A 288358-nucleotide genomic window follows, 5' to 3' on the forward strand; every position below is an offset into this window, starting at 1 on the left:
ACAACCGAACGTGAAAGGAAAAGTGATAAATGAAGGCAATTAGTCACTGTCATGTCAGCCGATACTTTTTTGTACATCACAAGCCAACCTGTCAAAATCACTAATCGGTAAACCACAGCTTTCTCAATCTTTGAATTATTACACTATAATGGTGGGGATGGGTTGTATGTCTCAATAAGCATTGTGAAATTACCACCACAGTTAAAGATTTTTAGCACTCATTTTCTGGGCAGGGATTACTGTTTCTTTATTTTGAGCCAGCTTACAGCACTAATTTTACCAAACTCTCCAGGTCCACCTCTTGTCTCTCGCTGTGCCAGCTCCCTTCCCTCTCTAACCCTCATCATCCACTATAGTCATATAAAGTCCCCCTGTAGCAGGATAGACCCAGAGACCGTAAAGCTGCAATTTAAGCGCTAGAGTGCACATTAATTAATGAAACAGAACAAAAAACAAACAAACAGGGCACAAGGGTCAAAATAAAGAAACAAACAAAGAAACAAAAAAAAACACAACAAGGAATATATACAATATAAACACTTTCTAATGCCAGGATGACCAACGCCATCACTGGATTCTCCCCTTCAAACACCAGCAAACAAAGTTTTTTTTTTTTTCTCCCTTTTTATACATGTGGCCATTCCCCAATTAGCACTCAATTATCATGATTGTCGTCAGGGATGGATTTAGCCCCATCCCTGCCAAACTTACATTCACACATAATATCATTTACACCGGCAGGGCTTCCCCTCTGCCACACCCACCACTGACTAAACTCTGTGATGGACGTTATCTCAAACCAATCACATCCACCACCTTGATAACCACTGCCATGCTTAGCCTAAAGTAACAGTAAACAACCCAATAACTAAACACAAACATTTAGCAGGGGAACCCTCCCGATTATTAATGTGACAGTGCGCACCCAGGCGGATTGAGGTACTGTATCCCTACACCAAGTGAGTCTGAAAAACTAGTCTCCTGTTTAGAACTAGCTTCAGCCATGCTGCCCATATGCAGAACTGGAAACACTATAGGGAGCATCCCATCTGACCCGTTACAATACACTACTGTACTATATTTTGTCTTGGAGACATTTCAGAGCTGTATCGGACAAGCATTGTTTCCTCTGGAGTCTGACATAATTCACAGAATTTCCTTTCTTCACTTCCTGGGATTTAAAATGTCTGCCTCAAAACCTCAAAAGGTGTAAATGCAATTAAATTAACAGAGACATTTACTTTACCTCAGATATGTGTGAATTTTGAACGCTCACAGCTGTGGCCTGAACTCCACCTGTTCCTCAACCACAGCCAGCAGACATCAGTGTAATCAAATGTGTGCCCTGCTTTGTATTTGTGAATCATTTGGTTAAACATTACACTTTGGCAAAAATCAGCAGATCAAAATGACATCCAGATTTCAAATTATTTTCATACTTTAGGAGGAAGAAAAAAGGCATTCAAATTTAAGAAAATGCAGCAACAAATGTAATACAAATATGAGAAACTAGAGAAATGAATTGCTATCAGTAACTAAATAAATTACAAACTACTACAAGGCTGTAATTGTCAGACATTGCGATTTTCTTTATGTTATAGACTTTTCTATGTAATTAATACATCTGCGCCCCTTCGTGTACATTTTAAATAGGGAATGTTGGTTGTATTGTGCCTTGATATGAGTATGATAAATGTGTCTATCCTCTAAAAAAGGAGAACACAAAGCTCATGTCCAATCTTGACTATGGAATGTAGTAGTAAAGTTTATGCAATCTTTTTTTTCAGTCAATCAAATGTATCCCATTTCTTAATTTCCGGATTTGGCTCAAACTGAGAAAAAACACAGCAAAAGCTTCAGGCATTTCTTCAACATGACTCTCATTTTTTATTTTAGGATACCATTGTGACAGGCTCAGTCTATTTGGATATAGAAAGATTGAAATACTGTTGCCAATTTCTATATCCTTCGGAAAAAAAGTGCAACATGTTAAAACTGGGCCCGGTGCTTATCCCACTCCTCTAGAGAGAGATACACCTCAACCAAAATTGCTAGAAGAGCTACAGGCTGCCTCTTACCATATCATTTCCAGCTGCCTAGTGTGGTGCATCCTGAGGAAGGCCTAGTTATTTACTTCCTGATACTGCTGCCTAATGGAAACTCACTTGTCAAGCTGTCATGTTGGAGGACAGCGTTACCTGGGGCTGCTGGGCCCACTTCTTGTCTTGGAGCCAGTGAGAGCAGTTCGTTCACACAGCCCTGTCAGCTTCAAGTCGGGGCATGTATTCAGTACCCTGACACAGCCCACCTTTCATTTCTCTGAGAAGCGCTCAGGGGCAGTGCAACGTGAAAAAAAGCCTTTCTGTTGTCTATGGATTTTTTTTTTGTCAACCAGCCAACATTTAAGTGTTCATAGCTCATGTCAACCTGTAACACTTTTACATTTGTTTCCCAGGCTTCAAAAGAAGACACAAACAAAGGACTTGTGACTTCAGGGTGTACATAGGTAGCCAAGAGTCTATTAGCTAGCTCATATTTATGTTGCTGGCACTAGTTTAAATTTTTTACTGGGTGGAGGTGGATGTTTAGGAAGGAAACAGACTTGTTAGTGGTTTCTCAGACTGCATGTTTGACGCCCGGGGATATTTTCTGGTTTTCTCAGGTTAGGCGCTACCTGTACAGGTAAAACAGAGGGCAGCTCCTCATTAAAGTATTTCAGGAGTGTGGTTTAAAAGAGGCTCTGTGACTGTGTGTAATTAAAGAAGAGCCCTTTTTAAAAAGATTCTTTTGATTTCCTTTTAATAGCACTAACAGTAGAAAAATGAAAAGTAAGACCGTCCTTTTGTTGTGTTTTTAATACGAGGGTTTTGATCATCTTTAATCTTTGATTAAAGTTTAATTTTGTGTAAATGTAATTCCTGGAGACATTTCATTATCATTTACTGTTCAGAGAAAAACATTTATTCACTAAAAGAAACATTACAAATTATTTGATTTTTAAAAATTAAAATTTGATTAATTGTATTCTATACAGTGGTGAATTTAAATACTACTACTCTTTAACTCTGTGATAATCCAGCTGGGGTACTAAGTACAGTAAAGCTATGCTGAAAGTCTGCTATACTGAAGTCAGGTTTTTAGTGCGACGGTATTGAGATCTGGCACTATTCATTAATTCATTAAATTAATTATTCATAAAAATAAGATAATATGTTGCAAAGGGTTAACACAAATTACTCCTACCCCTTTCACACTATGCAGGATTGTGACCCGGGTAGCCAGAGCCCGGGTAGGCAGCAACCCACCTTCAGATGTGGGTCGACATGCTTTGACCCGGGTCAAGGGAGACAAAATGCATGATGGTTGTTCATAAGCGGACGAAGTAAAAAGCCTTAAAAAGCGTAAAGGTTTCACTTCCGCAAGGAACATTTCTGTTTATTCTGTTTAGCCATATTTCTACTGATTGAGACACACCATGAGCCTGCAGCAGGGCTGAAGAAACATTTTCTCCAATCAACATTTCAGCCGATGATTCATCTTGAAAGCCTGAACAGATAAAAGGGTGGCCATGTGGACTTTGCGGCTTCCAGGGCATTGCATATGCACATTGTGTACTTCCCAGGTCGACTCTGCTTCTTCAAAAAGTGTGAAATTGCATAGCCGACCCAGGTAGGGAGGATGTCTGTGTGAAAGGGGCTTTAGTTTTGTGGCCAAAACTGTAATGACTTTTTTTTTTTTTTTTACTGCTAGTCAGCACATATCATTTTGTATCTGATTTTGTATCATTTTTTGTGTGAATGCAAGATTAAAAATTTTTTCTAATTCTTAGAAATGTAGTATTTTGTCAGGTGCTGATAAAATATGATGCTTCTCTTCCCCAATCAGTTACTTCTGACATAAACTCTATACCCAGCGCAAAACATGAGAAGACATGATTGTACTGTTGCGGATTGCTCTGTGCAATCCTGCCTCTCTGCTTTATACAGTAACTCATACCTTCCATGGAACATCGAAGAATTGCATACACCACATTACTTGTTGCATTTCAACATCTTCAGCTTCTTAATTCAATAGTTAAACAAGCTTTAAACACTCCGTCATGAAGTAAGATATTCATAGGACTGGAGCCTTAGCTAAATTCCTCCAACTCAGTCTGCCCAAAACTTCCACCTCTCGCTAGACTTAACGTGATGTTACTTAAAGTGACAGTGCTCTATTTCTACTAACTGAAATTATACAGAAAGTAAATAATTAGGGTAGAAATAGTAAGTACATTTCTCTACTCCACAGTACATATGTTCTGATTTCCATTACACGAGAGTAAATGTTAAAACTTCATGCTGATTTGAACTCGGCTCTCGCCAAGATAAGCACCAACTAAGACGTAGCTTTACTGTAAACTAATGTGATCCATCTGCATCTCCATCCATGTGCGTTTCTTTTCATCTGATGATGTAGATATCCTTCTGCCTGGTGTTGATGGCTGAAGTGTAATGCTGGCTCCAGGGATCAGCTTATTTTGCCTCCCCAGCGCATCAGCACACACAACGGCTGTGATGCTGGTTCTGGGGATCACAGTGCGTTCTCCCCAGCGCATCAGCATGACAACCATCTGGATTCAGCTAAGTAGGGTACATCTCTGGGGTCTTCAAGTGGGTACCTTCTAATTACAGTAGGCATCAGCACAAGGATGAAGCTTGAATCCTAAGTATTCTGACAGAACAGCAAATATCAGATTTTTTAAAATTTATTTCAAATGTTAATATTTAAAGATTCAATTGCTGTTGTTTACGAATGTTAATAATTATCTTATACATGTGTCATTCATGTTATTTGGTTTCCATTTATATCTTGCTTCTATTAAAAACCATTACAAAGACCACAACAATCACAGAGCAAAAATAAGTAAAACTAAACTCATCACAGCCGTGATAAGTCAGTAGTCCAAAACGAGGACAACAAAACACTATAAAAGTTTTCTTAGGTGATTGTGGATTTGCTTTTAACACCTGTGTCTTATCCACACAAGAACAAAGAACAGGCGTCAAGGACACAGCGATGCACTGGGAATGTGATCGAGATCATTGACATGGATTTTGCCTAGACGTATTTGTAATGTTGTCAGACTCTCCACACACTTCATGTACAATGTGCACTTTCACCTTCACACGTTTGTATGCATATAAAATGTTCTTATAATACTAATCATGTTGAGCTTATTTATCGAGGAGGCCAAAGAGTACCAGAGAAAATGCATGATTAGAGGAATTCACCAAACAATTAATTATAAACAAATTGTGCATTGGGTAGGGAGTTCTATCATAATTTTAAAAGCTTAATACATATATAATGAAGTATGTGTTACATACATAGTATACATGTACTGTATAATAACTAACAACTACAAATGCCAATGGCACAGAAACGTATGTATTTATATATAGCCTACAACCGTACATGCTAAAATACATACAAAAGTAGATGTCATCATAAGAAAATAAATTCCAACCAATGTACATAGATGGCTTACAGTATTTTTTTTCTTTTTAACCAAAAAAAAAGATGCACATTAAAAGAGTTGTATATAGTAAGCTGTGGTAAAATATCCCCCCGTATGAGTGTAAATGACTAATGGGGTTTAATTTATTTATTTTTTTTATTATTTTTTCCATCTGATTTTTAACCACATGTCATATAATCGTAAATCAGCATTTTATATGTTTTATATGTGAAATGTTCTAAATAAAATGCACAATTTTAAATGAAGTTTAGAAATTATATACAAAATAGACATTCCCATTATTTTTTATTTCCATTTGGCTGGTGCGAGAGCCATCTCCCTGTGGCAGTGTGTGTGGCATATCCACTTCCCCTAATGTTGCCCTGCATGCAGCTCCCCATCCCCCACCCAACAAACTGGCAGCTCACAGGTGCAGTGTGTTGTTGGTGCTACCCCTACCATTATACTAGACCTATCTAAGCAGTGCCCAGATATACACACAGTGCATGTATGCATACAAAAAGAACAACAAGTTTTCTTCCAGGACAACCTTGTACTTGGCTTGATTCATGCCAAAGCTGCCCGATTCCAGCCTTGCTGAAGCACCCCCAGCTCATCACCGATCCTCCACCACATTTCACAGTGGGTGCGAGACACTGTGGCTTGTAGGCCTCTCCAGGTCTCCATCTAACCATTAGACGACCAGGTGTTGGGTAAAGCTGAAAATTTGACTCATCTGGGGGTGCTTCAGCAAGGCTGGAATCGGGCAGATTTGTCTTTGTGAAGTACGCATTAATCAAGCCAAGTACAAGGTTGTCCTGGAAGAAAACTTGCTTCCTTCTGCTCTGACAATGTTCCCCAACTCTGAGGATTGGTTTTTCCAGCAGGACAATGCTCCATGCCACATAGCCAGGTCAATCAAGGTGTGGATGGAGGACCACCAGATCAAGACCCTGTCATGGCCAGCCCAATCTCCAGACCTGAACCCCATTGAAAACCTCTGGAATGTGATCATGAGGAAGATGTATAATCTTGTCAGTAGTTTATAGAATAAAACAAAAATGTTCATTTTACCCAAACACATACCTATAAATAGTAAAACCAGAGAAACTGATAATTTTGCAGTGGTCTCTTAATTTTTTCCAGAGCTGTATATATATATATATATATATATATATATATATATATATATATATATATATATATATATATATATATATAGCTGTCATATTCTGATACATATTGTGATCTGGATGGTCAAGCAGTATGAGTAGAGCGTTAAAGTCTTCATCGTTCACAAGCCCAAATGCATGCCAGTGCTTCTCGTTCCCCTACTGAATATTTTTGCTCAGTAAGTGACAGTGCTCTGGAGGCAAACGGTATAGGCAGTTCATGCCCTCCTTGTATTTGAGACAATACAGCCCCTAATTTTGCAGCAGATGCATCACAAGTGACAATTATAGTGGCTTCCAGAAAAAAAGTGTGCCAAAGTAGGAGTAGAAGTAATTTTCATTTTCAGTCTGTCGATGGCCTCCTGGCAGGCTAGTGTCCAATCCCATGGAGCATCTTTCTTAAGCAGAACTCACAATGGAGCAGTAATGTCAGCATATGCTGGTACGAAACAAAGATAATAATTTGTCATTCCCAGAAATGAAGACAACTGTGATGTATTTTCGGGATCCGGGAATTGCACGATGGCTTCAACGTCTTTCCTCTGCGAGAGGGATCTGTAGGTAACCGTGCTTGAGGTCAAGCTTGCTGAAAACCACAGACCCATGGAACTCTGCTGCCAATTCCTCATTTGTGGGTAGAGGGTAATGGTCAGGAATGATGGCCTTATTCACTGCTCTAAGATCCACACACAGCCTAATGCCCCCTGACTTCTTGGATGCAATGACTAGGTTGGAGATCCACGGAGAAGAATCAATCAGTTCGATTATATCTTCCTTTAACAAACAGTCCAGTTTGTCAGCAACTGTATCTTTTACTGCCAGTGGAAGTAGGCACAGAGGTTGCATCACAGCTCGCATCGAGTGATCCACCGTTGGTGCATGGGCAAATGGTGTAACATTGTTGAGTTCCAAAGCACTGGCATTGCAAACTCTGAATTGGAATGCTTGGAATAAATCTAAACCCAGTAAATTTGAACCATGCTTTGCAACAAAGAATGTTGGTAACTTATGGTCTGTGTATGGGGCAGAAAGGGTGTCTGGGCCTTTAATTTAAATTGTAGAAGAATATAACCTGTCAGAGAAGTCAGGGCATGGTGGGCAAAGTGAGAGCAGTAAGTGATAAAATTTAGCAATGAGACTTTAGCTCTTGTATCCACAATAAAGGGAACCACAATATTGTCCAGCAAACACAAACCTTGAAGTTGTTCCCCTTGTCATTAATTGTGTTTATGAACGTTGTAGTACTGCTGCCCGAATTGTAGAAAAAGAACCAAGGATAACTGCCAAAGAGATACAAGCTGAACTCCCAGGTGAAGGTACGTCAGTTTCTGATCGCACCGTCCGTCGCTTTTTGAGCGAAAGTGGGCTCCATGGAAGAAGACCCAGGAGGACTCCACTTTTGACAGAAAAACATAAAAAAGCCAGACTGGAATTTGCTAAAATGCATATTGACAAGCCACAATCCTCCTGGGAGAATGTCCTTTGGATAGATGAGTCAAAACTGGAGCTTTTTGGCAAGTCACATCAGCTCTATGTACACAGACAAATGAAGCTTTCAAAGAAAAGAACACCATACCTACAGTGAAACATGGAGGAGGCTCGGTTATGTTTTGGGGCTGCTTTGCTGCGCCTGGCACAGGGGGCCTTGAATCTGTGCAGGGCACAATGAAATCTCAAGACTATCAAGGCATTCTGGAGCGAAACGTACTGCCCAGTGTCAGAAAGGTCTGTCTCAGTCACAGGTCATGGGTCCTCCAACAGGATAATGACCCAAAACACACAGCTAAAAGCACCCAAGAATGGATAAGAACAAAACATTGGACTATTCTGAAGTGGCCTTCTATGAGTCCTGATCTGAATCCTATCGAACATCTATGGAAAGAGCTGAAACTTGCAGTCTGGAGAAGGCACCCATCAAACTTGAGACAGCTGGAGCAGTTTGCTCAGGAAGAGTGGGCCAAACTACCTGTTAACAGGTGCAGAAGTCTCATTGAGAGCTACAGAAAACGTTTGATTGCAGTGATTGCCTCTAAAGGTTGTGCAACAAAATATTAGGTTAGCGGTCCTATCATTTTTGTCCATGCCATTTTCATTTGTTTTCTTATTTACAATATTATGTTGAATAAAAAATCAAAAGCAAAGTCTGATTTCTATTAAATATGGAATAAACAATGGTGGATGCCAATTATTTTTGTCAGTTTCAAGTTATTTCAGAGAAAATTGTGCATTCTTCCTTTTTTGTGGAGGGGTACCAACAAATTTGAGCACGTCTGTACGTCTTCCAGTCCGGCAGCCAGAAGGTACATGGAGAATGAATCCAGCCATCTAGTCCAGGGAACCAGGGGGTCGCCAGGTAGAGCAATAAACATAGGTGGAGGTGATAACATAAATTCCGCCATCCTCGTCGCTAGTGTTAGGTTTATGCTGTACACCTTGTTTAACAAAAGGTTTCTTTATTATTTATTCTTAACATTCACAATACAACAAACACGCTGTCTCGTTTCACACATCTGACTTCCTCAAGCACACTACCTGACGTTCCACCACACTGTCGTAAAAGTAACGTAAAACAATTAAATACGGAACATCTATAAGGCATTAGTACTATTTTTAGTAGTGATTGCAAAAATAATAATAATAGGCCTAATCTACCTGCTTGACTGCTCATGAATATGCATGATAGTGGCAATTTCTGACAGCACTTTGGCAATAAAGAGCTCTTGTCAGGCCAGGTGAAAACATCGATTGTAGAAATAATAACATGTATGTGTTAAGGAGGGGTGTCTCTAAATAAATCTAGGTGAATCGTGTTTAAAAAGGCAATCGTTTTGAAAAGAGAAGGCTTGGAATAGGAAATGAGGTAGATTTTACATTATACAGATAGGGGATAAGTCACTACCGGAACTCTTTGGATTCCCATGATGCACCGGTTAGACAGGGACAGAAGAAAAGGCAGAGTTGACTATCTTGTGTATATAGAAGATCTTTGGTAGCTTATTGTGATGGTGGAGGTGGCTTACATTGACCGAAAATTAGCGATCAACAGACACAGCAGCACTCAGCAGGGGACAGGCAGAGGCAACGTAAAGTGAACCTGCATTGCTTACCTTTGAATTTTAACATGTATTACTTGTCTGATGTAAAAAAATTAAAAAGCCATTTTCATTTCTCCTTTAATGCATATACGGCCTGCCCATTAGTTTCTAAAATGTTTAAAAACTAAACTAAAATGTTTGTTGTGTTACAACCTGAAATCTTGATGCATTTAAATGTGATTTTTTTCTTCTTTTGATTTACACAACCTACTCAACACTTTCAATGTGTGAAAAAATGGGGGGGGGGGGGGGGGGGGGTGAAAAAACAAACCAATTAAAAATAAAAACCTGAAAAGTCTTCATTAGATAAGTATTCACCCCCTTTGCTACGACACTCCTAAATAACTCTGGGATAAAGTTGTGGAAAGGCACAGATCAGGGGAGGGGTATAAAAAGATTTCAAAGGCATTGAATATCCCTTGGAGCACAGTCAAGTCGATCATTAAGAAGTGGAAGGTATACGGCAACACCCACAATCTGCTTAGAGCAGGCCGTCCTCCCAAACTGAGCAGCCGGGTAAGAAGGGCATTGGTAAGAGAAGCCAGCAAGAGGCCAATGACAACTCTGAAAGACCTACGCCGTTCCATGGCTGAGATGGAAGAAACTGTCTATGTGTCAACAATAGCTCAGGTACTCCACAAATCTGGCCTGTATGGAAGAGTGGCAAAAAGGAAGCCATTTCTGAAAAAGCCCATGTAAAATCCTGCTTGGAATTTGTAAAAAGGCATGTGGGAAAAGATTCTGTGGTCCGATGAAACAAATTGAACTATTTGGCCTAAATGCAAAGCTTTATATCTGGTGCAAACCGAACACAGCACATCACCCAGGTAACACCATCCCTACTGTGAAGCATGGTGGTGGCAGCATCATGCTTTTCATCGGCAGGGACTGGGAAGCTTGTCAGGGTAGAGGGCAAAATGGATGGAGCTAAATACAGGCAAATCCTTGAGGAAAACCTGCTTCAGTCTGCAAAAGACCTAAGACTGGGACGGAGATTCACCTTTCAGCAGGACAATGACCCCAAGCACACAGCCAAAGCGACACTGGAGTGCCTTAAAAACAAGAAAGTGAATGTCCTAGAGTGTCCCAGTCCAAGCCCGGACTTGAATCCGATTGAGAATCTGTGGCAAGATTTGAAGATTGCTGTCCACCAACGATCCCCATCCAACTTGACAGAGCTTGAACAATTTTGCCAAGAAGAATGGGCGAATATTGCACAATCCAGATGTGCAAACCTGGTAGAGACTTACCCCAAAAGACTCACAGCTGTAATTGCTGCCAAAGGTGGTTCTACCAAGTATTGACTCGGGGGGTGAACACTTATCTAAACAAGACATTTCAGTTTTTTTATTTTTCATTAACTGTTGTTTCACAATAAAAATTCTCTTGCCTCTTCAAAGTGTTGAGTAGGTTGTGTAAATCAAAGGAAAAAAATCCCATGTAAATGCATCAAGATTTCAGGTTGTAACACAACAAACTGTGAAAACGTCCAAGGGGGATGAATACTGTATATGTGTGTATATATATACAAGATTCTTCCACAAAAGCCTGTCTGCTGCATCCCTCATCCACATTGCTCTGGCGTGTTTCCTAATTTCATCTTGCCATCTTCCTGGAGGTCTTCTTCTTGGTCGCTTTATTATTATTATTAATATTATTATTATTATTATTTATTTCTTAGCAGACGCCCTTATCCAGGGTGACTTACAATCGAAAGCAAATATATTTCAAGTATCACAGTACAAGTAATAATACAATTAAGAGAAAGATAAATACAATGACTTTGGTTCAAGCAAGTACAAGTGTGACAAAATACAATTCAATTATACAGCAGATAAGTGTCAGTGACAGTTACATCAGGATATGATTAAATACAAAATACTACAGATATCTCTTGGGATCCAGTCTAGTATATCCTTGGTCCAGCGATGGTCTGTTCTTCTTTTTTTTTTTATTTAGTACTCACCAATTAGTTTTTTTGTTGTTTTCTCCCCAATATAGTAGTGTCCAATTATTTTGTTTAGCTCAGCTCACCGCTACCACCCCTGCACTGACTCAGGAGGGGCAAAGACGCACACACTCTGTCCTCTGAAGCGTGTGCCATTAGCCCCCCGCTTTTTCACACTGCAGACTCACCATGCAGCCACCCAGAGCTACAGCATCAGGGGACAACGCAGCCCTGGGCAGCTTACAGGCAAGCCCACAGCCAGACCACAGGGGTCGCTGGTGCACGGTGAGCCCAGGACACCCTGGCCGACCTAACCCTGCCTCCCCCGGGCGGCGCTCGGCCAATTGTGCGCCGCCCCCCTGGGAGTTCCCATCCTCGGTCAGCAAAAGAATAGCCTGGATTTGAACCGGCGACATCCAGACTATAGGGCGCATCCTGCACTCTGCGCGAGTTTAATTTTTTTCGCTCTTATAATAACATTGCATACTTTTGTTTGTACTCCTATCCATTCCTTCTTTTCCCTGTCGCTTTTTGTTATTCCCAGCATGTATCTTTCCATACTCCATTGAGTAGTTTGTAATTTTTGATTCATTTTTGCATTGAGGGTCCAGGTTTTGCATCCATAAGTTAGCACTGACAGCACGCATTGGTCGAAGACTTTCCTCTTGAGGCATAGGGGTAGTTTCCCTTTTAGAACCATGCTTAATCTTCTAAGGCACTCCAGCCCATTTATGCACTTCTGTTGATTTTGTACATTTGCTGAAAAAATGGAAAACAAGAAGGCTGCCTCACGAAAAGATTGAACCCTCACAATAGTTAAATTAGTAAAAAGATCTGATTATTTGATAAAAGAGTGCTAACCAAGTTCTTTTGAATTACAACCTATTAGGTTTTAGAACCATCACTTGCTGGGAAACTGGTATATTCCATAGAGTCGTGTAATAAGTGGCAATTTTAGCTAACTTCAAAGATTATCAATCATTTTTTATTTTATATAGCGCCTTTCATAGTGGACCACCATCACAAAGCGCTTTACAAGATGCAAGAACAACAATACTTTAAATACAAATAAAATATTTGTTGTAGGGTTTTGTGTAGTCATGGTCGTGGGTGACAAACCGGACCAGCCATATGGTGTCATTACTCAAACCTACACAATTGACATTGAGTACATTTATTATATTTTGGCATGCCATTGGTGCCTAAAAGGCTTTGCAATTGTATTTTCTTAGGGCTTGTCACAGAGGCTGATATATTTTCCTCCTCCGTAGCCAGGTTTTATGATGGAAAACGATACAACTTCATGATAGAATTTCTGGATAAATTATTCACGCTTTGAATGCTTTCTGCACACAGAGCCTTGGAAAGAATCCATCCCATTTAAAAAATGTTTGTTTCCCTTGTACTTGTGCTTTCTTTTAAAATGTTGCTGAATTTTCTTGTTATAAAATTGCTAAACTAAATTTACATAGAAGCCGTGTTACATTTTTCCCACCATATTATATCCAAATACGCAATTAAATTGCTTAGACATAGTGATGAAACTGATCCTTCCAAGAGACGACATACCATCTGGGCCAGATTCTCATCAAGTAAGCTCTTCCTTGTGTCTTACAGTTTGAAATACTGCAGACCATTACACGCACAATGATTTATCATCTAATTCCTGAAATTTCTCAATATTTGTTGTTATAGACATAGACCCCTTTCTAATGCCAATACCATCTGTAAGGATAGGTTCTTAATTGAAAAGAATTTCAGAGCTGATGTGAGCGAGTCAGACAAATTCATCACCGTCCCCAGGAGAAACGATTAATGTGAAGAAAACAGCTTTTTCTCCCTTTTACTACCTGTAGAAGCAATAAAAGATCAAGACACAGTGATATTGTAGTCTGTGCCATATTGTGTGGGTGAATAACTTTAGCATTACATAGTACATCTGCTAAGAAGTTTACAGTACAAAGCAGCCAATTAGTTTATATGTTATTGCCATTTTGCTTTCAATGTCTTTTGCAACACTGCACTTCACATAACATTTTTGTCTGATGTAGTTAAAGGCAACAGTTATCTATTTTTTATTTAATCTACCACCCACTCTATAAATCCCTCCTCTTAGAATGGGATCTAAGCATTCTTCTTTCAGAAAAAGAGGCACCAGTGTACAGGACGACTTACTGGAAACCACAAAAATGCGACCCAGGATAATTGATGATTCCAACAGTGTAGCTTATGGTTATGCCAACAAGACACAAAAGGCTTGTTCCAAGAGATCAGCTTGCTCTGACCAAACAAAAAGAGAAACACAAGATTATTGTAAATGGGACCTTTCTTAATGAGTGCAGGGAGCCAGTCCTGGAAACTTTAAGCTTTGGGCAGGTGGACTCTCTCTAGCATGTACAGTAGGGTTTACAATTAGAAGCCTTTCAGGTTTGTCTGCAGATGTAAGCAATTAATTTAATTCGGATCATGGACCTGGAGTTGGCTCCCCATTTTTACTGTCTAACTGCGCATGCCTTAGCTGCATTATACATAGGCACTTAGAATTACTGTTTTATTTCGTACTGCACACCACAAACAAAAATATACAAAACAATTAAAAACAAAGCATTAATATCGTACTGTTATCATATACACACGCATTGCACAATAACACAAAGCAAATTAAATATATACTTGCTGAAGCGGTTTTTATTTTAGCCAGCAAGGTGTTCACTTGTGGCAGCAGCAATGCACTAGCAAAAGTCACAAGGTAGTGACGTCAGCTCCCTAGCAACAAGCCTGTTGGGTGTGGATTCTTTCAATGCAGCTGGTTTGGGCATTTGAGAAAGGAGAGGAAGACTCATAAAATTAATTGGAGACTGAAGTTGATGAGAAGCAATTACCCTCTGCTGTACGAATTAAAACGGTGTGCTGCTTTTTATACGAAAAATGAGAAAAAGCGTGTTGCATAGAGGACTTATATTGGACTCTGACGCCCCCAATAAAATGAGGGCATGGTTGTACAGTATTTGTTATTAGCCTATTTGTTTTTCTATGGGTCGCTATATCGCGGCCCTCGATTATATAGTGGATTTGTATTGGACCCCGACACCCGCGATATATCGAGTGGGTGCTGTATATGTGTATAAGGTATCTAAAATGTGGTCCTACTTGGGAATGTTTGTTATAATAGTAGAACATTGTTCTTATACAAAAACTAGTAGTTGCACCAAAAATTTAAAAAAATAAAAACCAAACCAAAAACTTCCTTTTAAAATATACGGAGATCACTACAGTCTAAATGGAGGCATCTACTTTCCATTGCATATAAATATCATGTTTGTCTCGTCGAAGTCAGTGTCTTGGTTGAGGAAGAAGTCGTGGCTGGCGGTCATGCACAGAATTACTCAACAGAGCAGAAACCTTATTTTGTCAAGCAATGCCAACAGCAATTGAACGGAGCGTCTGGATATCTTTTGCCCCATGATATACAGCCTAATTACATTGTTTCTGCCCAATTTGCTTGCCTCAATAGAAGGAGCTATTGATAGCGATAGCATTTGAGTTGATATACAAGAATCTGTCCCAGGAACACCAGGCAAGATTCACTGCAGTTCCGTCAACATATTGGCTATTAAATGCAAATAGTAGTGTTACGTAAACGGGCCAGTCTTCACAGGTGCAGAGAGCCACGCGGTGTGAAGAGGAAATACCCTGTGACAATTCCAATGTAATCATTCCAAATATTTTTCAGAATCATCTCATATCTACATTTATTATAATTGTAAATTTATTCTATAAAAACAGTGGAAGATTAGTGGAAGATTGAGCATGCTGGCAAAATAATAATTAAGAGCACAACCCAAATATTATACAAATGACCTTGCAGTACTATTTACTGATGCTTAGTGCACCCTTTAAACAGATAGAAATAACATATGATGGTCATTTCAAAACTATTTATTAGGTGCACTAAACAGTAAATAATACATATTGGCATATTTTTTGTAAAATATTTGGGTTGAGATTTTTCTACACTTTACTGTAGGCGATTTGGGAGCAGGGAAGAGGCGAGGCTGTGGAGTGCAATTCCCTCGTGTCCCTTCTCCCTGGTGGAAACCTTCCCTCTGTTTGCCGCTTATCCACTGAGACAGTATTATCATCGGTACCAGAAGGGAAATGGGCTCACACATCTTCAGAACCAAGAACTATACTTTTTAGAAAGAAATTTTGCAGGTGTAATACCAATGAAGCCTTTATTGAAAATCAAAAGATTATACAGGTCCATAATACACAAAACAGTGCAGTACAATCACAATCAAACAGTGACCAGATTATAAATGTATCACATGTTGATAGTGACACTTCTCTTGAGCAGGCAATGCCAATTTTCAGATTCAGAAGAGGGACCATTAGGCTTGGGAGCTGAGGAGGACAGGGTAGACGAGGTGGGTGGGTGGGTGGGGGGGGGGGGGGCGGAGAGGGAGAGGAGTAGGGCAGATGTAGTCCAGAGGCGAGGTGTGGTGGTGGATGATCCAAACATATATATTTACCAGATGTGTATACATCCCAAATAGAAAGGCATCTATTTTGGACTTATTTGAATTGACTGCATTGTTATTTTATGCCAGTTGTTTATTTTTATTAATTGATTTTTTAAAGTGATAATTTTGTACTGTGTTTGTTTGGCACTAGATTGCATTAGGTGTAGTCAACTAGTTAGTTTTAGACATTATAAAATAATGGTACCAATTCTATAGGTGACCTAGAAACCGTAGGCATTGACGATGTCTTTGGATACTGCAAGACTAGGGGTACCTTGTATGCCTTTTACAATTCTGAAATGAGTTTGGAAGGACGATGTAATAAAAAAGACATTGAGAATATACAGTAATACAACACACATTACAAACTCACGCAGTAAACAGTACATTACCAGTAGTCATTTTATTGTTACATCAGTCCCTAAATTAAAAGCGGGTTGGCAGGTATTCTTGACTTTTAGGGATTCTGAAATAGATAAAGCTTGCTAGATTCAGCCCAATTCAACCATATAAGGAGGTGTTTCAGTCTTTAAAATCTGACCCGAAATGTACCTCATACCTCAGACATTTACAGGCTTTCTCTACCAAAATGACTCAAAATCCTGCTAAATGTCCTTATTTCTGATTAATTAAAGTTAGCATAATTAATTCCAGTTTACTTATTTTGATTTCAACAGGAATGGGACTAAAGGACAAACTACTTGTACATGTAATGTCAATGGCAATGCTGTTGTCCAAGCACACTCACAAACCACATATGTTATTACAGCACAATTGCATAATGTGTTTACTGAACTTATAAAAACTTAATTCCTTATGAAATGAAATGAAATAGTAATAGCTGAAAGTGATAACGCTTCCACAACCACATGCTTATGTAATTACAATGTAATAATGTAGTGCATTTTGAGTGGTCTATGTCCAGCAGTGAGGAGTAGTGGTTAGGGATCTGGACTCTTGACTGGAGGGTCGTGGGTTCAATCCCAGATGGGGGACACTGCTGCTGTACCCTTGAGCAGGGTACTTTACCTAAATTGCTCCAGTAAAAACTCAACTGTATAAATGGGTAATTGTATGTAAAAAATAATGTGATATCTTGTAAGTCGCCCTGGATAAGGGCGTCTGCTAAGAAATAAATAATAATAATAATAATAATACTTTTGCTCATGAACCTGTTGGGAGTTTTGCCTCATGCGACATTTGTGACCCCCTACTTAAAAGATTTGTTCCTGGTAAACTGACCAGTAAAGCTTAAAATATACACATGGGTTTACCAGCCATGTTATGGAACATCAGTCAAAAATGGTCCATTCTTTACATTTTTGTAAAGAATGGTTAGGAAGGATGTTGGTTAGGGAACAACAGTGAAAGGAAAGGGACTGTTTTGACTGCTGCACCCTGACACTACAGGCAGGAAAGCTCAAGTGTACACTATTAAATCAGTTAATTCAAATTTTCAAATATGACGAAACAAAAATAAATATACAGTCAATTCTCATCAAAACAATCTTGGATTAGATGAATTTCCTGATAGTACAAATTTTGTACAAATGTCCTACTTGTGCAAATTATTTTGGAGCCCTCCCCCCAAGGAAGAAAAATGTGAATAAAATGATTTGCCCTATTTCAAACAGCTAAGTGTAAAGGATATTAGGAAATGTATTCACTTGCATCCAGATTAGCGCCTCTGTTCTGTATTTTAGTGCTGTTTGGGGACTACAGATCCTATGATGCATTTCAAGTTGCCACACAAAAAGTGCACTATCCTTGCAGATGAAAGTGGAGGTGTTGAAAGCGGTGGATAATTGTGGCAAAGTGGTTAGTAGTGCGCAGGTGATGCAGTGCAGGAAATGATGTGACCACACAAAGTTCCAAGGATAAAGGATATTTTTTATTTTACTTTAGTAATCCTTCTCAAAAATAATAGGTGGCTGGTGATACACAAGTATGTGTAACACGCAGCCTAAAAAAAGGATTTCAATCCCAAAATAATAGTGTATCAAAACAGAGTTGCAAACAGTACAACACAATACAAACACAGTCCAAGCTCAGAGGGTGAAAACGCTGTTCGCAACGGGGTTGTTTTACTGCAGTGATTTCCGGGTTGGGGCTGGCCTCTTAGCTACAGCTTCCGGGGTGTAAGTTTAGCAGTCTAACAATTACAAAACAAAACGTTATCACTCAACACTGACAACACATTTTACGTCCATTCGCTGGTATATATATATACACTGTACTTATATACTTTTAAACCATTTAAATAGGTCACTCAGCTATTGAATTATTTCCATAAGTCCCTCACATAGCCACATGCATACACTATTTACATTTGTACTTAAAATACCTTTTGAAAATAGATCTTTAAACCTAATAAAAATGGTTACGTTCTGGGAAACAGTCTATAATGGTGTAAGCTTTTAAATTGGTTGAGACTGGCTGCCTGTCTCAAAAGACGGTATGGTAATGGATTTCAGCTGAAGTAATAAGAGTTTTTTTTAAAAAAACATTTAGTATTTAAGAAGGATATGAAAACTGTGTGGTCCACAGCTAACAGCCAATTACATTTCTCTGATCAGAAACCCGCTCACTGCCTGACAATCAGCTACAGTTTCCAGTTCACGTCACACACTCACACTCCCAGGGCCCTTCATTTTAATCCATGGCATTTTATTTATCTTTTTCTTTGATGTCACAGCTTTAAAAAAGTAGTATCTCTTGCTAGTGTAAATGCCTTGTCTCTGGACAAATGATCAGTGTCACCATATTTTAGAAATCATTGCATGTAGCTCATTATAAGTCTATTCTTTGTTTATTGAAAATATGATCTATGCACCGTATAACAAGCGTTATTACTGTATACAAAATGCATTCTTATATTATGCCCTCTGCTATGTTATTTGCATTGATACTAGTAAATCTACACAGATGGAACTGATTTGTCTCTCTCTACTGAGGAATACAGTGATTCCTTAAATACATATAATCAAAAGTTAAAAAGGTACACAGTTCATATTATAAAAAAATAACAAAGGCCAGTACTGCTTCTAACTCAAGGAATGGATGAAGATTAAGATAATTGTTTTATTACTCCATAAGATCCCCAAGATGGAATATAAATGAGGCTGACCGAAAATATACTTTTGAGTATATTACACTCTCAGAGCTTGTCTGCCATAGTTAGATGTGAGACAATCGCAGACAAAAATATTGGCACGTATGCTTAATATTAAGATAATTCAAGAAAACATGTTAAATACAAGCATTTAGTGAACATCAGCCACTAATTAATATGACAAAGACCAAAATACACAATTGTTGGCAGTTTAACAAACCATCTTTATAAAAAAAAACAAAAGCACTTTCAAACATTTGTGTTGAAAGTATTGGTACCTCTACTTTAGTATTTCGTGTGTCCTCCTTTTGCTTTTCTTAGGGCTTTCAGACGTTGATGATAATTCTTAACCAGTATGTTACTTCTTGTTGGTGAAATCAGGGCTCATTTTGTATCATGGGTAAGGCCCTGTGAAAATCTCGGAAATTTTCTTTAAAATTCACGGCAGTGTCACGAGTAAAGTATCGTATTTCACGGAATGTGCACGGAACTATTTTATAAAGTATGTGTACAGATTATTATTATTTTTTTAAAATATCAAATATAGAGAGAAATGCACTGACATCAAAATCAATGTAAAAGTTATTCAAGCACTTTACAATAGCTTGTGAAACGGTGTTGTAATTAACAGTCTGTAGGTAAAGTGTATCTGCAAGGACAGCTTTCAGTTCTAGTACGTCAGGTGCATGTTCACCATTTAGGTATTGTAAAACAAATACAATGTGTAACCCATACTGATCTTCGGCATCAGTCGACTCGTCAGTGACCACTGACAAGCAACCAAACTGTTTTACCAATTCCATAATATCCTGTTTGTGATGCTCGGCAACTTTAGGTAAGTATTCATGTCTCAGCTGGGCTGATGAAGGAATCACTCCACCATTTGCTACACTCAGTCTGAAGAATTTACGTAACTTTTGGTTGTCCAAATTTTCAAGAGGGATATTTGTGCAAACAAACGACTCTGTCAGGTCAAAATTTAATGTGTTTCATGCTTCACAGTTTTCAGTGGACTTTTGGAACATGGAAGTCACTGTTTTTTGTTTTTTTGCAAGTAAAGCAGTCGCAGTACTGCTCTGGATTTCTGTCTTTCTCTTTTCGGTGAATACTTGAATTTACAGTAATGTTACAGGATGTACAGAAGAGCTTACCTCCATCGCTGTATAGTGCATGCAGGCACACAGCAGAGCTGTACAGTTTCATTAATGTGATTTTTTTTTGTATGAAATACAAATAATAATTATGATTTTTTTTTTAAATGATTTCTTAAGAATATTGTAAAAATCGCTGTATTGAGCTAATTTCATGACTTCTGCACAGCCTGTGAAATTGCGATTTACATGGGGCCTTAATCATGGGTCATTGTCGTGTTGGAAGATAAACTGTCTGCCAATCAGCCTATGTACAATGTTTTAATACATGCCTACATTCCTTTAATCTTCAATCACATCAATGTCTCCAGTCCCTGAGCTGCTAAAACACCCCATATCATGATCAAACCACCATGTTTAACTGTAGGTACAAGGTTTTCTTCATTGAAGGCATTCTTCTTTTTTCTTCAAACAGTCTCTGGTCCATTTTTAGGGGGAAAGTTCTATTTTAGACTTATCGAACCAGAGAATGTAGCTGAAAAATGTGTCTGATTCCTGTTCATATTTTTTGGCTTGTTTAAGACGGTGTGTTTTATGAATAAGACGGGTTGTTTGCAAGGTCTACGTGTATACAACTCTTCTGTGTTCTGTGTCCTTCATACAGTTCTTTCATGCACTATTATGCCCGGTGCTTCTAAATCTTTAAGTCCTTGGCTTTTAATCTTGGTTTTTTTTTAGCTGCTGGGATGATTCTTCGATTTCCACTTCGTTCAAGCATTTCAGTTGAATTCTGTGGTAAGTTGTTCTGTGGTACGTCTTTGATTATTGCTCTGATTTGTGGATTTTGGTATTCATATTACTTTGATACTGTTCTGTAGGCATTTCCTTTGTTGTCGTTTGCTACAAGTGCTTTTCTCAGATGTGAATTCAACTATTTTGTCTTGACCATCGTCTCCTGTGTTGCCAAAATGTTTTTCTTCAACAAATGATGGAAATAGTGACCACTTCTCTGGCTATTGACTTTAATGCAGCTTAGTTACTGTGTAATGTTTTTAAATCAATTTATATTGGACCCTTTACATTAAAAGTCTGTAAAAATGTAATAAAACTAACTATATATATATATATATATATATATATATATATATATATATATATATATATATATATATATAGTTAGTTCTATTACATTTTTACAGACTTTTAATGTAAAGGGTCCAATATATTTGTTAATTTGTATTTTCGAAACAGTTGTAGTTGTTGTCATTGTTAAAATATTAAACTTTATAAACTTTAAGTTAAACTGTAGTGCTATTCTCCTTTTAATGTTTTTGAACAGCTACTTCTCTAACAAATGAAAACAAACCAAACCCACAATACAGTAGTGTGGCTGTCAGTTAAATATACAGCTGAAGAGACTTGGGGACCCAGACCAAATAAACTTCCAGTTTCTTAAGCAAACATTCCCAGTGAACAGTCCAGTTGGTAGGCTTAATTACATTTTTTCCCCACCAGTGTAATCAGTTTTGCTTTTTTTTTTGTACATGATTGTAGGTTCTGAAAACCGACTGAAAAAAATCCTCTACCTCCTTGTAATTTTTGAAATTTGGGTTTTTTATTTGTTTACAAGTAAAGCAGTATTGTATAAATCCCATGTATGGTTTTGACTTTAGACAAAATTTGACAGCAAGGCTTCATATTCTTTACTAGAATCAGTGTGAAGAAGTGTGTCGTCCAAGAGATCTTCTTCTCCTTATGTCATCCCATCAACATCTGCTGTAAAAATATTTCGGGTTGGTAAGCATTATTGGTTATGTAGAGAAATCTTGTATGCTGTCCAGTAATTTGTGAGCTTTGAAGCCATGGTATAAGGTATTTCTAATGGCTTGGAGCTTTAGTGAAATGTGTTTTGAGCGTTTTGACGTTAAGTAAATTAAGTAAAAAAAAAACTAATAAATCGAGAATAGTCTTTGGTGTGTCAGTGGCGATACAGTAACCACAACAGCATTAGTAACTTTATTACAGCACATCATAACAACACAGGCACTGTGCTCCCTTCTCTAACACATTTGTATTTAAATACTGAATCTTACACAAATACACGAACTTGAACTCCAATCCTAAATAAAAAATAAAACATGTACTCTTGCTCTTTTACATGTTAAGAGGCAGATAAAACCAAACAGACCACAAACCATGTTTGCCTTTGTGTATGAGGTGGCTGAAATGAAGAAAAGCTGCATATAAGTGAATTTTTTTAGTATTAAGTTATTATTACTATATAGTTATGGCCACAAGTTTTGCATCACCCTATAGAATTAACTCATTTTGCTTCAAGAGGTCAAATGAAACCTACTGAATAATGTTAAGTTAGCATATTGAAATTACCACTTTGTAGTTTTCCATATACTTAACAAAAAACTGACAAAAATTTAAAATTGTACTATTAGTGTGGTTTCCAGTAGACTTTGATGTTAAATAAAATATCTAAATTATGTTCTACAGTTTTTTTTTGTTTTTTTTTAATTATTTAAAATTAACTAAAATTCTAGGTGATGCAAAACTTTTGGCCATAGCTGTATACCCATGACACAACATCGTCTACTGCTAAAGCTACAGCACATGACCCCGTCTTGGAAAAATATAGAATACAGAGAAACTCAATTTTAATATTGTAAAGGCTTCCAAATTAAACATTTCTAACTGGGATATTGATGCCAGAAGGCTACCAGACCACACATGGAATTCTGAGCAAACTGCATTACTCCTGGAATATTGAGAAAACATGTTTGTATTCATTAGCAACTAAAACTAGGGCTGCATAAAATTTAAAAAAATCAAACAGAAAAACTTTAAATGTTTATTTTTTTTTTACTCAGCCATTTTCTAATAGCAATAGAACCCTCATAAGAGGCCTTTACCATCTGGTAAGGCTCTTATAGCTATGTTAAATGCCCTCACCTTTGGGTCCAATTGTTTATATTTATATTATGTTTATAAATATAAATAGAGATAACTGGTAAGATGCCTAGCCAAGTTAAATGACATAACACAGACTATGGTTCTGAAAGATGCCCAAAATGAGGGCTGATAAAAGCAATATTGTAAAGTGTTGCCATTTTTCTTTTCTTTTTTTTTTAATTCATTCAATCATAATACATAGTCATAGAAGGGCAGTGCAAGAGCTTTACTGAACTTTGCAGCAAACTCCTAATCTCTAGTCAGGTAGCTCTAAAGCTCCATTGCACCTTGGTTTAGATGATCAACAATTCCACTAGATATTTATTTCAATCCTGAGCCCCAATCAGCCCTTTACAAACTTTTCTTAACTTATTTTTTAACACACTTAGACTATAATGCATTACAAGCTAATTTAAATACATAAATCCCATACATGCCAACAGTCCCTATATGGTCGGGATTTCCTAGCAAATGCCCCACGTCCCGATGCATAGGAAGAAAGTCCCGATATTTACACATAGAAAAAATGTATTTATTCTGTTAGTGAAAACCACACGCTGTGCGCTTCGTGCGGCTGACACATCTGCTGATCACTAACTTACCGGTATACAAAGGTAAGAACGCTTCATTGTGTCTATGTTTATTGTCATGCTGGTCATGTGGTGAATTGAGGTGATACGTCTATTATTAGAGTGTTTTTTGCATATGACCCCTGCCATGTGTATGATGCGTTAACCAGCCCCCCCCCCCCCCCCACCTTCACAGAGGATAGTTTCCCATACTCTCAGAAAACTGAAATGAGGAATCTGGGTGTCATTTTTGACCCTGACCTCTCCTTTGAGCCACATGTTCAGAATATAATTAAAGTATCTTTCTCTCGCCTTAGAAATATTGCCAAGGTGAGGCGCTTCCTTTCACAGCACGATGCTGAGAGACTGATGCATGCCTTCATATCTTCTAGGATTGATCACTGCAATGACCTGCTCTCTGGAATTCCAAACTGTGTTCTGTCACGATTCCAGCTTGTGCAAAATGCTGCAGCCAGGGTGCTAACCAAAACAAAAAAAAAAGTGAGCACATTACCCCAGTGTTAGCGCCCTCCACTGGCTCCCGGTGCTGTCCAGGATTGACTTTAAGGTCCTTCTTATCGCCTATAAAGCCCTAAACGGTTTGGCTCCGGCCTATTTGAAGGATCTTTCAGTCTCGTATGCTTTACTGTTATTATACAAGCTGAATAATTCCACCATACTTTTTCTATTCATAGCTAATCTTTTTTTTCATTAAAAAGAGGGACAGGTTGAAGAAAATAATAATGTTAAGTAGCTATAATGTCCTTGTTTTGAATTAACTTTGCAGTTAAAAGGAAATTCCGAATTCTCTTTATTTTTTAAGCAAGTGACATCAACCTTACCAATATGGAGAATATAGCACAGTAGAAACACAGTTTAGCATGGTTGATGTCATGGATGGGGAACTAACGTTCTGACTGGCTGAAAGATCCTGAGAAGTCTATCACTTTCTCTTCTGTTTCTTTATAATGATTTTTTTTAAAGCTGCATAAAAACCTCTTTGATGTGCATTAATGCCAAAATGATTAATAATCAATGATTATTGGTTTACTAAACTTTTTGTTTCTAATAGTTAGAAAAACTCCTTAAGTTTCAGAACTAAAAATACATGCAGGGACCAAACCTGTCTGAAATAAGAGGGATAAGTAAAACAAAATATAAATAAAGAATAAATAACAACTTGCTCTATTACAACTGAACTAAAACTCCCATCAGAGCAATCGACCTTGTTCAAGAAAAATGCAGTGATGTAACAGCAACAACATAAAAAGAAACCCAAGCAGGATGAAAGGCCGGCGATGGTCCCATAAGAAGAAGCCTCAGACTAGGCAGGCTTAGGTTTCCTTCTCCCGGAAGTGAACTTTCTTCCCCGGTGAAAAGCCTTTCCTAAAAAATAAATAAAGCATTTGAAAAGATGACAGGTATTTAAATGCATTAAAACACTTATGGGGACAAGGGATGGAAGTGGTATTTTACTGTTAGTTGTTAGAAGTCAAGTCATAAATTCATAAATTCCCACTTAACAATGAATGAATGACTAAATACAAAGTAATGGTAGGGGAAGAAGGGAAGTATCTCATTAACCACAAATATTATTATATTAAAATCCCATTGGCATCAAATTGATTATTTTCTTAATAACTGAAAATAACCTATGAATAGCAAAAAAAAAAGCTTTATTCAAGTTTTATATCTGATACCATTTCAGCTTTTTATTGTAGCAATTTAGGTTAAGCTCCTTGATCAGTGTTGAGCTAACAAATCCACAATCAAGTCTGTCGCACCAATGAGCTTGAGATGACATCTACTGATCTCCAGTTCTCCTGGTGGGATGCTGCTGCGAGCAGAGAATGTAATTCAGCATGTCACCAAAGGAAAAAAAAAAGGGTAATCTTGCCAATAATTGTCCTCCTTTTTGTAAGTAGTACGTAAACATGCATAATGATCTGTCAGGATGTGATGTGGTAGGTGAAAAAAATGCTGACCCCTTTGGGTGAGACAAGTTAATGAGCTCTTAACTAACCATGCAAAAGACTCTGGCACTTCTGTCCATTGCTTAAGACATGAGGCAGCCCAGCCTCTACCAGTTACACGAGCAAACACTCACAATAGAATAATGTTGCCAGATATATCTTACATTGTTGAATTTCTCTGGACATTGTTACTTTTACACAATGGGGTGGCTTGGTCTCTCTTCCTAAAAGGGCTTTCAATGATTATGACTGTCTGAAAGTGAACCCTTCTGGGTATTTGGAGCCTCTGATTTTCAAAACAAGTAATTACTCACTGACATCAGAATATCACAGCGACTTCATGACTCCATAAATTAGATCAAATAATGGGCGAAAGGTCTTCGCGTTTTAAGTCACAAGCAATCAGACTCACTTGCTTTTCTTCAGCTCTGATGTCAAGAAACTAATTTTAAGAGCTGACATTCTCAAAGAGGTTAAACGTACAGTGATTATGTAATTATGATACATGGGATCTGTCGGGCTTGAGTTTAACATCACATAAGACATTTTTTTGTACACATTTTTACCTCATAATGGTTTTCTACAATATGGTTAGAGGTTAGAGTACAGTGAAGTACTAGTATGTACTGTGTATTTCAGCTTAGAATAAATCTAAACAATGTATTTTTTAGCTTTTCAATATATCTTGTAATGGACTGTTTAAACTTAGGGGTGTACTAACACTTTGCATGTTTAAGCATGTTAAAGAGATGGTAAATAGGTCATTTTAAAAAAATCTGTTTTTACCTATGCGTTGATTCAGCTCTTTATTTTCAGTTTCTGTAATTTCAAGTTTTCATCTTTATATCCAGAGGATATTTTAGACTTCAAGGTTAAAATGCTGCGCTTCAAGGGTCTTGTCTCAAAGTACAACTTTGGTAAAGGGGTGTGGCTTTCTGGCTACCAACATCTCACCCTCCCCTCTCCCCCTTCACTTCAACACATCAGCGTTGTTGTTTTTTTAGTTGTTTTTACAATTTGTCAGCAAAAATATAGCCTATGTTTATATAAAACTTAATCCTGGGTTGGATGCTTCAAAACAGTAGACGGATGGTACTTTGCTGGGCATATCGATATGGGGCTTCTGAATAGACAGGTTTCAGGTTATAGAAAAGTGGATGTATGTATTCAATTTTATTTTTGTTCCCAGCAACACAAAAATATAATGACCGCATATTCTGTACAACCCTGTAAAAAAAAAAAAAAAAAAAAAAAAAAAAAAAGTTTTTCAGAAACCAAGCAAACCTAGTAATTGTTTAGGTTCTATTACCCTTTTAATATTTTTGCATTTCTGTAACAGTATGTATCTTATACTTAGGATATGATACTGTAAACTAATATCCCAGTATGTAAATGATCATATTTTCTTTTTTATTACCACTGTGTGCTACAGAGCCATCTGAAATAAACTGCCTTATTCATACTGTATGCCTCCATTAGTGTATAAACAAACCAGTTTTAGAATGCAATAATTGCTATCCACCAAAACAAAGTAGGCTACTGTACCAAGCTTGCTCAATGCCACTCCCGCCCCCCCCCCCCCCCAGTACACCTGCAAATGACTACCTGTGCACTCATGGAATATGTCTGCATTTACAGAGGGGAACTGTTGTATTTAAAAGTCAGAGACAAAAAATAATAATTTAATTCTAACCGTAGGGTAAATGGTGATCAACTTTCATCCAGGGGGTTTAATACATATGTTTTGTAGTCCTTGTAGATCTTGTGCGATTCTCCCAGGAGACCGATTGTTTCACACTCCTGAGTCAAGCCTTTGTTTGAGCTCCATTTGATTTTTCGTGGACGTGGATGACAGCGAGGAGACGCAGATGTTTTGTCGCAGCCCAGATGCTGATCATTGGAAATGTGCCGCCCCTGTAGATGATCCCATGAGGAGATTTGTGCCGAAGTACAGTAATAATCCATTCAGAATGGAGCCCCCTTTCTTTCCTTGCAAAAGGTGCAGTGATGAAAGATCTCTCTCTCTCTCTCTCTCTCTCTCTCTCTCTCTCTCTCTCTCTCTCTCTCTCTCTCTCTCTCTCTATATATATATATATATATATATATATATATATATATATCTTGGACACTTGTGATCTCAAGCCATGAAATGTACAGTATTTGTCATGTACTTCTGAGATACATATGAGCCACTGCATACATATATTGTTTATTGAGATGTTCAATAGTTGCATTTAAAAAGTAATGTAATATTGAAAAAAATAATTTTGATAAGTTGTTTTTATTTTTACCTTTCGATATACAAAGTACGAATTTCAAGGGACCAGCAATTCAGTCATTCTTATTATCAGGAGTCAAACTCAAATGCATACTGTCACTTTTCATTGAAGTACTAGTAACACTGAAATCTAATTTGAATTAGAGAACAATGAAAAGTATTATAAATGTATAAGCACTGTGCATTTGATCGGAAATACGGTTGTAAGTGAACCTTTAAAAAGTATACATTGTAAAGGCTCCAAAATAATTTGCACAAACAGGAAATTTGTATTCAGTGAATTCGTGCTATTATAAGAAGTCATTTACAATTAAAAAACGGATAAATCTTTCCAGGACCATGCAGAACATTCATAGTATCAGGAAACGTGTGTAATCTGAGTTTGTTTTATTGATAATTGATTGTATATGTAGTCTTGTTCGGAACCAAAAAATGTTTTTCTTTATTAAACATAGAAGATTATTTTCAAATAATTGCAATCATGTGGTTTCTAATACTGTATGCATTCCATTCTATTTCTATGCACTTTATGCAGTTATGAAATGTTTGTATAGGTAAGCCAAAGGCCCAAATCATCAATGTTAGAAACGGGTATGAGCAAGAAGCAATGTAGGTGATGGAAATAGATTCAAATAGTAAATTAAAAGTCTCAAAATACTGGCATGTTCCAATTGAAGTACTTAAATATTTAGCATATTGGCAACTGATTTTGTATTATCCTAGTTCCAGGGGGATCATAACCAAGGGGTACCAGGAATGCAAAATCTCGAACATTGTATGAACCCTCTAAAAATTGGGCAAAATTACCCTCTGGTTACATATCCTCTTGGTCCTGAACGTACATAGCTGTGCCTAAGTGCCCTCACTTTACGAATGGAAAAAGTGTTATGCACATTGAACCAAGAATTCCACAGGGGATGAAAAGAAGTCAAAATGTGGAGACCATTATTAGACCTCTTACAAAAAAGTATGTTTGATTAATATGTGCCATAAACTAGTAGATTATTTTCTTCAGGTACTGTAATAGTTATTGTATGTGTGATTTATGGACTGTTTTATTTTGTACTGTATATGTGCTATGTTATGGAAATACGTTTAAACCTTTTATATAAGTGGTATCTTTTTCACCATATTTCAAGACTGGAATACTATTTTCCAAGCGTAAGGATGCCAGCGATATCATAGTTCTGCCTCACCAAGCACAAATGTTTCTAATTATTACACCAAAGGTTCTTTAACATGTATTTTTAGGTAGTGACTGTAAAATCCATTGGGGCACTAAGCCAATAATGAGCATGAATTTTTAAGTAAAACAGGTAAGCTGACAATCACTAAACCAATTGCTTTTTAGAGGGATTTAACTTTATCGGACAAAACCGCTCATCTGTAGCAAATCATCCACATGTTGTTAATTATCAGGCTATTAGCCACAGGGATATTCTGAGTTTCAAAAGACATGTTCCCTTTCTGTCTGTGTGTGCGTGTGCATAGGAGTGTCTAGCAGTGTATACGTGTTGAGAGGTTGGACAGAATATAAAAATATTGGATTTATTTTAGGATTTAATTAATTTGTCAAAGTGATGTCAAAGAGTTTCTGATATAAGAAGAAGAATGATTACCAATGCTGTATTACCTTTACTAACAGCATCACATTGTGATGAAAGTCTTTGTCAACTGATTAATTTTTTAATGAAATGCAGCATCCTTGTACCTGAGCAGGAATAACATTGTATGTGAAATGACTGCATATGCCAAATTAAAGTATGAAAAACAACCAAATAACCAATATATTTTCAACACAAGAAAAAGGAGAGTGGGTAATGGGGACAGTGCTAATAGGAGGTAAAAAAATGGATTTTAAGACTTTGGTTAGCGAGTTGAGAGAAAAGCAAAGTCCAAGTAAACTTCACCACCCAGAGTTTACCAAAGTTATGTTTACATTATACTATCAATAGGAAGACGTACTTAGCAATTTCTGGTTCCAATTATAAGTTTTCGCTATGCACACTTTAAGTACCATTTTAATAACATTGTAATTTCATATGAACAAAGACATGATTTCCTACTAAACTGTTTAATTCATATGGAGTTCTGTTGATGTAAAATATTACTGGTACATTAGATTCCTATTAGCAACATTGTGTTTGTTCATGAGGAATTCACATTTGCAGTGTATTTCAAACAGCCCAATGAGGAATGATTAACTGGGTCCAAGACAAGCAAACAATAAGGGATTTGGGTACACAAACAGAGTTCAGAAGCAGTGCCCCAGTTACTAAGAACCCAGCACATGTAAACTATGAAAATGTTTAAAAAACAGTACAGCAGTAAGCAGGCCACCGAGCACAGACACAGTAATAAAGTACAAATGACAATGTGTGCTAAAACAAATTAAATAATAAGCTCTTGTGTTCATGTTAATGTTTTATAGGTCGGTTGGTTTCATTGATGTTGTTATTATAGGCTGTAAATGTTTTTCTCAACATGTGCAGAGAGTTATCAAAACTTATACAAATACATTTGAATCTCTCTGTATTTAATCACTACATTTTGCTTTGCTTACTATATGATTTACTATAATCCAGACCTCTGAATCAAAACTAAGGCTGGATTTGCAAAACATGCCTTTTACTTTTCCATTGTTTACTTAAATTGCCTTCATATAATTTGCATGCTAGCTAAATTATTGTATAAATACAGTCTGCACAGGACATCTGTTGGTGACTGTTTAGCGCTATGCCTCTCAAAACGGAATATGAAAATGTTTGTTTTATTAACACTGTCAGGTTGGACAAATGTGCACTGTCCTTTCACTCAGATTTTAAATACTGAAAATGATTATTGTGTAAATCCTACATGTGGCTGTCCATTGTTATTAGCTTAATGTTTACTCTGTGATTTAGAAAGGTCAGTGTGGATCAGTTTACATTCAGTTGCAAGTTACTGCATGTCTTTTTCCAGGGAACAAACTGGAACTGCAAAACAAATCTTTTTTTTTTTTTTTTTTTAAACTAGAGATATGTGGATTTTTATAAAATTGAAGTTAAAATCTGTAATATGAATCTTACTTCAAGCACGTATTCAAAGTAAAAGTAATTAAAGACTTAGCAGAGTTACATACAATTACATAGCACTGATAAGTAACCCCTTTAAAAAATTGTAAAATTGTATAGTTGTTACTTTGAGTGATAACTATTTTAGGAAAAACACTAGAAAAACATTTTACTTTATAGTTTAACCATCTGCAGTAACACTAGAAACAAATTGTGATTTGGCAGTAGGTCTGTAGATATCTTACGCTACAATGTTAAGGTATTATGAACAGCAGGTTTATTACATTTGTCTTTTGTGCAACTGCGACCTAAATGACACCTTTTACCATTATAAAGGAAATTATGAATGTTGACACTTTTTTTTTTAATTTTACAACCATACAAACGTGTGAAATACTCTGAATGTTTGTACAATGTTATTAAAGATCCAGTATCATAGTTCAACCTTGCATTCTATATGCATTCTTTTTCAATGAGCCAGGCAGTTCAGGTTCTTTTCCTGGTTGTGCCAAGTTGCTGACCTTGATTTATTGTTCATATTTATTCCCTTTAAACGTTGTTGTAATTACATTTCAAATGGTATCAATGCGTAGCAGAATGCCACCAGGTGGAAAAAAAGCATTTAATGTCTGTAAGTAATTAAAGGGAATGAAAAAGTGTGTGTTTATTTACTTAAGAGGCCCAGTCGTCAGTGTGTTAAATTCGAAGGATCTTTTTCATTACTTTAGGCCCTTGGTGTCCTTGTGCCAATACCCAAGTACAGTATGTGTCCTCTCAGTGACTTTCTAATCTATTTATATCTAAATCAGCACCAGCTTCCAGAGGGTAGGCCTACCCCTGACCCCAATTAAAAGGCAAACATAAAAATAGCAGATTGGAGACTAGCAGAGTAGTATGTAAGATTTTATGAAAAGATAGGCTAAAATGGAAAGTCTCAATTAAGTTGTATTTTTTTCCAGGCTTTCAAAATCTTTTAAATATGTGAAAGTCCATTTCCAGATGCTTCCAGATAAAACATCTGCCAACAATAGCGGCTCAGAAGTCTAAATATGCTGATAACCAGCAAAATTCAATTTGTCATGTCATGATTGCGTGGGTACAGTATCAGAAAGATAAAATTATATGCTTGTAATTAATTTTAATATGGATGTTATAATTCTGGATCACATGCATGTGTTATGGATTCTGGTCTTTAGAAAAAAAAACCTGTTCTCCTTTATATAAATACTGGTTTAATGTAAACAAATTGCATGTACCAGATAATGGAAGTAGAGGTGTAGAGGTGCAGATGTGAAGCTGTAGAGTGACTAGGCCATTGCTATCACTCACCAGGTCAATTTCGAAAAAAGGCTATGAGTCACTGTTATCAGGACAGCGTCACTGGCCAGGCTACGACCAGGAAGAGACTCAGACACAGAAGCTGCAGGTTAGGCGCTGGTGTGCACTTTTAATAATAAATTATAAAACAATAAACAAAACACTGAAACAAAACAAACAGGCACGGTGGCCAAAATAAACAGTTAAACAGAAACCATGCAAACACTTTTAATTACACGTGTTTTCAGGCCAAGCTGCTGCTTCCACTGAAACACGGCACTGTAAACTCCCCTACACCAACAATACACCAATACAGCAATACACAGCACACCAACACGTACCTTCACCTTCACTAGCACTAACATTGACACCCGTGATCACCCTTTCTATACACCTGTGACTGGGACCTAATTATCATCCTTTATTCAATGTACGAATTTAACCCCCTCCCTGCCAACCCAATATTCCCCATACCCATACATCGGCATGGTTTTCACCATGCCACAGTCTCTTATGTTTCAATATGTTAATTTATCTGATACATACATCTTAAGGGTCCTGAAATTTGAGCTGGTTTAATTTGAGCAATCAAATATCAGCCTTAAATATTTGAGAATCATGGATGCAGAATTTACTTATTTATTATGTGAACTTTGAGGCCCACAACAAAGATAGGACCTTACACTTCAATATGGATTTTTGTGTTTTTACAAACAAACAATGTCACTTGAAGATGTCCCGTCCATGTACTGATCAGGCATAACTCTGCTTTGCCTCTGATACACAAGTTCTAGCCATCAACCTCTGAAGAAGTTCATCACAATAAATAATGACATCCACCACACAATAAACTCACTTTAATAAAACGTATGCTGTTCATATTGAAGCATATAGATTCCTGTTCCCCTGCAAATGTACCATGTTTGTTTTCTTTACAGGTGAGCAATATGCTAATCAAGCTAGTCAAATGAAGTGTTCTGCTTATTGATCTAATACAGGCAGCTTATATTTTCATACAAGAGTTTTGAAATTTGTTTATCCAAAAGTCTGTTCCTGCAGTTTTGTTACTAACAAAATTTTACTTGGTGTGTAATTAGGGCAATTTTCAAACCACCTCAGCCAAGAAACCAATCTTTGTTTTTCCTTCAACACAACCTCATGTTTCACTCCTATGCTGACAACACCCAGCTCTACATAAAACCCAACCCTGGAAGCCCCTCTGCCATGGTCCGGCTCTCAGCTTGCATTCAAGGCATCGAGGCCTGGATGTCTGCCAATTCTCTTCAGCTGAACACTAGCAAATCTAAACTCCTTCTAGTAGGATCTAAAACTCAACTTAAGAATCTAAATATAACTGCCCTGAACCTCGGAAACTGTCTGCTGCTTCCTTCCTCCACTGTATGAAACCTTGGTGTACTTCTTGAAAGCAACCTCTCCTTTGATGCCGACATCTCCTCCATGGTCAAATCTTCCTTCTACCATCTTCGAAACATCTCCAAAGTCTGTCCCTACATTTCCCTTCTTTGTCATGCATTTGTCTCCTCTCGACTCGACTACTGCAACTCTCTGTATGGTGGTCTCCTGGCACACACCATAAACCGGCTACAGCTAGTTCAGAATGTCGCTGCCAGGAGCCTTACCAGATGTAAAAAAAAAAAAAAACCGTCTTGCCCAGCTGCACTGGCTACCTGTAAAGTTCAGAATTATTTTCAAAACTCTCCTGCTCACCTACAATGCCCTTCATCACACAGGTCCCGAGTACCTCCTCAACCTGCTGACCCGCTATGTCCCTGCCTGCAAGCTGAGGCCCTCCAACTCTGGCCAGCTTGTTATCCCCAAGCAAAAGTGCACCACACTTGGAGAACGGTCATTTAGCTTCATGGCTCTGACTCTTTGGACCTCTCTCCCAGCTTTGGTGTGTGATGCTGCCACCGTCGCGCACTTTAAATCACCTCTCAAGACTCTCTTGCTTTCCATGCTCTTTAAGCCTGATCTCTGCTATTAGCTGCTGTGCTGCTGCTACTATTTCATGTATTATGCACGTTCCACTGTAATTAATATACTATTTCATGTTTTATGCTACTATCATGTATTATGCACTTTCCACTGTATTTAATGTATTATGCTTTTTTTTTTTTTTTTTTTTTACTGTATATCATGTATTTTGCATTTCTCTGTATCTAAAGTATTATGGATTTTCTTGTTACTGCATCTTGTAAAGCGCTTTGTATGGTGGTCCACTATGAAAGGCGGTATATAAAATAAAGTTTGATTGATTGATTCAACTATTGTATGATGTTTGCTATCTTTCTAAATGGTTCTAGATCCGATTGCTTTAAATCTGTTTTTACCTGCTGGAACTGAACAGACTTCCTCCATTGAAACCATGTGATCTTTCCACACTAGTGCCCGTTATCTTTCTATCTATATAAACATAGAGTAGGTGGAGCTGGCAGAGTTGAAAAGTTATACCGTCACATTTAAATGGAATTGAGTGTTATATTTCAGGTGGGGAGTTATCTCTGCCTGAGCCAGCAAAAGTTCTAATTCCCGATATGTGGATAAAGGAAATTCAAGTTCTGCTTCATACATGGGTATTTGCGCAAATATTTAGAGGTCAAATACTTCATATTACCTGTCTACTGAGCCACCAAGTCCCAACTTTATCTTAATTTCTAAATTAAGAGGGGAGGAGAGATCAGAAACATCTGTTTGCCCACCAGAGTTAAACCTTGTTGTATTCAGATTTGAATTGAAAATATATTCAAATATGTGTATCTCAATATGAATTTGTTTAAAATGTTAATAAATTGCATTCAAATATGTGAAATACATTTGTCAGTACTGCAGAGTAGAACGGGGGTGAATTGGAGCAAATATTTCAAAGTGCACACAAAATAAGTGGGATCCAAATCGAGTATCTTCTTGCTTAATCCTATGTTCTGATCTCTGGACCACACCTCCCATTAAAAGCTGAATAATTAAGCAGGTTTTCTGGGTCCCATCCCTCATTGCCAATGCCATATTAAACAATTTTGGGGCTCTGTGCACTACCGTAACAGGGGGTGGGTTGTAGCTAACTCCAGTCCTTCACGTTGCATTGGCTCCTACATTTTACTCAAAATCATACACATCAAATCAAATTGAAGCAACAGGAAGAAAACAATATGCTTATCCAATTTGACTGGATATGACATACAGTGCCTTGCGAAAGTATTCGGCCCCCTTGAACTTTGCGACCTTTTGCCACATTTCAGGCTTCAAACATAAAGATATGAAACTGTAATTTTTTGTGAAGAATCAACAACAAGTGGGACACAATCATGAAGTGGAACGAAATTTATTGGATATTTCAAACTTTTTTAACAAATAAAAAACTGAAAAATTGGGCATGCAAAATTATTCAGCCCCCTTAAGTTAATACTTTGTGGCGCCACCTTTTGCTGCGATTACAGCTGTAAGTCGCTTGGGGTATGTCTCTATCAGTTTTGCACATCGAGAGACTGAAATTTTTGCCCATTCCTCCTTGCAAAACAGCTCGAGCTCAGTGAGGTTGGATGGAGAGCATTTGTGAACAGCAGTTTTCAGTTCTTTCCACAGATTCTCGATTGGATTCAGGTCTGGACTTTGACTTGGCCATTCTAACACCTGGATATGTTTATTTGTGAACCATTCCATTGTAGATTTTGCTTTATGTTTTGGATCATTGTCTTGTTGGAAGACAAATCTCCGTCCCAGTCTCAGGTCTTTTGCAGACTCCATCAGGTTTTCTTCCAGAATGGTCCTGTATTTGGCTCCATCCATCTTCCCATCAATTTTAACCATCTTCCCTGTCCCTGCTGAAGAAAAGCAGGCCCAAACCATGATGCTGCCACCACCATGTTTGACAGTGGGGATGGTGTGTTCAGGGTGATGAGCTGTGTTGCTTTTACGCCAAACATAACGTTTTGCATTGTTGCCAAAAAGTTCGATTTTGGTTTCATCTGACCAGAGCACCTTCTTCCACATGTTTGGTGTGTCTCCCAGGTGGCTTGTGGCAAACTGTAAACGACACTTTTTATGGATATCTTTAAGAAATGGCTTTCTTCTTGCCACTCTTCCATAAAGGCCAGATTTGTGCAGTATACGACTGATTGTTGTCCTATGGACAGAGTCTCCCACCTCAGTTGTAGATCTCTGCAGTTCATCCAGAGTGATCATGGGCCTCTTGGCTGCATCTCTGATCAGTCTTCTCCTTGTATGAGCTGAAAGTTTAGAGGGACGGCCAGGTCTTGGTAGATTTGCAGTGGTCTGATACTCCTTCCATTTCAATATTATCGCTTGCACAGTGCTCCTTGGGATGTTTAAAGCTTGGGAAATCTTTTTGTATCCAAATCCGGCTTTAAACTTCTCCACAACAGTATCTCGGACCTGCCTAGTGTGTTCCTTGTTCTTCATGATGCTCTCTGCGCTTTAAACGGACCTCTGAGACTATCACAGTGCAGGTGCATTTATACGGAGACTTGATTACACACAGGTGGATTCTATTTATCATCATTAGTCATTTAGGTCAACATTGGATCATTCAGAGATCCTCACTGAACTTCTGGAGAGAGTTTGCTGCACTGAAAGTAAAGGGGCTGAATAATTTTGCACGCCCAATTTTTCAGTTTTTTATTTGTTAAAAAAGTTTGAAATATCCAATAAATTTCGTTCCACTTCATGATTGTGTCCCACTTGTTGTTGATTCTTCACAAAAAATTACAGTTTCATATCTTTATGTTTGAAGCCTGAAATGTGGCAAAAGGTCGCAAAGTTCAAGGGGGGCGAATACTTTCACAAGGCACTGTATGTCAATAAACTGAGATCTAGTCATGTGAACACACTCCCTGCCAGGCATTGCAGTGCATGAGGATCAGCAGCCGCTAAAGAGATAAAAAAAAGGAAACAAAACAGTACCAACACGAGAGCAAAAGCACTAGAGCTGTGAAAAATTTCCAAGGATAAATATCGGGACTTTCTTCCAATGCATCGGGACGCGGGACATTTGCTAAAACATCGGGACTGTCCCGACCATATAGGGCCTGTTGGCATGTATGCTCATTGCAATCCCTTATGATCTTTTTAAAAGTCTCTAAACTGACTGAAGATCATTCAGGCACTTTTAATCATAGTAAATGGTATAAAACCATAATTACAGTCTCTGATTTGCCACTCCTTTTGCCATTACATTGGCAAGACATACTGAACTAGATATAATTTCTTACAATTATTTGTTGTGTAGGATTATTATTATAAGAAGAAGAATTATAAAGACGTAATCATGTTTCCCTTGGCTGGATTGCTTGTGGGCTAAATATGAATGATATTATGACCTAATAAATTATTATTATTTATTATTTGTTTATTTAGCAGACGCCTTTATCCAAGGCGACTTACAGAGACTAGGGTGTGTGAACTATGCATCAGCTGCAGAGTCACTTACAAGTGCGTCTCACCCGAAAGACGGAGCACAAGGCACATGACTTGCTCAGGGTCACACAATGAGTCAGTGGCTGAGGTGGGATTTGAACCGGGGACCTTCTGGTTACAAGCCCCTTTTCTTTAACCACTGGACCACACAGCCTCCTATAATCACAGTGTAAATTTGGTGAAATATTTTGAAAGCCCTCCTTTTGTCCCCACCTCCAATACCTTTTTTTTCCTGTAATTAACCAACCAGCTGCTTCCTCTGTTGATTGACATGTTTTGCTGCCAGTCCTTTAACCCTGAAGACAATGATGTGGTGAAATGGCCTAGAAAGTCACTTCCTGAAATGTTAGATGAGGCAGACATCTGCAATTAGCAGTGATTGAAACTGACAGGATTTGTGGGGGGCAGGGGGTGGATGTTCAGGAAAAGAATTAGGAACCCATTACAGAGCTGATGATTCTAACAGTTGTGTTTCTATTCATGGAATGGTGGCTATTTTATGCATTTTACTCTGGAAGCCCTAATACACATGAACTAACTGTGGTAAAATACTGTAAATCCAGAAATATCTGCCAGCCTTTTATCATGCGATTTTAGCTTATAAAAAAATCACAAATATTTTTGGCGCATATATAAATGCTTCCAATAGATAAATGCTTCCAATGGTTGACTCATACGGAATTCATCCGTCCACTAGAGAGCATAAGTAGCTGACATTACTGATATTGATGTGGACCTGAAAACATCCACAATAAAGCCAAAGCTTGCAAACTGACTTATGTTCTGTTTTAGAGTTAATATTGCACTAGGAGGCCTATACCCGGCATACAGCACTTTAAATGTCTCTGAAGTTGTTTGTGTAGTTCTTGCTAAAAACAGTTTTGGTTGATTGATTTTCATATTAATTTTCCTGTCAGTAAATTATATTTTGTATTCAGTATTGTGTGTCTTCTTCTTTCTTTCAAACCCTGTGATAACCTATCGTGTTACATTAGCCAATGTGTAAATACACTAAAAATGTTTTATTTTATTTAGTTTTATTTTTTGAAGGCACATACAGTGATATTAACCATCATCAGGTTTTCATGTTGTACATACAGTATTATGAAGTAGTATACAACTTTCAGGGAAACAGGTCGCCAACATTTCTGGAGCGAAATTGTTCTTCTGGGTGTGATTCGCCAAATACTTTGGCCACAAACATTTCTGGATTTACAGTATCTTAAAGCTGTTTTTCTCTAATGGTGTAAAGAACAGTAAAACCTGAGTGAAAGCTTGGTAAAGCCGGGCTGATTTAATTAAAGCAGTGTAAAATAAAAAACAAACGTGGCTATCTGTGGAAAAAAACATGGAAAACTGCAAAATAATGTGTATTATTGCAAACTTTTATAAGGGTATGGGCTCCACATTTACCAGTTTATTTATGATCCTTGCCCAATAGGGCAGCCCTTTGATTACTGGATTACCGCTAATGCAAAAACTCTGAATGGTTTGAAGCTTGCACAGTGCATAATAAAGCTTTATAGCACCAGGCCTGAAACATTATAAAGATGCTATTGACCTCAAGGTTAACTTATGTCAGGTAAGCCTCAGAGATAATAGACAAAGAGCATTTGTTTTACAGGAAGAATGACAAAGCATATCCTTGCAGTTCAGCATCCCATGCAATGACGGATTCTCTAATTCACTGCAGATTCTCATAAAACTGGGTGGCCAGAGCTCAGGGGATCCAACAGAGAGTCCATTGATACTGGGTGGGAAAGAAGTAAATCCAAACTAACCTGGATTAATTTAAAGTAGTAAAGAGTCTTTACATCAGAATAAAATGAAGATCAATAAATTAAATGTTAGGGCAAGATGTCAAGTCACTGTGATGAAAAGCCAACATTTGTGTGTTAGAATTTGTAGGAGAAAAGGATTACTTTCACAAATCGAATCCTTATAATATGTTAGAGTATGTTTCTTTTTTACATAAATGTTTACATTACATAAACATGTATATTTCATTTTCTGATTTACTTATACATTTTTGAACATGTAGTTTTTAACACAGCAGGAATACAGTATATAATATGTATTTATTGTGATATATTTCTTCATATTTTTATAAAGTTTTTTAATTAACCAAATAAACCAGTGAGGGTTAAATGTAATAATGTAATTTATTGTATATTTAAAATCTAATTAAAGCCAAATATGTAATATATTTGTTTAAGGAAATGTATATATGAACTTATTATACTATAGGTTATGGTCATTTGTTTCCAGCCTGCTTCAATCCATGGGAAATCAAAAATGAGTTGATGCATACCTAACAAAGCTTAAAAAATGAATAAACAGTTAGCCTGCAGAAGCACAAACACAACTGTGAAGAACAGTGGTCCAAAAGTGACATGCATTCACAAAAACTAAAATCAAGTATTAATATGATCTTTGAAAATGGTTCATATGAGCGGTCTATAAAACTATTATTTTATTTAGATTTAGATTAGTTCATTATGGATACTCATACATAAAATATTATTCATATAAATGCCAAGTTTAAATATATATATATATATATATATATATATATATATATATATATTGTAAGACAGCAGGGAAGGGGGTTAAAATCCTCCCTGCGTAGGATATGTGCGCAGGCACCTTTTTGTTAGTTTCTTTTATTGTTTGATTGTTTTGTTTTATTGTTTAATTTTAATTTTAATTTGCTAATTGTTTTATTAGAGTGGTGAGTGAATTGCGCTGTTGCACCGTTTTATTATAAATAATTTAAATACAAAACAAAACACAGAACAAACAAAAACGGCATGTTGGCCAAATAATAATAAATTAAATAGACAGAGAAAACAGTGGATAAACCTCAAAATAAGTATCGTACTGAACTGTTTCAGCATGAGTAACAATTGTTATTATTCTTTCTCCTCCTCTCTCCCGTTCTCCACTCAGAACACACAACCCTGAGTGAGTGATCCCTGTGCCTAAATACAAATATTTATGTATCACTTGTGCTACATATCCCACATTATATCCCATGCACCCATATTTATACACCAACAATAACACACTACATACAACATCCATTATCATTAACTGCTTACTCCTTTACAGGGTCCTGGTGAGCCGGAGCCTAAGCCGGCATACACAGGGTGCAAGGCGAGACTACACCCTGGACGGGACACCAGTCCATCGCAGGGCACCACACACACACACACACACACACACACACACACAGAGAGGGCAATTTAGAACGACCAATCAACCTGGACAGCATGTCTTTGGACTGTGGGAGGAAACTGGAGTACCCGGAGAAAACCCACACGAACACGGGGAGAACATGCAAACTCCACACAGACAGTACCCTAGGCCGGATTCGAACCTAGGATTTGAAACGCTGTGAGGCAGCAGCGCTAACCACTACTCCACCGTGCCGCCCTGCTATATACAACATATAAACACAAAATTACGCAATGGGGCAGGGCACCCTGCCACAGGTATGTTATGCTGTTCGGTGTTTTTCATCTTTTTTTAATTGAATTTATCATATTTTTCCACCATTAAGAAAATAGTATGCAAATATTTATCATATGCATTGGGTCATTTTCTTTACTTATGCAGCTTTGCGGTGGACTTCATATTTTGTCTTGTTGTTGTTTTTAGGAAAATTGAGTGCCTGTTTCCAGTTTAGGTTTGCAAAAAAAAAAAAGTATAATTAATGGTAAATGTACCTCTGTTGGACGATAGGAAAACACATCACATCGCATCGTATTGTAGCAGAATGTAAAATTCCCCATTAACGACCCAATAGCAAAATGAAATCAAAATGTTACCCATGCACAGAACTGCATACAACGTAAAAGGTAATGCAATTTAGTAAAAGATTACAAAAAAAACAGCACAGTTTCCAGAATTAAAACAGTATCAAAAGTCAGTATTCAAAATTGCAGAATATAGTGCTCAATAAGGCCCCAATGTTACAGTTCACTTGCAAATGAAAATGCACAAAAACAACTAAAGATCACAGAGAACTCCGAGACGCTCCGTTTTATATATATATATATATATATATATATAAATAGCAGTAATATTATGTAATATATATTATGGTAATATCAGTGCTTCAAATAAAAGTGAAACAAAGTTTATTTGCAATACATCAAATAATACTGTTTCTTAATTTTACAAAAATATGTATAAAGCTATATACACAAGCCTTGACGGGGGAAACCAACACATGTAGAAAAGTGTATATGTAAACAGCCTCGGTGTTTGATTTCAGCACGAAGTATCCCTGCAGCAGCGGAGGTATTTCTCTTTGTCTTCTGAAGCATTTGTTACCTTGATACTCTGCAGGAGATAAAACAGGAGTTTTTTATCATGGCACGGCAAACATGTGTTGGTGTCGCTTTGCCAATCCCAGGAACACTGTCCTGAGTGGTGGAGAGGCTGCCCCTTTTGTACACCTTGGCTCCGCCCTGTACCCGATTACCTGAGCTGGAAACCAGGTGTACCTTGTTCCCCTCCACCAGCCTCCTAGCAGGCCAACTACAGAACGTTAACCCTGTACTTGCCAGAGCCCGCTGGATGGACAGGTTCCTCCTGTTCCACCTGCTGGTGGATGGTGAACTTTTCAGTGCAGGGATTTCATCTACCCAGTCAATCTATTTTTCAGGGTTCTAAATGGAATGTTTGTGTTATAATATATTGCAATATACTGTAAGTAAATATATTGTGATATGTTGCACTAAAATATACCAATTACTGACGTTAAGATATAAATATATTTGCAAAATAAACCCTAAACATATATTGGAACTACATTATAATATAGTGAAAGTTTTTGTACGTGAAATGTTTTTGTCAGATAAATCTGTAGTATAAATATGAAATAAATAATCACAGCCACATGTTTGATTATATACAGCTATTTTTACAAAACTGAAAATGTATCAAATATATATTCAGTAAAAATGTCATTGATTATATATTTAATGTAACTGAGGAAAACATATTTTGGACCGTACATATTGTTCCAATATATTTCATTTTCATAAGGCATTCCTAAAAATACTGTACATGTTGGTCAAAAATGCAGATGATAAATAAAATAAATAAATACAATTTACACTGCCAGAATGATTGTTAGTGCCACTATACATTGCTGATAACATTACATTTATCCATACATAGATTTAATTCAAACTTAAACTGCAGACTTGGCAAACTATAGAACTGCTAGTTGGTGCCTTAACTCAGTTCCTTGTTTGGTAGGAGAAAAAGCAGAGACTTTGAGCACAAACTCATTTTCCATTCTGTATCAAGTTTGCTGGCCTCGTGCACCTATATGCTGTGCATAATCTATTAGGCTGCAAGCCTCATTTTAGTAATAAAAAAGAAAAAAAAAATACTTGGATTGAATAGCTTTGAAATCATATTTGTTAATAAATAGTTCCCTTTTGCTTTATGCGTCGTGTACAGTATATCCCTCCTGAGCTCATCGGAAAGTAACAAAATAAAATAACAGATTGCTTTGGAGACTAATTTTACAAATACGCAAACAAAATACTTCCACAGATTACCGTTGTTTATATAGGGCACTCTTAATCTGAGCCACAAGGGAAATACCTGTACAGTGTCAAAGTCGTATATTGTATTACATACTCAACATCGCTACTAGGTACAGAATAAAATATGATCTACTGGTTCCAGAGAGAGGCTTGCTTTGCTCCAGATGGGCTGGCATTGGAACAGATTAGCTTGTTCCCTGCCAGCAGAAAAGCCTGGCAAATGCACATTAACATCCTTCCTTCTTTTTGGACATACTTGTGTAATTGCTTGTCTTCAGGTACAAGGTGCTCACAGGAAGTCATCAATCTTTCATGAAACTGGTCTACCATTTCTTAATTCAGGCCAATAAAAGCTCAGAGAGGCATGCATACTCCTGCATTGTATGCTTCTAGAGATGGGATGTTTTAATGGAGGATACTTTTGATGAAATGATAGCTGGAGATAATAAAGCAGGGAGGGGGGCACCATTATTATTATTTCTTTTCCACACACATGGCAAACCCAGATGACATCCTAGTCAATTATTAAATGTTACAGCTACTGGAGATGGGACTGCTCCAGAACGTATGTGCACTGTCTAGGACCCTGCGTGCAGGTGCAGTCCTGAACAGGTTTTTGGTCCATCTGGACAGTCTCGTCAGACAGATGCCCCATACAAAAAGCTTAAGTACACACCGTCTGCCTTCAGGAAATAAAAACAATAAGGAATACCTTCTGCATTATGTTTAAGTTTCTATATTAAAAGATTGACAGTGGAAATCGAGTCGCAAGAATTAACTGTTATAGCATAGTTATTTGGTACTTTTTAAAATGAGAATAGGGGCCCACTAATTTAAATGTATTCCAAGAGTAAGACTGTATATCCTACACTGCGCACACATTACTTTTTTTTTTTTTTTAAATGGCTTAAAAATTGGTTTGCTTCAGCAACCACACTACCTCCACTGAAAGCTGGTAGCTGATATTCACAAAGGGGCCTTTCATTTTCTGGGTCGTGCTTGAAGCTTCAGCTTTCACTGTATTATCTAGGTATTCTGCAAGTGTATTCATGCTGAAAATTCAAACAGAACTGGAGAAAAGCCCTTCAAAGTTTAGCTATGCTTTCAACATTCCTCTTTGTTTCTTTCGCTTTCTTTTGCGTCTTGTATTATTTGTTAGAAACTATGACTCTGGCTATAATAAATGGTTGTTATTGTGCAAGGTGGTGTATGCTTTCTTTTCTAAAAGAAAAATAATGTGTGTTTTAATTTAAGATTACCTACCAAGCAGTAAGTAGTGCAGGTGAATCAAATAGTGTTTAATTTCTACTTTTACAACATTTACAACATTGTAAGTATTTTTCAAAAAGCAATACCACAAACTGCATGCTGCATACCACCTAATGTAATCCATTCCAGACATATGCGCAACACTAGAAAAATAGGTGCAAGCAATTGAGCCAGCTGTCAGTAAGATGCAGTGATCTCTTTTGATATCTTAATTGTTAGTCAATCCAAGTGCAACTTTGGTAACATCAATGTCAGAGCAAACTGTTCCCCACGCACCTGTGACTTATTTTTCTTTCATAGAAGGCTGATAAGTGTGAGAGTCCACAAAATGTTGGCAACTTAAAGGAGTAAATTAGGCATGATTGCTGCAGTTTTCGGTTCCCCACAGCCCAGTCAGATAGTTGACAAATGTTCAGAATTGCCACAGTTTTACTACCGTTTGTCATCTGTCACACCAGCTGAGCCTTTGTGCTTCTTTAAAAAAAAAAAAAAAAAGTGTTTATGAATATTAAGGTTATTCAGAGTCACTGTTAACGCACTTTTACAACACATTGAGCAGCAGGCTTTTTATGTATTAATTATTCTTAATAAAAATATGTATGTACTATATAAAAAAAAATCACCCCTTCCCCGGCCCCCGCAATATTATTATTATTTTTATTATTTGTTTATTTAGCAGACGCCTTTATCCAAGGCGACTTACAGAGACTAGGGTGTGTGAACTATGCATCAGCTGCAGAGTCACTTACAATTACATCTCACCCGAAAGACGGAGCACAAGGAGGTTAAGTGACTTGCTCAGGGTCACACAATGAGTCAGTGGCTGAGGTGGGATTTAAACCGGGGACCTTGTGGTTACAAGCCCCTTTTCTTTAACCACTGGACCACACAGCCTCAGTAAGGTACAGTAGGCCTACACCGACGGTTGTTATCTACTTCATACTGTTGTTTAATAGCTTGGCTGTAAAAATCAAGGTTACTTTCTTCATAAATTATAAAAGGAATCACAGGCCCATTTCAAAGCTTTTTGCTGCAGTGTAACAAACTGTTAATGTTATAAAATGTTACAGCCCTCAAGATTGTTTATGCATAATAAAAGGCCACAAGTTTGACAACTATGTAGGTAACTGACGGGGTATCCCCCATCCCTGGGTTGGGATTTTAAGGAGGGAGCTGGCCTTTTAAGCCACGTGTGCTGTGCACAAGGGGGGAGATGTGTGATGGGGTACCCCCCGCCCCTGGGTTGGGATTTTAAGGAGGGAGCTGGCCTTTTAGGCCACGTGTGCTGTGCACAAGGGGGGAGATTTGGGTTATGTAGCACAGGTGAGTTAAAGAAATTAGTTTCAGTAATTCAGTACCGGCCATTAAAAGGGGCATGATTTTCATAAAAGCTGTATTGAAGAACAACTCCCTGTAACAGTAAAATCTAAAATAGACAAGCCAGCAGATACGAAATAGGAAACAACTCGAGTAATATAATTTAAGGAAGCTTTATTGTCTCTGTGCCCCTGTGGCAGGGGAGAACACAGCCCTGCACACGAATTTGGGGGCGGGGCAAAGCCCTGCTGTAAAATGTATTGTTTATGTTTCTTTATCATGGGTGAAATGTATGAGTGGATTATTATTTAAAAGAAATGTATTTTGTGTTTATTTTACAAAGTGTTTGTGTGTATTGTTTGGCAGCGTGGATGGGGAAGCCCCATCTCACAAAACCCAGTGTAGAAGGTGACCATCTCCTGAGTTAATTAATTAATTGATTAATTTGTTGCTAATCGAGAGATGGTCACCACCCTAGTTTTCCCTGTTTCAGTGTGGGTGTTCGTAGGAGGTATGTGTGTAATGTCTGGTGCCTGTTTTGTATTCATTGTCCTGTTAATTTGAACCAATTAAGTAAATTACCTGCTCGTTAGGAGGGGAAATAAAAGCAAGGGGAAAATGGGAGCGAGAAGGTGGTGTAGCAGGAACGAGAGCGCTGTGTTTAGCGCAACGTTAGAAGCAGAGAAACGGAAACTGTGCGCTCCATGTTATAGGGCACGGCATATAGTATTGCACTATGATTTCTATTATGCTTTGAATTGGTTTAAAAAACATTACTTGTTCATTGAATTCCTGTCTGTGACTGATATTGATTATATCAGTCTTGAGTATACTGACAGACAGTATGGTGAATGTTGCAGAACACAATAGGAAATGGAGGAGAATCTGTCATGGCTTCAACAGGAAGCAATTGAGAGGATGAATTGGCCAGCAAGATCTGATCTGATCTGAACCTTACTGAGCATGCTTGGGACATGCTGAAGAGAGCGATAGCAGCCCAGTGCAACCAAAGCACTCTGCAGGAGCTCCAGAACACCCTTATCCAAGAATAGGCCCAGCACCAACAACGTGTACAGTATCTGATTAGTGGAATGTACAGGCGTTGTTAAAGTTATATTGTCTCGTGACAGACATACCGGGTGATGATCCTGTTCAAAAACACAGGCAGTGACTCTTTATTAGCTTTCTTTTTATTATGCATAATTTTTCACTGTATATTAACACAATCAGCCATTCAATAATGGCACAGTATGAAACTCCTTTTTGTTGAAAATCCTTATCCCTAGCAAAAGTTCAGTAGTACCGGTATATCATATTTTTTATGCTGACATAACTGGTTTACACAATGTAAGTTACTAACCTTCAAAAATAACCCTATCTGGGTCTAAAACTTTTCCCTCCACGTGCAACTCAAACACTGTTTAAATCTAAGACGCAATGTGTTGTTGGGCCTTTATTATTTTGTATTGTACTGGTTAGCAGTATTGTAAAATAGTGCAGAAGTACTAAATTTAAAAGAACAGGTCTATATAGATTTCAGTGTGTTAGCAAACATAATTTTGTAATGTCCTGCTTTGCCAAGCACGCTGTCCCATTATAACTGAATCACCAGGTAATGTGGGCAGGGGATCTTCATGCAACACATTGCAGATGGTTACTTTTAAACAGTGAACTGTCTTTTAGTTCTTCACAAACAAAATAGAACATTTGAATTAAATAAAATTGAATGTTTTTCTGTAAAGGTTTGGCTTTACTATGGCAAAACGCTAGCAAATTAAGTCAAGCAGACAAATATTTTGGTAGGTCTTTATCAATGTTTTTATTTAGATTAACTTGATTAGGGGTACTATATATGAAATATTTGTCTGCTTGACCTTTTTTCTTATACTTCTATTTCTGATTTACTGTTTAAAGTTATGGATAAACGGTTTATAGTAAATGTCCCAGTTTAGCTGAGTTTACTCTATTCATGTACCAGTGTTGTATCATCTTCTAATGCTCAATGACATCTGGGTGAATTTTAAATATTTTATTCAGGAAACAGTGTTAAAAATGTCTCATGAATATAAGTACACAAGTACCAGGATGTGTCATGGAATTCTTCACTTTAATTGTGTATTGGCCTTTTAAAGAAAGCTGCAGTTTACAAGTAAAAGGATGAGTGTTGACAAATGGTTTTATAACCATTTTATATACAGTTACCAGTATTAAATTACAATTCTGTTACCTGCTGTTGTAAAAGATGAGTTGCAGTTTATGTTGTAGGTACATATAGTCTTAAATTGTTTAATTGAAAGAGCATTATTGCTGCACAAATTTCTGATAGTTTATTTTGATGTGAGAGTACTAGACAACCTGCTTTCAGTGTTGTGTAGTTTTAGAACTCCAAACAACATATCTAAACATATGGCTGGGTTGTTTCTTGCTAACTTGGTTACATTAACAGTTTTTTTTTCCTTTAGAAAACACAATGGTGGGGGTCCCCAAATAGCTCACCTGGTAAAAGCAATACCGCGTGGCGTGCAGAGAGAGTCATACAACCAGAGATCGCAAGTCCAAATCCTGGTTGTGCGAGGCAGCCAGTCTTCGCTGAGAACTCCGTGTGGGGGGGGGGGGGGTCGCATTGGCTCTGGCGCTCCCGGGGTAGGGGAGGAGCGATCCGGCTTAGACTGTTTCTCCTCACCGCTCTGCGGCGACCCCTACAGGCCAGACGCTGAGATTTACTCGTCTGGTTTTTGTCCTCCAGACGCCGGTAGCCTGCAGACCCTCGAGTTCCTGGGTGTAAAAAGACACCAATTGGCTCGTAGGACTGGAGGACGTCCACTGAGCCTCGGGTCCCTGAGCTGTGTAGGGAATCGCCATTGTGAAAGAGAAAAATCATAATAATTGGGCATTCCAAATTGGGAGAAAATCAGGGGTAAAAATAACTGGAGATTCTATATTAAAAAAAGAAATTACATTGGCTCACACTTTGCAAAACAAGTAAATCAGTGCAAAAAATGCACTTATTATCAAAATAATGTATTACATTAAGGACAACAAAGTTTGTTATAAACTCACCTATTGTGATGTGTTTTTTTTATTATTTGCATTTATTTTTTATTTGTAGTAGACTGAGCAAACTTATAATTCCATACTGGAGCACTTTAGTTATTAAAGCATCCCATATTATAGTTATACTCAATACCAATGAAATTTAAGCTTGCACTACTCTGTACTTATGAGCAAAACAAACAAACAAAATATCACCTTGATTTTCACCTGCTTGAATAAGGCAGGATAACAAGGAGTTTTAGTTGAAACTACTAGTGCTATATTAATCAAATCTAGACGGCAAAGTTTCCTCTGGAATGCAATTTTATACATCAGGAAAAGTCTTAATGTAAGGAACAGAGTGGATTTCATTAAATATACTGTTCACATGTTTAAATGCATTTCAAATACCTTTTTCACATGAGGTTGTGGCATTACTTGAGAGTGATGTATTTTTATCATATTTTTAAGTTTGTATTTCAAATGCATGCTGAAGAAAAACGCATTAAAACACATTACATCATATTAAAATAACATTTGTTGGATTTAAATTGCAATTAAAACAGGTACATTTCCAGTAGAGCTGATTTACAAAAATCATTACTGGGGAGTTAGTTCCAGACCCTCACAATTCTCTGTATAAAAAAGTGCCTCCTATTTTCTGTTCTGAATGCCCCTTTATCTAATCTCCATTTGTGACCCCTGGTCCTTGTTTCTTTTTTCAGGTCAAAAAAGTCCCCTGGGTCGACATTGTCTATACCTTTTAGGATTTTGAATGCTTGAATCAGGTCCCCACGTAGTCTTCTTTGTTCAAGACTGAATAGATTAAATTATTTTAGCCTGTCTGCATACGACATGCCTTTTAAACCTGGGATAATTCTGGTTGCTCTTCTTTGCACTCTTTCTAGAGCAGCAATATTCTTGGCCTTTGTAACTTCCTTTTTGACTTGTGTTTGCAGTTGCAAGTACTCTTTCTGTGTACTTTGTTTTTGGTCCTTTATAAACAAAAAAAAAAGTGCCTTTATTCGCTGAATATTTTTTTAAATTACTCTATTAAACCATTTTGGCCATTTTGTTTTAGATTTAGATTTGTCTACTTTTGGGATGTAATTGTTTTGCGCCTCTAGTACTACATTTTTGAAAAACAGCCATCCCTTTTCTGTGGATGTTTTCTCTATTTTACTCCAATCTACTTCTGTTAGTCCCTGTTTCATACCTTCATAGTTTGCTTTTCTAAAATTGTAAACCTTAGCTTTAGTCATTACTTTTGGGGTTTTAAAAAATACTTCAAATGAGACCATGTTGTGGTCTGAGTTTGCCAATGGCTCTCTGACCTCTGTTTTAGTTATTCTGTCTTCATTATTCGAAAAGACTAAATCAAGGCATGCCTCCCCTCTAGTCGGTGCCTTGACAAATTGCGTTAGGAAGCAGTCATTTGTCATTTCCACCATTTCAATTTGGTCTGTCGTGCTCCCCACCGGGTTTTCCCATTTTATATGGGGGAAGTTGAAATCCCCCATTAGTATGGCTTCTCCATTGCTGCACGCATTTCTAATGTCATTGTATAACAGATTATTTTGCTCAGCGTCTGAATTTGGCGGTCTATAGCATGCTCCTATTATTATGCCTTTTGAATTTTTGTCCATTATTCTGACCCATATTGATTCGACGTTGTTTTCTTTGTCCAGATTTAACACCTGGGCTTCAAGACTATTTCTTATGTATAGCGCTACCCCTCCGCCTCTTCTGTCCTGCCTGTCTTTCCTATACAGTGTGTACTCACTTATATTGTATTCGTCTCCATCACTCTCGGACAACCAAGTTTCTGTAACACCTATCACGTCGTAGTTACTTGTTAGTGCAGTAGCTTCAAGTTCTAACATTTTGTTTCTGAGACTTTTAGCATTAAGATAAATACATTTAATGGCTGTCTTACCTGAGTTGTTGCCTTTGTTTTGATGTGGTCTCCCTTCTGTTTTTTTGTTTTCTCCCTCCCCCCCCCTTCCTGTTGATGTATCTGGCATGCCCATAATCTATGTAATCCGATCTCAAGCAACCGAGACATAACTAATTAATTTCTCACACCTATTTTGCATTTTATACAATTAACTAAAAGCATATTTTATTTATTTATGAACCAAACAAAATAGCAATAAACTATGGGATACTATTTCTTGACAACCACAATTATCACCTTCTCCTCCAAGCATTGGGAGTACAGCAGACAACCACGCTTTACTCTGGTTAAAAGTTATTTCCTATGACAGGTAAAGAAATTAAATTGATGGAATCTGGTCAAGACAGATAGTCTCCAGCCATAGATGGTTTTTAACATATGTTTTACTGGTACCAAAGGAAAATGATACAGGTGTTGGGAAAGTAAGAGCATCATACTATATCATGAATTCCTACTGTTTGCTGTGGCAGACATCATGCTTTTCTCTACACATCCTATATAGTGAATGGAAGATCACAACAGGGGGGTGCATGGAATTATTTTGTTTGCTGTAACCAGTGTCGGGGAAGTTACTTTTAAAAAGTAATCTGTTACCGTTACAAGTCTCTTGAACAAAAATGTAACTAGCTACAGTTACTAATAGTTACTTCTCAGGCACAGTTTACATTTTAGAGTTGTTTTTTTGTTTGTTTGTTTTTTTTGGTCAGGCTGCTATCCAGCTGTCAACCCACTCTTTCCTTCCTCTGACACAATGTTTTAGCAAGGTGATATAAAAAGGGTGGGCATGTGCCAATAATTTAGATTATCGGTTAGATACCTCTCCGTGCAGAAGTAAATTAAAAGACAACACCACAACCACGCATTACTTAAAAACAAAAGTTAGATCTTTAAAAAAAGGCTCAGATTCAGCAGATGGTTTAATATTTTACTGTTAGGCTGAGCTCTAAGCTAGTTGTGGAATACCATAACATTTCAAGATCGCAGAGATCCCTTCATCAGGTAGGCAAATATGCAACTGATCTTTAATGACCTTCTTAGGAAATCATTTTTAAAATGTAATAATAACTTATCTGGTAGTAATTATTATTATTATTATTATTATTATTATTATTATTATTATTATTATTTCCATTCCTCATTCAACTATTTCCGTAATTACTAAAACACAAAAATGACAGTGAAGATCTGAGGAATGTTTATTTTGGAATTTTGGTTTATTTGAACCTATTTTTTAATTACGCTAGTCTATCATCAACACTGAAAAATATTAGACAGCATGTGGATTACAATGTAAAATTACACGATAACAGCGTTTAATGTTTTCTTGTTGTTGCTGTTTTTAATATGTTATGCCGCTGTTATGATAACCCAGAACAACTGTGAAGTTCCTGTGTGGCATACAATCAATTAAAAAAAGAATGCAAGCATCCCTTTTGTAAGATGCAGTGGTGGAGTGTTGCTGTTGTACAGATTATTACTCATAATAATAGCTCATAGTAACATCTATACACTTTTATATAACTTAAAAGTCACAGAGATCATTATTTAGTATATTGAAACAATGTGAAGTGGATTACAGTGCTTAAAATTCAAACTTGTTTTTCTACTGCATCCCCACCTTGTGAGTCAGCAGACAGACTGCAGGTCTAAAAGCTGCTGGTTACCTGCACACATCTGATATTGCTGAAGCCCAGTGGAGCAGATGGCTATCACTTTTCATTTGTGAAAATGTAGCTTAAACAAACATAGCCTAAGTGAGGGTGCCTTTTATAACGTTTTATATGTTGACAGTGGTGAAACTGAAAGAAGCAAATTAGGTTAATCCCTTTGACAGTTGGCCCAGTAGGCCTGTAAAAATTACAAAACTGCAATATCAAGCTGGCACAGTATGGTGCAGTAGGTGAGTTTATGTCTGAATTAATTTCATACATGTTTTTTTTTGTTGTTGTTGTTGTTGATTTTGTTTTTTATTTAACATGGAAACAGATAAAGTGTGATGGCACAGCATGTGTCCAGTGAAGTTTTCTTTTACTGAAGTCTCTCAGTGGCCAGACCAACATGGAGGAGAGGGCTAGCCAGACCAACATGGAGGAGAGGGCTAGCGTTATACAGTACCTTCAGAGACTTTTAAAGAGCAAAGAGAATGTATCCAAAATGTAAACTTCACAATGATGATAATAGCCCAACTTTGATAATATCAGGTACCAAGGTGTTAGGTAAAGCTCTGCAGACATTGTCATCTGCTTTTATTGTGTTCTTGGAATGCATATATGGTTTTAGACTAGTATTATGAATAGGTTAGTTAAAATGTAAAAAGACTCCCCACCACCACAGTGCTGATTTAGGAAGAGCATCAGGGAATGTGCAGCAACATCAATATAAAATGGGCTTGCTGTTATAACTGTAGTTACCATTTCTGGATATTTATTTGTATACAGGTTTTAAAGTTATCAACTGATAAATTCATGCATTATGTGTTACAGGATGAGTCAATTCTTCCGAGCCACTGCAACAGAGTTTAGCAATGAATCAGTGAAGATGAAGGAAGTGATTCATTTAACAAATTATAATAATAATAATAATAATAATGTATGGTAGAAAAAAGTCAAAGCACTCACACATCTAGAAAAGTCAGCTTCAACCTCAGCCATGTGAGGCAAAATTAAAAAATGGAGTGAGTAATTCCAAAAACTGTAATAGTGGTTAAGACAAAACCAAATTCTATAGCTTGGGGACATGCAGAGTATATAAAACGTGCTATATGTGTCGTATAAAGTAGATGACATAACCAGGGAGTACTTGACAGAATAGGAGCCACATTAAAAAAAGTGAAATCTAAGAGAAATACTGTATTTCCAAAGGGACAATGGAACTAAATTAAGAGTAGAGAGAGTGTTGGTACACACAGATTGGCTTTGAGAGCTACAGGGAAACATAGAGATTTTTTTCAAGAATTCTAAATCTACAACTGTAAATTAACCACCCACACAATTTTTCCACTAATAATATATTAATACACTTACTTATTGTGACGTCAATCAGATATTAAGTTCTTCTGGGAAATTGGTTTAAATGGAATTGAAGTCAAGACCCTGTATGCTAATTAAAGCAACACTGAGTAATTTATGAGATATAATCAGAATTAATTATTTTTAGTCATGTCATCTGATCACATATCTCGTATTATAGTAGTGTTTTGGCACACAATATTATATTATTATTAGTATTTTATAATTGTTAGATTTACCAATAAAAATAAAACTGATAGAAAAAGAGTTTTACATGGCAAACATCCAACACAGAACTATTTCACACCAAATGAAAAAAAAACATTGCTTTCGTCAAGGGGAAGAAAAAAACAAAACAAAAAACCAGATGACCAGTGAAATTTGTAAGATTTAGTTGATCTATTTTAACATTTCTGTTGGCATGCAATACATTTATAGACATAAGCTCAAGTAGGCTTAAACTCATCCCTGCCAACTACCAAATAAAAAACATAATTTGAAACCATCCAGCAATATACTCCTCATGTAGGGAGATAATATCCATAATATACCTGAAGCTGGAATTGAATGCCTCTGTATATGTACCAACATTCCTACCTCATATTGAGCTCCCACATGGAGTAGGTATTTACTGTAGCTCAAATAAAAAGAAAATAACACAATTTATATATGTGGCTTATATTAGTAATGTGAACTTACACCTGGAAGTTTGACACCCTTTCACCTTTCTGTAGTTAGTCTATATTACTGGTAAAGCTTGTTAATTCAAAGGTTATCCAAGTCCAAAATTAGTTTAGGACTAGAATTGTCTTGCTAGTTATAATAGATATACCAGAATCAACTTCATAATCCCAGTTCTAACTTACATCTAACCTTAACAGTAATATATACACATGATAAACAGACACATACGAAGAGCTAGACAAGAATGCATTTACCTGACACACTTCATGTGAAAATGTGTGTGAAAAACAAAAACAACAACCAAAAAAAACAATCTATGCTAGTTCCTGCTGTGGTTAGATTTTAAAAAAAAGGGGAGGGGGGGGGGGGTAGTTAACAGAAAGAAACGTACAGGAATTGCAGTTAGCAAAGACTGCCTAATGCTGCAGTGAAGAGTGCAGTTTTCATGTCGATCACACGTTCCATGCAGGTGTAGTGCCATCTTCTGGCAAAGCTGAGTAACACAAGTGTTTCACACAGTTGCAGTTTATTCATGAAACTACTGTAAGCAGTTTCAGAAACTATAGGCAGGGCAACATTGGCTATGTTCACAACAACTTTTGGCACCCAGAGTGAATCATTCTTCTTCTAGACAGTTGATATTATGATACAGTATTTTTTTTTTAGATATTAGAGATGTGTGTTCTAAATGTGAAACGATTTGAGGGAACAGACCAGTGCAAGTCAGGTTCTGGTTCCATGGGTCAAAATGCATCAAATGATCGTGTTAGGAAATGCTTATCGCACAACAAAACTGAAGGTTCATAAAACATGTAGTAAAAAAAAAATGCCCATGATTGTCAAAAGTACATACACAGGCATTTCACAACAGCCTTATCTGAGTAATCTCATAACATTTAAATGTTTGCATACATTTATTTAAAAATAAAAATTACAAATACGTTATAAAAAAAAAGCAAGGATGAAAAATAGAACACTCGAGTTACATCTGTTGTAAACCAAGATGGCCACAGATAGGTACGTAATGTTTGGCACCCATAATTAAACGTTCTTTTTCTAGAATTTTGATGTCATCATATGGTCACCGTACTTTTTCTAGATTTTGGAAGTGTGCACTCCAAGTGTGGAACTCCTGGAGGGGGTAGGCCTGTGCCAGTTTGGTACGATTAAAATCATCCCATGGGTAAAAATGGGCCAAATTCAAGGGCCAAATTGAAGAATCATCTTACTGAGACCGAAATACACTTCCTTATCTCCTGTAATCCCGTTGACAAGGGCCAATGAAACTCGATATTAAAAAAAAAAAAAAAAAAATGCCAACCAGCAAAAACATCATTGCTTCCCCACGATTGTCAGATGAACATTGTTAGGAACTGCACAGACTTCTCTGAATAATCTCAAAACAGGTTAATCTGTTTATTCTGTACATAAAAATGAAATACATATTTTGGTGGGTGGAATAAGAACCAGTAATACAACCTTAAGCATGAACTCTACATGATAATCAACACAACAGCATTAAGACGGACAGCAGGTTTCACTGCCTAGGTATAAAGTCTTCTGTTTGACAATGTTTATGCACATTTTGAGTACAAACATAAATATTCAAAGGGTTCTAACTGGACGGGGGTCTGTAAAGCAGATGTTGTGATTATATGGGGCTTGTCGTGCATATTCATAAACCTGTTCTCTGAACCTGTGCCACAGCGGGCAGTTAGGACAGATAAACCAAATAAAATGCAGAGCTTTGGGAGAGGAATTGGGAACCAATGAAATGTTTCTGATTGAACAGGCTGGATTCCAGCAGCCCATGTTATGAATTCAGAAGACATTTTGACAGGAAGACACGATGCATAACCGATGTCAAATGAAAATAACTGGTCAAAACTGATTTATAACCAGGGATATGTCAACAAAAATATCAAAACAATTGTGATTATGTTGAAAAAGATATTGCAGGAATGCGTACAACAAAGCAGAAAGCTAGGGAAAACAATGCATTGTGTGTTAACCTCTACAGCCTGATCAGTTACACACTTTAAGATCATAGCATTGAACCCTTCTATTGAAAACTATTTTAATACAAAATAATTCTCTAACAGTAATTATTGTAGTTATAGCCTTTCTTTGAGAATTAATTGATTGAAGTTAAGAACAGTACATTTTTCACCAGACACATTGTTTTATGAAGTTCATATTACTGTGTAGCTATTCTGATGGTCACAATGCTGAGAAAAAAATAACAAAAAACAAAACAAAGCACATAGTAACTTACAAAATTTCAAAAAAAAAACTTAAGTTGAATTAGTAGTAACGTTAGCTTGTTGACACAACTTTAGCACAGCACATTAAGAAATCTCTTACAGTATGTGCTGTGAGGGAATCTTAATGGAACCACGTAACAAATAATTTAATTTAACAATCGTTGGAGATTCAAAGAAAAAAAACAGTGATGATCAGTAGAACACTCCAGTGACATCTGCTGTAAACCCGGAAAACTGGAACCTTTCTGTTATATCATTCTAAAATCTTCCAAAAGAAAAACACCCATTTTAATAAACTGCGTGTTTAATTAATGATATGTTCTTATGATACATGACATCTGAACTATTAGCATAGCCCTCCCTTGAGTACCATAAAATGACACCCACTGCCATGGCACTTGGAAGTTTGTTTTAAACCCATGTCAAAATAAAAAAGGACAGGGTCAAGGGATTTTTTTCCTGGAATAATAGCGATACAACCATTGCATGCAATTTACAGTCAATTTTAAACACAGTTTTTAATGTGGGTTTGATTAATCATACAGTTCTTATGATGTGTGACATCTGAAATATTAGCAAAGCCATAAAATGACACCCACCTGTGTGGGACTTAGATGTTTGTTGCAACCCCATGTCACAATGGAAAAGGACAGGGTTTTCAGGAATAATAACGCTGCTATCATAGCGTGCTACTTCTATTTTTGTTGTAAACATAGCCATTCTCCAAAGTGTTCATAGCTCGTTTCTTAGTAATAAAAACAAACTAAAAAAAAAAAAAACAAGTTCTGACTCAAAAAATCCACAGATGCCTGGAGTAATGGAAAATAAAAGGTCACAATCTGGCAGCTCTTACAAAGCTGATCAAATAAAATGTACTTTCCTCCTTGTGTGGTGGAAGGTAAAGTATGTCAGCAAAGAGCATCATATTTTCTACATGGGAAACTATATTATCCAGTCTCCAGTTTGCTTTGACAGAGAAGGGTAACAGAATTGTGAACTACAGTATACTGTATAAGGGCATGAATGGTTTGAGAACATTTCTCAAACTGTTCATGGATATTTGTGAAAATGCATTTTATGTACTTATTCCTCTGATGGGTTAAATATGACATCAAAGGGGCTTTAATGTTTCACAGAAGTACTTCTCAGATTTCTTCCTGGTATCAGGTTCAAAACTACTGCACGGTCCATTTTTAACAGTAGATTTAATGGATAACAGTTCATAATCCGATTAGCACTGGCTTAATGTATAACAAATTTCAGAAGACCAGCACCAAAGTCTAGGTTATATTGTAATTGTGCTTAGCATCTTTTTCATAATTTAATATTTTACTGGTATCGAGGAAGAGTCTCCAACAAAAGTACTATATATTTTTTGTGTGGGAGTTCTGTCAAAAACAGGAAAGTACTGGGAGTGTAGATTTGAGATTAATTCAGTTTACTAACTGTATAAGATTTCTGGAAAAAAAAAAGATTCAGTAAGATATTGAAGTAACATGACAGGTTTGGTCCTAATCTGCTTTTTCTTTCTTTTTTTTAATTTGGAATCGCTAATTATTTTTTCTCCCCAATTATTTTTTTATTTCAACCCGGCTTCTTTTCACAGCTTCTTTTCACACGCCATGCAGCCACCTCAGAGCTACAGCTTCGGAGGACCATGCAGCTCTGGGCAATTTACAGGCAGGCCCGCAGGCACCCGGCCATTCTACAGGGGTCGCTGGTGCGCGGTGAGCCGAGGACGCCCTGGCCGAGTGGATGGGGAGGGCCTAGGTCGGCCAGGGCATCCTCGGCTCACCGCGCACCAGCGACCCCTGTAGAATGGCCGGGTGCCTCCCCCCTGGAACTCCCTTCCACGGTCGACAGTGGAATAGCCTGGACTCGAACCATCCTGCACTCCACGCCGAGTGCCTTTACCGGATGTGCCACTCAGGAGCCCCCTAATCTGCTTTTTAAACGGTGGTGTGGCATAGATCCGTGACTGTTTAGATCACTCTAATAGACTTCCAGATAACTAAAAAATGAAACAGGATTAGACAACATTACACCTGCCACAGGACTGTGATGGTTGTAGGGCCCATCATGAGCAGGATAATTATAATTGGACTTGACTAGTCTGCAAACTGCATATTTATTTATTTTTGATTCTCCCTAATTACCATTATCTACTATTGTTATAGTGTTATACGTACGTGAATGTGTTTTGAAAATACAAAATCAGGATTTTTTTTTCTGCAGAAGACATCACCATCTCTGGGATAAGTCAGTGCTATGGAACAAATGCTGTTTGGAAGCATTCGTAACATGAGTTTATCTTCAGACTAGAAACTTTGGAACCTCTTGGAATGAACATTCTATTCTGACATAATCATGACATCATCCACAGAACTCTTGAAAAATAAGAAGTCTACTGCGCTGTTTACTTTTCCATAATTCCATAATTCCATAATTTCCATTTCCATTCTACAGTTAGCAAGGTAGCAAATAAAATAGCTTAATTATTCTAGCAAATAAAATAATAATGCTTTATTACAAGAACACTTGCTAAGAGGTCCAAGAATCTTTAGTTAATTCATTTGAAATGTGTAGTCTCAAAGCAAAAGCACTGCCATATTGCCCCTACCAGCTTGCACAAGTTACTTTTGGACAAGGCAGCTGCATTTAATACTGAAGAAGGTGCAATACAATGAACAGGCAGAGACTGGGGTGCAAACTTAGTAACAAACTTGGTAGCTTGCACTTGTCAGCCCAGTGTCTTTTAGGGCAACTTGGTGCAAGTAAGACATATCACAGGTATTTAAATTAATGTATTCTTGTTGTTTAGAATCCCTTTTCATATATTTTTTCTGTTTCTCTTATTACACTGTGTCGACTTTTTAAAACGCAGAAGTTTAAAGCACCCCTGTAGTCTCAAAGGGGCTCTCAGACAGGTCTTCTCTCCAAATACTGCTGGTGCCAGAGTGTAACCATTAACCTGTCCCTCTGCAACCGTACACAAGATCCAGAACCACCTTAATCTCCTGTACATCACAGGGGTCAGTCTTGCATCCACTCTCGCTGCACCTCATACCCTGCATGTATAACGGGCTGTGTTGTGTAGTGCACTGCCAGTATGAGTTCTGTTTCCTGCCAGTTATATCAGATGAGGTTCGAAGCTCTGTAACCATGAATGCAAACGAGCCTGGCTCGTTTGCATGGTGGTTAAGATGCTTGCCTGCTGTGAGACAGGTCTCTGGTTTGCACCCTGCCTCCATCCTGCTACAAGTGTCATTTACAGATTAGCAAAAACTGAAGTTCCCATATATAAAAATATGTATGTAGATTTGAATGAACTTTTTTTTTTTTTACAGAGAGAATTGTGAGGGTCTGGAACCAACTCCCCAGTAATGTTGTTGAAGCCGACACCCTGGGATCCTTCAAGAAGCTGCTTGATGAGATTCTGGGATCAATAAGCTACTAACAACCAAACGAGCAAGATGGGCCGAATGGCCTCCTCTCGTTTGTAAACTTTCTTATGTTCTTAATAACTTTAACAGATAAATACATCATTTTAAAAAACAGTGCATTAAATTATTTTTTTTAGTTTTGAGGCAGCTTTATTATATACTTATTATATGCCACTATACTTCTTTATTTTAGACATATTAGAAAACAAGAAGAATATAAGATTGTTCCAGCTGGCTATATTGGTAGCTGGCAACCAGTAAATATCAAATCAGCAAGCAAGCAGTCCTCTTAATCAAGCTGGGGTTCTATGACTGCCGGGCAGGATGTGTTGATTTTGCCATTGCTGATTTCATGATGTATATTCCTCTATTGTAGCTGATTGCTGCGTGGGACAGATGTATGCTGGAGGTTTTGCCCAATCCTTCAAACTGGCCTAAGATAAATAAACAAAGGCAAACTACAATCCATCATGCTCTGTGTTGCAAAAACATAACCAAGGAATATGGAGCTTCTGTTTTCTGTCTTTACAAATGGAACGGGTAAGACATCCTTGAAACAGTAAAATGTGTCACAATCACTCAGGCCCTTTGTGGAGATTGTGGTGAAACACAAAACCTCTTTGCAGTACTCTGATTATAGCAGTAAGGTTTTTTATTTCACAGAGTTCTTTTTTGTTTTTATACATGTGCTGTTTTGAATCTTTCAGCCTTAGCTAACATGTTATAATTCTTTCCATGTATACAGAAACCTTTGGCCTGCAGAGTAAACAAAGCCTCAGACTACTCTACCAGCAATGTGCATGACAGTTTGGGGGAGCTTTTTTAAATTGTTCAGTATGACTCTCAAACCCAGAAATACTGATGGATACATGGCCTATTCTACATGTTATTTGTACATGTTATGTTTTCCAAAGTGAAAACAGAAATGCTGAACTGAGGTCAATTGAACCCCTTCCCCCTCTATCACCATGTTTTCTGATAAGTGACTTGCTTCTGTCCTGGCCGCAGAAGCAATTTTCAGCCTAGTGGATAGAGCAGGGCTTCCCAAACCTGGACCTCGGGACCCCAATGTCTTCTGGTTTGCATTCTAACTAAGCTTGCAATTACTCAACCAAACTATTAATTAAACAATGATTTGCTTAATTTTACCTTTAACATTTTTCTCAGGTCCCAAAAAGTTGCATAAAAACAAACTACAAATGTTGGTTATAGTTAACTTGAAATCTTCAACTTTTTAAGAGCTGAGAACAATTAAAAAGGTGAAATTAAGCAAATTATTAGTTCAATTAAGGATTAAGTTAAGTAATTGTGAAGTCCTGGTATAGAGCAAGTAATCTTTAGTTTACTGGCCCCTCCTCTAGTCTACCTATAGAAGAACTCAGTGAGCCAATGAGAAGCCATCAAGTCTATCCTGACTGCAACAGAGCAATAAAGATCCAGAATGTTCTGATAGGTAGAATAGCCAATGCCACAATTCCATCTACCACAGAGACTGACTTGAAACCAATTTCAAATCAGTCCTGTTCGTTTCCATCAGCAGCTGACCAAGATCAAAACCATTTAAATTGGGACTGATGGAGGATGAAGTTGTCTGTTTTGTATCCAAGACAGGTTTCAAATCTTGATCTGCAGAAAAAAAGGAAAAAAAAAACATGTAGGCAGAATGGAGGGCTGTGAATTAATTATATTATTGGGGAAGGTAGGTGAATTAATTTAATTTATAAATAGCAATTATACAACAATGTGATACATACAGGCGATCTTTGACCTTTGCGTAATCCAACTCAGGTTTGTCTAACGTTCCATCTGAAATTTGGGTGTTTTATTTTAATTGTATTTATAATATAAAATTGATATTTATTTTACAATGTGGTTAAAGAATATGGTTAAAAGATGTAAAGTTTACAGTGATGCTGTGGGGGCAATACTTAAAATTACAGCATTAGACATTTCACTTGGTAGTTTTATAATAAAATCTTAAAAAATCCAATAGTAGGGGCAATCCTTTAACAATTTACAATTTCTCATCAAAAGGACCACATCCCAATGCTTGAAACAAAATCCCTACATTTGTGCTTGGATTTCATCACAATTTCTGACTCGTATACACTGATGTTTCTCCTTCAATCCTCTGCTGAGAACAGGAAAGCACGTCTCAGATTTCTGTACACTGATGGTATTGATCAGTCCTTATATTAGTGACAAATATCCATCAGATCCAGTCACATTGGAGACGTGCATTGCACCTCAGCTGGTTTAAAATGATTTGATGTGTAGAATGTCATTAAATGTGAGTGAGCCAATAAGAAGTGAAGGACTGCAATAGATCCTGTAGTATTGGTCTTCACAGGCACAGTGCTGTGTATGTGCAAGAAGCAAGTTGAGGTCACTGGAGACAAAGCCATTTGAGCCTGACTGTAAAGGAACTGTTTTGGCAATAAAGTCAGGAAGGTGAGAAAAAATGTACTATAGTTATTTAATGTGAGTTGTGGAAAAAATACTCCTCTGTTCTTTACATTAGCGTTATTAAAAAAATAACAAAAAGTACAACGTACAGGTGGCATGTTCAGTCTGTGTGATAGCTGATTAGTAATAGATTATAAAAGTCACATCGAAGATAGATTATAAAAGTCACATCGAATAGCTTGGCATCTGCTATTGCATGTCTACTGTTTTATTTATTTAGAAAGTTGTTTTAGTATAGTAATTAAAGACTGCAAAAGCAAATCAGTAGGTATTGAGCGAAGTTCTGCTGTACAGCTCAGAGCAATTGAAAGGTGAAATCAGATGATACGTTGGAAATGTTGGCAAGTATGAAAGGTAAACCTGCCAAAATGTATCTCAAAAACAGGAATGTGAATTGTATTATAGTAAGTAGATCTACTTGCTTATACACCAAGACAACTACGAGCTGAAATATTGTGGGTACTTGTCGGACAGGAACTTGTGTGTTATTGCTCATCATCTCAAACACTCCAATGAATGAATTGAACTGAAGTTTAACTGGTCTCGATTTTGATTTATTACAGAGGTTGCAGGAATAGTTGTGGACATTCTAAATACTGTATTACCAAGGACACCAGTGGCAATATAGACTCTTGTTAGTACAGTATGTGTCATAGGGGAAACAACCAGGGAATACAAATTGATCGGTAGACACAAGACATCATTACCAACCTTCCCTGAAAATGTACTGTAATCTGCGATATTTGTTATGTGTATGTGAGACAACAAAGTACATTTACATCAACAATTAAAGGACACAAAAACTAAAACCTGAACTGTTAATGTTCTTTGGGCAGGCGAATTACATCAAAATTTGATTAATACACAATAATTTTCATGTATCTTTACAATCACCTGAACTAGGCAGTCATCTGCTCTTTTGTGAGGAGAGCGGTTTAGTACAGAAGATCATTGGTGGTTGGGCCATGAAGTTAATTATCAAGGGGGTGGAGAGTTAAATAGCTTAGCGAGAGGTAGGCAGAACTGAATGGAGCAGGTCATGAAGAGGCTGTATGGGTGCGGCATAAAGACTTCTATCTTTTTATTTTTAGAATTTTATAATTGGAAAGATACAAGCAGCCTACCCAGACCATATCATGTAGGTGATTAGCTAAAGAGGTGCTGCTTCAGTGAGAGAGAAAGAGAAAAGGAGAAACAGTATGTACAGTTTAACTAATCACACCAAAACCAACGCAATAGCTTTTAGGATTACACACTCACAAGGGAGTACCGCTACCTCCTCCTCAAATCATAAATCCTGAAAGAAATTGAAAACATAATTTTGGAGTCAGGTGAATGAAAACCATGTGTGCAATCTGTCTGTCTGTCTGTCTACTTGCCATTACCTTCCTCTCTTTCTACATATATACATATCTGTCTGTATATGTATGTTACTCTGCCTTTCTGTGGGTCTTCGGTCTTGTCTAGTTATGCCCATTAGTCATATCAGTTGGCAACCATGTTTAGTGTGTTATCTTTGCTGTACTGCAAGTACCTATGTTTCTGCCAGGCGCTTCTTAAAAAACTAAAGATATGTGTGCAAACAGAAACCATTAACAGTGATTGATGGGTCCCTTATATTGTTTCTGTGCGGAGTCCCTTCTGTTCATTAAAATGATTTAAAAACATATTCGCCATGCCACATTATACAAAACACCCCAACCATGTCAGTGAGCATGCCAAAATGGGCTGCTTTTTCTCCTCTTCATATTTTTTAAAAGGTAAGTCCCCCGGTGTTGCATACTGTCTTTATTTACTGAAGAACACTGTGCCATTCTATAATCAGCAACAAATGGATTGCATTTAACTTACCTTTTTCATTGACCAATCTGTCATTGACAGGGCTAATTTGTGATTATCAAGGACCAGAACGTCACTGCTCTGTATGCCACGAAATCTGCAAAACCTCAGATTTAGGCAAACCCCCATCAGTAAGATCCCTACAAGACATTTACAAATTGCACATACTGCAAATGCATCTCTGCTTGTACTGGTGGACTCTAGCCATAACAATTAAAGACATGGTTTATAACAGTAATGAAAAACAGCCATTGAAAGTTGACTTTCAAGTTTACCATGTCTGTACAAATTGTGGTGAGGCTATTTTAGTGAAACTAAATATAATAATGTAATAAAAACCTGGTATGGTTATGTTTAATGTACTTGTAACAGTCTGTGCTGGCTATCTGATGCATGCATGAACCTGTAGGGGGAGGTCGGGAGCCCCCATAAGATCTGCCTGTCGATCTTGGCAGTGACGCAAAGAGGTTGGGTGAGGGTGTGTTGTCTCTCCTTCTCTCTGAGTGGTCGGGAGGCGGGCCTTGGAGGGTCGCTCAACCTATAAAAGTAACGCTTTGCTGTTGCCTCAGCCCTGCCCATCTAGGAAGAACGACAGCGGGACTGTTCAAAAACTGGATTACAAACCGTAATAGCCTGCCAGTGTCTACTGCAGGAAAAAGGAGCAAGCTGCAAGCATGGCTGAAGAAGTTTTATCAATTTTTACGTACCCGAGTGGGATGTTTAGAATTAGTTGGGGAAGTCTGGGCAACCCTAACAGTTATAGCGAGGGAATAGCAACGCACAAATAAGACCGGAGCTGCATTGAATAGTGGCGGCTGCGGAACGCTGCCAGGAGCAGCATCTTTTGTTTGTAGGTTTACTACTGTGTTTTATTTTCTCTTTTGCTTTCGCCTTTTGTTATTGAATAGTATTTTCAGCACTTGCATGTGCACTTGAACAGTTTACCTGTGCTGGTAACCCTGTGGTCCTGATTACCGTTGTCGGTATTCAGGCCACAGACAAGAGTGTCCTCTGCAGGCAAAAATAAATCAGTGCACCCCAGTGGTGTTTTAAAAGAAACTTCTGTCTCCTGTGTCAGTGAATTCCCTACACCTTTTTCACAGTACCATAATAAGGATTCCTGTTAAATACATTTGTAGTTTTTTTTTTAAACAACAATGGTAATGAGAATACAAACTGCTCAGGCCCTTATCTCTTTAAAACCTTTCAGTACAAAGACTGTTAATTCAAACATGTGTCAGATTAATTAGCAGATAGTCAAACAAACATTTTCTTTAGGTGATATAATTAAGTATATTTGCAAGCAAAGGTGATTGAAATTTTCCTGGCTCGGGTTTTAAGCTATAGAACTTGATAAAATTGCCATGAATCAGGATACTACGTGAGCAGTCACCCACCCTTAAAATGTGTTCTAGATGACTCAGTTTTTTCCTGATCCACCCATGTTTCCATTTCCCACTGGGACTGACTTGAAAGCGATTTGGCAGAACATGGGTACTGTGAATATACAGTATTATAGTTCCAGCAGTGACATCTTAAGGCATGGGTAAACTGGGCACATGCCCAGGGCCCCCAGTTGAAAAGGGGGCCCCAGCAGTGATGTGTAAAAACATCATCCAATCTTTGAAGTCATATATACAAGACCTGAGACTGCTTCAATAAATATGAATGCAAGATAAAGGCAAAAGCTCCAGAGGCGGATCACAGTGACAGCAGTAGAAACAACTAAGCCATCGCCTAACTCGCTTTAAAGGAGCTGCTAGTGACACTGTTCTTCAAGGAAGCCAACAGTTAGAAGTCGAAACATACTTACCAATCATCAGCTCATTTATTGATGGTTTAGCAAGATATCAATGGTCGATTTGGTTTCTTTATGAAACTGAGACATATGAATACCGAGGAGCCCACAGAGCAGTGTGAGAAGCTTGCCTCTCTTTACTACAATGACCTGGACAAAGCAGACCTAATTTCTGAATGTCAACATTTCAAACAGTACGTCTCAGCAGAAGCAAAAAAATCAATATCCATGTCCAGTCTTTATTCGAAGATAAAGACTGACAAGCTGGATTCCACATTCCCTGACACTGAAATTGCTTCAGGTCTATGATGGTAACAAACGCAGTGGTGAACGGTCAATTGGCTTTTTAAACACTCAATGCAGAAGTGAATTGCCATTGATTGGTACTCAATTGTAAAGGCGAGGGAAGGACAGCTTTTCTTGTTTCGAAATCAACATGTTAATGAATGGATTTATTGAATACCTGCCAATAAATACTTCTTTAAAGCCATTTCCGAGTATGAGTATCAGCACACCCCTAAAGATTTGATTTCTATACATGTTGTTTTTTCGTAAGCAAAGAAAAACTTGTTTTGGGAAGTATAAATCAGCGGTTCTCAAACGTTTTGGGCCGCAACCCCCTTCCTCTTGTCTGTGGTACTTGTTTCTGGACTTTGCGATACCTGCACGATGCCTGCATTAATAGTCGTATCTACAACGTATCGACAATCAACTATTTTGTTACAGACTTTCAACAAGTCTGACACAAACAATTTTGGCTGTTACTTAATTAAACCCTTCTAAAAAAGAACACAGAAATGCTTAATATAAAAAAGAAGAGTCCCAGTAGCAGTTTGTTACAGAATGTTTAAAAATAATTCCATTGGGATACTGTTATAATACCAGTGTATTACTCACAAGAACCCCTGTGACCACGGCATTACATGTATAGGCAACATATAATGTGATATTTTAGTACTTTATTGTGCATTACTGTGTATTTGGTTCATACCATCGCCATTCAATATGAAAATGTTACCACTTTGGTACCATTCTATCACTGGCTTATACCATTGCAGTTTCCCTTGTCATTACTCCTCATTGCAGAACAATTGCATTGTAATGAAGATCATTTGCTAAAGAAATGACTCACCACTGTTTGCATTATTACATTAAAGATTGTTTTGTGTGGTAAAACAATTTGTTTCTGTTATGCAAATTAATTGTGTAAGGTTTTAAAAGCAGTGAATACAATTTTAGAGAAAGTCACTTAAAATAATCACCAGGGTGTTCTGTTTGTTTCTTTTTGTTGTTTTTTACTGCCTCCTTAGCTGTTTATGATGTCAACAATCATCAACAATCATGCTGAGTGTTTTTTGTTGCAATTTACCCAAGTATTGTGTAATGTTTATACTTCTTTTGGGTGTGTTGGGGTGCTTTTAAAACTGGAGTGATTGTTTTGGATTTAAGTAATATCTAAAGAAAAGAGTATACAGCAATATATATATATATATATATATATATATATATATATATATATATATATATATATATATACACATTGCATATTACTGTTTGCAGGTCCAGTCTCAGATACATATTAAGTACATGGGCTCTTGTCAAGTTACAATTAGCTTATGTGCCAATGGAATCTTCTCCAGTCAGAATTGAATAACGCTGGATCAGTATTAAACCCACAACCTTTCCCTCCATAGACTACGCTACCTTTGAAGACATTTAATTGCTAGCTGGAAAATTGCTTCCTCCATTGTGACATATCCTTGGAAACAGTTTTCCATATTAACAGGCAGTGGAAAATTTAAAAAATAAATTATTTTAGAGAAATATGTGTATTGAAAGAAATGTGAGTTGGTCGTAGAGTTATTCCAAAAAACTGAAACCCAACACTTGATTGTAACAATCTTCCAGTGCTTTACCGCTGCACAATTTCTTCATTAAACCTTGCAGCTTTATAGGGTGCTCTTGACAACAGACAATCGTCTGATGAAAGCTAAGTGCGTTTTTAAATAAACAAATAAAGAAGAATTGGATTCAAACTGAAAGAGTCTGTGTTTATTTGAAAACTAACTACTGTTTCAGGAATCTGCGGTTCATCAGCATGTTTTGCAGGTGAGCTCACCAGCACCACAGATGTCAGCCCATATATAAATATCCTAAAGGAAACACTGTGCGTGGATTTCTTTTTTTGGCTTCCACAATATTTTCACGGTAGTCAAAACAAAATGAAATTCGTTTATTATCTTAAAACTAATTCACTAATACACATTCTAAGCATTTTTAAGTGGTATGTCATTTTTAATTTTTTTTTTTTTTATCTTTTTACATCATTTTTTTTTCTGAAAGCAAAAGAAAAAAAATGTTTCCAACCCTATGCTATGCATAAACTGATTTGCTGAGATATGACCATATTATCCCTGTCCTTCGTGTGTTTTTATCACTTTTGAATTTAAATTGGAAATCTGAAATGCTATAATTTTCTTCTCACCTGGGCCTGGTTTTTCAAAATTTAGGAAATCAGATTTGTGTTTTATCAGGATTATATATTGAAATTGAGTTTTTCAAAATGTGATCTGGAAAATGTTGAAAAGGATTTCAGTTATGTAATCCAAATCCAATTTGAATCTTTTAACCTTGAGGCTATTAGGCAAAATTTCTGTAACTAAATAGTTTAGTCTCAGTTGTGGCCATTCATAACAACATTGAACCATCAACAACAGAAAAATATTTTCTTTCTCTTTTAGGTATTAAGCATAAAAATGCTTGAATGTTGTGGTTTATAAGAATAATTGAAGCTTACTGTACATTCCCATACAACTAGAATTATCTTCCAGGGTGTGCAATGTATTTTACACCTTAGCTTTTTTTAACTCTAGTTTAATGTATGCTGAAGTGAATATATATATGTGGGCTACCAAAGCATGCCTTATTCTGTTTGCAACTTGTTCAAAATGCAGCTGCCAAGGTGCTAAGTAGAACAATGAAAAGAGAGCACAGTATTGGTTGCACTTCACTGGCTTCCAGTACATTTTAGAATTTATTTTAAAGTCTTGCTGTTGACTTACAAGGCGCTCCATGGTCTGACTCCTGACTATCTAAAAGAGCTCCTGTGCCCATATGCACCTATCTGTGCTCTAAGGTCAGCCGACTCTGGCCTTTTGCTTGTTCCAAAGATTAAGACCAAGAGAAAGGGTTAAAGAGCTTTTTGCTATAACACACCAAGATTGTGGAATAGATTGCCATCCGACATCAGAGAAGCAGAGTCACTTAATGTTTTTAAGTCGTTTTTAAAAACTCTTTTTTTAAAATTAGCCTTTGAATCCTGATTTGATGTATCAATCTATTATTATTTTAAACTTTTTCGCTGTATTTCTGTTTTTAAACCGAGTTGTTGCTTACTTTTTATTAATATTAACAATTTTGCTGTAAAAATTGTGTTATTCTGTATTTTTTTATTTTTTTTTATTGTATTGTAAAACACTTTGAGACACTTTGTGTGAAAGGTGCTATATAAATAAAAAAACTTTAAACTTTAACTTTTTAAAACTTTCAACTACTGTTCTGGGTGCACTTTAATGATCCGAAATAACAATAAACAAAAACATACCTTCACGTTTCACAATCCATGTCTGAAGCCTGTTTATTCTGCCACTTCATATACAGTAAAGCCAGAGCCATGACTCTATTTTCTAATAGAAAACCTAATCAAAGCACCTTTACATTTTAATAGGAAAGACCCAGCCCAAATTTCTACACTATCTTTGGAGGAGAGCACTGCAAACTTAAAAATACCATAAACAAAATAAAAAAATCTCAACCTGGGTGCAGCAAATCAAAGCAGCCCCAAAAGATAACCGAGCCTCCTCCATGTTTCACTGTAGGTATGGTGTTCTTTTCTTTGAAAGCTTCATTTTTTCGTCTGTGAACATAGAGCTGATGTGACTTGCCAAAAAGCTCCAGTTTTGACTCATCTGTCCAAAGGACATTCTCCCAGGAGGATTGTGGCTTGTCAATATGCATTTTAGCAAATTCCAGTCTGGCTTTTTTATGTTTTTCTGTCAAAAGTGGAGTCCTCCTGGGTCTTCTTCCATGGAGCCCACTTTCGCTCAAAAAGCGACGGATGGTGCGATCAGAAACTGACGTAGCTTCACCTTGGAGTTCAGCTTGTATCTCTTTGGCAGTTATCCTTGGTTCTTTTTCTACCATTCGCACTATCCTTCTGTTCACTCTGGGGTCGATTTTCCTCTTGCGGCCACGCCCAGGGAGGTTGGTTACAGTTCCATGGACCTTAAACTTCTTAATAATATTTGCAACTGTTGTCACAGGAACATCAAGCTGCTTGGGGATGGTCTTGTAGCCTTTACCTTTACCATGCTTGTCTATTATTTTCTTTCTGATCTCCTCAGACAACTCTCTCCTTTGCTTTCTCTGGTCCATGTTCAGTGTGGTGCACACAATGATACCAAACAGCACAGTGACTACTTTTCTCCATTTAAATAGGCTGAATGACTGATTACAAGATTGGAGACATGTGTGATACTAATTAAAGAAACTAATTAGTTTGAGATATCACTATAATCCAATTATTTATTATCTTTTCTAAGGGGTACCAACAAATGTGTCCAGGCCATTTTAGAATATCTTTGTAGAATAAACAATAATTCATCTCTTTTCGCAGCTTCTTTGCTTTATTCTATGACATACCAAAGGCATGCAAGTATACATGATAAAATAGCATTTAATTTCATCACTTTTCAGGAGGAATGAAGCATTATTTCAATGAGCTGTAAGGGTACCAAGAAATTTGAGCACGTCTGTATATATACATACATACAGTACTGTGCAAAAGTTTTAGGCAGGTGTGAAAAAATGCTGTAAAGTAAGAATGCTTTCAAAAATAGATATGTTAATAGATTATATTTATCAATTAACTAAATGCAAAGTGAGTGAACAGAAGAAAAATCTAAATCAAATCCATATTTGGTGTGACCACCCTTTGCCTTCAAAACAGCATCAATTCTTCTAGGTACACTTGCACAAAGTCAGGGATTTTGTTGGCATATAGTCAGGTGTATGATTAAACAGTTATACCAAACAGGTGCTAATGATCATCAATTCAATATGTAGGTTGAAACACAATCATTAACTGAAACAGAAACAGCTGTGTAGGAGGAATAAAACTGGGTGAGGAACAGCCAAACTCAGCTAACAAGGTGAGGTTGCTGAAGACAGTTTACTGTCAAAAGTCATACACCATGGCAAGACTGAGCACAGCAACAAGACACAAGGTATTTATACTGCATCAGCAAGGTCTCTCCCAGGCAGAAATTTCAAGGCAGACAGGGGTTTCCAGATGTGCTGTCCAAGCTCTTTTGAAGAAGCACAAAGAAACGGGCAACGTTGAGGACCGTAGACGCAGTGGTCGGCCAAGGAAACTTACTGCAGCAGATGAAAGACACATCATGCTTACTTCTCTTCGCAATCGGAAGATGTCCAGCAGTGCCATCAGCTCAGAATTGGCAGAAAACAGTGGGACCCTGGTACACCCATCTACTGTCTGGAGAAGTCTGGTCAGAAGTGGCCTTCATGGAAGACTTGTGGCCAAAAAGCCATACCTCCGACGTGGAAACAAGGCCAAGCGACTCAACTATGCACGAAAACACAGGAACTGGGGTGCAGAAAAATGGCAGCAGGTGCTCTGGACTGATGAGTCAAAATGTGAAATATTTGGCTGTAGCAGAAGGCAGTTTGTTCGCCGAAGGGCTGGAGAGCGGTACACGAATGAGTGTCTGCAGGCAACAGTGAAGCATGGTGGAAGTTCCTTGCAAGTTTGGGGCTGCATTTCTGCAAATGGAGTTGGGGATTTGGTCAGAATTAATGGTCTCCTCAATGCTGAGAAGTACAGGCAGATACTTATCCATCATGCAATACCATCAGGGAGGCATCTGATTGGCCCCAAATTTATTCTGCAGCATGACAACGACCCCAAACATACAGCGAAAGTCATTGAGAACTATCTTCAGCGTAAAGAAGAACAAGGAGTCCTGGAAGTGATGGTATGGCCCCCACAGAGCCCTGATCTCAACATCATCGAGTCTGTCTGGGATTACATGAAGAGAGAGAAGCAACTGAGGCTGCCTAAATCCACAGAAGAACTGTGGTTAGTTCTCCAAGATGTTTGGGCCAACCTACCTGCTGAGTTCCTTCAAAAACTGTGTGCAAGTGTACCTAGAAGAATTGATGCTGTTTTGAAGGCAAAGGGTGGTCACACCAAATATTGATTTGATGTAGATTTTTCTTCTGTTCACTCACTTTGCATTTTGTTAATTGATAAATATAAACTATTAACATGTCTATTTTTGAAAGCATTCTTACTTTACAGCATTTTTTCACACCTGCCTAAAACTTTTGCACAGTACTGTATATATAAACAAAATAATATTATATATGTTTGGTAATTAACAGGTATTGTTTTATGATTGATTTATTTATTTGTGTTATTTCCAACAGGAATAGAAAGTAGGTTTTAGTTTAGTCTAGAATCACACTACCAGATTATTGTATAACATTGGTGCCACCTAGCGAGCACTCTTTGTAATTGCACATTTCGTACAATACTTACAAACAATTGTTTGGAAAGCACTGTACTTGATACCTTCCATCAGTATCTTTACATGCAAGACATATTGAGAATACTTCACGGCATGTGCAGTAATAGAATTACAAGAGTTTTTTTTTTGTTTTTTTTTACAAAGCAAGACCAATGTAACAGGAGTTCTTTGATATTATGTACAATACTACTTATAAAAAGTAAACACTACACAGACCATCTCAGCATGGATGCAACTTTAACTTTATTCCTTCCACAAACTGGCAACTTTTCTTCATGACTACCTACTGCTGAACAATGTATGTAGTAGATCAAAATACAAAGCAAAGGGAGCAGTATGATTACAGTGTTTCTTTGTATGAGTGTTGTACTGCTGCATCGACCTTTCACCTCCGCTAACACAGGCAGTTCATTTGTAAATAACAAACAACATTTAATCCCAATATAAATATTGCTTTTAAACCATCAGGTACAAATTAACAGACAACAAACAATAATTTCAGTTATTAACTATACCTTGGTGAATTTCAGCTGTATAAAATGAGTACCAAGTAGATGTAAAAAAAGGTTTTCCATGTGGGTTCAGTTTGCAGATCTGGTTTGTGGGAGATAGCAAAGTCCAAAACAAGTCTTATTACTGTAAGAAACGACTCATTCGAGAAGATTGTTCCCTGGTTGGTCCAACTTTTAATCCATCTATTTCATCAGCTCCATTTGGAACATGGTTTTTGGGGTGTAAATAAAGATAATATAGAAAAAGACAGATCAGTCCCAGTATAATTGTAACAGCTATGGTATGGTGACAGCCAACAAGACAGGTTCTATAAATGAGGGCTTCAGACACCAGAACAAAATAAGTATACCTGCTGTCTGCAAGACATACAGTGCATAATACACTGTCATTGGAACTTGTGTATGTTGGCCTTTTATATTGAAAAAGGTCAAAACTAGTAGAAATCCAACCACAGCCCTATAAAACACTTCCAAATATTTTGACTTACAGAAGTCTGTTTGTTGTTTGAAGGCCCAAATTGTACCAAACAGCCACACTACAGCAACCAATGCTAAAGTGAAGTAGACATTTACAATGGTCAGGAGGACTATGCTTAGTACCAGGGAGGTTATTGTGAAGAAGAGCTTGTAGAGCAGGTATACAATGGTGAGTAACCCCAAAACATTCATTTTCAAGGATCTTCGCAAACACTGCTGGTAGCCAACAATTGCCCAGGCTACAACCACGAATGATGTTAGGATGGTGACATCTGAAAAATAATGTACAAAAAAGAGAAATACAGTAAGACTCCTAATGTAGCAGTTTTGTATTTTTCAAACTTTATCAATCAAAACAGACGTTTGTAATATGAGCTTCTGGAAAACTTGAATTCCAGGATGTACCAGGCTTCATTGATGGATTACCCACATTGGGACTGATTTACTAAACTTTTTTTTTTTTTTTTTCTCGTATGAGCTTAACATGCAGAAGTTACATAGTTATATTGTCACAGTCAGGTGCCTTAGCCAGTCGCGGCTGGCATCATCCAAATCAGTGAAGTTGCCAGGGCACCTGAAGCGAGGGCAGGAGTATAAAATGTGGTCAGCTGTCTGCTCCTTGCAGTCGCCGCATTCGCAAATTGGGTCATCAGTGAGACCCCACTTGTGTAGGGTGGCCCGGAAACGGCCATGTCCAGTTCTTAGTCGGTTCAGCTTGACCCAGGCTTGTCTGGGTAGGTCATTTCCAGCAGGTTTGTTAGATACTTTGTCGATAAACTGTTTCAGTCTGTGGTTGTTATTATTCCACACGTCTTACCACTTTTTGTTAGCCCAATTGGTGCCATTGTCGTTATTTGCTTCTTTCATAAGGCGCCTCATTGTGTTAGAAGGTGGGTGCCGGTTTTCTAGGCGGAGGATCGTGATGTTCCGATTGCAGATGGCATCGTGCAGCAGGTGGTTGGGGTCATCCAAGGCTTTCAGTGCAAGGTTGATGCAACTTGCTTCTCTGCAAAGATTTGGTGGAGAGATGCCGCTGAGAATCGGTAGCAGCTCAGTGGGCGTAGATCTAATGCACCCGGTGATAATGCGCATGCTGTTGTTCAGGGCTGTGTCTACCTTCTTCGTGTGGCTGCTGTTGTGCCAGGCAGGAGAGCAGTACTCAGCTACCGAGAAGGCTAGAGAAAGCACAGAGGTGCGTAATACGGTGAAATTTACTAAACTTACGTAAATTACGTAATACTAAACTTTTGATCCAATGCAAAATTTTGCTCCATTGTTTTCCAAGTGATACATTCACAAAGCTTTAACTCATGACTTGTTTAAAGCACGTTTTTATTAATAAAATAAAGTTTGATATTTATGAAACTGCAGCTTCCAGGGTATCGGGATTGATGGTTTCATTAAAAACAATAATAAATTGTTTCAGGAATATGAAACTTTATGTTATTCATAAAAACATTCCTTAAATAACCAAAGTCTTTGAACATTAACATTAACAAATGGTGCAAAGGCCCATTGTCTCACTGTAAATTTATTTAAGATTATGTGAGAAAGTTAGGTGCATATAGCACCAGACCGATACTTACTAATTACTCTGTGATTAGTAAGCATATAAGGAGCTGAGGCTTTCCATATGGTTTTGCTTTAAAGTTAAACAGCACCCTCTATGCCGAATTAAGCAGTATAGTACAGTATTTCTAAACTGATTGCATCTCTTGATACATTACATGCCACGTTGCATAGAATAGTGTGCATGTAATGAATCTGTGCATTTGTGTTTCCCGCCCTGTATCCCACTGATTCTACTGCAATTCCCGCCTGTACTACCCGCTGTAATTGTGTCCCCCCCAGCTCTGTATTTTCCGCCTCAGCTTTGTTTACCTCTGTCTGTGTGAGTCAGTCTGCTTGTGCTTATGTTTGTGATTGGTCCTGTCTGTGTGTGTTCCCATTGTTCCGAAGTGTGCGGCCAAAGACCAATACAATGTGTGTGTCGCTCTGCTCCTGATCTACATAAGGGGGCTGAGCTAAGGGTATAAGAAGGGGCTGGGCCCGGCATTATGTTGTCTTATTTGCCGTGGTTGTAAATGTCCTGTATCCTGAGTTACCGTTCAGAGCTGTGGACTGGTGGGTGCTAAGAGAGGATTGGAACAAGGAATAAGCATCTCTCTGTTTCCTGCCTCCTGTGAAACACTGCAATATGTACTTCAGTACTGCGTGTGAAAATACAAGTCAAGTTTAAAATACATGCAAAAGTAAAATATAAAATACCTAACCTTTTAATGTACTTTTTTTATTGAAACTAAACTGTATATGATGGTTTTCATTTCAGTATAGTACCAATGATTTTAGCTCTTCAGATAAGTTTTTTCTATCCAAGGTGAAAGTTTCTACATATGATTTGTTAGTACTGTTGACCAAAAACAAGGCCTTGATATGAACCCTTCCTTTTCCTCTCCTGCAGCTAGTACAACTTACATTGAATGGAAAGCCTTTCTTTGTGCTCCAGGATGATGCAGATCTACAATATGAGCTTAGGGGTACTCTCCAGGAAGGTCTCGAACAGTCTTAACATACTCAAGTCAGCTACTATGTTGAATACATCACTGTGGATATCTTGGCGGACCGATTAATTGCCTTGAATCCCTTACTAAGAACGTCCTTGTACCTTGTAAGGGAAAGAAAACAGCAAATGCAAATTAGAATGAGCTATGGCTCTCAACTGCAGTTTAAATATTAAATCAAGCAGCTTTAAAGTAAGCCCCTTATATTATTCTGAAAAGTGTGATAACCTCTGCCTTGGATTAGCTGCTTAGCAACTGTTACCTCAGCTCAACTGTTTTTCAAGTAACTGATAACTAGGCTTGCTACTATTCGATTTTTATTTTTTGGCCAAATCGACGATTAATACCAATGTTTATTTTTGAAAAAAATTACAGTTTTTTTTTATTTTATTTTTCAATTCAAGCAGAGCATGGGTGAAATCGACCTTTATGCTTAAAAAAAACCAGACTTTTTATAACATTGAGAAACGTCTCATTTAGAGAAACCCCTTTATCATATATTCGACATGCAACAAAACCATGGTTACCAACATTGTAATTGAAATACTGTTTGGTCACAGCAAAGCTATACCTTGTATAGATATAGATCCTACACAAATAAAAAAAAAAATGTCTCAAATAAACCGTATAAAACACAGCATATAAAGTGTATTACACAGACTTTTATAACATAAATTTATAAGTAAAAACAATATGCACAGAACAAAACATTGTTTTTCTCATGCACCCCATTTTCAAGTGTGTGTGTGTGTGTGTGCGTGTGTGTGTGTGTGTGTGTGTGTGTGTGTATGGTGTGTATGGTGTGTATGGTGTGGTCGAGTGGTTAAAGTCCAGGGCTTGTAACCAGAAGGTTACTGGTTCAAATCCCACCCCTGCCACTGACTGACTCACTGTATGACCCTGAGCACTTAACCTCCTTGTGTTCCATCCTGCGGATGAGATGTTAAATCAATGTCCTATTGTAAGTGACTCTGCATATAATGCACAGTTCAGCCTACCTCTGTAAAGCGCTTTGTGATGGTGGTCCACTATGAAAGGCAAAGGTGAAGTCGGCCATCTAGAAAGGGGGGCGGTGCCACGGCACACCAAGTCATCACCCTAGAAGGGAAGCGATGTGGCAGGATTGGAGGAGAAACGGTTGCACTCGCTAACCAAGGGGGCATGAATAAGCGATCTGTTCCTTGTTTATGGTTGAGACGAACCTAAAAGGACCGAGTTAAAGTAGGTGTTCAGTGTTTGTTTGTTTGTCGGATTCTAATTATACTTGTTTGTTATTATTAGACGGCTAACACGAACCGGGAGCTGTCGCTTGTAAGGCCAGCACCCACCCGGACAACACTTCACCATTGTACACCAATAAATTGTATTTCACCACTTGCATGTAAACCACTCACTCTGGACTTGTGATCGTGTGTGTCTTTGTGTGTGTTAATACCTGTATTATTATTTCAGGACTGCAATCCGTTGTTTAGAAACAGTGCAATACACATTGCTGTGTATTGCCTGGGATTATTCTTTGTGGTCGCCAGACCAGGATTATAAAAATAAAACCTGTTTGGATTGTGAACTTTGTTGTCTGTCTTCTGTTTCATAATCACATCACCTCTACACCTGCACACTGCAAGCCACTTTGCCACACTTGCATAAAGAAGGAAAAACATTGAATGAAATAGCTCGCATCACTTGATTTTCAAGGTGTGGTATCCGAAGCATAATCAACAAGTACAGAGAAACATCATCTGTAATTGATAAATCCAGGACTGGAAGACCCAAAAAGCTGTCTAACAAGGATGAGCAATACTTGAAGATAATATCCTTAAGGTATAGAAAGAAGATACGTATTGAAATTGACAACAGAAGGCACAGGTGTTTGATCATTGTTCCATAGTCCAATTTCTGTGTTCTTATGCATATTTTAGCCTTTTAGTTTTGTTCCCCTTTCTTAACAGAGGTATTCTTACTGCAACACATCCTTTAAGTCCTGATTTCAAGAGTGACCTTCGTACTGTTGATTTGATGGACAACGACACCTGTGCTTTCTGCCAGTTCTGTTGTCAATTCTTCTTTCTATTCCTATCTTTCGCAAGGAGGTAAGATATGAGTTAGACTATAGATGCAAACACAGCTGTAGTACTTACAAAGTTAAATCACAAAGAAGACAGATTCCTACAGTAACTTTAGTAATACTCCTCTAGGAAGTGAATGGTTTAAGAAAAAATTTTCTTACCTTAAATAAACACCTGCTGGTCTTATTTGTACTGTATATACATATGAGTAAATAAAACTGAACAACGTAACTTGGTTTCTTCCTTTCATTTTCACACACTGAAAGTGTCCAACTATCTGTGGATATATATCATTACAATACCACACCCCCCCCTGATTGGAGACTTGTGTTGCACCAATGAGATATTAGTTCCTGTTCAATGAAGTTCTCTATTGAAAATTGTAACAGAACGTATTGCATTATTCTAAAAGTATTCTATACTACATATAGGGGTAAATACAATGTTTCAAATGTGTTATTATTATGGTAAGTTATTGTTAGTTGTGCCTGAACTAGCGATATCAAAATAGTGTGAAATTACTGCAAATAGCAAATGACAAATGAATCTACATTCAGATGAGAGAATTCATTGTTTGAGGATGTCCATGCTGAAATAGAATTACCTTTTTTTATCATATATCATTTATCATATAATCATAGGCCTTTTGGTTACTGTACACTGAACTCACGCATTCAAAAATAGAAAATTCTGCCAAATTTTTGCTCGTTATGCTTTAATAGGTAATTTTAAGACAAATAAAGTGAGGAAAATACAGAAATTATGGATTCAGTCTAGGGCTGTGAGCGTCAGGTGTAGCAGCCACTAGAGGCCACTAGAGGGTGCAAAAGAAACAGTTGAAATAATAGTAACAGAATTAGTGTTGAAATAATAGTAACAGAGTTAGTTTGATAGTGACAATAAGGTTAGATGTAGGGTTAGGTTTAGGGGTAGTTAGGTTTAGGGTTAGGTGTAGGTTTAGGGTTAGGTGTAGGGTTAGGGGTAGAGGTTAGGTTTAGGGTTAGATGTAGGGGTAGAGGTTAGGTTTAGGGGTAGAGGTTAGGTTTAGGGTTAGATGTAGGGGTAGAGGTTAGGTTTAGGGTTAGGTGTAGGGGTAGAGTTAGGTTTAGGGTTAGGTGTAGGGGTAGAGGTTAGGTTTAGGGTTAGGTGTAGGTTTAAGGTTAAGTTTAGGGGTAGAGGTTAGGTTTAGGGTTAGATGTAGGGGTAGAGGTTAGGTTTAGGGGTAGAGGTTAGGTTTAGGGTTAGATGTAGGGGTAGAGGTTAGGTTTAGGGGTAGAGTTAGGTTTAGGGTTAGGTGTAGAGGTAGAGGTTAGGTGTAGGGTTAGGGGTAGAGGTTAGATTTAGGGTTAGGTGTAGGTTTAGGGTTAGGTGTAGAGGTAGGGGTAGAGGTTAGGTGTAGGGTTGGGGTAGAGGTTAGGTTTAGGGTTAGGTGTAGGGGTAGAGGTTAGGTTTAGGGTTAGGTGTAGGGGTAGTGTTAGGTTTAGTGTTAGGTGTAGGGGTAGAGGTTAGGTTTAGGGTTAGGTGTAGGTTTAGGGTTAGGTGTAGAGGTAGGGGTAGAGGTTAGGTGTAGGGTTAGGGGTAGAGGTTAGGTTTAGGGTTAGGTGTAGGTTTAGGGTTAGGTGTAGAGGTAGGGGTAGAGGTTAGGTGTAGGGTTAGAGGTAGAGGTTAGGTTTAGGGTTAGGTGTAGGTTTAGGGTTAGGTGTAGAGGTAGGGGTAGAGGTTAGGTTTAGGGTCAGGTGTAGGGGTAGAGGTTAGTTTTAGGGTTAGGTGTAGGGGTAGAGTTAGGTGTAGGGGTTAGGTGTAAGTCGGATATGATGTGGCATGGACTGAAGTTGCAGCTGTATTTTGTTTTACCCTTTTTTTGTAAATAACTTTAGATTTATTTTTTTTCCACATTTTTTTTCTTTAAATTAATATAGACAACGTAACTTCCACTCTTAAATAGTGAACACACACTCATGCACATACTTTTTAAAGCAAGTCAAATAAATCAATGTACTGTACATTGTTCCCAAGCCTTGTGTCACTTGGGGTGTAGTTAAATCAGCATATTAATGAACATCTTGTCATTCCTTATCACTTAAGGAAACCACATTTGCACAAAAGGATAATGGTAAAATATGTACTTGCCAAGTATGTTTTGTTTGGGAGCACTCTTCATATGTAATCAATGAGGATAATGCCTGAGTACAGTTATTTTTAGATTACACACAATAGGAAGTTGATATGGGTGTATATTTAAAATATTCATTTGACTTACCTTACTTTTGTTTTATGTTTCATAATCCTAGTGATTTTGCAATGCATATTTCTGAGTTTTACTCTTTAAGCTTTTATTCTGAATTGCAGGCATATCCTATATATCCATAGTGTAGTATGTTAAAGGTGTACAGTGTTAATGTCAAATACGATTTAAACTGTATTTTTTACATATTTAACAAGACCTTTTTATCCATGTATATCCCTTGCTGCATGGTTATTAAAAGTGTGGGGAACATTCCATACACAAATGACGTGCGGCTGCTTCAAAGTGGTAATGACACCATCATTTTTAGGAGCTAGGGTAGTTCCTCACAACCTATCAATTTATGTAATTTTCACTGCAGGTCTGTTCTATTTTATTTTTTTTTGTTGCTATTCTCTACGGTGGTGCATATTTGAATAATCAAATTCAACAAATATTACATCATTAATGAAATATTCAGATACTTTTAAAATTGGAGCAAGTTTAATTGATATAACAATAAAAAAATTAAAAAAGGCCAGTTATGGTACATTTAACTCACACACTCAAGAATAGAAAATTCTGCCAATTTTTTGTCGTCAAGCTTTAATAGGTAATTTTAAGAAAAATAAAGTGAGGAAAATACAGAAATTATGAATTTATTTATGAAATATAGGTCAAAATATTATTGCATAATTACCTTTCCGTTCAGGGCAGTGAGCGTCGGATGTAATAGCCACTAGAGGTCGCTAGAGGGTGCAAAACAAACGGTGCAGAAATAATTGTGTGGCGAACCTCGGTTCCCGCAGGCTGGGGCTTCTCACAGGCGGAGGTCGGACACGAATCCGAGACCTCCCGCTCTGAAGCATAGCGCCGATACTGCTGTGCAAAATAGCCGGCTCCCTTGCAGGAGCAGATATCAGGCTTATGTCTTCAATTTTAGACACCTACCAGCCCTGACCCCTACCCCCGTGCATGCTACACTCCCCTCTGCCAGCCCTCAGACTTGTTTGAATTGATTTGAATACCTACTTTTGCTTTTTTTCACTACTTGAATTAAGCCCCTTTCACACTGGCACTCTTACCCGGATTCAGATTTACCCGGGTCACAGTGACCCACCTCAGGATGTGGGTAAACACGTTTTTTTTTTCAAAATCCTAGTGGTGTATGGATATATACCAGTGATTTGACCTTTTTTGATAACAAGTACTGACCCATGGTGATATGCTGTAATATCAACACCCCACTGTGACCTTTTTTGACCTATCAGGATAGAGTATTTAAAAAGACACATTTTAAAAGTGCATTAGCAAACTTCCTCATTATCCTCATGTTGAAGAAGTAATAGGAGAAGGAGAGCAGCAATATACTTACCTGAAAGATGGTGATGTGGTACAAATTGAATGAGCTACCCTCAGGTGAGTCTATAATAAAAGGCAATGTGTGACCCCACCATTAGTGAGATTAAATGAGATTAAGACTGATGCAAAGGCTGCCCTTCATATCAGTGATATCATGGGGCAAGTACAGCATGGAAGAGGAGGCGTTGGTCTCAGTTCAGCTTCTCCTACATGGCACAAAGCAGCCCCAGCTGAACGGAGGAAGCTTATAGTCAATGAGGTGCAAAAGCAGGAGGAGAGGATGAGGTGCGTAAAGGCAGTTTCCCATTCCAAGCAGGGAGAATGGACGAGATGGGAGTGTGGAACAATGCAAGATCGGCTGGCGAGATCTATGGACAATGGAAAAGAGCAGGATCAGTTTCCTCATCAGGGCAACATATGATGTTCTCCCATCACCACAGAACCTTAATCTATGGGTAGGAGAGGATTCGTGGTGCCCTTTGTGTTCATCGCCAGCTACATTAAGACACATTTTGACAGGATGTAAGGTGGGTCTTAGCCAAGGATGTTTACTTGGCGTCATGACCAGGTGCTGCGATGTTTGGCCTTAGCATTGGAAGACAAGCACAGTATGACCAACAGGTTGCCACCAATGCCATCAATATATGACACACAAAGAACAACATTCCTCCGTCCAGGGGAGCAACCTCCAAGAAAAGGTATTAAAACCAAAACTCGCCTAGGACAACTAGAAGCTGCTGGAGACTGGAAAATGCTGGCAGATGTTGAGATTGCCACCACTAACCTTTGACCAGATATTGTCTTGTGGTCTGGATCAGCACGCCTTCACCTGGTAGAGTTAACAGTGCCATGGGAGGATGCTGTGGATGAGGCGTATGAAAGGAAGAAACTTCAGTACGCTCAACTACCTGCTGAAGCAGAACAGCGAGGATGGAGAGTCCAGATTTACCCAGTGGAGGTGGGTTGTCGAGGATTTGTGGCACACTCCACAACCCAGTTTCTCAGAAACATCGGATTCAGTGGTCAAGAGTTGCAACACATAGTGTACTTATCTGAAGCAGCAGAGAGGAGCAGCAACTGGCTCTGTTTGAGACAAAAAGAAGGGAGGATATGTGTGTTTTTATTTTTCCAGAAGATGATAGTATAACTGTTGGGATTCCAGTAGAACTATGACCCCATCAGCATGGGCTTCGTAGTGGACAATAAACCCTAAGCAGATTTGGTCATTTTTCTACTTGAGATCCAACTATAAATATTACATTGTATTTATTTTAATAAAGGAATAGCACATAAGTGAAGATGAGTGAAACCATAGAATTGTGTTTTGTACAGGCCTTCGCTCTTATCAAGAAAGCTCTTTAATTTTTTTTTTAATATATCTAGATATGGGTGAAATATGGCTGTTTATTTTGGCAACTGAATATGTCTTGCTTGTCCTTAAAGTAACAACCTCTGCATTGTATTAGTATTAAGTAACAAATACAGTGAAAGTTGTGTCTTGCGTGTTGTTTAACAGTATAGTTGTGTTATCCAAGGTGTAAACAGACCACCTGGAGTTTGAATCCATGGGGCCATTTCTTAAATACATTTTTATTGTTTTACAGCAAGCATCACCTCAAGTAAAATGGAAAAGCAATATATAGTTCTTCTAATGGGCTCTTAGGTTCGTGTTTTTTAATCTTTACAATGTGCCTTATAATGTGAAGTGAGCATTTATGCATTGGTTTCGTTTGTATGTTATCTTTTTGATACAATCATGTATAAATTCTGTTATATGAACAAATACAGACATGGTCATTTTTGCCATACATTTCAATACAGACATTCAAGCAGTGTTTGTTTGAATACTCAGATATTTGTCCCAGCATTCGTTCAAACGAAGCACTAATTGGAAAACCATCCTAATCGCAACATTGCAAAGGACATTAACTTTGCACTTTGTTTTTTTTGTTGTTGTTTTTTATAATGCAGATTTAAAATGTTTGTTATTTTTTTGGAATACAATATCTTATTTACTAATTTATGTAAATAAAACATGATGATCTTATAATAGAAATGTTTTTAGGTGCATGTTAAAATCAGTTTGATTAGTGAACCATTCTTTTACAGCATGCAGATTTGTTTGGAGTGTGGTGTGTAGGCAATGGATAATTCGGACATTTGTCACATTCAAAAACATTTACATCAAAGCATTTGTTAGTACTAAAAGAAATGCATTTAAATGTAATCCTATTGAAATGTATATTCTTGAGATAAGGATTTGTTTTCCTTAAATTCAAGTTTGCTACTTAATATCAAAGCAGGAATCCAAAAAAACAATTGAGTATGTTGAGTCCTTAAATTAAACTTTAAAAGTTGTATGCAACTTGTCTTGTAAGATTAATAGTTTTAGTTTACATAAACAAAAATTGAGTAAATAGCCTTTTAGTAAAGACCTTAATAAATATGTCCCAAATTGTCTACTAGAAACAAATATAATTAACATGCTGTAATTGAAGATTGTGTAAAGGATTGTCCACCTCACATGTTAAACTACTATATCTAAAATATATTTTCCCAAAGCTGCTACACATACTCAGTTAAAAAGAGAACCTGGGATGTTTTATGTACTTTAGATGGGTTGTTAAATTACAAATAATGTATGCACAGTTTTTCAAACAAACATTTTTTATTCAAAGCTGTAGTGGTTAAACTGAACACTGTTATATGAGGAGGAGGTTAAATGTCAGCAAAACTTGCAAAGAAAATGTACAAATGAAATTTACTGGTTGCATAAGTATTCAGCCCCTAGCTTTGTACAGTAGGATGGTGAAATTTTTGCCCATTCTTCACAGGAAAATTGCTCCAGTTCTGATAAGTTTGTTGGGGATCGTCGATGTACTGCAATCTTCAAGTCTCGCCATATATTTTCGATTGGATTCAAGTCAGGACTTTGACTGGCGTCTCAAGAACATTAATTCTCTTTTTGTTCAACCACTCCAGTGTGGCTTTGGCTTTATGCTTCGGGTCATTGTCCTGCTGAAATGTCAATTTTCTTCCCAGTTTCAGAGTCTATATATATATATAGTACTTGAAGTAATTGAAATCTCTCTCTGAAATCTAAATAAGACCTCTTTAGTACAAACAATATCAAAATACAAAAAAAATATACATTGTTACTGCATTATATATATTTTTAAACGGCGCAATTTAGTTAGAAATGATGCGATAATGACAATTTCTATTACACCAGTTTCATATATTCATTTTACAGTGCTATTACATTACATGTATTTCCATATCACATGTCCCTTAAACTGGGATAAATAACTCAAATGAAGGTACATTTGCAACACAGCGTAGCACACATGGCCTAAAAAGGCCACCTCCCCCCTTAAAGTTCCAGAAGTCCAGCTCAAAGTCCTGGGCCAAGAACAGAGGCTTTAAGGGGCCCATGGCCGGCAATCCTGTCCTCCTAGCGAGCAGGCCTCAACAGGCGTCGGCGAGCAGGCATCCCCAGGCGGTGTGGGACAGGCAGCCCCAGGCGGTGCGGTACAGGCAACCCCAGGCGATGGAGGTGGGAGCTGCAGGTAGTCCTCCTGTGGCGGTGGAGGCGGCAGGTAGTCCTCCTGTGGCGGTGGAGGTGGGAGCGGCAGGCAGTCTCCATCTAGCGGTGGAGGCGAGATCAGCAGTAGTCTCTATCACTGGGGACTGATGCAGCTCTCCCTCGGTCGTGGGGGGGGACTGGTGCGGCTCTCCTTGGCTCGTGGGGGGCTGGTGCGGCTCTTCTTCACTCGCTGGGGTTGGCGTGGCTCCTCCCTTTTGCGTTGGAGACAGCAGGGTTTCTCCCTCGCGTGCTGGAGACGTTGGGGCTTCTCCCTCTCGTGCTGGAGACACTAGTACTTGGGCTGCTGTTCTCTTCATGTCTGCATCTAGGTAGCAGAGGACCAACTCCACAACCTCCTCCAGTGACCTTGGGCTGTGTCCTCACTGCCAGGACCTCCATCCCTCTGCCACATGGCATTAATTATCATAGGCATGGACTGGTCCTCTCCTTAAAACAGTCCCATAGTTGGCCTGACTTTAGCTCCCTTTCCATTTTTTTTTTTTTTTTTATCTTCTTGACAAAAAAAAGAAAAATAAACTGCACCCGCAGTATCCCTGGTCTGACACATAGAGGCGCTGTTATCCCACTTCTTGACACCAAGTGTGACAAAATGGCTCACATGGTGACGTCACATCAGGAATTGAATGGACACAGTCTGTTTAGTGAATGTGAATGAATGCGCTGATGTGCCGGTTCATTGTAAAACAAAACAGAAACACATATCAAACAAAACGGCGTGGTGGCCAAAACAAACAAACGGTGGACGAACCCAAACAAACAAGTATCATGCTGAGCTATGTCAGCACGAGTAGCAATTGCTAGTTTTTAGTTTACTATCTTGCTCTTTCCCGTTCTCCACTCACCCAACACCCAACCCAGAGTGAGTGATCCTTGCATCTGTATATACAGCTGTGCTGGGATTCAACTGCTTGAATCCCAGTACGGCACTCCCCGTGTTCACATCCTAATACACACTTTATCTGCATGTGAAGTGATTGTGCAATCCCCGTGCCTAAATTAACTATACAATTTAAATCACTCGTGCTACATAGCCCAATTTATACCCTCTGCACCAACATATACACACCAACAATAACACACCACATACAACATAAAGCACAAAATACGCACAGGGGCAGGGCACCCCACCACACAGCTGGATTGTGCCGGGTATCCCCCACATTGTCACTCAGACCTCAATACTTTGCTGGGCCAGTTTCAGTTTTTTGTCAGTATGGTCTTTTAAGGGTTAAAGGACAGTGAAATAAGTTAATATGGGCCCTTAAGATGGTCAGACTGATTAATGATAGTGCCTGATCCTTCCGGAATGTATTGAGGACACGACCTTGAGGAATACTTGAATTCCTGAGTTAGTAAATAGGATCAGCAGTGCTTGGCCTATTTGGAGAGGCCTGGATCGGCAACGAAATGCTATGTTAATTTATGCAATTGGCTCTTCTTTGTGAAAAAATCTTATTTGTTATGGTTCAGGGGGCCCCTTAACAAAGCCCCCCAGAGAAATTAGTGTTAAATAAGCATTCATTAATGTACCTGCCTTACCTTACTTGATCATTGTTTTAAAATTTACAAGGGTGATTTATGAGTTGCTAAATCTGAAGAGAAACTAGGGCAAAATACTTTTTCATTGCATCTGTGTCCAGTTTTGTTCAACCTTTCTTGAAGACAGCATAAAACTGACATTGTTTTTATACATTTTCCTTTCATTTTTATAATAAATAAATATAGTGCTCATGGATAACAGTGGTTCTTTTCTTTTATACTGACCTTTAAGAATGAGAACACATGGAACATTATGTTGACCAAATGCAAATAGCCATGGAAATGAAGTGTATATAGTTGTCATATTCTGTCGGAATTGTCAGTTGATCTAATAGAAAGTCTGTACTTTCGTATGCAAATATTGGAAATTCTCAGTTTTGAACACTGATATGTTTTATCATGGCAGTGCCTTCAAAATTTTACAACTGTCAGTGTAATTGTTCACCCTGTATTAGCAGTGACAATAATTTGATTAGCTATACAACAAAAATCAATAAATCAATTTAACACAGTTCCTTTCTTTGATGTACTAAAGATTAATTTAGTATATCCGTGTATGATTTGAGGAGTTCATTTCTTTCTTTTACATCCTCTAGAGCTGACTTCTGCATCATCATTAACTCCTTCATTTGTCTGGACTGCTCCTCAGAATAATCTTGAACCAGCGAGGGGACTCACTCTCTCCGCCTCTCTTCCTTATTTTGCTTCTTGCAGTTATGGTTGGAGTCAGAGCAGCACTCCCACTCTCCTCACTTGGCTCTGATGTGCTTGGTGTAGATGTCATAGTGGGAGTGGAGCTTCTGATTGGTCTAAACACACCTTCCATTAATGTGTTCTTGTCACCATCTGGGAAAAAACATTCAAGCTGTGATTCAATAAACAGAAGCCAGATATTTTAGTATGCATACATTAGTAGTTATTTGTAAAGTATAAGAGAAAAATATTCACTTTGTATTGATTTGTATTTATGTATTTTCAAATGTACATGGGATGTATATGTCTTCCAATTAGTTTCTTCTTTGTCCTGCAGGTCATTCACAACTTCAGCAAGAAGTGGATCTTGGATTCACTGGTTCTGGACCCAAGTCTGCCTGCCAGCCCACACAAAGCCGGCCTGCATGCATTCAAGGGGTGACACTGAATCACATGGTAAGTGTGATTGCAAGGTGTACCTGTCCTGGGCTGAGTTTACCCTGTAAACATATATGTTCTATATGTAATCAATGATTACTTACATTTAATTTCTTTCAAATCATTGTAATTGTCTCTTTTCAGGACCACAAAGCCAGGCTAGTGGAAGTAACTCCTGGTCTCATGCGGCAATCCTCCTCCTCATTAACACATATCAGGACCATGCAGAGGATTTCAAATCTTTCTTGATTAAGAAGAATGAGGTGTGGAAGAGGACAGCTAATGAATTGGCTTCCATGGGCTACACATACACACCAGATGCATGTGACAAGAGAATAAGGGCTTTGAAGTACAGGTATAGATTCACCCTGTGCTAGTTAAGATAAATTGTATTACAAGTACATCAGTATTGTACTCATTATTCACGTGTTCTATTTATTGACTAATACATTTTATAATTTCCTTGACCCCTTCATATATTTGACATACATTTCTATAACATGTATATACTGTAAGTGTAAACACCTTTGTAAAGCCCTGTAAATGTAACCTCTAAATACTGCATATAATTAATTACTGCTTAACGTACACTTTCCTTCAGGTACAGGGCCATCTGCGGCAATAACCAGAAGATGGGCAGAGGTCACTCCACCTGGGAGTATTTTGAGCCAATGCAGACTCTTCTGACTAGTGACCCAGCAGTCGCACCACTAAGGACAGTGGCATCATTGACTGCAGGTAATTGTTAACCATCTCTCATGCTGCTAAAGAGTCTCATGGTGCCATTAAACAACTGAAAGCCTGTAGAAATCATGATGTTGTAACTACAATAATAATAATAATAATAATAATAATAATAATAATAATAATAATAATAATAATAATAATAATGTATCTATCCAGGAATCTAAACAATATTTTCTCTTATACTTACAAATAACTACTAATGTATGCATACAAAAATATCTGGCTTCTGTTTATTGAATCACAGCTTGAATGTTTTTTCCCAGATGGTGACAAGAACACATTAATGGAAGGTGTGTTTAGACCAATCAGAAGCTCCACTCCCACTATGACATCTACACCAAGCACATCAGAGCCAAGTGAGGAGAGTGGGAGTGCTGCTCTGACTCCAACTATAACTGCAAGAAGCAAAATAAGGAAGAGAGGCAGAGAGAGTGAGTCCCCTCGCTGGTTCAAGATTATTCTGAGGAGCAATCCAGACAAATGAAGGAGTTAATGATGATGCAGAAGTCAGCTCTAGAGGATGCAAAAAAAAGAAATGAACTCCTCAAATCATTCACGGATGTACTAAAATAATCTTTAGTACATCAAAGAAAGGAATTGTGTTAAATTGATTTATTGATTTTTGTTGTATAAGGTGAAATGGCAATTATTATGAAGTGGATGGACACCTCTGCCTATCTTTTAGTTATTTAATTGTACACACACATTGCCTTGCACACGCATACATAATGCAATGCATAATGCAAATGGCATGTCTTAGTTTAAAATCTCAATGTGACGGTTGATTTATATATGATTTATATACTGTTAACCTGTCACGATCATCAATAATAGTACAATATCCTGTGCCAATCCAAGGATTCATCTCAGATACTGCTGCATTAACAAATCAAAAACGAATCCATCACAGATCAGACGATTAATTGATCAATAGAAAATATCATGATCAAAACCCTTATATAGTAATTAAACCATGTACTGTATGCATGTGGGTAGATATACTCTGTTTGAAATATGTATGCATAGCTCAGATATTATTTGTAATATTGTACTGAAAAAAACAACCTCGAATACATTTTGATGAAATGTATCTATTTTTACACACACCCGATAGAGTTATTGTATTAATAATGTATATATATATATATATATATATATATATATATATATATATATATATATATATATATACTGTTATTATACCCCAGCGCTTTGAGGCTTCAAGATCTTTGTAGTCGGTGGCCACAGGCCCCTGCGCTCCATAGCCTCGGTGCCTCAGTGCTTCGACAGTCTCAGCACCTCGAAGACTGTACGCTTCGACGCTTTGAGATCTTTGTAGTCTTGCGCCCCAGTACCCTCGAGACCATCAGGCCCCTGGTGCTCCATAGCTTCGGTACCTCGGTGCCTTGAGGACTTGCCACCTTGGTGCTTCGATGCCTTCGCGGCATTTCACCAGCACACTCAGTCCCCTGGAGTTTTTTTCTGTGCCTCGGTGTTATACAGCCTCGACGCCTCTGTGCTTCGGCTCCGTCGATGTTCCAGAGCCACACACCTCGACTGAAATGTTTAATTTCCACCCGTGCGCATCCTGCAGGCGGAAATTGCCTCCACAGGATAAACACGCCCCGTGTGCGAGGTGCCTGGGCATTGAGGATGCCTCTGCTGCCTTGGCAGACATGTCGTTCTGCTCCTTTTGCGCCGGATACAAAGAGAACACCCTACAAAAAAGACTGGCACTTTTTTCGGACGACAACCCTGCAGCCAGCCTAGGAGAGCCGTCGTCGATCTCAGGATCCCAGGCCTCCCCTACCTACCCTCCAAGCCCTGCGCAAAGTATTCCTTCTGCACAGGCTCCACAGAGCCACTGCAATCGCTCTAGATCTCCCTTGAGGGGCAGAAAGAGAGCTAGAAACGCGGACCAGGCGAGGGATATTGCCGAGTTAAAGGGCCAAATGGCCCAGATACTCGAGCACTTAAGCAGGCAGCAGGTCCCCCCTGCGCCTGCCCCAGCTCCACTAGTGCCTGCCCCAGAGCATACCCCGGCTTCGCCAGTGGTTGCTACACAGGTTGAGCAACAGGACGTGGTGATGAGCGAGGAGGGAAAGGATGTGCTCTCCCTAGCGGCTTCCTGGGATGAGGAGTCCTTCTTGCGGACAGAGACTCAGGACCCAGACCTGACTCAGGTAATGACCCCCAACTCCGAGCTCGTCTCTGAGCCTGAGATTCCAGCGCCCTCGAACTCGGTTCGGGCACTGATGGAAAGGACCGCCAACTTCCTTCAGGTACCCTGGAAGGAAAGTTCCGAGCAGCGCAGGTCTGTTTTCAGACCAGCGCAGACTTTGACCCTCCCAGCCCTTTCCGGTGTTCCCGGACTTCCTGGAGGAGGTCAAATCCTCTTGGAAACACCCAACCTCAGCGACCAGGGTGTCCAAGAGCGCAGCAGAGGCGGTAGGGTTCACCCAGTTCCCCTCAGTGGACTCCATTGGCCATAGTGGCATTTTATTTTGTCCACTTGCATTCTCTGATTCTTGCTCCCCGTATTTTTTTTTTACCTAACAGCCAATGCAGGATCACAGAAGCCCACCTGAAAAAGGCTTACACGGCCAAAGCGCAGGTGACACACCTTGCAAACACAGGAGGCCTCTTGATGGCCTACCTGGACGGCATGCTGCGCTCTGTTACCCTTCCCGAGCCGCTAGCTTCAGAGCTACGCGCAGTCTCGGGCATATTGCAAATATCGGGGTTCCAAGGGCAAGCCTTGGGCAGAAGCCAGGCAGGCTTAGTGGTAGCGCACAGACAGCTGTGGCTGTCTCAGTCGAGGGTCCTGTATGCGGACAAGTCCACCTTATTGGACGTGCTTATCTCCCCTGGCCATACTTTCGGGCCAGCGGTAGAGGAGATCCTGCAACGCTCTCACAGACAGCGAGAGGCGTCCCGACAGGTTGCAGCGATGCTCCCCTCCCATGCCTCGGCACGGGGAAGGGGGAGGCGATGGCATCCGGCAATTACTATGGTAACCCGGACTATCCCGATCCCTACGGCACCACAGGGTGACCATAGATACCATAGAGCTGAAATATCTCTCTATGAAGACAGCCTTTCTGTTAGCTACACCTCCACTAAACGGGTCAGTGAGCTACAGGCACTGTCCGTGCACAGTTCCCGTATGTGTGTTTGGGACGATGGGAACAGGGTATCGTTGTGCACGAACCCTCCTTCCTCCCCAAGGTGATTACAGCTTTTCACTTGAATCAGTCAGTGGATCTAGAGGCTTTCCATCCCCCTCCCTTTGTGGAGGAGTCAGATAGGATATTAAATTCCCTCTGCTCGATTCGGGCATTGAGATGCTATGTGAATAGAACGAGAGCGCTGCGTCAGTCAGACCAGCTCTTCGTTTATCATGGCGAACGGACCTGAGGTCAAGCCCTCTCTAAGCAGCAACTGTCCCATTGGATTGTGGACATGGTTTTGACTGCGTATACCAATGTCGGCCTACCCCCACCTGGGAGGGTGGCCGTGCACTCAACCAGAGGTGTGGCTACATCATGGGCCCTCTTCAGAGGTGCCTCGTTGACTGATATATGTACTGTGGCTAGCTGGACTACCCCGCGCACATTTACCAGGTTCTACTGACTTAATGTCGTAGATCCCTCTATGCCTTTAATAGGCACCAGGGTCCTTGAAGTTGCACGCTCACACCACCAACACTGGAGGTAGCGAGATGTCCCTCAGATGCTGTCCGCTCATTCTCCCTCATGACGGCTCTGGTATACTTTCCCAAAAGTGTTCAATTTGGCGGTCATCTTTGAATTGAAAGGGAACAATAGGTTATGGATGTAACCCCGGTTCCCTGAAAGAGAAGATGACCGCCAACCTTGAGAGGTTGCATCACTCGCATTCGCGGGTTCAATGCAAAAGAGGCTGAGATCTTCATGCAGTGACTATTTATTACCTCGGTGAGGCGGGACCGAGGACATCACTCCGCAAAAGGGCCTATCGGCAGCTTTGATATAAAATGCTCAGCGAATACCTGCCAAGCAGGTATATCCCAAAAATATTCATTTTGGCGGTCATCTCCTCTTTCAGGGAACCGGGGTTACATCCGTAACCTATCGTTCAGTAACTGCTAACATATGTTCCGGGGCGCCATGAGAGAGAGCTCTGCCTATTAAACGCACTCTTGATTTGGCGAAACCGTTCCATCTTCCTGCCATGGAACATGTTGTTCGGTCGAATAACCCAGTTTGCACATGGTGGAACATAACAGCTGTGGCCAAAAGTTTTGCATCGCCTACATTTTCTTTTTGTTGGATTGAGACAATTAAAAATAAATACATAGATTAACATCATTTAGATGTTTTATTTAACATGTAATCAAAGAAACTACAGAACGATAGCACAAAAGTATACCGGAAAGGCAGCATAACAGTACAGTATTTCATGTTGGATTTCGAAATGTCACGTTTTTTAAGTATGGAAAACTACAAATTTCTAGGTAAATTACACAACTGTACATGCAATACTGGCAAATACATAGCCTCAATCTGTACTGTCTGTGTAGCGAGTTTCAAATCAATTTGTAGTAGTTAGAGGAGTTTTAACAGAGAGAAGTGTTTTTGTGAGAGTAAAAAAAAAAAGTTTACTAAAAAATGGAATTCGGAAAGCGAAAGCGCAGAATTGATCCCCCGACTGCCTTGGAGTTAATTTTGGAGGATGAGGGAGACTTTGATTACTCCAGTGGTTGTGAGGATCTTGATTTGGAGGATGAAGAGGTTGATCCATCTTTCATTGTCGATACTGTGGGGGATTCAAGCGACACTGAAGGTAAGACGATTCATGATTTTTTTAAAATGTTCTTTTATTTATGTACTTCTCCCTTATGCCATCATTAATATATTTTGAAACAATTTATTTATGCAAGTTTCTTATTCACTGTTTCTTATTAAGACTTTGATCTGCTCCAAACTGAATGATTGGCTTTGAATTTAAGTGGTTAAATCACATTGGGCTGCTAATTTCTCTATTTATAGAGGGGCAGCTCCTAAACAATATTCATTTCTTTTTTGTTCAGCCCAACACTGATTTCAGGGTCAAAACAGCTGGCACACATCCCAATGTATTATATAATTGAATAAGTAACAGTGTATTTACAGGGTTAAAATCGACCCACAGGAACGTCTAATTTTTCTTTTGCTCGTGTCTGAGGTAAAATATGAGTGATGTGCATGCGCAGCAGTTGTCGGCTGCATTTTGCAATCATTTGGTATTGACAGTGAGAAACACAGGGGATACCAAATAATAATATGGCTGTATTATTTGTTATCCCCTGTGTTTCTCACTGTAAATAAACCCAATATCAATCAAACCCTTTGTGTCTGATAATGGGGTGCAGGTAGGCACTGGAGCCCCACTGCCTGAAATGCACAGGGGATACCAAATAATACAGCCATAGACTAAGATATTGTCAACTTTCTAATTTGATATCCCCTGTGTTTCTCACTGTCAATACCAATCTTGTGTGCATACTGTATATAAAAGAAATATATAAACAAATACGGAATCTGTAAACAATAACATTATGTGTAATACATTATGCATTTTAATGTCATTTTACACGACTCGTGCTAATTCCAGACAGAACAGCACAAGCCACAGAGTAAAAACATTCGTGAAAACTTTAGTGATCATTTACTTTCAACTTTCAAGTTTTGAAATCCAAAAAATATATTAAAAATAGGCACGTCGCATAGTTAATACCTTAAGCATTAATTATTTAAAGATTGTTTTAGATACGCGTGTGAAAGACATTTTTAATGAAAACAAACTATAACTGCTTATACACATCACAAATAAATCATGCCGTCCTGTCGAAAAAGTTAGTAAATGTTTGCAAAATGCAGCCGACAACTGCTGCGCGTGCACATCACTAGTATTTTACCTCAGACACCAGCAAAAGAAAAATTCGACGTGCCTGTGCGACAATCTCATTTTACTCTTGCGTATGCGCCAGGGGATACAGGTTTCTGAGGGGGTACTGAAAACTCTCGACTTCAGATAAAACTCTCGACTTCAGATAAAACTTCCACCAACGGGCCATTCGCATAAATTCCGCTTGCTTCTGAATTAATCAAAATACTATGAAGCCACTCAAATGTACAAAACGGTATCATCACTGTTATTAGTTTCTAGCATATTTCTTGCTAGAATATTTTTTGTCGAGCGTAGTTCTGTAGCTGGGTCGCTATGTCGGGCATAGCAGCTTCAGCCATGTGAATCTAAAAAATAAAATAACAACCGTTGTAAAAAAAAAAAAAAACCCCGCAAGTCTTAATAACGTCATTTAATATACAACTTTTTACATACAAAACAGGTAAAACAACAAGGCCATTTTTAAAGTCGACAGATTCCACAAGACGGCTACCGTATTTCAGTTTGAAAATCAAAGCCTCTCATTGGTTGAACTGGTTAACAGGTAAGAAGGAGGAACACCGATCTCCCCGATGTGGAAGGGGTGGGACTGGGCGGGGCGGATTGGATTGATTGACAGTTTGCGTCAAATGGATAAAAAGCACATTGAAAGTCAAAGTGCACACCAAATGGATTAAAGGCACATTGAATGGATAAAAGCCACATTGAATGGATAAAGCTCATATTTAATGTTTGATGCTAGTTTTTAGTATGATAGTATTTAACATTCAATACTTGCATTTAATATTCAATGTTGAATTTATTATTTGATGTTAAAATGCAATATTCGATACTTGCTTACATTTAACATTTAATGAATTGTCATTATTTAATTTGTTACTTTCACCTCCCATATATTTGTGTTTGAGTCCTATCTGTTTTAACAGTGAAAGTGATAACCCTCCATTTAAATTCAGAAATTCACACATGCGCAGTGTAGTCAATATCTACTTATTTTACGGTCTACCAATTTCCAGTGACACCAGTCAGAAAACCAGCACTTCAAAAAACATCTTTCATTTCCAAAAGAAAGTTACATATGCAGAGACCTTTACATGTTGTCTACTACAGATTTGCTGAAGTAGTCACATGTTCCCAGACTCACAAATGGCAAAGTATTATGCAGGAAAGTCGAAAAGACACAAATAAAGGAAAAAAGCAGTTTTTCTGTTTAATTTTTTTTTAAGCAATTAGAAGGAGCACCGTATCACAGTCTATCATTCTACTAAGTAATAAAGGGGAATAGTTGTATGCCTTTGTCTTATGTAGGCATTCACTTCAATTCAGGTCACTAAGATTTCAGTTTACAAAAGCGCCCTTATTTTGAAAACTCAGTCTTGACAGGTATGCTACTTACTGAAGCAGTTTTTTTTATTTTAGCCAACCAGTTGTTCAGTTGTAGTAGCAAAAATGTAACAAAAGGCACGGGACAGTGACATCACTCCCTAGCAACAAGCCTCCTATGTTGGGAACAAGGATAATATTTATTGTCCTTGGTTGTGAATGGGTTCTTTCAATGCAGCGGGTTTGTGCATTTGAGAAAGGAGAAGAAGACTCATGACATTAGTTGATACTTAAATTGAGAGACGCAATTACCTTACACAGTATACAAATTAAAACGGTGTGCTGCTTTTTAATGTGAAAGCAAGTCAACAAAGTTTAAAAAAATATATTTACGATATATTAATACATTGGGCTGCAGTCAGACGATAAATGGGTTGCGTGTCTCTGTTGCAGTTCTCCCATCTAATCACATAGGTTTTCCTATGAAATGCAAAGGTTACAAACAAAACTTGATCAGTAAAAGTATGTTGACAACAAAGCCAACGAAATCGAAAGGTACATTTCAACAAACAAGGCTTGTAGAATTTTAGAACATCCATCAGTAAATGTAATGAGATCTAATGCTGGCAAAATATTTAAATAATTTTGTATCTAATAAAAACAAATGTATTTTGTGTGACATGTATTTTACAAAAAGTTTAAGTAAATAATACATAGAATAAAAAAGGTGGTATGTGATATAGCGACTTGCACAAATTATGGGAAAAAGACAATGATGGAGAAGAAGCCACAAAGAAGTCATATCTCAGATTACAGGAGCCAGTTGTGCTATTTTATTCAGGAAGAAAGAAACAAACTTTACAGTGGGCTTCTGGCCCTATAAAGAAAGCAACAACAAAAACCCTCTTGGAGAAATAAACTAGACTTTTATATTTTCCTCTTGTTGACCCTGTTCTACTTACTGTACAAACGTTTCCCGCAATTTGTCAAGGCCAGGCACAGGCGATTGGCAGAGCTAACAATTATACCTGAATCATACCTGTGATTAGAGCTGCCAAACTTTCCACCTGCCCTTAACCAAGATGGCCCTGAAGCCAGAATTTCTACAGTGCCTTCATATACCCCAGGGTCCTAAAGCCCTTATTTTACTGCATGGCCAGTAAGCTCCCATCACAGGGTATAAATCGCATTTTCTGCGAGTGCAAAAGCAACTCAGTTGTTCAGATATTTGCTACGATAGCACACTGTGGTAAAGTGGTGAGTGAATACAGGTGCGTGCAGTGCAGAGTGGATACAAAACAGACAATGATTTCCAGGTGCAAGGGTGTTTATTGATTTAATTAACAATGTCCAGAGCCTTATGGCAAACACCTGTAAATAATAATGATAGAGTGATACAGCGGTATTTGTAAATCCCCGGGTTTGACCCGCAACCAAAAAGTCCAGTTTTACACACCAACACTAAACACAAAACACAAACACAGTTCTCAGTGATAGTGAATAAGTGCAAGTGGTGTAATACAGTTCTCCATGAAATGCAGGGGTGAAAGTGATGTCTGGGTTTATGCTGGCTTCTGCTACAGGTCCGGATCGTGCAACTGGTAGTCTATTTAAAAACATTCAACAGTTAACAGACACTAATAAACACAAGACAAAACTCACGGTTCATGATACTGCAACACAGACTCCTTGTAGGTTTGAAACATTAACCATTTACCAAGGAACAGATCACTATGACCCCTATTTATACCCTCGCTCATGACCCCTAGGTTAACGAGCGCATCCGCTCCTCCAATCCTCAGATGCCACGCCGTTTCCCGTCCGAGTCATTGAGTTTGGATACCGTAGCTCCGCCCCCTTCCTAAATGACCGACTTCCACCTACCCTAAGGAATAAATTGTCATGCCATTTAGTTAAGGGTACTCTGTTCCTTTTATACAATGCCCTCACAGGTCGGGAGGGAGATTTAACACCAAGAATCATTCGATCTCTGTCACACACACACACATAGCAAGATGTAGGCACAGTTTTCTCGGAGGAATGAAACTCCACCACAATGACCTTCAAATGAGCTGTCGTGGGAGTTGCTGTGATGAAGAAATACCAAGAAAGATATGAATGCTGCACAAACTCTGCCAGACATGTAGCATGTGGAAAACGGGTTTCTTAAATAGCTAAAGACACATTTAATTTAATTTTTTTTTTTTTAAACTTACACTTTTTATCAATACAGAATAATGTCAGAACATTTTGTTAAAAAAGTCGGAGATACAGAAACTGTCTTCAGATAAAATCCAAGGTAGATTTAAGGATTTATACTTGCACGGGAGACTGCTGTCACCAGTTACGTAGAACTGTGCATTAATTAGAAAACTGGATTCGTCAGTCACCGAATCCACAGTAGTGAATGGTTTGTTCTCTCTAATCATTGTTTATCCTTTGCAGGACACCCTAATGCTCACAATTCTTATAGTCTGAAATAACTCAGCATAAAGAGTAGCGTAAAATGTTAATAGTCATCCTGTATGTTGTATTTGACATTTTAATGTTTATCTTAAAGAGGATAATCCTGAACATATAAAACATCCATATATTTTCATAAACACTGTCAATTGTTTCAATACAGTAAGATCTTGTGTAAATGTCATTTTAAAAGTAGAGATGTGTTCTTATCTTTAAGCTTGTCGTAAAAGGAAAGTGTTCCATAACTGCTGATAATGGCTATTATTTACCTTTATATATGGGCATGTTTTTTTTTCATTCAAATACAAGATGACCTTGGGAAAGTCACCAGCAGGAAATATAGAAATGAGCTGCTTCTTTAACTCACCTGCTAGACCTAGTTTTAGGGCCAGACGGTCGGCACCAGAGACCCCCTATCCAGGGTTGCAGTGGATGCACTACATATGGAGGCAGGGTGGGTGTATCTATGTTCCGGAAAGTTTTCCCTCTTAAGTAAAAAGAAGTAATGCCTATTTGAAAGGTACTTCACACTGTCTAGTATTTCTGGTTCCATTATCTGCCCTCTCTCATTTCCATTGTGTAAATATATTAAACAAGGACAGGTAGTAGATTTAAAACAGGTTGGTAAAAATCTTCTTCCCACCTGATTTAACTTAAAAGATTTGTTTTCTTGACAAATATATAATAACAGAGTTACCGGTAACTTTTTAAATAACTCTTGGTCTTCCCAAAGGGAAACTTACATTGAACAATAAATACTGCATATTTACAGTCTTTTTTTTTTTCAAAAAAAAAAAAGACTGTCCTCCGAAGCGTGTGCCATCAGCCGACCGTTTTTTTTTCACACTGCAGACTCATCGTGCAGACACCTCAGAGCTACAGCTTCGGAGGACAATGTAGCTCTCGGCAGCTTACAGGCAAGCCCGCAGGCGCCCGGCCAGACTGCAGGAGTCGCTCCCCCCCCCCGGCTAATTGTGTGCAGCCCCCTGGGAGCTCCCGTCCACAGTCGGCAGTGGAATAGCCTGGACTCGATCCGGCAAGATATACAGCCCTACGTAGGAGATATAAAGTCCTAAGTAGCAGATATAAAGCCAGAAACAGGCCCCTCTGCCTCCCACGCCACCTAGAATGGCGGACTACACACCCTGCTCGCAGGCCTGGGGGACCAAGGTTGGTGCCTTGCCTGTGGAGAGTTCGGGCACCCGATGGAGTGCTGCCCTCTTCAGGGTGAAGAGGAGTTGAGACCAGCCTGAAAAATAGGAGGAGTGGTGGCCATTCCTGGAGGCGAGCAGAGGGAGAAGCCCCACTCTCTAGTGCCATAGAGAGAAGCTCTGCTGTCTCCAGTGCCGGAGGGAGAAGCCCTAGTGTGTCCAATGCCGGAGGGAGAAGCCCTGGTGTGTCCAGTGCCGGAGGGAGAAGCCCTGGTGTGTCCAGTGCCGGAGGGAGAAGCCCTGGTGTGTCCAGTGCCGGAGGGAGAAGCCCTGGTGTGTCCAGTGCCGGAGGGAGAAGCCCTGGTGTGTCCAGTGCCGGAGGGAGAAGCCCTGGTGTGTCCAGTGCCGGAGGGAGAAGCCCTGGTGTGTCCAGTGCCGGAGGGAGAAGCCCTGGTGTCTCCAGTGCCGGAGGGAGAAGCCTTGGTGTGTCCATTGCCGGAGGGAGAAGCTGCGCTGTTTCCAGTATCAGAAGGGCAACTGCCAGGCCAACCTCAGGCCACCTCCTGCTGGGGAGCATGGCGAAAGCAAGCCGCACTTCCGGAGGGTCCAGCATCGGTCCTGCCGGAGTGCCCTGCGCCATGGCTAGTGCTGCCCCTGCCAGAATTCCTCCTGCAGAGGCTGCCTCCACCCCCGCTGGAGGGCCCAGCGCTGCCGCCACCGCCTGCTTCTTTGTTCTTCTGTTATTTGTTTTTGTTCTGTTTGTAAATAAACTTGCGCAATAGTGCTTTCATTGCTTATTCCTGACTGAGTCTCCTTTCTGATGCTGTCCTGCTACATTCTGGTAGTTTAACAAACAGTCTATATTTGTTCATGACAAAAGTATTGGCACCTTTAAATTAAAAAGTCTATAAAATGTAATAGAACTAATTTAATAATATATTCATTGATTGAAACCTATTACACATTAATTAAGCTGCTTTATAAAGTCAGTAGCCAGAAAAAGAGGTACTTATTTCCAAAATCTGTTGACCGTTTTGGCAACACAGCAGATGAGATGGTCAAGACAAAGACAGTTGGATTCATGTTTGAGAAAAGCACTCTAAGCAAACTGCAACAAAGGAAAGGGCTACAGAACAGTATCAAAGAAATATGGAATACCAAAATCCAGAATCAGAGCAATAATCAAGAAGTAACACAGAACAAATTCAACTGAAATGCTTGAAAGAAGCGGACATTCAAAAAAAAAGAATGGGTACAGTGGGTAGGAGAATCGTCCGAGTAACAACAACAAAAAAAAAAATCTAAGATTACTGGCAAGGACTTAATAGTGCACGAAAGAACTTTACAAAGGCACCTGAACACAAAGAGTTGTATGCACGTAGACCTTGCTGCAAACCACTTTTAAAGAAAATGCATAAAACAAACCATCTACAATTTGCCAAGAAATATGAACAGGAATCTGGAGCTTTCTTAAACATAATTCAGGGTCTGGAGACATTCATGTGATTGAATATTGAGTGAATGCAGCCATGTGTCAAAACATTCTACAAAGAACAATGATACCATCTACTTGTAGGCTGATTGGCAGACAACACGACAACAACCCAAAGCACATGGCTACCTTAACTCTGGAATTCCTAAAAAAATAAAATAAGAAATGCTTTGGACTGATCTGAAACAAGCTGTAGTACTGTGTATCCATTGTAAACTGACGGAAATATGCAAGGCTAAACAAGCCCAGATTTCACCAACAAGATGTAACATACTCGTTAGGAATTATCGTAAGCATCTGAAAGCTGTAATAAAAGCAAAAGAGGGCACCCAAAATACTATAGCATGGGTGCCAACCCTTTTGCCAGGAATGAATACTTTAAATTAAATGAGTTTGTTTGTTTGTTTGTTTGTGGTAAAGGTTATTTGTTAAATTGCTAGATATTGTGTATTTAGCTTTTTGTTTTATTAAAAAGTGGTTACATTGCACTAAATAATTGCCTAAGCTGTTACCTTGAATTGTGGTATAATAAAAGTAGGGTTCCAATACTACCACCAAAATGTATTAAAATGCACTGGCATAGCTATACAATTCCATGTCCCAAAACCACACAGAAAAACAAAAATGCAGTATGTGGCAGTGTAAATAGGAGTGTAGTTTTTATCCCTTAGTGATAAAAACAAAAACAAAAAACAAACAAACAAAACAAAAAACAATTAGCAAACGAGAACGATTTCAGGAGGAAAACATCTTAATTGTTAGTTTGCCTTTGAGAAATGAGTTATGTTTTTGTAGTATTCAGATACTTCACATGTATTTTATACGTGTTTTATTTCAGTGTTGCCCAATGATTCCAAATGGACTCATGTATCAATTTTGAAAGAAAATATGCAGTTGCAACTTATTATTATTATTATTTTTAATTTGCAATGTTTATTATATTGATTACATGTCATTTTGTGAATTACTTACTTTTCTGAGATTTAGAAATAAATGTGGGCATTGATTAGTGGTATACACTATATAACGCCACGCCGACAGGTGGCGCCGCTTTGTTGAAAGGCTAAAGAATGTTGCGTGGCTTTATAAAAGGGCCCTCTTTGAACGCAGCTTTCCTTCCTAAGCTTGTCGTTGTAGGAGGGAGTTGCTGCAGAGTAATTTCCCGGACTGGTAGAGCACGGCAGTAGTGCAGACGTGTTCTTCTGAATGCAGTCGTAGGTTTTCCAGTAACGCACGTAGAAAGACCTGTCTTTGTAGTCAACATCTGTGAACATGGGAATCCGCAAGAAAACTAACAAAAGTCCTCCGGTCTTTAGCCACGAGTTTATCATCCAGAACCATGCAGATATTGTTTCCTGTGTTGCTATGGTGTTTCTTCTTGGGCTGATGTTTGAGGTATGGCAATTAATTTGATTTAATTCAGTGTTGCATAGTTTCATTTTCGTCCTCCGTGGTAAATCGAAAGCGAGCATTAAAGGACTGTAGTTACGTATACACAATAGGAACCGGGCAGGATGCCTACTTCATTTTTTTTGCAAATTAAACAAACCCAGTAACGAACTAAAAACAAAACAAAAAAGTTTTAAATATACATAATTATTCTTGTTTTGCTTTACAACTATTACCTTTCTGTAACTTTGAAACCGTTTGAAATAATTGAGAACGTTTTTAGTTAGGTTTTATTATTGTAAATGTAACGCACAACGAAAATAGTACTGCTGTACTACAACTACTAGCATATCTGCTAGGCGAGATCCCCAGTAAACTACAAATCTCCGTGCATAGCGTAATACAATTGAATATAAAGTAGCCATATGGAATTTTGTAACTACTGCACTGCTGGTAAAATACATATCAATGGAGATTTTGAAAGTGTTAATGTTTGAAAGATGTTCATGTATTGCGCTGTAAGCTAGATACCTTCATTTTCACTGAGTGATACGTGGCATTCACTCGGTGGGAGGTTGTCACCCAGTCTGTTTAATAAAGTATAATTGAAGGAAGCTTGCTGTAAACTCTTCTAACTAGTATCTGCAGAGTTAAAAAAAATATTGCGTCTGCAAGGCATACAAGCTATCGGGATATAGCGTCAAAGATTAAGTCATTCTACTGTGGTTAATGGTGCATGTTGGGAGTTGCAGTCATCCTCTAAAGTTTTCTTCGCCGAGGTTAACGTTTGTACTACAGCTCCCAGAGCACCACTACCTTTCATAGCAATCGAGCAAATGGAGCGAGTACATATTGGGTGAGTTAAGTGAACCGCTCAGAGCAGCACAGTTAAAGAACCAATTTAACAGCATGCTTAGTTCCGCTCCCCCTAAACAGCTCAAACTGAGCGCTGCAGAGCAGTGATCAGCGAGCGGAAAAATGATCGCTCACTGTCACAGCCGCTCAGTTACTTAACGCACCCACTGTATTCACTTCTATTTCGATACAGATTTAGGTGACGTGTACTGTTTGGTTTTAATGTGGCATGTTAAAGAATTAGTCTTATTAATTGTGTTTTTTGTGTATTTGATGGGAAAACGCGGTATCTGGAATAATCTATTTAGATTACACATAGGAGGGAGGGGAGATGAATATCCAAGTTGTACCGTTCACAAATATGGATAATCTGACACGGCAAACTTTTAATAAATATGGAGTTGTAACTTGATTTTAATAACGTACAAGATTAGGTCGCAACATGTGGAGCCTGTGTTTGTATAACTGTCCAATAGTCGTTGCACAGCAATGTCATTTTCTTAATGTACTGAATTGAAGATTCTCTTTTCAGGTTACAGCGAAGGTTGCTGTGTTTTTCGTCACTGTCCAGTATAATGTCACCATCACAACCAACGGTAAGTTTTGATTTTATTCTGAAATGCTTTACTTTCCATTTGAGCAATATTTACTTTGACTTGTCCAAATATACAGTATCAAACGGTTCTTCCTGTGAAGAGTAATAAAATGCCTTCCTGAACTACAATTGTGATTTGATATTGGTTCACTTTGCCCAAGCGAGCTGTGAATCGCTACAAGCTGTTAAACAACTTATGTTTGATATGCAGTATGACAGGAATCAAAATTACTTCACTCAGATTGACTACTTGGATCAAGCCATATCCATTCTGCAATAGTGAGTTTAGTGAAAAATCTGTACACTTAATCAAATACAGATCTACATTTTGTACTAAACACTTATTGATATGAAAGGAATATGCACATTGCCATAAATTCAGTATGTTTATGCATAGATTGCACACCTTACACCAAGTATACAGCTGGCATGGAAATGGAATAATCTAATTTTATTTTTTTATAGAGGGACCAGATGAAACATCCATCAATTTTTTCCGTCATGGGTTGAAAGACTTGGCCACGGTTTTCTTTTACATGCTTGTAGCAATTATCATGCATGCCATCATCCAGGAATATGTGCTAGATGTAAGTATAGAAAATTCTGCAGTTTTGACATTCAGTATTGATTAAATGTGACCATATGCTGTAGCTACTTAACCACATGAAACTGAAGGTTATGTAAATTTCATAGCCACCACTGTGGGTGTACTGTTTGGATGTCCAGGGAATGCTCTGTCCACTTTAATAGTTTCATGATAGTAACATTGGCTGTAAAGAATATTTAGTTAACTATTTCTTGTGTTTTTGATAGAAAATTAACAGGCGGATGCATTTTTCCAAAACTAAACACAGCAAGTTTAATGAGTCTGGACAACTCAGTGCCTTCTACTTGTGTTCTTGTGTCTGGGGAACAAGCATACTTGTCCAAGTAAGTACTTTTATTTATTTTATTCATTACCAGTGATTAAAAAATAGATGCCTAGGGAGCTGTAGCCCAGCTGCAACACTTACTAAAATGACAAACCAACCAATGTTTTAGGGATGTTTTATTTTGAAATGTATTCAAGTTTTAATTATAAAACTGGTCACAGTAGTTAGTATATTGTGTTGCTAATGAATTTGTAAAGTTCGGTCAGTCTTGCTTGCAAGGGGGATTTCATTCATAATGTAAGTAGTCACTAGCAGCATACTATACATTATGGCCCAGACTACTACAGGTATCATTGCATATAAACTCAGTCTTTTCATTTAAAGTAGGAGGCTTGTAATCCTAGCAGAGGGGTATGGGGGTCCTCCCCCAGCACGGACGCAGGTGGAAGCGCCCCCCCATCGAAAATGAATTTCCGGGTTTTGCAGGGGTCTAAAACTGCATGTGCCTTAATAGGGACCCAAAATTCAAAAAGTGTAACTTTGTTAATTTTTTGTTTTTATTTTGGGTGTTGAGATTTAAAGAGCAAGCAAGTTACTTGTATGTTACTTGTATGTGTATGAAATGTAATTACAAAATTGATATTAGAATTAAAACCACAAACTTGTCTCGGCACACGTAAATTTCAAAGTAAAGTCCACATTTGAGCGAGCTCCGTTTTTGGTTTTGCAGTAATTTATTATACACAGAAAAAAGTGATGAAAGAAAGGCCGAACCAGACACCAATGAAACAGAAATTATATTTGATGCACAAAAAACAATGTCGCATTATATTGATGGGGGAAGAAACATGGAAACTACTTCAAATGGAAAAGAGTAATGTTGAAATGGAAAATCACTTGATATTTCTTCATTTTATTAATACATAGCACAAACCGACATACCACTTTAGCTTCCCTTTTTGGCTGGTGGTTGCAGTCTGCCACAAAACACTGCAATACACAGACTACCAGCTTTAATTTGTATTAAAGTACAACTACTTACTGTAGAAATCACATTGATGTTTATGTAGTGTCCTGGACAAGGGTAAAAGCTATTAACGTAGATTGTATATTTAAGACTTTCAAGACTTTCAATGTAATACTGTTGTAGCTCAATTTTGCCAGAACGTGTTGCCACGAGAGGCACTCAGATTGATTAACCAACTATACAGCTGTTGAGTGCGTAGGAGTAAAGTTTCAAACTGAAAGCAAACGCTGAGTTAACCCATTCATTTAATGCCCAAATTTTTATACTGTGTATCTGTTTGCACCATGCCTTTTAGCACCATGCCTTTTAGCACCCTAAAGGTCTGGACACCAGCGCTTCACTTTGCTTTTTTATTATTTATTTTTTATTTTTATTTGATGCACAGCAAGTGCCACACCAGCGTGTCTTTACTCAAGCATCAATTCCCTTTCCCGGGTAAAAAAAAAAAAAAGTACTTTATAGCATTACATTTAGCGCGAATGTACCCTCCCCCGACTGTTGCTCTTGCCTAATATACAAAGAAAATATGGCTGTTTTGGGAACACATGGAAAGTGTGACAACAGAAGAGGAGGTTCGAGGTAGAAGATTCTTACTGTACATGAGTTTGAACATACATTTCCATTAGACTTGAACTTTTTAAAGGGAATTTAGATAGTCTTCTAAAAATAACTAACTTGTCTTTCGTCATCTTAAGTACTGTACCTGGTTAAACAGATCGATAATGACTATGTGTATGCAAATTTGTACATGCGTGTTTTGTGTGGGTGTACTTTTTTATCTGCATTTTGATTGTAAACAGTCAATATTACTTGACCACAGTTTTACGGCAACTGATTATGCAGCAAAAGATCTGACTGGTACATCTTGTAGCTCATATATAAGCGACATATAAAACAAAGCAAAAATAAAATGTATTTCAATAATTGTTCAATGTGAATATAGTTTCCTGAATTGTATGTGCTAGTGTTCAGATCGATCTAAGTCAATGCGTGACGTTTAACAATGCTATAACATACTCTCTGTATTTTGTACACTTTAAATAAAAAAAGAATTTCTTGGATAGAAAACGTAGGTTTTAAAAGTTATAAAATTTCATAACTGCTGTACAGTTACTTACAGGTACAGTGATTGTACAGTTCAGCTTTCATCACCAACATCGTTTGTAAGCTCGAAACTGATTGGTCCATTCACGGTGTCCATAGAAATATAACCCTGGAAACGAAATGCCCTCAGAAGGAATGTTTTATTATAGCAATAATAAGAATTTTGGAAATTGCAAAAAAAACAGGCTAAAAATAAAATTCAGCAGAAGAGTAAGGGGACCCATGACGTTGTGAATGTGATCAAGAGCAATGAGAATTGATTTTTAAAGCCTTGGTTGGCACTTCTTTCAGAAGACAAACATATGTTCCTGGTATCAATATAAAGTAGTGTTTGTTTATACTGTTTTGTTTTTAAGCTCAAGAATTACTTGGTATATTCCAAGTACTTCATATATAGTTCTTGTATTTGTAGTAATGGTATTCCCTTTATCTACAGGAACATTTTCTGTCAAATCCTGCAAGTTTATGGGAAGGCTATCCTCATACCTTGATGTTGTAAGTCAGTTATTCATAACATTTGTATTGCAGTAATAAACAGGTAACAAATACTGAACATTGATTCACAAACCTGGAATAAAAACTGAATTGCTCCCTTGCCCCCAGAGTGCCCCCCCCCCCCCCCCAAATGTGGGCTTAAAGCATGCTCTGGGTTTAATGCAAGGGAAGTTTTACATTGCCACTGCTAGGGCTATCCCTTCCATGTGGATAAAGTGGTCTCCAACGCAACCAATACTGCATCTTTTCAGGAGAAGTTTTATAATAAAGCTAACTTTCTTTTGTTAATTTTAAATTGTTATATAAATTGAACCTCTGAACTCCTTGCAACAAGTATGTCAGTAACATGCCCCCTGCTACAGCTGTAAATTCAGAATTCAAGCTAGAAGTATAACTCGTTTAATTGAAACAGACCAACTAGTTGGACAATAAGCGGCTCTGCCAATAGCACTTTATTACTGCACTGTTTATATAAACCTTCCTTTTTCTTCAGATTCCAGATGAAGTTTTTCTATATCTGTCAGATGGGATATTGGTTACATGCTTTACCAGAGCTCTATTTCCAGAAAACCAAAAAAGTGAGTATACATAATTTTCTAACCATACACTGGCCAAGGTATTCACTAACTGGCACGCATACCCAAGCTGTTAACCCAGCTCAACAGGCACTGTCACTTAAACAGTTTACAGTTGTGGTTTAAGAGAATGTTATTCTGAGATGTTTAGCCTATACTGTGCTTTATATTGAAGTACTGTATTGTAAACAAACTTCTTAATATAGGGCTTAATATAATTTGTTCACTGAAGCTACACACCCACATTACATTAGACTTGTGGTGATGCAATATTACTTAAGACTGAGAAGCTTCTGTACTTGGCATTTAAACTGTGCTCGCACAGTTCTGTAGAGTTTGATTACACACCGTATGGTTTAGTGTTGGAGTGCAGTGTGAACAATAAAGTTCACTTTGGCAAAAAAACGAATTGAGTCCACCTGAAGATGTGGTCTCGGTTAGTTTGGCTATTTGTATTCTAGCTGCCATTAGCATTTCTTCTGTGACATCTTAACTTTACCTACCTATCTTTACCAGGAAGATATTCTACGGCAGCTTGTTTACATTAGCCTCTACCTTGTCCAGATTGGAGGAGCTTATCTTTTAAAGTAAGTATACCAAACAGGGGGGGGGGCATTATACTTTCCAGAGGGGAATTGCAGCTTTATATTTGAGAGGGGAATTGCAGCATGCCATGTATGTAACTTATGTATGTAACTTGACTTTGTTTTACAGCCTGACCCGCCTGGGATTGGTCTTATTGGTGCTACATTACTTTGTAGAGCTTGTTTTCCATGTTTCTCGTCTCATCTACTTCAGCAATGAGAACAATCAGGCAGGGTAAGTTTTATGTTCATTTGATACAATATTGGTTTAAAAATAATACATGAATTGCAAGGGGTTGAGTGCCATACCCCCCCCCCCTGCCCTGCAGACTGTCCAGCTATTGCATGTGTTGCTTACTGCAAAATAAAAAGGCTTCTGATACTTTTGTTACACATCACTTGCAATGTTGGGCTCTTTTCTGATTCTTAAAAATCACGGCGGTACAGTGCTTAATACTAATGACTCAAGGCTACAAAAGGGCAAACCTGTTTTCACAAACAAATAGCTACTTGTTTATACAGTACAGAATGTAGAGTAGAAACTGCTCTGGAATATTAGAATTTTGTAATGGTGCTACCCTGTTATAATGTGACCTGTTAGTGTGGAAATCGGTTATAACATGGTAAGGTCATGGCTCCCATTTCCCCCATAATGAAATTTCACTCGCAAACGTTGGTCGAACATTCCATATATACAGTAAGAAGCAAAAAACAAAAAATGAATCTTTCCCTGTTAAACTCGATGCAGTGGATAGAGTAAGAAAAGGTGAAACTGAAGCAGCAGTTTCAAAAGATATAAATGTTGCAGAATCTACATTTCGTGGATGGCTAAAAAGAAAAACAAAGATTTTCTTGGTAAGATTGACTCCAAAGAGGGCTGTGAAACACAAAAAGCAGTCTAATTCTGGACCCCGAACTGCATTATAACTGGGTATATGCAATCACATTTTGGACCAGTATAGTTAAATCTTTTACTTGCATTTTTTTAAATGTTTTAAACTCTCCAGACAAATTTATCTAGAAGACTGTAAATGAAAACACAAAGGAAAACAGTCTGTTCTGATCAGGTTCTAGGTTAAGAGCTTGCATTACATATTTGCAGTATAATCTAATGGTGGAGACTCACTTTATGCAGTGTCGTTTCACTATTCCTGTACTACTGACCCTGCTGATGCTGTATTTCATAAGTGTAACATGAAAAGGTAGTGTGCACATTAAAGTTTTCTTTTTTTTTTTTTCCTCTCCCAAGTACAGGTTGTGCCTTGTGGTGTTAAATGTGTTCTGCCATTCCTGTAACCATTTTATCTCTGTTCTTGCAGTTTCACTGTTTGGGCAATCCTGTTTGTCCTTGGCCGGCTGCTCACACTGTCTCTGTCTGTCCTTACTGTTGGTTTTGGCCTTGCTGGATCTGAACAGGGCCTGGATCTCGCTTCTGGAAATTTCAGCGTGCTGATTGTGAGGTATGTTTTCTTAGCATTGTAGAATTCCTACTCTTCTGAGGCATTGCACCTAAACTCCCTTTTGCTCAGTAGCTGTTGTGACGAATACTGAGACTAGTTGCTTTCCACATGTCCCATTTCTGTATGCTTATATTTTAAATAACTACCCTTGCATCCATTTGCTGTTTCCTGGATACTGGTTGTCATATGTTGAATGCAGCTGGTCCAGTTGTATTACACTTGTATCTAATGAAAGGTGGAAGTGCTGCATATGACACCAATAGTTCCTTGTGTGAGATTGATTTATTTTTTCTTTTAAATAAAGGATTACTGTGCTGGCGGTTATCTGTGTCACACAGGCCTTCATGATGTGGAAATTCATCAACTTCCAGTTGCGAAGGTGGAGAGAGCATGCTCAGGCACAGTCCATGAAAAAGAAACCGGTCCCAACAAAAAGCAAGTCGTCCAAAAAAGAAAATAAAGGTTGGTCATAAAGCAAACATCAGAATCTGTTTACTAATGGGATGACAAGTGTAGGCAAAGAAGGGCTATGTTAAAACAAATGAAAACAATCATTATATAAATTGTGGTTAACCATGGAAAGTGATGCTCTGCTTTATTGCAGTCCTTATTTTGGAGGTTTCAAAGTGCTGCTGTGTGTGTAAAAAAAAATTAAAAATGAATGTTCACCAAGAAAAAATTAAATGGCAGTGTATCCATTCCATGCTCCCTCCTGCAAGAGCTCTGATTTTTTTAAATGGGTGATGCATTTTGGAAACAGAAAATCTGCATTGTTGCAGGAGGGAGTGTGATCTGGATATACCATGATCCTTAGGGGTGAGTGGGTGTTTTTTATATTTTATTGAGAACTAGTAATGTTGCAAAATGTATTTTGGTTAATTTTCAACCTCATGAGGTGTGATTTCAGAAGTCAGCAGTATGTTTACAAATTAACCCTTTGCAGTCCATTTATTAAGTGCACATCAGGTCTAATTAATTTTCACACGTGCAGTTAATTTTAGACGCGCTGTTTAAAAGTATTTTTTTCCACAGTCAAACGGGTTTAAATGGCCCTGCATATCAACAAAGCACTCACTAGGCATCTCCAGCCCCGCCCCACCCTTTCGTTTGCTATCGCTTTCACCTATGTAAGAAATAAATAATAATAAAAATAAGTCGTACATACCTATCAATCATCTCCGGATCACTCGTTTTATCACCAAACTCCTCAATAATGCGATCAAAGTCATTATTTTATTACTATAACATCTGAAAAAAGCTCTGCAAATGTCTGTGATAGTCTCTGTGCGCTCACGCTCTCAGCCAGCTTGTTTACTATGCCGCCCCGTTATCTGATACCAGGGCCATATGTGTGACTATTCATGATACGCCTTTTTTTTTTTTTTCGACTTGTCTCTGCTCCTGTCGCTCCCACTCGGCAATTGAATGGTTTTTTTCAGCTTTTCCGGAGAAAAAACGACTAGAAACCCGTTTTTTGCTTTGCTATGTCGGACCCAGTCCGACAAAGGACCCGAGAGGAATAATTGCAATGTCGGACCCAGTCCGACAATGGACCGCAAAGGGTTAATGCTGTGATACGTGCAGCGCTAGTTTTTTGTAAACTCTGTTTTTTTGGGAAAAAAGTACCACCAGCTTTAAATCTAGTACAATTTATTTTGCATAGCACTTTTAGTAGTACCCTAATGGGAGCTTGGGGTTGTGACCACCTCCTTCGCGCTGGCCTCAAAGGCAGTTGTCTGCAGCAAAAATTATCCCATAGTTCTATTACAATAAAGCCTGAAGCAGAACCTTGAGAATAAAACTTGACTGTCTTGGGTTCCCCCCCTTTTTTACTCTCTCCTCCCCCCCCCCCCCCCTACCCCCCCTTCACCTGCTGTGGTTTTTATTTTGTTCAATCACAACAATGTTGTGCACAAGGTCTTTAGTGCACCCATAGAATCCAAATGTGTTTTACATATGAATAAAGACTCTTGAATAATGTATGCAGCACCCCCCTGAACTCTGGGGAATGGCATGTGTGGCCATTGGAGTGGGAAAGAAAGTCTTCTTAAACTGAGGGGATTGAGTCACAGCAGGAACTAGAATGTGAAATCTGGTGCACACCCCCATCAGTTTATACTTGTGTGTGCTCATGCTCTCTTGCTCTCTGTGTGGGCTTAATTGGTAAAAAACTAAATATGCATTTAACGTTACAGCAAATGGTGTGAATGGAGCAGTGACTTCCAATGCAGCAGACTCCCCACGAGCAAGAAAAGAGAAATCATCGTAACTTGCTGGCAACATATTCTTTCCCTACTATTTTCCATTCCAATTGTATCCATTCTATAGAGGAAAAACGAAGTCGAAACTTTGGACAACCTGTTCTGAATTTTACAATCCTTAACTCCATATTAAACTGAAAGCAGAGAACAAAAGTTAGGTTTGAAACTGATGTTCATATGTGCTGTATGAAAGTCCTGACTCGTCAAAAGAAAATGCTTAACATCAAAGCTTTTGTGCCATGCAAAAGCTGTTATTTGGATATTTAAAATTTCGTATGTGCCAAATCCATAAGTGGTTGCTGGGGAACATAGGTGTTAGTTATGTAGAAATTCTAGACCAAACCTATTCTGTCTTTAAAAAAAAAAAAAAAAAAAAAAAAGTTTATCAATGTATTCATAAGTATGAAAAATAACCTGTTTTTTCTGCAGCTAGAATGTGTTTTTTGGCCTTTTACTAAACATTTTCCCTGGGGAGGTTCATTAATTAATTTAACATCTAATGCTTCACCTCGTATTCATTGTATCATGAAGACCTTGATAAAGACTACTTGTTAAAGATCTTGCTGGGGACTAGCAAATTAACAATGTTCTGTTACTTCACTAGTAGTCAATGACAGTTGGGTATACTTTCTTAGGAAATCAACATACATGTTGGACTTAATGTTTATCGGTGTACTGTAACTGCAAAAACAGGTTATATACTTCTGTAAAATGTTGAGGAAGGGGTAAAAAGTCAGGTATCCAAAATCCTTGAAATCATTGTGTTATTAAAATGCCCAGTAATTCTTGTCTTTCTTTTAAGAGGGGGGGGGGAGAAACAATGCATCTTTCACAATTTTTTTTTCAATGATCAATCCTGCAACATATGATTTATCCTTGCTTTAACATTATTGTATCAAACTATTGCTTTAACAAGATATATTTTTGAATAAAAGATATTTTTATATTTATACAATTTTTGGAGACCACTATCTTTTTAAAGCTATATGCTTAATGGTGTTGGGGAAAGTTAATCTAAACCGTTAAATGTTAATCATGAGGGTTTTGCCATGTTTCATTAAGTTTTCTGTTGCCAAATTCTCATTACGCTTGTTGAACTGCAGTGCATTGGCCTAATTAACATATTGTAAAACCTGTAACCTTAACTTTCCAAGTTGTTTTGTATCCTGTTCTGTATGTCTTGTCTTTTTTTAAAGATGTTAAGGAAGAGCTTCAGTAATGGTATTCTGCCTGCGAGTGCATTGGTGATTGTGAGGAAAAACCATGAGCAACAGAACTATCTGGATATAGTTGTATTCTGTTCTGAAATGGGTGGCGTGGAAGGAGAATGCAATACATGTTAAAAATATAGATAAAAGGAAACTAAAGAATCAAACTCTTCAATGAGCTGTTCATTAAACTCCACGTGTGCACATACCTTTTGTTTTTATGCTTTTAGTTTGTGCCTCGTGTGTTATAATGTTCGAACATCTATCTGTGTAAGACGCAATAAAATAAAATTTAAAAAAGGACCATGTTTAAAAGCTGGATTTTTTTTTTGTTGATAACTCCTCTTGCAAAGCTTCAATTTCCATATCTAGAGAAAGTTGTGCAATTGAGATTAAACTTGCTGAAGGCAGTTTTCGCACAAGCTATGGAATGCATCATCAATCTGGAAAGAGAATCTCGGTCTGACTGTCGAGGTGTTACTCTTTTCTTGGATCCACATGCTTTTCCAATTGTTATAAAACTTGCAAACTACATTCATTATTAGCAAAGCTCATTCATAGTAGAATATGGGGGTAAACAGAGGCTGTGTGTTACATTAACATTTCTACATAAATCAAGAAAAACACTTACCCGGTTCTGAAAGTTGCTATGGACCGTCTTTAGCACAAGTTATGGAGTGTATTTAAATCTGTCTTAACTTGTTTTCTTTTCATTGTATATAACTGGTTAGCACTAAACCTGATTCTACAAGTCCCATTATTAAATGGTAAGTTGAATTCCCAGCTGAGGTTTGCAGAAGTACGGTCAAACATAAAACTAGAAAAGTAAGAAAGTAAATGTAACCAAGCACAATTTTGTTTTTGCTTTAAAAATTGCTCTCTGGATATCCTTGTTTTTCCTCCCAGTAACTAGATTTGTCATTATTAATAATGTGTTTATTAATCCCTTTCAAACAATGACTAAGTTAATTGAATCCTCTGTTTGCATATGTGGGAGATACAAAACATCCCACTCTTTTAAATTGGAAATGAATAGCTTTCCCTGACTTGATAGGACATTTGTTTACATAGGTGATCTGCCATTCCATTTGTATTTGATGGTGGTGGTGGGGTCAATTCTTTTGTGTAGTGCAAGCCCCTAGACCACTGAACAGGCCTTTTCTGTAAACCCACAAGACAAGTTGTAATCCAGAGAAAGAAAGACCAGTGACAAACAAGGAGGAAGAAATAAGCAACATGTAAACAAAACTACAGATTGTTGTAAGGATGTTATAGGAAAAAACCCAATTAATCTTTCAACATAAAAACCAAGGAGGGGGACTTCAGGGAAGGTAAAAAAAAGAAAAAAAGGGCCTTGTTCTGAGTATATCAAGCAAAGATAAGGGTAAGAATAATGGAGGAGGCACATGGAAGAACCTACTACAACTAGCAGCAATATTGTGTATAACTAAAAACTGCAAAAAGCTCCAGTGTAACGAAAGGTATATGTGTTGTGTGTGTTGTTACCTAACATGTTGGGGCATCCATGCAGGTACTAGTGAACTGTTCAGGAATATGGGCCATTTTATTAAGGATTTTATGTTAAATTGTAATAGGGGGAATACATTGGGAAGGGTCTGATATAATTATGATACAATTCACATTCATTCCACGAATTTCAAATAGTATATGGACAAAAGTGAATTACATATATGCAGCAGCAGTTTTTTTTTAGTCAGTACACTCCCAAGTCAAATCAGTGTCAAAACATACTTTATATATATATATTCTTCCAACAAAATAAAATGCATGATTTTAAAAATGTTCATGAATAGCATATATATATTTCTTAGCAGACACCCTTATCCAGGGCGACTTACAATTGTTACAAGATATCATTATTTTTACATACGATTATCCATTTATACAGTGGGTTTTTACTAGAGCAATCTAGGTAAAGTACCTTGCTCAAGGGTATAACAGCAGTGTTCCCCACCTGGGATTGAACCCACGACCCTCCGGTCAAGAGTCCAGAGACTTAACCACTACTCCACACTGCTGCCACAAACTTTCTACACTATAACAACAAGGCTATGGATGTCCAAGGTACTTAAAATACTCTACGCTATAATTTGTTGATGTCATATGCAGTTTACACTTACCTGCTGGTATCAACGCCGTAATGCTATCAAAATATTACAGACCCTCATAATTATAAATATATGTTAGTACTATTACATGTTTGGCACCAGAATTCTGTAATAAAATAGCTTTTCCATGTTGAACATAGTTGTGAAATACTTGTTTTACCCATTTGGTGGTGCTGTAGTGTAAATTAACTTTTCTGTTACGCTTTTAATAGACTCTCAAACTAATCTGGAAATTTATTTCTGTTGTAATTATTTCTGGTATTTTTAATGGAAAAAAATAAGTGTTAGCAATTATGCTGAAGATATAGTGCACTTTTTAATGGCCTAGCCATCAACCGATGGACATAACTGTTCGACGTGTGTTTACATACATAAGAACTCTTGTGGTCGTTTTGAATCGTAGTAATTTATGTAAATTATTACATTTAAATAAATGGAACCCCTGTTTGATATGCGACATCCGATATGTAGTGTACATTTAAAAATCAGATTGTTAACTATGTAAAATCATCAGTCTACACCAGACTAGGGATTTATATCTGCACATACGGGAAACCAAACACGTGTAACTTGTGTGAGATATTTCGTATTCATAAGGACCGCCAATGCTTCATATGATTGTACAATTCCGGTGGAAGCAATTGTTGTGACCCAGCCTGAAACATGAAGGTACAGTACAAACTCGGAGTTGCGAACCCCTTGGGAATGGAGGTTGTTCATAAGTCTGAAATGTGTGTAACTGAAAACTAGTTTTCAATGGTTTTAATAAATGTGTACACCTGCTCTACACCATCAATCTGAAGAACAATATAAGGATACAGTACAGTAATACAATACTCAAGTCTTTTAAAAAAGTACTATAAACTCAAAAAGTCTAAATTAAAGTTACCATTGAAATAACTGTAGCAAAAACACAGATTTAAACGTCCATGTTTAACGTTGTGCTTGTCTTTTAAACAAAATGCATTCGTGCAGCTTGCGCAGTCATCCTTTGGCTTGAAAAGAAACAACAACAAAAAACAGTGCATCGTTTAAAACTAAAATGTGCCCAGTAAAATTAACCATACTTGCTTAGAAATCTGCCTCACCTTTCTGAGTACATTTGTTGGTACACTAATTTTGCCTTCTCCATTACCAACACGCCGCTTATGTAAGCGCGCCTATCTGGTTGCATTGCACACGATTGAGTGATTGCATACTTCCTGTTGAAAGTGGGGGTTCGGTAGACGGGTCAGCTCGTCCCTCTGTACTGTATGTCCTGTAGCGTTTCTTATTACACCACTGCCTAACCTGTAACCATGTGGCAGCAGTGTGGAGTAGTGGTTAGGGCTCTGGGCTCTTGACCGCAGGGTCGTGGGTTCAATCCCAGGTGGGGATTAAGCAAGGTACTTTACCTAGATTGCTCCAGTAAAAACCCAACTGTATAAATGGGTAATTGTATGTAAAAATAATGTGATATCTTGTAACAATTGTAAGTTGCCCTGGATAAGGGTGTCTGCTAAGAAATAAATAATAATTTGGTTGTGTATTATTATTAATGTATTAATTAATTATACAATAAAGCATTTCAACAAGGGCAGCAATCAATAATTACAGCAGATAAAGCTTTGCAATTAATTTTTCAATTTTTCATATATATATATATATACACACACACACACACACACACACACACACACACACACACACATATATATATATATATATATATATATATATATATATATATATATATATATATATATATATATATATATATATATATATAATCTCAATAAAATAAATACCAATTTACTAACACTATTACTTGTGAAAACCCTCAATGGAAAATTCTTAATGTTTACCAGTCTGATTTATAAAAAGTGAAAAAAAGTAAATATAGTATACATTTAACAGTAAATTCATGTTATCCAGACACGTAATTCAGTTGGCTGCTCAATGTACTGCAGGTTAAAAGTGAACAAATTTAACTACTATTACAACCCTAACAGCAATGACATACGCTTATGGAATCTGTAAGCGTATTCTTTCAGTTTTCCTTTTCATCTTTGAGGTATTAGTCAATATATCATCACATGCAACACATAATTAAGGTGACTATCCTTATAATACCATAGTCCATAGTCATTGCCACTGCCCTTAATACCATAGTCAAGGGCGAAAGGAGTGTCTGATAATGAAGAGGAAGAACTGCACTGTCTTGAGCTAAAAGGTATGTATCCCACTGAGTGAGCCATAATGCAAACCATTACTTATTTACTATTTTTTTTTTTTGTCCAAATGGTAACACCCATCTAGGTGAAAACAAATGTTGATGTCTGGGCTATGCAGTAGTGACGTTAAGAACTATGTTTGTTGAATTGCTACACTCACAGTGCTGTTTTTCTGCTTTTGAAATTAACAGTTTAGTGTCCTTGCCACTCATTATGTTTCAAATTTACTTTGTGTTGCTATTTGAGTTTCCCCTTTCCTGTCTGCTATTTCTGTACAGTACTTTGCCCTTATGGACTTCAATTCCAGCTTGTCACATACATTTAGTATTTGGAGGTAAAAGTAAAGCCTTTTGGGACACAGTAACAATGGGTAATCTGTTACACTGCCAGTCAAGGTTAAGATTATGCCTTGCTGCTGTAAATAAAAAATATTGTTTAGATAAAGCCTATTTCAGTTTTTATTTGATTTTTCAGTAGTGTCCAAAACCAAGACCAGTTTGTCGAAAGTATAGATTAATATCAACTGAATGACTGCATGCTTTTTCGTCACTATTCATTTTACACTAGATTTAACAGGTACAGTATATTGAAATCTCTCCCCGATTTATTTTTTTTACCGAACTTTTCATGTAGATCATCTCTTAATTTTCCTGAAAGGAACAAAACAATGCATTTCATGTGTTTAATGCAGCAATATCTGCAAACCCATTATGACCCAGAGCAAGAGACTTCAAAGTCACTCTAAACATTACTCTTTTTATCTGCCCTGTCCCTGCTTCTGTCTGCTTCAGCATTGATTTTCTTCACAACTTAACTGGTTTAATGTTTACAGTTAGCTTTGTCTTTAAGGTTCTTTTGAACAGTATTACAATGTTGGGTATAATCACCTTTGTTTCACAGATTATCGGCTAGCTCAACATCAATCCCCCAATACCCCATAGACAGGTTTTTGTTTCAACCAAAACATAAATATTTGTTTAGTTTTTCCAGTGAACATAAAAGACTGCACTCAGAGACAGTCTCTGAGACTGTAAATACTGCAGCCTGCATTTACAGCAGGGGTGGGCAATTCCAGTCCTGGAGGGCCAGTGTCCCTCCTGGTGTTTGTTCCAACTGACCAATTAAGCTTCTAATAAGCACTTAATTGGTGCAATTAAGTAATTTAGGGTACAGTTAGAACAAAAACCAGGAGGGACAGCGGACCTCCAGGACCGGAATTGCCCACCCCTGATCTACAGGGATGCTTCTCTGTGTACATCAGACTACAATACAATTCCAAAAACAAGAACAGGTTGAAACACAAACCTAGACTGTTTAAGGGCACTGAAGTTAAAAATTCCTGAGTTAGATTATTCTATACAGTATAATGAATGGAACTTCTCAAGGGAGGGTTTCCAGTGTAATAAAATATGTAAATTAATGTTACACAACAACACTTCAAAGATGTTTTTCTTTTCCCTTTTTTCATGCATTGCTACCCAACTGACTGTAATTAGTAAGTGGTCTGTGGGTGGATCTTACATAAAATGAACATTTAATTGGTTGTACGTAAGAATTAACTCATATCATTGTCAATGTAATAAAATACACAGAAAGTGCAGAATTAAATGTACTTACCTCAGGTTTATCCCAGCTGTTTTAAAACCCTGCATTCATACAGATACTCACTGAGGAAACAACATTACTGAATCCCATTTTATCCAATCCACAGTAAAACCACTACTCAAATCTATAACAATGAGGCTTAAAGATAAGTAACCTAGTGTGCAACCCCTTTTACTCACTAAAACTAACAAAACAGTAATAAAAGAACAGTAAGGCCATGGAACTAAAGGACACCTTACTAATGTTTATGTTATGTCCTTTTATATTACACCCATTCTGACAGTTTGAAATACACAATACTACTTTATATTGTTTGAATAGAAGGCACCACAGTAACTCATTATTTAAAGTTAACTGACTGTAAGATTTATAACTAACAAAAATATGCACAGGCCTGAATAATTAAGGTGACTTACATACCCCAAGTGAGGTACTGTATCTTCATTTTACCCCATTTCACAGGTAAAATGGGACACAATAAAGTGACTGATAAAGAAGAAAAAAAACATCATTGGTCTCATGAAACTAAGCTCAGACAAGATATTCACATTTTAATGTCATTAAACTATTGTCTTATCTACCGTTTCTCTTGTGATTCATTGCTTGTTTGCAAGTTGCTGGCTTGCTGTTGTCATGGTGACCAATAGTTCCTATTTATAGCAGCTATAACACTGTTATTCACAGTCCTCATCTCTTCAGTAAGTAATTCTGTTGTTTTATTCAATTGCTTACAGTTTGTAAATAAAAAGTTGTTTGTCTTGACTTTTATAACAAAGGTAGCAATCTTTTTTTTTTAATTCAATAACTGGGTATTAATGAACAGTGTGCTGGGACATTGACAAAAAGGAGAAATCATACATTTGTGAAGGCAAAGGTTATTTAATGTAAGTACAAAATATATACTATTTTATCTATCAAATGTTGAATTGTGTATGTGCATTCTTCATGGTCCCAACAAATCGAATACATGCAGTTGATGATAACAACTTTAATCCACATGGAAGAGCTATTTTTGAGTAAAACTGAAATAATATGATTTTCAGATCTTGCATGTTTGTGGAATAATTTATTAGTGATGAACTATGATCTTCGTACAATCACAAAACCATAGAAAACAACTGGGTAAGACATGAGATTCATTTTTGTATTTTACAACCCACTTTCAATGGCACATTCTTTCACAATGAGTCACAGTATCATTATTTGTTCAAATTATGTAAAAGTACCGGTTTATCTATTTCTCTGCTACAACGTGTGTGTTTATTGATTATGCGTTTGCAAAAGAATCTGTTCTGTTTTAGAAATACTCTCACGACTCACGGGTGTTTTGCATGTTTTCCAGATCCCCTTTTCCTACTGATGCTTGCTGTATATTAACACTTCTGTTTGTTCGCTGCAAGCTTGCTGTAGTAATGAGTAGATAGTGCCCGTAGTGTGTGGGGGAGGATCTCTTTTGAGATAAACAAGCAGCAGTCATCAGGCACTAGGAACATGGCGGCGGCAGACCGAGCTAGAGAGACGTTTTCCAAATCCGAAGGTCAGAGCCGGACATAACATAGAGGGTTTTAACTACGGTAAGTTTGCAAAAGAAAGTCATATTGTGTATCGCATTAACGGTGCAGAGTTTTCTTTTAATTTCTGTGGTGCATTTTTTGGACCGAAATCTTCCTGGGATCCAATCTGTGTTGTGTGGCCGCGGTGTCACTGTGCCTCTCTTTTTTTTTCTGTGTCACTTTGGCTGTTCAGAGTGTAGCCGACTGCACTGCCAGACTAACGAAGAATGCTGAAATCATACATTGATCTAGGCTAGTAGTGGTTTGGATAGTTTTTTTTCTGTTAAGATTAGGTGCTGCTGCTGCTCATAACAAAATCAGTGCTGTGAAAAAAGTCAGAAGTTTAATTTGTTTACGATTTGAGCGTGATGGTGGTAATTAATAGGGACCGTGCTGGCTGGGGCTGCAGTATTTTTTGCTTTTCTTCAAGCATTATGCAACGCTGAGTTTTGAAATGTATGTGAAATATTTCAATTAAGGCAAGAACCACTGACAATATAAACTGATATACTAGTCATGGTATGTAACGACTTAAATGCAATTTTTACACTATTTTGGTATTATTACTGATGGTATTATTAAATGCAGGTAGCTAGCAAAACGACACCGATACTTTTGTAATTGGTAAATTACAGCAACGCAATTATAAACAAACAACCACGATATAAAGTTATCTTGTTTTTTAAACTTTTGACAATTTAAATCACATAAAGTTGTCCACATTTATATGTGACGCGAACCTATTTTTTTTAAACGAAACCTGAAATGACAGGAGGAGCTTGTCTGGTGATGGACAGATTTACTGTCCACTCAGTGCTGGAGTTGCTGTGCGGGTGACGTGAGTGGCTGTGCTCATTTCCCTTATCTGGACTTGATTCAATTTGACTTTAATGTTAGCGCCAATTGCATTTCTTTGTTTTACGGTTATTCGATTTGTTGAGACAACAGTCGTATTTGTTTATGACGGACGCGTGGTTCGTAGGAATAAAATAACACGTGTAAATTGCATGTTTTTTTTTTTTTTTTTTTTTAGGGTGCTCATATTTTCAAAACAGAAGCATGGCGATAATAACCAGACTGAAGCATTGGAATCAATTTTGGGGCCTTTCTGCGTCTGCTGGCTGACGTAGTTTAATTAATTAGTTGACATTATTTTGTTTTGCATTGCAGTAAAATACAGTATCATCAGGGGTTACGATGTTACAGTATAGTTCAAGCTGGACAGTTTAATGCAACTGCATTATTAAGCTGGTAATGGAAAATTAGCACAATTGAAAACTAACCCCGTTAAATAAATACACAGTTTGGTGGCTAGTATAGAACGCTTCATTTTCGTGGTTACACAATTACATCTATTTAATTACGGTGGCTGACAAAAGTTGGCCTTGTCAACTTTTGCTGTATCAGTTGATTGGTAACAACAAAGTATTTATGGACACATTTTGTTTTCGCCGCGCACGATTCTGAATATCCATATTCATGCCAAGTGTAAATGTTTCACGTATAGTACAGTGCAATTCTGTCACAGGCCAGGGACGGCCCGAGTCTGACTGTGTACAAGTGAGTCATACTTTATTGTGGCAATACATTGTAGAGTGTAAACAATAAGCAGCCACTCAGGATTGTCACGAATCATTTGGAATTTAGCTAAGTCAAATAAATACTGGTATTTGATGATATGTGCATTGGGTTTGCGTTTATGGAGCTCAATGTCCTGGAACAACTTGCTTTATTTATGTTATTATTTATTGATTGTAAATCAGTAAACACAAGTGTGAGCCAGACTGATGCAAAATTATCAAAAAAGAAACACCAATCTCCATATAATAATGACAACCATTCTTGCCTTGTAACAGCAGTCCAGGATGTAGCCAAGTTACAGTTGCAGACAAAACTATTGGCATCCTACGCTTATACAATATTTCAAGGTAACAGATCAAGGGCAAGCATTTAGTAAACTTTAACCACTTTTGAATAAAATAAAAAACAAAATTCACAATGTCTAGTAATTTAACAAATAACCTTTTATCAAAATATTTTAGCAATCAAACTTATTTTATTTGAAGTATTCGTACATGACAAAAGTATTGGCATCCCTGCTTTAGTATTTGCTTTTATTACGGCATTCAGACGCTTAGGATAATTCTTAACCAGTATGTTACATCTTGTTGGTGAATACTGGGCCCATTCTGTTTTGCATACATTCGTTTTGATACATGGCTGTATTCATTCAATCTTCAATCACATGACTGTCTCCAGTCCCTTAACTGCTAAAACACCCCCATATCATGACTGAACCACCTCTATGTTTAACTGTAGGCTTTCCCTTTTTTTCCTCCAAACATACTGGGAAAAAGTTTTAGCATCATTTTACCAGAGAATCTTGTTGAAGAATGCTTCAGGTTCCTGCTCATATTTATTGGCAAATTTGACAGCTTGATGAGTTTTCTTTAAGTGGTTTACAGCGAGGTCTGCTTGCAGGTCTGCTTGCAGTTCAGGTGTCTTTGTACTGTTATTTCGTGCACTATTTTTCCTGATGCTTCCAAATCTATTTTCTTTGGGTGTCCACTCCTTTCAAGTGTTTCAGTTGAATTTGTTCGTTGGTACTTCTTGATTATTGCTCTGATTGTGGATTTTGGTATTCCATATTTCTTTGATACTGTTCTGTAGCCATTCCTTTGTTGCCGTTTGCTACGAGTGCTTTTCTGTGTTCTTCAACGAATAGGATATAGCCAGAATACTGGATGCAGCACGCCACAAATAGGTACTGTACTTGTAATTCTACTTTTATTCACAATCTCATTTATATTATTATTATTATTAGGGGTAGTAGTGACAAATACTGTAATAAAAGAAAATCAAAGAATAAAAACAGTAATAATATTATTAATAATTTAGCTAATGCCTTTATCCAAGGTGACTTCCTAACTTTCTCCAGCAGATTGTTCGTTTTGGATTGTCCTTTTTACTATAGCGAACAAAAGGCTTTGGACCCAAACAGGGTTGTTATAGCGAGGGTGTACTGTATTTAGGATTTGACTTTTATGTTTAATATATGACACTTGCAAATTTTAATATATAATGCGTGCACATTTGTTTAATTTTTGTTATTTTTCATTGGATCTGAATCCAAAATCATCCTTTACAAAAAAGTAGTATACTGCAAGTATATTTGTGCCAAAATTGTCTTGTTTTAGTATGCTATTGGTACCATTATACGATCCTATTTTGGCACAAGTATACTTGCAGTATACTACTTTTTATATTATTTTTGTAAATAATGCAACATAGTTCTCAAATATTGGACATTTCTTAGATTGTATCTTACTTCTCTTTTGCATACCTGCATTGTCTTTTGCTAGATATGCACCTCCAGATTCTGACAAATTATTTGTTTATTTAGCAGACGCCTTTATCCAAGGCGACTTACAGAGACTAGGGTGTGTGAACTATGCATCAACTGCAGAGTCACTTACAATTACGTCTCACCCGAAAGACGGAGCACAAGGAGGTGAAGCGACTTGCTCAGGGTCACGCAATGAGTCAGTGGCTGAGGTGGGATTTGAACCGGGGACCTCCTGGTTACAAGCCCTTTTCTTTAACCACTGGACCACACAGCCTCCTATAAAATACTTTTAGAAAGCCACATACTTTTAGAAAGCCATGGGCAACTTCTGCTATGGATCAAAAAGTTATAATGCTCTGCAGCTGCCCACCTATGTGGATAACTATTGAAATACTAGTAGAAACTAACTAAAACACAAGTCTGGGAAAAACAAATGGAAGTATGGAAAAAGTATGGAATTTTGATGTTGGAAAAAGTGTATGAACCCGGTACTGTGTAATGGTTTTAAATCCATGAATATTTTTAAATTACTTCTGTTACATTTTTACAGACTTTTAATGTAAAGGTGCCAATACTTCTGTCATGAACAAATAGGCCTATTTTTAAATTGGTTAAGTGCTTTTTACATTTTTTTATAGATTGTTTGTTAACTACCAGAAATTGTGTATTTTGATCATATTAATTAGTAACTAATGTTCACTCAATGCTTGTATTTAACATCTTTTCTTGAATTATCATGTATTAAGTGTAGGGTGCCAATACTTTTGTCTGCGACTAATTATATAAAAATGTTGGGCCTGATTGAACAGTGCTTTGAATCTGATTGAATCAGCTTTAGAATTGTATCAGTGTACTGTGTAGTGAACTGTGGGAGTAAAATCTGCAGTTTCACAAGCCTAAATGGTAAGACTACATAATGTTGAGGTTGAAGTGTCCTGTTTTTTGGTTATGCCTTAACTTGGATTATTTTAGTCATTATTTATTTGTAGTCCATGCAAGCTGACCTTGGAAGGTAAAGTTGCTGATGTGTGGAGTTTAATGTTTTTTGTATGTTCTTGAATAGGGACAATTTAAGGGTTAGGGATCTTGTGTGAAAGACTGCCGTTTGAACATCACCACGATTGGGCACATAGCTTAAACCGATTAGACATATAAAAGCTTGTTAAATTGATCATTTTCTTACTTAAAATTGCATGCTTTGTGAGTTTGCATTGGCTGTGGTGGAATTCAGACTTTAGACTGGGGGAATGCAGCTTTAGATGAGGCACTGCTGTGTGGGAGATGAGCGATCTTCTTTGTTACATTTTTATGTTTTAATCATAATAGAAATATTGATCAACAAAAAGCATACAATAAAAACATTCCGATTTGCAACTGACAAAGGATAGAAACTGTCTTGAAATGAAGAAATACTGTAAGAAACAAGTAAAACTCGACAAACATTTTCTTTTGTCAACCTAATTGCGTTAATCTGAAACAGACCAACAGTGTCCTTCTAGTATTGATACCACAAGAATCAGGGATTGACGTGTGCCTGTCTAAATCTGTTTTCACTAAAGTGCACCGAGCTCAGCCTTTTTGCAGGATTAGTGATGTTGAAACTGTACCCACTGATATGTTACCTACTGGTCTGTCAACATGTGTGGCAGGGATGTTAGATAAACTGTTTGCTATTAATACAATTACATCATATGTATTTGCTACAAGTAAATACTGTACTGTAATATGTTCTATTATATAACCTTAATTTTTTTTTTTTTTGCACAATATATGAAAGGCATGGGACAATATTTACAAAGCATTTATCACAGTGCTAAGCTTGCACCAAAACTGAGGTGCATGTGGGCTCTTCAGTTATCAATCTTTTTTTTAGGAAGAAACTGCTGTTAATTTAGCACAGTGGTAAATGCTTTGTGGATATGGACTATGGTCTGGTGTTCATTGTAAATTGTGTCTTTTTTTTTTTAAAGATCAGCCCAGAGTTTTTAATGCTGTAAGTATTATTATTATTTTGACGAAGCAATATTATCTTAAATTTAAAAGGTATTTAATTACTGGAAATAGTCATTTACAGTAGCCTCTAGCTGAGAGAGTAAGTGCCTACTTAGAAATAGTGTTGGAGATAAGCTTGGACCCTTTCGCCTTGCTATAGTTAAAATCCCTTAGTTACCCCAGTAGTGTCATAGAGACTGAGGGTTCCCGAGAATTGGCAGAAGGTTCAGAAATAGAGAGGGACGAGATATCATAGTCTACTTAGGAAAATTTTGCTTAAAAAAAATGTAATAAAAACAAATAAGATTGGTGATTCTTTAACAATGTTAGTTGGAGCTTGTAAGCGGTGGATGATCAAGAACAGGTCAAATGAACCCACATGTCATCTGGGAACATTAAGTCCATTTTTTAAAGCTGGTCTATTGTAAGGTAAGCCAGCCCCCCATAAGAAGGGGTGGGGGGTATAGATAAAACCGGGAAAGGGGGCATATGTGTGTGGTTACAGCAGCTTGAATCTAGACCACAGGCCATCTTTAATAAATAAAAGGCCTTCCAGTTCTCCTTAGTTATTTAAGCCCCTTTTTAGCGCAAATCATAGAGTACAGTTACAGTCCACAATGACTACTGTATGGATGCATTACTTTACATACTGAACTTTTGCTCATTTAAATAAAGAACATGATTGTTAAGTTGTGTTTAATCCCACACTGACCTTGCAAACAAAAATCCCCATCGTATTCACTTTTGATGTCCTTCCTCCATTAGCCTAGTATTTGCCCAGTCACTTCCTTTGAAAGCATGCAGGAATTTCTTTTACTTTTTATGCTTGTACCATGATGGCCTTAAATAACAAATCCATATATTAGACTACCTAAGATTAGCTGATAGTCCAACATTAGTGCTGATCTGTGTCTATGAAATACATAGCTGTGCACAGTACATGTTGTGCAATGATAACAGTTCTAACCATGAGACTGGATCTTCTCTTGAGCTTAACTTTGAACTTGTTGACAAATAGTAAATGCAAGGTTGAGTACAGTGTACAGGAAATTCAGTTCAGCTATGCATATTCAGAACATATCTTAAGGCTGTGCTGTTCTGTATCAAAGTTCAGTTGTTTTGCAAGAGGCCCCAATGGTAAACATCTGTATTTAAAAAAAAAAACTAATTTTTTTTTTTTTGCAAAAGCCTGAGAATTTGCTTTAATAAGTTAATGATTGCAAAACATTTTGTACGCTTACATCTCTTTTTCAATACTGTGTATGAAGGTATTGTTACGAAATGTATTTCCGTTTTTTCAGTAATGTGGTGAGCAAGCAGAGCAGCTTTGACTTGCAATGAGTACAGAAGTCTGTGCAGTGTTGTACTTAACATCTGCGGGGTAACATCTATGGTGTTAAGTTTAAACCCTGAAAAACTGTTGATTGGTTTTAATGAGTAATGAAATTGATAGTAAATACATTAGTGGCACATTGTTATAAATATTTACCTACTATTTTTACTAAAACAATCAGTTTTTATCAGTAAATCTTCATATTGTGTAGGTTTATTTAACAGTTTTTTTTTTAATTGTTGCATTATACGTAGTTGATGATAACATCTGTTTTATTTTCTGTAAAATGTTAGCAGTATAAGAAAACACCCATTCAAGAGGTTGTATTTACATTCACAGTGTAAGGGTGGCTTTTAATACAAAATTGTACAACTTCTATTTTGCTTTGTGAACTACATAAAACCCTGTGTGGTGTGTTTTCAACCTCCTGATTTAAGTAGAAGGTGCTGCAGAAGGTACAGTAACATTAGGTAATCTAAGAATACAGCCCGTAAGACCATTTTGGAATGTAAAGCAAGTGGTTTGTGAACAAGGTGTTTATGGTGGTGTAAAATGAGAAAATGGCCTTAATTGTCATGTTGAAAGTTTCTGTGATTTCTGGGCTTCTGTAACATGTCTAGTGACATGTCACAATATGCTGCACACAACTGCAGGCTTAAACGGTCATTTCCCTTTTGTGACCAGAGTTGTGTTTTGTGGTATTGTTTATCTGTACAATTTGACACTCCAGGAACATTCTTGAGACGTTGCCACGGCATTGAAAGACAATCATTTTGCTTTCTCATTGTTGTTGCCGAGTAGTTGCACGTCATGGGGCTGCATACATAGCAGACTAGGGGATTTAATTTATTTTTATTTTTTTTGGCCAGTCAGTATAAACAGACACCATGGAACTATGTTTGTTAACACTGCACTGCTGCTGTTTAGGTGTCTGTGTCCATTCCTATTGCTGCCTTTGCATTATATAAAGAGCAGTGACTCAAGGACTACTGTAGTAATATGATTTTTCACTTGCCTGCTACATTTCTCTGTAAAACAGGTTTTGCTGGCTGAACCAGATTCAGAGATGATCTAAATACTTCCCTCCCTTGGAGGTTTGTACAGTCACATGACTGGGATGTTCAGTACTGTATGTCTTGCCTTGTCAGAGGAGTATATGTGTGTCTTAAACTGCAAAATGACAAGAAAATTCAGGGTCAATATGCAGGTTTTTATGCTACATTAGTATATGTTGAAATATTGCCTGTAATGTGCAGTTATATGTTTTTTGGTGGTAATATTTTGGTTTCACTTTCATGTGTTCGGGAAGCACCATGTTGCATAGTGGAATGCTCCACTATATGTGAAATCTACTTGTAGCTGCTACCACACTTGTCCTAAAAGCTCCTGAATTAATAGACATCAATGCTGTGTTAGGCTCTTGCAAATTTAATAAGAATAGCATACATTATTTGTAAGCCAGCAAAGAGATGATTCTCATTGTATGCAAGATTTGTGTTGAGCAAGTGATCATTGTGTGATGTTTTGTGGGTGATTATCATATTCTAACCGTATCGTTAATATACTGCACTTGATCTAAATATACAGCTTACTTATATGAGAGAACTCCTCCCCCACCCTTTTGTTGTTCATCATATGTATGTCTTTGTGTTGCCATACCTTGTAGGTTTGTCTCTTTAGTCTAATGTATTTGGACTGTGTAGCATACAGTAGTTTAAGATTAATATTTCTTTTTGTTACTATAATTATTTTTAAAGCTTAAGGACCATAACAACTAATGAAATAATCCTGTAAATCTTGCCTCTAACACAGTACCATTTGCTTTACAGTAAAATAGGCCTCACGGATTCCAATCATGGTCTTGTGTGTGAGCCTGGGAGTCAAAGGGAGTGCAGTGATTGGTTGTTTAGAGAAGCAGATGAGGTTCTTAAGTTCTTTTACTAGACTGGCTTGAATGGTGCGTCTTTCTCTACATAGATTTCCACACCACCCAATAAAAAAAAGAAAGAAAAGAAAACATTTGTACAAAATCAACCTCTTACATAGTAACTGATTAGTACTGCATGCATGGCCACTTAAACACTCAAATGAGCTTACTGAAAGCAATCAAACCCTTAATCTCCAGCAATTGGGGATAATTTAATTACACTATCTACAGTACATTTAGTAGCTTGGCATTACTGTAAGCCCCAGATTGAGATATGCGATAAGGCTAACAGACTTCAGAATTCTGTTGCTATGTGAAAAGCAACTTCAGAATTCTGTTGCTATGGGAAAAGCAGTTTGAAAGACCTGTTCTAACATGAGGAACGTTCAGCGCTTGCTGTATTGTAGTAAAGTGAAAGACAAGGGTACTGGTCACGTCATGAAAAGTAGTTGCCAATGTATGAACTAAAAGGAAAAAACAAAACACAGTTATAATTGTAAATAATTGTAAATCAGCAAGGGTTAAAAAGATAACATGAAAGTCAGAGGATTTGTCATTTCAATAAACATAAAAAATGCACCATTTTTAAAGAGGGGAAATGTGACATAATACAATGTCATAAAATTTACATAATTACCAATATGTAAAAAATCTAATAATCAGATGTGTTACTTTTTTTGTTTTTAGTTATTTCTACAAGTGTATGCCATTTATTTTATTTTATTTAATTTAAAAGTAGTAGCATTTTTTAATTTTTTTTTTAAATAAATGCCCATAGTTTAAAAACCTTCTCAGGATGTGAATTGACACTTTGACCCAGGCTGAGCGAGACAAAATGCTTGACTTCCGTTCGTGAGCTGACGCAATAACAAACGGCCACGCCTGCATGAAGGTTTCACTTCCGCAAGGAATGTTTCTGTTTAGCCATATTTTTGTTGCTTGAGACACAGCATGAGCCAGATTGCAACAGGGATAAAGAAACATTTGCTCAAATCAACATTTGGACAGATGGTTCAATCCAGAGAATCTTGGATGGAAGTGTCAGTAACAAGCTGCTTCCAGGGCATTGATACACGCATTTTTTACTTGCGTCTGTCACCCAGGTCAACCCTGCTTTATCAAAAGCAGTGTGAAATCGCGTACCCGACCCACATGACACCGGGTCCTGCCCGGGTAGGTTCTAACCCGGGTAGATCATGCCAGTGTGAAAGGGGTTTAAGTCATCAATGGCTAAAGATCTGGAACACCTGTTAATCTTGACTAATTAAGCCAACAATTGGTGCAATTAAGTAACTGAGAGCTTGGCTGAAACGAAAACCAGAAGACCCAGTAGCTCTCCAGGACCAGGTTTGGAGACCCCTGCTGTAAACTGTGTCTAAATGGCCGTACTGCATTTACAGCAATGATATAGATAAAAAAGCTATACAAACCAGCAACAACTTACTTGGGAAGAATTGCGGGAAGCTCATAACAACAAGCGTAAAACACATGGTGTCCACAAAAGTTATGTTTATCCCCTTGTTCCGTTTTGAGGTATGTTTAAGGCTGTAGAAATAAAATCTGTTACATAAGCAATCCCCCCACTGTATATTATAAAAATAGAGCCCTGCATAGATGTTTGTTTTGTTAGGTACACTAAGGAGATTGTGAATGCCAGGGATCTGTCATCTGAGTGTTTTACAGGGTTTGGTCCGCACTCAGTATGTTTGGTGTGAAGTGTAAACAACAAAGTCCACTTGGGAAGCGAACCGTACCTAAAGAGGTGGTCTGAGTCCGTTTCGCAAACGCACCAAGTTTGGTTTGCTTGGTAAACCTCAATGTGAACAACTACTGGACTTGTGTTACATCGCGTCTGGTGTGTAGCAGCCTTAAGACAGGAACTGCCGAATCACTTATTCAATTGCCTGTGCCTTGAAGGGCGTAGTCTAGAGGCATACTAGAGGCACATTATTATTATTATTTATTTCTTAGCAGACGCCCTTATCCAGGGCGACTTACAATTGTTACAAGATATCACATTATACATTATTTCACATTATACAGATATCACATTATTTTACATACAATTACCCATTTTTACAGTTGGGTTTTTACTGGAGCAATCTAGGTAAAGTACCTTGCTCAAGGGTACAACAGCAGTGTCCCCCACTGGGGATTGAACCCACAACCCTCCGGTCAAGAGTCCAGAGCCCTAACCACTACTCCACACTGCTGCACATTAGTGACAGTCAATATTTCTCTCTGCCTGTCCCAAGCCTTTTGCTGCCAGTCAAACTGAGGGCCGGCTTCAGTCTCTGCCCGCCAACTAGCTTTTGAAACCGTCTCTGACCAATTAACGGAAACTCTGGGATATCTGATAGTCCAATTGAAGGCAGGCATTTGTTCTTGTGGTTCTGCTTTAAATTCAGGAGTCACTCTGGGTTGAAATACTGCCTTGAATCAAAGTTGCAGATATCTGTTACTCTAGTTACGAGGAATCATGTAGCACATACTTTACAGTGTGTGAAACCTACAAGCACAGTCAAGGCCACAACTGTGCTGTAATTCTGTTAATTTGAAGTGACTGTCAACTGCATTAAGTACAACCTCTTGTGAATGTTTGTTTGTTTGTTTGTTTGTTTGTTTGTTTGTTTGTTTGTTTTTGCTTTTGTTTCGCTGTTGAATTGTCGCTATCCTATTGTAACAACTTGCTGTTTCTCTTCACTTCAGCTGTGACTGGACAAATTAACTACATGTGTTCACTGCAGATTTCTCCTCAATAGTTTAAACCACAGCTGGGAAGTGCAGTGGAGACTTTAGTGGATAGAAAAGGAAGAAGAATGTTAACTTGCAGGCAGCTACAGTAAAGAATAAAATGTAACTTAGAAGTCGGCCTCTTGCAGCTCAAGCTGAGTTCATAAAATATGTGCTTGGAAGTAGGCCGAGCATGTGTGATCCTTGGCAAGGAGAACTGGCTCTGTTTCAGAAAATAGTACGAAGGGAAAAAAAAATAAACCTAGTGCAAATACAGAGGGAGCTGAGCTCTTCACAAGCGGGTTACCCACAGGGCATCTCAGGTTTAACCAGTTGCAGAGTTGAGAAAAGGAAATGATGTATTTCGTTGTATTCCCTAAATAAACTACATTAGAATACTGTCTGTTTGCCTGTGAGATACAGTTGCTTTCTTGTGCTACATTTCTGGCAGTACTGTACAGTGAAAACATATTAGACCACATCAAGGAAGCACATTTTGGTTAACCTATAAATGTCCAAAAGATAACTTTTGTTCTATATTTAGGCCATTTATACTGTATATTTACTGTATTTACAAATACAATGTTTTATTGGTTTCTGCACTGAGCGTTTATCCTAAAAAAAGGCTATCCTGGGAAAGATGAAGAAGTTAATTAAATACATAAATAAAATATTTTATAAAAGGGTTTTCTGTGGGAAGTGAAGTGTCGGTAATTTGGGGGTCCTGGACAGGGTTTTCCCTGGCGTTTTCTATTTTTGTAGTCAACCAGTCCCTTTCAATAAACTTTAGTCACTGGAGAAATTCAGTAGTCACTACTGATACAAAACTCCACAGTTGTTGTTGTTGTTGTTGTTGTTGTTGTTGTTGTTATTTATTATTATTATTATTATTATTATTATTATTAGTAGTAGTAGTAGTCGTAGTAGTATAGTTATATAATGGACCTCTTAGCCCTTACATCCCTGGGAAGCGACTTAGATCCTTTAACTCTGGATTGTTAAAATGCATGGTTCCAAAACGTGTTACGCTCGGAGTTGCTCCTTTTCTGTGGATTCTCTTTTATTAGAGAATCCACAACGGTATGATGATTGATTTGATCTATTTACCTATTTTATTGTATTTTATTTATTTATGTATTTATAGAATTTAACTGATTGGTTTTTTTTTGTAATGCTGATTTTTGTTTTGTACATAATAACTTAGTAATTATTATTAGTTTATTTAGCAGACACCTTTATCCAAGGCGACTTCGAGACTACAGTGTGTGAACTATGCATCAGCTGCAGTCACTTACAATAATGTCCCACCTGAAAGACGGAGCACAAGGAGGTTAAATGACTTGCTTAGGGTCGCACAATGTCAGTCAGTCAGTAAGCCGGGATTTGAACTATGGACCTCCTGGTTACAAGCCCTTTTCTTTAACCACTGGACCACACAGTCCTCAAGGGGTGTTATGCATCCTGTTTTTATTCCACCTCTACCTTAAATTACTAGAATATAGATATATTGCATATACACTGTTGTTTTAATAAATTACTTATGCGTCATAACAGAATACATTTTGCTTGTTTATTTAGCAACTTTTGCAAGTATAGTTTTTTTATAAGTGCTGTTCATATAAAAAATAAATTCTATTAATTTTAGATTTTCCTTCTGTAAATAAAAGGTATAGTACAATATATTACAGTTGTTACAGGCAGTAACTAAAATCTTATTTAAAATATGTGTGTAGTAAGAGTAACATTCCATTCCTTTCTAATGTAGTCATACATTTACTTACTTTCTGACCAAAATAGCTTTTCGATAATAAAAAAAAAAAAAAAAAAAAAAAAAAAAACATCTAGGAATGAGACTTTTGATAAAATTAAAATTTCAAATTTATATATAACATTGAACAATACACATGTACTGGCTGGCACAATTTGCTTCACCTTTCCAACACTAAAGAGGACTTTCAGCAGCTTTGAGATACATTCAAACCATAACCCTGTGCATTTTGTCACTGCACCAATATTGGAAAGCCTTCTCAAAGGCAAAATCAGAAATTTGTGTCCGCAGACATTTGCATTAGCAGGTTTACACGTGTCACTTGAAGCAGATTTCTTGGATCCTGTTTTTATTACATTGTAGCTGCTGAAACCACGCTGGCAGACAGCTGTTGACATTGGTACTACGTTTACAATGGAGGCAATTTTAGTTATGCAGGGAAAGTTAAGTGGTACTAGTGAGGTACCGTTAGTAATTAATAGGTTTTGGTTTGAGACTGAAAATAATGGTGACTTTATTGGAGATCTATGAAGTCAATGAAAGCAAGTCAGGGCTAATAATTTGGCTTTTTAATTTCATGGCAAGCTCTGACGTGGCTGTGAGATTTTACTTTATATACAGGTACAGGAATTGAATGTTTCTTACCTGACTTCGCTGGAACATAATTAGATCCCCGCAGTCTGAATTCAGGCTGTTCTTGGAAAAGTAATATGCAGCTGGCATAGATCTATTATTATTTGTTTCTTTAGCAGATGCCTTTATCCAAGGCGACTTACAGAGACTAGGGTGTGTGAACTATGCATCAGCTGCAGAGTCACTTACAATTACGTCTCACCTGAAAAAGCACAAGGAGGTTAAGTGACTTGCTCAGGGTCACACAATGAGTCAGTGGCTGAGGTGGGATTTGAACCAGGGACCTTCTGGTTACAAGCCCGTTTCTTTAACCACTGGACCACACAGACTTCTTTACTGAAGGAACTGACGATGGCACTGTATACATGGCTGCATTGATCTTGCTTCAGTAGCAGCAACGCGGTTATTTGTACGGCAGTGTTTTGTTAAATTATGCTTTAAAATAAATCTCGGCACCTTATCGTAAGTGCAATTTTTTTTTTTGCAGCAATAGAATAACTACAGGGGGAAGAGAGAGAAAATGTAATCACTGAGATCTACAAACAGATGATTCGTAATTATAAAATTAAACTAACTAACATACAAACAGAAGCAGTCGTCACTGGTGATGACTGGACTGATTTTGTTTTTCTTTGTCACTTTCAAAAAACATTCGTAATTGACGAGAGTGACGAGCGACAGCGAAAACACTAGTCCTGAAAGAGGAAGCCAGTACAGTAGCCACAGTTCAATCGGGCATGATTCCCAGAACACACTAACAATCTAGAGGAATAGCTTAGTAATGAACACAGTGCTCAAAAAGCAATTGCAATCAGTAGCTAACATTTTTAAACAAACCAGAGCAGATGTAGAATTAGGAAGGCTTCCAGCTTTAAGGGGTCTGGTTGGGAATTGAATATCTACCTGGGGTACTATACAGTAAACTGATTCAATGTCCTAAAGGTGAACTGCCACTTCTTTTTAAAAAAACAATTTGCAAACCCTGATCAGCACCAGACAGTGCTGCTCCTATGGAATAAAGACAGAGACTTTTTTGACCCCAAGAAACCCTTCTTAAAGGTTTTTATTTGAGATGACATTTGCAAAAGAAACCATATTGACACTGGGTTACTGAGTCTCATTTTAAAACACTGTTTTGATTGCTTAGAAAATAAGACGGGTAAAATTAAAGTAGTTCAAGTAGATACATATAAAGAAACCACAGTGAGAGTCATAAAAAATATATATATATATATATATATATATATATATATATATATTTAGAAACATACAAATCACTCTTTTTTTTTTTTTTTTTTTTTGCAAGGCTTGCTGCTGTGCCATTTAGAATTGCACTTCTTTGTTTGACAAAAATGAAGCCTTGCATAGCCCCAGAAGCAGCTGCTACTGCTGAACGAAGAGAAAGTTTGTTTTCTTTGGGTACTTCATCCAAATTAGGAATGAACTATCGGACAATTCTAAATTAATTCCGACTGTAAAGGTGCTCCAGAGATCCTCCAGCAAACCGAAGATGTTTCGTTCTTTGCTTGTTTGGTATTTTACATTTCGCAATTTGATTATATCGCTTTACTCAAAGACCGAAGAAGCTGTCTCTTTTGCGTTTCGCACTTTGCTGGTTTGATATTTTGTATTTCGCAATTTGATCAAAATAATTTGCTCAAAGACCGAAATAACCTAAATTTGTAAATGCTCAAATTGTGAAATGGTTATTTTTTTCGGTGATTGACCAAATCCTGACTGTGAGTGAGTAAGGGAAAGAGGCCCGGATTACAACAGCAGTCCAGGATGGCCATGCTAATACTACAGAAAATGAAGAGATTAGCTGAACAGAGAGCTAAGTATACCTCTCACAGAAACTTTTTGGATAGATGTTTAAGTAGCGATGTTGTACCTCTCGAATTTCTCATAATATTAGCTATAAACATGACATAAAAATCCCAAATAACTTACTTAAAGGTAGATTGCAGGAAGCAAAGAGAACATTAATTAGAATTCAGCAAATTTGTTTTGAATTTGAAGGTTTTTAAATGACAGGAAATAATAATAAAAAATAAAAAAATAGATTCCTAAAATAATTTCCTTAAATACGCCATGTAATATACCCAGTCAAGTACCCAATGATACGTATTTCAAAGTAATTGAAAATATACACCTTGATATGGTAGCAGAAGGTCAGTGCCACAATGATGAATAATCCATTAAAGATGGTGATTGCTTTTTTTAGGTGTTTGAGTAGAGTTTTGTATGAAACACAAGACGATCATAGATTAGTAAGGGGGAATATTACTCAACACATGAGCGGAAATGAAAATAGATACAACTGTTACCCTGATGAGGATTATAAAGAACACATTGAGAAAATGAAATTGTCAGTGGTGGTGGTGGTGGTGGCATAGGGACCTGGGCTACAGGCAGAAGCTGTTGCTGCTGTAGATATTATAAATAGACCAATACAGGTTTACTTAAATGTTGCAGGCTAGGAATGCTTTTAAATATGAAAAGAACAGAAACTTCAGTTCCATGTAATGGAGAACCAATTAATCTGTTATATAAAAATAATCATTTTGAATTAATTATACTTAATAGCAATTGACACAAAAAGGAAAATAACGCAGAATAGTATCTAAGAAAAGGATCAAATAATATTAGCAATGAAATAACAAAAAAATCGGGTGTACAAAAGAAAGAATATCAAAGTTAAAACAAAGAGAAGATGACTAAGGGTCATGAAGTGGACATAGTATTTAATTTATCTGCTGATTAAAACATTATATATATATACCTTCCTTTAACAAAAATAGGCATGAAAAAACATCCTTCCACTATATCTTTTTATATTATTACTAAGAGACAAAAGGGGAATTTCCCTCTAAATATGGAAGATGCAGAGCAGTTTCATCCATTCCAGGTTGTAGTATGTGCTTCTTTGGCACCAGTGTATAGGTAACAAGTTCAGATGTGTCTTATTAAACTCATAGTAAAACCATGACTGGATCAAACTGCTATGCAATAGGTGTCTTATTTCCATCCCTGGAGTGTCGTTTTGTTTTGTAAGTAATTTGGTAGGGCATATGGTTTCATGTTGCTCCAGATAAATATATGTATTCTATTTATTTTACTTGTCTTATTTAAAAAAAGAAAAAAAAGTTTTGAAAGCCTGTTGAAACATATACATTTTTGTATTGATTTATTAACTCCTGGTAAAACTGAATCCTGGTTACTGAAAAAAGGTCTGAGCACTTCTCGTATTTGCAATTTTAATTGGCAGTGTTATGTGATACACTGCTGTTACGGATTATGTCCCCTCTCTGCAAGATGAGGTTAAAAGCTCTAAAACCACTATCGCAGATGAGCTCTGTACTTGTAGGTAAGACGCTCTCTTGCTGTGTGCGGAATTGGTGGTTCATGCTCAGCCTCTGCTCCGTTACACAGTGATAAAGTTAAAAACAGTAGAACACTCGCCTGTCAGTCTTCTCGGCTTGTACTATATACAATCTGTATACTGTAGGCTAAACAAGCAGCCTTTCCAGCAAATACTCCATTAACATCAATCCAATATGAGTATATTGCAGCTGGATTCACACTACAGTATACCATTGTTAGAGCTACAGTTTCTTGACGTTCAAACTTGCTGCATTATACTGCTATAAAATAATAAACTCCTCTTACTTTCACTACAGTAAAATCAATAAAATAGAGGTTCACTACATGTTTTGAAGTACAGTAGCTTAAAAAAAATAAGATGATACAGGAATCAAGTGGGGTCCGGTAGCTGGTGTACTTAAATGTGTCCACAGTATTATAGCAGTACAAGCAAACAAAGTACGGTATTTCTGTTTGTTATTTGATACGTTGGTGTTACCATTTGGACTTTGGAGGTGAAAGTTTGATTTGATGGATAGAAGTTCAAAGGATTTTTAAAAAGTTTGCAGTGTATCGAATTTTCAGTGCAATCAGTTTGTATTATTAAGTTGTTGCAGTACTAAAATAACTCCATAAACTGTGAGGTGCTCTGCCAAATAAAAATCTAGAAGAAAAATTATAAATGTGGAAAGAGCTGACCACAACAAAACTGAAACCAAATACACAGGGTGCAAAGAGCCAAAAAGACACTGCTGCCCATTATTACTGTACTTTAGCTTTCAAACCATGACTTCACACCCTGGCTGAAATATACAGTAGAAATCTTATACAAATACACTAAACTGGGCTAAACTATAGGCCTAATTTTAATGTGCATGAAATACATGTGCACAAGTACAGTAGTGGTACTCAATGCTTTACCTTTCTGTTCAGCATGCATTTAACCTGCTTTGCCAGGCTCATCTTGTGGCTGAGGACAGTTCCTTACTGAGTCATTATTTATTGACCATGGCAAGCATAAGTCTCAAATGGTTTGCATAATAAAAAATAAAAGCTTCTAAACTGTAGTATAACAGATTTAACCTGGAGTCCATGTCCTTGCCATTGTTTTAATTAAGTAGAAGATGGATCGCACAACAATTGAAGCTTTGCCTGACTACAGTGAATACTGTAGTGCTCTTTATTATGCATGGTAATGTTTACATACTGTACCAAATACTGATATTGTACACAAGAACTTTTGCAGAGTACTAAAGTAACTGTACTTTAGAAACCAGAAATTTCTGTCCTGGTTAAACTGCAAATTCAGGTCTGCTTTATTTTAATCCTATAGAAGTCTAGATACGATGGCAAAATATATTTCTTTTGATTTGGAAAGTTTTGGTAGCCCAATAACTGTCATGTGAATGACTGGTTGGTAGTTTCAATGATCAGTTCAGATCAATGGTCAGTTGAAATGGTGTTAGAGCTTACTTTCCTGCTTGCTGTCCAATCCAGGGTGATATAACTTTCTAAACAAAACTCCCATTCCTACCCATTTACAGTACACATTCCATTAATTATACAACAATTCTGTGGCTGGTGTCATGATTATTAGAATAGAATGTTCATTCCCAGAGGTTCCAAAGTTCCCAGGTTGAAGATAAACTCTCGTTCCTTTTTGTTTCCGAGCAACATTTGTTCCATAGCACTGATTGATCACACAGACTGTGATGTCTTCAGCAGTGTGATCATCACTGTTGAAGTGACGGGCTACTGGAAATGCAGTGGTGTTAATGCGAATGCTTCTTAAGTGTTCTACAAACCGGTCTGCTAAATGCCTTTGTTTCCCCAATATACAATTTGTTGCATTTCTTGCAGATAATGCAGTACACTATTCCTTTAGAGGTACATGTAAAATGTTCATGAATGTTGAATGAAGATTTAATGCCTCTAGTTTCAGAATTAATGTATTTACAGGTATTACATCGTGGTCTATTACATGGATGTGCCTTTCAAAGGTTCCCCAGAAGTACGAATAGCACTGTGTACCACATATTCTCTTATATTCTTGTCTCTTCTATATGACATCAGGGGTGGAGTCTTGAAAATAGGTGCTGTAGATGGGTCTTGTTGTAAAATTGTAAAGTTTCTTTGCACAATTGAAAATCAATTTTCAAGAATTTTACATCACAAATACCTGAACTGACACAGGAAGGGAAGGGATATTCGCCACTTCCAAAATTGAAATTATGAAAGAGGGCACGATGAAGGCACCAATTCCTGAAATAGAGGTAATTATGTGGAATGACTTTCACTGATTTTCTGACCTACAAGAGCATGTCAATAGCCACAGTATTCTCGGGTACGTGTAGCAAGTTTCTGAACAGCTTAATCTCTTCGGTAGTACAGGAAAGAAGCCAAATACAGAGCTATAATAGTAGATTAAACAACCGACGATGGAAGCGCAGCTCAGCTGTCTTGTGTTTTCAGGTATGTGTCTGACAGTGGCCCGAAAGAATGGTTGTTCTGTGAAAATGTGTTACATTTACTATAATAAAAATAATAATAAAAAATGCTTTTAAAAAGACCAAATTCCCATTGGGTTTTGTATTTTTTATTTTGTATTTACTGTGCAGGACAGCTGCTATAATATTGTTACCTTTATTAAAAATGTGCACGGATTAATCTACCGATTTTGAATAAACTAATGCCCATAAATTAACCGATTAAAATTAAAATTGTAATCAATTTGACAACCTTAATAGATGGATAGGAGGGAGGGGATATTAAGTTCATGTCATTTTCACTAGAGACATACTTCTGCTTTTTGATTCTTTTGTTTTGAAGGCTATTTCTTGATTTTAAAAAAAAAATTCCAAAAGTCTGAATACAATGTAGAATTTTGAACCATACTGTGGTACAGTATATTAGTATATGTTATTAACACTGTAGATATTCTGTACTGTATCTCTGAGGGAACCTTGTTGAAAGGTAACTTTTTATTTCTTAAAACCTGAAATAAGTGATATTTAACTTAGGAGTTATTTAGAATCGAAACATACTCTTTTTAAAACAGGTGTGTATGGGTGGAAGTGTTTGTTTTTCTGTCCAGCTCCATGTCTATTTTCGGATCTTTGCAGTTGCATCTTTTCCACTCTTGAATTATGTCATTTTTAAAAAGCGTTTTCATATTGCAGATCTGCCTCGACTGTAATTAGCTGATGAGTTGGCTCGTCTAGTTGCTAGAACACACTGATTTTTACACCTCCCAGCTGACTTACAAGGGGGATATACTGTACTGTATATACTTGCTTACAGTTTCATATGGATATGGAAGACCCTCAGCTGTTTTATTAAATAGGTACAGCTCAAAGTGACCATTTGCAAGGTGGCCTGAAGTGTATGTACTGTATCAATGATCAGGTGTTCTTTCAGAAGGGCCTGGGGATGGGGATGGTAGTATATTGTGAATGTAAAGAATTGAAGACAAGTTGTTTCACGTGCTAAGAGTCTTTCATACATTTGTTACATTACTGAACATGCATACACATTTTCTTCTTGTTGCTGCTGTGTGGCACTTCAGTTTCAGCAGGCCTTACTGCTTGTGTTACAGGGCCAGTCGGGTCCAATAAATGTTTTTTTCACAGGACGTTTGTAAGCAGTCTTGAACATCAGCTGTCCACATTCATACCTTGTGTTATATGACTAACTGAATCAATGAACTTCAGACCTGATGGGATCTTTAACATTTGAAAGTGTAGGAGTGGGTAACAGTACTTGTGTCCTGGATCTATAGCACTAATGTTTCATGTTGGTTACAGTAAAAGGAAGGAAGAAAGGGGAAGATAAAGGGTCAAACAAACATAGTGATGAGCAGGGATCCTAGGAATCCGTTTGCGGCAGAATAATGTGGAAAAACATGGATTTTCTATGCTGTCAGAGAATATTTAATTTTACACTTGGGGTGGGTCAAAAAACATGCAAGGCTTTTTTTGTTTGTTTGATAACCAAATCAATGCACTTTTCATATCATACATAATCATCAAAACGGGCAATTTTGCTTTAAATTTAAGTAAACATACTGGTTCAATAAAACTGCTTCCGGTGTACAGAGGTCAAGGTTGAGGGAGGCACACTGTCACATTCATGTTGGTAAGTGCCTTGCAGTTTACTTCAGTAGTGTATCCAGATGCACATTGTTGTTACTGAACAAGCTGTTTAAAGATGCCAAAAACAATAAAAATCACCCCTAAAGATCGGGTCAATGATTTTGGTGACAAACTCAGAGATAAACTAATATGAATACTATTTTTTGTTTTTTATTATTACTACACAGACATTTTTGTAATGTTTACAGTAAAATGGTAAGTTTGTTTTATATTACACTATGTAACACAATTTTTGTTCCTGGGTAGTAAGTGTTATTTCCTAATTGCTTATGCCTCAAAAGTATAGAAAATGGCTATTATTCCCCACAAACTTTGCTTTTGTGACCAGGAGTAATATTTTGAAATTTACCTATTTCCAATGAGAAAACGGGCGAATTTGTGTCTTTTCGTTCACATAAAGTCAGAAAAAAAACAACATATGAATCCAGATTAACATGTATTTATACTAAAGTAATACAAAAATGACTACAAAAGATTTAGAAGTGAGTAGTTTTTCGAGATTTACGATTATATGTAGTGATGTAGTCTCCCATCATGTTCTCGTTATACTGTCCTTCATTGACAGCTCATCCAGGAGCCTCAAAGTCGTGCTGCTCCATAATGGTAACAAGTACCAGTCTCTTCCCCTGGCTCACTCGGTGCACCTCAAAGAGGATTACAACATCATCAAGACCTTGCTGGACGCCTTGAAGTATGATGAGTACAGTTGGGACCCCCGGAAGGTGCTGATACCACCACTGCACATCAAACTGGGCCTTATGAAACAATTTGTCAGAGCTCTAGATAAGGAGTCGGCAGCCTTCAAGTACCTTCAAGACTTCTTCCCTAAGCTGTCTGAGGCAAAGGTCAAAGCCGGTGTCTTCGTCGGACCACAGATAAAGAAGATCCTGGAGTGCAATGAATTCCCCAAGAAGCTCACTAGTAAGGAGAAAGCGGCTTGGAACAGCTTTGTCGCAGTGGTTCGGGGCTTCCTGGGCAATCACAAGGCCGAAAACTATGTGGAGCTGGTTGAGACTCTGGTGAAGAACTACGGCACAATGGGCTGTAGGATGTCCCTCAAAGTCCATATCCTTGATGCTCATCTTGATAAATTCAAGGAGAACATGGGAGCGTACTCGGAGGAGCAAGGCGAGCGCTTCCACCAGGATATACTGGACTTTGAACGCCGCTACCAAGGACAGTATAACGAGAACATGATGGGAGACTACATTTAGGGGCTGATTCGTGAAAGTGATTTACAGTATAATCGTAAATCTCGAAAAACTACTCACTTCTAAATCTTTTGTAGTCATTTTTGTATTACTTTAGTATAAATACATTATACAATTTGGATTCATATGTTGTTTTTTTCTAACTTTATGTGAACGAAATGACACAAATTCGCCCTTTTTCTCATTGGAAATAGGTAAATTTCAAAATATCACTCCTGGTCACAAAAGCAAAGTTTGTGGGGAATAATAGCCACTTTCTATACTTTTGAGGCATAAGCAATTAGGAAATAACACTTACTACCCAGGAACCAAAAAAAAAAAAAAAAAAAATGTTACACGGTGTTATTGATTGATGGCACTGGTGAGCTTGTAACTTCCTTAGAATTTAAAAGTGTACCAATAAACACATCCTGTGTTAACTGTTATTCAATAGTACTGTTTGCGTATCTTATAATGTGACGGGGGCCTTTTATTTAATTGCGGAATAACGCAATTTTTTTTCTGTAGAATTTTTTTTTTTTTTTACTGCAGAAAACTAGGATCCCTGGTTCTGTGTATACAGTATATATAACAAAAATGGTGGTAGAGCAGAGGATTAGCAATGAAAAAAAAACAAAAAAAACATACCATTAATTCATTTTCTGTGCCATAATCATGTGACTGAAAAACAAAAACTGCTTTGAGAGTAGGTCATAGTGGAGCTGTTCTGTGATTGGTTACAAGTGAGTGAAAATACTAAACATTTGACCCTGTAGCAGCAGCAGTGTCTAATAGAACTGTGTAAAGCACCTACAGATGGCAGGATTTTCAGCTCCCTCCTCCCTCCGGCTTTGCTGCTGTTGTGATCATGTTACAGTTACAGCAGGCACACATTGGAAAGAGCAATAACTACTCTATAGTACAGTGTGTCTCAAAGGGGATTGTCTTGTACACTTTAATTTGCTGTGTATTGAGGCCAGATTTTTGTGCTTTAGGAAGTTGGACAACATTTATTTTTTTCTTTCCCAAACGGAATAAAAGCAAAGAATCCTAAATTATTAACCGTAGACATTACAAACTGTACAGAGAAGAATTGTAAATAGTATGTGTTTATGTTTTTTTTTTAAAATATATATATATATATTTTTTTTACCACCAATGTCAATGTTTGCCGTCTGTTCTATGGGGTTTCTTTGAGCCTGGTCTGGCAGTATACATGGTGTATAGGCCGTGTTGATGCTGTGGAAGGATTGTTTTGCAGTTGGGGGGTTGTCTTGTGACTTTTTTATCCAATCACATTTTGCGCCAACACCCCTCCATGTATGAGGTGCATTGAGAAGATTGGAAGATACAGCAGCAAACCATAAGCAATCTAAAGGTGTATATTTAGCTATTGCAAACAAAATAGTTTCTACAGCAACAGAGCAAAAAACCCCGCCATTCATCTCTGCTTTCAAGGTCTTCACATTCCTGTGTGTACTCGCACCAACAACAAACACGCAAGCACTCCTCATATAGTAATAGTGTGCCTGTTTTTGTTTACAGAAATTGCATATGTATGTTTACCTGTTTATTAAAACTGTATTTTTATTCTTCAGAAATCTTGTGTTTTGTATGAATTGCTGTATACCGTTTACAAATAAGTTGTTCATTGCATGCCTTGGTATTTACAAACCGCTTTTTAAATTTTTATTGTGTATGATGTTTTGTGTTTTCTAAAAAGGAATATTTTTTATTGTTCATAAATAAAAAGTATATATCAAATGAGTGTGTCTTACTTATTTGACTGTTTTACTGGCACACTTGGGCTTAAAAGGGTCATGTAACTGTTATATATATATCCATGTTTTTTTTTTTCTTCAATAGTATTTTATAGCAATTTCATGGGTAAAAATAGCAGCTAAAATTATTTCAAAATCTGTTGCTTGGCATGCACCATCTGAAGGAGTTAGGAATGGCTTGTTTTATTCCCCACAAAGAAAGCATGGGTTTCCAGAGGCTGAACTTTATATTTAGAGCATACAGTATACTGGCCGTTCATATTAAAACCTGTTGAAAGATAACTAACGTAAGCTCCGAACTGGATTTTGTTTCAGATGGCACGGTGAAAGGGAAAATGAAAGCTAAATACAATTTTGGTTACTTTGCACAACTACAGAGGAGAGTCTGAATGTGAGCAATAGTAAACTAAATGATATACTATAGCTTTTGCAAAGTTTCTGAACACCACTATAGTACTGTAGCTGTGGCTTTTTAAAACCTTTTTTTTTGTTGCAGATGTTTCGGTTGACTGGCATTGGATGTATTGATGTGTAGTTTATCTTTCTGTTTGTACTGTAGCTCTAGTGCCTGTTCCCCAGGCCTTGGTAAGCTTTCCTGTAAACAGCCCTCCCCCCTCCCAAACAGATGTTAGGAGTCAGAACTTGAAGCTTTATGGACACTTCAGCTTCCTTATTAGAACACTTCAAAAAATCTGCTTCACCTCAAATGGGATGCCTTTTATTAGCAAGACTCAAAATCAGAAGCATATGATGACACGAAATGAGTGCAAAAGAGAAAAAACGATTCGACTGAGCTAATGAAGGGACTTTCATCTCTCTGGCTCTTGAAAGCAAGCGTGTTCATGCTGCAGCTTGTGTTTCTGCTGGCCAGACTAGACTCGTTTTTAATTCATTCATACAGTAAGGCACTGCTCCTGAAAATTGATTTAATGTGTTTTTGTCACATTGTCTCGGACTGCCTGGTGCATGGATGCATTTTAAACACTTAAAGGTCATTTAGGAAACTGTGAAAAGGGAGTTTATGGGTTGCAGGCATATCTGAGTGTTTTATCTCAGGATCAGGAGCTCAAAGCAGTACAGGGATCTTCTTTTAGCAAAACCAATTATTAGGTTTAGGCCGGGATTATGTTTCCAACAAACATTTGTTGATCTATAGGGACAGTACTGTACAAGTCCAGCATTGAAGCAACATGACCACCCTGACCTTTTATCAACTTTTTACTCTCATTTTTGGGGGTTTATTGGACATTACATGAATATTCCAAAATTTGCATTTGGAGAGTTACCTTTACAGTTTTTGACCTTTTTTTGGGGTGTGTGACAGGGCAGCCGATGTGGTGATGTCCGGCCAGAATGCAGGAAGAAAACAAACACAAAATACCGTGGTGCAAAATGCGCTGCAGCGCCTTTTATTTTTAAACACCAAAAATAAATCAAATATTAAAAGTTTAAACAAGATAATCATTAAACACAAACAATAGGACAGGCTGGGCAGTTACTGTCAATGTTCCTATTTATATTTTAGGTGGGTAGGGTGGGTGTGTATTTTAGGTTTTTTATAATATTAATCCACTAGCTCACTGCTCTCGTTCTCCACTTCTGAACACCCACCCTGAACTGAGAGCCCTGCAGGCTTATATGCAGGTGATTTTAACAAAATAATTACAAACACTTAAACAATAATTCAATAAACGGCACCAGCCGCATTCTCACAAGGTGTCTGGCAGATACAAGCTATATACCATACTAGAATAACAAAGAAAACATTGTATTTTTAAATAACACAACATCCATTCAAATCCACGACACTCGGCTATTCACCGTCCTTTATATTCCTAATAAATCATAATAATCATTCTAACAATAATAATACAAATACAACTACAACAAAACAAATACAAAATAATAAAATCGCACAGGCGGAGGGGTACCCCGTTCTAAAAATAAACAAATAATCATGTACGGGGCTCCTTGCCCTGATAAAGGATGAAACCCCCAAAAAATAAAAATCTGGAAAGTAGTGTTCTTTTGTTTGCTGTAGCTTCTGTTATTGAAGCTGTTAGTTTTTCTGCATCAAAACTCAATAAAAACACCAGTGATTTAAAAGAAATGCAAATGAGTGGTTGAATTTGTTAAATAATATATATCAGTGCTCACAGTAGTGACCAGTTTTCTACTGCAGTAGAACTATGCTTTATTGAAGGCATCTTGGGGTGTAATGTACTTAAATTAACTTTAACTAAAAAACCAGCAACAATCCAATTATTATTATTATTATTATTATTATTATTATTATTATTATTATTAATATTAATGAACATGCAGACCAGTGCAGTCAAGTCCGGTGGTAACAATTGAAGCAAGCAGACAGAACGAGTCAACTTCTGAAAGGAAAGCACCCTCAACATCTGAGTCTTTGTTTTCTGAGCCAGTGAAACGAAAAGTGAAACAAAAAGGAAACTTCTGCCATCAGTTGAGCTGGTTAGTTCAACATTCAGGGCTAATGCACTGCAGTTATTGCAGTCAAGCAGGGCCACAAATTGCCAGGAATACTGATTTTATAGCAGTTAGTTAAACTAGTTTACTAGTTAAACAGAACGGTAGTACAGCATGCAAAGGCTCAGCAGTATATTTTAGAAAAGCAAACACAACCTACAGAGCAGAGAATCTCCCACGGAATCAAACCGCAATCAAAATGCACAGAAAGAGGATATGTGCATTAAATTGAACACAGCTTACTTTATTACAAAAGAAGAATTCCCTTTCACAAAGTATTGCCCAGTGCTGGAATTACAAAAAATGAATGGAGTGAAAGTCAATGTTATGCAAATGACGAAAATATGCTGAAATGACTGGCACCATTGCTGTACAAATGTAAAATGTACTCAAAACACAGCTCTTAAGTATTTTTCATTTATGGTGGATGGATCCACCGATGTCTCTAGTTCGAAAATGAGGTGGTCTATGTGCATCTTATCCAGGAGGGAAAGCCAAGCTGTTCAACACGCTCCATGCAAATGTTACATTTCACACTTTCTGTTTTCATTTTATTAAGCAATACATGCTGTTTAATTTTGTGATATGCTGTTATTTATTGCTGTGGCAGTTAGTGTAACAATTCGTTGAGGGGGGCATTGGTGACACTGTCACTGACACATACTCGTACTAGCCTGCTGAAAACATTTCAAATGTATGTGGTTCTTGTCATATGCTATGTTATCAGACAATACTACGAACACTACTACAATTACATTACAGGTAATGTTAGATTGAATGCTGCAAACAATTTTAAAAAAAAGGTCGGTAAAAACTTGACTCTGTAATCGTTTCTGTATGTGTCTGCAGGCTGGATTTTGATCACTTTTTTAGTGCTTTATTACTCTATTGCCACTGGGATTCCGGGAATGCATTTTGTAAATTAGACAACCTGCCGTTTCCCTGTCCTTGGCTATGGACTTTACAGAGGTGTTAGAACCAGGTTTGTCATCTAAATGAATGCTTTGCCTCGCAGGCTCAGACGTATAGCCTTTATATTCTGCTGCTGCAGATCTAAATGCCATGATTAGAAGCACATCTGGGTCAACCACTTGACGTCATGAAGCTTCATTTCACTCTGGAAACATTTGGAGTCTTGATAAAGATACACACTTTTTTTTTTTATCTCAACTGATATGTTTTTTTTTTCTTTTGTGTAAGCAAAGGATAACTTACAGTGTGTGTGGTATATAAATGAAAAATATAGCGTTACACATCCCCACGTATTGCTACAACTGTTTTAAATAACATATCTGTAATTTTGCTTTTCATTACCATCCTGACAACTTTTTACACTTATAACTTTTTAAGGTCTGTTTTAAAGCTCTTTTCAAAATGTCTTCTCTAGTGCACTGATAGTGTAAAGATTATTGCCAGGGGTTCACATAACATTAGGTTCTCATGGGAGTATCCTAGCCCCTTGCAGCTGCAGGGGATCAGGGTGTTGAATTACCTGGGCGACTGTTTGACCAGCTCTTCGTCTGTTATGTTGAAAGGACCCTGTGTCAAGCCCTCTCGAAGCAGTGACTGTCCTATTGGATTGTGGATGCAGTCTCAACTGCATATAATAATGCCAGCTTACCTCCACCTGGTTGGTAGCTGCGCATTCTACTAGAGGAGTGGCTACTTCATGGGCCCTCTTTAGAGGAGCCTCATTGAATGATCTATGTACTGGGCTACTCCCCATACATTCACCAGTTTCTACCGACTTAATGTGGTAGATCCCTCTATGCCTTCATTAGGCACAAGGGTCCTTGAGGTTGCACGCTCACACCACATACATTTGTTTGCCGGTAGCGAGACGTCCCTCATCTGCTGTCCGCTCACAGTCCCTCGCAACGGCTTTGGTATACTTTCCCAAAAGTATTGGTTGGTGATCGTCTTTGAATTGAAAGGGAACATTAGGTTGCATCTGCAACCCTGGTTCCCTGAAAGAGAAGACGACCACCAAACCTTGCAAGGTCGCATCACTTGCATTCGAGGGTTCAATGCAAAAGAGGACGGCACTCCACGGAGCTTATATATAAAATGCTTTGATATAAAATGCTCGGTAAATACCTGACCTGTGGCAGGCCTATCCCAAAATTATTGGTTGGTGGTGGTCCAGTGTGTTTTTGACATGTCGCCCGATGGCTTGCATCGTCCAGTTCTGTCAATTTTCTTTTTATGATTTCAAGGTGAATAAATCTGGCTTGTTTTGTGGTGATGTCATGTTCATACCTTCTGTAGATACTATTTCCGTCAGCACAGCGATTGCCCAAACATTCACAAAGTACCAGTTAACATGGGAAAATGTGGCATCGACTTGCACAGCTTCTGCTTCAACATACATGCCAGGGACATTAAACTTAATCAGCAACCAGACATTAAACTTAATCAGCAATTGTGTATACTGAGATTTTTTTCCCCCCCGAATAAAAAAAAATGTATATATATATATATATTTTACCAATTTTTGTTTGTTTACAAACATTTTTTTTTTTTTTTTTAAATATCCCTATTTTAATATATGTAAAAAAAAAAAAAGCTTATCATGAAGTATGATGTGTATGTATGTATATATATATATATATATATATATATATATATATATATATATATAATATATATATATATATATATTTTTTTTTATATATAAAGTTTTTATAAATATATAAAAACTTCCAGGATCATTTAACTGATCTAAGTCTCTCTTCTATTACTCCCGCAGTTTTTCATTCATCACAACCTTTTGGAACAGTAAATAATACATAGATTAATACTGAACGTTAAACCAATTTAAAAATAAATTCAAAATAAAACTGTGCATTCCGTTTTTTTTTTATTTCATACTACCACATTCCTACTGTAGAGCAACTTGTTTTGTTGTGAAATTACATAGAGTAGGCCATTACTTACACCCGGGGGCCTCTCACATGCTGACTAAACACACAGAGTGCACAAACAAGTACGGCAAGCCAGTGCAGTATTATTATTTATTATTATTTGTTTATTTAGCAGATGGATTTATAACCAAGGCAACTTACAGAGACTAGGGTGTGTGAACTATGCATCAGCTGCAGAGTCACGTACGACAACATCTCACCTGAAAGACGGAGCACAAGGTTAAGTGACTTGTTCAAGGTCACACAGTGAGTCAGTGAGTGAGCCAGGATTTGAACCGGAGACCTCCAGGTTGCAAGCTCCTTTCTTTAACCACCGGACCACACAGCAGTAGTGAGAGTCGGCTTGTGATTTTGCTACCTTTTTTAGGCTTGGTTTAAAAAAAACAAAAAGACTGGAACAAAAATGTTTAGAATGAGAATAACATGCAACACGTGATTGCATATTTGGTAACACTTTATTTTAAGCATTGCTTATTAGGCAAGTATTAGTCATTTACTTGTAACTAACAAGCATTAATAGATCATTTATAAGCACTGAATAACGCTTTGCAAGGTACTTATTACACATATTCCCACACATGACTTTTAGAAATAAATGAAAGTTAAAGCGAGGTTTGGTGCATAAAAACGTATTTCTTACACGTTTTAAAAAAAAAAATTGTGTTTATTTATTTGATATGTTTAAGTTGGATGAAAACTGTTTACAAAAGTCGATTTTGATTTTTTGATAGTTAAAAATCAGAAATTATATTTCCTTACCCTACTGTAAGTGGATAACTACTGAAAGCCAAGACTGTGTCTTAGCTCAGTTAACACCATCTCACTATGTCGTCACACTCGCACTCTTCACAACCCACCCATATAAGCAATTAAAATGACGATTGTGCTTCACAGGTCTCGGAGCCAGATCGTACCATTAATACTACAAGTATGTTACATCTTTAATTTCCATCAAGCTGTTTTACAGTGGAGGGCTAATTATGTCTTTTTCAATTCTAACCAGACCACAACTGAACAATAAAGAGCCTCTTATTAAAATTATTCCCCCCTACACCATACAGTATGTTGTACCACCCGCACTCACAGAGTTTGTGTTGCTCTATAATAATTCCCCACCGCACAGACACAACAAACAGGATCGATCTCTGATGTGCAATTTGGTGAAACTTCACAAACTTGTTCCTATTCACATTACATTCACCACCTCCTGAAGTTTTGTTGGTGAAGATCTATGTTTGTAATTAATCATTAAAAGCTGTTGTGTATTTTTAGTAATAGAAAAAAAGCATTATGTAGCAATGTAAGATTACATTTGTCCACATTTCAAAACAAAAATGCATTTGTAACATCCATGTTTGAAAACAAAACAAAGTAAAGGAATGCTTGGTAAAAAAAAAAAAAAAAAAAAAACCTTATTCAGTGCTTATAAATGATCTATTAAGTGCTTGTTAGTTACAAGTAAATGACTAATACTTGCCTAGTAGGCGATGCTTATAATAAAGTGTTAACGGAGAATGCGAATAACATGCAACACGTGATTAAATATTATATATAGACTCTGTTATTTGCCATATAACCTTTATTTCTTGCTAGTAAGGTTGGTTCCCACTCCAAAATGAAAAGGTTACCTTTTGAAGTAAATATCTTTTAATCTTAAATGCTGTTTTATCGCCAGATACTAAAATCTATTTTTTTCTCCCATTTTGGAAGTGCGACAGTAAATTTAAATACAACCTCATTTTAAAGCAAATTGTATGTTTTTTAAATTATTTAATCAATGAAGAGCATCTGCTGCACTCAGTGGGAGAACATCTGTTTAGTGGAGACGTGACTGTAAATACAGTAAATGGGCAGGTTTTAAAATCTCCATTCTCTACATAACTTTTTTTAATGATTTAATATTTTAGAATTTCTTATGTTAAGATTAATTTCGAGCTATTCACATTTATCTTAGAACTGTAATGTTAACACCAAACCCCTGCAGTGTGTCCCATATGTTCATATACACAGTCGTGTACAGTGCTGTACAGTACGTGGGGCAGTCGGCTAATGCATGATGCTGCTCCACATGGAATGGTTTTGTTTATGTCCATAAATGCTCTTAAACAAAAACTAGTGTACTGTATTTACAATATTACAGTTTTATCCAATTCATGCATGGCACCAAGGTGACTTTAAAATTTGTATGTGTGATTTTTATTTATTTATTTATTTATTTATTTATTTATTTATTTTATTTATAATTTTCATATAAACAATGAGCATATAGTAACGAAATAATTTTGATGTAGTAGACGTCATTTTAAACTGGGAAGGCTTAAGCTTGTAGTTCCTAATACTGTTTCATAAAAGGGCAAACTGTACTGTACAGTCTAGGCCTGTCAGTTTCAATCACGATTTTGGTATAAGATTTTACTAGAAACATGGAATAAAATATACAATATAAAATATAATATATAATGTAAGTATCTTCATTTGTGTTGTGGCTAATGCACCCCATATAAGGAAATTGACATCTACCGCAACTCTTTGTCCAGTAGTACTTGCCTGGAGTTTTAAAGAAACAGAGATAAAAAGCAAGCGCTTATCAGTTATGTCTATCTGTGACAACAGCAAAGAAAAACTAAGCAAATGCAGCTACAGTAGACTACAGTTCGAACCCCGGTAATCTGAATGGACCAAAATGTTTGCTGAGATGTAAAACTTTGTAACAGCTGTCTCCCATGTTTTTAATTTTATTTTTAGGGGCCATTACTGATTTCTAATTAAATGTCCTTCAAATCTCAGAAACATAAAACAAAGACTAGACGAAGTACAGTACACTTCAGCTACTGTAACATATGTTATGTGGTTAGATTGTAGAATTTAAGATTTACGACATGCTCTGAAAGGTTACGTTTGGTGGTTGTGGTGGTCGTGGTGGTTTCCTGTAGTTGTTAAAATAGGCAGCAATAGAGTTTAAGTGAAAAATTAATGCAGTGTAACACATTGGTTTATGCAAATATCATACTGGGGTTGACACTGTACCTGCTGTAGCTGTGGGTTGGATTGCACTTTCTGTGGTTGAGTATACAGCACCTGTTGTCTTTCACCTCTCTGGCAGGAAAACTGTGTCTCCTCCTTACTGTACCAGTCTACCAGTTATGCTATTCTGCAAGTAATTACTGCAGACTTTACTGCAGACCAAGATGACAATGTGTTTAACTCACTACTGACTTGCAACACCTATCCAGGCTCGAATTGAAGGCCTACACTGAGATATCTGCACTTCTGCAGTTACTGTCGCCTAAGATAATTTGTATACTACTATTATTGATTCATAAATAAAGATAATATCTAACAAAGTATGTCTTTTCTTTTTTCAGTGTGAAGTTGATGATGACTAAAGATTACCATTTATTCTACTGCTGCAGAAATGCCTTGGGGGTGTTTTTTGGAATAAAGCCAAGGTGAGCTTTTTAAAATGTACTTGACTAAACTGTCACGCTTTCCATCAGTTGCACTGACAGCGAGTTGATTGCTTGTTCAACTGCTTACAATAATTGCACCCCCTCACAATCGACTGTTAAAGATCACATATTGGATACATTTGCAATTTTCAGATTATAGTTTTACGACCACCACTCTACATATTAGATAAGATTAGCTTTTTTTTTTTTTTTTTTTGTCCCTAGGATTATAAATAAATAAATAAACAAAAGGTTGGAATTGAAAGAGCGATAGTGTTAAAAAGCTCTATCTTTTAATCTATGCTAATTTTCTTCTGCTGAGCATTCCACATCTTGTAATTGTACTTGCTTAGGAGCAAATCCTCTGTCAGGCCTTCCCTGTGATAACACTGTACTTAGGGTTACAGAACAACATGTGGTGTTTACAAGAATTGCACGCGTTACTTTTGCTGTGTTGCTCCTTATCGCATTCTTATATTTTGAAACATATTGCAGACTCTTTTTTTTTAATCCATTAATCACACATCACTGGTCACAAGTCAACTGGGGAATACATTTCTCAACATTTACTCAGGAGCGTTCGGCTGAAGAAAGATAATTCTCTTAGAAGGATCACGATGTATCCAGATCATGCTCTCCTCTGCAGCAATGCTACATTTTCTCTTCCCACACTATGCCACTCATTTCAGTCAGAGCACCAGCATTGTTGCAGAGGGAGCATGATAATCTGGATAGACTGTGATGCTTAGAAGGAAAAAAAAATTCTTTTCTGGTGAACGTTTCCAAGTAAAAGTTGAAAAAAAAAAGGAATTCCCTAGTTAATTTACCTATGATATGCGAATAAAAATATCAAGAAATATATTACTGTGATATGGACAAGTGTTGTATGGACAGCTGTATTTCAGGTTAGAGTCTGTTAAAACAAACAAAAATAAAACACAGTTGGATATTAATAAATATAAAACACTGGTATTCTTGAAACTGTTCTAATGGTCTAAAAACATTTACTAAATATTTGTGACCTTCATATCAGTCCCACTGTAACACTACGCGATGAAAGTGTTGTGTGGGAGGTGAAAGAAGATGAAAGGCGACTATTTCTGTATTACAACATGAGGGGGGGGGGGGATATCTTAAGTATTACAGTTGATGTCTCTAGGCAACTCAAGGGAACATTTATTTTCAGACTGCTGTAATTGAAAAAATGTGAAATGCATTGAGGGGTCACTTCTAGATAATATTTTTGGACATACATAGCGTGAAACTCTAATGCACATAATGCGGTTTGTTTGTAACCTACAATTACAAAAGCAACTACTCAACGTGACTCAAATGCAATTAAATGTAGCCGGATATCGCACTGCTTTGCTTTTTGTTTTGCTGACAGTGCAGTGAATGGATGTGCCTTGTCATGTGACATTATTTGAAGAACGAGCTATTATCTCAACGAAAAGAAAAACGCTTCTGAGCAATGCAACAGAAGCGAGAGGAATTTGAGTTCTGCTGTGCTGGATTTTCCTGGTGAAGGGCGGGGGCTGGTGTGGGGTGTCATCTGATCAGCAGCTCAAAGGATTTGCATTGGTAGTTTGTTTGCTGTCATTAGGAGCAGATGACAAAGGAGATAAGCTGCTGTTTGCGCAAGTCCAGGATTAGCATGTGCTTCAGTGTACATCATGACAGTGCTGGTCTGGGCTGTGAGGGAGCTGCTACAGTATGTTAAGAATGATTCCAGTATTGCTGTATGATGGAAATTGGAGTTTATTGGACCCATTGATATTTGTCATTACTTTCACCATTAGAACACGACAAAGCAGGTAAGGCTAGAAAATTTTGTGCTATTGGAAGCCAAGTACTGTATAATCTCATAAAATTGATTTACTTTGATAAGATGAATACCAGACACAAATCAGTTTGGTTCACTTTAATGTGCCTTGTGTTCAAGTAATCAAAGAAAACAAAATAAGCGAAGATGTTTACCTTACATGGAAACAGATGCATTGTTGTGTGTGTTTTTTTTTTTTTTTTCTTGCCATGCATATTTATGATTGAATAGGTTGGCAATGTGATATGAAGCATTTTACTTGTACAGTAGGTTGACATTATAAATTCTGCACTGGTCTCTAATGATCAAAATGGATTTCTTTTTGGTGATCGTTTGGGGAATTTTAAACAAGTTACAGAATGGACATATGCTCACATAAACACACTTTGCAGCCTGCACTAATGGCACCATTGCTGGAAGCCTGTTGGAGAGGCCTGGGATTGGATAGGCATGAAGTGTGACCTAACTTTTGACCCCCATAAGGCAGGTTTAGGAACATCAGTGGTTCAGTAGCTTGCATTGCAGCTGCCCATGCTGTCACATGCTCTGCTGATACTTTTTTTTGCTGATTTATTTGTTAACCAGGATATATAGAATATGTAAAGGGCAAGGGGCTTAGAACTCCGTTGTAAGGAAGAAAATTCCTGCAACAAGTTATTATTATTTTTTTTTATATATCGCCACCACACTTTGTGTTTGTTTTGTTACAAACCTGTCAAAGAGAATCGCAAGAACTGTTTCACTGTGTAGTTTTGATGGTGATGTTGCATTGAAGTTTTTAAAATGTAATATGATAATGTACTGCTGTGTTTGTTTTGCATGTTTATACTGTATACAGTGGCTCTCAAAAGTATTCACCCCCCTTGGACTTTTCCACATTTTATTGTGTTACAACATGGAATCAAAATGGATTGAATTAGGAGTTTTTGCCGCTGATCAACACAAAAAAGTCCATAATGTCAAAGTGAAAAATAAAATCTACAAATTGTTCTAAATTAATTACAAATACAAAACAGAAAATAATTGATTGCATAAGTATTCACCCCCTTGAGTCAATATTTGGTAGAGGCACCTTTGGCAGCAATTACAGCCATGAGTCTATTTGGATAAGTCTCTACCAGCTTTGCACATCTGGACACTGCAATTTTTGCCTATTCTTCTTTGCAAAATTGCTCTAGCTCCGTCAAGTTGGATGGGGACCTTTGGTGAACAGCAATTTTCAACTCTTTCCACATATTCTCAATTGGATTGAGGTCCGGCCTTTGACTGGGCCACTCCAGAACATTGACCTTTTTATTTTTAAGCCACTCCAGTGTGGCTTTGGCTGTATGTTTGGGGTCATTGTCCTGCTGGAAGATGAATCTTCTCCCAAGTCCCAGGTCTCTTGCAGACTTCAGCAGGTTTTCAGGTTTTTCCAGGATTTCTCTGTACTTTGCTGCATCCATTTTGCCGTCTATCTTCACGAGCTTTCCAGGCCCTGACGCAGAGAGGCATCCCCATAGCATGATGCTGCCACCACCATGCTTCACGGTAGGGATGGTGTTCTCAGGAAGATGTACGGTGTTAGGCTTGCGCCAAACAGCGCTTAGCGTTGAGGCCAAAAAGCTCTATTTTGGTCTCATCAGGCCATAGAATCTTCTTCCACTTGGTCTCAGTCTCCCACATGCCTTCTGGCAAACTCTAGCCGAGATTTGATGTGAATTTTTTTTCAACAATGGCTTTCTTTTTGCCACTCTCCCATAAAGGCCAGTTTTGTGAAGCACCCGGGCTATTGTTAATTATTTGCACGTTCCTCCTTCTAGTTTTAGATTTATTTTTTCTTTCACAGTTAAAATAACTTAACATTTTAATTATTTACCCTTTTTTATTCATAGGTAAATGACCTGTGGTGGTTATTTATTTATTTATTTATTTATTTTTTCATTTGATATGCGACATATTCCTTGTTTAATCTTTTTTTCTGTTTTTGATGCAGTTTCTTCCTCGTTAAAACTGATGATGCCACGGTGTTTACTAGTATCTGTACCTACCTGCTTATTTATTAACCCCTTAACACAAATGTCATCTTTGATTGAATTTGTGGTGTGCTGTATCTGACGTCCTTTCAGATTGGAGAAATGATTGCAGATAATATTTAGATATGCAGCAAAATGTAATTGAAGACATTGAAATAGTGCACTTGTGCCCCTCCCCCCCACCCACCACACACGTATCGTACACCCCGTTTATTACAATATTGTCATTTTGATCATCATTCAGTTTTTGTTTTTGAGATTTATTGTACCGTTAATGGTGTTATGCTATTACAACACAACTGAGAATCTTCCATTAATAAAATGTTGCATAAATCTCATGGACAAAAGGCATTAATAGCAGTTAAAGAGAACACACAGGGGTCTGTAATACTATGAGTTTCCTTGGCATTACTGTCACAAACATTCTTATCATCTGTTACTGAGCAGGGTAAAAAAGGCTTTGAAACTAAAGTGAATGACTGAGTTGGCATGGTGGATTTGTGGTTGAACTTTTCCTATAAAAGCATGATTAATTACCGTACACTTTTAACTTTTTAGCAAAACAGCATAACAGTTACGATTTTATGTTCTTCACACTCGCCTGTTATCTTCCCCGGGCTGTTTACTTAGGTAAGCAGTCTGCCCGGATATGTTAATTGACTGTATAGCACTACTGAATAAATAATACAGTTTGCTGTATGTAACTTGTGGAAATTGTGATCCCTCTCTCTGCCTCTGTGCCCCTCACTCCTCACTACAGCTCAATGTTTCCTTGAAGTGCATTAGGACCATATGTTAATCGATTTGGACTGCTTTTGAACAGTAAATGGTAAGGAATATTTGGCTATTGTCTGTGCTTACAGTACACAGATTTGTCAATAAAAGCAATGCAAGCCACTGTCAAAAACCTGCTTGATTTGAGGGCTCTAGCTGGACCACTCCGGCTTTTTAAGGGGCTGATGCGAGCTGAGATGTACGCTGCTCTCTAAATGACTTTTTAAAGAATGTTAGCCAGTAACATGACATAAGGTTGGTGGGTACAGTGAGTAACAGATATTTAATTTGCTTCCTAATCATTTTGTCTTATAGCTGAGTCTTCAAATTAAGGTACATTAGCTGCTGTTCTGTTAAGACATCATTTATTAGGATCAGCTGTTTTCAATTAAAAGAAAAAAAAATATTCTTCAGGTATGGTTGTGTTGCTGATTGTTAAGTAGACTATGCCGGCCATTTGCACCCTAATGTGTTTATTATACAGTTCTTCCCTGTGGCATCTTGAAGCGTCTGTCAGCTTAAAAGATTCATGAATGTGATCAGCTTTCGGTGAATGGAAGTTGGCTTTTTGTAGCTGTCTGATGCTCCCACTTTAAATCCATTACATACAAATGATTGTAAAAAGAGCTCATGAAGAAAAACCTTCAGCTGGAGCATTAGTGGTGGGGTACCTCTTCAAGGCTAGGCTAATGGTGAGGGGGGGAGCTGGTGGTGGAGTCTGCATTCACAACCCTGCCTTGAAGGTGGCTTCGTTCTGGTTCATCATCCACAAACAAAGTATTTTAAAAGCTGTTACCATGTGTGTTTTGATCATTCCCTTGTTGTTGTTTCGGTTTTGTTCCAAACCACCATTTTTATTTGCCAGTTGAGACTGTATAAATGATGTGTTTCATAAATAGTTACAGGAGGTCTTCCAACAGTCATTTGAATTTATTCAGCTACAAAGTGGTTCAAACGGTATTTTAAACGGTAAGCTAGTAAGCGAACATAATATTAGGATTTTAGTGTTATTGATGTTATTGATAGGATTTTAGTGTTATTGATGTTTATATATATATATATATATATAAACATCAATAACATATATAATGACACACACAGCTATGGCCAAAAGTTTTGCTTCACCCTATAGAATTAACTAAATTTACTTTATTTTACTTTATTAAGTTGAATGAAACCTGTTGAATAATGTCACGTTAGCATTGAATTACATATTGCTTTGTAGTTTTCCATATACTTAACAAAAGACTGACAAAAAATGAAAAATGTGACATTTTGAAGTCTAACATGAAACACTGTCCTACTATTATGGCTTCTGGTAGAATTTAGCGATATAATTTTATACTTTTTTTTGATTACATGATGTTAAATAAAATATCTAAATCATGTTTATATATATATATATATATAATATATGTACATTTTCTAGAGTAACCAAAAGTCAAATTAAAATGGCCAGTTTAGTGATCTGCAAAATAATCACCCACTGTTGAGAATGCTACTGCTTTGAAATACACTGAACAGTATTCCCAACTCTTGCTTTTGACAGATATTCTGCCATTATTCTAAAAAAAAAATGAAATCAATATCTGTTGATAGAGTTCTGTGTTTACAGGTCTGATTAACATCTGTCTGTATGTATATCACATGAAAACATTTTTTTTTTGTTTCTCCCTTTAGAGTGAATGTTTCAGGCTGAACACATTTTTTTTTAAGACCTGTGAGTCTTGAGGCCTTCCCTTGAGTGAACGTTTGAACCCTCACATATTGAAATCCTGAATGTTTTCGTGATAACACAATGGCCCTGGAGTTTCCAGTTCCAACACTAGTGACCTAACTTTGACCCCAGCTTATTTCCTGATACCCTTGCAATGGCAGCTTTAAAAGCAACAGGAAAAGCCCTCTCTCTGCAAGCCTCTGAAAGTTACTGCTGGAGTTTTCTCACACTTACCATTCTGTGAATATGCCATTTTTGTATTGCTAGTCACAGATGCATTTTCTGTTGGCACACTGTGGCCCTGCCTACATCTGGACATCTAATGCTTTCATGTGCACCACATGCAGATGGCACCAGTTCTTGTTGCAAAATCTGTGTTTTATGCTTCATACTGTTTACACTGTACTGACAATAAGTGGATTACCAAGTAACTTGTTCTTGATTTATGAATGCCTTGAGAATGTAGTTCCACAATGAAGACTGCAGTGCTCTGATAGCAGTTATTGGTTGGTTGGCAGGCTGGATTGGATTCTGTTTTTAGGTCATCCTTGTGGTTGTTGTTCTTTCTCTGGAACAACAATATCAAGCTCAGTATCGGTAACCGGTACATCCCGGTCAGGAAATCCGTAGCATTCACATGGTGAGTGTTGGCCCCCTGTTGGGATTCAGATCTCTTGGTACTAGAGAACGCCCTGAATTCTTTTTTTTTTTTTTTTTTTTTTTTTTTTTTAATAAAAAGTTTAGTAATCGGCAATTATTTTATTATTTTCTCCCAGTTTGGCATATCCAATTATTTTTAGGCTGAGCTCACCTCTACTACCCCCGCGCTGACTAGGGAGCGGCGAAGACGAACACACGCTGTCCTCCGAAGTGTGTGCTGTCAGCCGATGGCTTTTTTTTTTTTCACGCTGCAGACTCGCCGTGCAGCTACCTCAGAGCTACAGCGTCGGAGGACAACGCAGCTCTGTGCAGCTTACAAGCAAGCCCGCAGGCGCCGGCCAGACTACTGGGGTCGCTGGTGCGCAGTGAGCCGAGGACACCCTGGCAGACCTAAGACCCCCCCCCCTTGGGCAGCGCTCGGCCATTTGTGCGCCACCCACTGGGAGCTCCTTATAGTCCTGAATTCTAATGAAACTAGACCAAGTGTCTTTTTGAAAGGCAAATTTGAGAGAAGAAAGATGGAGGTTTTGCAAGCGGTTTAAGTATTTATTTTTTAGTAGCTAATCCAAATCACAACATCTTCTATGGGTCTTGACTGTAAAGGTGAATTGTATTGAGGTACTTTTTAAAATAGTTGAAAAAACAGTTGGAAGTAGAAACAAATTGATTTTCATACAAATATACTGTAGATCTTCCAAAAAATAGTTTCTGCAGAATCAATTGAAGTACTATAATTTGCCATTACTCACATTGTGGTGTCTAAACCATCCACACTAGTGCCAAGGACTGATTCATGTAATGGTTCACAGTGCAAAAAAACTGTAGCCTCACTTATGGGTCGTGGGATGGTGTTGGGGATGATGGTGCATGAAGTAAATTAGCAGTGGTGTTGCTTTTCCCAGCCAGTGACCCGCAGATACTGTGACACACTGCAAAATGTGTGTTGGACGTGAATGCCTTCCTACCTGGAATGAGAATGTGTGTGTGTGTGTGTGTGTGTGAGATTGGGGAAGGGTTAAACACTGTACTTGCACTATTGTTCCTGCAAGCTTAACTTGGAAGTTGGAGGGTCTTTTCATATGATGATGGTTATGACTATGAGCAGCAGTAGGTCAGCTTGTTTTGTTCTGTAGTTTTAACGTACCAGTGAAGCACATTCATGAAAAAAATAAGAGGTAGTTATCTTGTTTATCTTGTTACTTCTCTGAATGCGTCTTTCTCTTGTTGGTGGATAGAAAAAAGGATGTAAAGGAGGATGCTCAGTCACAGTGAAAGCAGAAACCACTGTTTTGTTTTTGATAAGAAACGGGAAAGGTTTGGAGCTGTGGAGCCTGGATGTGACCACTTGAAAATATATTAAAATAAATGTTAACTTTAAAGGAAGGAAAAACGATTGCCCATTGTGCTGCCACACTGGTATGTAATGGAAAAAAGCAATGACTATGGAGTTTCATGCTTCTGTGTGGTTTTTTTTTTAATTGTTAGAAGATTGCATTAAAGTTTAAGGCACCACTGCAAGATTGAAGCTGCAAAATGTGTTTCCTTTTTTTGTAGTGGTTTTCTTTGTTTGATTTAATGTTCTGAGATGAATTTTTATCAAAGGTAATTTAGCATTGGAAAGCAAGAATGGATTTTAGTTCTTGACTGTTGAGTTGCTTACTTGTATTAGGACAGCTGTGGTTAATGTTGTGATAGATCTAGGTACAGTGGATAGATAGATGTACAGTATTCACATAGAAAGGAAAATTTTAGTATTTTCTGGACTCAAAAGTAAGTGCTAACCATTCTCTTTTTTTTTTGTTCATTTATTCAGGTTCTTCATGAGACCAGTTTTTTTTTTTGGCTGCAGCAATCTTGTTAATGTTGTAGTTTTTAAAGGCTGCAAAACATTGGTAGACTTTGAAACTTACAGTTTTGAATCTCAGCTTAAACACCGAATAGTTACAATTGCAGTGCTTTTAATATACCTAGGACTCCTGATTTTCCATTCTTGGGAATGGCAAATTCGATTTTTCTAAATGACCAATTCCATTTTTTTTTCCATTTTACCAATTTATTAAGCATTAACAGTGTAATTTGAACATAAATAACATTTTTACATTAAATCTATTGAATTCATTTTTTTTATTATTGAAGTCCCTGAGATACTGTAGTTTGCCTTTTCATATTGTATTCCTTAACTACTGACACATTAATTGCATAATAAACACATTGGCTTTGCGTTCGGTACAGTTGGTAAAATAAAGAAGTATTTATTGATCCACTCCTTGTTGAATCTACAATTTTCATCATGTTCTGCTCTTACTACAGTAGCTAGAGTGGGGAGAGCCATGTTATAGCAACAAGTGTAAAAAAAAAAAAAAATAAATAAATCGCTCTGAGTACGTAGTATTATTATGGCGTTAATGATAAATTAGAAATAATGCTGTTTCCTTGTGTTGAGCGGGTGACGGGATAACAGATTTGCGATAATAACTAAATAAATGAAATGATGTATATACTTTTCTGTATATACAACTCCAAAATTATTCCACAGAATAGAATTCTCACAAAACAGCTAGTTGCTTTTTTAAACAACTCGACTCGCAGAGCACACAGGCAGCACCGCAGCAGAGACAGACAGTCCATCAGCGTAACGCCCACAAAACTACCTGTTTTCTTGTTATCCAGTGATCCAAATAAACATACACAAATGTTTTATATCGCTGGGCTTCTGGGTAGTGTAGTTTTCAAAGCAATCCATTATTTTTTATAGGAGAGTAACGGCGGTAAAAGACTGTTTGCACAGTTTTTTTTTTTTAAAAGGTGCAGTTGCAAAGCAGAATTCCATTCCCAAAATGCCAATTCCGTTCCCAATGCCTAATTCCACGATTCCGTCCGTGATTCCACGATCGTGGTAAATCAGTAGCCCTATATACCAGACTCTTAACTACTTGTAGTTTTGCTTGTCTGGGTTTTTCTCTCTGTTCTGTCTTTGCCAATTATAGAAGAAGTCTATTCCTAAGAAAAAGACATGTGGCAAAGAGCTATGCACACATTTTACTAATCAATTTTAAGTGAGCAGCTAATTGGTAAAATGTGCCTATCAGTCTATATATAGTACTGTAATTCACTAATTGCTAAGTTGACCTGTGAACTTTTGTTGGGGAGTGAAAACATTTTTAGACCCCATTGCTATACTGTGGTTTCAGATATATCGCTGTCCTGGAGTTGGCTCCCCATTTTTGCAGTCTTAACTGCACTACACATAGACAAATTCACTTCGAATTACTATTCGTTTTATTTTGTACTGCACATTAAACTAAAATATGCAGAACCATTAAAAACAAAGCATTAATATTGTACTGTTATCATATACACACGCATTGCACAGTAACACAAAACAAATTAAATCTCTACGTGCTAAACTGTTTTTTTTTCTTAAGCAATGCACTAGCAAAAGTCATAGGGCAGTGACGTCAGCTCCCTAGCAACAAGCCTCCAAAGCTGGGAATGGATTCTTTCAATGCAGCGTTTTGGGCATTTGAGAAAGGAGAGGAAGGTTCATGACATTAATTGGGTGCTTAAGTTGATGAGAAGCAATTACCCTCCACAGTATGAATTAAAACGGTGTGCTGCTTTTTATACTTAAAATGAGAAAAAGCGGGTTGCGTAGAGGATTTATATTGGACCCAGACACCCGATAAAACGAGAGAGTGGTTCTACAGTATTTGTTAGCCTATTTGTTTTTCTATGGGTCTCTCGCTATATCGCGGCCCTCGATTATATAGTGGATTTATAGGACCCCGACACCCGCGATATATCGAGTGGGTGGTGTATTTAATTATGTAAACCATGCTGTAGGTTTTGACTGGTGAACTTGAAGTGGTCCGTTAGTTAGTCAATGTTAAAATGGACTACTGTAAAACAAGCAAGAAATGTTTGCTAATTTCGCGTTTCTTAAAAAATCTGCAAAATTAATGTGCCGTGAAATATATTATTCATACATGTGCCGTACATTAAAAGAAAAAGAAGCACAAACATTTATTGCAGCAAAAATGGACAATGAAGGCCATTAGCGAAATTAAGTTGCTGCAAAAAAATCACGTTTTGCAGTACTTGATGGCACTAATAACTGCATCATATTCTGAGATGGCGACCCAGGAAAAAGTGTCTGGATTTGTAGATTTGGCATGGAATGACCGCTTATCAAAACATTAGTATTTTTGTATTTTATTTTGTCCTACCTATTTTTTTTTTTTTTTTTTTTTATTTCTTGTCATTTTTGATGAGCTGAAGCTGAAAAAAACTAAAAGTAATGAGGCAATGTGGACCAAAAGTTAATCTGAAAAGTTTCACAGTTACAGTAAGCTGGAAGTGTGTGTGTGTGTGTGTGTGTGTGTGTGTGTGTGTGTGTGTGTGTTTCAGAGACAGCTTGCTGAGGCACTTCATTGCTGCAGTGCTATGCATTAAATATCAATGCTTTTTATCCAATTGACTGAGAACAAGTTCACTTAGTCAGCACCTACAGGTCAGTCCTGCATAGGACCATTATGGTGCTGCATTCACACTTTGATTTTTAATTGTTAACTCAACCAGTGACTCTACATGTGTTGACCCACTGTAAAATATTATATGGAATCATGTGCTAAACTACACCAGAAAATAAACCAGATCCCCATAAATTGTTCTAAACATTTTTGTTTATTTTTTATTTTTTTACTTTTTTTGTTGGTGTATTTATTGATTATTTTAAATGCACTACGGTATATTTCTTGGATATCACACCAGTTGTTAATACTTGTCAAATAATGTAATAATTCCCAACAATTCGTGTCAAAAGTGGTCTTTTTTTGCTGTTGTGACTCATTTGGTAATCTAGTCTGCTCCACTTAAACAGAGCTGCAGCAGAAATGAGGCGTCTTGCAGCTGCATAACCAAGAGCTGTCGAAGGATGTCATTCCAGGCTGTTTTGTAGAGCTCAAGGAAGCAGAGTAATTGCAGGGTTGAGTTATACAGTAGGTCCCTAATATTTTGTCATAATGATTTGCTACCTGGAGACAGCAGTGCCAGTAATGTGGGCAGATTTAAGAGTAATCTACAGTACGTAACCTATTAGTGCTGCATGAAACGGTTATTAATGTAATCGATTAATCTATCGATTGTTGCTTAGATTAATCGATCATTCACATACATACCAACACATCACTCAATAGCTAGCAAGCTGAACCGTTTTAACAGATTTGTATGTACCCAGTATAATATGTCTCGAGGTGATTGCACTTGCTTTGCTTTTCTATTTCAGCAACAAAAAATATCTACAATTTCTATTAGGGGTGAGTTAGAATACTTGAGTACTCTATTAGCACTCTATTAGGGGTGGGTTAGAATACTTGAGTACTCTAAATAATTAGAATTACTCAAGCACTAATTTATTACTTGAGTACTCAAAAAAATGTAAATAGTACCTCTTCATGGATGTAAGTTCAATATATTGTAGTGACCTGGTCACATTTCAGGTTGGCAAGACTTTTGTTTTGTCTCGTTTGTTTGTCTTGTTTCATCTGGTCCTGTGCCTTCATGTTATCTGTGTTGTTCTGGGGAGGGGCCCATACCACTAGTTTCCGTAGTGTGGGTTTGTGTGTATGTGAGCCGCAGTTGGGTGCGGACCGTGTCTAGAGCCCCGCCTCCCATGAGAGTAGTGGTCCGCTCTCTTCTCTGTGTGAATCCCCCTGAATCCCGTCTCCGTCTCCTGCTTTGAGCCTCAAGACGAGGTCGTTACAATATTTTATTCACGTATACCACTTTAACACAGCAGGCTGCTGCAGCTCAACCTGGATTCTATGCTGCGAATGACACACACGCAAGAGATAAACACATGTTACTTTCGTTTTAAATTAAAAACTACTTTCGTTTTTACAGTTTTGTATGTACATATACCTGTTCACACACTAGTTTATTTTTTATTATAGTTTTTCATTTTTTTGAAGTAGTGCTTTATATGTGGTAAGTTAGAAAATAAACCCTTTTATGTTTATGTTCATTTAAGTACAGTGTTTCGGCTGTGCAGGCGTTTGACATGATGTGCTTGAATAAAACTTTTGAGTTGTATCCGATAGTTGTCTTTCATTTTAATATTGATGTTGTTTAAAATGTACCGTCATAATGACTGCTGGCGGCGGTTTTAGGTATGAGTATCCGCGGCTGTTCTAGTGTTAACTTGTGGTAATTTTTGTGGTGCATATGTAGAATAATATTGTCTGGCATTAGGTTCGAGTACTTGAAATTTAACACTCAAGTACTCAAGCACTAAATTACTCGAAATTCCCCTCCCTAATGTCTATATCACTGTCTGCTTCATTCTAGTTATCTTTTAACTCTACCACTGGACAGAGAGAGAGAGAGAGTGTGAATAATAGATGTGCTTCAGTGAGTTACAGGAAAATAATTCCATCTAGGGTTTCTGTGACGTCATAAATTACGAGATTACTACTGTGGTATTATGCCTTTTTTTAGAATGGCTCAGGATGCAAATATAGCCTTCATCCTTGTATTATACACTGAGTGTACAAAACATTAGGAACACCTTCCTAATATTGAGTTGCACCCCCTTTTGCCCTCAGAACAGCTTCAATTCGTCGGGGCATGGACTCTACAAGGTGTCGAAAGCGTTCCACAGGGATGCTGGCCCATGTTGACTCCAGTGCTTCCCACAGTTGTGTCAAGTTGGCTGGTAGTGGATCTCTACTCCGAATAGCTCGTTCCATCTCATCCCACAGATGCTCAATTGGATTGAGATCTGGTGACTGGGCAGGCTACTGCAGTAAGCTGAATTCACTATCATGTTCATGGAACCATTCCTGGACAATCCTAGCCTTATGGCATGGGGCATTATCCTGCTGAAAAAATCCATTAGCAGATGGATACACTGCTGCCACGAAGGGATGCCCCTGATTGGCAATGATGTTCAGATATCCTGTGGCATTCAAACGTTGTTCCACTTTTATCAAGGGGCCCAATGTGTGCCATGAAAACACACCCCACACCATCACACCACCACCACCAGCCTGCAATGTTGACACGCGGCATGATGGATGCATGTACTCATGTGGTTTTCTCCATACCCTAGTCCTCCCATCAGCATGAAAAAGCAGGAACCAGGATTCATTAGACCAGGCAATGTTTTTGCAATCCTCCAGTGTCCAGTGTTTTCGTTCCTTAGCCCACTGCAACCGCAGTTTCTTGTGTTTTGCTGAAAGAAGTGGAACTCTGTTAGGTCGTCGGCTGCCGTACCCCATTCGCGTGAAGGTACGACGAGTTGTGCATTCTTTTTTTAACAGACTGTCAATTGACTAACTGTAGCCCGTCTGTTGCTCTGCACAATTCGTGTCAGCCTCCTTTGGCCTCTTTCATCAATGAGCCGTTTTCAACCACTGGCCTGCCGTTGGCTGGATGTCTCAATTGTGTCAAGGCTTAAAAATCCTTCTTTAACCTGTCTCTCCTTCATCTACACTGATTGAAGTGGATTTAACAGGTTACATCAATAAGGGATCATAGCTTTCACCGGGATTCACCTCGTCAGTCTATTTCATGGAAAGAACAGGTGTTCCTAATGTTTTGTACACTCAATGTGTGTGTATATATGTATATATGTGTATATATATATATATATATATATATATATATATATATATATATATATATATATATATATATATTTTTTTTTTTTCTACCATTTCAATTTCGTCTGTCGTGCTCCCCACCAGGTTTTCCCCTTTTTATATGGGGGAAGTTGAAATCCCCCATTAGTATGTCTTCTCCTTTGATACATGCATTTCTAATGTCATTGTAGAACACATTATTTTGCTTGGTATCTGAATTTGGTGGTCTATAGCATGCCCCTATTATTATTCCCTTTGAATTTTTGTCCATTATTGTGACCCATATTGATTCTGTGTTGTTCTCCCAGATTGAACACCTGGGCTTCATAATATTTTTGATGTATAGCGCTACCCCTCCGCCTCTTCTGTCCTGCCCTGTCTTTCCTATACAGTGTATATCCACTAATGTTATATTCGTCTCCGTCACTCTCGGATAACCAAGTTTCTGTAACACCTATCACATCATAGTTACTTGTTAGTGCAGTAGCTTCAGGTTCTAACATTTTTGTTTTTGAGACTTCTAGCATTTAGATAAATACATTTAATGTCTATCTTACCTGAGCTGTTGCACTTGTTTTGATGTAGTATCCCTTCTGTGTTTTTTTTGTTGATTTCTCCCCCCCTTCCGTTCTAGTTTAAATGGGAATATTTAAAGCCATTGTCTCTGAGCTCAGCTGGATTCTGCCAATTGTAACACAGGCTGTTGGCATGTTGTCATTTAATTTGTCTAACAAGAGACTTGCATAAGTGTAACATCACTTAATCTGTCTCACACAACTTGACAATTGAAGTCTGAATCAAACTTGTAGCTTGACACCCAAGTTTTGCAGTGCATCTTAATGAGCTTTTCATGAACCAGAGCCCTGGTAAACGTACTGCTTTGATGTAGCAAAGTGTCGGCTGTGAAGTGTGCCATAGCTTGATTTATTAAAGGGAAGACATTTCTTTTAAATAAATAAAATTACAATATGTGTGCCCAAACTGCTTTTTGCAACGTTCAACATTTTCAGCATTTTTTTTTTTTTTTTTGCATTTATAAATCCTAAAAATGTCTTTTTTTGTGTGTTTTCTTACAGTTGCTGATATGCGTTGAGGATGAGTGGTGTGGGTGAAAATACCTCTGACCCTGCAAGGGCAGAATCCAAGAAGCGCAAAGAATGTCCATCCGACCAGCTGGGACCCAGGTATGGGACCTCTCTGAAGCAAAGTAGGCAAAATAGCCTTGGTTAGAGCTGAGGATGATCTTGGCTGAATCATTTTACATCAAAGAAGGGGCCCTGTGTGGTCCTGAAAGCATGTGTTAAAAATGCTTTAAGTTTATAACTAACCTCTGAGTCACACTCTGAATTTCTGTCATGGCTCTTCAGGCATGTAGAGTCATTTTAACCACCCAGCTGCCCATTTATTTTGGCAATTTCCATGTTAAAAATGCTTTTTTTTTTTTTTTTGGCAGATTTTTCATTCTAAGCCTCAAATAAGCAATTTGGGCAGTTTTCAAAATTGTTTATTTTTATTTTTTTTAATACACACGTTTTTATTGTGATTATGATAAATGGAAATACAGTACTTCAGTAGAACTTAAATAACAACAATGTCTTTTACAATTGTAGCATTATAATTAGGGCTTCTGATTTTCGGTTTTAACTGATAAAACACCCCCAAAAAAATGAAATCGGTGGGTAGCCAATAAACACCAGAAAATACCGGAAAAACTGTGGAAATGGTTAATCAATTCACGTTGACTTTACCCTTTTCCCATTAAAAATAAATAAATAAATACATAATTTAAAACCTACTACAAAAATAATAATAATTACATTTCCCAGTGCTGCTGACTTGGATCTATCATTGATTCGTTCTGAATACTTTAAACCCGCCCCAACTACTGAGTGACAGCACATTCATACATTTCTATTGGAGACTCTGCTTGTGAGATTTAAAACAAGATTACAATCAGGATGGAAGCTTGTTAGCGGGATTTAAAGCTGTATTACAGTTGTGATATGGAGGATCTAAAACAGAATTGTGGCGAAATGTACAAAAATGCCTCCACACAAAAACCCCAGAAGAATGTGCCCCTGACCATAGGGATTACATTGTGGAAGACAACAAAGCAAAGAAGGTACAACTTAAGTGTGCAAGTACTGTCGAGTTACTACTATATATGTTTTGACAGAAAAAAAACTCACGCATTTTGGAAAGTAACTGAAAACACTAATTTCATACAGTGTATCAAAAACGAAAGCCCCGAAAAAAAACGATTTTACATAACTCAAAAATAGCTAAAACTCTGCACTGAAAAATACAATTAATAAAACTTGAAAAACAGAATCCCTAATTATAATATAGATCACAACATAACATTTTTTTTTTCCAATGGCAGCATTATATAAGTATAAATAACATCATTTTTTACAGTGGCAGCATTATAATAACATTATAATACTTGTGCAGGCATATCACAATTATTTTTTGTGTGATAGATTTCAAAGCAGACGCACTTCAAACCCTCATCAATGCTAACGTCTTTATCTAGTACATGTACATCAGAAAATGTGCGTCGCAGATTTTCAATCACGTCATATACAGTATCTTCCCCAGTTTCAGGCACGGGTGTATAGCGCTGTTACAGGAATTATTATCTGTGAAGTGCAGGTACAATAAATAAATACGTACTTTTGACCAGTTCCAAACCTGACAAGGGTTCCTTACAACCTGTAACACCAACAAATAAATCAAAGAAATCTCCTTGTTCTCTTTCAAGTACGAAATATTAACCATCACTAATGGGTTATTCCCATTTAAGAACCCAAGAACTGAAAAGCATTATGCCATCAAACTCTCGCGAGAGTGCATGACGCAATGTGAGTTGCCCTGACAAAAGCACATTGCAGCCATTTGCAAATTTTCTTTTTCCTTTTTCATTAAGAGTGAAAGCATCTGAGCTAAGTATTACTTAGTTGTATTGCCTTGTTTTACTCACGGTCACTCCCGTTGTTTAAAATAATTATTATTTATTGACGAGTTTTTGATCTAATCAGCCCGAACTGGCAGTGAGCCAGCGGGAGCCTGCGACTTGCATTTACCCTCCCCGGGTCTAGTTCACTATTACGGCAGATAACTCTCCTCTGGACAGGGCTCTGTTCCAGTAAAACATATTATTTTTTTGTGTATTCAGTGTTGTTTTACATTACTGTATACCCTTTCCCTAGTTTTTCTTTATCTTACAGAAAACGGGATCGATGAGGATAACCTGTAGTAACTGTGGATCTACTGAGTGTAATATTCCTTATTCGTGCTGCTCATTCCACAGTTACACAGTCTTCTTGACTGTACAGTTAGCTAGCGTGCATCTCTTCGTGAGATCTCCTGCTTTTTTGTGGGATTGCTGGCTGCTGTTGAGCATTAGCACAAGGTTAGCGTTTTTTCTTCTTGTACTTCGGTACCAGAGCTAACGCAACCTTTGAAAGTGTAGTACTGTTACACAGTTAGTCGGCGTGCATCTCTTTGTGAGATCTCCTGCTTTTTGTGGGATTGCTGGCTGCTGCTGTTGCGCATCGGCGCAAGGTTTGTGTTTTTTCTTCTTTGTACCTTGGTACCAGAGTTGACGCAGCCTTTGAGTTATTATTCAATATTGAGACAGTACCATGTCTCAGTACCGCATTTTCATACGCTCGGTACTGACGGTACCGCATTTGCATACGCTTCGGTACTGACGCTACCGCGTTTGCATATGGTTCGGTACCCTGCGCTACCGCATTTGCTTACGCTTCGGTACTGACGCTACCGCGTTTTTCGCTACCCTTCAGTACTGACGGTAGGTATTTGTATTTGGTACCCAGACTGGTTCATACCAGGTCTGTTGATACCAACGGTACACAGAACTGACATTCGGTACCAGGTTTGGTACCAGGCTAACTGGTTAGACTTCATACCAATAATAATTTATTGGTACCCAGACTAGTTATACTGAGTCTGTCGGTACCAACTCCCCCAGTACCTAGAACAAACGCTCAGTACCAGGTTCAGTACCAAGCTAACTGTAGGTAATACTTTACATTGGGTACCCAGACTAGTTTTTACTAAGTCTGTTGATACCTACGTCTCGGTACCTACACTAACATGTTTCACGGTTGCATTGACTGTGGCGCCAAGCTGCCAGCAGCTGATGGCCACGAAAGATGTGTGCGCTGCTTTGGTCAGGAACACGCAGAGTGAGCTCTGGCGGACCCTGCCTTTTGTGCGAATTGCGCTGTTTTCAGCAAGCGATCACTACGTTCCTGGCTTATGCGCCAGTTGAGTGATAGCTCCTATGGAGGCAGCTGGTAGCAGTAGGGGGCGCTCTAGGGAGCGCAGTTCTGGAGAGCGCTGCTCCAGGGAGCGCCATTCCAGTCATTCTAGGGAGCTTAGCCAGAGACCTCACTCAGCTGAGCGCGATGCCAGGGCACGTGGCTCCAAAGAGTCCGCCTCCAGGAAGCACAGGAGGAGGAGTCCTTCTTCCTTCTCATCCTCTTCCTCTCCTGCTTCTTCTCCTTCCCCGAGGAGTAAGAAGAGAAGGCACAGGTCCCGATCATCGGACCACTGGCGGTATATGTGTGAGATGTTCCAGCAACAGCAGTCAACTTTGACCCAGTTGTTGCAGGAACGGTCTCTGCCAGTGCAGGCACCTGCTGTGGTGCAAGCACCTGTTGTGATGCGAGCACCTGTTGCTCCATCTTCACAAGTAGCTTCTCTCTCCCCCCCTCCGCCGCCAGAACTGGCAGAGGTTGAGTTGGGGGTGGGGAAATGGAGGACGCTCTCTCTGTCCTTGCTTCAGAAGGAGCTGAGGAGTGCGAGGAGTTTTTCTCAGAGGATCCAGCGTTGGACTCGCTGCCTCTGATTCCCTTGCCTAGGGAGCTCATACCCCTGATGCGCCGAGCCAATGACGCACTTAGGGTGACATGGCCGAGCGCGACAGTTGAGAGGTTTATGACGAGCGTAAGGAGATATCCTCTGAGGCCCCGCCCATCCACCCGGATTTTTGGCAGGAACTGACCTCATCGTGGCAACACCTGGCCACAGCCCCTGCAGTCCCTCGGTCGGGAACAACCTATAGGGTTCACGAGGGGGATAAAATAGGTTTGGTCCAGTTTCCCTCTGTCGGGTCAACTATTCTAGCCATGGCACAGCCAGCGAACCTTGCGCTGCTGTCCAAAGATGCTGCTTGTCCGAACAAGCAATGTCGTGTTACGGAGGTCCTTCTGAAGAAGGCTTACTCTGCTGATGCCTTTGTTGCCCGGTTGGGCAACTACGATACATGTTTGGTGGCCTACAGGCTGACGGAGAGTAACAAAGCTGCTCTGCTGGATGCGCCCATCACAACAGGGCATACATTCGACCCTAAGCTGGCACCACCGCCTAAGAAGCAGTGGTATCAGAGACCACCGCCTCGGTCACAATGGCAGCCTCAGGGCGGTCCACGGGACTCTCCAGTGGCTGCTGGTAGGTGATCTTGCAGTTTTTGCAAGACCTGCTGGATGATGGGAAGAGCCCTTCTACTCTGAAAGTCTACCTGGCAGCTATTTCAGCTTGCCATGTGAAGATAGATTCATTCTCCCCAGGAGCACATTTCCTGGCAGGACAGTTTTTGAAGGGAGCTAAGAGACTCCGTCCTCCAAGGAAGGACGTTGTTCCTCACTAGCGGTTGAATGTCGTGCTGAACGCACTGATGAAACCACCTTTTGAGCCCATGCATTCTGCAGAGCTGAAGCTTTTGTCTTTTAAGACGGCTTTTTTGTTGGCAGTCACTTCTGCTAAGCGAGTAAGTGAGCTGCAGGCACTATCTGTCGCCAAAGCCTGTTTATATTTTGCGAAGGGGCGGTCACGAGTGACACTCCGGACCAGCCCTGCGTTTTCGCCGAAGAATATTTCGGCTTTCCATATCAATCAGTCGGTGGAGTTGGAGGCTTTTCACCCTCCTCCTTTGTCTAAACAGCGCCTGTCTAGGTGGCTGACGGAGACCGTGAAGATGGCGTATCAACGAAGTGGTGTATTGCGAAGTTGCCCCCGCCGGAGAAGATCACTGGCCATTCCACTAGAGGGCAGGCCGCTTCTTGGGCGATGTTCCAGGGTGCATCTGTCATGCAATGCAGCGGTGTGGGTGACCCCCCACACGTTCACAAGGTTCTACAGGATGAACATCGTGGATCCGCTGTGTCCTGGGTTTGGATCAAGGGTGTTGAGGGCTGCCTCAGAGGCCGTCCCCTCAACTAAGGATTGATCGGTAAGTGACTTGTCACCTTGTAGGACTGCTAGCGCGGTTAGCTCATAAGAGTCTTGCGCCTGTCCTCACGACAGATTGGGTATACTTACCCATTAGTGATGGTTAATATTTCGTACTTGAAAGAGAACGTTAGGTTATTATCATAACCCTGGTTCTCTGAAATAGAAATATTAACCATCAGTCTTCGCGGTCGCTGCGGAATTTGGAGTCGCATGCGCTCCACGTGGAAATTGCGGGATAAGCAGCTGGGTGGTTAAAAATGAACCTACAACACCACCTCCTTCAGCACATGATATTTATTGGAGGTCTTCCTAACAAGTACTAAATGCTGTCGACCCAGCTCTGCAAAGCTTCTTAGATGTGACAAGCTTATATGAGTGCACAATGAGTGCCTTTTCAGTGTTTCTGTTTCATTTAGGTTGTTTATTTTTGCATTTTTTAACCTTTTAACAAGATGACTATTCACAAGTAAAAATGTTCCCTTCCAGTAGTGTTTTGTGTTGTGTTGCAATGAAGCGAAAGCATATTTTTTTCTCCTTTACAGCCCTAAACGAAGCACTGAAAAACGCAATCGCGAGCATGAAAATAAATACATCGAGGAACTTGCCGAGCTGATCTTTGCAAACTTCAACGATATCGATAACTTCAATGTTAAGCCTGACAAATGTGCAATCTTGAAAGAAACTGTGAAACAGATTCGTCAGATAAAAGAACAAGGTAAGAAACAAGATCCAGACTGACCAATGTATGTGTTAGAAGGGTTAGTTACACCTTTCTATCGGTCTCAAAACTGAAATGCCTCCTTTTTATTAGTCCAATACAAGGTATCCCACAGACAAGTGTTTGCATGTTGCTATTTTTATTTCGTTGCTGGCTTTTTGCCAGTAAATATTTGAGGTCTGTTTTTTTTGTGTTTTTCTGGGTATTCAAGCTGTGGGTGTTTGTGCATGTGTATGAATGCATGCATGTTTTTTATTTGTTTATCTCTGAAAGTAGTTTTTCTTTCTTGTTATGCCATGGGGGAAAAAAATAATTGTCATATTTTTTATTTATTTATATTTTTTTTAAAGTTGTGACAAGCATGCATTTACTAATTGGATGATTTTTATTCTCTCCCTGGTATTGCAAGAGCTGTTGCTTTTAGGCAGAGACGTGGTGATGAGTCATACTGATGAGTCATACTGATGATGCAAGTTGTTTGTGATTCACTGGATATGGGTTATGTAATGTAACAGTGAACACTATGATGCATAGGGGTCTACTTAAATCGCGGTAAATTTACGTATTTTTCACGGGTATGTTGCGGAATAAAATTAGGATTTCGCGGACCTGTTTAAACATTAAATAAACCTAAGTAGACAGTATTTCAGAACACTATAAAGCCTAAAAATAGTGGTACTTGCTTCCTTACTAAAACAGAGTGCTGTCATTTGTTAAAAGCAAGCATGCAGCATCCCCCAGCAGTTGACTTGCCCATACATTGAGACTGAATGTTCTGCATCCACTGAATTGGTTGGAAGCTTTGCCAAGTTATACAGATGTGTTAATCGATTAGAAACAGCCCAAAAACTTGGTTACACAACCATACTTTAATAAAAGCAATGTATGCAGCACGTTCGTTGTCATATTATTTGTCCCATCCAATAATTTATTTTATTAGTACCGAGTCAAAACAAAGAAAACGTGGCTATTCGGGTCTAAAATTCCAACTGCGAAAATGTAAGCAGCAGGTTGAAGCGAGGTGGCTGTGCCGGATCATTTTAGTACTGATTTAACTTGCAGACAGGAATACTTCTTGCCTGGGCTGACTTTCCAGTTTGGTTTCTGAAAGCTGTTTATTTTACGTTCTGTTCAGCAGCCTCTGTAGTAGCCTTTTGTTTAATGTGCGATTCTGAAGCTAAATAGCGATCGATCGTATTTTCTCCAAAGACACATTAAGATATGGAAAACAATCACCTCAGTCTGCATGTACAGTTTCTTTGGGAAATATCTTGAAACGATCATCAGCCGAAATATACTTGCTTTTTTTGTCGTCCATTTTTACTATTTTACCTCCAATGCTGAAAACTAGATTTTAGCAACCTAAATCAAAACAATGCAGCACCAACTTTGTCCCACCCCCTACTGCACAGTACAGGTCACATAAAAGCAGTAAAGACGCACTAATGGGCTGATTAAAATTTTGTCATTTGATTAGTAAACAAGAACGTTAACTGCTTTGGAGAATTTATTTTGTAAATGTTACTTGTGGACGTTTTTTTGTCTGTTTTGTTTTTTACTTAAGTGCAATGCACACAGGACGGCAAAGGAATCAAAAAGGGCTATCTGCAGAAGGAAGATACGTAGTTTACGTCGCTTGCGTTGTGCAGTAGTTCATTTAAACAGTTTTTTTTTTCCCCCTCTCCGTACTTGTTTGTTAGAATGACATTTACTTTAACAAAGCATGACGACAAGAAAACAGATTAAACTACTAAAAGAACCACTGCTAATGTTTCAAATAATGCAAGTTTTTTGCAATTTATGGCCTAATTTTATTAAATTGCTTGTTCATACTGTGGTGTGTGGTGTTATTTTTTTTTTAAACTGAGTCTCATAGTGGACTTGTATTGATCCTGTGCAGACAGCAGTACAGTGTGTACCAAGCACAGGACATACTCTGTGAAAAACAATTTAAACCCCAGCTGTAATTTATTTAGGAGTTTCCAAGGCAACCCTAAAATGACATCCCAGATGAGCATATCATTATTTATGCATACAGTAGTCTTGCAGTAGTTTATGTTAATATTCATGTTCTCTTGAAATACAATTTTAAAGCCTCAGTCAAAAGAAAAAAAAAATAGTTCTCTCTTGGTCGCCTGCCCTGTAACAAACAGATCTACCATTTCGAGATATTCTTGTATAAGACAGATCCAGAAATATACTGTAACACATGAAAAGGTTTAGTTGCAGACAAAATATCTATGTTGTTGTAGTGAGCCTGACATTGTATATGTGAAAGACATCACTGCCATGTAGGACAGTTTTAATTGTGAAAATTGCTTCTTTTCTGGCATATAAAAAAGACATTTTTATATCAAGTATGGACTGTAAGATCACGCTATGTGTCCTGGGAGTTCATTTAAATATTTCTACGTTACTCAGACATTCTACATGTTGTCTGCTTTCAGACTGCCTGCAACATGGCTGTCATGTTACACTACTGCATGCTGTGTGTCAGAATAGTGCTGTAGATGCAGTAAACAGAATACTCTGAATCTCTTAAATATTCTTTAAGGGTGTCCATCAGACACCAGGGTTGTATTTTGAAGGCAGATATTGCTACTGTTCAGATATTTTTTTAGGAGTGATGAACTGTGTGTATGTAGTGTTGCATTTGTTTTTGTAGACCAATCTAGCAAAATCTTTTACAAAATCAACAATTTGAATACAAGTAACCATACAAAATAAATAAAGGCGTTCAGAAATGATAAAGGGTTTCCTAATCTGTTTTGACTTCTGTTTATCTTGTTATAATTGTAATTTTCAAAAACAATTTTTGTAAAAATGTATTTAAAAATGATTCATTTATTTTAATACTATACTTCTTTTCTACAGTTTAAAAGAAATGCAAGCATAGTGTTTTTTTATTATTATTTTGCCACTGTGGAAGTATTGATGAAAGTAAAAGCTGCAGCTGGGGTGAGTCTAAGATTGCATTATATGCAAATTAGCCATATGCTGTTCTGCATGCTCCATACTCCCCCACAGAAGCACATTGCAATAACTGTTCAAGCTTTTGTTTGGAGGAGTGTTATATTATGTGCCACTTACTGCTACATGAAATACTGTTTAATCCCCAATTTTGGATACTTTTTATTTTTTTTATTGTATTTTTCTTGGCAAGGTCGAGACCTTAGTTTTAAGCATTAGGGTTGGACAATAATGACATTTTCAGCTATCGTTTTATCGTCTGTAAATTATTGTGATAATCATGATTATCAGCTGAATAAATAAAATAAATTCTTGTAATTTAACAAATTTTATACTTGAGCAGCATGACAACCGCCAGTCTATCACTGTGTTTAGAAGAAAAAAAACTAGACAGTATATGCGCCGAGTTTTAAAATTTCTGGTGGGTGCCCAGAACAAACGTGAGTATAAAAATACACCTATTGTAAATTATATATTTAATAAATTCTGTAGTTTTCCTGTAAACTACTTTTTTTTTCTTATTTAAACATATGTTAATTCGAGAATGTTTACTTTCATAGAAGAAAGGGCCACTAATATGATGAAACAAAATTGCTGACATTACCGGGAAGCATTTGATTATTTTACTTGTGTGAGAATCAAACTAGGTTTAAAAGAAAATAAAAAAATACTATTTGGAACATATTGAGTATATGTGTGTGTGCGTGTGTGTGTGTGTGTGTGTATGTGTGTGTATATATATATATATATATATATATATATATATATATATATATATATATATATATATATAATATATATATATATATATATGAGCCCCCGCTTATATTTCTCCATGCAGTGCATAGGCTGCAGTAGCATCAGAAGCAACACGTTGTTCAGTATGGAAGGCCATCTGGGTCAAAAACACATTGTGTAGTACATGTTTCAAATATTCACTACACATACTCATTTGGACCAATAAGAGCACAGAAATGACTACGTGTACCAATTTAATTGGTACTTGTTATTAAAAAAAAAAAAAGGACACGAGTTACGTATTTCCTATGTTGGTGTCTAGTCATTTTACATTAGTGGCTTGTCATGACAACGTATTCACTTGTAATCACTTCTTATGCACAATGTAATTGACACAGTGGCCAATAACATTTGGTGTATCATTTAGACAAGACAACATCAATTTAAAATAAGGAATATTGCAAATATTGCGTTGAGAGATTTTCTTCTGCGCTGCAAGCATACATTTGCTGAGCGCACCCGTCTCATTGAGGTTTGGCATTTGTTATTTTACATGGCGTGTTCCTGGCCCGGACAGAGACCTTGTTTATTATCAATTATAATACATTTGTTAATAATTGTTATCTCTCAGTGTCCTGCTTTACTGTCAAAAATAGTAAGGGTCATCACAATCTATTATTATTATTATTAATAATAATAATAATAATAATAATAATAATAATAATAATAATAATAATAATAATAATAATATTTGTTTTTTGTATAGCGCCGGGGGCATTTCTTTACAATATTTGCCAGAAGCCCTGCCGACTATTGAGACCCAGCGTTTATTATGTATCATCACTAACATCTCCAAATACTTCAGATGCAACCATGGAGAAGCCACTAACATACAACTAACATTCCAGCAACATCGTTAAAAGGTTGTGTCAGTGGGTATTAAGTAACAGTTTTATTTTATAACACAATGCCACTGTATTGTACAGCCCCAAAGTATAAAGCAAAAGTAAACAAGGATATGCAAAATGTTAGAAAATGAACAAGCAGAAGAACGAATCTGCATTGAAAAACTGAATTACACCTACCACTGTTGAGAATTAATAAAAACAATAAAATCCACTAAAGACCACATCCAGTGTAGCGCGCATTGTATTATTATTGATAACTCGCTGTTTACAAAAGACCTGGCGATTTTATTGGAAGTTTTACGGTGACAGAAAAAAAAACAAAAAAAAAAAACATACTACAGGAAATTAAAGGCATATAAAAAGCATTGTACAAACAGAAGTTAAACAGTTGGAAAGAAAAGTTAAAAAAAAAAAAAAAAAAGTATGTTTTGAGATGGCTTTTAAAAATATTCAAAGGCTCAGATTCCCTGATCACTTTTGGAAGAGCATGGAAAATGTGAGGCGACTTTTCACTGGATCATTTAGTAAACTACACATACTATTTTCTTTAAATTCATTGGCTCTTATTTCATTTCTAAAGAACTCATTGGCCCAAATTTGTACGTGTAGTAAAAATAGTACGTGTAGTTAACAAAATAGTACGCGTAGCGTATCGCAGTAATACAGGTAGTAATTTATTTGAAACGTGTACTAACAGCACACGTTTTTGACCCAGATGGCCTTCCATAGTTCAGGCTATATTACACATGTGCCATGTGGTTGTGTTTTTTTTGTGTTTTTGTTTTTTTTTTCTTTTTGCAATTACATTCAATTTATGTAAACAAAAAAAAATCCTGCGTCAAAATGTTTAATAGTCAAAAGTTCCACTTTTCTACAGTAATTTTACAGTGAGCTAGTGTTTTATTTTTATTTTACAAACAACAATATTTGTGGTGTTATGTTGAAAAACCAGTCATGCTTTGTCACTGTACAACTTATTATGAAAATGAAACCATGATGTAAAGTTAAAAGCATATTAAGCATTTAACTTTTTGTTTACTTCCCAATGTACACAGTGCTCAATGCAGAGCTGCTTCCTGCTTCATTGGGTCACGGATGATAATTGTGATTATCGATAATAATTTTTCAACGATATTATCGATTTATTGTTCCAACTCTGTTAAACATTGCCATTTAATTTAAAGCAGATAGTTTACAAAAAAATAAACATGTGGCAGCTTTGGTTCCTAGTGGCCCCTTGCAGACCAAACTGTACTGTAGGGCTGAAAGAGGTTTTTGGGAAACTTTATAGTGGCGACACCCCATATATATATATAGTACTGTTAAAAAGGTTTCTCAGCAGGATAAACTGGAAATGTCTGTATATCCAGTCTTTACATTCATGTTGGTGCTTTCCAAAAAGCAAACTACAGTACTTCATTCTCTGCTGTAGAGCTGGAGGCAAGAGTCAATTGATTCAATATAAAGACCTGCAGTACAGTAGGTAATTCAGGGTGTAACATCTGCACTTCTTTAGAAATGTTTAAAAAAAATGGCCAGAGGAACATTGCTCAATGAATGCAGCTCATATTTAATTGTCAACACATTTGAAACTAGATCCCTAATTTGAACAAATTTGTCTGTTTCCTTTGAAAAATGAAAGAAGGGGGTGCACGTTATCTTCCCTTAAGTGATCTTTGACTTATTGAAAGGTTACCTACATGCAAACAGCATACACAGGTCTTCCACTGCACCATGCAAATCAAGTATTAAAGAGCTAAGGAAATTTCCACATAGCGAGTGAAGAATGCATCTGAAGCAGTCTTGTTCAGTCACTGCTCCACATTTTGTAATGCAGTACATTTTCTTCAATTTCAGTCTTTTAAAAATAAAAACTCTGCAGTAGCTCACTCCTCAGTGTTACTCCACATTTTTGTTTAATTTGTTTTCTTTATTCTTTACTCCACTAACAAATGCTGCTTCGTCCTTTTACAGTGACTGTGGGACAGGTGAATGACCCTGAAGTTAAATGTTTCTAGTGAAAAGGACATGTTATATGAGCGATAACCAATGCTTTTAAAATGCATTTGCTTACCTCTGATTGTCACTGGTCCTCATATATTGGGAAGATTTTTTTTTTTTTTTTTTCCTGTATACATTATTATTTCAAATTGGGATATGCAAATATTTCAAATGCAACGCTATAAAATGCTACATCCTGGTACCTGTTCAGTAGATCACATAGTCTGAATGGTCTAATTTTGTAGTTTTTGAACTATGCAGGGTTAGGTACCAGGAAGCAGTAGCAACCTTTCATTTTATAATGTTGTAATTCAAATATCTGAATACCCCAAATTAAAGAAGAAAAGGTGATTTTTAACACAAGAAAAGATGTATCAGTGATCATTTTGCTAGATAAGAAAATTAAGTGGATAGCACTCCTTTTAAGGGATGTGTTGATATTACTGCTGGGACAGGAACTTCTCATTTTAAGTTGAACTACACTGCAAGTGTAAAACGGTACAGGCAGTACGTTGTTGTGTTGTTTTTTTTTTTCTTTTTTTGCTATTGTTATTATAGCATTAGCCCTGTGATTCCTTTCTGAATAGTTAAAAATAAAAACATAAATAATTCTGTGTTTTTAAGCTTAGTCATCAGTGGCCAAGGACACTCAATCCATCAAAGACTAGCAGCCCTTCAACCTCCCCTTGCACTGAGCTGGAAACAAAGCAACCAGGCAGGGCTGAGCTGGGATTGGCTGTGTGCGACTCTGTCAGCACTTTGAGCAAAACCTATTACCTTAACAGAGAGATAGACAGAAAGGGAGTGAAAGAGCACACGCACAGTGCATTTAGCAGTCCAGTTATGCTCCGAGTACCCAGTGAATAATTATACCCTGAAAAAGTGCAGCTGTGTTGTTTTACTATGCACTGCAGGAGATTTCATCAGCCCAGTGATATATAGAACATTAACGTTACAGATAAACACATTTGGAGAGCACAGGAAGGGCCCTGCTTTTTCGTTGTAGACTGTTCTCTAATGAATGGGGAATATGCTGCAATCCTAGCTTAGCCATATGGCAGATTTTCTAATTTTAGTTGAGTGCAGATGTGTAGTTGGCTTTCTCTGGTTGACTTTATCTCCCAGAACCCATCGAAGACACTGTGTATGTTTCACAGTGTACACTGGCACCTTGTATGTGTAGTAAGGTCATGCCTTGTTTTATTTTGTAACCAAGTTAAAAATAATAAAGTCTGTATTAAGAGTGAATACATTAGTGAGCTGTTGTGTTTTTTTTGTTTTGTTTTTGTACAGTGGGCATTAAAATGGTTTGAAAGTGTGTAACTGTATCTAACCTGCATCAGATTTCCATATTGCTGCCAATTATTTACCTTTATATTCACACATTTGTACCCTCACACCGAGTTATATTCCCAGGAATTTCTTTTTTTTTGTATTTTTTTTCAAATACAAACTGAAAACATACATGGGATATCACATATAGTTATGTCTGCCGAGTAAAATGTACCATTTCCTGTTATATTGCAGAACAAGCTGCCACAGCCAATGAAGAGGAGGTGCAAAAGGCTGACGTGTCGTCGACAGGCCAAAGTGTTATTGACAAAGATGCCCTTGGACCAATGATGCTTGAGGTGAGAGCACGCTTTCGGGATTCACGCCTGCCCTTTTCAGGCCTCTTTTTTTCCAGTTAGCAGCATCAGTAGTGATCTTCAACAGACTTTGTAATGTTTTGAGTGTAAATCAAAGGCTTTAGAGCAGTGATGCCACATTAGCAGCATCTATCCACATCCAAGGGGAATATATTAATAGAAAAGAAGGGTGTTCTCATGTAGGTCACATCTAGGTCTTTTTTACCTAGATGTGACCAACATGACCTCATGTCCTTGCACTGACCCCAACTGAGTGGTATCTGTCTGTGTGGGTGTGATATTTTATTAGTAGTTCATGCAAACTAGCTTTAATTACTTTCTGAAACATAACTGAATGATTCTCGACTTTAATGGGTTAATAATGAAAGCTGACAAATTTGCAAATCCTGATTTTTAAAAAAAAAAAAAAAATATATATATATATATATATATATATATATATATATATATATATATATATATATTTTAGAAATTGCTGTAAAAATGGAAAGTATAATAGTAGGTGGTTGGATTGTTGCTAAACATTGAAACACAACATGTTAAAGCTGTCACTGTAACCCAATAAACATTAAAGCCCTCTTAATCTTGTTTATAGTTTTCTCCTGTTTTAGTATCTAATCTGTTCTGTCAGTTGGTTTTTTTAGGCTGCGTGGGCAAACGTCACTATACTGACATACAACAACTTCTAAATATACTATTTGCTGCATGTAGTGTTGTCTTCTGATATGTGAGAGGCCAGGGAAGCGCAGTCCCTTCATGCAAAGGCAGTCGTTGGCATAATTTAAAAAGCGCTGGGTGACAAAGGGCAGCCAAAGTAAACACACTGATTGCTCTTCACTCCCAGTGGTAATAAACAGTCAGATAAATTACTCTGCATGGCTGTAGAATGGATGGATGCTAAACACTGCCGCCTTGTCAAAATGTTTTCGCTGTTTTTACAACACCCTCCGCAAACCATGAAAAGCTTAGTGTTTTCCAAAGTGGAGTATTGGTGCCCATAGGATTGTTAACACAGCTTTACATCTCACAGTTACTGTGTAGCAACTTTGTCTGGTAAATTGAGCTCATTTCTTCACTTGTTTGTTTAAGCCAGGGATCTTTTGTGGTGAAAGATATTTTATATATTTGTAACTATTATTTAAACTATGCATTGTGAAAGGCTGGACTTCAACAGTTTTGCAAACATGAATGTGTTCTAACTTCTAATCTAAACAATGGGGGATTGAAATGCTGCCACTTTTAATCCTACTGTAGCCTGAACTATACAATAACAACAGTAAAAAGTTCCACTGCTGTTTTCATAAAAAAATATTCCTTGCCAAATACCAACTTGGCTAATCATTAATGCACAAGTACAGTGTATTGCAGCATCACTTAGAGCTGTTTCTGAAAGGGTAAGATGGCCTATAAAGGGAATTCCTGCTAGAATGGAATAGTACATGTCAATTGTATAAAAAAGTCAAATGAAAAACTTATTTTACCTTTGTGTTTTAGCTGTCTCTTTAGACACTAGTGCACATTAACTAGTTTTACAATCATTTAATTGTGGAAGGATATTTTCTGAATTGGTTTGGCCACAACTGCGTGTCATAAAACATATGAGGCCATTTATTGTGATTGGAATTTCCACAGGGAATGATGCCATTTGATGAGGTAATTGAAACCAGCTTTTATGTAATGGCTGACTTGGGGCCATATTCATTCAATTATATTACCCTAGTTTGTACAATCATCTGGTGCTTGTGGCCATGGCCTGTCGCAGAGAGCAGTGGTTTTTAAACTGTGTGGGATTTACAGATGCAACTCTCTGATCTGCTGTCGCACTAAGAGAGAGAGAGAGAGCAGCTGTTGGCGTTTGCTGTGCTGTCACACCAACAGAACATCCTTCTGTAAATACTGATGTTTAAAAGTACTTTGGTATTGCCGTATTAATGTATGCTTTTTCTTTCTCAAAGCCCCTACTGTATGTTGAATTGTGACATCCCAAATTTAAAAGAATTCCTTAAAGTTGTATTTATATGTATTTAGGTTCATTAATTCATTCATTTATTCATGCATTTTTATGTCCATCTCGCAGGCCTTAGATGGGTTCTTCTTTGTAGTGAACCTAGAGGGAAGCATTGTGTTTGTGTCTGAGAATGTGACCCAGTACCTGAGGTACAACCAGGAGGAGCTCATGAACACCAGTGTGTACAGTGTCCTGCACGTGGGGGATCATGCAGAGTTCATCAAAAACCTGCTGCCTAAATCTCTAGGTAAGGACTCCAGCACAGCACTGCAAGACTATATTATACACTACAATTACTTGTCTGTTTATTACTATTGCATTTATATATCGCTCTATTTGCGTTTCATTAACATTGTGGTGTTTGTTTGTTTTTTTGGTTTTTTTTGGTTTTTTTTTAGTTTTTTTGTTTTTTTTTAGTAGTTTTGTATCCTCACTGTTGTCACTGTTGGCTTTCATATTTAGTAATCTGTTATAATTCTGTCCCCCTTTTGTTTTCTTTATCTATTTATTTGACTTTTCTGTAACAATTATTTAGTAATTGATTGTCCCATGTTGAAAGTGCTATTTTGTGCTGATGTTTTTGTGGCAGGGTGAAACCCACAGTCATTGCTCTGCAGCACGAATGCAGTGCTTTCCCCTTCATACTGTTTTGTGCATAGCTGCTGTCATCTGCTGAGTAAAATGAATAGCTACGAAATGTTACTGCAGTGCCAGATTTCAAAAAGTAAATCATTGCAGCAAACACATTTTATTATGTGGGTATTGTTTCCTGATGGTATGAATAATGTTGTTTTAGACACCTGTAGGTTGCGAGAAATTGACACTGTCCATCATGATTTAAATAATGCATTTGTTTGTGGTTTCTGAAACCTGTTTGCATGCAGTTAGTCTGTGATAAATAGTTGTAAAATATGTAATTTGTTATCTACCAGTAAATAGCAGGAGACATTTATCTTCAAAGGATAACTTTTCTCAAATGTATTTGTTAATTTAAAAAACCTAAAATTCATCAGTTTATGTGAAAAATACACTTTTCAGCATTAACATTTTGCACTGGTTTCAATGCTTACATTTTAGTGAGGTGATGTTATGCTATCTTGTCTATATAAATGTGCCTTGCCATCCTTGTTACTATCCACTTGAAGACTGAATCTCTGTGAATTTGCATCCCCCTTTTTTATTTATTTTTTATTTAGTGAATGGGGTGCCCTGGCCAAACGAGAATCCACGTAGGAACAGCCACACGTTTAACTGTCGGATGCTGGTCAAGCCTCCCAGTGACTCAGACGAGGATGGCCATGACAGCCAGGAAGCGCATCAGAACTATGAAACCATGCAGTGTTTTGCGGTCTCCGAACCAAAGTCCATCAAAGAAGAAGGAGAAGGTGAAATTGTCGACCAAATGAAATGCAGTATTAGGATGAAGGCACTAACCTAAATATTTGTATACCTGACTTCAAGTTTAAGGCACATTTATTAAGCCAACTTTCAAGCATGGTGCTACAAACAAGCATTTAATTATTATTTCCCTGTAATGGGCAAATATTTCATTGTGCATGTAACCCACAGGAAACTCTGGGCAGACTGAAAGTGTCACAGAGTCCAAGCACCTTTTAAGTAATCACATGGTCCAGAGCTAGAGATAAGCACTAGGAGGCAAAGAGCAAAGTGAGCCAAAATGAACCTCAGGGTTGCACTTTACGTCAGTTGTTTGACAGGGGTCTAAATGCAGGATCTCCTACTGTAACTGCTGCTCCTCTTTTAAATAACTGCACAGTCCTTAACCCTGAATTGAAAAAGGGAACCCTTTAATTATACTGTGTGTTCTTTTTTTCTGTTCTGTGGGACCTTAGTAAATGAGTTTTGCAGTTTTTATTTGGCTCGTTTGCAGATTGTTTCCTGCCAGGTACTCTTAGAGCTTTTCCTTTCAGCTTTGAAGCTGTACGTGGCCGCATGCCAGAAATCAATATCAAGAAAAACACTCAAGGTGTTAAGAGGAAGGGAGCCAGCTAATATCAAAACACTAACCAGAGATTTACCACCACACAGTGAAGCAGCTGCTAAAAAGTAGTTGAGTCAGCAAGAGAAAATAAATAAATAAATGTTTTTATTCCCAAAATAACACGATATATGTAAGGTGGGTTACAGGGTGGATTGATTTAGGCAAAAAGATGACAATGAAGTCGCTTAACCCCCTTGAGCTAGTGGTGCTGGTTGGCTGTCAAAAAGAATAAAGGATAAATCGAGCACTACAAAATAATTACCTGACCAGTGTAACACAACAAGGAGAAGCCCTGCTTATAACAGTGTATTATAATGAGATCAAATGTGAAGGTTGCTCTTCATCATTTTGCCAATGTACACATTTTTTCTACGCCTGCAAACTGCTTTAGAGTCCTGGATAAAGATAAGATTAGTACCAGCAAAAATCAATGCATTGCTGTAGCATAAATGATTGTCATGATAAACAGTACACACTGTACCTTTTTCTAAAAGCAGCGCTTTATTTAAAATGCACAGGGGCAGAGACAGGTGCAAAACAGTATAAGTTGGACTCTTCCAGTGCTGGTCAGTGACTCGTCCATCTAGCCCCTATAATACGATTTGTTTTTCACCATCCTGATTGTGAGCTTTTCTGATAATCATCTCCGTTACAAGGCTGGTGCTTTAGGAGAAGTGTAAGATTTTTCCATGGCAACTGGCAACTGCACATGTTGTACTGTATTAGTAAATGGAGACAGCAATTGGAAATGAATGTGAATTACCTGGTATTATAAAAATGTTCTGTTCCATTACAGATTTGCAGTCCTGTTTGATATGTGTTGCGAGACGAGTTCCAATGAAGGAAAGGCCAGTCCTTCCAACTCATGAGAGCTTTACCACGAGGCAGGATCTGCAAGGTAAAGTTGATACAGGTATAGGTTAGAAAAACAGAAAGGGTAATTTTCATTCATAAAGTTTTGATTTAAAACATATTTAGTGGGTTTCAGAGCTGAATTAATACATACTTCTTTAAATAAAACAAAACACTGATGTTACTGAGCTTTAATAAATAAGTCTAGGTTAATTTAAGTGCCTTCACATTCACCTTTGTTTCCTTTTAAAATAAAACAAAATTTAAAAAGTGCAAACTAAGCACTGGGATACATCTTTGTGAAATGTGGTTCATAATATCACTATACTATACCTTTATAATTAAGGCAGTAGTGACTGTAACACTAGAAGGACTGGAGATATACTTATCTAGAAGCCCCGCAGCAGTCTTCCTGACAGCTGTATTCAAAACACTGTAAATCGTATAAAGAATGGAGAAACAGTCGGATGTAATTTATTTTTTTTATTTTTTTATTGAGTACGTCACATAAGCATCTGAACAACCGATAATATAATATATTATATATATATATATATATATATATATATATATATATATATATATATATATATATATATATATATATATATTATAATTTACAAGTCAAAACAAGAAAATGTAAATAAATAAACATCTGACATCAGTTTACAACGTACGTATTTATAAAACTGAAACGATAGCAATACATTTTTAACTTTTCAACAGCAATCGGTTTATTATCAGATGAGCAAAAGCAACTGAACACACAAAGAAAACATTTTACAGAAGTGCACAACACAAGAAGTTAAAGTCTTATTTCTTTTTCTTTTTTTCAACAAAAGGGTATTCCTTTACCTTGAGTCTAAGGCTGTTCACAATCAAAACACAGATAATGCGCTTCTCCATGCCGGCTTTCTGCACAGGGCACAGCTGCCAGAAGTTATATTTTTATTGTATTTGTCAACCTGGCATTGGCGTCTCTTGCGGCTCTCAGCGGGGTTGCCAGCTTCAGTTGTGGGTACACACTTGGCAGTTTCCCTCTGTTCCAAATGCTTCTTGTGAAGTTCCTGTGCTAACTGTAAAATATATTCTCTCCTTGGTAAATTCTTCTCTGTGCATTCTTTGTAAAGTACCCAGGAGTTGATGGCTGCTAGGTCCAATACATTGTAAAACTCCTGAACAGGCCACCGTCGGGAGCCAGCTTTCACGGAATACTTCCGTGCCGTCTGATCCAAAACATCAATTCCATATTTTGTGGCGTTGTAAAACTCCACAGTCTGGTATTTATTTTCACAAGTCCCGGTGCTAACTGACTGACCAAAGCAGCGCAGCTGGCAGGCACCAGCCTTCAAAAAGCTGATTGAAAAACAATAGACTGTCAGTCATTCACTCAGGCAGAGAGTAGAGACTAATCTCATTACAGATAAACACATTGCGGACTGGTAAATAAAAATAATAAAGTAGAATACCGTTCTGTATAATCAAAATACAGTTGTCTTCTGTGTGGCCGTCAATGTGACTGCTCCCGGGGCTTTTAGGTATAATGTAATATATCGCCTTTATTTCTGCACTTCCACGTTTCATGCTTTGTGATATAATATTTAATACATATGGACAGAAAGGTACACGAACACACAGCCCCATATGTGTTACACGACTGGAGAAAATTACATTTTAAAACCAAAAACTGCCAAAATGACTGCCGCGGGGTTTCTAGTGTTAATGGGGAGGCTTGGCACTGCAAACAAGGATAAATCAGAATTAGGAAAGATTGTCTTGTTGCACTTCTATGGAGTACTGTTCCCTAGTTTATAGTGAAGCACTTTGTTTTTGGCTCCACTGGACAGTAACAGTGTCCTTATCTGTCCTGGCAGTGTTCAGTGTATGTCATGGATAGGAATCTCGTGTTTAAAAATGACTGCAGGCATGTTTAGTTTATTTGTACTTCGAATCTCTTCCTGTTGCCACTCATAACGCAATGAAAAGTTCCCAGCATGACGTCAGCCCGCTGCCAGACAAAGAACTGGTCAAAACAAACGTTTCAAGCTATGAAACAAGCGTCTCCTTCAGTGAAGTCGCGTGCCCCAGAGAGCCTCCTGCCGACTGGTTGTCCCCTACTGTGGTGCCGCCCACGGAGTCCTTTATTAGTCTGCGCTAGTACCTGATACACTTGAATCTACTCCTAGAGTAGAGTATTTCCTAACTTGCTTCCTCTCTGATACTAGGCAAGATTACATCACTAGATACAAGTTTGTTACGAGCCTCAATGAAACCAGGCTGGGAGGACTTAGTGAGACGATGCATTCAGAGGTTTCACTTGCAGAACGACGGGGAAATGTCATTTGCAAAGAGGCATCATCAAGAAGGTAACAAGTGCAATAGCGTTAACTGAAGTCTCTGTGTTTTACATATTTTTTTATTTTTAAATATTTTATGAAAAAAAAGGTTGATTGTTTTTATCTTTGTCAATAATATACACAATGTACTATGTAGTTTTATTTATCAGATGATAAGAAGTTAACCAAAATGAGGTTTAAAAAACTGTAACCATAATGTTACACACATTAGGGCCATTCTTTCCAAGTTTTTTCTCCAGCCTTTATTAACTACTATGTTTTCAAAGAGGTAAAACACCTGTTCATTTTACAAAACTAAAAGCTAACAACAAAGTTATATATTTCAAGTCCTCCATAAGCACTGAATGAGATTTGAATCTCATTGTGTAACATAAACATGATTTGTTTTTCTCCTTTAAAAAAAAAAAATTAAAAATCGCTGTTCATTTAAAGAATGGATAAAACGCTTTGAATGTATTAATACTGGTGCATTGTTAAATAATGAATGTGTACAGTTTTATTTGGACAAATTTAAATAACTGTTTTTTGTTTTTTTTATGATGCCAAGTTCTGAGACAAGGACAAGCTTTCAGCCCCACGTATCGGTTCTCTCTGTCTGACGGCACCATTGTCACTGCCCACACGAAAAGCAAACTTGTGCGATCTCCAGCTACAAATGAGCCACAGCTTTATATGTCACTACATATTCTACAAAGGTAAACGTCACTTGTAAAGCGTCTCTATCACATTTTGAAATCCAGCAGCTTGAAATCGCACGGGGCATATTTTTAATTTTCCAAGATGTAGTTTTTTTACAGTCTAAAATTAAAACAAAAACAGTGAAAGAATTGTATAGAAATTGGATGGGAAACAACAAGCAGTCAGGTGACTGGAATGTATGCCTTAAAACATTTAATTTCATTTAAGTATTATCATATTTGTTGTATTTTTGATGTTAGATGGTAGATTCTGCACAGTGATGTCTTTGTTCTTTCACTTCATGGAAATTGCCAAAGCGCATTTAAAATGCATAACTGCTAGCAGGGAAATCCTGGAGTACTCATGCTGAATAGAAGTCCTTTGAAGTCCAGAATGTGTTCAGTAGGTTATTTGTTTCATGCCTGTTCAGTTATTTCAGTTTCAGTAAATCTGTAAAAAAAAGCTGATCATCTAATTGGAAGGTAAGAGAAATGTGATGTGCTCATTTTTTCCTGTGTGATGCCTCAGCTGCTAAATAAGATGGACATGTGCACCAGCAGTATACAGTAGATCAATCACCCTTACTGTATAGCCCACACCGGAACAAGAATTATAGAAAAATGGTTGTAATCAATATTGTGATAGTGTCTCAAACTACAAACTTTATTTTAAGTTTATTTGCAATTTTTTTCTTCTCTCGTTTTGATTTTTCAGAGAGCAGAATGTTTGCGGGATGAACAAGGATATGCCAGGACAAGCCATGGGAAAGCAAATGAATTCTGTCACTTCAATGACCCCACCAACCCAGGGAGGCATGCCTGCTGGAATGCCAGGTCAGGATATGACTATAAGCAGCAATACAAACTTCAACGCTGTTGGAGGGCCGAAGGATCAGACTGTTATGGGGCAGATGCCGGGCAGTAGGTTTGGGTGCCAGGGAGTAATGAACCACTCCCCTGGCATGCAGGCGGCCACTCCTCAGGGTAGTAACTATGCACTCAAAATGAATAGCCCGTCGCAAAACAGCCCTGGCATGAACCATGGGCAGCAAAACTCAATGCTGTCTCCCAGGCACCGCGTCAGCCCAGGTGTGGGCAGCCCACGCATCCCCCCCACTCAGTTCTCACCTGCAGGAAGCTTGCACTCGCCAGCAGGAATGTGCAGCAGCACAGGAAACAGCCATAGCTACACCAGCAGTTCCCTTAATGCACTTCAGGCCCTCAGTGAATGCCATGGGGTCACCATCGGGCAGTCTTTAGCTTCACCCGACAGGAAATTAGGTAATGCGCAGAGTTCTCCCATAAACATCAACCCTCACCCGCTGACCAAGATGAGCAGCTCAGACTTTGGGTTGTTTGGGGATCCGGCCCCCTCAGAGACAAGTCAACAGGAGGGGAGCTGCCATCCTGGAGAGCAGAAGGACAATGGCGAAAATAGTCAATTCAGCAGTGGGGAGAGGACCGAGGCACAAAACCGACTGCATGACGGCAAGGGGCCCACAAAACTCTTGCAGCTGCTAACCACCAAGTCCAATCAAATGGAATCTTCTTCACCTTTACCAGGTACTAGCGGAGACTATAATAACAAGGACTCCATGGGCAGCGCCATAGTAGGGGGCAACCAGTCAGTTGTAGGATCTCTGGGGCATGGGACTTCACTGAAGGAGAAGCATAAGATTTTGCACAGACTCTTGCAGAACAGTAGCTGTTCTGACTTGGCCAAACTTACAGCAGAAGCCACAGGAAAAGACATCAGCCAGGAGGGCAACAATACAGGTCCTGGCTCCGAAATGACAATTAAACAGGAGCCAATGAGCCCCAAGAAGAAGGAGAATGCGCTGCTTCGCTATTTACTGGATAAGGATGATACTGGTTTACAGGAGAAAAACATTAATTTAGGGGAGAGCAAGATAGACCCTTGTAGTAGCACTAAGAAGTCAAACACAAAGATGGAGAAACAGGATCCGGGCTATGAACAATCAGAACAGGTAAGGTTGATGTTTTCTGGACATGTCTATTTTATCCATTTGATCTGAAGGGCTAGTGTTAATTTTTCTGCAATATTTTTTTATTTAAAATGTTGATTTTAGTACTCTTAGAGAGGGACCGTGCCGTCCGTTACAGATTTGTTTGGTTACATCAGGCAGTCCTGGGTCTGTTTTAAAAATAATTTAAATAAATAAATACATAACAATAATAAAATAAATGAAATTGTTCAAGGTTGAATGTTGTTCTTGTGATGTGTGCATGTTTTTCTTGAAGAAGTATTCTTTTCTTTACAGAGTCTCATTTACAGTGATAAAAAATTCGCAAATGCCTTTTGCCATTTTAAAATTTGCTGTAAAAGAACAAACACCCAGAAGCTTCACACATTGACCCTCATTCCCAGTACCAATGACTACTTTTTGGCAACTGCCCGATTTCGGCATTGGTCCATAACAGACATACATACATACATACATGCATACATACATGCATACAGGCAGACAGACAGACCTGAACTTGTTACTGTGCATCTCTGCATGCTCCAGTTTAAAAAGAGTTGTAGTGTGAATGTGTGTTGAATTGCATTGTGTCCTGTAGAATGTGATGTCATTGTCATAGTCACCAGCTTGAAGCAGGCATACTGGTTGTATCCGTTTTGAAGATGTTTAGGTTTGGTTTGTTTGTTTCTGTGAAAGCTTTTGTACGGTAGATACTGACTCCTGTACATACAATTTGGAGCACGCCAGGACATGCTTTAGAACCATTTTGAGGTGTGGATCCTGTAATGAAGAGAGAGAGTAGTGATGCAAGAGCTGCTCAATGATATCTTTGTCACAGTCCCTCGGATTGTAATGTGCTTTTCTTTATGCATTCATGAAAGTATTGCTGTAGATCTAGGATGCTGTGTGGTCATATTTTGATTTCCACATTTTGGAAGAGAAGAGATGCAAACGGGTGAGTGGTTTGTGTACTATAGTTTTACAGAAAGAACAACATTGCACGTAGCGTTCTTATTCTTTGTAGAATTATTGTTTCAGGAACAAGTTGGGCCCTTGCCAGTCAGTGTGTTTACCAGTTTTGGCCTTCTTTTAACATGAGTGAATGCAGTATTTGGATGAAAAAGCATAACATACTTTTAAAGCAGGCTATTTCTGGTCTTCCTGATCTAAAATCAGACCAGTAAAAATCCTAACGCTATTGCTGGTGGAGTTAGAGGTATCTGGTTATTTAAAACAAACCACGACAGGTTTGCTTACACTTGCTTGTACAGTAACTGCAGTTTTTCATATTTTAATATAGAATATTTAAAAAACACTAAACAATGTGGGGTGACTTGCAGATGCGTTTCAGTGGGATCGTTTTATTCGAAAGTACTACAGTATGTTACTTTTATTCAGAGTTTCACACACTGTGAACATAATGCCACTACAGTCATATAAAAATCATGAACCATATGGCTACAAAATTCAATATAGCAGGGATTGCAGTTAATGGCAGTCTTGTTGCCTCTGGCTGCCAGAAAGTCCCCTGAGTGCCCAGAATCCTGGCTGGCTGTCAGGCTTTATTTTCCCAACTCTGGGCCCTATAAAGCCCTTTTAAGGCACAGGAGTTCAAATTGATTTGAGATGTGAGCTTTGTATTGGCTGTAAATGGTTGAATGTCAGTAATCCTGTGATTAATTTTGAAATGCTTCCATGGTTAATTAACTAATCAATCAGTTGATTAGTTCATAATTTTAAAAATAAAAATAAATGTGGAAGTTGAAACAACTTCTTCAGTTACCATAACTGGAGAGTTCCTTACCTGGAAATTTAACTGATCAGAAAACAGTCAAGACTCTCAATTCAGTAGTATGCATTTTACTTTCATTGGTTTGCATATGTAAGCATTCTTTTGTGGAACTTTTACAGTTTTTTGGGCAGCTTTTTGGTTTTATAATCATAAAACCATGTCTGCCAGATCCTGCTTTGTCCACATACTATGCAAGGAAGATGGGTAAAATGTTAAAATATAAAATATCAGCGGTGCCTTCTGTAGTGTTAAGGAGTTTCCATTTTGAAAGCAAAAATATGGGCTGTTGTAAATAATTGCCCCCTAAATTGCACCCACTGATGACCAGTTTTGTATTGCTATATTCTTGCTAAACCTAGTTAAAGGCCAAGTCGTAACATTTCCTTGTTTATCTTTAAAAGCAAAACTTTCTCTGAAAAAAGGAATGGTGTGATGTACAGCTACCCTAAAAATAGCATTGCTGTAGCAAATCATGAACCACAAGTTGCGTTGCTGAATCAGATCAGGGGTGGGAAGTCTAATGGTTTTGCTGTAATGTAAAACTTAGTGCTCAGAGATGCCCTGTCCCCTTTTTGAAGGTTTTAGAACTGGAATATCATTATTGCACAGCTTTTGTGTAAAAAGATTGGAGATCAGCAAGGATGTTCTGTTTTATTCATCTTCATATGTACACATATTACCGACACATTTCTGTATATTACAATTATTTATTTTAAATTCATTAAGAAAACTAAACTGACAGTTCAGGCACATTTACAGGCAACATATAGATATGTGGCTGTGACGGATAGGCTTGTTTTATAAAACAAAACGGCACGTTGGCCAAAACAGACAAAAACACACACTGAATAAACACTAAATACAAAGTGTAGCGCTGGTATTAAGCCAGCACCAGTAGCAATTATTATTCTTCTTTTTAGTTTCTCTGTTCCTCACGTTCCTCCTCTAAACAACCAATCCAGAATGAGCGATCCGTGCCCCTCTCATGCAGCTGTGCCTGGCTTGATTGCTTATTAAACCATTCAGTCATAGCCAGGCACAGTCTGCACGTGAACTGCTTTGGCAGGGAATACAATCAGTCCTTCCCTTCTGATGTAAAACAAAAGTGCCCAAATACATACATTTAAATAATAATAATAACACACCCCGTGCACCCATACATACATACATACATACATACATATAACATAAAATATGCACAGGGGCAGGTGTTACCCCGCCACAGTGCCGTACATATGTTTAGTGTCATACTGTAAGTGCAAAAAAGGTTGTTTTGAAAACCTTTTGCTGTTCTCAGTCTCTACTGTATCTGTGCAATATTATAGGACTGGCCCCTCTTTACTGTAGCAGACAGCTGTTGTCTTAGAGGTACAGGGCTGGCATAAAGTCACTTGGGGGGTATACATTATCAACACGTGGTGTGGCTAGCCGTCATTGAGTAATTGTGTTCTACAACAGACCAACAACTTGTTTTAGAAATAGACATTATAAATGTCAGGTTTTATTGTATACAGTGTGCGGCGTTAAGGAATTGTCCGTGTCCCATTGATCCCATTGTTCACAAAAAAGCCCTGAGCTGTAACTAATGTTTCATGAGCAGAGACTGTGGTTCTGTGTCCGCACCCGATACAGTTTCTCACTGATCTTATCACTCACCCTTCTCACTCCTGTAAACAAAGTTTCTCACTGCCTGAAAGGCTAAGTAACAGCTGAGTGAATGCTGATTTACTATCCCTGTCTCCAGTAGGACCAACAGTGCAGCAGTTTTGCATATGCCCTTGTCTACCTGCTTTTGCTGTATATGGTCTTTTGTCAATTATGTGTATCTTTTGTTAAGGCAAACTATCCGCATACTGTACAAAAGGCCCTTATTGTCCCACGCTGGGTATGCATACCCCTGGTAACAGGCATATAGTGAAGTTACTGTAATGTAAAAGAAAGTGCATATAAAACATTTGAAAACTGCTTATCCAGTTATGAAACTTGTTTGGTGCACGTTTCTGTTAGCGCACTTTCACACTAGGGTTGGAACAATAATCGATTATCGTGATATTATCGCTAATGTTTTTGCATCGATAATTGTATTGCGTTGAAAAATAATTATCGATAATCATTTTATCGTCCGTTACCCACTATGATATGCTTGTGTGTAACAGTAACTCTGCATTGAAGGAGTAAGACAGGACTTAACTGTCTGCGTGAGGCGCAACACGTGATCTGTGCACACTTTGCTTACCTCCCACACTTTGCTTACCTCAAGAAAAAGGAAAACCAAGGAAGGCTTAACCTCACTTTTGAAACAGGCAGTCAAAATCAAGACGAGAAAACCTGAAGTACTTGCAAGAAACCTATCTGTGTCAGAAGCTGTTCAGCGTGAGATTCTCGGTTATCTCAGCTTACCTGAAAGTGCTATCGAGGTTGATGCACTAAACTGGTGGTAGATGCATGCCCAGTCATTTCCACATCTTTCCATGTTAGCTTGCAAGTATCTGTGTTTGCCAGCCACGAGCGTTTCGTCTGAAAGGCTGTTCAGTGGATGTGGATTGATAGTGACCCCGCAACATAAGCGACTCAGTGCTGAAACTGTTCAAAAACTGATATTTTTTAATCGCAATTTATAATTTTCTTTTTTTTTTTTTTAAACACTTTTTTAATTTTAAGTAGCTTATATTTCAAAAGTTGAAACGCTACCAAACAAACATTTGGTTATATTATTTGTACTTTTTTGTAACCAACCATGGTTTTATAACTTTTATGAAAGATGCTGGTCTTTTTGAAAATTGTCTAGTTTTATTTCTTCTAAACTCGTAGAGGCAGTTGTCATATTGCTCAAGTATATATAGCTTTAAATTTGATAAATTCCAAGACATTTTACATATGTTATTTTTTCAGCCGATAATCATGATTATCGTGATAATTTACAGCCGATAATTGATAACTGAAAATGTCATTATCGTCCAACCCTATTTCACACCTAGTACATTTGATGCAGATTGAGGTTCGGTTAGCTTGGAGTGATATGGGAAACCTCTGAGAACCACTTGAAATGGTCATCTCGGTTCGCATGGAAGTGGACTTGGTACGTTTGCCACTTTGCTCCCTTTCAACTTTTTTCAATGTGAAACCCAAATGTATTCCAGTTCACTTGGAAACAAACCGCTCCAAACAGCGAAGCAAATTGTGGAAGTGACGAACTTCAGCAAGCACCAAGGAAAGAGTCTCCCCACTGTCTCACATACGCAACGCAGGGCTTGTAATGAAATTACGCTAATACCAGTGTTTGAGATTCACTAGCAGCATGCACGTTCTTTAAGCATAAGAGCAAACCTGTCAAGGCCAAGAAAAGTCATAGGAAAAATATGAAATGACAATTGAATAATGATTTAGCACATGTATTGCGTCTGGCTTTATTGTGCCATATACACTCGCAGGAAAACATTGTGCCAAGACAAAGCGGTACTGTCTATACATTATTATTATTATTATTATTATTATTATTTGTTTATTTAGCAGACACCTTTATCCAAGGCGACTTACAGAGATTAAGGTGTGTGAACTATGCATCAGCTGCAGAGTCACTTACAACAACGTCTCACCCAAAAGACGAAGCAGGAGGTTAAGTGACTTGCTCAGGGTCACACAGTGAGTGAGCCGGGATTTGACCGGGACCTCCAGGTTACAAGCCCTTTTCTTTAACCACTGGACCACACAGCCTCCTAATAGAGACATTAGACACTGATGCATTTGCGCTGCTTCACCTGAGTTTAGTAAACCAGCTCCTGTTGCATCTGTATCTCACCACACCACACTGTCACTAGTAATCAGCAAGAGAGCTGAGTGCATTTGGAAAGTGCAATGTGAAACCAATAGAACTTGTCTGGATGAAGCTGCACGTGAACCAAACAAACAAATCTGAATGCACTTTAAAAGAAAATCAAGTTTGCTTGAATTTTTCTGGTGTGAAACAAACTGAAGCAAACCTGATAAAATGAGTCTGTTTGCAAGTGAACCACGATTCGAATCACTTGAAAGTGAACTAGGTGTGAAACATAGGGATCTAAAGAGGTGTCCGTTAGTGTGTCTTCGTTTATGTCTGTCTTAAATTTTTGCATACTGTATCAGAACTGCTTACCCAATTGTGAAGAACCTTGGTAAGGACATTCTTTTGCACAGTATCAGAATGTGGGGGATTTAGTTTACCTGTCAGTCTTTTCATCTGTCTGTACGCAGACATTTCCATCCCAATTACATACAGCAGATACAAGTCATTGTTTCAACTTTTTCATGAAAGTGAGATTATTATTTTTATTTGCATATAAATCTGCATTCAAGTCGAAGCTCTGCCAGTATTGTTTTTTGAATGTGTGCCATATAAATTAACAGTTTTTTAGCAACAAAAAGGTATTTATTCATTGTGTGTGTGTGTGTGTCTTCAGTGAATAAGCTATTACATGGCCAGTGTTAGAAAAACTGGGTTCAAAGGTTACTAGCAGAGGGAAAAGGGAAGTTCAGTACTGGCATACCTAAAACTGTGCAGTTTATTAAAGCTACCAAATAATCTTGTATTGAAGTGTGTTTTTTTTAGTTTTTTTTTTTTAGTATAGTGCCCTCTTGTGTTGGTAAGCAAGACTGCATGATATTAATTTCCAGTAAAAACAGCTACAGTAGCTACATATTTAAAATTAAGGCGGCTTGATTTTTTTTCTGTATTCTTGTTGAGACCGGTCCAAAATTGTTTGAAAAGTATAGCAAAAGGAGGCTTGATGGGTTTTTAATCCTGCGCAGTGTTGAATGGCTTAATTAGGTATTATTTGATTTGGGCTAGAGAGTTTTGAAAATGTTGGCAAAGTTACAAACATCATCAGTGTAATTTTAATAAATGTTTCTTGTGGTTGTGATTCTTTTTTTTTCTTTCTTTTTCAGTCGAGTGAATTGGATGACATTCTAGATGACCTGCAGAATAGCCAGCCCCAGCTTTTCTCTGACACCCGGCCTGTTTCTGTATCTGCGCCGGTGGACAAACAAGCCATCATCGACGACATCCTTCAGATCACCGGGGAAAACAGTCCTGCTACATCCCTGGGTCCACAGAAACAATTCCCTGGCATGCTGCAAGGCAGTAAGTGATACTTAATGTATTGCTGTATTAAAGAAATAAAAGATTGTATGGTTGCAGGATTTTAAATATTTTTTTTTTATACAGTACTTTCAAAGACTGGAATCAGTGACGTATTTGTTTTTGACCAGCGGTACTGTTTTTTTTAAACCACCTATTTATTTTCTTCAGTGTACCTGTGCTTTTTTAAATGCTGATGCATTTAGTTTCAGTAATTGTAATGTTCTTTCCTATCATTTTCATCAATTAAAAAATAACATATTATTCACTTTGACCTCTTTTTTTTTCTTGTACGAAGTAAAAACAACTATCTTGATATCTAAGTGTTTCTTGATAAACAGCTACTGTAGTGCAACTGCAGACCCACAATGATAATGTGTTTTTTGTCTTGCTTTTACATTTCTTTTGCTTCAATCTGTAATATATGTGACATTAATGGTAGAAAAAATGTGGAGCAGTGATGCTGAGTGAATGTAGTTTTGACCTAGAATTTTCTGTGGCAATAATGAGAAATAAGATTAAACAATTGAGCAGTCTGAAACCCTTTATAAAAAGCAAAACCTCCTTCATTAACATAAAAATCAGTTTAAAAAAACATGGATAGTGGTGGGGATAAAGAAAAAACTGTAAGAGACACCTTCAGTTTACAGTCTCTTTAGACTTTTGTGCATAGTCAAAGTACTATATGTGATCAGTATTTAAACCACTGATTTTGAAATGCATGTTAGAAAGAACAGTCTCAGGCATTCCCCCTAACTCCCACACATATTAACACCCACGCCACCCACATACTGTACTTGACAAGCAAACACAACACAATGGCGTGTAAAGCAGGAAAGAGGGGGGGAGATGGGGTTTCCAGCACCAGTGTTTTTTAACGGTGATGGAACAAAGTTAATCCATTTTGAGTTTACTGCTGTTTTCTAAAAGAAAAAGTAAAGATTTGAAATGTTTGTTAAGTTAGTTTTAGTCGAAATAGATTCCTTCAGGACAAGATGTCATCACAGGCTGTGAAAGTAGGTTTGTGTGTTTCTCAGACCCAAACTATTTCTTCCTTTTAATAAAGTGTACTTTAATATTTCAATGGCTACATCCTGATACTGTTGGGTTTCTAGTTTTATTTATATATATATATATATATATATATATATATATATATATATATATATATATATATATACATATATACATATATACATATATACATATACATATATACATATACATATACATAATACATGGATGAAGTGGTAATACCACAGTAGTGACGTCAAAGTGATAATTCCTCTAGAGGAAAATATACTTGAACTTTGACCCATTCAACCCCTCGAGACCATCACTTTCAATTCAAACACAAAATGTCTAGTTTTCAATCACTCCACAATAATCAATGATCAACAAAATGAGAAAACATTAAAATAAAAAGATGTAAAGCTGGTACATTTCATGTACTAAACGTAGACAGAGAACATCTGTTCAGCACTGAAAAACACTATTTACAAATAAAAAAAAAGAAAAAAAAAATCCTGAACTGTACTGCTGAACCTCGTCTTCTTTAATATTAGCATCACAAGGGTATCCATGTATTGTAAAAAAAAATAATAGATGGGCCTCTTCAGCGAGTTACAGGAAAACAATTACATCTCAGGTTTCTGTGACAGTTTATAAAATACTATACTAATACTAATTTATGATGACACAGAAACCCTGGATGAAATTATTTTCCTGTAACTCACTGAAGCCCAGCTATTATTCTATATATATCGCCTCAATTGTGGCAGTACTTTGGCTTAGTGAAAAATCTTTGTGTGTGTCCTTTCTGTTGCAGCCTTCAGTAACCCCAGGGCAGGCCAGCCTGGCAGAGGCCCACCTGTCCGCAGCATGGACGGCAATGTGCCGACTCAAGCCTCTTCAGGACCTTTTCAAACCATGAGAAACAACAGTCCGTATTCGGTCATGTCCCAGCAGGGAATAATGGGAAATCAGGTCATGATGTCAAGCCAGGCAAATTTAATAAACACAGGTTGGTATTGTCAAATTGCTTTTTAGTTAACACAGATGCATTCGTTTTTTAATAACATTCTTCATATTTACAGTTGCCTCCTGCCGTGTACAATGAATTGTTGCAAATATTTAAAATGTAACCACATGCCCTTGGTCATTAAGGTTATCTTTAAAACGTGCAAAAGCTTTCAAGATACTAACCTTAAAAAACACAGTTTAGCATACCATAGAACTATTCGGGACATTTCACCAAATAAAATTACTGTACATTTTAACATAAAAATTAATTGTATTAGAAGCCTGTTTTTAATCAATAGAAAAATGCAAACTGTGACATTTTATTGGTATAGATTATCCATTTAGACGGAGTCTTCAAGGTAGCAAGACCAGAGGGAAGTTAATGTAGTCTGTTTCCTAACGTAAGGCTTTTCATTTCTGTCTCTGACATTAATGACAAAGCTGCCTCAGCATTTCAGGAACTTATTTATCCAAAGTAGCCAAATGGATCATTTAAATGAATGAGCAAGTACTTGAGGTTTCTCTATTCCATATTTTTATAATGCTGCAGATTTGAATAGTAGTCTTGTCTGGCATCCCCTTTTGGATTTGGTTATTAGAAAATACTGAAATGATAAAATATTGCATTCATGTCAGGGATGAAGCACATTCATCATGCATGCAGTAAATACTATAATTTCCAGCAAAATCGTTTTTTTTTTAATTCTGTATTTTTTCATAAAGTTTAGTTAGTCCTTACGATTTGCTTTTATTCTGGTGTGCTATATAAAGAAAAATGCTTGCCATCAAATATTACATTGTTTTATATATATATATATATATATATATACAGTACTGGGCAAAAGTTTTAGGCAGGTGTGAAAAAATGCTGTAAAGTAAGAATGCTTTCAAAAATAGACATGTTAATAGTTTATATTTATCAATTAACAAAATGCAAATTGAGTGAACAGAAGAAAAATCTACATCAAATCAATATTTGGTGTGACCACCCTTTTCCTTCAAAACAGCATCAATTCTTCTAGGTACACTTGCACACAGTTTTTGAAGGAACTCGGCAGGTAGGTTGGCCCAAACATCTTGGAGAACTAACCACAGTTCTTCTGTGGATTTAGGCAGCCTCAGTTGCTTCTCTCTCTTCATGTAATCCCAGACAGACTCGATGATGTTGAGATCAGGGCTCTGTGGGGGCAATACCATCACTTCCAGGACTCCTTGTTCTTCTTTACGCTGAAGATAGTTTAATGACTTTCGCTGTACGTTTGGGGTCGTTGTCATGCTGCAGAATAAATTTGGGGCCAATCAGATGCCTCCCTGATGGTATTGCATGATGGATAAGTATCTGCCTGTACTTCTCAGCATTGAGGAGACCATTAATTCTGACCAAATCCCCAACTCCATTTGCAGAAATGCAGCCCCAAACTTGCAAGGAACCTCCACCATGCTTCACTGTTGCCTGCAGACACTCATTCGTGTACCGCTTTCCAGCCCTTCGGCGAACAAACTGCCTTCTGCTACAGCCAAATATTTCAAATTTTGACTCATCAGTCCAGAGCACCTGCTGCCATTTTTCTGCACCCCAGTTCCTGTGTTTTCGTGCATAGTTGAGTCACTTGGCCTTGTTTCCACGTCGGAGGTATGGCTTTTTGGCCGCAAGTCTTCCATGAAGGCCACTTCTGACCAGACTTCTCCGGACAGTAGATGGGTGTACCAGGGTCCCACTGTTTTCTGCCAATTCTGAGCTGATGGCACTGCTGGACATCTTCCGATTGCGAAGGGAAGTAAGCATGATGTGTTTTTCATCTGCTGCAGTAAGTTTCCTTCGCCGACCACTGCGTCTACGGTCCTCAACGTTGCCCGTTTCTTTGTGCTTCTTCAAAAGAGCTTGGACAGCACATCTGGAAACCCCTGTCTGCCTTGAAATTTCTGCCTGGGAGAGACCTTGCTGATGCAGTATAAATACCTTATGTCTTGTTGCTGTGCTCAGTCTTGCCATGGTGTATGACTTTTGACAGTAAACTGTCTTCAGCAACCTTACCTTGTTAGCTGAGTTTGGCTGTTCCTCACCCAGTTTTATTCCTCCTACACAGCTGTTTCTGTTTCAGTTAATGATTGTGTTTCAACCTACATATTGAATTGATGACCATTAGCACCTGTTTGGTATAATTGTTTAATCATACACCTGACTATATGCCAACAAAATCCCTGACTGTGCAAGTGTACCTAGAAGAATTGATGCTGTTTTGAAGGCAAAGGGTGGTCACACCAAATATGGATTTGATTTAGATTTTTCTTCTGTTCACTCACTTTGCATTTAGTTAATTGATAAATATAATCTATTAACATGTCTATTTTTGAAAGCATTCTTACTTTACAGCATTTTTTCACACCTGCCTAAAACTTTTGGACAGTACTGTATATGTATATGTATATGTGTATGTGTGTGTGTGTATATATATATATATATATATATATATATATATATATATATATATATATATATAGTTTTTTTGTTTTGTTTTTTTAAACAGTTCTTGTTAACTGTAATTAGCAGAGGCTTTCTCCTTTAGTGGAAGGAGAAAGGATTTCCCCAGACTGAGGTTCACCTGAAATAAACGAGCATCGGAAACTTCCTGTCTGTAATTTCCCTCTCTTGTTAATTGAATAGCTTATCTTACCATGATTCCCTGCATTTCAGGGGGAAAAAATCCTTTAATCTGCTTCTGCACCTTTAGTCTCATAGTAGAACACAAAAAATATATAGTTTTTAAAATCAGAAGGAATGATCTGTAGTATAATATGGGCATTTGTTAAACATTTGTTAACAAGTGCAATGACTGCTGTTATATTCCGAGGGTTTCTTACCTTGTTTGGAAAGTAAAGACATTGACGTACAATACAGCAAAAGTGATTCACTTCCTGAGGAAGGAAGCAAAGGGTTACCCGCACACGACTTGACCCTCCCCTTTCCCGGTTTTACTGTCACAGGAACCACATAACATACACCTCTTTGTCAAAAAGTTTGCAGTGTGTTCGAGCAGACGGCTGAAGCTACCACTATGTAGAGCCTGCTATTCTTGCACTGACACTTGCCACCTTACTGTACATGCACATGTAAACCTGTATGTAGCTCTGGCTTGACAGAAATGGGGCCAAGTCAAAAAAACAACTGAATTCTGTCAGTTCATCTCAAACCTATTTTAGAGGATGTTTTTGCTGCTGTGGGCTGGATCTCAGTTTTGTGGATTTTTATACAGGGATGCTCGGTGGTAACCCTCCGAGAGCCAACATGCCGTCGGGAGACTGGGGGCCCCTGGGCGCTGTCGTCAACAGCACCAACTCAGCAGTGTCCGGCACCATCAACAGACCAATGCAGCCAGGAGCTGGAAGCATGGTCCGAAACACGGCGCCAGGGGTCTCGATGAGACCCAACAGCCAGTCTGGCCCGAGACAGATGATGTCGTCTCAGATAATGGGTATGGGTAAGCTGAAACCATTCTTTACTTTTACTTTTTTTTTTTTTTTTTTTTTTTTTTTTTTTTCAAACTAGGATATATTGTGTGAATTAAGATACTTTGTAATGTTGTGAAGAAACATCACCAGCATCATTCAAATAAAGGTTGACAAATGCATCTATGACTAGATTGGGTACAGTATGGTGTTGGTTAGAAGACCGAAACGTGTACCGGTAGTGGTCTTTCTTGTAGTAGTTTTATAAGGTACTGAAACGCAACCACCAAATCATAGCTATTTCACTTAATTTTGATATATACATTAATATACACACCTCAAACATAACCCTGCATATAATTTTACTAGAAACTACAAGACTTTATCTGCAAAGTAATGTTCAAATAATTAACTAAATTATGTTTTACTACAATTAAGCTTATACAATGTAAATCAATATAATACTTAAGTTGCATTGCATTCAAATTCAGGATACAGAAGAATGATAGAGTTGTATGTTTTGTATATTGCTTGTATCAAGCCAATAAACACAAATATTGAACCAATAAACACAGATATTATTTACAGTACTATTCCTTTTAACATCCGTTTGATTTGATATTATACTGTAATTGTTGTGTCCGAGTTCACTTTTTGTATAATGAATAGTGTCTTTTGGAATCTGATACCAGTCTTTATTATCCTCTCAAACTAGCCCAACCTGATCTGGATATGGGAATGTCGGGTCCCCAGTTTACCCAGCAGCAGGTACCACCCAATCAGACTGCACCTTGGCCAGACAGCATGCTGCCCATTGAGCAGGGGCCCTTCGGGAATCAAAACAGGTAATGGATAGCCTAAGGAATGAATCAAAAGACACTTAGGATACCCAAGAACCAGGGTGAGCCAAGTACCTCACAGAGTAAAAGCATGGAAATCCTGTTCATTCAAGGTAATTTTGGTCCAGTGACTTAAGAACACTGATGGTCCCAGAGAAGGAATGAATCCATGTTTCTCTTCTGTATTTTGTTACATATATATGTGCACATTTTAATGTATTTTCCACTGTAAGAAAATGAAGCTATTTAAGTAGTTATTTTAGCATTACCTTTCTATATAGATACATAGTGCTAAAACTTGACATATATCCCAGTTTTACCAAGTGAAAGATAAGAGGTGACATTGTTATAAGCTGCAGGCTACACAGTGTTGCAATGTTAGGTTTACATCTTAACACTGGCAATTGGCATACTCATCATCTCAAATGTTTTAGCAATTAAAGGAGCTTAGTCATTCTGTTGACAGTCATGCAGACGTTTACATTGCAGCTACAGGGTGAAATCATTTGTAATGCAGTGGTGCTCAAAGTGGGGGAGTGTGGAGAGTCAGTAAGGGGGTAAGACTATGACTAAAGGGCCAGTTCTCTCTCAGTTTGCACACCACTGCTGTAATGTATACTCGTATAGTATTCACATATTATTAATACAGGGCTATAACAACTTCAGAGCCCTCTGGTATAATAAATAGAAAATCAAATGTCTTGTTGTAAAACAATGCTAGGATGATGTGTGTTTGAATGTAAACACAATTTATAGAAAACAAACAAAACAAATAACCAACAATATTCCCTGTTTGTCGACACCTCCCTACCCACTCATTGTTTCTGTTAATTAGGGTTTTTTTATACCTGGTTTTGAGAGAAAACTTTTTTTTTTTATTTGATATATAAATTGGAGCCAGCTTTAAACCTAATTTACAAGCTTACTCAACCTAGCTCTGTATGTCTACAGACAGAAACTTTTGACCTGTTTCAATTTTGTTTTAAAATGTCTGAGTCAAGTGCTTTCCAAAGCCGAGGAATCAGTTCTCTTCAAGAGACTAGCAAGTTCACAGGGAGGAACTTGGCCAGGCAAAAGTAACTTCCTCTTTAAGAAGTTCTTTGTTTTTAAGTTCTGGTTTTTTTTTGTTTGTTTGTTTTTTAATGCACATTGATTCTTCCTGAATTCTTGTTTGCGGAGGTGGATATTTAGAGGAAAGTTATGTAGGCAGCTCAATCTAACACTCCCCCCCCCCCCCATGCCTTGTTTGTTCCTCCAGACAAGCCTATAACAGCTCCCAGGATGATTTGCTGTGCACGCCTGCTACCACAGAAGCCCTGACAGATGAAGGCACTCTGCTCAATCAGCTCTACTTGGTACTAAAAGACTTTGACGGCCTGGAGGAAATAGACCGTGCTTTGGGGATACCTGCGTTGGTCAGCCAGGTAATCTTTAAACCTGCGCTTCTATGTTCACGTGAAATCTGCAGCAAAGAGGTATGTCCCTACATTAGTGCACTGGAGGTAAAACATTTGTGCTTGTGCAAAACTAAATGTGTTTGGGGCCCCTTTCTTTCTCACAGCTTAAATAGCAGCAGTGGTAATTTAGATTGTTCTGCCCAAATGTGCAGGCATTACATTATGCAGTTGTGCATGTTTAATCAGCTTGTTTTATTAATTGGTTGATTTTCAAATATTTATCACCTCCAATTTTTTAATACATTTTTCTTTTTTTTTTTTCTTCTAAAAAGGCAAGTTTTTATGTGCACTAAATGCCAGTACAAGATAGCGTATTTGTTGCAACTGTTAAGAGGGAAGGGGCCATCTTCAAAACTATTTTAGATTTAAATCTGTCAACATTTTCAACTACAATTTTTAATCTCCATTAAGAAATTAAAATCATGTTTTGCATGATGGGTGATTTTACATAGAGGACAACCACACTAACACTTGAAATGGGTTTAACGTGATCACCAGCAGTACTGACTGTGTGGTTGACAGGGGGGTTGATTTTTAAGGACTTTATGGAGCCAAATTTCCACAAATCTGTTGACATTATTTAAATAATAAGCACAATATGCAATTTAATTTGCTTTTAATTCATGTTAAACAATTTACTTCATGTATTTATTGATTTATTTAGTTGATTTGATGTTAAAGCGTGGCCTGAAACAACACACTGTTTGTTGATGTCACTCCACAGAACCAGGCGGTGGACCCTGAGCAGTTTCCAAGCCAGGACCCCAGTATGATGCTAGAGCAGAAGCCTCCTATTTACAGCCAGCAGTATTCTGCTCCACCTCCCATGCCCCAGGGAAATTACCCTCCCATGCAGGATGCCAGTTTTCACCCCCTGGCCAATCAGATGGGCCAGAGACCTGGCTACTCAATGTTGCGTATCCAGACAAGGCCTGGGCTGCGGCCCACCAGCATGGTGCCTAACCAACCCAACCAGCTGAGGCTTCAGCTTCAACACAGACTGCAAGCACAGCAGGTAGTGGACAGTTCTGATTCTGGATCTCTTTATTGCCTTCTGTGTCCTCCTGAACCCACAGGGATCCAGGTCTTCTACAAGCAAATAGTTCAGGAAGTCATATTGTTTCATTTACTGTTTACCTGACAACAGAGGGTGTTAGGCTAACCTGTTTCAGAATCCATTATAACAAGGCAAGTAATGCATAAATAAACTGACAGTGTTAAGAATAAAATAAACTATACACCTGAAGTCCCCTGAGCAGAATTAGTAGGTGTAGTGTGTAGCAGCACCGTGGAACATAGTCTTGACTACCACCTGCTGGTGCAAGGAAGTATAACATGGAGTTTTGGAGCAATGCACTCCACATTAAATTCTAAAGGGAAAAGGGAGTATTTTTTGTGTATATACATTAGATGGGACATCTTCCTGTATATCATAGTGATTACATATTACAATCTCTACTTTTAATATATTATACAGGCCAATAAAATTCAGATTATTTTTATTCAAGCAGATGTTAAAAAGACAAGCTGTGTTAAACCATTAAAATATATTTTAACATTATTGTGTTAAACCTCTAAAATATCTTAACATTAGATCTGTATGGTTTGTTTAAATACATTTATGTCTGTCAGAATATCTGTCTAAATTATGGTAAGAAGCATATGTGTGTGTGTGTTTTTTTTGTTTGTTTGTTTTTTTTATATATATATTTTGTTATTATTTTAAGAACCGTCAGCCACTGGTGGGTCAGCTCAACAATGTCTCCAACATGAACCTACCTCTAAGACAAAACGTACCACCCCAGGTTAGTATGACACCCTGTTTAGGTAGTTGTTATATGTATTGCAATCCTCTGTAGCTCTATAAAGCAATCAATGAAATGGGTGTCAGTTGAGAGAGTACTTCAATCTCTATGCCAGTTGTGATTCTAGTTTCTCATGGGTGCATGTCCCCTAGGAACCAGCCTACGAGCAAGACAAAGCATTTCTCACAGGCAACTGAAGAACCAAACATGTGTGACTAGTGAAAAGTGACTGTACCCAGGACCCAAGGAAACAAGGGGGCATATTTTCAAAGCATTACTCTTTAATTCAGTTTTATTAAATTATTTTAAAAGGAGAAAAACACCTTTGTTGTACAAAACTAGCACTCAGGTTTTCTTCTCTCATTTTTTGTCACATTAGTATGGAATTTTTTCAACAAAAAAAGACGACGTCTTGTGCATCCTAATGTGTAATATTACTTCATTTAATAAATGAATAGTGATAAAAGGGAAGTCTTTGTTTGTGATTGCCTCTATTTATTTATTTATGTATTTATGTACCCTCTCTCTCAGGGAACCATCAATGCTCAGATGTTGGCTCAGAGACAGAGGGAGCTCTTGAGCCAGCACCTGCGCCAGCGCCAACTCGAGCAGCAGCAGCGGCAGCAACAGCAGCAGCAGAGAGCCATGATGATGCGGGCGCAGGGCCTCAACATCCCGCCCAGCATGGCAGCAACGGCCTCTGGTGGCATGCCGGGCACCATGAGCAACCCGCGGATCCCTCAGGCAAACACACAGCAATTCCCATTCCCTCCAAACTACGGTACTGGACTTAAATCCCCACCACCCTCCACCAGCCCTTTCTCCCCAGTGTCTCCCAGCCACCCTGGGTCACAGCTCCTCTCACTCAGCTCCTTGCATGGCTCCCAGATGAGTCTGGCTAACCAGGGAATGATGGGAAATATGGGAGGACAGTTTGGGCCTGTAATGAGTCCCCAAATGCAGCACAATGCCTTCCAGTTTCCCAGCTCAGGTACTACCTTTTCTGAGTGCTTTGATTTATATTTTTATATATATATATATATATATATATATATATATATATATATATATATATATATATATATATACATACATACATACATACATACATACATACATACATACATAAACACACATACATAGTCAATTGTCGTTAATACGGATTTCAAGAGACCAACAAAAAAAAAAAATGTTTTAATAGGGATCTAAAGCCAAATGCATACTGTCAGATTGTAATGAAGTTACAGTAACACTGAAATCAATTTTCAATTAGAGAACAATGAAAAGTATTATAAATTTAAAAGTACTGTGTGTTTTATTGAGAATGCAACTGAAAGTGAACTTTTAAAAAGTATACATTGCAAATGAACTGCCATTGAAACCTGCATGTCGCATTCTGATCACAGGCATTTTTTAAACCACAAACAAGGTGTCCTCAACATCGGGGTATTGAGCAAATCAGAAACATTGACGACTTGCATCCACAGTTTGCTGTTCATAAGCCTTTTTTTTTTTTTTTTTTTTTTTAGAAAGGTTGACAAAGTGTGGGAATGGTGAAATCTGTAACAGCATCCTTCGTTCTCTTGTACGCTAGGACAGTGCACGTTTTTGCGTGAGCACAGTGGCAACTCAAAATGCATCATAGGATCAGTAGTCCACAAACAGCACCAAAATACAAAACGGAGGTGCTAATGTGGATGCAAGTTAATACATTTCCAAATACCATTTACACTCAGTGGCTCAAACTAGGGCATTTTCATTTTATTCACATTTTTCTTCCCTGGGAGGGCTTCAAAATAATTCGCACTAACAGGGAATTTGTGTAAAGCAAATTCTTACAATAAGAAGTAATTTACAATAAGCGACTGATAAATTTAGCCAGGACCTTGTAGAAAATTCATTCTATCAAGAAATGTGTCTAACCCGCGTTCGTTTTAACGAGAATTGACTGTATATAGATATGAATGACTGTACCATAATATACTGGCGTAACAGTACTTCTTTTTTTTTTTTTTTTTTTTTTGGTTTCGGGCAACAAAAGCGATTTCAAAACTTAAATTCCAGCAAACAGATTGTCTTATATTAAAATATACAAAGCATATATACGTTTATGCTTGGTTCTAAATATTACAGAAAATTGATCTGAGGCTAATAAGCCTGTATAAATCGGATCATGTCATTCATGTCATGTGATGGGTATAACTAAACCAATTGGCTGTTGCTTTTACTTTTGGTGCGGAGCTGTTGATTTTTAAATGAACGTATCTAATATCACATTTAACCTGATCTGTCCCACTCCGTTTTTATCCATGTGATGCTACTAAAACTTGCACGTGTCATGCTGTCTGAGGTGCTTGCTGTTAACAAAGGATGCATCTTGTTTGCTAAGGAGCCTAACCAACCCTAGTATGTTTGCTACCTTTTTAGACTCAGAATATGTGTATAAAAAGTTAACTCCATACGAGCTGAAACGGGTGCTAAAGGTAAACCAAACATCTCTTGTTAAATCATTGAGTTAGAAGCTTTGTGGTTTCATTAAACCTGCTCCGACATGAGTTCTGTAACATTGTAACAACTAGTTGCTGAAAGTTTTACAGGTTTCACTTTTATCTTAAGTAGGCCCCTTTCTCTTGGCTACCAAAAATGTGTTATTTCAAGAATGAAGTTCAGAACAGCCTACAATTCAGTTATTTTTTGTTTGTTTCTTTTAAGTCCATGTTGAGAATGTCAGCTCTATTGGTGTTTCCTTTAAAATCTGTATAATCAGTATAATAAAAATACAACCACAAAAGTGTCATATGAAACCTCCTGCTGCAGCAGGTAATGGCAAGAATTCACACTGGTGATAGAGTGGCAACATGAAGTTTATGACAGGATTGTAAACAAACTGGCAAGTTCTGGTTTCTGAAGTACAGCTGTAGAAAACATATAAGAGTAAAACGTTGTTCAGTCACTAGGAATAATATTTGACAAGAAAATGCAACATTATTGTGGGACGCTACAATTTATTATTTTTATATATATTTTTTTATTTAAATTAAACCTGCTCTGTGCAATGATCACTGTGAATGTATTTGGACAAACTCTAGCAGTATATTAACATATTCATGGCAATTTCATTTTTATTCTTTTGAAACATACACCTCCCATAATATAGCCCACATAACATTTATCAATTCCAGATTTTTTTTTTTTTTTTAATGAAACAATATTATGTTAAATTCCATATTGGCACTTCATGTACAAAACAGTTCCATACAAAGTTTGCCGGCGAATCAAAACCACATTATGCTGCTGTGTTTACCATTGTTGAGTGCGTTTTAACATTTTATATTCCAAAAGCAGCGCAAGGTATGTAATCACTTCCGGTAGGACAAAACAAGGGTCAGCTAGACTCTGCTTTGTGGCTTTCCTTTTCATGAGAATCAAATCCAGAACGTCATGGTACTACGGTTTGGTACATTACAACACTATACCTGGTTGTGTTACAGCATGAATGTTAGTATACTGCGGAACACCACGGCTGAGTTCGGTGGGAGTCGTATTTTTGTTCCTGTATTCAGATTTGATTATGCCCAGTGTAAAATTGCAGACGTCTTATTCAGGGATGGAAATAAGACAGTGTAGCAATTTGATCCCTTCCAGGTTTTACTATGAGTTTTTAATAAATTGATCTTGTTAACTATAAACTGGGGATAATCAAGCACATAATAAAACATGGAATGTTTGAAACCGTTATGCAATAGGAGTCTTATTTTCGTTCCTGTTACTCCTCATTATGGCCAGATCATTTTCAGCTGACTATGATAGTGTGTTGGAAACTAAAAAGGTTTATTGACTCGGTAGGCAGTCTTAAATCCCTAGCATCATTTAAATATTGTGTTTTAGTTTCCTATGTGTGAATTCAAAACCGTGTCCAGCATGACACAGAAACTTTATCTTGTAGCAATGTGACCGTACATGTACGCTGTTCCATCAGCGCTCTGTGTTGTGACAACTAGATGACCAGTTAAGACTTGTACAAGTGAAATGATGCTGCGCAAGGCCAGACAGACGGTAGTTGGGAATCACCAGCAACTTTCATTGAAATCAAAAGAAAAGATAACATTTGATGTTAAAGTCTTCTTTCCAGCCGCACTTTTACTACTACCCTTGTGTGTAGTTGAATTTTGATATTTATTACTATTTTGCTATAGATCAGCTCTCTCTTCACTTGTCATAACTTATTGGATAACCCCTTTGTTTCTTTACTCCTTACTATGAGTTAAGTTCTAAACACATATAATGGAAAAATAAATTTGATATCCTGTGTAGTTTTGTGAAAGCATTTCCATAAATTTTTACATGCACTAACATTTTTCAAAATAAGTTTATCTTAATACGGTTAACATTACACATAACTGTTTAAGTGAAACACAGTAGCCTGCTCTTCTTTTTAGTGTTGTCAATGACAGGTTTAATAAGGGGTGCTGTAACTGTATGCAAATTTCCTGTCAATAGTGGTAGTACACTGGCTCCCCGTTAGATGACGCTAATGATATAGTAAATGTAAATGCACAGCTGATGGGATTTAAGGAATTATTTTGTTAGCTAAAACCACTGTAATTGATTTTCCAATCACTTCTAGGGCAAATTTAAAATGATTTTTCTGCCACTTTGTAATGTTGTGGCACGCAGGTGTTTTTGTCTAGTGTGTTGCTCAACCCTAGCACCATAACTAGTGTAAAGTTTGGTCTCTCAATGTGATAAACCTGTGGGTTGTAGAGCAGGAGCTACTGTAGAGGTTGGTTTATCCATGCCTTGCGAGGCTTCACAGGCTGTTCGTTTGCTTTCAGGGATGAATCAGCAACCTGACGCAGGATTTGGTGGAGCTGCTGCCCCTCAAAGCCCCCTGATGTCACCCAGGATGAGTCACGCTCAGAGTCCCATGATGCAACAGCCCCAGGCTAACACAACCTTCCAGTCATCGTCTGAGATGAATGGATGGCCACAGGGGAATATGAGTGGAAACAGGTAAATTCCTCCGTGAGTGAAACAAGCAAGATGAATACTCTCCATATTTACACTTTACTTGAAGGGGCTTTTAAAATATTATTCATTAGTCGTCATTTCACTGGCCTTCAAAATTCAGACGAAAGGATTATTTTTAGATTTTATTATCCCTGCAACAAGGATATAGTGGTGGCTCATGCATGTATGGGTGTACATGTGGATCTTTATAATCCAGGTCTGGCACTGGAACATGAAACATGAAACAAGTAATTTGATTGGTGGAGCAAGGTTCCAGCTGTCCATATTTTGGATGGATACGGACAGACTGGAGCCTTGTCACATATTTCACTGTGCTGCCTCACAGAATTTAAAGTACTGTTAACCATCTTGTTTACAGTTACAGATGTACAGTAACTATAAAACTGAGTGACCAATTACCAGCAAATAAATCCCAATTACATGAACTGGAAGATAGCAAAATGAAAAAAAAAAATAATAAAAAAATAAAAAAAATCGCTGTCTTTCTGAGTCGGTACTTTCTGAGTGCCGACACAACTCCGCCCCCTTGTGTATTTTTTCAATGGCAATGTGCACAAAAATAAAGATGTACTTACTTTTGCATGTTTAAATTTAATTAATTTACTCAGCGTAACTTAGTGTGTAGTTCAAAGTTATAAATGGGACTACTTTATTGGCGTAAGGATATTTAATTAAGAAAATCCACTGTTTGACCTAGATTATAAATGCAATAAGGCCCTTCAGACCTCGGGGCGTTGTGCGGAACGAGAGAAGTCAAGTGCCTCCACCCCCCCCCCCCCCCCGAGAAGTCTATATATTCGACGTATAGCGACACCCTGTCGGGCCTTATTGCATACATATATTAAATGAACTGCAGAGAATAAATACATATATTTTTAATATAGGGGATCTGGAGGGCAACAATAAAGACAATTACCACAAACGGTTACAATTTTTAAAGAAAAACAGGGTGTCCCATTTGGCATTATACTGGAACTCAAAACAAACAAGCACAACAAAATACTAAACTCAGGTCAGAATGACAGCCATGAAATCTGTAGTTTAAAAGTAGTAGCAGGTCATAGGAACCACCAGAGAGTACACTTCTCTAGTGCCAACACAATATTCATTCAGTAGACTTCATCAAGACTAGCTTAAAAAAAGAAAGAAGCACAAATATACTCGAAAGGAAAAAAAAAAATCAGAACTCACATTTTATAGTATAAAATGGGGGAAAAGGTGAGGCTTCAGTATAGGGGGAGTACTTAGTTAATTGTTCTTTTCTGTTCAAGTTCAATTATGTTTCTTTCTTATTTTGTTAGCATGTTTTCGCAACAGTCGTCACCTCAGTTTGGGCAACAGTCAAATGCCAGCATGTACAACAACAACATGAACATCAATGTGTCCATGGCAACAAACTCCAGCAGTATGAACAACATGAACCAGATGTCGGGGCAGATCAGCATGACCTCAATGACCTCGGTGCCTACATCAGGGTTGTCCTCCATGGGTCCTGAGCAGGTAAGAGATGCAGCCTTTACTGTAACATGGGCCTCCTCTAAAAATGGGGCATACAAAGACCATCTTTGACTCTTTAACAATACACATATTTAACCTAAATTATTCAAGTTTAAAATATTGTATGCAATATCTTGCAACTGTCTTTTTTTAATGTGATGCTTTACACTCTTTATAACAGGTGAATGATCCTACAGTGAGGGGAGGAAACCTCTTTCCAAACCAGTTGCCTGCAATGGATATGATTAAGCAGGAGGGTGACGGGTCTCGGGTGAGAAATGTGAATAACACTAAATAAGGGGAAAAAAGGACATATAACTTATGGGTTGCTTTGTTCTATCTTGGCCAGCCCCTATGCTTTTGTGTTTTATGTTCTAAATGTCTTTGTCTAACCCATTACAAGTTGAAGGCTTTCTAAGTGAATGCCTACACTTTATTGTGAATAATTTACTATAATGAGTTTTTGTAATTCTTCTAACAGTAATGATGGCAGGCTGACAACGCAAATCTTAAAATGGTGCTGTAATTAGTAGCATGCACTTAGCGCAAGGCTGGTTTTGTACTTGAGGAGGCAATATGTTAAAGGACAAATCCATTCAGACTTCTGGACTGTATGCCTGTATATAAACCAGACAGAAATGACTGAAACTGTACGACTAATTTGATACTTGTGTATTGATTTTTCAACCTGGATCGTAGTGGGCTAAGTAAACTCTTTCGGACCTAAAGTATGCTTTGCAATGCTACATGGGGGGGGGGGGGGGAGGGGGGGGGGGGGGAGATAAATACCATCTCCAATCTTATTACAACAAACAAACATGCTTTAAGATTTTTTTGAAGACTATTTCACTATTTTTTTTAATATGTTATAAATCTGCAGTTATTTCAACTGCTAATGTCTTGTTAAACCATTTTGATGTTGACTTCATATTTCACAATTATGTAAAATCTAATGGTACTAAGATGGCTGTTATGTTGTGGTCATGTGTCTTTAGTTTCTGGATGATAAAGATCTAACTCTTTGAGATAATGGTATGCCTGGCACACAGCAGTGTTATATGATTCTCTACAGCTATAGCCAAAAGTTTTGCATCACCCAATAGAATTAACAACTTTTGCTTCATAAAGTCAAATGAAACCTGCTGAATAATGTTACGTTAACATACGGAATTACATACCGCTTTGTAGTTTTCTATATACTTAATGAAAAACTGACATTTAAAAATGTGACATTTTGAAATCTAACGTGAAATACTGTACTACTATTATGGCTTCCGGTAGACTTTTGTGATAGCACTTTGTAGTTTTGTTGAGTGCATGGTGTTATATAAAATACTAAATTATGTTCATACAGTTTTTTTGTTTTTTTTTTCCTAGGTAATGCAAAACTTTTGGCTATAGCTGTAGGTTTAGTTTAATCATGTACGTTTTGTAGCAGTTTTTTTTTTTTTTTTTTATTAAAGCTGCCACTGCCACACAACCTTATTTCTCTGAGACATTTTGAAGTCGTGACTTCATACCTGCAGGTCTATAAATGTGTTGGTGACTAGGGCCAGGGCCACGTGTTGAAAGAAATTCACTTCTAGAATAAAATACAAAATTGATTTAATCGATTTTAGTCATACTGTTGGTTTTGCTGCACGTAACTCTACACTACCATGTCTGTGTAAGGCAGTTTCTGGGGAAGAGGGCAGCGTTTTGGGGTGTGCCCTAAAGCTCCACCACCCTTAACAAATGCTGTCCCTTCCTTTTTTAACTTGGTTCATACAGATGGTATATAAGAGATTTAGATCTGAAGAACACTGCTATTAAAGCTTTTAAGCCTCATAAAACGGGATGAATATTTAACAGTAGAACAACCTTTTGTAATGTGAACCAATCTAATACTGGATTAAGAGTTCTATAATAACCTTACCAGTTGTAAATAATAGTACTTGATTTATATTCCAAGAGTGCTATTGTAACTAACTGTGCTAAATAATTGATTGTATGTCCATTAGTGAGGCTTTGTTTATATTAACAATCAGAACAGGGAGGGATATATGCCTAAACAGAGTCCTGTTTTTAAGACCTGGATTAATCTCACTGGGGTGTAGGTTTGTTTTAAACATGTATTTACACAAAATACTGCACAATGCATAGCTTGGACTGCTCTAATTACTAGTTGTGTTTTTGATTTTGGTGTGGTTTCTTTTAAAAAATATCAACAAGAGTAAGCTTGTTTTTATTTAGATGATGATAATTATGTAACTATGTATAATGTATTATGAGAAATGTTTGTTCCAGAAACCAAACCATGCAAAAGTTGGGATAAGTTGGTGAGGGAACGCCTGATTTACAGGGCTAGGTTGATATTTATCTTGGTATGGGTAAATCGAAATCTTGAGTACAATAGCTCATAACTCTATACTACTGTACATGCATTTAATTTTGTAAAAATCTACAATTTTTCAAAAGAGAAGCATTTAATAGGACTGTTTTGGAATATTACTGTTCTCATACTGTTAGCAATATTATTGCAATACCAAATTGTCATGCATCAAAATATTTAAGTTATGTATAAAATGCTTACTTTAAATGTATTTAACTTAACTAATCTTTTTTTCTTTCTTTTTTTCATCTACAGAAATACTGTTGACCAACACCACTGCTGGGCCCTCAAAACATTTCCTGACAATTCAGTGTACTGTCAGTATTTAACAAGTTGACATTTATGACAACAAACCAACTAACCAACTGGCTGATGAATAGCTTTGCCAGGCCTGCTCGTGGTAGGCTCCGCAATCAAAAGGATCTGAAGATTAAGGGGATAAAACAAGAACAACAAACAAACCCTGTTACCAAACATCACAAAGTAGCAACCTCACCTTGCTTGGTCTCAAGTAAGCGAACTGAAAGCCAGTCAGCATGTTCATCGCATTCACCGTAGTGTGACTTAGGTCTCCCCTGAACAACAAACTGATAGTGGCAACAGAATCCTTGTCAGATGAATGTATTCCTTTCTGGGGAAGATGGCCATCCTCTTGTTCTATTTTTCAATATACACGGTTTGCTTTTCTCTCCTCTGTCTTTCTCTCATTTCTCACTTTCCTCTTGCTCTAATGGGGTGAGAAGGCTTTTTTGTCAGAATTCTTCACCGTATTTGAGACTTAAGCCTTTTGCTTGGCAGGGTTTGTTGTATGAAAAATAAGAAACTGTGTAAACTGTAGGGGTTAATAAATGAATTAGCGAGAGGTTATAAAAAATTAATGAGTTTTGTAAAAATTGTTTATATTATAAAGCCAGACCTATGTAGTCAACAGAAAGGCTGATTTTATCTATCTATCTATATATATATATATATATATATATATATATATATATATATATATAAATAAAATTCCATTTTTTTTGTTTTTATCCAGTACTATGGTTTAAAAAAAAAAAAAAAATGCCTGAAAAGGGCACTTGTTTTTTTTGCAGTAAGACCCCAGAATGGTCCTATCTGAATTATACTCCCATAAATGTTGGTCGTTATCATTTTGTCAGATAAACAGTTTTAGTTTGGTTAAAAATGCCCTCATAGATTGGCAGAAATGTGCTCCTGTTTTAGAGTAGTTCTGAATATATCCAAACCTTTAAAATCATGTCCTAATATCTGGTCTTAAAATTGCAATGTTGTGTCCTGTTGGGAATGGCATCCAGCACATGGAGATTATGTTTCAGATTGTGCCAAGGAGGGGCATCACATACATCAAAGAGGCTCCACTTCTATTGGCACAGCTATTGAAAACAAATATACAATGTATAGGTTATCACTTGCTGTGAATAGAATAAACTGGAGGGGGGAGGAGGAGGAGGAAAGAAAAATAGCCATAACTCAAATTTCTTGTTTTTTTGTTTTTTTTTGGGGGGGGGGGGGGTTATTTTTTTATTTTTAATTTTGGGGGGGGGGGATTTTTTTTTTAACTGTCATTTAGAGTGGAGTGTTTAGAAAAAAAACTACTAGGTAGACAACTTTACTGTTCTGGTGTATGTAACCAAGCAATAACTATTACTTGAGAATCTTTGTTTTACAATTTTGTACATTTTATCTTTAGGCAAAATTTGTCCTGCAGTTCACTTAGAAAAAAAGGTACTTCAGTATTAATTGTAGCTACCTTTTAACTCTGTGCTTCAGATTAAGGGTGTTCTTGAATAATCGTTGTCTGCAGTACTACTCTGAGGAGAGAAAAATGTGTTGTTGATGATTTAATATATTTATTTTCTAGTAATTTTGATTATTTTCTAGAAAATCACATCCCCGCCTTTTTAACAAGTCATGAATAAATGATTTCCCCTCTTTTCTGTTCTTTTTTTCATTGAGTCCAGTCCTGCTGGGCTAGCCAGAGAGGCCAGAAGTATATATGCCTTTTTAGTGTGAAGATAATATGTGAATAGTGTAGGAGATAGTATCCTACAAACCAATATTGTTTGAAATGTGGTCTCAAGTTATATAGATTTCATAATTTATTTCAAGTTTTTCTTCTTTTTAGAGGCCTGCTCAAGTGAATGTATAACCCAGAATGATCTGATTTAAAAATGATATTAAGACTTGTGAGAAATAAACTTCACCTGATTGCTCACTGGGCTTATTTATTTCCCTATTTCTCTTTTTCCGGCTTTATATATGTATTTTTTTATTTTGTTTTATTTTAAATGAAAAGGGTGCTTATTTGAATTAAGGACACCTATGAGTTGGTCAATCCTCATTTTTAGCTAGGTCGTTATAGTTGTGATATTTGGCCCATTGCTTTTCATAAGAGAATAAAAAATAGCATGTCATTGATCATGTTCTATTGGTGATTTGTATGGTGTCATAGTTAGTTAATCAAAAATGAACTAACTTCATAAAAGGCAGTATATATTTTATTTGCCAGTGCAACTAATCCACATATGCAACCATGATTCCTTCAGCGACTTCCCTCCCTCTTCATTAGCTGCAATTCTTTCGGTGGTTCCGTTTCCATATGTACCAGTATGTTGGTGGTATAAGCATAGCCATTCCATTGTAAAACTGTACATTATATTTCTTATTGTTGTGGAAATATATCTACCATTAGTGGTATGTGGCTTTATTAAGTTTTCCTTTTCACTTTGAGGTTCTAATGTGGGAGGGGCTTGTTGCACCTTTGGTAACATCTGGAAGAAAAAAAAAAACGATGAACAATACTGTAGCTTATACTTTAGGTTCTCATACTGTACAGTGCATTTTTAAACACAAAATCAGTATATATGTACACATCAGCTGTGTGCTGTACATTACATTAACAAAACAACTATTGTTTTATGGGGGTTGGTTTGTAATATTTGCAGATAACCATCTTTTACTAAATTCAGTGCGTAAAAAAATATATATATTAAAAAAAAATACTTTAAGGAAAGAAAAACTATTTTAGAATAGTCCATTTTAGCATATGAACTGAATTTTCCAGCTTTGTCTGCCGAATCCAAAGATAACACTGTCAGTTTTAAAAACATAAGCCATGAAGTGTTGTGGTTAAAAAAACATTTTTATAGTACTTGTACAGGGACAGTTGTGACTGGGAAGCAAATACCACCTTTGCACACAAAAATAATTACAAGAAAAAATAGATCATACAGGCTTTGATTCAATTTACAAACTTTCTTGTTTTCTTTTGGATTTTGGAAAATTGTATTTGTTTTATATAGTCTGCCAATTTCATAGAACAGGTAAAAGCTCAATGTAAGAACCTCAAAATGCTAAACCTAGCATAATGCCTTAGATCTGGTTTTATGTCTTGTATATTCCTACAAAGCTGTCTGTTGTATTATATTTGTATAGTGAATTGTGTACAATATTGAATGAATGCATCCTCAATTGATATGTCTTTGTTGCTGGAAACAGACTACAGCCCTCTTGGCATATTCAGCCCATTTTTGCTGTTAATTTTCCATGTTTTGTCTGTGATCAGTTGTGGGTTATATTATTTGTACAATTGTTTCTCATTTAATGTCTGTATGAAAAGATGAGGCAAGGTTATAATCTAAGCAATATGTAAAATATATGGATTTTCTGGAGAAAGCTTAGTGTTGCAGGCTCAGAGATGTATTTTTCCAGTTGAGTTCACACTAAACATCACCTTGTTCACCTGCATTGATGTTTGTAATCCTAGTGTGAGCATTTTATGCAAAGTTAGATATATTGAGAGAAATTTAAACACATTTATGCAAGTTGTTGACTAATGCTTCGCTGATGCTATTTGCTATTTGATGTTAAATAATGCCATTGTAAATAAAGAATTCTGTTATTGCAACATTTAATAAAATGTTTTGACTGGGTTTTGCTTGGGTTTGCAGGTATTTCTCCACATTTTGCTACAGTACATTTAATGAAGAATCATCAGGACCTCGGTATTCTAAAACACTGCTTCTGGGATTCATAACAGTAATACTATTTTACAGTAGGACGCTAGTTAAGTGGTAATGGTGTGTCAACTAATTTGCTTAAAAATGGCCCCTATTCCCAGGTAATGTGTATAAGACCATTGTTTAAAGCTGAAAGTAATATCCCGATACCACATTAAAGTAAATTGGAGGAGGGAAAAGTCCTTTTTTTTTCCACGAATGTATGCAAAGCCTCAAATTCTAGAATCATTTAGTTGACATGAATAGGCCTTTAATTTGCCCGATGCTTGCCAAACCAATCAGTTATTCAATTGGTTGGCTTTTTTCCCAGTAGGCATTGCATTTACACTAACCTTCTAGAACATGAATATAAACGACTCAACAATACTGTAACTAATATGTGTTGGGTCAGTGGTAAATAAACAATGGACATTACTTGCAGTGCTATTTTCTTGTACTGTACAGTATATATCTGTATATGTATCCCCAATGATCTGTGTTATTGTTCATTTGAAACTAACCCTTTCTGCCTATTTCTCTTACATCACCTGGTAAGAAATAGAAGAAAAGTGCCATTCTATCATTTAGAGTAGCCGTGGCACAACCCTACATTTGCCATACATTTGGTCTTGTATATTGAGGTACAATATTTTTTCTCCACCCTTTAGTCTACACTGTCTCTGGATTTCATTTTTATCTTGACTTTAGAATTCCCTGTTCTGCATTAAATGCTCAAATATTCACCCTGATGATGCATTTTTCAAACCTGATTTTAATCCTGGATCTTTTTTCTCAGTACTAGCTCCTTAAAATAGATTTGAGGTAGATTAAAACATGTAATCTATATTTGAATCTGAATTAAATCACAGTACCTAGCGAATACAGTTTGCTTTTGGGGGTATTTTTCCACATTATGCTGCAGTACAGAAATTTAATGAAGACTGGTTAATAATCTGTATACTTAAAACACTGCTCCTGGGAATCGGAACATTAATATTATTTTATTGTAAACACTAGTAATATGGCAACAGCCCATCAACTAATTTGCTTTAAAAAGTGCTATTATCTGTAATGTGTATTATTGTGGGCATGGACACCCATCCCTCATCTATTTCTTCTGCGGAAGCTCCCCAGCTACTGGCAGCTTTTTCACTACCAAGGTGTACCTCACTTGAGTGCTCTTTTCAGCTTTGTGGTTGTTGACTCAAGACTTCCAAAAGGATCATCCATCTTAAATCAACATGTCGAGGAAACACGACATGGTCACTATAGCTCCTCCTGTTTAAAAAAAAAAAAAAGGAACTTTTTTCTACTTGCATTATTTTCTGTTTAATAATGACTTTAAGTTGCAAAATATTGATTAATGATCTATACACTGTGCAGTAAACGAGACTTCCAGATGATGTTTTCAAAAATAAAACTAAACAAAAAAACAAAAAAAAACATTGTTCTACATCAATTATGTTAATACATGAATGTCCCTAATGTGAAACAGCTACAGTATGTGAAAATCAAGTCCAGTCTCAGTCCATTTGTTCAAATCGTATTTAAAAAATGTATCTGTTCGTTCGATTTTTAGGTGTTCTATCTTTTCAGCTGTATACCGTTGGTGATAATTGTGACATTTGCCCAGTTTGGGTAATTCAACTCTGAACCTTTTAATATAATTTTAAGTGTTTAAAAAAAATAATAATGCAGATGAAATTATCATAACATGCAAAAAAGGTTAGTTTTTGAAAGGCTTATATCTTAAAAAAAAAAAAAAATATACGATTTTGTTTGAATCCTTTCACATGGGGGGAGTACCCAATCCGTAACCTGCAAGTCTATACGTCGTTTTTATTCACCACCAGTTTTCAACATGCAGAGTCAAAACACACAAACACTAACAAGACAAATAGTAGCCGATTATTTGTAACGGTGCTTGATAAAAGCGGGTGCAGTTATAGGCACAGACTGTCATACTTAATGCCGTGTTTAAAGAAAAATAACTGTGACTGTTGTCTTGCACACTGTAAACTCAGAACTGCCAGCCCTTCATACATAGACAAGTAAATTAGTATTTGTTTTTGGATTAACATTGAGCCGTTTTAGCTTCATTATGCAAAATAGTATTGCCTGTATGACCCCACAGTCCACCCTTGCGTTCTTAATGTAGATTATCAAGACAATTGCTTCAGAGACTTCATTGAAAATAATCTTTTAAAATGTGCTACAATTTACTAACGTACCATAGGTATTAAATAAATAGAAGAACACATTACTTTTGCATGTTATATATGCATTTAATTATATTCGTCGGAACTAAGTACAGATATTTAACAGCTTGAATATTTATACTCTTTAAATTATTTCTAAAAGCCTGGTGTGATTTCTCTACCCATTTAAACAAAATTGCATCGCCGTTTTATGATGTTTTAAATTCTTTCGCTCGCACGCATTATAAATGACCTCTGCACACATTCTCTAGAGTGAGAGAACCCTTTAATGCGTGTTTTGATTGAAGTAGTGAAACACAGAACTATTTCCTTCAGTAACCCACCCAGTCTGAGGTGTTTTAGCCGGCCCTTTTAAATACAGTATTTATCTAATATGTATGTATGTGTTTGTTTGTTTTATTTATTTTGGTATCTTCTTGTTTTTATGGTTTACGTATTTGTTGTGTGTCTCTGTGTGTGTTTTTAATTTCACATAATTACATTTACATTTAGGTATCAATTGTTGCAATACCACATAATTACATTTACATTTAGGCATCAACTGTTGCGATACATATTTACAATACAAGTAAATATATATTCTCAAAGAAAACCTGTTGATGTTATTATATAACAACCCCTGAGCTTCCACGTGCACCTGTGTTTCTTGGTTACAGCAGTTTGTTTTTTTTTTTTTTTTTTAATTTAGCACGGTAGGTTTGTGAATATGGCCCAAAATCCTCCGAATGGGAAGGAATTGCATCCTTTTGTTGAACGATGTTCATTTCAGACTTACTTTTTTTTGTTGAGAATTATCTTTTGAATAACGCCATTATTCATAGTTTAGTTAATATTGTAATAATAATAATAATAATAATAATAATAATAATAATAATAATACATTGTTTTGTGAAAACAAAATTGATTAGGAAATTAAACAACATCAGGTACTAAGGGATGGGTGTCCCCGGTTTGTTGATGCAAACACAAATAGTTTTTTTTGTTTGTTTGTTTGTTTTTGTTTTTAAACTCAGAACACTCCTGGAACATTCATGTCAACCATGGGAAGAAATGCTCATATCGCCTAATAAAGACGCAATCAATAATTCAGCACTGACAAAGAACAGACTCTGCTTTTATTTACAAGTCACCGATTCGCGTAACTGCTGCAATCTATTCGAGGCTGTTTAATTATTTATACTTGTATTGTTAGGAGCTATTGGAAAAATATTGCGCATTTCTATATGCAGTCCAATGTATATAGGTTGTAGTGAGTATAAGTACAAGGGATTTTGTCAATGGACACAGTTAAGAATGTGGAATTACATAGGCCTGTATTTGCAACAGCGTTCTTATTTATTCCGTGTGTGTGTATCGAAAACAAAGATCTGTTTTGCAATTTTGCTAATTTTAAGTAATGTTCCTGATTGTTTAAAGATGGAGCTCACATAAAAAAATTGGTTGTAAAGTAGGAAAAATACCTTCTAATTAGCAAAATATCAGTGGGGCTTAAACTTGATTCGATACACCTGGGGGGGGGGGGGGGAGAGGGGGGGATAATAATGTGGCAATATACCAATTTTGTTAAAAGTGAAACAACTTCCATAGTTGCCTATATATTTAATTTTTGCCGTCACCTGTAAGGAAAATTCCTACAGACCCTTGTCCTTTCGCTTTACATTAACATATTTAAAATTCAAGCCGCATTCACGACTGTGTTTTGTTTCGGTTTACTGCTTTATTAATAACCACGCGTATTTTCTTTGTTTTATTTGAACTCATTTTAACTTTTATTTATTTATTTATTTCAGGAAATCCTATTTTAATTGTATTTTTTTTTTCACTATCACAGTAGTATGTATCGCTGCTACTACGACTATGATAGAAAGTTAGTGGTAGTTGAATAAGCACAAGTGTCACACATTACGGATACAGAAAGCCTTGCTGAAAGAATTACCCAATGGATGAATGAAATGTATTCAATGAAATACCTGTACAAATACATTTGACTTTTATTCGTGATTTCAGTGTTGCACTGACTGTATTTTGTATTGTGTTTATTGTATTTATTTTTACTCGAATCTTGCTGTTTCATATAGACATTATCAGAGATTTAAAGTAAGCAAGTGATATCAGAAAGTAAGCAAGTTCTGTATTGGTAGGAACTTGAACAGGAAGAGACGCACCACAAAACAAAAAAGTCAGTTCAGTGTAATTATTAATTTACGTACAAGACATCGAAGCTGTTTTTAATTAGGTCTATCTTTCTGCAAAAATACGTGTTCAAAGATTACATGCAAAATACCAAAATGCAAGTACCGCCACGAGACCACAGAGAGGCAGTGAAGTGAGACCTGTGCCACGAGAAAGGACGTGTACTGCATTATCAGAGTGAAGTGAGACCTGTGCCACAAGAAAGGACGTGTACTGCATTATCAGAGTGAAGTGAGACCTGTGCCACAAGAAAGGACGTGTACTGCATTATCAGAGTGAAGTGAGACCTGTGCCACAAGAAAGGACGTGTACTGCATTATCAGAGTGAAGTGAGACCTGTGCCACAAGAAAGGACGTGTACTGCATTATCAGAGTGAAGTGAGACCTGTGCCACAAGAAAGGACGTGTACTGCATTATCAGAGTGAAGTGAGACCTGTGCCACAAGAAAGGACGTGTACTGCATTATCAGAGTGAAGTGAGACCTGTGCCACAAGAAAGAACGTGTACTGCATTATCAGAGTGAAGTGAGACCTGTGCCACAGAAAGGACGTGTACTGCATTATCAGAGTGAAGTGAGACCTGTGCCACAAGAAAGGACGTGTACTGCATTATCAGAGTGAAGTGAGACCTGTGCCACAAGAAAGGACGTGTACTGCATTATCAGAGTGAAGTGAGACCTGTGCCACAAGAAAGGACGTGTACTGCATTATCAGAGTGAAGTGAGACCTGTGCCACAAGAAAGGACGTGTACTGCATTATAAGAGTGAAGTGAGACCTGTGCCACAAGAAAGGACGTGTACTGCATTATCAGCATAGCATTTAAATCACTGATATCGCGACAATAGCCGACACAAAACAGCATTGAAACCAACACAACCATATGATTCCAAATGCAGCGTTTCATATTTGGAAGAGGTTGCCTCTCTATGGTCTGACAGTATGCCCAGTTAAGGAAAACACACTTTTCTTTTGTCACATATGAATAAGAACAGCAGTTTGTTAAAGTCTATATTTTAAACAAATTGTCCTATCCATAAACACATATGTTTTTTTTTTTTGGTTATTTTTTTATATAACTTTCCATGTTGCCAGACGTTGACTGATATGATACAAATGACAGCTGTGTGCTGCAACCCTCGTGTAATCATGTTGGCAAGTTATTGAACAGTTCTTTTTAAACGTAGAATCAGTATCTCAAAGGACTACAGAACTGTCAAAATAAGCTTCCCATTATGGTTTAATTCTACACAAGCAGTTTAATACGAGTCGCTTTCCTATAGCTAATACATATCATTTAATTGATATATGATTTTACAAAAAAAAATATGTGTGTGTGTGTGTGTATATATATATATATATATATATATGTGTGTGTGTGAAAAAAGAGAAAAGTATATTTCAGGTACTTCAATTATCAGGACGTTTCGGACTAAGTCCTTCATCGGCTCAATTTTGTATTCAGCAGATGAAGGACTTGTAGCCCGAAACGTCCTGATAATTGATTTGTAATAAATTATTCTACCTTTTTAAGTACCTGAAATATCCTTTTCTCTTTTTTCTTTTTTCTTATTGATCATTTTGGTACACAGCAGTTTTCCTTTTTCTCAAACTTTATATATATATATATATATATATATATATATATATATATATATATATATATGTGTGTGTGTGTGTGTGTGTGTGTGTGTGTGGTTTAGAATATATCAAAATTATGGCATAATAATCGGTTTCAACTCACGCAGTACTTATAAATAAATACAATCAAACAGGAGGCCGGGTTTGACTATTTTGTATGAAAGGTGAAAAAAAAAAAAACCCACTAATAAAAGCTGCAATCGAAAAGCTTCGTAATGGCTCCTAGCGGCTGTAAACGATACAATATTAGACTAATATTGGGTGCAATATTACAACTGCATTCAGGGCGAAAAAAAGATGTTTAGAAGAACATAATTACAATTACGACATTGATTTTACCATGATAACAGCAAATTGAATATAACAATGCTCATAATGAGACAGAGGTAAATTAAAGTTTTTATTTATTTATTTATTTATTTATTTATGATTCACTTTTAGTGGGTGCTTAATTTGTGACAATTCCTTTAACAGTAAACAATCCATTGGTTAATACGTATTAATATAATACAAAATCATGTCCTTAATCAATAATTTATTTAAGCAGCAATCTACGCTCTCTACATTCTAAACCAAATGTTTATGAATAAACATAAATCATATGCTACAGACTTTAAACACGTTAGGGTTGTTTTAGGTGCGTCTATAAAGTACATTCTCAGATAATAAAAAAAATAAAAATAAACGCTTGCATAAAATGTAGTTCAATTCTTAAATATTTGAATTACAGTGTATTTAAATAAATAAACATATAAATACATTTTATTTTAAAGCAAAAACAAATTAAAATATCATCCCATGTATAAAATTACAGTAAGCCTATCATAATAATTTGTCAACATTTGAATTAGCATTAGGGAGCTACAGATCATGAGAAGGGTTATGATTTTCGATGTGTCAGCATATTTGCCATAACAGGCCAATAAGAAGAAGAAGAAGAAGAAGAAGAAGAAGAAGAAGAAGAAGAAGAAGAGATGTATTATTATTATTATTATTATTATTATTATTATTATTATTAAAACTAGAAAGTACAAAAATGGTTTTGAAACCCATTCATTTCTAGAGCAGAGTTAAAAGGACTTTGTTTCCTAGTCGATCGGTTGTAAACCGTAATACATTTAAAATAAATTAATTATATATATATACACACACACATATGGAAAATATTCGATGAAGAGAATGTAATAAAACAAACGGCTATATGTTATTATTATTATTTATTTCTTAGCAGACGTCCTTATCCAGGGCGACTTACAATTGTTACAAGATATCACATTATTTTTACATACAATTACATTATTTCTTTACAATCAATTACTCATTTATACAGTTGGGTTTTTCCTGGAGCAATGTAGGTAAAGTACCTTGCTTAAGGGTACAGCAGCAGTGTCCCCCACCTGGGACTGAACCCACGACCCTCCGGTCAAGAGTCCAGAGCCCTAACCACTACTCCACACTGCTGCACAAACAGACCGACAACAGTAGAACTGCACAATACATTGTCTTGTGTTATTACTACTCTCTCAGTAGCACGAGCAGCCTTAAAGCTGGTTTTGTAACAACATTTACCAAAAGAAAATCGAGTTTGAAAGCACAGAAAAACAGGTTACTTTGGAATTGCGATGTTGCGATATGTAGGATGCACTAGAATAATAAATAAAGTCCGCATGTGATCAGTGGGAAGCAGATTAGTAATAATAGTGCGTTAAAGTGCTGTCCCCAGGGCCACACGCAGATGAGCTGGATGAACTGATTTCTGACCAATAGATGGGAAGAGGGAGGGGTGCATTTCCCTGGTCCCCCGTCTCTCAACACGTTCTCTTTTAACACCATCTGCCTTCAGTTTACATCGAGCAGGACACATGTAGCAACTCTTAAAAACAACGCTCCGCAGTGTCACCAGCACCGAGGCATCGCCTATAGGTATATAGGCTACTTACTACCTTTATGTCCAAAAATTATACAAAGACCAACGCGAATGGAAAAGAGCTCAATGAAGCGATAATCTGGAGTTTTCCTTAATTTACAAACACGTTTTTTTTAAAGAGATTGAAGAAAAAGGTAAGTGATCCTTTCAATTGGTATAATATTTATTTATATTAATTAGTCTTAAATGTGTTTTCTTTCTTTCTTTCTTTTTGTCATTATGTAAATATATCACAATATGATAAATGACACTAACTTTTTTTTTTTTAAAAACTTGTTTTCGTTTAAAACATTTTTGTAACATTTTCGTTCTTTTTGTCTCTGCATACGAGGATGATATTTTAGATAAAGAAATAAACCATTGAAGCTAAGTTTTGTAGCGTATAAAATCAATGCATGTGTCGGAAGGTATTTAACTCGACGCGGTCCCACTGCTTACCCAATGCTTACTGAAGGACTTCAGATGTCTTCATTATTGGTGACCTTTCCGATTGACCCGATGTTCTTTAATTTAAATGTCACGACCCTGCTTTGTTTAGATTATTGGCGGCTATTGATCTGGGCGATAATATCAAAATTATTAGGAATTAAGGTGAATTTAGTATTCTTTATCTGTAGATAATTCTAGTGTATATTTCCGTATTATTAAAGATACATAATTTTTTAAGTATTTCACACTAATATTGAACATATTTTACCGTAATTAAAAAAAAGAAAAAAAAAGAAAAGAAAACATGCCCAATATTAAGGTAAATGTACCGTAAGATTACGGTATTAGCGTATGGTCTTACAAAAAACTAAACAAATTAATTTAAGAAAGTCATTATGTATAATGTAATACTGAATTCAAGCTACGAAAATTAATTTAAACAGATTCAGCAACAACTGTATTTTAAAAGATTTATATTTATCAAAATGTATTGTACATCCGTGTTTAAACTTTTGAATAATGCTTCTGATCCTCAAAGCTAAACAATAAAGACCATCTTGCTAAATGCTAATGTTTTTATTGTTATTATTTCATATAAAATACAGTTTTCCCACGTATTTTAAAGTTCATGGTGGTTTAGAAAGTGTTTCCACTGTCTTCTGTGCCCTTAAGCACTTGTAGCACCCAGTTGGGCTGGATTCGAGTGATATTGGTGGAGTTACCCATGATCGCTGAGTGCAGATTCAGCAGTAAATTGGGGTGGATGTATTTTTCTTTTGTTTGTGTCCATGTCCTTTCAGTAAAATAGCTGCGGGCTGTTATTTTATCGAGCTTGTTAATTGTTTCTTTTTTGAGATGCCACAGCAATAGGAACTTATTGTTCTTGGGGCTATTGTTGATCTCACAGTGAAGTTTACGTTGTCCTTCCACGCCTAGATTTCAGATTGGTAATGCATTGGGGAAATTTAAAATTATAACTACCGTGACTAAGGATTGAGTCGTTTCAAATACATTCCACATATTCGAGTTTTTTTTTTCCTGTATGTTGGTCATCTATGGTTATTTTTGAGAATTGTGCTTAAACAAAATCCTAATAATTATATTATTTCAAATACGCATATTAAAATGAAATAGTAGGCTATCTATCTATTCATCATTTAATTGGTCAGATTAAACAACGTTACGTCTAAACAGAAAATTATCCCGATTAAATTATTAAACTAGAATCCTTTTTAAAAAAATAATAAATTGCATCCTCTCAATGCAATATAATTTCATATCATCCCATTTTGTGATTTGTTTAACTCAATGATTCTATAAAATGAATTAACATTTTTTGAGTTATGTTCCAAGTCTACAAATATAATCAAGGGGAAATATGATTCTAAAGACATTTTGTATTATTTGTCTAGCTGATGCTGTCGTTTTCGTTCGTTACGACTTTAAAATGTTGATCTCAGACAGCTATTATTAACACGTCCAATTGTGACTGTTCAAAATATTTCGATCACTTCATTGATTTTAATTACCGTGCTGATGTAAAACGAAAAAAGTACTACTACTACTAATGTATATATAATTTTTTTTTTTTTTTTTTTTTTTTTTTTTTTTACAGATATCAAAGGTAACATCAATAACCCATCATTTCTCTTGGATACCCATCCCATTGCCCTCTTCTAGGGATGTCTTTGTCAATTTCAAGCAATCCTACAGTGAAGCATAAGAGTTACCATTTAGAAACTCTTCAAGGCAGCCCAGTTAGAATACCGGGTTACTATTCCACAGTGTTGCCCGGCACGCAATACATGGATGTCTTCAGGAGCACTCAGAACACCTTCCACCCCCTAAAGTCGTTAGGACAGCTTGTTACTGACACCAGTGCAGTTATACCTTTTAATTTCAACGCAACTCCATCCTTCCTCAACCACCACCAGACCCCAACTCTGCACGAGCAGATCTACAGCATGTTACCATCAAGGCTGCCATTCCATAACAAGCTACAGCCTGGTATCCACAACCACATCTGCCCAAAGAACGAAGAAGCTGCTCTGAGGGTCACAGCGCACCCTGTTGGTTCTTCATCTGAATTCACTACACCTCTGAGTGATAAGTCGTCGGCATCCTCTTCGTCTCCCTTAGGCAAAGAAAAGGATTTCCATCGGCACGACAGGGGCCCGAGAGTCGAGAAAGAACACACTTTCAATTTCAGCGAGGAAGACCTCTTTGCAGTTTTGTATGGTTATTCCAAAGCTGACAGAGAACAGTCCGTTGGTCATGCCATCTCCGGGCTCAGGTTTCCCGAAAACACAGGTATATCTTTACTTAATCTAAATATTGCACGCTTATCCTTGATTACGGTCAATTCAATGGATGAAATATAGACCAATAGCTGTCTGTTCTGAACATGTAATTTGTGCCATTAGAGGTTGTTGGAAAGAAAATACACCATATATGAAATACTGATATAGGTGTTCTCGGCAGTGACTATAATATATTTAATAACTTCTTATAATATTCACGGGAAAAAAAATTCCGGATAAGTTTGACATTGACATTTAAAACGGAGTCCTATTCGTTAAACACAATATGTTCTATTTATTCCACTTTCAGAATCCCAGTGTCACCTCTTGGATGGAGAATCTCTCAAGCTTCCAGAGGGTGAGTAGATAAACATAATTTAAACGTAAACATTACGTTTAAAGATAGCAATACCCTTATGTTAAATTAACTTGACATTAATACACGTTGTTTCTCTCACAGGTCTGTCAGTTCTTCAGACGGCATATGGAGGAGTCCCACAGTACGGTGTTTTCTCCACTATAAACATAATTCCAAAGGGGTTCCGGTTCGGACCGTTCCAGGGCAAGGTGGTCAACACCAGTGAAATCAAAACATATGATGACAATACGCTCATGTGGGAAGTAAGTCAAAATAATTCACACAAAGAAAAAAACACTTGCCTGATAAGACCGTATCACCAGTTGCTATCACATTAGAATAGATGTAAATACAATATTTACACCTGAATACACAATTTATATTTGAATTAAGGTTGGAGTGCTGTCTAGTGTAATGTATACATGAAGCAGGTGAGTGCTTTTCCATAACGGTAAAGATAACTGTAAATAGTATTTGCAATCAAATGTAAAAGCAGAAAGGTAGGGTACCGGTGAGATTTATACTAACGTGTCATAGTCTTTATAGTAGTTTTATAGTTTTAGAAGTGTTGGTATGGAAGCTATCGGTATAGGCCTTTGTACACATTTCGTCTCTAAAGGAATATTTTATTTGGTTTGGGGTCAAACATAAAGTCGTTTCTTGTCACGTCTTTCTCAACTAGTGTGACTTGGCAGAAATGGGAAAACAATAATTTAGCATGCATTAAATGTCTTGGTTGTCAGGGTTCACAAACTATGTCCCTTCATGCTAACCGGTAAAATTATTGCCACCACAGTGCTGAATTCAGACCACGCCGGTTACCCAGTTCAGTATTGCAGATCTGCGTACAATGCTAAATGCTTCAAATATCTTGTAATAGACCTAGGCTATTGTGTATTGAATATTCTAATTGTTTTTCTTGTAGATTTTTGAGAATGGTCTACTGAGCCATTTCATAGATGGCAGAGGATCGTTGGGCAATTGGATGTCTTTGGTGAAATGTGCCAGATTTCCAGAAGAACAGAACCTCGTAGCTGTCCAAAGCCAGAGTCAGATTTTTTACGAGACGTGCAAAGAAATTCGCCCAAAGCAGGAGCTGCTGGTCTGGTACGGCGATTGTTACCTACAGTTTCTGGGAATCCCGCTAACATTAAAGGAAATGACCGACGGAAAGAGCGCACAGCACCAAACTGAAGGTTAAATCACTTAAATGATTTTTTCAAAAAAAAAAAAAAAATATCTAGATGATTATACTAGTGGGGCTTGACCTAGGAATTTGTTGTGTCAGAATGACATTACCTGGCTAAGGGGTTGCTAAAAGGGTCTTTATTTGAATATTTGAAGCGACTCCTATAACGTGCATTAAAGACCCAATGGTGTAGATTTCTGTGATGAGACTTAAGGCTAGTGTAACAAAAGTGAACATGAAATATGGTTATAGTTATAGGTAATACTAGGCCAACGGCTGCAACCAGACTGCTAAAGCCTCTTAAAAAAATGATTATGATTTAATATATACTAAAATGGATGTATAAAATTGTAAAATCGTGCATGAACTTAAAAATTAAAATATTTTAATGTTATAAGTTGATATGGCTGGTTTTCCTATTCCCTACAAAACATGCTATTATTATATTATTTTATTGTCCAGCTTTACTTGGACCTACTACACACACTGACATGTACATTGCACTGCATGACATGGACTTGTTTCCTTTTAATTTATTGTATTTGTTTATGTTTTGCAGATTCCGTGGAAGGTTTCAAGTGTGAGCGATGTGGCAAGGTGTTCGCCTACAGGTATTACAGAGATAAGCATTTGAAATACACCCGCTGTGTGGACCAAGGAGACAGAAAATTCCCCTGTAACCTGTGTACCAGATCCTTTGAAAAGAGAGACCGACTCAGAATTCACATTCTGCATGTACACGAGAAACACAGGCCACACAAAGTAAGTTACTGGATTGTGTAATAGGTATGTTGAAAATACTGTGTGCAACATGTTGTTACACAGCTCACATTACGAAATAGGGTTACCACGGAAGCAAAAAAAACTGGGGTATCAGATCTATGGCAAAAATGTATTGAACCTCTTAGAATTATTGAAGATGCAATGACAATTATTTTTAATCTATAGTCAGCTTTATAACCCCTCCCGTGAGGTCTATTGATATGTTGTTGCTTAAGTTAGACAGTCAGATAGAATAATCTTTATGCAAGCATCAGCTACAGAAACTGTCCTCCCACTTTTGAAACCAAATTTAAGCCACTGCTTCTAACAGTACCCATATTGTATTTGTTTCCTGCAGTGCTCTGTGTGTGGAAAGAGTTTCTCTCAGTCCTCAAGCCTGAACAAACACATGCGTGTGCACTCGGGAGAACGGCCCTACAAATGTGTTTATTGTAACAAGGTAAGTCTTTCAATATCTAGCAATTCAACAAGGTGCCTTCGTTAGAATAATGCACTTACATTCCACAGAAAGTAGCCTCTATGTGCCGAATCCTAATGCCCACATTGCCTTATGAACATTCTCTTGTTTCAAAATTTGAAGGCTTTTACAGCTTCGAGTATCCTGCGCACTCATATCCGACAGCACTCGGGTGAGAAGCCATTTAAATGCAAGCATTGTGGCAAAGCCTTCGCCTCGCACGCAGCGCATGACAGTCATGTGAGGCGCACCCATGCCAAAGACAAGCCTTGCACGTGTGATGTTTGTGGGAAGAACTTTCTGGAACTGCAGGAGCTCAAATACCACATGAAGCTTCATACAGGTGAGGGTCCATTTTTTTTCAGGTCATTTTAAATGTATGAAACTGCAATAAGAATACATTTTACTGATATATTTTGAGGAAGCAATAGTTGTTTCTGCTTTTGTTTTGTTTTTACAAATAAATAATAAAGTACATATGTTTTATATACTGCCTTGTTGGGAGTTTTTCAGTTTGGATTACACGTGAATTAATTTTTTATTCATTGTTTTACCATTTGCATGTGGTGGACATACCATTTAATTTGAGAGTATTCTTGAGTGCAGCAACCTGCAAAGGCAAACATTTGAGAAAGTTACTTAGCTAATAAATAAGCATTTTAAACAATGTGGGTTACACAATCGTTGAACTGTCCCCATTTAATTAGTATTAAATACATATTAACACTTCTGAATATTAGTAGATATTCATATTTTAAATTGTTGTTTATTTTTACTCGCATACTGTGCAGATAGACCACTGGTAGATTCATCCATGACACCAGACTTGCACAACACATCAACAACTACAAATGAATCTATGGATGGAGATGAGCTTTACACCATAAACCAAGACGGCAGGAATGAACAAAATGCATGTTTAGAAGAAGATAACTACACATACAGATCAAATGCTACAATCACAGTGCTTCACCCAGAGGGCTACAGGCCCTGGAATTAAATATCAGAAATCTCTTTATTTATTATTTTCAGATGCTTCTAACAATATATACTTTTAGAAAGGATAATATTTCATGTTAAAACTGTAAATGTAAAAACAATTCTGAATTTATTATGTATTGTATTTTATTTATTTCTCGTCTGTTTTGAGTTTATATGTTTTTTTTTTTGGGGGGGGGGGTCTTCTTGCAAAAATATGTATTTATATTGTAAACATTAGATGTTTTTCCAGAAGCCGTGGCCGATATGGCTTGCCACAATTTAGTTACTAGCTGGAATGTTATTAATTTTGCACATAGTTTTACTTACTTGTTTTAATATCAGATTTTGTAAAACTACAACATTTATTTGCACAAATAAGATTTCAATTGAATTTCTTAATGCACACGAACAAATTAACTACTGTGTTGTGAATATTTAGTTATTTGTAAAACTTTTGAAGTCTTTTGTATTTTTAATGTGCATGTTATGCATTAGCATAGGAGAATACTTACAAAATGCTCATAGCATATGGCTAGTGAAAGATTTATTAAAATAACAGATAAGCTCAGGACACTATGCAATCATTCATTACCTCAATTACATTGTGTGTTCCGTGTACACATCTTTAAATGTCTTTAGATCATTGTTTTCTTGTTCTTTGTGTGTAAATGTAAAGTTTATGTCCATTACAAACTACAGCAGTCACTTAAAAATGGACAGTTTGATATATTGCAAGCAGTTGTAAATATTCATTTTATAGATATGTATTAAGTCAAACTGTAAGGCATGAATAAATAATTATATCTGCAATGTTTTTTTAAGTGTAAAAAGCAGGCAACAAAAATGACTATATATATACATATATAAATGTATTCTATTTATGATTTTCTTTACATTTGAAAACTGGCAACCTTTTAACTTGTAAATTATCATTTTATTTGTTCAATACTGATGGTAGAAATGTGCTTTGAACAATTCTCAGAAATAAAAAATGCCTGTTTAAGTGCAGCCCGACTACTGCTTGTTTAATTTATCGGTGCATTAATACTTTTGAATGTGCCAAGGGACAAATGTATGTATTTTTAAAATATTTAATAATAAACTACAACACCAAATCATTGAACAGTTGTCATCGTACAAACATTTCAGAACTGGAGACGGCAGTAATCACATTTTGTTTACTTAATATAAAATAATGAAATATTTCATATATATTATTATATACAATTTATGGTAGTATAATAGTTTCAGTATATGGTATTTTACAAATGGTGGGACTTAATATGCATAGCTAGCAAATCTATTCCTCATCATTAATTTAACCTTTGTGACTTGGTAACCCCACATAATGACATAAATCTGAGCAAAGCTACCTATTTGGGAATGATGTCGTATGGTTTACAAAAGAGTCTAAATAAGAAGAGGTCATAAAATTGTTCTGCACCCTGATTCATGTCACTATACGTGTGTGTGTGTGTGTGTGTGTGTGTGTGTGTGTGTGTGTGTGTGTATTTTGAATGGATGTCAAACAATAGTTTTCTGTTCCCCTTTTGAAAGTTAGTCACCAGTTAGTAAAACAAAAACATTTTGTACACCAATTCTTTTTTTATGCTTTTAAAAATCATTGTGTAAATCCTGTCAGAGTTGCAACCCACATTATATTTGTTTTACAGCCAGAACCATTACCATCTAAATTTCATAAATCAGCTCATTTGCCTGTTGCTCTTAGGACGCCACATACAACTTTAAACAATTTCTTCATAAAACCTTTCTGTACACCAGAAATGGCCTAGGAAACGTGATAAAATAAAAAAAAACATACTTTTCTGATTGATAATTAAAAAAAAACCTTGCTATCTCAAAAGCAAATACAACATTTTCTTTATTCATTCCCTTTATGCATATGAGTTTTTCATAGTAGTGCTAGAAAAGCAACATTATTTTAACAAATTTTAACCCTGTAGTCTTTAGATTGATAGACAGATAGATACAGTACATAGATAGATAGATAGATAAATAGATAGATTTTAAGAACACTTTACATAAATACAGATATTAAATAAAAACAGAAATATAGAAACTCCTAAAAACAGAGTGCAAAAATGTAACCAATACAGTACAAACAAAACAAACCATTAAATGTGTTCTTTTAATTTGAAAATCCTCACAATAAGTTTGTATTGAGCAATGTGGCAGCAAAGCAGTGGTGAAGGCTTGGAAAGTGGGTTTCCCCTCACTTGATGGGTGATCATGTTTGCTCTGTGTCTTTAAACATCCTGTTGTCATGCTGCTCCAGGCTAAAGAGAGGCCCAAATCAAATGAGAGGAGGGCTGGAGAGCTGCTGTGTTTTCTTTAAACTTTCATCTGGCACACTTCCCAAAGGATTGCTGTAGATGTGAAAAGCAACTTACATTAAAGGCAGCGGGAGCTGTTTGCCAATTAAAGCAGGAATATTCATGAAAGTGCGTACTGTAAAGGAGGGGGTATATTTCCACAGGGATTGCCTCAGCTGTTTTGACTAGGTCTTCCCAACCTACTATGCCCATTATGTTACATTTTATAATGAGAGAGTACACACACCCCTGTGACCAAAAGTTATCTTGTAAAACAGAACAGTAACATCATTATTTAATCAGGTCTGCTTTATTCTTACACGCAGAACATATAATTTGGTTTATAGTCCATATTAATCCCACCTCAGCCACTGACTCATTGTGTGACCCTGAGCAAGTCACTTAACCTCCTTGTGCTCCGTCTTTCGGGTGAGACGTAATTGTAAGTGACTCTGCAGCTGAGGCATAGTTCACACACCCTAGTCTCTGTAAGTCGCCTTGGATAAAGGTGTCTGCTAAATAAACAAATAATAATAATAATAATAATAATAATAATAATAATAATAATAATAATAATAATAATAATAATAACAATAATAATAATAAGCATTGTATTGCTACTTGTGGGAAGATTAATAGATGATCAATTTTGTATCTTTAACAACAGTCAAAGCATAACAAAATGCATAGAGAACCTTATTTAAAAATTAAAAAAAAAAACATATGCTAAAGTAGTTTGGGAATTGATCGCACTATGTAGAAAGCATTATACACTATTGTTAAATATTTACAAAAAAACTACTTAAAATGTAATAGGTCACAAAGCCCTAACCACATTGCTAACTTACACCAGTGCTTTTCAAAAACAGACAAAATGTTGACGTTAAAAGCATCATAAAATAATCTCCTACATGTACCTTGCAAAATAAGTTTTCTTGTGAGTTCTGTAACATTTGAAATAATAAAAAAAATTGTGCAAAATAAGCACAGTGGAAAATGATGTGTACATATGGCCATTCCCAAGCCACAGGGGTAAATTATACACTTAAAGAGAAGGTCTTACTGAATAAGTTCTAATAATAATTAAGTCAACCCTAAGTATTGTACATTTACTTAAATAATGTGACTTATTGTGGATGATTGTCATCCATAACTTAATTGAAAAATCATAGAAATCCATAAAATGTGTCATGCATTAGTAAACCTTTTATACCAGCTATAGATAATCAGCCATTAAATTTAAAAGCCATCAATTCCAGAATCTTTTTTTTCACTTTTTGCTTTTGATGGTGTTAACTACTAACTTAAAACAGACAATGGGATCAGAATGAGAAGGAATGAGACTAGCCATTCTTTCAAGGCATGGCAGCACAGCAAATGTTACCATGTCTACAATAGAGGGGAGAAGCCAACATGAAGAAGAGTGAAAATTAACAATGCACAGCACCAAATGACAATAGATTGAGAACAATAAGGTTGTTCTGCAGCAAAGAATGGTGAGTGCTGGAAACAAAGGCTGTCCTGGTGACATCTGCTGCCCTTTGATTGTTCCATCATGTTACCAAATGTCCAAATTTGTTTTTCAGAGGTCCTGGGCAGCCATTCATGGCCCTGCATGGCAAAGTTGAGGCATAGATGAGGCAGCTAAAATATATTGATAATCTGGGTTTAACTGACCCATAAACAATTTAAAGCATTGACCTATCCTATCTCCCTAGCAGTGTTATGACTGACAAGTGAACTTGAGGGTACTTGGCAAAAAAATAAACAGTTTTGAATACTCACCAAAGCCTCTTTAGGAACAGTTTAACTATTCAAAATATTCCTAAAAAAGCAGTTATATAATACATAATGATATTTTTATTTTTACTTTGTCAAGTGGCTCAAAAAAAGTACTTAAATCCATATGTTTATCCATGTGTATCTATATATTTAGAATTTCCCTAAATATTAAAGAAGACCCTGTGACCTGTTTCTTTATCCATTGAAAAAGCGTCAGTTCTTCATTAAGACATTTTGATGAATACGTGTGGACTGTCATATGCCATTTAAAACTTCAGTCATCATTTTTTTATATGAATTGAAAACCCATGAGGGCAGGGCCAGTATGTTTACTCATTTAGCAGATATATGGATATTTACATAATTACAGTGAAATTGAAGTCACTTGTTATAAAGGTTTAACATAAAGGAGTGGACTGAGTGATTGAGTGGAAATTAACTTGATATAGATGTCACAACATGGTCTTTTATCAGTGCTATGTTATTATATATATATATATATATATATATATATATATATATATATATATATATATATATATATATATATATATATATATATATGAACCCATACAATTTAAAAGTTATTAATAACAACACACAATTAGAACACACATTAAAATATATAATTGATCAGAGTGTAATATGATTCCTGTGGTCTTGGATTCATAGAAATTCTACATGTGTACATAAGCTTCAATAACATTTACAAAAACTATTGAATTACTGACACTTATTATGAAGTATAATCCATAAATCAAAAACCTTCTAGGGATGCAGAATACAAAAGGTCTTGAAAATAAAAAGGAGACGCTATAATCTAAACCAGTACATGACAACTTTTCTGAGAAAAACAGAAAAGGATCACAGTACAATGGACTCGCCATGCAAAGTTAATATTCACAATGACTGGTTAAACACAATAGTATTGGAAGATAGTCAAGGGGGAAGTAATGAATAGGTCAGAGGTTGCCATTCATTGGACTATTTAATTGCACCCAACAGTCCAAATGCAAGAAATATATGATCTTAAACAACTGCGTGCCTAAATCAGCCATCAATGGCAGTCCCTCCCAAGTATCCTGCCATTTAATGCACACAGATAATCACTACAGGGAGGTATCTCGATATAATGGTTTTATAAAGATAGCTTTTTAGCTTTAGTTTTAAAAATCCCACCTTCTGTCAATAGGAAATGCATACGCTAAACACAAAGGCGTGGTAAAACCAGTTCTACCAGCACGCTGTGTGATTACTTGATTTAGACCCCAGCTTTGCTGGCACTATCTGAATTTTTATACTTGAGTTTATAGACATTGATTTCCCAGTTAAAATCCCAATAGCGCAAGCTGTTGAGTTTCACCCCTAGCTGTGCTCAGGAGATCAATGTTTTTTGTGTGTGTGTGTGTGTGTGTGTGTTTATTCTATTAATGATGACAAATACAAGGTTTAATTTTACACTGATTTATATCATTGCTGTGTGCTTTGAGACCATTAAGTGTAGTAGAAATAATGCAAGAATTAATATAGTTTAGAAAGGGAAAATTATAATGTGATGATGAAGAAAATCAAATGTTGGCACAAATGTTTAGAAAATACTTTGTTATGATCAAAAATGCACTATCTGGACCTAGAGAGCTAATTCTCAGGTATACAGTTGTAGTCAAAATTTGAAATACTCCAATGGAAAGTTTTAGAAATTTCTCAAAAACAAATAATTATAGGAGAAATCTTGTGTAGCAAATGTTTTGCTTTTGTGGATGAGGAAAAAAAAGTTGCAAGAAATAGATGTCTGCAATTATTTATTTCAGCAATTTTTTTTGCAAAACTCCAAAAATGCTAATCACCTTTCGCAATAATAACCTCTTTTAAACAATTAGGATATTTGTCAATGAGCTTTTGGCATGATTCTTTAGTGATTTTTTACCATTCTTCAACGCAAAATTGTTCCAGTTCATTCAAATTCCGAGGACTTCTCTTGTGCACAGCCTTCTTCAACTAATACAAAAGATTCTCAATTTGATATAGATGGGGACTTTGACTAGGCCATTCCAGAACCTTGATTTTATTTTTATTTAACCATTCTGGAGTAGATTTTGATGTGTGCTTTGGATCGTTATATCATTGTTTTGGAATGTCCAGTTGCGCTTTAAACCAAGTTTTCTAGCGTAAGGTTTCAGATGATTGGTCAATATCTTTTGGTATGCTATGGAATCCATTTTACTATGTATTGGAACTAAATTTCCTGTGCCATTAGACGAAAAACAGCCCCATAGAAGGATATTACCACCTCCATTCTTGACAGTAGGTATGGTGTTCTTTTCTTTGTACGCCTCACCAGATTAAATAGCTGACCAAATAGCTCGGTTTTTGTTTCATCACTCCACAAAACCTATAATGTGTATAATGTGATATCTTGTAACAATTGTAAGTTGCCCTGGATAAGGATAATATCATACAGATATCATAAAGAATAATAATAACAATAATAACTCATATCCATCATTCACATGCCATTTTGCAAACTTTAAGCGATTGTCCTTGTGACATTTTCCCAAGAGTGGCTTTTTCCTTGGCCGGTGACCATTGAGACCTTCACCATGCAATACTCGACCTATGGTTGAAATTGAAATGGAAACCCCAGTCCCACTTGCACTTTGAATATCTTTGGCAGTCAATCTTGGATTGTTATTAACCTTCCTCACAATTCTTCTACTTATTCTTGGTGAAAGAACCTTCTTTCTTCCAGATCGAGGGAGCGTTGTGACAATACCATGTCTTTTGAACTGGGATACTGAAATGCTTAGAAATCTTCTCCAGCTTTATGACAATAAATCATTTTCTGCCTAAGATCTTCAGATAGCTCTTCACTTTTTCCCATATTGACTTATTGGTAATGACAGCAATCATCCTATGCCTAACCCTTTATACTCTCTAAGAATGTTCACCTACAATCCACCATTTTCTAGACTTTTCTAGAATTAGGTTCTGCATTATCATATTGAAATGTCTAGCACCTTGTAGACAATACTATCATAGAATGAAAGGGTTTGAATACCTTTGAATTAGCATTTTTGAAATAAATAATTGTAGACATCTATTTCTTGTAACTTTTTTTTTCTTTGTCCACAAAAGAAAAACTTTTACTACAAAGGAGTTTTCCTAAAATTCTGTGTTTTTGAGAAATTTTGAGAAATTTCCATTGGGGTATGTAAACTTCTGACTACAACTGTATATTATGCAGCAAGTTCAGAGTAGTTTACATAGAAAGTGTGTAATTAATAGAAGACATTGAGATAATTCAATAAGGTTCAATAACTACTGTAAAAATAATAGTATTTTTTTAAATTAATTTACCAAACTAGTAGTCCAGTTTATATCAGCTGTGTGAATATTTTTTGAGGGCTGTAGGTTTTTTTTTCTCTCTCTCTCTCTTCTATTTGTTTCTGGCAAGAGTATGATGATCCTCCCAGGAGAAGCTTCACTTTTCAATGTGTTTGACCCACAGACTCTCTCTAAGTGGCTACCTGTCAGTTCTTATTTCAGCCATACCTCAGTATGTACAGGAGTGCTGACCACTGCCTGATATATTACCTGTATTGATTCCCTAATAGCTGTCAGCATGGAGAAGCAGACTATTCTAAGACAGCCTTTAGGCTCTTAGCTGAGTGGGATCATAAATTCCCCCATTAAAGGTCCTTCATTCAATAACACTTTTTTTTCTTTCTTTCAGAAAAGTGAAATAGTCAACTTTATCTTTTTTTTTAACTTAAGTAAAACACTTCATTATTCCACTGTTTTATTTCCATAATTGCATCGGAGGAAATGACCTACAAACGATTAGAAATTGGAGGCTGTGGGTATAGAATAAACATATTTGTATTCTTATGTATATAACCTTGAAAATGAATAAAACAATAAAAAGAGTGAAATGTTGGTAGCACAAATTCTACACCCAACATCCCTCGTCTTTACAGTACTGCATATAGCGACAGTAACATTGCTTAATTTAAAAATTCACAAGCCTTATATGAACCCATTTTAACTCACACGCTTATGCAAATAATGTACAGAAAACAGGCTGACCAAATAAAGCTGGAATCTTCAGCATGTTTGTTTTTGAAACAGAATAGCAGCATTGGTACAGAAATAATGTTATGCACCTGTAGGACAGCCACATTACACACTTTAAAAGAGATTGTTTACTGGATAAATAGAAGATCAAACAGAATAGATCTTATGTCTATTGCTAACAGGAAAGAGGGCCAGATGACTGGAGTCTGAGGGCAGATGGTGAGTGACTGACCACTGGATTCCCTGATTAAATGCTGGGATTACATCCCAATGGGGCAACGTACCTTCACACATCTTGAGCACAGAGCAAGGTAAGGATTTTGAAGGAAGTTTTTGTTAATCCATCGTGTAAACCAATTACAACACTGATTCTGTTTTCTCTGTTTCTTTTGCACATCTTGGTTACTGTTCTACCTTTGTATACCTGTAACCTTTCCTTTAGCAATGTTGCATTCCCGTTGTGATGTTTATGCTATGTTCTCACAACAAATTACAAAATTAAATATATGCTTCATGTACATTATTTATTGAAATATAATAAAACCTGTATTTTTCTTTCAATATATATTGTATTTACTATTTTATGTACATGTGAGGAGATGTTTTATGGACATGGTAACACGATAATTCAAAATACAGTTAATAAAATAAACTATTAGAAAATTAAATCAATACCACAAAATGTGTTGCAGAAAAAATGTTATTCAGAATAGTATGTTGTTAGGTGCATGTATTTATTTGTTTGTTTGTTTGATTATCTATTCCAGTAAACAATTTACACTATTATTTATAAAACATAGAAATAACATGTATCATATTGGAATCTAGTGACATGCAACTTACAGAATGTTGTAACTGGGTAGAAAGGAAAAATTAAATAAATAAATAAATAAATAAATAAAGAGCACATGTGTTATAATGAACAATAGTCACCATAAGGTAGAACTAGGTCATTTAAAACCACAGGCTAAGCAAATGTAAATGTGTCATAAACAGAGGTAGGTACCTGAGGCTATCAAATTTAAAATGGGTCTTATACATTTTACTTTTTGTGACTCAGAAGTACTAACTTCCTCCTAAAAAAAGGGGAGGACTTTTTATCAGTTCTTAATGACAACCAAGTGCTTTTTATTATGAATTATTCTGGCCTGCAGTGTTATTGTGGTTTACCCACCTTCCAAAATGAACTTCACATATTGCTCACTGATACTAACCTGGACCCAACACCTGTGCACATTGTTTGTTTGATATGTTTTATTAAATCTGTGGCTATTGTATGAGGTAAGTACTGTTAGCTTTGGCCCCAAAAGCAGAAACCAATGCAAACCAGCTAGAAGATTAAAAAGCAGTACATAGGGTTTTCTGGTTGCTGGTGGAATCACAACAGGGTCTCCAATTACTTACAAAGCTCTAGATCCTGAAAGGTGGATTTAGGTTTGAAACCAACCTAGCTGACCACATTTTGGCGACTAACTATCGTTTTTTCTCTTAAAAGAAAAACTGACTGAGCATAATGTTTTTTTTTTTCTTATACTTGGTTATCAATGATGTCAACCTAGTCAGCTGTTTGTTTTTTTTTTTGGCTTTGAAATTATACATATATTATTCTAATCTTAAAAGGTCAATGCTTGTTTACATTTGTGAATAAAAACCTTTGCAAGCGTGTTTGTGTGTTTTATGCGCAACACTCTTTTGTTCCTCTTCCACGGCTATTTCAGCTTGTGTGGAAAGAAGAGCTACAGGGGCATTAAGTGAAACAACTGAATGCATTTGTAGAGTTAGAGACAATATAGCCTGTACTCATCCCCACTGTGACTGTCTATACAATAGGCATCTTTTCTTTCTTTTTTTATTTGTTAAAGAACCAGCTGATTTGGAGATCCCCACAAAGAGACCATCACTTGGGTTCATGCTCTACATACATCACCACTGTGATTCTGAATGTACATATCAATTGCTGTGCCAGTCTCCTCGCCATGTTAAATCTGCTGTTGTAAATGCTTTCTATTTTCATGTGAATTCGGCTATTGTCAGATCATTCACTTTGACAGTGAGCAAGGCAATAACTAAGACAGTGCAATAGGTTATCCAGCCCACATACTGCTGGCTTAAAGGGGATGGAAGGTCACCTGGTTAAAACAATAGACAACACCACTGAGTAGGTTCATTACCCACACAGCTAAGATGGTTTTACATTTCAAACTAAATGTCCCCAAACATTTTCTTACTTTTAACACTTGTCCTAAACTACTCCTTTTAATGTGACTGACAGCTATCAAAACCTGGAAAGTTTATTTTCATTGACCTAATCTGTTTTTGCATGTTGTTAACAATATATAATATTTACTTATCAACTCATCAGGAACCCCGCTGTAATATGCAGTTTGTGTAAGTAGTGTACAAAAATAGAATCAGTAAATAGAATAAATAATTCAGCAATGTACAGCACAATAAATATTTTAAGATTAAGCTTTTTATGTAGTTATTTGTGTATATATATATATATATATATATATATATATATATATATATATATATATATATATATTACATGAATTCAGTTTAGCCTGTATTTTTTGTTCTAGCTTAAATAATTTTCTTTGAATTTGTGTGTCCTACTATATAGGTGAAACATGAAGTACAATTAATGGCATTTAATTTAATTTTATGTTATTTTTGTTTGTATTTTTTATTTATTTGTGTTCTTTAGCCTGTTTGTCGTTCACTTTATTTTGTTAATATCATTTTCATTATTCTACTGGAAAGAAATTCTTGATACAGACCATAGTGTTAAACATAACCCAGTGCGTTGTAGTGAATGTTTCACAATAAGCCCTAAGTAAAGAAATCCTTATGGTCCAAAGCTTTTACAGTAAAGAGTAACATGCATCCCCATGCTCCAATGACATGACATTTCAGGTTCTAGAAGACTAACCCACATTATCCTTCATAATCCCTCCAGCTTTACATTTAAATACATAGCAATTGGAATCTTCAAAGCCTGGGGCAAAAGGACCTGATTGACCTTCCTTTCTCTTAACTCTCAGTGCAAACAGTTATTAGAATATTTTAATAAAATTGTTGATTTACCAAGGCCCGTTTTGAGGGTTAGCAGTCCAGAGGTCTGAACTGGATTAGCTAAAAAGCACTTAGGTCTCTCCACCTCTGATAGCATTACTGCAAGAGTAGAAGGCTAATAATCAATTCCCCAAGGCCCAATACCCTGATAAAAGCTTGCATATGCTCAGGTATTACACTGCAGCTTATGACCATCGGCACTGACCACAGTAGTGTAGTCCAGCTGATGGATGGAAAAGAGGTTGGTCAGCAATGAACCCATCAATACCTGTCGCTCAGATTTAACAAAGCTTACTGAAATGCAGTCAGAAGGCCTGCGAGTTTATCTATTTGTTAGTCCCCTCCCCCACCTCCTACTTTTGGCACATTGTCTCTTCTAATCAGGCCTCCAGGTCTTTGTGTGATAGATGCCTGGAAATAGAGGCACAAGCAGATTTACAGGTGATCGTGACAATGGCTATGATAATGACTGCAGGGCAGCGCTGGGGGCTGATGGGTTAATGTGCAAAAGCATCCTTCCCAGTATTAAATGCTTCCTAATAAGTCCTGCCACCAGACAACTTTGTGCTCCATATCCTGCTGTGAAGGTCAGTGTAATCTGCCCTATTATGGAAAAAGAACAATGAGCTGCAAGCTATCTCATTTTTAAATGTCTTCCTAAATCGCTTTCAGAACGAGAAACATATAACAATACTGAGCATCCAGGTATCGAATCCCTGTTTTAAGTTATCAAAGTGGGTCAATCTATAAAGCAAGTGTATTGTTAATGAACACATGTGAAATGTTCAATGAATGAATGTTCAATGAATGAATCATATGCTATTTAGTTCAGATATCTGTAATAACATTTGCATGACAGACACTATACAGTGACATTCAAAAGTGGGTTAACTAAGCAGTTAAATACTGTAACTGGTATTTGTAGAATGCTGACTTCTCTGGATAACCCCATCCAGGTGGAATACACCTGTGAGTGATGCTAGCTGGTCTCTGACCTTGAGGCAAGGCTGGCTGGACTGCACAGAATGATAGAAGTGGAAGATTTTATAGAGAAGTCTTTTAGACACTTTGTACTCAAATTGAGGAGGGGGGCGTGAACAACAGTCAGTACCAGGTAGGGACTGGGTTATAGTGGGACTGAATAGAAGGAAAAGGAGTGCACCCTCTTCCAAAACAGCCACTGCAGAGCTGAGTGTTTCGATCAGGTTTGCTCCCTTCGGAGAGATGGCTTTACCGGACACTGCAAACACAGTGGAGGGTGTGGTGCGGGCCAGGGCACCAAGGTGCCGCAGCTCCCCATAGGGGACTCAGTCATGAGGAACATAGACAGTCAAGTGTGCAGCCATAATCCTGAGTCACGCATGGTGTGTTGCCTACTCAATGCCCAGGTGCACAATATCACAACACGGGTGGACAGGCTCTTAGCCTGGGCCAGGTAGGATCCAGTTGCTGTAGTTCAACTAGGAACAAATGACATAGGTAAAGAGTCAAGAGGCTCTATGTCGCAAGAGGTGGGGGTGTCACATGACTTCTAATCACACCTGGTACGTGGGTATATCAGGTCGGGTCTGCCCAACTACTACCCATGGCCACTGGTCCCATTGTTGAGCCAACGTGCCTCGTCCATATCTTCTGTTTCTCTGTATAAGAACTCACTCGCCTGGCAAAAGCGGCAGGTCTTTAGCACCTCTGTCATACCTGGCTTTGTCTCTTAGGGCAGCCTTTGCTGCTTGCTCCCCTACTTTGTCATAAGCCAGGGCCAGTCGTTTGTGGTGAGTCTGAACCCACTCCTCTGTGCTTACCTTTTCTTGGCAAACCCATACTCCCAGTGACACCTCTAATGGCAGTCGTGCATTGCGGCCGAACATCAGATACAAGGGTGTGTATCCGGTCGTTGCATGAACAGCATTGTTGTAGGCATGCATTCTTTCAGGTAATGCCGCATCCATTGACCTTGCTGCTCGGCCTCCAAAGTCCCCAGCATGTTCAGGAGGGTCTGGTTAAACCACTCAAAAGTCCAATTCCCTTGTGGGTGGTAAGGCGTTGTATGACTCTTCCTACAGCCACAATATTTGCAAAGCTCTGCCATCAGTGCAGGTTAAAATTCGGGTCTTGGTCTGAATGGAAGCGTTCGGGACACCCAAAAAGCTGGATAATGTGCTGCTAAAGTGCTTGTACAGTACTGCATGTTGTCTGGTCATGTGTCGGGATAGCCCAGGCATTCTTAGTGAACAGGTCTGTAGCCACCAAGATGTTCTGGAATCTATCAGTGGATCGACTCAAAGTAAGAAAGTCAATTGCAATTACCTCTAATGGAGCACGAGTGGTTACCGATGCCATTGGCGCCTTACTCTGTGGCCGCGCCTTTGTCAGAGTACAGTGCTCACACATTGTCAACCAGTGCGATGTATCTTTATCCATCCCAGGCCACTAGAATCCTCTCCGGACTCCATCACAAAGGTCCAATCGAGGCCACTGCAACAATACCCTGATTACTTCTCTGGATTCTCACTTTCGTTCCTCAACAATAGGTGCCTCCTTGCATCCTACATATAGTCATACCCACGATAGCATGAGGTCCGCCTTCTGGAGCACTTCCCACTGTTCAGGGTCCCATGATGATAACAGCACAGGGTATTTCACCTGCTCTACTTCCTGTAAGGGTAATCGGGACAGTTCATCAGCATTTACATTGACTTTGCTGGTCAAAACTTGATTTCATACTGATGATTTCCAAGGTGAGCTGCCCAACGCTGCTCGTTAGCTCCCAATTTAGCTATTTGAAGGTGGACTAATGGGTTGTTATTAGAGCTGTCACTCAATTAAAATTTTTGATCAGTTAATTTATGGGCATTAGTTGATTAATCAGTGTTAGGAAATGGAGTTCAAAATGCCCAGCCAAAAAACAATTCTGCCCGATTAAATTGTGAAAAAAAAAAATCCGCAATCAACTCTTTAGTTGATTAATCGGTCCGATTAATCTGTTAATCCCAGCAGTCCTAGTTGTTATCTGTATATACCTGGAATTTGGATCCCCACAAATAATCTTTGAATTTCTCAGTGACTGCCCACTTGAGGGCTATAAATTCCAGTTTAAACAAGCTGTAATTAGCATTGTTATGTTCAGTGAGATGAAAGCTTCGGCTTGCGTATGCCACCACTCTCTCCTGGCCATCTTGCACTTGAGCTAGCACTGCTCCTAGTCCCTTCTTGCTAGCATCAGTGTATAACCAAAAAGGCTGTGAAAAGTCTGCAAACGTGAGTACAGGAGCCTCCGTCAGTCTCTGTTTCAATGTCTGGAATGCTTGTTCGCAATCACTAGTCCAAGTAATATTGCAAACTTTCCTACCTTTCTTCGGCACACCGGTCAATAGTGCATGGAGTGGCCTCGCAATCTCCGCAAAACCTTGGATAAAGCAATGATAGTATCCAGCCAACCCTAGAAACGACCTCACCTGTCGTACTGTTTGTGGCACAGCCCAGTCTACCTTCTCAGGGTCTGGGGCTCCTCCTTCGGCGCTAACCACATGTCCCAGGAAATTCACATGTTTCTGAAATAGCCGATACTTCTCAGGTTTCAATTTTAGGCCATACTTAGACAGCCGTTCAAACATGTTCTCCAAGTCTCGGAGATGTCTTTGTGGGTCACTACATTCAACTTGCGGTAATCCACACAAAACCACCACGATCCCCTCCTTTTTATGGACCAATACAATCGGTGCAGCCCAAAGGCTAACGCTCTCCCGTATGACACTGGTTTGCAACACACCTTCCAGTAACCCCCACACTTCCTGGTATAGAGTAGGAAGAATTGGTCGATACCGCTGTTGAACGGGGAAGGGGCATCGCCGGTCGGGATCTGATGGTGCAGTCTAATTCTAGAAGCCTCCCGCTTTCCACAGCTGAGCATGTATGGTACTGGGCCTCCCTCCACAGATTATCAAAGGTGAGCATTGAATCTTGACACACCCGCCGTTTGAGATCTTGGCGGAGGTCTCCTTCCCTCAAGCCCAAAAGAAATTGGTCCCTCAGAATCCAATCAATCCTGTTAATGGCCCCAGGGTCACGCTGTTGTAGTCGCCGGTCCAATTCTCGCATCCAAAGGGTAAATGCTCATACTGTCTCAGCTGGCTCTTGCCTACAGTCCAAAAACATAGATTTCAGCAATGCAATAGAAACAAACAACTCTTCCAAGTATTGAAAAATGTGTCCAGGGGTAGCTTTATCAGCATGACTTCCCATCTTGCTTCCCCCTCTAAGGCTCCCACCACAAAATTACATTGCTGCTGGACTGACCAGGCCTGAGATTTCCAAACCCCAAACTTTGTATCTAAACCAGTACCCCGAAACTTTGGGACCCATGGTGCCCCAACAAAAAATGGTGCAGCCATCCCTATAGAACCTGTTTGTGCTTCTTCTCCAAGCATGCTGTTTCTGGCCTACTCCTACTATATACAGTCGCAATCCTGCCAACTCTGCCAAGAGGTTGCAAGAGGTAGGGGTGTCATGGGACAACCGTTGTAGCCGACTATGCCAAATGGTGGTTGTGGGCACAGGGACCCAATAGAACTGTACTGTATTAACCAACATTTTACTCTGTGCATGTTTGTTTGTTTGTTATTGCGACAGTAGGATGCAGACTAGAGACCAGCCTACCCAGGGACAGACAACACAAGCACTTAAAATTAAAGTTAAAACAAGTTTTATTTTTATAATATGTAAAATAAATATTTTAAACCAGATAATCACCACCCACATTATAGCTAGGGTGGAAAAGTAACAAATAAAAAAACACAAAAAGGTAAAAAGGGAAGTCTAAGAAAACTGTTGAGGCAACGCCCACTTGCTGCCTGACAGGATAGTTGTCTTTCCAGGATTGAGAGGGGACATTTCCGTCAGTGTACTGCAACAGCCTGGACTGGTCTTGTGTGGCTCTTTCTAATAGTACTCTATGGAGGCAAAAAGAAAAATGCTAATAAACATTTTAAAAACACAAACAATGCTTGCCTGCCATGGCTTTCCTTCCCCTAAATACAAGGTTAAAATGTGTTGCTACTACTAATATTTATTACAAGACACCAAAACAGTACTGGCGAAAGCACTACTAAAATCATATTGGCTTTAGTTATTTGTTGGAGCTCCTTACTATACCAAACGTGATACAACAGGGATACAAAAGGATAAATGAAATACACTAAAATAATAAAAGCACTGTGGCAAAGTGCCCCGCCCCTGTGTGCATTTGTGTGTTCTGTGTTGTATGTTGGTGTATAGATTGGTACACGGGATATAAACGGGTCTGTGTTTCACGTGTATTTAAAAAGTGTAGATTTGTATTTAGGCACGAGGAGGGCACAAATCACTTCACGTGCTGGTTAAATGTAATATGTGAGCACGGGGTTGCACAGAATTAATTCACGTGCTGGGATTCAAGTGAATAATTAATTAGTAATTGAATCCCAGCACAACAGTATAAATAGGCATATTTTTAGTCACTCGGGGTTAGGTGTTCAGAGAGTGGAGAACGGGTGAGAGAGAAGGAGTAAAATCGTAAGCGTAAATATAATAAGTGTTTTGTTTGTACTCACCGTGTTTGTTCGTCTGTCCTGCACCGTCTGTTTAGTGTTTAGTCGTTTTGTATGTGTGTTTATTTTGGCGCAAGTGCCGTGTCCTGTTTTTGTGCTGTTTTCAACCCTTTTATTTGTTAATAAACGCTGAGTGCAGCCATTGCACTCAGCTCATCATCACCACCGTCTCTGTCTGTGTATTCCTTTCTGGTCTGACGCCACCCACTCTGGCCGTCTTTGTGACAAGCACTCAGGGTAAAAACTGGATAATGAAACTAAAAACAGGGATGGTTTTTAAAGCAGCCAGATAAATACTTCCAAATAAAAAAAAACACTGATCACTTCTCTGAATTCTGTGTTTGTCAAGCTCTCCCTGCAGCTGCTTCTGTCCTTTCAGACCCAGCTCCAGCCACTTGTGTCTCGTATTGCAGTTTTGTTTTTGTCCTTCCTCTCTTCCACGGTTCTCTGCCATCCCTGTTCTTTTTCCAGCTCACCCAAATCACAGTTTGTTCCGTCTCGTGTCTCTGTCTGCTTTCGCTGCCCCACTCCAGCTGCCTCTCTCCTTTTCCTGTCTAAATACAGGGACGCTCCTCCCCTATTGTCCTGTTGACCTATCAGCAGCCAGCCCGTATAATTCATATTGCACCCGATCCAATCACCAGTTTGCTTTTAGCTATCTCAGTAAAAACGACATCACCCAGCAGCCTCTCTGCCATCACATCTAAACCACCTCATACAGCCCTGTACCTCTACAAAAACAAACAATACTCTTTGTAAAACAAATGTGAAAAAACAAAAGTGCCAATAATAATAAAGAAAAAAATATATAAAACATGCTCCAAATAATGTAAATCAAAAAGTGAATAAAAACACACACATACACAATTGGTAACATACTCAAAAGAAAAGTGCTTAAAAAGGCTGCATGAGAGTGGCAAATTCAGTCACCCTGTGACATCTGCAAAATCAATTTATAGAGCTGGGCAAAAGATTTAAAGTAGAGCCTCTATGGTAGTTTTCTCGGAAATACTGCCGGTGCCACGCGCAGGGCCAAGATGACAAGCGATGATTAGAAGTTTTATCACGTGGCTAAAAAACTGGTGTAGGCAAGAGGGGCACAGGTTTATGGGGCACTGGGGAACCTTCTTGATGTGGAGTGGCCTGTAGAGGTGGGATGGGCTGCACCTGAACAGGAGGGGATCCAGTGCAATCAGGCAGAGTTTAAACTAGGGACTTGGGGAGCAGGGAAGCTAGGCTACACAGCAAACAACAAAGTGCAGTCAAATTGTTGCTGATGCTCATTATTATTATTATTTATATTATTATTTGTTTATTTAGCAGACACCTTTATCCAAGGCGACTTACAAAGACTAGGGTATGTGAACTATGCATCAGCTGCAGAGTCACTTACAACTACGTCTCACCCAAAAGACGGAGTACAAGGAGGTTAAGTGACTAAGTGACTTGCATTGCACTCATAAACTTAAATGCCTATATTTAAATGCAAGAAGCATTATAAATACATTTCTAGAATTAGAAGCCATAGTTAATGGGGATAACTATGACATTATAAATACTGGAAAGTAATGGCAACAACAATGAATCAATATGGATTAAATTAAATGAAAACTAATCTAAAGGTTTAATAGTGAGAGTCTGTTATAGGCCCCCAAGTTCTGATGAATCTTTAAATGAAAACTTATATGCAAGCATCAAATAAATAAGTAAGGAAGGGGACATCTTAATTATGGGAGACTTCAACTTCCCAAACATAAACTGGGACCACATGACCTCAGACAACAGTTCAGACATGGGAATGATAGAGTTAGTGCAAGATTGTTTCTTATCACAACTGGTGAATGCCCCTGACCACATACAATTCATGTCTAGATTTGGCATTAACAAACAATGAAGCAAGGATGCACAAATTACAGTCATTAGGAATAAGTCACCATAATATGATAGAGTTTGTGGCAAATAAATCAAGGGCATTAAATAAATCAAAGACAATGGTATGCAATTTCAGGAGAGCAGATTACAAAGGAATGCAACAGGAGCTTATAAACATAGACTGGGACAGAATACTGATAGATAATGAAGTTGAAACTTGGATTAAATTTAAGAATATAATGTTAGAAAAGCAGGGTAAATTTTCCCAAAAATGAGAAAAAGTAAACTTAAGAAAAATAAACCAAAAACGATGTCTATTAAGCTGGGTAATAAAAATAAAAGAGGTCTGTAGACACCTGTGGCAAAGTGGTTGCTGAGTAGAACAGGTGCAGAGGTGATGCAGTGCAGGAATAATCACAAACGGAAACTGTAATCTGGTTTGGAAAAGGGATCTTTATTTTTAAATTTCAAAAATCCCGGTCTGGCGACCAAACAATAATCCTCGCCAATGTGTAAATACACGCCAATGTGTACAGCTCGGCAGGAAAATGATAATAATGATTTGCAAAGTAGCAGTAGTGCTTGAGGTGGGTGATAACAAATAAACAGTGTCTGTGGTGTTGTTGTTCTGGGTAGTGCTGGCCCAAGGCGACAGCTCCAGAGACGTGTTAGCCGTCTAGTGAATTCACAAAACAAAAGACAATTACTAACAGTGCTACAAGCAAACAAAACACTCACAAATTATTTTCAATACAATTTAAAGAGAATCTCTCCAAGCAAAGGAAAAGATTTACGATCCTCTGGCCCCTTTATGCTATCACGCATGACCCCTTGGTAAACGATTGCAGCTGTCTTTCCCTTCCGGGTCAATACATTCCTGCAACAGAGTCTCGCCTTCTTCCAGACTGACCGACTTCCTGGCCTGGGGAAAGAACTGTCAGGCCAGCCCGTCCAAAGCCTTTCCCTTTCGCTGCTTAGCGCCCTCACAGGTCGGGAGGGAAAATGTACAACCAAAACTCATATTTCTGTCACAACACCTAAAACAGACTAGGAGGGCGAAAAGGAATTAGAAGACAAGTAGCGGTAGATAGTAAACTTAAATCCAAAAGGTTTTTTTCAATATGTTAATCCTAAAAATAAACTAAAAGAGGAAGTCAGTAGTTTACGTGACAGCAGTGGTAATTTAGTGACTAAAGACAACCAAATCGCAGATGTACTTAATCAATATTTCATACAAGTATTTACAAAGGAGGATTTATACAATATACCAAAGTTAACAGAATGTACACAAACATCATTACCAGAGTCTGTTATAAAAGAGAATGAAGCACTAAGGGAGCTACTAGCACTTAAAATTAACAAATCCCCAGGGCCTGATGGAATCTGTCCAGGAGTCCTCAGGGAAACTAGAGAACACATTTTTAAACCAATATGTTATATATTCAACAAATCTATACATAAAGTAGCCACCCCATTGGACTAGAAAATTGGCAATGTTGTTCCTATATTTAAAAAGGGAGATAAACTGGACCCTGGGAACTACAGACCTATATGTTTAACATCAATCATATGTAAAATTATGGAAACTAAAATAAGTGGAGGAATATTTATATAACAAAAATATAGGAGACAGCCAACGTGGCTTTAGGAAGGGTAGATCAGTTTAACTAATTTACTAGATTTCTTTCAGAAGGTGACTACAGTGGACAAGGATAGTGCACATGACATCATCTACTTAGATTTTCAAAAAGCATTTGACAAAGTACCACACGAGAGACTATATCTAAAGATCAAATTAGTAGGAATAAATGATAAAGTAGCAGCATGGATTCATAACTGGTTACAAGATAGAAAGCAGAGAGTTATAATTAGAGGCCAGGCATCAAACTGAAGTAATGGAACAAGTGGGGTACCACAGGCATCAGTATTGGGACCATTGCTATTCCTAATCTATATAAATGGCTTAGACCAAGACATAATCAATAAACTATGCAAATTTGCAGACAACACAAAACTGGGAGGGGTAGCCATCTCCCAATCAGCAACTTTACTAATACAAAGCTATTTAGACAACATTCAAGCTTGGGCTGACACATGGCAGATTAAATTTAATGTGAATAAATGTAAAGTATTGCAACTGGGCATAAAAACATTAGAGGCAAGTACAACATGAATAGTAATGAAATAAAGGAAGCTACGTATGAAAAGGATGGGGGTAGCAGTGGATGAATCTCTTAAGGCAACTAGACAGTGCGGAGAAGCTATAAAAAAGGGAAATATAATGTTAAGTTATATAGCCAAGACAGTTGAATTCAAAACTAGAGAAATTATATTAAAATTATGTAATGCACTGGTACGACCACACTTAGAATACTGTGTACAGTTCTGGTCCCCATATCATAAGAAAGACATAGCCTTGGAGAGAGTACAGAGGAGAGCAACACGATTAACTCCAGGATTAAAAGGCATGTCATATTAAGACAGACTGAAAGAGATGAATCTATATAGCCTAGAAAGAAGGAGAGTCAGAGGCGACTTAATAGAGGTATTTAAAAATTATCAAGGGGTTTAACAAAGTACCTGCTGAGAATTATTTTTCACAGGTCACAGAGAACAGAACCAGGGGCCCAGGGTGGAAGCTGAAGAAGGGCATATTGAGAACTGAGGGGAGAAGGAGCTTTTTCACAGAAAGGATGATAAACCATTATAACAGGCTGCCGGACAGAGTTGTTGAAGCAGAGATTAATGGATCCTTCAAGAAAAGACTGAATGCTGTCATGAACAATATTGTATAACCGTCTCTGTGACAACAATAAGACCTGGAGGAAGGCAGCCCATCTAGCCACTGATTCCCAAAGGTTTAATTTCCCCTACTAAACTGGTTAGGGTTTTTTTTGTTTTTTCTCTCCTGAGTGCTAACGGACCACGCTGGCACCAAAGCGAGTGAGCATAGGTGGGCCAAATGGCCTTTCCTCGTTCTGGAATTTCTTATGTAAAAATAAATAAGATGTAAACTGTTAAAAGGTAATTATGAAAGAAAATGTGAACATCTTGATTTAGTAGATTACTTTTAAAATGACCAGATTTAAACACCAGTTCATGTATTGTTCTGAGAAAATTCATTGAAGGCACAGCAGACAATGGCGGCATCTTTATTCTTAAAGACCATACAAGGAACAGACCTAACATACAGAATGCTGTCCAAACTAAACAGGGTGATTAGAGCTCCTTTCAAGCAGACTAACCTTATGGCTATTTGTTGGCTTTTATTAAGGAACTGCAAGAAGGGTGTTCCATTTGTACTTAAACATTTATGAACCCTTATGACACTCATTTCCCTTCTAAAGTGCCCTAACCATTGTTTCTGTTCCCCTAGCATCTAACTACCTTACACCCCAGCACCTTCCTTTTGTGCCTTGACCATATTTAAACCTCTGTAAACAAAAATGTAAAAAAAATTTAATTAAATTTATAGACATTTGAAATCAATTTATAGACAACCATACTTATACCAGCACATTTGTTCAATAAACATGTTAGCCAAATCTATTATTAAATTTCATGACAATTTAAGGGCCTGCTCATGATGAAATAATGGTGATTAAGGGTTTAGTATGAATATGTTCATCTTGTGAATGAACTCTTGTTTATACATCAATTCAATAGAAAAGCATTATGTTTGTTCAAACTCAATAACAATGAATGAATGATTTTATAAAGTTAAAAAAGGGTAAAACATGAATACTGAAAAAAAGCATTAAACCGTATACAGTATATCCACTGTTGCCTTTTGACCTTCTTTATCCCTTTTAGCAGACATCGTTTCTCCATTTTCAGTGTTACTTCACACAGCTTTTCTTTCTTTTAACAGAGTTAAAAGTATATCAGATTACGTACGGGATAATTGTCATTGTACAGTTGGTTTCCTTACATAAATGCTGCATCCTTGTTCCGGCAAAAACATAACAAATACATTTAATTTCACCTTTCCCCTACAGCTAGTTCAGTTAATTGTTTCTTCTTTGGTATAGTTTATGCACCATCATCAAATATTGTCCCAACTAACTCTTTTTTAACCTGGGCATTTTAACCTTTAAATCCTAGACTATATATTGGTCAACATTGAAAATTGTGTGGTGGCTGTTCAAATATGAATACAGTAAATAATATATTTTCTAATTTACAGGTTAAGGAATCTATATTCAATTCACGAGTCTGTGGCTTGACTTGGTGCTCCTTTGTGCAATAGTGCTACCACTCTCTAATGCAAGGTTGTACAGTATAACTAATTGGAATGGCTCTGCTGGTCACTGTGGAGGTGATGCTGATGTGCTGGGGTTCTGAATGGGAGACATGGACAGTTTTACTGGAGATGAATAGTGATGTGGCCTACACTTTTTTGTATGTGCAAATGGTCTCAGTTGAAGATATCTATACAAGCTGCTTATCCTAGTAAAAATAGCACCACAATGGATGGACTGCGGCCTATACAAAGAGGTTAATTTACCATTCATTTTAATTTACCTTATAAAAAGTGATAAAAGTATCTTAAAATAATAGCCAACAGTTTTCTATGAGTTAACTTTTGTTTTCCTTAGGGATTAGCACTTGGATTATTTTTTTTTAATATAAAGTATACAATACAATATCTGAAAGCAAGTTTAAAATGGATTGAGCACATTTACGTGTGTCAGTTTCTTAGAAGAAATTGATCTCTTAATGTATTTGGTGCAAAAATTTCCATTTATTTTTGATTTGACGGTTTCTCTCAATATCCCTGACCTCTTTAAATACAGTGTATGTTGGATATGTACAGCGCCTCAGTCACTATATTGAATAACTATCCTTTTGAAGAGCGTGACCTCGAGTTGTCATTGTGCTTTAGAAAACTCAGTCTGCGTTAGGAAGCTTCCATTAATGTCCTAGAATCCATGTTAAAGCTTACCCTTGCCCTGTGGGAATACAGGAAGGAGTGGGTTTTACTGTTCCCCAGACCTTCTCTTACGGTTAGATTCGTTTCGTAAAAATGCCATATGCTGAATAGGTTTGTGTTACAGTTCAAATTTCAGAACATTCGCCAAGGGTGTCTTGCACTTATTTGTTTCTGGTTTATATAGAACCCCAGCATAGAGAAACTAAATTGTACTGGGATTTAGGTCTGGATCAGGTCCAGGTAGTTAACACAACTAATAGAATTTTCATTCACACAATGCAGGCAGGCCCTGGACTTTCATTACAGATTGAGTGTAATAAAATCATGTACTGTTATGTATGTGTTGGGGTGCATATGAAGTCCATTCTAGGTACACAAGCATACAATGGCAAAATAGGACATATTTTCATAAAGTGTATATATTGTAAAAGAGGTGAAAATAGTACCGTATGTAGTATTCAATTAGATACATGTAATACTATTCTTTATCTCGATTAGGTTGCAAGTTAGTGAAACAGTTTATAAAATGCCCCACCCTATATGGCCCCACTTTAGAGTATTTGAACTCTTTGCAACTTACTGAAGCTGTGCCAGACATCGCAAAACACAGTCTATTAATGTAAATGTACAATATTCGAAATGGCACTGTACATATACAATTAGGGTAGTGTGGTAACATTATCAATTTACTAAATAAATATGCAACAAGGAAATGTAAGCCATTTAAAGAGACTATCAGTACTGACAAATCTTAATAGCCAATAGTTTACATACTGTAGCTATCACTTTCAGTCTAAATATTTTTTTAAGCAGCAAACTACCAATATGAGGATTAATAAACTCAACATACTGTACAAGTGTAATAAACAAAATAATGGGAAGATATTTAGTTTAAATAGCATAAACATAATAGAAGCTCACTATTGTCCATCCCAAATCATTAGAACACAAAAATATTTTAAGCGCACTATACTTACACTATACTATTCTAATTGTTGTTCATATGGTATGGATCTTGTAGTATTATTCCCATGAAAATGCAATTCATCTCCTTATAACAGTCAAACCAAGCTGACCAGGGTCAGTCCGGCTGTATTTCATTTGCAGTGTCCTTGTTCTAAACAGCAATAATCTTGCAGTTTCCTGGCAAAGAAACATAGTTGTAAGGAAGCAAATGCAAAAGAGAGTATATATTTTATAAGCAGATTAAAACACAAGGATAAACATTTATCTTCTCAGTGTCCCAACACGAATCTAACAGCCTGGGAACTAGAAGTGCTTTCAACTTAGATAGCAGATCAATGCTTGTGAAATGGAGACCGCTTTTTATTCACGGGTTTCACACTAATGGTTTAGAACATTGTTTCACAGCGAGCTTCCCATAAGAACAGCTCAGGTCACATTCTGAACACAGTCAAAACAAAATGATTAAGGGGAAAACTTGGGTTTTCCAGAGCAGGTCAATATACATTTCCAAATGGATTCACAGATGAGCTGCGTCTCTTTTGTAGAATGTTGTTTCTTATCTATGTCTTGATATATGTAGCAATACTAATATCTTCTTTTTTTTTTATAGACAGAAGGGAGAAAAGACCTGGCCCAGTGTGGGTAAAGCAGGGTTAATTGCCTCAAATATATTTATGCAATAAAATGTTCTATTAGGTTTGTTAGAAACACACTCTCCAAAAAAAATTTTTTTGGAGCATTAGGGATTATTTATGTTTTAAAACAAGAAAAAGAAAAGTGTTTTACAAAACAGATTCTTGCTATTGTAAACCAAATGTAAACAAAATAATAACAAAAAAAAAATACATATTGTTGCCCACCGCTGGTGTATGTTTTGATATTAAAACTTTAAACATCTCAAATCTGTTATTTTTCTTAGTCATGATTAATATTCACATTAATAACTTATATATAGGGCTCAACAAAAAAGGAGACAGTGGAGCTGTTGACTAGGAACAATGAGATTTTGAGTTTAAGCCCCAATACTGACGAACGCTATGATGTTCAGATAGGTTACCTGACTTTTTTATTGCTCAGTCCTAAAAAGCTGTCAAGAGGGACCCCTGCAGTAAATTATTACACATTTATTAAATTGCCTAGGGTAACTAATTCCAATTAAAATGTGTGTGTGTGTGTGTGTGCGTGCGTGCGTGCGTGTGTGTGCGTGCATGTGTGTGTGTGTGTGTGTGTGGGTGTGTGTGCGTGCGTGCGTGCGTGCATGCGTGTGTGTGTGTGTGTGTATAGATTACGCTATGCAAATCACTTGTTTTTGCCTTGACTGTTTACTTATATGAAATTGCCCATCTTTTTTTTTTTTTTTTTTTTGTCCTTGGAGTGTTCGCCATGGATGCTCTATTGATTGGAATTAGGAAGTTAATAAGGTTTAAGCTAATTAATCAGATGGGTAGGGACTGGAACTGCAGTGCAAGGCTTAATCAAGCCATCAAAGCTCTCAAACCATGAAAAAGGTAATTAAAGGAAAAGGCTGCATGTTAGATAGTAACAGGGGTCTAGGAGAGGACAAGACAAAGATAGAGAACTTCCATTTTCTTTTCCATACAAATGTCTAATATATATTGAATGGAAAGACCAGAAGACAGCGTTGTACTGACTGCTGATGAATTAACCTGAGTTAGAGTTAATCAACTGGCAGTAATTACCTCCCTAATTATTAATTATGTTATATCAATAAATTACACAATTGTGTAACAACAGTCAATTTAATTAAAATAGAAAATATATGTTTTAAAAGTTCCACCAATGGAACTAGTCCATACTTTTAAATAATAGAATGTAAGAAATACTGCAATGGATTGTCCAGCATCCAATAAGATGTATGCTTATTATTTAATTTATGAAGTCCACAATCTAGTAGTGCAGCAGTAGCATACTGCATTAGGACTGAGTAGTTTAAGCCAGTGCACAGGCAGCTACCTCACGTCACAGAACCTTTAAGAGACCCTTTAACATAATGAGCTGTTTAAGAAATGTCCAAGATTATGAAAGGTTGTATACTACAGCAGTGTTGCTCTATAACTAATAAGCATTGGTCTAGATTAAGATGCAGTGGGCTATTGCTCTGGTCTTCTGGTTTCATTCTGGTATACTATAGAAGGTGGGCTCTCAATACTGTATTCAACCAACAACTTAGGGCAAGTCTCTCCCTGAAAAAAGGTGCTAAACTACATTTAATGAGGACTACATAAATACCACACCTTTAATTGCTTCTGGATTGGTGGGAGTTGAGAGTGGAATACTGCAGTGAGATCTGTTTACTATGGCCAAGAAAGACATCAATTTTGATACTTGAATACAGACGCATATGACAACCTATGTGCTATAAATTGACAGTCATATCAGCAGTCTTGCCCATTGGGACTTAAACAGAAATGCAGCTTTTACATACTGTATTACATAATACAAGGATTGCCATTGCTATGTCATTTGAATCATGAGAAACAGAGCTGTTACAGAAAAGAGTGGTGATTCCAATTTTTTGTCCAACCCCAGTATTTGAAAATAAGGAAACTACAGTAGTTTTGACAGCACTATAAAATACTACATCATTTTTTTTGGTTTTAATAGATGTTTTTTTGTTTGTTTTTTTTTTTTAGGATTTCCGTTACACTCTATGGGTATGAATGGTGAGATCAAAGAGGTTAATCAATACAGCATACAAGCCTGAACAGAATACATCAGGCAGGTAATAATCAGTGTTCAGAGTGTGGGACATCTTTAGGCAGGTGATACATTACCTTTAGTTAAAAGCTGACATCTCTTGTTAATGATACATTTATCAGGGAAATCATCAATAATTACTGTCATAATCTTTCTCAATAAGTCACCAAACTGTTACTGAAGACTGCGTTTCGAGGAGAAAGATTATCTAATTTGGCCATGGAAGTAAATAAACTAGATTTTGTTCAGGAGGCAAGGCAATAACCTCTGAATTCATTAATTGTAACACAACCAGCTCTTCATCAGTAGAAACAATATGTTGAATTAGTAACAAACAGTTAATTGTAGTCAGGAATATTATTTTTAATAACATGGATAATAAACTTTATGTTCTCCTAATTCTCCTGTAGGATTTATGTTTTAAACATTTCCATATTCTCTACTATTGCAGTGAGTATATAATACTAATACTAATAATAATACTAACACATATAAAATGTATGGCTGGTTTCACAGACCCCAATTAGCACTAATCTTGAATTAATTCTAAAATGAGTGCTAATTCACTGTGATTGGTCTTTTTATTTTATTTTTATTTTGCTTTCAACAGAATGGTTAATTACACCATAGAAATATATTCAATACTTAGTATAGTATAGTTGCATCTGGAGAGCGGATGCAGCATAATTTTTGAGAAATAAAAAATAGTGCGTATTTTATTGGAGCTTCTTAGCAAGCTGTTAAAAATATAGCAAATTGAAATGTTAGGTTGAGCCGTATTTTAAGCTAGCAATTATGAACAGGATTACAGGATAAGTAAATGAAAAATGATCTTTCATTTGTCAGGTTTCCCATTAATAACTCTTAATAAGGATTATGTCAGGATAGACATAATGGTAACACTTTAGTATAGGTATCCGATATAAGTGATTATAAACAATAGCAAAATAAAACAAAAAACAAAAAAACAACAACTGTGTATAATAACTGTATTGGAAAAGCAAAGCAGCCCCATACAATTGGTGAAACAGACATATAAAGACAGACAGACAAGCATAGAAAGACAAACAGACCTGTGACAAACAGAAGTGATTATAAACAATAGCAAAAAACAATGGCAAGTGTATACTGGTAATTATAGCCAGGTCAACATGATTTTGAAAAGAAAGAACTAATAACACTTTGAATTAAACCTGAAAGTCCACAATTGAAGAGTGAGCTAGAAAACATGATACCTTTCTATAAAAACGATGACATGTTATCATAGTATTCCAGGACGTCGCTTAATTTTCTTTGCAGGTTGTTTATTTCTGAAAATAAATACATAATGATAATTGACCATTCCAGCCCTTATAACAATTTTAAATCATTGTTTAAATCATAGGTACATACACCTTCTAGAAACTGTAAAATACCAGCCTCGCTATCAGTGCACATTTTTGGCAGGTCTCGTGTAAGGCTTTCATCTGTTAGCTACAATTATTCTAACCCAGGTAGTTAATGAGGTCTCCTGGTAAACACAGTTCAATTAGAAAGCAGTGTTTTGCCGTTATTTGGTCCTTGGTGTCGCTCTGTGGCCAGTGGTCATCACTTGCATGTTCAGCTGTCCTTTTGCTTCTTCCGGCCGACTGCCTGATTTTCTAGAACAATAATTTGAGTGGGGCACATGCTCAGGTAATATCCCCAGTGGCTTATTAGGTAGGTAACTGTCTCAGAAAGTAGTTTTAAAATATGAGAAAAAAAAGATCTAATGAAGGTTTATTTTTTGCCTGAATGCATCAGAAGTGCAGCTAATTACGACTGTAGTTTTTCTTCTTTCCCATTCCCTGAGACAGTGACAGTGATGTCATTTCTTCAAGTCACAATACTTTTAAAAGTCTCCCTTAGACATCCAGTTAGTGTGAAATCTTACCTCCAGAGGTTGCTGCCTGCACTTACTCACTGTCAGAAAGAATTATCGTCAACAACTGTTAATAAAGTGTTGCAGAGATGAGAGGAGAACTTGATATTAATAATCCTGTACAAAAACAGGACTGTTGTGGTGGCTTATCACTCTAATGGTTATTGGCTGTGTGTGTGTGAAAACCAGCAACTAGCATCTGCAGCACAGCACAGTGTTGATGACGAAGCCTACAGGTACTGCAGGTATCGCAGCATTGGGGTAAAAATGTAAAAGATTTGCATGCAAGAAATGTGCTTGGGCAGCATTGTGACATGCACTGTACTTCAATGTCTTCAATGACCCCTAGATGTAAAAAACTGCTCATGCAAACGAGTGCAAAGCAAGAAAAAATTTGTGTTTTCTGTGGACAGTTACAGATTCAGCTAGTTAGGTTGTTTGGGGATGTTGTTCTATGTGTGAAAGACAACACCACTGCAAACCACCAGGCTAGTATGCTTCAGTTCTATACATTCATTGCTCAATCTACAAACCAATTACTGGCTAGTTCCCGTCAACCTATAAGTTATATAAACCTACTGTGCAAACTTTCAAATTACATCTTAACGTTTGTTCGGTTACGTACCCCCACCGGTCGTATCAACGTTGTCCCTTACCTCTGCATTATGGATTCGACTCTCCAAGCGTAGACCAGTCCAGGATTCGGGAGGAAAACATCTTGAAAGAAAATGTCAAAAAAACACATCCATCTTACAACCGCTGCAATGTTTCATTTGCAGCAATCCCTTCATCCCAGTCTCTGTCTGTCGCTGAACGTTTCGCCTTCCAGTAAACTTCATGCTCAAAATCCACAAGGTAGGATGTCAAATGTAGTCATATTGTTACTTCTCCTTGAAAGGCATGACATCAAATTTAGGACTGTGACACCTTGCTTGTTCATGGGGCAAAGCAAGGCCACCTAATGTAATGTTTGAGAACATGGAGTTAGTGACATATAAACATGAAAAGAGAGAGGCTCCGCCTCTTCGAAGGCCCAACATATACAGTAGAAGGGGGGTTCCATCATTGAGGAGACCCGACAAACAGCAGAGGGGTCACCATCTCTGAGGAGACCCGACATACGAAGAGGGGTCACCGTCTCTGAGATGACCCGACATACGAAGAGGCTCGTGAACCAGAAAGAAAAACATGGAGTTAGTAGATATTAAACACATGAGAGAGGTTTTGCCTGTTCAAAGTCCCAACATGCAGCGGAAGAAGAAGAAAGGGATCATGCAATGCTAACAGTGAGGTTTGGCCGGGGGTCCCCTCTGACTCATGGAGAACCCTCCTCTAAGAGGTAAATGAAGCGCAGCTTAACAAGGGGGTTGGAGAAACTGAAACCCCCAGAAAATGGACCTCTGGCTCCCTGCTAAAGACTCCTACATATGTAGACAGACGAAGAACCGCAAATGCATATAGAAAAACAAAGAAAAAAAGAAAACATTTAATACAAGAAGAAAAGAAAACATTTAATATGACAAAGGGGTTAGTAAGTTGCTCCCTACTAACTATATGTAGACCTTCCGCACAGTGGAAAGGAAAAAAAAAACTTTTTTTTTAAGAGGAAACCTTTGGTGGCCTTGGCGGACATACTAGCAATGGACTGGTGAGCAGAGGATATTTTGATTGGGGAAGAACAAATGTAAGCTCAACTGCTGATGAGGTCCAACGCTCCATATTTTTGATTAGATGCTGGTTAATTATTTTTTTTGCACTTGCTGCTGACGTGGCTGCCCAGATTCAGAATGAATGTGTAGAATTGCAGGGGAAGTCCTGCTATTGCCTTTGCCAAAGTTGATCCATTTTTGAAATGCATAGGAAGAGATTGTAGCTGCAAACCGATGTAGAGAATCCTTTGTACTATGAAAACCATGATCCAGTCCTGATTGAATAGAGTTGGATTAATCCTGCTTTGGGAACAGAAAGTTGCATAAATAACCCAGCCTGTAGAGTACAAGGATCTGGTAGAGGAAGCGAGTGCTGAAGCCATGTGAGCTTGCGCTGAATTAAATAGTTTGCTGATAGCTGGGTTCAGATGAAGGTCAGCTGGTTGAACTCGGGGGTCATTACTGGAGTTGGCAGAGCTGTGGGAACCAGACGGTGAAATTTGGAAATCTGTAAACGAGAAAGAGCATCTGCTGCATTATTATAGATGCCCGGTAGATAGCGAGCTTGTATTAGAAAATTATTAGATACTGAAATCCATCTTAGCTGCCATAATAATAGCATGATAAGAGGGGAACTGGAACAGCCTTTATTGATAATATGCACTGTAGATATGTTATCACAGTAAAATAATATTGATTTCTTAGACCAAAGATGACCCCATAGCTGAGCTGCCGCGACTATTGGGTACATTTCAAGAAGAGCTGTGGATTTTTGATGTAGTGATTTCCGTAGGCCATACAGTGGAAAACGATTGATTGTTTAATAGACCTCCGAAACCCAAAAATGAGGCATCCCTAAACAAAGCCAGGTTGTGTGGTGTTGAAATATAATCATCATAGGACATAGACAGGCCGTTCCAATGCTGAATAAGTGCAGACCACATTTTTATGTCTTTCCTAGCTTCTGATGAAATAATCACGTAGGAGTCCAAGTTTTTTGCTGTCAATGCATGAGCAAGTAATCGAGATATAAATGTCCGCCCCTGGGGGATAATGCAAATTGCAAAGTTGAAATGACCCAGCAAAGAGAGCAGTGCACGTTTCCTGATTGTTTTACTGATCTGGAAGTTCTGGATAAGAAAACAATTGTGATTGAGATGGCAAAGAGAAGGATGGATTGGCATTACTTTAACCCTTAGCGGTCCATTTATTCAGCGTGTCTCAGGTGCGTCAGGTCCAATTTATTTTCACATGCGCAGTTTATTTTACACACGCTGTTTAAAAGTATTTTTTTCACAGTAAAACAGGTTTAAAATGCACTGCATATCAACAGGACACTCAGTACTGCATCTCCAGCCCCGCCCCACCCCTTGTTCACTATATTTTTCACATACCTCTTCATAGTAGAGTATACCGATAAATCATCTCCTGATCACTCGTTTTATCACCAAACTCCTCAATAATGCAATCCCATTCATTATTTTATTACTATAACATCTAAAAAAAGGCTCTGCAAATGTCTGTGATATTCTTTAAGCGCTGGATGCAGAAGCAGCTATCTTATTTGTTTATGTCCGTGTTATCTATGTGGTGCCGGGACTATCTGTATTCATGAGATACGCCCTGGAACATTATAATGAGATGTAAGAATGTTACCTTGCACTTGGGCAATTGCTGGTCCTCGTAAAACTTTGCACCTCCTCTGACAAGGTGCAAACCATTGTAGAAGTGTGGCAAAGTGGTGAGTGAATACAGGTGCGTGCAGTGCAGAGCGGATACAAAACAGACAGACAATGATTTCCAGGTGCAAGGGTGTTTAATGATTTAATTAACAATGTCCAGAGCCTTATGGCGAACACCTGTAAATAATAATGATGGAGTGATACAGCGGCGTGTATCACTCGGTATTTGTAAATCCCTAGGTTTGACCCGCAACCAAAAGTCCAGTTTTACACACCAACACAAAACACAAACACAGTTCTTAATGATAGTGAATAAGTGCAAGTGGTGTATTACAGTTCTCTGTGAAATGCAGGGGTGAATGTGATGTCCGGGTTTATGCTGGCTTTCGCTACAGCTCCAGATTGTGCTACTGGTAGTCTATTAAAAAACAGACAACAGTTAACAAACACTAACAAACACAAGACAAAACTCATGGTTCACGATACTGCAACACAGACTCCTTGTAGGTTTGAAACACTAACCATTTACAAAGGAACAGATCACTTACACTATGACCCCTATTTATACCCTCTCTCATGACCCCTAGGTTAACGAGCTCATCCGCTCCTCCAATTCTCGGATACCACACCGTTTCCCGTCTGAGTCATTGAGTTTGGATACCGTAGCTCCGCCCCCTTCCTAAATGACCGCCTTCCACCTACCCTAAGGAATAAATTGTCATGCCATTTAGTTAAGGGCACACTGTTCATTTTATACAGTGCCCTCACAGGTCGGGAGGGAGATCTAGCACCAAGAATCATTCAATCTGTGTCACAAGAAGCAAGTAATTAAGATCTGTATAAAACCACACACCTTCAGAGACCTGTCATTAGCCTCAGGATGGCTCCTGTGGTACACTTGCTGATGCGGGAAAGCTTGGCTCTTTAGGACAGGCAGGAAAACCTTTGGAGGAGAAGGGCAAGACAGAGAAGACCCTGCATATTCAAACCAAGAGGCACTTTGTTTGGGGTGGATTGTCCTCTCCGCTTGCCTCTCCAGTTGTGTTGTGGATGTCAGTTATCTTCCTGTTCCTTCTGCATGCCTGTGCTGCGTTGCGAGTTTCGCTTTTGTTCACGCAGGTCCTGCCACCTTTTCATTACCTAGTTGACTGTTCTCCTGGTAACACTGACAGTATTGACTTTCTCCACTATAGAGGACCATATGGCCTCTTTGGTAGCTTAACATGATGGCTGAGGCTTTCCGAATAACTCAATTTCATGCTGAGTGACCTAAGCCATAAGGACTCTCAGCTCCTCCTCAGAAAACTTTTCTTTTCTTTGCGCCAAGAGGACTTTGCTGCCCTTCCTCTTACATATTTTTTTGTTTGGTTTGATTTTCGTGCTCCACAAATCTCATACAGGGGCTACTGCTCTCTGCACTCCTAACTCACCTCATCTCTGCTCTATAAGTGCGGCTGCTAAATAGCCTGATGCACAGACAGCGCTCATTGCGACCCTCACTATCATAATTGCGAATTATTATTTGTCTGTGTTGAGTAATTTGTATTGCTCTTTGTGACGGGGGACTGCCCCGTCTTTATGAACGTGGTTGGGACTGGCAGGGAGGGGGTTAAATTCCTTCCTACCAGGAAAACATGTGAGAATGTGGCTGGAGCCCTAATTGAATAATCAGCAATTATTGATTAATTGGGCTCCAGCCACAGGGGATAAAAGCCAGGGGAGAGGCCCTGGCTAGAGAGAGTTCTGGAAGGAGAAGGAGCCAGTGTTCTCCTGTGTGTGCTGTGTGTTTCGTTTTTGAATCCAGTGAAGGCAACGCCCAGCCTGGAAGCCTTATTTTGTAAGTTTTGTTTTGTGTGTATTTTGTGTTTTAAACCTTTTTGTTTGGCCCTTGTGCCTGTTTTTTTTTGTTTATTAAAAAGCTTTATTTTGAACTTTCCAAACTGAGTCTCAACCTCTGTCATCATTGTCACACTCTTAAACTTGCATAGACCACAGTGCAAAATAATTGCTTGGCCGCTAGGCAATTTGAATTTTGCAGCCGCAATTGTTTGCATTATGCCTATCCTTACATCAACCCCTTAATGTGATAAGTTTCAATATATTGCTTGTTTCAAATATAAAAGGATTTACTGTGTATTGATACTCGAGTGTGAAGCAGTCATGGAATTCTGAGTGCATTGTTTCAAAAGTAGTGTTTTTTTTTTTTTTTGCTTAAAGGTCAGACATTGTGGGGTTCAACATTGTGAATGTGTTTTTTTTTTTTTTCTTACAAACTGAGTTCAGTATTTTTTACATTCAAAGTTTCCAGGTGCATAGTGGGCCTGTAGTAAAGAATAATAGCCTTGAGAATAATCTTAGAACAGGGAGTTCTAAAATAATGTAATTGCCTAAAATAGTGTTAGTCAGTGAAATGAGTCCCGGTTGTAAAATATCTGTTTCATATAAATGAAAGATACTACATTTAAAAAAAATAAAAAAATCTTGAAGGTAAAAAGTGATAGCCTACTTTTCCCATGCAGATGTTTTACAAAAGCAGAGTAGTATTAGTTTATAGGCTATAAGTAAGCCTTACTGCTTACTGTGTTAAGTATGCAATTGTAATTATACAGTGCAAGCAACAAGTGAAAACAACAAGTCTCAGAGGAGCATACTGGGGCAGTTCCTGCCAGCTGCCCTGGTTAATAGAGACAACAGAGAAGACAAGTCCCTGTCAGTCCTATACCAGCCTGCATCTCCATGCACATACAATAAAAACTGCCAGTGTCAACCTAAATTCAACTATGAAAAAATGGATTCCTATGTTACATCTTAGTTACCTAAGTTGATAGCAGAGTAGAATCTTTAATCAGAGACTAGAAAATAAAAGAAAATTCTTAGTGATTTTGCAATAGTCAGCCAGTCATTAAATGCCACAACTAGATTTCATCTATAGATACATGGCAGCATTCCTCAAACGCTACCACACAAATACATGCATTACAGTCGTATGCATTTTCTGAATCTGGCTGTATGCCAGATTCAGAAAATGCAATGTTAGGAAAATCTGAATATGCAAAATAATCTGTGTACATTACCATGATTCTTGTCTTGCCCTGGAACTTGCAACTCCCCTGTAATGTTGTTGAAGCCAACACCCTGGGGTCCTTCAAGAAGCTGCTTGATGAGATTCTGGGATCAATAAGTTACTGACAACCAAACGAGCAAGATGTGCCGAATGGCCTCCTCTCGTTTGTAAACTTTCTTATGTTCCTAAACACATTGACCATTTAAGCTGTTATTGCTAATGAAATAATGTCATAAATCCTACCTGTTATGCACTTCCAGTCACTATGTGCATCTCTTATATGTAATTTGGAAAGAAGCACTTGTTATAGCAAACATGTATTTTCATTTAAAAAAATATATCTGGTAACCATGGCAGCCTGGCACTTTCTTGGTCATTTCACCTGGAGATTAAAACTGTTCCCTTCCCTTCCTCATATTCTTTTACATCATCAACCAACTAGCTGCTTCCCCTAATGACTGACATGATTTGAAGACAGAGGCACACCATCAAGAAAAAAAAAAAAATTCATTTTAGTTTATTTTTCTTTCAGATTTAAAAGTGAGTGATGGCTGACTGTTGAAGAGTGAGTTGACTTGAGGATATTATTCGGGGAGAAAACATACAGAGATGGTGAACTATTCCAAGTGAAATACCCTCATTACAGCAAGAGGACCAACATCTGTCAACCTCAAATACAGCACTTAATTGAATGAGCGACTGTTCATTTTCCATAAACTTTTGCTTATCTTGTGTACTTTCCTGTTACTATTGTAACTGATAATCTACTTACTTCCATATCCCCAGTTTTCAGTTGATAGACCCTACATTGACTCATACACTTGTGTCTCATATGCTGCAGTGGTCTGTCACAACTCACCAAAACTGGATAATGTACATAGTTAGACTCCTAAAGACGAGCCTCACTAAAAATACTGCAGTGATTTATTATTATTATTATTATTATTATTATTATTAGTTATTATTCAAACCTATAGAGTACTGTGTCATTTGTGCAAAAATGAGTAATAAATAAATAAATAAAAGTAATCTAAACAATGATGGTGATTACCCTGAACTATATCAACAGTTAGTTGTATCATTCCTCTTTTGGTTGGCATGGTTTATGTATATCTTTTCTGGAGGGCTAAGACATTAAACTTTGTTGTAAAAACCTAAAGAATACTGGGTATAAAAAATATTAAACCATTAAAAACTATACAAAGGTAAGATCAAATATAACAGAAAAGGTTCCCCAAAACTCACCAGCCCACCCCTTGCAATAATCTGTTGTTCAGAGCTCAGCAACAAAAAGCTATAATAAATTAATAATACATCAACAAAGCCTGAGGCGTGTGAAGTGTAATTACAGAGCACACACTGTGCTCCCTAATGAGGAAGTCTCATTGTGGTCAGCACGTGTACGGCACCCGTCACCCCCTGCACCTCCCCCTAATTGTGTTGGAGAAAAAAAAAAGGCACACTCCTCCATTCAACCCTCCCCCTCCATTGAGCACACTCCCCCCTTTGACACTCAAGTGTGCCTAGAAAGTGTGGCTGTAAGTTGCGTAATCAATTCTGGATCTTTTGCACCAATCTTTGCACATATTCGATGATAATAAAAATTTATCAGTGTGAAGTACCACAAAAATGGTATAATTCCTAATGCAAACTGGATTCAACATAGATGATTCCATACTATGGGATTCATGGTTTGTTCTTATCTTTGGCTCAGGACATAGTGTTTTGGCCTAAGTGCAGATTTGGACAATATTGTATGCCGTCATTAATTCTCAATACTGCCTGTATAAGTGCACATGTGGTTAAGAGACTTTTTTGTCTCACATCTTCTTTTTTACTCACCCTTCCTTTGGAGGTCTCTATAGATAACACACAGGAAACACTTTGCCAAGATATTGGCTTGTTTTTCATTTAACAAAAAGGTCTAGGAGATACTGAGAAAAACACATCAATGCTCCGGCCAAATTCCCACAACAATCAGCACTTTCCCACTCCAATAGTGGGGGAGGCATGGAACTCAAAAATGGACATGTACAGTATATAACAATACATATAATATGTATGTATTATTTTAAACCTCATAGGGTGTTCTTAACATTATTATTAAACTCTAAAACAAAAAAGATGTTTACTGCTAAGGTGCTGACATCTTTCTTCTGATAGGTGTATTTGAACTTATTTTGAACAAGTAACAAACATTTCAACCATAAAATCTAACTAGTGATTAAACTTGAATCAACAAAAGCCCTAGAATTATATTTATCGCTATATATGGACTCTAGGGACACAATCTGTGGAATAAATTAATCAAGAGCTGTTTTTGGAGCTCTTAAATGAACATTTGTTAGCTGTTTATTTTTAGTTTCAATAAAGTATATCCCACACAGTGACATCCTTAAAAGTTGTACACACCCTAGTTGGTTACTGGTCAACCTGTTAGCTATAATAATTTCTGTTTGAGAGGAAGATTTTGCTATCCAAAACCCCTTGACCTATATGTACTACATAAAGACGGCTAATTTTCTGCGACTTTCAAATCGTAAAATTAATTAAATCGTAAAATGAATTTAAAATACTGTATATATATATATATATATATATATATATATATATATATATATATATATATATATATATATATTGTTTTGACAACTTGTCTGTTGTAAGTCCAAACTTTAAAGCTACAAAATAAAACGTTTTTGGCAAGTGATGAAATGGACAGATGGTAATTAAGGCTGAACTCAATACAAAAGACGATACGATACAGAAGATACTTGGTTAAAGGCAGTGCTTTGACTTCAGTGGTGGGCTCCTTTGAGGGAGAGTCAGATAGTGCATCATGTGCACACAGCATCAAGCTGCTTAAAAACAGAGAAACATTTGCACAACAGTGGGCTCAAACCAGTTTACTGCGGTGATTATTCACAGAAGAAGGGGGGATCTTTGCTCTGGTGTAGATCTGCCATAAGGAGGAGCACGAATTAAAAAGGGACCATAGATGGAACTGGGGAGAGCAGCCTTTCACTCTTCAGGCTGTAATCCAGACAGATGGAGGCGACAGACGCATGAAATAGAGCAGGGTCAGTTGCATGAAGAGAATGGGATGGTACCTTGATGTAGCTTATGAGATTGTGTGGCCACTCTTCAGTGCTTAGGAAATTACCAAAATGTTACCAATACAGTATATGGGATATATTTTAACACTATCCTTTTTTAAAAATGTATTTAGGTCTACATGCTGTCATTATTATTCTATAGTTGCTCATGACAAATCCCAATCTGGGTACCACATTGTATATTCCACCAGCAGGTTACTGAAGTTATTGAAATCTGTGTAGCCCACTGTGTAGACTTTTCATATAATTGCATTTTATTTTTGTACAGTTATTACAATTGTACCCGTTATTTCACAAAGGTTGTTTTTGGAAAGTTCTAAAGTAACAATGTACAGTGATGATTATTTTCATTGTGAGCTCTTGCAAACTGAAATCTTCAATATCTACATGCTTCTCTTGTGTCACCTCATCCGCCAACACAGCCTCATGTTTCACTCCTATGCTGACGACACCCGGCTCTACTTAAAACTCAATCCTGGAAGCCCCTCTGCCATGGTCCGGCTCAGCTTGCATTCAAGACCTTGAGGCCTTGATGTCTGCCAAGAACACTAGCAAATCTGAACTCCTTCTAGTAGGATCTAAAACTCAACTTAAGAATCTCAACATAGCTGCCCTGAACTGCTGTCTTCCTCCGCAGTACGAAGCCTTGGTGTACTTCTTGACAGCAACCTCTCCTTTGATGTCCACATCTCCTCCGTAGTCAAATCTTCCTTCTACCATCTTCAAAACATCTTCAAAGTCCGTCTCTACCTTTCCCCCAGATGCAGAGATACTTTGTCATGCATTTGTCTCCTCTTGACTCGACTACTGCAACTCTTTAAACCAGCTGCAGCTAGTTCAGAATGTAACTGCCAGGAACCTTACCAGATGTAAAAAAACGTGATCACATCACCCCCCTGTCACAAAGACGGCCGGAGTGGGTGGCGTCAGACCAGAGCCAGGAAATAAACAACGGAGACCTGGGGTTTTGGTGAAGCTGAGCGAATGCTTTCGCTCAGCATTTAATAAACAGAACAGAAAATAAAAGGTTTTAAACACAAAAACACAGGACACGGCACTTGCGGCCAAAATAAACAGGTAAACAAAACGAACAGACACTTAACAAACGGTGCACGGAGACAAACAAACACGGTGAGTGATAACACTTATCTTTACGCTTTCTTTTACTTTCTCCTTCTCTCTCTCCCGTTCTCCACTCACCGAACACCCAACCCTGACTGAATGAAACGTGCATCTATATATACTGTTGTGCTGGGATTCAATTACTAATTAATTATTCACTTGAATCCCAGCACGTGAATTAATTCTGTGCAACCCCGTGCTCACATATTACTTTTAACCAGCACGTGAAGTGATTTGTGCCCTCCTCGTGCCTAAATACAAATCTACACTTTTTAAATACACGTGAAACACAGACCCGTTTATATCCCGTGTACCAATCTATACACCAACATTAACACACGCACGCAACATACAACACATAATATGCACACAGGGGCGGGGCACATTGCCACACCCCCGTCTTGCCTAGCTGCACTGGCTACCTGTAAAGTTCAGGATTACTTTCAAAACTCTCCTGCTCACCTACAACGCCCTTCATCACACATGTCCTGAGTACCTCCTCAACTTGCTGACCCGCTATGTCCCTGCCTGCAAGCTGAGGTCCTCCGACTCTGGCCTGCTTGTTATCCCCAAGCAAATGTGCACCACACTTGGAGAACGCTCGTTTAGCTTCATGGCTCCGACTCTTTGGAACTCTCTCCCAGCTTTGGTGCGTGATGCTCCCACCGTCGCTTGTTTTAAATCAACTCTCAAGACCCACCTGTCCTCTCTTGCTTTCCATGATCTTTAAGCCTGATATCTGCTATTAGCTGCTGTGTTGCTGCTACTATTTCATGTATTATGCTACTAACGTGTATTATGCACTTTTTTTTTTACTGTATAGCATGTATTATGCATTTCTCTGTATTTAAAGTATTTTCTTGTCGTTACTGCATCTTGTAAAGCACTTGGTGATTGTGGTCCACTATAAAAGGCGCTATATAAAATAATGCCATACTGTATAACATCACACTCCTAGAGCACGATACATATACTGTATGCACTGTGATCTAGAGGGATGTGTAAAATTGCCTGTTACTAAATAAATTACTAACCTATTGCTGAACTGTCTTCAGTGAATCCAGTTGTATCACGGTGGATAGACATAATGTGCATGATTCATTGTAGCTGTTGATCACTGATACAGTTTCCAATGACCTATTAAACGCATGACAGGCATGTTTTAATCACCTTTTGCACCCCGATATAACACAGACTGATTTGCTCAAGCTATAACACTGTCAAAAAGCAAAATGTGTAAAATAAAGGAACATTTATTTAGAAATAATATGCTAACATATTTTTGTACAAGCCTTTCCTGGACCCTTTTTTTTATGTAGTCTTTATGTAGTGGGTTTCCTCTTGTCCCTTCTGCAGCATATTCAGTAGCAGGCTCGTTATAAAACCACTTTGCTTTGTCCAAAATGACACTGTTTATTCCACATCATCATTCAAAACCATCACATTTGTGGTTTGTGGCAATTGATTTTATAACTTCGCCACAGACAGATTCCTTCCGGCTTAATTGTGATCAAACAATGACAAAGTGGAAATGTAATTTTACACTGTACGTCTCCATAAACAGTCATAGACAATCGATTACTTCTAAGAAGGTACACGTTTCATTTTTGTGAGTCATGCTATGAAGTAAGTGTGTGTTGATTTGGGAGTTGAATATAAATAAATGGAACCTAGTTTTTAATATAATGATTTAAAAAATGTTTGCCTCTCACAGCCACAAACTATAAAAAGCACACTACAATTTGGTAGGGGCGGATTATTATAATCCACATTTTGGCATATGGTGCCTAATAGATTATGTGTTCCAAGGACACTGGGTAGATCACATCTCCCAATACATCACTCTTCACTGGGTTATACAGAATACACCTATTTCTTAAAATGAACCATGGGCTTGTACTGTAGCAGGTCATACATCATATGGGCATATTGTTAATGAAACATAATCCTTTTCTAATTAAATGACTTCGCTTTAGGAGGTTCAGTAAGAAGGATACTGATTTGACCTCTGACCATGTCACAGGTTAGACTCCTGTTTAGGGATTACTGGTACCTGTACAGACAGCCATCCACCTGCCCTTGCACCCTGCCCCAGCGTGTTATGTCTGCAGGACAAGGTCTGTCTTCTGGATTGAATTGTCAAAACTGAGGCTCTATCTACTTAATTAATAATTTTACCTCTCAATTTATTATTCAGTTTTTTTTTTACAACCCTTTTAAGTATCCACTATATTTAATTAGCAATGCACATATATATATATATATATATATATATATATATATATATATATATATACAGACGTGCTCAAATTTGTTGGTACCCCTCCACAAAAAATGAAGAATGCACAATTTTATCTGAAATAACTTGAAACTGACAAAAGTAATTGGCATCCACCATTGTTTATTCCATATTTAATAGAAATCAGACTTTTCTTTTGATTTTTTATTCAACATAATATTGTAAATAATAAAACAAATGAAAATGGCATGGACAAAAATGATGGGACCGCTAACCTAATATTTTGTTGCACAACCTTTAGAGGCAATCACTGCAATCAAACGTTTTCTGTAGCTCTCAATGAGACTTCTGCACTTGTTAACAGGTAGTTTGGCCCACTCTTCCTGAGCAAACTGCTCCAGCTGTCTCAGGTTTGATGGGTGCCTTCTCCAGACTGCAAGTTTCAGCTCTTTCCATAGATGTTCGATAGGATTCAGATCAGGACTCATAGAAGGCCACTTCAGAATAGTCCAATGTTTTGTTCTTATCCATTCTTGGGTGCTTTTAGCTGTGTGTTTTGGGTCATTATCCTGTTGGAGGACCCATGACCTGCGACTGAGACAGAGCTTTCTGACACTGGACAGTACGTTTCGCTCCAGAATGCCTTGATAGTCTTGAGATTTCATTGTGCCCTGCACAGATTCAAGGCACCCTGTGCCAGGCGCAGCTAGTAGCCCCAAAACATAACCGAGCCTCCTCCATGTTTCACTGTAGGTATGGTGTTCTTTTCTTTGAAAGCTTCATTTTTTCGTCTGTGAACATAGAGCTGATGTGACTTGCCAAAAAGCTCCAGTTTTGACTCATCTGTCCAAAGGACATTCTCCCAGAAGGATTGTGGCTTGTCAATATGCATTTTAGAAAATTCCAGTCTGGCTTTTTTATGTTTTTCTGTCAAAAGTGGAGTCCTCCTGGGTCTTCTTCCATGGAGCCCACTTTCACTCAAAAAGCGACGGATGGTGCGATCAGAAACTGACGTACCTTCACCTTGGAGTTCAGCTTGTATCTCTTTGGCAGTTATCCTTGGTTCTTTTTCTACCATTCGCACTATCCTTCTGTTCAATCTGGGGTCGATTTTCCTCTTGCGGCCGCGCCCAGGGAGGTTGGCTACAGTTCCATGGACCTTAAACTTCTTAATAATATTTGCAACTGTTGTCACAGGAACATCAAGCTGCTTGGAGATGGTCTTGTAGCCTTGACCTTTACCATTCTTGTCTATTATTTTCTTTCTGATCTCCTCAGACAACTCTTTCCTTTGCTTTCTCTGGTCCATGTTCAGTGTGGTGCACACAATGGTACCAAACAGCACAGTGACTACTTTTCTCCATTTAAATAGGCTGAATGACTGATTACAAGATTGGCGACATGTGTGATACTAATTAAAGAAACTAATTAGTTTGAAATATCACTATAATCCAATTATTTATTATCTTTTCTAAGGGGTACCAACAAATGTGTCCAGGCCATTTTAGAATATCTTTGTAGAATAAGCAATAATTCATCTCTTTTCACAGCTTCTTTGCTTTATTCTATGACATACCAAAGGCATGCAAGTATACATGATAAAATAGCTTTTAATTTCATCACTTTTCAGGAGGAATGAAGCATTATTTCAATGAGCTGTAAGGGTACCAACAAATTTGAGCACGTCTGTATATATATATATATATATATATATATATATATATATATATAAAAGGATGGTATATAAAATATTATAGTTATTACTAGTAATAATATGCTATTTTAAAACAGTGATACAAAATATATAATTAACCCATTTATATAAGACAAACATATCTATGGATGTTTTATAAATGGATCCTTAAACTAAAGTGAAACAGAGTTTGGAAGGATAAAATAAATGCATTTTAAGTCAGTTCAAAAGTGGATTGCCAGTATTAATATAAACATGCCCAGCTCACAACAGTATAAACATGCCAACTAATTGGTCTGCGACTATTTTGTTTTTGTGCGTTCAGCTTATTTATTGTTTATTTTAATTTCTCTGTCCAACTATTTTTACACTTCAATTTGTAGCACAGCATACAGGAGGTATTTTCACTTGTGACTGTTGCTGTGTTTGTGTGTTGTCTTGCTAAGATTTGGTCTCACTAGACTAGTCGGTTGAACCTTATGAGGCAGATTTTAGTTGGTAACATGACTTTTTAACACAATTTGAGGTGACTGAATCAAAAAATGGATGTTGCCAAGCTGTATTTTAAGTTTTATATTGTTTTATTGCCATTTTCCATGGTTGTTATTTAATTGTTAGGTTATGTATTTTATACATTGGCAGGCAAAATCTCATAATATAAATAGGACATGATGAACACAAACATTGATTTTCCATACTGGTACTGTGGTTGGAGTTTAGTCTCTAATAGGACTTAAAAAACACAAAAACGTTCTTTGCTGTATTATTCAAACAGCTTTACCTTACTTTGTTTTTTTCTTTATTTAAAACAACACTAACATTTTCTGAAACTGTTACAGCTAGGATTAGTATCTTCATAAATTAATCTGTGGTGTGTTGGGCATCTCTTACAGTGTAAGTGTCATCTTGGGCAGTTTGAGTGAGAAAACCATGAATTTAAGGTGAGTGGTTCTGGCTACCTACACTGCTATAAGTAAGTAACTTTATTTATTTATATAGCGCCTTTCAAACAACAGTATCTCAAAGCGCTTTACAAGTCAATAAAAACAAAAAAAAATTAAAATTAAAAAAATGAACATGAAAAAGTTATAGTAAAATAAATCAAAACACCAGACAAAAACAATATTGTAGAGAAATAAAGAGAAGAACACTTTTAACATTGTGTACTTCTAAAAAAGTGAATTTTTAATCTTAAGAGACACCACGCACACAACGTAATAACTTATTATGATTAACAAAAACGTGTATCCTACTCATAAATTGTTATTAAACATAAACAAGTTATTTTTGTTATTTAAAATATTTTACTTCCCATTGTCTTCTCGATGGTTCAATGCAGGATCAGTGCCTGAAGACTGTGGAAGCACTGGCTTCTCAATGGGTAAATTCGCAGTAGAATCAAAATCGTTAAATAATGTTTTTTATGGACTAAGTACATTAAAGTGTGATATTCATTAAACTGCTTTACTGTTGGCTTTAACAGCCTAGAAAAGTTATACATAGTTTACAAAGCTTTATTTGAACCCATACAAACAGACTTGTGACTAGAAACCTGTAATACAAACATTGATAAAAAAGATGTTCTTTATATATATATATATATATATATATATATATATATATATATATATATATATATATATATATATTCACCACTATAATAATAAAGTTAATGTCAAAATGTTTAGGCCTTTAGGTTGTTTTTAAAAATGGAACATCAAGTCTCCACTGATGTCTTTTTTAATGCAGATGGAACCTTTTCTTACCTTTCTTCTCTAATTACAGCTGCTTGTACTGGCTGTAGCCTGCCTTGTAGCTATTTTTCATAGAACAGAGCCAGTGACTTGGAGCGGGGGACCTTTCACTGGTCAATTATTCATTGATCCACTTGCTCCTGTAAGTGGGTCTTTTGGGAGTGACTACACTGAGAGTTCAATACTTTGATGCAACGCTAGTTTGCAGACATTATGAGAGTTAATAAAACTCATTATCTTTCAGCCTTTCAGCTGCCTTCTGGCTGGGGACTGGTGCTAATTTGTTCCAACAACTGTCTTTTATACTTTAATAACAGTATACTGTAGCACTAAAACTAAGCAATTAAACATATTGTATAATTCATGAAATTAACACATTTTCTGTAAACGTATACGCATCTTGTCTTTCTGAATGTTGTGTTATTGATATACTGCATGTTCCTCTCTGGTGGTGGAACTATTTTAGTACAGCAGTGTACATGAACCATTGGATTACAGTGTATGTGCATTAAAATCCTTCATCTTAAGTGTCCGTCTTACCAGATGTCTGTAAACAGGAGTACACTCAAGAGGCCTGTGAAAACTGTAAAGGTTTTTAATTGTTTATAATCTTAATAATTTAAAGTTATCAGAACACAATCTTTCTGACAGAAACAAATACATGATGAATTGACCTTAAAAAGAGTAATTACAACTTTTACGGTTTACATTCGGTTGATCAATGTGCATATTGAATTAACATAGAAACCAGTGAACCAGATATTAAGAATAAAATCAGTCCAGAGCCAAATATGAAATTAGGTAAATGTGGGTGGAGAAAATAATTAAAATTAGCCACTTGGACCCAAAGCTCCTGTAAGAGATCCATAAGTCCATAAAGACTCACCATGTTGTAATTAGGGCACTGCTAAACACAACAGAAAGAGTTACAACCAGTATAAAACTTACAGCAAACAATGAAAAATAGCAAGTACAGTATAGTTTATTCACCTGTTGAAATTCCAAATAATTCATCTTCTTGAAAGATTTTTGAAAGATAATTTGATTGTATTGTTATCGTGCCTAGAGGAAAGCCAAGTATTGCCTGGCAGGGCCAATATGGTAATAAAGAATTTGCAAAACAATGAAAGGTGAAAAGGCAGCACGCATCTTGTCCAGGGACTCCTGGACCATATCGGCTTCATCAGGATCCACAAGTTATTGGCTTACTGGTAGAAACAGAACTAGAGCACTGTCAGTCTAATCTTTATTTCTTACACAGTGTGTCTTTCTTTCCATGAGCATGCTCATACTGTACATATGATTAATGGTACTAAAGCAACAGCAAGCTCTGCATGGATGGATGAAATTCTATGTTGACAGCCTCCATTGAGTTTGGTCATAAATGCAGCAGTACTGTGTTGAAATTCAGATTGGAATGGGATCTTTTATGTTGTTTATTATATTCCTAATTTGGTTTACAGCTAATCAAGAATGTCTAGAAAAAGAGTTGACTTAATGGTATTAATAAATAGAAAACCATTACTAATTCTAATTTTAATTTTATTTTGTTTAAGCTACAATTATTGGTAATGGACCTTAAACTTCAACTTCATAGGATTGCATAGGAGTAACATCTGAAGCACAAATGTTTGGTTGTTATTATATATGATTTTCGTAATCTGGAAGATAAACAAAATGGACGCCAATTCATCACCAGTGGAATAGCAGGTAATGCACTGGAATTTACTTTAAAGTGTAACTCAGTTATTTATTGTGGTGTATCATGTTCTTAATACACCTTTCATGGGAGAATTTTATAAAGAAATCAAATTTAACAACATTTTAGAAACAAAGATATCATACTGAATTACATCATATTTTGGAGAAACTCTGATGAACATTTGTTCTTTTTTTTTATTATTATTCTGATGTGTTGATGTTTGTTGGTAGGGTAATATGTACTGTACATTCTTTGCTAAACTCCTAAGGGATTAATACATTAATACCTTGATAGTCTATCTGAGGATAAATAAACACTTGCTGCATGCATTTACCTAACATAATTGTGTTTCTTATGTACTTGCAGTGTATGCAGGGACAATATATAGACAGGGATAAGAATCTCTGAGATGACTGTATAATTCAGCCAACAAGAACATATTGTGATTGAGATGCATAAACTGTTACCTTAGGCCCATTTTTTTTATACCATAATATAATTAACTTTATCCTTATGCTTTGCTGTCTGGATTGATTTATATCTCCAAGATCCACAGATTGTCACAATCTCTCCCCATTGGCCAATAAGTATACTGGCTGGTCAAACTTTTTTGTTCTTGAGTATTCATTTCTGATTATTCATAGTTTCTGAGCTGAAATACGTCTGAGAATTCACTCACAGTGGTATTCAGCTTCATTACAGTGATACCTATGAGGAATGTCTGTGTTTTTAAACAGTTGCAATGATACTCTTAATAAGGTTCTGCGAGGCTATTCCATGTAAAATTTAGAAACACTAATACAAATCTAATAAATGCAATGACACAAACGTTTGCGACTAGAAGTCTTTCTCAGTGTCTTCAGTTGTTTCTTGCAAAGAATCAGTAACTTAGATAAGCAGCTTCCAAATGAGTTTATTTGAATACATGCCAAGAATACCATTCCATTTAACAAATGTATTTATGGATATTGTCAATCATTTATATATACTATGATATAGTTGTATTATTTAGGTACTGTAGTACATAAATAAACTTATATATTGAATACAGTACAGAAGCCTACCTAGTTGATACAAAATAAATACTGATGTCCTTTGTTTAGGTCTTGGTTAGTTCCGGTTTGCTGCAGATGTAAAGAATACAATAACAACACTTTAGAAATGTCACTGGTGTAATGCATACTTGCATTTACATGCATCTTTTGTTTAATAGCAGGGAAATAGCCAACAACTAGTGGGTGTTGTCCATTGTAATTAAATAACTCTTTTTAAGACCACCACTGGCACACCATCAACACAGCTATGTAACAACATGTCTTGATTGGCTGAGAAGGCACCTTCCATATTCTATTGTTTGGAAGGTGAATACCAAAGCTGGCTACACAAGTCGCATAACATTAACATTAGGCACTTTTGTTTTCTGTTCCTGTCTTTGCATACAGCAATAGCCAATCAACTTTAATTGCTCTAAGCTGCCAGTATTTACCGTGATTACCCTGCTTAGTGGTCAGTGTTGTGGGGGTCTTTATTTTGGCATATAGTCTAAGCACTTAGCAGATCTTTTCAACAAAGTACTGTAACTACACTGTAAAGCCTTGAACCCACTGAGCTATTGTGCTGCTGAGTTAGTGGAGCATTCCTGCTGAACAGCTCCACTGCCCTTTTCTAAACGATCAGGACCAGAGGGGTTTAGAGGTTACAGTAAATAGATGATTAACAAAACAAAAAATGTAGTTGTTCCACTATTTACTTTCCAGGATGTTTTAAACTGAGAGCTAACACTTTGTTAAAATAGAATACAGTGGATTTGTTGTCACATATGTGACAACAGATCCCATTCCAATATGTTGTCACAGGATCCAGATATTTGACACAGAGGCTTAGCTTGGAAATTTTTCATGTTCAGTTCATTGTGCCAGGATTAGGTATATTGGTAACTATGCAATCATTCTTACATGTTTGTGTATACTTCATAGGATTAATTAACACCAAAATGTTTAAAAAAAAAAAAAAAAAAAAAAAATCAAACTATTCTAATATCAAATAACAGTGAATATAATTAAGGACTCGTAAAAGTGTATTTCTCCTTTTTCCCCCCTTTAAAAAAAAAAGTAAAATTACAGATTGGAGTAAATGTTAATATATTCATTGCCAACGAATGTGGCTAATAATATTTTAGTTTTTATTTACATTCAGACCATATTATAACAGAACCACCATTCCACTTTCCAAATATCCCATCCGTCAAGCTACTGCTAATGGAGTGTAGAAATCTGTAGGAACAACTTCTGCTAAACCGAAATATAAGATTTTAAGCAAGTTACTAATGAAAAAAAATAGCAACAACAAATAAGAAAGCCTTCATATTCCCCAAAAATGAACATTTCAATTGAGCCTTTTTTATTTACCTTTAAAACTGTTTCTTATGTTGTTTTTTAAGATTATCTTCTAGCCTTAACAACTGTTTTGAAAGATATCTAAGAAACAATGCTACAGGCATCCATTTTGTACATGTGTTCTTCAGTACAAGCTGCATCCCATCTGTCATCTGTGCTATAATGTGTCATTATTTAGAAGCAAT

The 288358-nt window shown here is 37.4% G+C and overlaps 3 protein-coding genes and 1 pseudogene across 10 annotated transcripts; 3 read left to right on the forward strand and 1 right to left on the reverse strand.

The window, feature by feature from the left end:
- Positions 1 to 73929: 73929 nt before the first annotated feature.
- On the reverse strand, positions 73930 to 76893 carry LOC117394540 (XK-related protein 9-like; annotated as a pseudogene).
- Positions 76894 to 102987: 26094 nt separating this feature from the next.
- On the forward strand, positions 102988 to 114607 carry LOC117435429 (translocating chain-associated membrane protein 1-like). The gene is made up of 11 exons (XM_034058574.3): positions 102988 to 103274; positions 104656 to 104719; positions 105184 to 105305; positions 105532 to 105648; positions 108158 to 108216; positions 108710 to 108794; positions 109308 to 109378; positions 109506 to 109610; positions 110695 to 110835; positions 111140 to 111297; positions 113031 to 114607. Exons 1-11 carry the CDS (start codon positions 103152 to 103154, stop codon positions 113102 to 113104), a joined length of 1119 nt encoding a protein of 372 aa, XP_033914465.2. The 5' UTR covers positions 102988 to 103151; the 3' UTR covers positions 113105 to 114607.
- A 7038-nt stretch (positions 114608 to 121645) lies between these two features.
- Positions 121646 to 223974, forward strand: LOC117394428 (nuclear receptor coactivator 2-like). Of its 8 annotated transcripts, none has more exons than XM_059017273.1 (23): positions 121646 to 121825; positions 154807 to 154890; positions 170595 to 170702; positions 176325 to 176497; positions 184645 to 184748; positions 186844 to 187021; positions 187971 to 188159; positions 189573 to 189674; positions 191854 to 191994; positions 192533 to 192680; positions 193378 to 194650; positions 201363 to 201558; positions 203384 to 203578; positions 206832 to 207056; positions 207740 to 207869; positions 209122 to 209338; positions 210045 to 210335; positions 211048 to 211125; positions 211657 to 212116; positions 215961 to 216138; positions 217458 to 217656; positions 217835 to 217933; positions 220280 to 223974. In XM_059017273.1, the coding sequence occupies exons 3-23, from the start codon at positions 170614 to 170616 to the stop codon at positions 220289 to 220291; spliced, it is 4677 nt and encodes a 1558-aa protein (XP_058873256.1). In that variant the 5' UTR covers positions 121646 to 121825; positions 154807 to 154890; positions 170595 to 170613; the 3' UTR covers positions 220292 to 223974. The 8 variants fall into 8 exon arrangements, with proteins under 8 accessions (XP_058873256.1, XP_058873259.1, XP_058873260.1 ...); XM_059017276.1 differs by having other exon boundaries at positions 217835 to 217924; XM_059017277.1 differs by having other exon boundaries at positions 209122 to 209287.
- A 10155-nt stretch (positions 223975 to 234129) lies between these two features.
- Positions 234130 to 238542, forward strand: prdm14 (PR domain containing 14). The gene is made up of 8 exons (XM_033992870.2): positions 234130 to 234757; positions 235058 to 235105; positions 235208 to 235368; positions 236031 to 236301; positions 236854 to 237056; positions 237415 to 237516; positions 237658 to 237877; positions 238326 to 238542. Exons 1-8 carry the CDS (start codon positions 234130 to 234132, stop codon positions 238532 to 238534), a joined length of 1842 nt encoding a protein of 613 aa, XP_033848761.1. The 3' UTR covers positions 238535 to 238542.
- Positions 238543 to 288358: the final 49816 nt, after the last annotated feature.

Source organism: Acipenser ruthenus, chromosome 3 (genome assembly GCF_902713425.1).
Source record: "Acipenser ruthenus chromosome 3, fAciRut3.2 maternal haplotype, whole genome shotgun sequence".
In the NCBI taxonomy this organism is placed as follows: domain Eukaryota; kingdom Metazoa; phylum Chordata; class Actinopteri; order Acipenseriformes; family Acipenseridae; genus Acipenser; species Acipenser ruthenus.

Excerpts from the sequence above, each read along its gene's own strand:
- LOC117394428 (XM_059017273.1), top strand. The coding sequence starts at position 170,614 with ATGAGTGGTGTGGGTGAAAATACCTCTGACCCTGCAAGGGCAGAATCC. Across the intron at positions 191,995-192,532 it reads AAAGAGGCATCATCAAGAAG|TTCTGAGACAAGGACAAGCT; the intron begins GTAACAAGTGCA and ends TATGATGCCAAG. Across the intron at positions 207,870-209,121 it reads CCCTTCGGGAATCAAAACAG|ACAAGCCTATAACAGCTCCC; the intron begins GTAATGGATAGC and ends TTGTTCCTCCAG.
- prdm14 (XM_033992870.2), top strand. The coding sequence starts at position 234,130 with ATGTCTTTGTCAATTTCAAGCAATCCTACAGTGAAGCATAAGAGTTAC. Across the intron at positions 235,369-236,030 it reads ACAATACGCTCATGTGGGAA|ATTTTTGAGAATGGTCTACT; the intron begins GTAAGTCAAAAT and ends TTTTTCTTGTAG. Across the intron at positions 237,057-237,414 it reads AGAAACACAGGCCACACAAA|TGCTCTGTGTGTGGAAAGAG; the intron begins GTAAGTTACTGG and ends TGTTTCCTGCAG.
- LOC117435429 (XM_034058574.3), top strand. The coding sequence starts at position 103,152 with ATGGGAATCCGCAAGAAAACTAACAAAAGTCCTCCGGTCTTTAGCCAC. Across the intron at positions 105,649-108,157 it reads GAACAAGCATACTTGTCCAA|GAACATTTTCTGTCAAATCC; the intron begins GTAAGTACTTTT and ends CTTTATCTACAG. Across the intron at positions 110,836-111,139 it reads TTCAGCGTGCTGATTGTGAG|GATTACTGTGCTGGCGGTTA; the intron begins GTATGTTTTCTT and ends TTTTAAATAAAG.